Raw genomic sequence first — 207,680 nt, 5'->3', positions numbered from 1 at the left:
AAGATATTGTAGGGGAAAACATATTTGCATAGAGAACTTTTCAGTATGGGGAAGAAATCCCAAATCTATAGCAAAAGCTTGGTGTAATTCATCCTTAACTGCCTGTCTGCGGTTTAGTAATGTATGTACAGCAAAGGAGAATTACAACACTTTTCCATGGTAAGTTTAATGTCGTTTCCTTCAATGAGGGTAAATAAATTTGCTTTAAATCCCCTTGGGTTTTAAAAACTGGTTATTTGGTATGCAGCGATAGATGAGGAAAAATGTTTGCTTTTTTTTTTTTCCTTGGAATGTATTAAAATAATTTATTCACAATATAGATAAGTAATAATCCAAATGCAGTGAGGTGAGAAAAATCTGAATCTCTTGGGAGCTTCTAAACCTGAAGAAAAAAAAAAATGGAAAGAAAAAAAGACCTGACAAACTGACACACTCAAATCCTTATATACTCAAAGTATTAGCAGAGCCAGGTACCGAGCAGGCAAATGAAGCCACTTTACACTAACGTACCAGCCCAGAACAAACCTGGGAGGAAACCTAAGGTTATAACAATTGCTAACAGTCTAACTTTTCTATTTTCCACTTCAGTACTGCCTACGTTGCTTTACAGTGCTCACAACAGGCCATCTTCTTCATTGGCCAAGTTACCTTCTGGTGGGGGGAGAAACCTGGGTTTATGTCTTATACAACAAAATATTTTCCATTCAAACCATATCTCAGAGGATATTCAAGCTGGTCATGTTTAAATAAGCATATCTGGCATCAAAGAGATTTAAAGTGCTGAAAGAAGAAAACCTTGCACCTTAGGGAGGCATTTTTAATAGTTTTCAGTAATTTGCTAGACATAAACAAATTCTGATCAGGGATCTCTGTATCAGGCAGTGCTGTACTCTCAGGAGAGCTTAAATATTAGCTCAGGTACCATCCTGCCACATCCCAGCTCCTTAATTCCCAGCCAGGTAGAACAAGTCTGCAAAAGACAAGGGGGGGATATCACACCTTGCAATGAAGCAGAGGCCTGTGGGGGGGAGTATGGCCTTTATTTAAGTAAATATGGTGTATCCCTATCGTACTGATAGCAATTCCAAGCAAAATAACATAGGGCTGATAAGAGGCCTCGCTAATAAACCATTTCAAGAAGATATTACTGTAACATTATGAAAACTAGGCTTTGTCAAGTTAACCAGATACCTTTCTTAATATCATGCCTGTCAAGTAGTAGTGCTGATATAATAAACCTTCAATTGGTAAGACATCTGATCTTGTCTTTCATAATATTTTGATTGAGAAAGAGGAACAATCTAAGTCAATATCACAAATATTAATTGGACTGAAAGCTAACCGTTGGGTCTCAGAGTGCAGTTGTAAGCAGACTCATCGCTGAACAAGGCACGGTTCCCTACTGTCGGTTCTTGACCCCGCACCACTTAATGTGCGATCAGTGACCTAAAAGAAAATACAATATCATTACTGGTGATCTGCAGATGTACAAAGTTAGGGGCAGGTCACCACTACAAAACCTAATCTGAATCACTTAATGAGCTGAGCCTAAGCAAATAGCATGTTTTTCAGCACCACCAGATGTAAAGTCATCCGCCTAAGAATAGAGCAGCAGCTGGACTGCAGGGCGGGAGGCAAAGTCGTAGAAAACAGTGATTCAGAAGAGAAATAATCAGCTGAGCACGAGCTCCTAATGAGATGCTGTGACAAGAGGAGCTAACACTTCCCTGGAAGCCAAAAGGAGGGGACACCAAGGAAGACGAGGGAGGTTTTATTACCTCTGTTGCAGGCATGGCTGCTGAGATCCTGCAACCTCTTCAGGGAGAGGGCTGGAGGAAGGCTTCCCTGAGGGCTGGACAGCACATCTTTGTGAGAGACACCCAAGGAGCATGGTTCATTAAGAAATCAAAGGTTAAATGACACTTTAAATGCAGTCTGTAGAAATGTACGTGACAGATGTAACGATAAAGGGTTCTTAGCTGGACATCAGCACCAGGTTGCTGTATACTGGAATATTTTCAGCAGTGGGGAAGGCTGTCCACCAAAACAACCCACGCACCATTTGCCTGCCACGACAGTGACCACCACTGGAAATATTTAATGATATGTGTGTGCTCCCAGGTACAGGAAAAGGTCATTTCCAGTCCTCTCACCCCCTTTTTCAGATTTTGGCCGTCTCTGTAACTGGCTACAGCTTTCCAACACTTTTTTCACTTGTGTAACTTTTTTCAGCATGAGCCGTAGCTGCTTTGACCAGCACAAGCTGTGGGGCAGTCAGCATTCACAAATAAATAAATAAATAAATAAATAAACTACCAGAACAGCTTTATTGCTGACCTTTGGCTCTAACTCCGTGCTGTAAGAGCAGTATCAGCCACCGAGAAACTTAAGCATGTTATGGTGCAAGGGCACCTCCAAATAACATCAGCTTATTGCTGTCCCTTGGCATTTCGAAAGCATTGGGTGCCTGCTGGGTTTTGCTGTTGTTTAGGGGAATGAGGACCATGGGCAGGTTTTATTTTCTCTTTTCATTTGTTTGTGTTGATAAACTAGAGTGGAGGTTTTCTTAAGTGCTCATTGTCAAAGTCCTTAAGGGAAAAATGAGAGAAAAAAGTGGAAACATGGGGTGGGGCCAGGGGGGAAGAGGGATCTTTCACAGACATTTTCCTATTCAGTGTTGATGGTCCCCCTCTTATTCACATCAAAGCCACTCTTTTGGAGGTCCCTTACCAATCCTCACTCAATTCAGGTGCAATTTCTAACATCCCACATGTTGTGCAAGTGCGAGTGGGTGACTCTCGGCTCTGCCATCTGGTTAATCACACAAGTAGCAGGGGGGACGCACAGAGGGCTTGTGCCTCATCCTTTCTGCAGCTGTTTCACAAGCAAATGGTAATTCCTCTCTCAATGTTTTGCTCTTTCTGGGAAAAATAACTTGCCTAATGAAGCAGTGCTGAGCAGCTCCTGTGTCCAGACAGATAGGAGTGAAATGCTTCGGTTTAAAATGCAAAGTCACCTGTGGTGGCAGTGCCTTTGAACAAGTCCCCCAAGGCCACATTTCAAATAATCCCAGGGCCAGCTGAAATTAATGCAGAAAGAAATTCAGAAAAACGCGGGAGAAGCATGTCGGAGGGCCTGGGACTGCGGAAGACAATCCTGGATGAGCTGTAGTCAGGCACATCCTCTCACACCCCGTTAGCAGAGCCACCTAATTACTCTGTTGCGGGCAGGGTTTGACGTGTGTGTTGTGTATCAGGGACATCCAGAACTTGAAAGAAGAGTGAGGCAATCACTGAATGCTTTACAAAGATCAATGAACCTGTCCTTCTTGTCCCCTCTTAGAGCAATGAGAAACCACAAGCTACGAGCTCTGACATCCCAGATGCGTCCTACCTGTAGAGAAAACCCACCTGGAAATGGAGGTGCTCTACTTCACCAGGACACGAACCTCTGGAAGTGTGGCATGGCCAAGCTCCAGCTGCATCTGCCTCAACAGGCCCGGCCTTGTGAGAACTGTCAAGGAGGAACATCCCTGTATTTCCAAGAGTAGCTGTGGAACTGGCTACAAATATGAACAGAGAATTATGTGCTGGGAAGGAAAACTGCTATGAAAAGGCAGGCATGGGGGCCAGAGGGATACTTGGCTCTTAGCCTGAGCCAACACTAGAGACAGAAACCCTTCCCCTGCCCACTTCTGACTTTCTTAGCCTCTTCGATTGATTTTCAACATACTGTTGTCTTGTTCTTCAGAATTAAATCATTTATGGTGTAAGTCCTTGAGGTTTCAGGCTTACTTCTGTGGGTTCCATAATGCTTATCAGAGAGTAAATGTTATTCTTTCTGGTATATCAATGATACAATTTTTTTTTTTTTGCCCAGCTAGTTGAATGATTATTACATTCTTCAAATCAATTCTCATTTTTCTTTAATTGCTTCTGATGCCCTTGGCACTGTGGAGTGACAGGACCTGCTACCAGGGTAACTCAGTGGTCTCAGCTGCAGGAGAGGCAATCGTTGGTCCTAAAGGCTGGTGGTTTTATCCAGGCCAGAAAGGACAGAGAAAGTAGTTGTCAGAGGAATTTGCCAGGCAAAGATTCATACTGCCACCTATGTGAGCCTACAAGATGCATGCGATAAGCAGCATGCCCGTGTTTTATTGAGTTGTCTTTAGGAAATGCCAGCTCTGGGATGCAGTTCATCAGTCCCTTGAATCTTGCGCCAAGTACTCTGTAGTGTAAAAGGACAAACTGAAGCCAAAATAGAAACATTCATTTCTTCAGCTTTGTGCTCCTGTAAATAACACAAAGCACTGGGAGATGAGGGACTTCCATCACTGGGATGCAACTGCTTGAAGACTGGTTATCTCCCTCCCTCCGTACAGAGTAATGAATGTTATCTCCTTGGGCTGCACCTCTGAGGACGTTGTCCACAGCCGTGGCCCAGGCACTGACCGTCATGGCAGCTTCACGTGCAAATCCCTCATGCACAAGCACACTCATGCACAAGGTTGACGCTTCTTTGCGGGCTCACAACATTGCAGTGGCAGCTTCTCAGGATGACCCCGAGGTCCAGCTCTCAGGGAGATTTTCCGCTAGCAGCTGCAGCGGAGGCTGCCCTTTGGTCTCCTCGGAGGCAGAAATCCCAGCGGCTACGTCCACACCACAGGGCTTGACCTCCAACAGCTGCCGATTACCGCTGCTGATCCGTGCCCCTGGCAGCCGACTCGACGTACCACTGCTCCAGCAGCTGCCTGCCATGAACACGTACCCTTATCTCTCAGCCTGCAGCGTGCGCTCAGTCTCTTTATTTCCCTTCGTGCAATCATCAGACATTTCTGCGTTTTGTCGTGATAAATACCAGACTGTTGAATCTCTAGGGCTGCCAAGAAACGCATCTCGGCATAGCACAAATAGAGCTGCTATTTTTTTATTTCTTCCTTTAGTTTAACATTTATTCCCGCTATTGTTGTCCCTAGAAGAATAAATAGGGCTGCACGTTGCTAGCAAGTTGCTCCAAATACATTAGGTGAAAGAATAAATAACATGATGTACCAAAGGCTATGAAGACCAAATATATTATATAGGGATAGTTGAGCAAAGGGTGTGATAACGTGCTGCTCATTGTACAGGTGCACCAGTGCTCACTGCAGGATGAAATTAGATTGAGTCATCTCCTGGTCTGCAGGTCATGCACCTGACACTGCTCGGATTTTCTTCTGTCTGTGCAGGTGGAGCACTGAGACAGGAGCACATCCATTGCAGCCCTGCATGCCAGAAAAAGGTTTCAATACTCGCACCACATTGCACAGCGTAAGGCATGAGGGGTCCTGGTCATCACCGCTTTGCTACAACATCTGAAGATGTCTTTTCTATTTCCATTTCCTAAGTGGCATAGGTTTCTCTTTTCCCTCCTCTCAGAAAAGATGGGAGATGTGCAATGCGCGAGGAGATAATGTTCTAGGTCGTCATCCGAAGGCACGTTCAGCGATGCCGAGTGACTCTCTGAAGTGGAGGTGCTTTGACAGGCAAAACCAGCTCGCTCCGACGACCGCTGCCTGCTGCTGCAATAACCTGTGCTGCGTTTTCAGACAGCAGGACGCAGTGCTTGGTCTGGCTGGCTCCCTGCTACCAGTGTCCCCGCCCTGCCAGCCTGCGGCCACCACTCCTGAGCCACTTCTGCAGCACAGCCTAGCTGTAGCATTTTGTGCGCTGCAGAGGTCACATCCCGCAGGTACTTCTTACTACTGGATTTTGCTGCCTGCATAGCCACGCACCCCTGCTGTTATTTCCGTTGAGAGGCAGGAGCCTGGTCCTGCACAATCCCGCAACCTAGAATTGAATTCTGACGGCAGTCATGCAAAGCACCAAGGCCTGGATTTTAGCCTTTCTCGAGAACATGTGGGCTTCTCCTCAAGGATATCCTTACAGCCTAGTGGAGCAGGAAGCACTCCTCTTTCCTGCTGGTATTATAAAATGAGTTATTACCCAGTGTCCGATCTTCCATTCTTGAGCCATTTCCAAGGGCCGTGTTCAGCCACAAGGCTGAAGTTTCCTGTAGCTGATGATGGTCACCATGCAGACCACAAAGCCCTGCTGCCCCAGCCCAGGGGGCATACCTAGCTTACCACTGGCGTGGCTGCAGGATTTCATGCAAGACCTGCTCGAGGATAATAAGGTGGAGAGCAGGCAGTCCTCAGCAGGTCAGAGAGGAGAAACATCATCACGTGGCAGAAAGCAGTGGGTTTGGTAAGACACAGAGTCTTGGCTGCCATCCCAGGGCTTGGGATGGTGACTGCTGACCAGCAGCTCCTGGAGGAGGTTGGGCAGGGAAGGAAGATACTTGGGGTGGCACGGGGAGCCCAAAGAGAAGGGTTAGCAAAGGACAGCGGGACAGAAGTGTTTGCAGGGAGAGAGGAGTGAAGGGGAGCCGGGGGAGGAGGGAGGTCACAGGTGTAGTTCCTTTCTCTCAGAAGGAACAAGAAGGACGCTCTGCAGAGACGGCAGCACAGGCAGAAGGAGGGGAGTGTTTGAGAAAGAAGTACTTAGGTGGTAAGAAAGTGGTGAGAACTGGGGAGAGGAATATAATGAAAAGGGAAAAATAATGATTTTGTAGCTTGACCGATAATGAAATCAAAAGAGAAGAGGAAGAATCTGACCACCTGACCAGCTACATCCTCACGCCCAGGACCCTGGCACCATAGGGACGTAACAACTCGTACTGTCCGGGAGACATTATGGTGAAGAATACCACCAAACACTGGCAAAATACATTCCTTGCCTTGCGAGGAGTCAGGCCTTTTTCTGAATTTCCTCCAACCATTCTGAGTCTCAGCTCCTTCGCTCCCATTTGCGAGCGCTTCTCTCTCCCCTGTAGGCAGCTACCACGTCTTCCCTTGCGTCATTGACTGTGTGACTTCAGCTAGGGAGAGTAAAATAACAAAAACTTGAAGAAAACAAAAAGGCAAAGAAACGACACACGGACATTTCACTGCATTTTGTAGTAAAGCACAGTGACTCCTACAGTTCAGACCAGTATCACTACCACTCATTTAGACCACACAAGCCATAAAATAAACATTGCAGCAGACAATTCAGGCCCCTGGGACCCGGAGCATCCTAAGCCAGCAGCGATGCAGGAGGTGCAGAAGCCAAGTGTCGGCTCTGTGGCAACGTGGCAGCATCCACGCTCAGCCTCTGGCACTGTACCAGCAGCTGCCGATGCTCCTGCAGAAGCTCGGGATCATTGGAATCCTTTTTTTCCCTCCCCCAATTAAGTGAAATTTATCACAGAATTCAAACACAGTGGGAATGACCCAAAGGCAGGCTGATGATGCAATTGCAGAAGCTCTCTTTCCTTAGAGAAATCAGCCTAAACCACTAATGATTGGAGAAATGGCCTCACAGCCTATTATTTGGTGGCCATTTACATTTCAAGGTCTCCATCTCCTTTCTCGTGTGAATCCTTCCTTTTGTGTAATTAAAGCTTATGAGCTGGAGACTCATTTTTAAGGTACCCTGTTCTATTGATCTGTAATGGCACTTTAGAGGTGAAAACTAATTATATTAGATTTTAATCAACTCAGCTTTGGTCATGGATAATGCTTTCACCTGGAGGAATCAAGCTGACTGTCTCTCACCTTTTTTCTATTTATATTTTAGCTGCATTGTTCAAGAACAATGTAGCATCTTCATTCTGGAGGAATTAGTCATTTACTGTATGTAGAAATCTTCAGCATGGAGTAATCTCGCCATATTCAGCCAAGCAGGTAAGCACATACTGAAGTCTACAATTAAAATCCTTAATTAAATCCTTAAATTAAGCACACACTTAAACGCTTTGCTAAAGAGGGATATAATCTCTAACATGCTTAAGATAAAGTGTGTGTTTAAGTGCTTTATTGAACTGGTGCAGCACAAAGTATATTCCTGAGCAAGGCTGCCATAGGTGTAATCCCACCAAAACCCCGTTTGCCTGCATCCCTTTACCGACACCAACCCCACGAGGCCCCTTTCTGGCAGGTCCCACCCGCAATTTATGGTGTGTAAAAACCCATCAGGCTGGGTCCAAGGAAGCTCGGGGGCTTTGCCTGGTACCCCCAACAGAGGTGGGCTGAGGCTGATATTAACCAAAAGTTACCTCTTGCAATTGGTTCCCCCCGCCTGGATGGGTGGTGGTTCATCCAGCAGTTATCAGCACTTTAATTCTAGCCCTGTGCATGTGAAATAAATGCAGTAGATAAGCACTTTAACAGGGCCCTGTCTGTAACATTACTCAGGCTTTGCTGAGTAATAAAATTTGTTTTATTTGGGTCAAAGATCTGGAGTGTGTACATTTAGTGGGTGCCTTATTTTATAGGCTAGCTTTCACCATACATATTTTATACATATATATATATATATGGGAAGCTCTCCCCTGGAAGGAACACTGCCATGACAAAACCCTCGCCTTTAAAAGGCTGCAAAGCTGGGGCTGAGCAGTGCAAGTGGTGGCGATTTTAACCCTCATCTGCCCTTCGCAGCCGGGCAGTTTGTCTCCTGCTCAGCACAGTGCTGCTGAGGTTCCACTGCCCGTCCCCATTCGCTCCGTGCCCACCTCTGCCCTCACCCTGCTCTAACTTCAGAGGGATCCGCACAGCAAAAGCGGCTCTCCTGGCAAAAAAGCAGCTCTCCCTACACATCAGAAGCAAGCCTCCTGTCCAGGCTAAGCCCCAAGCTGCCCCATCAGCCCATCTGTATGGCCGTGCCACCCTCCCCACACCAAGCCCTATGGTCCCCACAGCAGGGACATGGCAGCGGGCGCTGGGTGGTGCTCTGCAGCATTGCTCCTGACTCCCCAGAGCCCTTACCTGGCAATCCTGCCTCGAGCACCGCCCTGTGTCCCCAACTCACCAGGTGGCTTCTCCGTACCCACAGCAGGAGCTGAAGCCCAGCAGCAGGCTCTGGGGTGCACTGACCCAACGCTGCCCTAGATTTGGAAAACATTTGTGCCGGCTCTCCAGCCCTTGCACCACTGATCCAGGATCCCCCTCCCCACGATGCCGTGCCCTGCTTTCTGCGGGCTGAGGGCTTGGAGGGCCCTCGCCCCACTGTTCCCATCACTCAGGAAAGGAACAGTGATGTTTTATCACCTCCAATTCCCACGAGGCCCCGAAGACCAAGCCCGTGGCATTCCCATCCTGCAGGAACATCTGCCCCAGCAGAGCTGCCCCGGGACAAAAACCCAGTGCTCCCAGTGCCCACTTCTCACTGGAAGAAGCCAGAGATGAAGAAGCAAAACCCACACAGGCACTTTTCCCACTTCTTCCCATCCCCTGTCACACCCCTCGTCTCTAATGCAATTCACAGTAATTAACGTGAGCCCAATTAAGCAGGAGGGCTGCAATCAGGAGTGCCTGTGTGAGGGGTGGCAGGACTGTCACTTGGTTGTTTCAGGTGGCAGCAATTTGTTTAAAGAAACGATTTCTGTTATTCAATAAATGGCAGTTTTAATTTCTTCTTCATACATGATCTTAAAATGAGATTTTAAATTTTTTTATTTATTCCATAAACAATATAACAAAACTCAGCAAGTTAACAATATGACATTTTCACCATACAGAGTCAGTCACAAATATTTAAAACCTTTGCAACAAGAACAACAAAACCAAAAATATTACAAGAATAATTTACAAGAGGATCTATAAAACAGCAAAGCGCTCACAAATTTTCCAGTTTCCTTTACACAATATCACTACACTCTTTCACAACATTTCTTTTTATTACAAAATTCCCAACAAAAGTTTAATTTTTTTCTTTGTATTTTGGTTTTTAAAACCAGAAACTTTTAAGTATACATCCTTTTATTAACACCCGAAGGTGCAAAAAAAGGGAAACCTCACACATACAAACACTTCACAGCACTTTTCTAAGAAAAATATACACTTACAAAATATTTTACAAATTGGCACACTTAAAAATATACAAGATTTTGTAGGCGTCTTAGAGTGATCCTTAAGAATTATACTTCAATTGACTCTACAGAATATTTATAAAGCTTATTCTAAAAGAAAAAGGCAAATAATTTCCAAACATGTTAAAATTGCAGTGTAAAATGTTAAACAGAAATGGATATGTTACATTCATAAAAAGGGCCATTTAATATTCCTTAAATGCTTGAGGGGGGATAAAAGTTTTCTTTAGCACCATAAAACAGTAGCAACTTACTCGCGAGGTGCCTCTAGTTCTATGGAAGTTAACTCAAGGAGCAGTACATTCAAATCTCTGTAGGCAGCAGTCAGAACGGCCACAGCCAGCGCTGCGGGCAGCGAAACAGAGCATCTCCTTCGATTCCTACCCTGCTTCCCACGGGGAGTAAAAGACAAAAGGAGTTTAACTGGAATCTTTTTTTTTTCTTTTTTTTTTTTCATTTATTTTATTTTAAAGTCTTCCCTTTGTGCTTTTGAAACTTTTTTTTTCCTATCTATTGAAGGGTAGCGGTGAATACAAATTTTATTTCTTGTTTCCTTTTGCACCAAGTGTTCAAAGGCTCAGTAAACGTGTCTGGCAACCCAAGTATCCTGCGGGATGGAGGGCATCCTCCTTTTCTAGATCCGAATTCCCTTAGATGGCTGTTACTCCACTGTCATTAGTGTCACTTGTTTACCTGAGAAACAGATTTGAAAAGCCTTGCTTCTACCACAGACATTGTACTTTGTTTATTCTATATATTATTTTTTTTTGCATTATTTTACACGCTGAAGAGATAAAGAGGCACATTCTCAAATAGATGTCAGCGCCTTGAACCATGCAACTTCCACCGGACTCCTTGGGAGCTGCATAGGCAAAGTCCAACACACCGAGTTGAGAAAGTAAGACCAAGGGCCTGATCCTGCACCGACTGAAGTCCATGCACCTGATCCTCTTCTCATTTACACTGACTTCAATGGAGTTTTCTCTCGGCTCGCGCCGGGGTCAGGCTGTGCTCCAGGAAAGCACCTGGGCAAGTGGTGGCCCCGGCAGCGGGTGCTCCTGCCCAAGTGCTTTGCTAGATTGAGCCCTCACTTAAAGAATATGGTCCGACAGGTATGGGATTAAAATGCTTAGAATGTCTCTATTTTGGTTCCTGGCTCATTGGAGCTGTAATGTTTTTTAAAAATAAAATAAAAATAAAATAAAATAAAATAAAATAAAATAAAATAAAATAAAATAAAATAAAATAAAATAAAATAAAACAACCAGCTTTCCTCTCCGGACAGAGCTGCGCAGCACCGCTCGCCTCCCTCCACCAAATACCTCGCTAAACCTGGTCTGTAATCCGTGATTCTCCAACAACTCTTACGTTAAAAATAATAATAAAAAAGCAACATGTAAACCTGATCAAGTTTTTATTTTTATTTTTCAAATGATTACTTGAATCCCCATCAGTGATATTTTTCTATTTACAAAACCTCTATATGCAAGTACCTCCAGCAAAACTGTGGCCTTCGGGGTCAGGCTGGCTGCTGCCGGCTCGCTGTAAGGTTTCTTTTGGGAGGACGTCACCCTCGCTACGTATTCCCCGAAGGAAGGTCATGTTAAACTGCCCTGGTTTGGTCTGATCTCACCCCGTTTTCATGACCGTCCTTTGCAGGCGGTTGTTTTTTAATTTTGCTGCTGATTGTAACTCGCCCAACTGCAGCGTGCCAGCACGGCGCAGTTTGAGAGGAGAGCGCGACCACGTCAGGGTCCTTCCACACGATGCCTCTACAGCAGGAGTGGGGCGAGATCAAGTAGAAAAGACATCTTAAGGGATGCTGCAGAATAAACATCTTTGTGCGGCTTGAATTAATCACCCTGAACAGCCAGGAGTCTGACAAGAAGATGGCTGACGTGCACCGGGATTGGAGATGACGAATTTTGGGATGGGAAAAAGGCAAAGTGAGCATGGGGTGGCACGGGGAGCCCATGGGGTGCTGGATAGTGGGCAGGGGATGGATGAGACATCCCCATGGCTGGGAGAAACAAAAATTCAACATTCCTGACAAGAAAGGGAAACAGACAAAATAAGCTTATATGGCAAGAAATGAGGCAAAAGTGGAAGTGATTAAAATCTTGAGGTAGTGATAGGCAGGTGGAGATAAGGGCCAAAAGGGGATGACTGATGTTTGGCTCAAGGTAGTCGCCCAGTGTTGGTAGTCTGAGAGCAGACAGCAGTGGGGTTAACTTCTGCAGAGACAGAGAAAGGCCAGAGTTGCTCCATGAGGGATTGGGGGGGGGGTCTCTAAAATTTCCACAGTCAGAAATTTTGGGGAAGGATGTGGGATGACAATTGGAGATGGCAGAGAAATTGGAGCAGCAGGACTGAGAGGAGAGAAACAAGGAAGGCAGCTGGCATTTGTGACCAACAGTGTCCTGAAACGTCCAGCAGTCGGGTTGCTCCTGGGTTTTCAACATACGTTTTATGCCTTATATTCATGCCCTATTGCACATTCCTCAAACGCAATAAATATTGCTATCTATTTCAGTACAAGGTACTTTATCATTTTTTGATTTATGGACCACATAGTTAAAATGTTCAGCACGAAGAACACAGCATGGGCCAGTGGAAATGTGCTTTCAAAGGATGGTTCTGGGTCGAAAAGAAGGGACGTGCCGCGTCCCAGCTCCAGGCCTGACCTGTCTCCATAGGAGCAGCAGCCTGCAGATCCCAAACCGTGGAGCCAGCAGCCCCTCGCCCTTTGGCACACAGGAGGAGCTCCCCAAAAACTGGCTACACGAACACATTCAGGACTTGTAAACTTGGGTGACACTACAGATGGAAAAGACAGCTCCGGGGGATGTAAGGGAGAGCAGTGTGGTGGGGGAAAGCCAAACACCCAGGGATGGAGTCCCAGCACAGCGCTTGTCTCCCGGATCCTGAGCATCTCCCAGTCCACCCAGGGTCTGGCCATACCCGGAGTGACTCGCTCCGGGCAGCACCAGCCGTGCTTACTTCACCTGTTACATAAAATGCGTTACCGTGCCATGCTCTCTCGTTGGGACTGCTGGCCCTCAAGATCTGAGAATCTGCTGGGAGCATTTTGATGCCAATTCGACACTTGGCGACTACGTCTCGATTCCAAGTGGTCAATGAGAATTGCTCTGCTTTTTTGCTAAGTGAACCTACATAGCCTGTTCAGCCACTCCTGATGCTTTGCCTTTGGCACGGGCTGGAAATGACCTGCTTGTACAGAGAACTGAGTCTAGCCACGTCCTCTGTGAAACACACCGCCTCTACGCCCACAGGCACGGCAGCGATCTGTCCGGCTGTATTAAGGCTCCTCTTCCTCACCCCTTCCTATTGCATAAGTGTGTCCAAGCCTCACACCCCTCCGGTCCTAGCAGCTCCCAGCTAGCAGGTCTCTTGCATATCAAGGTTTCATAAGAAGTCAGCAGCAAAATGCACAGGCTCTCAGTTGCACAAGGAAAAGAGATGAATATTTTTGTTGTTGTTGTTTTTTTTTTGTTATTTTCCTGGAGGGCGAGGGTGTGGTGAGTAGGGTTACAAATAAGGCCTTTTGACAATACATTTAGCATTCAATACTTAACGCTGTCTAATAAAGTCTAGTCATGTATGATCCGGCCCTGATCGGTGACATCACCAATAGTTCTGGTTTCTTCCTTACACTACGAACTGAATCAAAGGAAAGGTTCAGAGCTGTATTTAAAACTAATGATTTTGCTTTCAAAATTTCAAACTATATTGGCATTGCAAGGTTAGACATTTAGGAAACACCAAAGCTATGATATGAGAGCACTTTTGACAGGCTCTGCATCAAAAACGTGTAAGAAACTACTCAAAGTAAATAGCAATAAATGTATGAAACATATTAGTTCCATTTTTATAACTATTTTAGAATTTATCCCAGGTTATTATAAAATATATAAAACTGAGATACAAAGAATTAGCAATGTAACTTGCATTTCAAATGCTCTTCAGCTACAGGTTTTGCTTTAAGAAAACAGACACTTGAAAAGCAGCTGTTTCGTAGTCTCTAGATGCAGACACTCGACTTCCTGTCAGACTTACCTGGAGTGGTTTTCTGAACTCCTCCACCATTTCAACTCTCTCCTATAATGAAACTCAACATTTCACCATTATGTTTTTCTGCTCATGGTTTTAAAGAGAGGACAATACAATTTCCCAGCATCAGTTTCAAAGTTCCTTTTTTCTTTGTATTTTTCCTTTTTTTTTCCTTTTTTTTTTTTTTTTCCTTTATGAGCTTTAAACCACAGGGTGAATCCATGAAATGAGGTAAGTAAATTTGGCACACTTTTAGTCATGTCCATAAAACTTTTGGTAAGTTGTATAAGTGAACAATATTGTTTTCATCGTGAGTTACAGGTGCTTTCAAAGGGGGTGGTTAGTACTTAACTGGAATGTTTCTAGTAAAATCAAAAGGCATAGCTGCAGAAAACACTCACAACCCAATGTTGATAGAGAAGTAAAAATATATACAATACAGTCACTTGTTCATAGTTTGGCACAATTTTTTGTTGTTGTGGGTAATAGTGCATAAACTACTGTACAACAGTATGACTTTTAAAACAGTCTTTCACAGAGAATACCAGATTAGGTTCGCTTTCAAATAATAAATTCCCACAATTTCAAACTCTTCATTTCAGCACTTACATTTCAACATACCACAAGGCATATTTCGAAAGAAACAAACGAAAAAAACAAACGGAAAAAAGAAACAAACATCAAACGTCTTTTTTCTAGAAAAGGGAGTCTCTTCTTCAAATACAGGAAAAACCAAAAATGTTGTTTCTGCTTTAAGAAGAATGGAGTCTGATTCCCTGCAGAAAAACCAAACATTTTATGCCATCTTAGTTAGCTCGTGTGGAGTCACCACGACAGGATCAAATGCGCTAAACTCTGACACAGGAGATGAAGCTTTATGATGCAGGTTAGGAGATAAACAGCAGAGGGGGCTAGAAAGCACTCAAAATTGCCACATGAAGCTCAATTATGAATGAGTTTTCATTTTCAAACTAAAGAGCCTTTAGTTTAGAGATCTTGGCTTTTGGATGCATAACCTCTTTTTTGTGTTTTATTTTTTACAAAATGTTCAAAAAAAAGTCTTTCCTTTTCAAAATCATTAAAAAGAGCATGTAATCATTTTGTATTTCCCCCAATAAATAAGTAATTAAAAACTGAAGAAGCCAAACAGCAGAAAAGAGTAGCCTTGTTAGTTTTTTTTTAACCCCAGCCAAGCCAGAAAATTGGTCATTCTTTTAGGTAGCTTGCAAGTAATAATTATTTTCATGCATTAAAAAAAAAAAAAGAATAAAAAAAAAGAATAAAAAACCCAACCCCCCCAAAAAACAACAACAACAAAAAAAACCAACAAAAACTGTAAAAGGGGAATGTCTCTTTCATGCAACTTTTGCTTTCAGGAAGGAAAAAATGAGGAACAGCGGGCTTAGCAGGTAGTAGGAAAGTTAAAGGGGCATTCCAGCCAGTTTGGTGCAGCATTACCTCAGTTTCTCAAAAGAAGCTGTCACAGGTGGGTCCTTATGGGTCTGTTCGCGGTCTGTTCGCTTTATTTTACAGTTCTCATCCCTCAGTGATTTAGAACTCGATTTATGACGGTACAGTTTTTTATGGGTAGGTCCGTTATTGCCTAAAGTGCTCAGGTTACTATAGTTTTTATCAAAAAAGGGAGAGTGAATGTCTGTATTGTACCCAGTTGAACAGTTGGGGCGACCAGGGTCGCAGGCAGCAGCTTTGCCGTTTTTGCTTGAGCCCTTGTTGTTCGACTTGTGGTTCTTCGCCGTTCCCGGCGAGCCGCCGTTTGCCTTCTTCTTTGACTCCTGGGGCGTCCCTGCCAGAATTTTAAGGGTTTTCAGTTTCAGGCTGTTCGACTCGGGTGACCGGAATATGTCTGGCACGCTGTTGTGGCCTACGGGCCCCCACAAGGGCTCGATGGAGGCCATCATGAACCTCTGGACGTCTGCCATCCCCGAGGCGATGTTGGACAGGATGTTGGAGGGCTCCTCGAACTCCCTCTGGTCGTCATCCAGCAGGCCGGTGGTGTTCCCCAGGCCCGTTTCCGACCAGCCCGCACTGCTGTCCTTCCCCACAGCCCACTCTCCAGCCAGGCCGTTGTGCTTGCCCAGCTTCCCGGTGGCCGGGCCGCAATGTTGAACGCCCTCAGCAAGCCCCTTGGCCGCCAAGGCCGGGCCAGCAAGCTGGTTGATGGCTCTGTTGCCGCCTGCTTGGGCCTTCTCGCCGTTGAGGCCCGCAGCGTTCTTCCCCTTCCTGGTGGATCTGGGTGCCTGCCTGGAGTTCTTCCCTTGGGGCTTCTCGGTGCCTTTGTTGGTTTTGGGAGATTTTTTCCTGGTGGTTTTCTGGGAAGAACTTTGGTTTGTACCCACATTCTTGCTGGATGAACTTTTCCTCTTAGATTTCGACACTTTGCTATTGGTGCTAATTTGACCAGATGGCTCATTAAATGTTGACAAGCACGGACTTTTTTCAAGAAGGCTGACAGAATCTTCATCATTGAACATATGGAACTGAAACTGGTGATTATTTAAAGTAAACCCATTATCTGCCTGATCTTCGGTCTGCAGGACCCCGCAGTTCCACTTGACCTTCTCGGAGCTGCTCAGAGCGGCCTGGGCGCTCTCCGGGAAGCCCTTCAGGGTGCCCAGGGGTTTGGTGTCAGAGCCGGCTATCTGTGGGGAAAGGTTGGGAGTGTCCGGAGGGGACATCTCTGAAAGTGACGACTGGCGGAACTTATCGGGTGTGAAGTTGGAAATGTCTAAAAGGTCCGTGGACTCCTTCAAAGGGGTGATTTCATCTATGCTTTGCTGGATCACTAGCTTGGGACTGCAGTGGGCCAAGAAATCGTCATTAATATCATCCTCGCCGTCCTTTTCGCAAGACTTTAAACTTAAAGAACTATAATTGCTAGAACTAACTGACAATGAACCCACTGAATCAAAACTAATGAGTCTGCCATCATCTGTACTTAGTGTACCTCGCTGGAAATGAAAGCGCCCCTCTCCATTATTAAAATGACACGACTGATAAGAATCATCAGACTGCACTTGTTGGCTATCCGGCACGTAATTTTTTTGGTAGAGCAATTTGCTGCTGTTCAGATTGACTGGAGGGTAGCTGGAGGCCGGGAGGCCGTCAGCACCCGCAGCACCGCTGAACTCTCCCGACAGCGCCGCGGCCTCCCGCAGCTCTCCGGCGAATTCCTGCCGATTGCTGCCGGCAGCTTTGCTCGCCGGCCACACGCTGCCGAAGCTGCTCTGCTCCATCTCCAGGTGGCCGGGGGACTGCTGCAGCTCAGACTCGGACGGCGGGGACAGCACGCAGCTCTGCGATGGCTGCAGGCCGGCGAACGGCTTGTCTGCTGGGACGATGCTGGGGAGTGGGTGCTGCTGCTCGGAGGGGTGCTGGGTGAAGTACGAGATGCCAGTGCTGCTCGACAAATCCGAAGCGTCTAACAGCGTCTGCAGATAGCCTCCAGGGATCAGGGGTACATTGGTGGTGATATTAGCAGATGGCAGAGGCTTGTCTGAAGAGGAGGTGGATGGTAGGAAAGCAGAATTTTTAGCAATCTTATCCTCATGGCACTCCGGGAGATGGGAGCTGTCTGAAGCACATGGAACATTTTCGTCCTTCAGCCGTTCTGCAGAGTCCTGGTTTTCCAGAGCCGGGCAGCCCTCCGTCGTGTTGGTAGCAGCTTTGATTTTCTTGCATTTCAACCTGGCTTCACTTTTGAATTTGATCCTGCGGAGCACTTTCCTCTCCGTCCCCTTGTATTCCCGTTCCTGCGATTTGCATTTCACGGCAGCAATGCCTGTGATGTCATTTACATGTAATCCGTTCGCACAGCTGGGGGTGGCGATGGCTAATGCCTGCAGCCCTTTCAGGCCTGCATCCTCCTTACTGCTGCAAGGCTGCTTGTGATCAGAGGAGCAAGAGCCCAGCTTGTTCACTGACTGCTCAATGGCTTTAATTCTTTGAATCCTGTGCCTGTTTGCTAGCTTGCATTTTCGCTTCCGTGGGTGAGGGAGGAACGAAGCATCTGAGCCGTTAAGATAGAAATTCTGCTTGTGGTAGAGAGACGATCTGAGCAAATCCAGCCGGCTCTGCTGCCTCTCTTGCCAGAAGCCCTTCAATGGGGCCAGCTTTTCGTATTTGCTGAGCAGCTCCTCGTTCAGGGTAACAGTTGTCTCGTTGGCATCCACTTTGCTGAGCTTCACCAGCATATGCTTCTCCCCTTTAAACCTGTTAATGATGATGTACTTGATGATAACGGGGGGCTCCTTGCGAGAGACTTTTCGCCGTTTCTTGGGGCACCACTCGTCATCATCCTCCTCCTTGGGACCGTCTGGGAGCCACTCCTTCTTATCCAGGATCTTCTCGTTCTCGATGGAGTCCACATCGTACAGGTAGTCGTCACTGTATCGCACTTTCCTCTTCGCCCGCAGCCCGTAGTTCTGCTGGATGAAGGAGCTGGAGTGGTCCCGGGACAGGTACCGGCTGCAGTCCTTTATATCCCGCAGCACATCGAAGGAAGACTCCGTGCACGTGCTGTCGTCGCTGAACTCCCCAGAGTCCTCTGTGGAATTCACAGAGTCCAAGAAGTGGCTCCTTTTGGAGCCCACGTACTGCACCACTTCCGTGCTGTTGCAAGATTTATTTAAGGCAGCTTTCTCCTCCTCCTCGCCATCCTCTTCCTCACCATCCTCCTCCTCCTCCCCCCAGATGATGCCTTCCTCAGACTTGAATTGAGAAGGGTCGGCGGCACCACCGGGCCCCCTTTTCAGGGTGCTCCTGCTGTCCCTTTTGGTGCAGTTGCCAAAGACGCTGGGGAAGAAGTTGAACTGGGCGTCCTCTTGTAGGGCTGTGGTCTTCTCCCGCACGTTGTCCTGGAAAGACTCATATCTGATCTTTAAGGAGCAGACGTCGCTTCCCAAGGTCGAATCATCATCATCAAACATGTAATTATCCACATCTTCCTCAGAAAACAGATTTACAGAAAGCTCATTTTTGGAGCAGAGGTCAAGCAGCTCAATTTTACTTTCGCTAATGAAAGATTCAAAATAGCCCCATTCCTGGTTGGGATTTGTTAGTAAGGGCTCCTCACCATTGCATTTGTCTAATAGTAATCCCTCGTAATAATTTTTCTGAGTGGGGTCCTCTGAATCACTGTCAGATTTTTCTGCATCTCTTTTGTCCGCTGCCCTCGATTTATGCATAGGGAAGCTTAAAAGCTGGTCTGAAAGCAGTTGATCCCCATATCTCATGGTTTCTCCTGTGCTCATGCAGTGAATCCCTATATCAGAGACCGAACAGGTGTCATAATCCCTATTTATATCCCCCACTTTCAAGCTTATGCCCGGCTCTGCATCAATGCCGTCCTTTGATTCAATGAAGCAGCCCAGGCAGGTCCGGCTCGGCTGCATTAGGCAGTCCCCGGTCAGGGCGGACATGCCTCCTGGCTCCATCATGCTGAAGGGAGCCTTCTCGCAGTCACCCGGCAGCGACCAGGAGCTCATGCCCTTCGTCACGCAGGACGTGAGGGAGATGGCGTGGGCCGAGGAGTCGTCTGACGCGTGCTCGGGGACATCGGTGAGCCGCAGCGGGGACGGCGGGCTCAGTGAGCAGGGCTTCTTCGAAGGCAGGGGTGGCAGCACGCGGTGGCACGCCTGGGGTTCCTTCGGAGCTGCCGTCAGGGCTGGGAAGGCGACGGCGGCATCACCGCACGGCCTCTCCTCGCCATCCAGGGCACGTGGCTCTGGAGGGACAGGAGGAGAGGGAGGAAAGGGAGAGAGAAAAAAGGAGAGTTTACAAACCTCACAGTTCTTGTCACCCCGCTCTCATTCCCCCTGGTTTTGGGGGCGTCTCTTCCCCACCGCCTGCCTGGAAGGCGGCAGGCTCCTCCCCGCAAGATCGCAATCTTCCACTCGTGCAGCTAATTAATTTTGTGATGTACGAAAACCAGCGAGGTAAACACTCTGCCTCCCGCAGCCAGTTGGAAGAGGTACAAGATTATGTTTAAAAAACCAAAACCATCCGTTCTTTCCTCCTAATATACATACCGTTACCTGGATACTGCCTTTCAAATCTGACAAGGTTATTAAAAAAACAAAACAAGTCTAATAAAAATGTTCCCATTAACAGTTGCAAAATTAATAGAAAAATAAGATTCTTAAAGAAGCAAAACATCCTTCCTGCAGCACCTGCAGCTGAAACGCACCTGAGCTTCGCTGCTGCTGCAGGGTCACAAAGTTACAGCTGATTAAAAAAACAACAGCCTTCTTGTCCATGCGGATGAAAAGCAGGAGGAAACAGAATTTAAGGCAATTATTATTAAAATTATTGTTGATTTTGCAATTCTTCCCATTGTTCCTCATCTTTCAAATGCCTTTTGCATAATGTAAGGATTTTTTTTTATTTAAGGGTTTTTATTTTCTTTGCCTCATGGCACTCTTTTGTGGCAAAGCAAAATTACGAATATTCTTTTATCCAACTTCTGGCTCAGCGGACGGTATGACCCTTGACATGGAAATGCAATGTCTTTTTACCCATGAACATGCTCGGCTATTTCTGTATTATAAAAACACACAAATGTGTGCATTCAGAACAGGTGGAGACCTCTGCCAGCCTCGAGCTTTTGTTGCTTTTGTCCCAGCACACAGCTTACCTGGCCGACCATTTTGCTGAAACCCAAGGTTGGTGGGGTGAGACCCCGCGCAATGCCAGCAGAGGGGCAGCCCCACCTGATGTGGCACTGGGAGGCGTGGAGAAGCACATCCCGGCCCCACGACGAGGATTTTGGGAATCCCACATGGGTATTCAGGGGGAACAAGCACTGAAGCACCAGCCCACTGCAAGAGCAGGGCACGCAAAGTGATGTGGCACCTACGTAGCTCCTGCAACCCTCTGTGACAAGGGCATTTGCTCCAAAAGCCACCCTACCCAAGGGTGAACCTGGTCCCTGCGAGGACGGCTGCCACAGCACCGTCCCACCAGGAGGACAGCATGCCAAGCCACCCGAGCGCATCCATCTGGGACAGACGGAAAGGAGCACCCAGCCACGCGGTATGGAGCCACTCCGCTGTGACATGGCTTGCCCTAAACCCCCAGAGCTGATCCCAAAAGCTGCCCCGAGTTACGTGAGGCCTCACGGATGGAGCTGTCATTTAAGACTTAAGCCAGTACGTGCAAGCTACAGTCAGAGCCGTCCAGCCTTCTAAAAGCTTTGAACAACCTTCCGAATGGTACACAAACCAAACCAGAAATGCAATTCAATGCCTGTATGCAGCTTGAACAGACTGACTTTCTGGAAATCGGTGCTGTTTCCCTCCTCGAGAAGGGTTAAAAAGCAAAATAAAGCTCGTTTTGGGTCCCTCCCACCATTTTTAGATCAGAAATGCAGAGGTGGTATCTTTTTCCTTAAGCAGCAAAACAAATTAACCAGTGCACTTCCACTTCAGAAGAAAATAAAAATCAGCTTGGAGCTGACAGGAAGCATGGAAAATTTGAGGATAAAAGAATATCTGTGAATGCTGCAAGACTCAAAGAAAGAGGGAGGTGGAGAGCTCAAAATCAATCTCAAATACTGCATTAAATACACAGAGATGTTGTAATATAAAATAAGCTGTCCGCAGGTGGGTTTTTTTTAGTTACAAAAGTAAACTTCACTCTTGTGAAACACAAATGCCCAAGCTTTATTTATAGGGGCTGCATTGTCCTAAAATCAGGCGCATAATCAATTGAAGCTCCAAAGCAATACAAAGAAAGACCACAGTTAAAAAAAGAAAAATACTGGAGCACCAAAAAAGCCTTTTTCAGGTTTAACTCAATAACCATCCAAAAGCATACGGGCAGTTATAGCAGAAGAACACTGCACCATCCTGTTGTAAATCAGCTCTAGAAGGAGTCCAGTGTCTGAGGGTGCATTTCAGCAGCCTGCAGGCTGCTCTGGATTAACCGTGGCCGGTACAGCGAGCACCGATTTGTAGCGAGGGTGAGAGGGTGCAAGAAGCCCCAGCCCCAGTCCTAATGTCACCAACAGGGAGATGGTGGCACCAGAGCTACCTGGCATCTCTCTGCTTTGGATTCAGCAGCAACTCCTACACAACGATGTTTAATTAAAGCTCTTCTTAAGTCCTGTTTAATTTAACCTCATGGAAGTGGTATCGGGTTCTAGAAATCACCCCAGTCTTCATTGAGGAGGTACCTGCTGATTTTACTGCCTACTCGATCAGATGGCTGGAAAACCTCCTTGTAGCTCCAGCAGCTGCCATCAGCTGTGTGCAGTCATGAACAAGATGGGCTGGCAAAGACGGAGACCTTCAAAATTACACTGTACGGGAGAGCGCCAGCGTACGCTTCACCTGCCGCCAGCACATGTTGCGGGGTCCTCACGGGCACCCGTGTGCCTGGAGTCGCTCCAGGTTTTGGGTAATGAATGAGAACAACATGTGCCTCTACACGCTCCTGCTAGGGCAAACCTCACGTTGGTAAGACAGAAGGATCTGAACACGCAGCATCAGAGAACCGAGTCCTAGATATCTAACAGGGTCCAGCTTATATGCACACATTGCAGGATTTGCAGGCCAACAAAAGTTCTAAAAATCCATAAAATTAGCCATAAAAACGTTTAGAATGAAAACATCGAGCTCTGCCTCAGCACTGGGTGCTAATTCAGGTCTGTAACCCAAGCTCTAATTTCCCCTAAATTTGTAGGGACCGAAAACCCTCAGTTAAACCAGGCTGAGACTGGTTTATGTAATTGCAAAGAGGGGGACAGATTCCCAGCAGAGGGGCTGCATAATCTCCTATGACTTTTTTCCCTAAGAAACCGAGCTAAAATCCATAATTCAAACTGAACTAAAATCCATAATTCAAACTCCATGTGCACATAAACATTTCCAGCCATGCATATGCATGGGCCAAAGCAGTACTTGTTAAGACCTCAAAAGCTGTAGATCCATAGCTGGAGTGCAGAAAATACCCACTTGCCCTACTGCTCCGTATCATGGAGATACCTGCAAACCACTAAAATTAAATACATGAAAGGAATTAGGAAAATAAGTTGGCTTGCAAATTGTCACTGCTCCCTCATGTACTGTAATTAAGTTCCTTACCATTTTCTTTCACCCCATTAATCAGGATAGTTTCTTGGTCTTCTGAGGCACAATCCTGCTCTTGTTGGTCATCCATCAATTTAACCTCTTTCTGTTCATTCCATGCCCCACTGCATCTGGCCAACCTGCACATTTCCAGAAACATAACCACAGTCAGTACAATTCCCAAAATCAGCTCAAGGAACCATGAATAAAAAATAACAACAATAAAAAAAGCCCCACAACATTACATGCTGCCCTCACCCTGCTTAAGAGGACAAATGCTATTTATTTAGGCTATCATATTTTCACTTTTCCACTCCAAAAGCCAAGTCCGATGTATTTCAGCAGGGTTAAAATGATATATATCCCCATTTCCTTCCCTGAAGTCCTCCTTTAGGAAGTGGAGCAGCGCTCTGCACTTCTGCAGTGCCTTTCCCATCACCTGAAATTGCTTTCCAAAAGCAGGTAAGCATTATTCTTTCAATTTAGCAGACGGGTTAGCAGGCACACAGAGAAGAGGGGGCTCGCCCCAGGTCAGACAACAGCAGCTCAGTGGCACGGTTGGAAGAAAAACTCAGATATCCCGTCTGACAACTGCTTGCCCCAGCTGCCAGTGAAGGCTCTCCTCCTCCAAGCGCTGCCAGGCACAAAAAAATCTCACCTACGGAGATTTTGGGGAAGAAGTATCTAGCCTCATTTTTCATTGGAAACCCTTCTTACTCCTTCCTCGGGGAGCTGCCCTCATTCCCATGTCACCTGCTGCCGTGCATTGGCATGGACATGGTGCAGTGGGCAGCAGAGAACAACCCGAGGGGATGCTCCCGATGAACAGAATCGTGCCTCTTTGACCAGAAATTAAAGACTGAATCTAACTTCTGGCAGCTTGAGCTCAACTTTTTTTTTCTCTCTCAGAACAAGTACGAGACCAAAGCACCGTTTTTTGTTTTTAAATCAACATTCGTCGATGCCTGATTATCCCGCAGTGCTCTCTGCCCCGGGTTCAGCAGCCGAATGTCATTCATATTCAGATTTGCAGTGGAGTCCTCTTAATTAATGTGAAATCTTTAAAACCGCCTCAGTAAGTGAAACCTTCACCAAACTTAAAGATGTTGTGACACTGAGGGAAAGATAAGAATAACAAGCATCAGTAACCCAACTCCTCTGCATATTTAGAGGAATATTTAACTAACCCGGAGAGTTTGACTTTGATGCAAATCCGTATTTCAAAGCTCAGGACGAGTCGGTCTGCTCCTCTAAGCCTCCTCTCCCCGCTGCCTCGGGTTCCCACCGTGGTCAACAAAAGCTCGCTGGAGCCAGCACCGAGCACATTTGGCTATGTGCGTTCACAGATCTGAACCTGCTGCTCACGGGCTCACTTCGGAGCACTCAAAGTGCACTTGTGGCTGATCAGACCGGCATCTCCAAAACACAGACGTTTATAACCAGCATTCCTGCACGCTGATCTCCACCATGCTTCTGAAGTGTGAAGGTGATGCTCCAGGAGAGGCTTATCAAGCAGGGGCACCTCCTCCTTCTCGCGACGACCATGACGTCAGGGCCAGCAGGCGTTGTGTTGGTGCTGCAAACCTCCAACGGACCCCCTGCCACGGGGACAGCCACACCAGGGCATGCCGACACCTCAAGGTGCAGGCTCCATCCCTCTGATGGCCACCAGCCGATGCCAAGTCAACGGGGAGACACCGTGCCAGACACCTTGCTTGTGACGCTCCGCAGCTAAGGGACTTGTGGGTTCAGAGACTATACCTGTGCTTTATTCTGCTGATTTCTCTAATTATGTCCTCCTACCTTGTTGATGCTGCTGGCCTCCAGAGAACCTTGTGGTAATGCAGGTGGCAGCTTCGTGCTGTGTCCAGTTGATCCCGTTTCAATCTGCTGTCCTCCAAAGGATGGGCAGTGGTTTCTCATTTTACAGCACCAGCAAAAACACGGCCTCAGTCCTACACAGGACTTGGAGTATGGCCATCACAGGAATATTTAATAATAACAATTATATTCATAAGGAGAATCATGGTAATATTTCAAGTTATCCAAGTGCAGAAACCAAATCAGGATACTACAGAACTTTTTTCACTTTAACCTACAGGAACAAGGTTGAAGGACAAGAGATGACCTAGCGCTGCTGTACAAGGCTCAATGCTGCAAGTCGAGTCTTTGGTCTAGCAGCAGAACAAGCCAAAACCCATGGTCATATCCTCCACCTTCCCACATGGCTCAAAAGCGCCAGCATCACTTCTGCACTGGTTTGCTGGTCTGACTTTTGCTGGGATGTACCTGCTCAGAGCAGTTTGGTGCAAAATGACACAGCAGGCCTGTTTTCAATGGGTAACATCGTCACAGCCATATTAAAATAATGGCTTTCACTGAATAAAACATAACACAGAGGCAGGAACAGTAATTCTCCAGCAGTGTGGATGTGTCACTTGCAGCACACAAAACATCTCCAGAGAGAAAACCGTAACAGGGACATAAAACACCAGAGAGCTTACAAAGAGAGACCCGAGCATTGTCAGGAAGGCACCATCCTATTGCCCCCGGGACTGTCTGCCCCTCGTTCCTGCTCCCGGGGACATAACGGGCAGACCCCAAGGAGACAGCAGGGCTCAGCTGGGCAGACGCCAAGCGAGCGGCAAGCAGGTGGTCAGGCAGTCAGAGGCGGAAAAAGGGAGCCTACGGGGCTGGAAACCTGGGGGATTTCTAATCTCTTATTATTATTTGGGGGGATATGTGTGCATAAGGGGGAGGGAGGCACGGGAGGGAAGTTTCTGGTGGCTGTGATCCAAAGACGGGAGAAGACAAAGAGAAGGACGAAATGCAAGAACTGAGGGGCTGTGCCTGTAGCCTTGACTGCGGTACCTCGCAGTGCGGAGCCGAGCTCCAGAAACGAGCTGGAAAGAACTGAAAAGAGTTCAGATGGGGGATCTTCAGACACGGCTGAAGAGAGATGAAGTGCAAATGAAACAGGCAATTTTGAAGTTTGCAGAGACCTGTTGAACAAGAGGACCTTTCCAGAGTGCTGTGACCACGAAAGGTCAGCTCCCAAGGCGGACAGGGAGAAACACCAGCTACTGTGAAAGAAAAGCTGACAAAGGGGCTTGACGCAATGCAGAACCAGAGGAAACCGAAGACTGGGAATAACAAAGAGGAGAAGAACAGCTGGGTCCCTGGGAAGAAAAACTAAACCGATGGAGACCTGGGGTATAAAGGCAATAGGCAGAGAATATGCTGGGTAGCAGGAGAGCACAGAACAGAGCCATGTGCAGACAGCAGAACAAAGGGGAGAGGATTCGGGCTGCAGACAACGTCCAGCCATTGAAGATACACATGGCTGAGGTCACGCTATTGTGAAGAACCAGCAGGAGGAAATTCAGTCACCAGCTTGAAGTTTATGAACTTGACTGGAGCCGGAGTGCATGGAGGAAGAGGATGGTCAAAGCCACGGAGTCGGATGGACTGCAGGTGTCCTGAGGAGGAGGAGGGCAGGAGCACAGCCTGGCAGGCTGGGCTACAAGGACAGTCACAGGTGGTTCAGTCACCGGGAGGAATTTGGCAGGACAGGCTTGTCTCGACTGTGCCGCGTACTTTAGGGCTTTGGTCTGCTAAGATCACAGCTGGCATAACTGAAAAAGATACTGGCTATGAAAGGAGATGGAAGGGATGAAGTTGCAGAAAGCAAGCAGTGGAGATGGAAAATAATGCAACTGGTTTAAAGCAAGAGATGGACAAATTAATGGGCAGAAGGACAGGAAAAAATGGGCTGTGAGGGCAGCACACAGGACTGGGTGACCTGGAGAAATCCCTTTCAGCCCTACAGCTCATGTCAGGCGAAGGACTGCAAGCACCTTGGAAAAACCCTCAGCATCAAAGCCGAGAGCATTCTCCACTCCTCGCGTCTCCCCTACATCTTCCCACTACTCACCCTAACGGGGTTGTGCAAAAGCTGTTAGCAACTACGTGGTGTGCACGTGTCCAGCAGAACACAAACACAGCACCCAAATGGATCCTCAGATTTACACCTCCCATCACCTTCGCAGCAGGTCCATCACCTTGGGAGCAGGTGTTCTTCAGCCCAGGTGGCCAAGTAACCCAAAGCACTACTTCGTTCTGTTTTAAAAAGACACCCAAGAAGGTTTATGGGCACTGCAGTTGTGGAGCACTGTCTCCAAAGACAGATGTGGCCAGAGAATGAAAGCCGATGGATGCCCAGGCTAAGGCCCCACAAGCTCTCTCTACTCCCAGTGAGCAAGAGCCTGTGCACACTTGGTGGGACACTTTTTTGTCAGTTCTTTGGAGTAAAAACGCAATATTTCTTGTCCTTATTTCTCTTCCTATAAATTCAACACGTACACAAAGCAAGAGCTATGTAAACAATGCTCCCGGCTGGAAATGAAATGGGTGGGTGCCAGTTATTTGCCTACAGCAGAGGACGAAATGCCCGAATTACAAAACTAAAACATCTGGATGTGCTTCTACGCTTGAGTCGAGGAAATGATGGGTTTTATGTTCACTTAGAACTGACACTTCTTTGTACATCTTGGATTTTAGCACTTTCCTCAAGGTGAAAGGGGAAGCACTGCTGGTTTACACAACCGTGAGGGAAAAATGCCTCTGCTCAAAGGGTGTATTCTACAAAGACAGCGACAAGCTGCTTTGCTTCTTTCTCAACCAGACAATGTCCTTCTCCCCCAGCAGGGCAAGGTCCCAAGTGGACATCTTATAGGTAAGGGTCCATCCCTCGTTGCTATCAGTGGTGCTGCGGCGAGAGGATGTGCTCTGGTCTCAGCCGCCAGCCCAGGGAAAAAATCCTCCGAGGCTGGCCTCTGCCAGCTCTCCCTGGGAGGCAGCGGTGGTTCAGCTCCTGGCATCTTGCAGAGAAGGCGGCCACAGTCTCAGCAGCGTCCTGGAAGCACTCGGAGAGGACCACAGGCACCAGCATGCCACACCTGCCGCGCAATCCAGGGCTTGGCCACGTGTCCTCAGCACCAGCACTATCCTGCTGAACACTCCCAAGCAGAGGGAAAAAAAAATAAAAATCCACCAGGTAAAAATAAACAGCCTGCCAGACTGACTGCAAGCCCACCTACACATATGGGAATTGTATTAGATGGACTAGATTAGGGGTTAGTGATAGCTGTTCCATAATTAAAGTTACAAGAGTGTTTCAGCTTGAAGCTGAATAAACAAAAGGTCGCAAGCACCCAGACAAAACCCAACGTGGCAATTCCTATTTACACACACCTTCCACATAGCAAGCGCTTTTATTTGTTGTAGATCACGGGGGCAGATGGAAAGGGAGTATCCACAGCGAAGGAAAATCTTTTTCTGGAGAAGAGGGGGAAGAAGCAAAGCAGAAGATGTGGCTTTTTTCTGCAGAGTTGTGAATAAGCGCAGGTGTTGGAAGGAGCTCTATATATGTGGTTACATCTTTCAAAAAAAAAAGAGCTTTAGAGAAATTAATTACATGTCAGAGCCTCTGACAGGTCTTTTAAGAATTATGATACTTTTGAATGAAAACATTATATGCTTAAAAAGAAATACCATGTAAATGTCTCTGAGATATTTACATTCAGCAGAGTAATAGTAGAAAAGACTTCAGCTCTCTCCCCGGTACGAATGGATGCAGAACATGCTGTGCTCTTCCTAACAACGTCTTCTGCCCTTGCTGGACTTCATTAACTCTCAGGCAGAATTAAAAGATAGAGTTCAGGGCCATCTGCCACGAATCAGACGTAAACAGAAATAAAGCTCTCCCAAAGAGACCAAAGCGCGACTCTCGCCTCGCCAGGCTGCAGCCCTGACTGCACGGCTCCTCTCCAAAGCAAGGCCACCACACCGCACACCTCCTTCTGTGCTGACAAAATGGGCAGCAAGGCCTCTGCAGGGAAAAATATCCTTTTTTCCCCCCCTTCTAGCCCCACTGAAACCTGTGCTGGACATAGGATAGAGAGCTTCTCTTGGAGAAAGCGTCATGGGGCACTGCGAACGCCGCTGCAGGGAAGCGGGGCAGGACTGACCCCAACGATGCTGTTTTCCTGCTGGATTCTGACATTCCCAAATCCCTTTTATCCCGAGGATTTTACCTCACCCTTGCTTTTTCACAGTAATTTGACAATGGGTGGGTGAACTGATAAAAATTTTCACTTGCCAGCAGATGGGGATAGATTTTACTACTAAGTCTCTAAAAAGAGGTTCTCTAGAAGTGCCTCTCCTGCTAAACCCATTTTTCCAAGAATTGACATTTTTATATTTATTTAGGCCAAGGGTCTGAATTTTGCCCAACAACATGAAAAGAAAAAATACAAAAAGTACATGAGGTTTCCAGAACCGGTATGGTTCAAAAGGAGAAATTCATAAGGAAAGGTATTCTCTGCCCATCATAAAGTGCTTCCCCTGTCCACGAAATGGATGCCAGACTTACGGGTTCCAGTTTCAGAGCTTTTTTCCCATAAAATCCTGGAGAGGAAATCAATCCCCTAGCTGTTCCCTGGACTTTCATCCTATCAAGGATGACCATGGACAAACGGCCAAAGTGAAAGAGAAGACGAAGAAGGTCTTAGTGGGTTAAATCCAGCTGTGAGACATCCAAAACCCTTCGAGGAGGTGAGGTTTGATAGAACAAACATTAACTGAGAATAGGTTTGGCAACCTAGATATAAATACGGATAAAAGCCTCCAATTACGAATAAATCCGGGGTAAAAAAAAAAAAGTTGATAAAAAAAGAGCTTGCGGAGAAAATGGAGAACACAAAAATCATGAGAAGAAACAATTTAAGAACTCGTGTGTTCCCAGAAGGTGTAAAGGATGGATGGCTTGTTAATATTCATAGCAAGCCTCCACTTTCTTCTCAGCTGAAAGCAGAAGCAACAATTATCACAGAGCCCGAGCCCCAACTCCAGCAGACCCCGAGATAAGATATTAAGAGCTGACTATTTTTGAGCAGATTCTGAAATAAATGACAGTTTCTGACCTTACTCCGAGAGGACATAAGGTGCCAGTGTTTCAAGACCTGTCACAAACAACTTTAAGGAAAAAGGAAGGAAGTGAACAAAATTATAGCCTTCCTGACAAAGCACATGTAAAATACAGAAGGAGCTTTCTCTGTAAATGTATTCTCACACATCAAGAACAGCAGTATATCATAAAGGGAAAAAGGCGGCAATTAAAAGCCTTGAGAAGCTGAAACGCGTGAAGGAATGTCTGGAGCACGGTGTATTTCAGCATAAAGCAGTGCTGTGGTAGGGGAAGGACAGCTGCTAAACCCAAAAGACAAAGCCGTCAGAAGGCAGAGAAAAATAGCTGCAGCCTGCGTGTGCAAGGGGCAGAGTGAGGCTGAGCAGTAACAGGGGAAAATGGGAACCTCGTGGGCCAAAAAAAGGTCCAAGTAGGACTGAGGAAACCAGAAGGACTGAAAACACGGGAGAAGCAAGGAGAATGTGAGCCCAAAAGCAAACGGGGAGGAACAAGGGCAATGGAAAGCCAAGCGAGGCTGGGTTCATTGTCTGGGTGAGGAGGAAGGCGTTAGACCTGAATGTATGTGAAAGAGAAGAAGCCAGACGTCCTGTGCCACGGCACAGGCACGTGTTTTAGGACTGATTTGCTCTGTAGGTCCATGAAGGTCACAAATCAGCTGGGCTTCTTATCTTCTAGCCGACCTGCTTCCAGTAAACAGGAAATCAAAACACCGATGCTCAGTAAAAGCACAGCTCTACCCTGTGCTGCCCCATGCTGCTCTACAACATCTATACAAAGATTTTTTTCGGAAGGATCTAAGAGCAAACTGGTAAGAAATTGTTACAGCAGGCTGGCAAGAACAGGATGAGAGGGAGCAGCGCACTAATGAGGCTTACCAAACAAATCTTAAAACCACAGACCACCACCAGCAGTAAACCACAAAGCAAAACAAGAGCCAAAATAGAGGAACGGAGGACTGAGGCCCTTTAAAAAGCATCCCCTACCTCAGCTGCCTGCATTTTTCAGCCTGCATGAGAGGTAAAACCCTGGCTCAGACAGAACCGGGACACAAAGACCGAGCTACGTGTGCGAATCCACAGCATGCAGGATTTACTGTAGGCAGTAAAATTAGGAGGGCACTTAACAAACTACGTGCCATTTATAAAAATAAAGCTTGAGATACCGTACTCTGTCCTGACATGCAGGAAAGTCTCAAACTGAACGGGAAAATGCAGATGCTGTAATAGAAATTTTTCTTTGTGGAGCTGAAGAAACCTCTGCCTGCGGGACCATGGGCAGCAGGATGACAGGCAGACTGCAACACTGCGTTATGCCTTTCCTCCTTAAAAGCAACAGTATTCCAAACGTGTAGCTTTCGCTCAGTCGCTGGCTATAAAGTTAAGATAAATCAGAAATGTTAAGGGCCTGCGTTTCTGAGAAAATTAGGCTGGAATGATTAAAAACTCCAATCTGCAAAGGCTGAAAATTCAGTGAGATACGTGGGTGTTAACCTTACAAAAACACAAGGACCTCTCCAAAGCTAATTATGTATCAGGCTAGTCTAAAATAACAAAAGACATTAAAGAATAGTTCAGGATGGAGATTTCTTGATGGGCAGAATTGCTTCATTTAAATAAACTTATTACCAAAATTCTCTTTCTACTGCAGTATTTACGTATAGGTCTACAAGACAGTATCTTAAAAGCTTCGCAAACCCTTCCTGTGAACCTAATCAGGAAATATGAGAGACCAAGGTCAAGTACATTAATATTACAAGAAGCTTTCTAAGAATGGGGATGCTTCACAGTTCCTTGCACACTGGATATTATCGAATAACTCAGCTGAAGAATGGTGTGTAAAATTTTGTTTAAAGATATGGATTAATGCAGAGCCAGAATAGCATGAGGAAATGGATTTCACAGAGGTACGCCGAAGAAAAGGCTCAGGCCTAAACTTTATGATTCCCTCTTAAGATCCCCTATTAGAAATAGTTTCTTCTCATCACTGTTAACCACCAGGTTTAAGAAAAAGAAGAGAGAAAAAATTATTTTTTTCCTGCATGAATTTGTAATGCATGGAAGTTTGGACTAAAGAGGGCAATTAAGCCTGCTGGTGTTGGAGGAGGATATGAAAACTCATCAGGATATTTGCAGTAACCCTAGTGGGGTAAACATTTCTCTTTTCTAATATCTCCAAATTAGAAATTTTATAGTGAAAAAGAAATCTTGGAAAAGCTCGTTTGTCTCTTATTAGCAATTAACATATATGGACTCAGGATAAAAAGTGCTAATTTCTAAAATACACAGAATTTTCATAAAAGCACGGGTAGAAAGAGCAAACAACGGAGCGCCTGGATTAGACACGGGAAGAAATGAAGCCGGGGTGTCGGGAGGAAGGGCTCCTTCACCCCACCTTTCATATACACGCCCGTTAATGCTGCCTTAGTGTTCTGCAAATGGCACAAGGCCCTTTTCTGCAAGACAGTTGTGCCCAGACGTGCTGGGCAGAAGCACTCACAGCACAACCCAGGCTCCAGGGCACAGTTTCCTTACCATGGACATGTGATGGGCAGCATCAAATACAAACAAGTCTGCTACAGACCTGGAGAATCTGGGTAAGCCAGGCTGCTAGGAAAGAGGCAGGGGTGAGCGCAGCCCCCAAACGGCGCTCTGTTCCTCATTTACCTGCAGCCCCTCGGCCATTAAAGTTCCTAGCCAGAGCTCTTGGATATTCAGCAACAACTTGAAGTTTTATAAGGATTTTTCCTTTTTATATACATATAAATGACCGCATTGATAGCAGATGGCCTCTTCCATATGATTTCCTTTTTAAACTTCCAGCTCTGTGCCATTCCTGCATGCTTCCTGTGCTGGGAAAGGGAAGCCTGTGCTTTTAGCTCTGGAGCACGAAGCTGGGGTTACTCCTGCTGGTTTGCTCTTGCTTTCAAATCACGCACGCGCACACAAAAATGAGTAAGATAGGGGAAGATGGGCACCAGGAAAACCACAAGCCTGAGCAGACAGGTTAGCTGCTCTGTCCTGCTCCTGCCACCTCGGAGCTTTGGGTCCCCCAGACAAGGCAAATCCTGACGTGACTTACAGCAGCCACGCCACGACCACTGACTTGAGCATGTTGTCACTGCAGAGTGAGAGGTTTCACCTAGCTGGCACGGCTGGACCGCCACGTTTTACAGGTAAAATAGCTTCAAAGTCTCATCCTGTGATGTGCCTCTGAAGGAGCTGATGCTTCTGACTAAAAAGGGAATGGGGGTAGGTAGGAAAAGCAAATGATCAAAACACTTATCACACAGTGAAAAGAATTTATCAGGCCTGATAAGGTGTCTGAATTGATGATGATTATAAGATACCATCCATTTTTAGCTAATAATTCAGAAAAAGGATGAATTATTTGAGGAATAATATGTGATCATTTATTTAAAGACTTATTATAATGTATATGTTCTAGGAAGCAGAGTTAAGGTTGTACGAAGACTTTAACGCTTGCATTTCCAGAGTGCTGTATGTTTAACCAAATGCAGAGATTTAATAGCCCTGTATTTGGCTCTAAAACCAAGTGGCTGGTTTAGTTTATAGGGCTCCTGCATTTATAAAACAGCAAGTAATTTTACAAGGCTGTTTTATACACATTCTACTTTTCCTCCACTTCTCTGTTCATGTTTAATAAATCTCCCAACATCTGCCTTTGAGAACTGGCTCATTTATTTAAAATTCCCAAACAATCCCATCCACGACTCCGCATGCCTTAGCGGCTCACCCAATTAGCCCAAAGTGTCAATTAAATATAAAGATACCTCTCTTAATTTTCACTCGGAAAGGTTTTGGGTTCAGCCAAACATTAAGGGCGATTTCTGAAGGTGAAATCCTGCCTTCGGAGAGGCTGCAGCTCCTAAGATATCGGTCCAAACCTCCATCTGTATCCAGGTAACAATCTGGAATGCTGATATTTAAGAGGAGAACTATCTGGACAGCTGCCCCAACTCCCTGGGAAGCAATGTTTAGTTAAAGTCTTGGATATCACTGAAAGAAGATGTGGAGATGTCACACTGTGGCTGAGGCATTTTTTCAAGTGTTGAATTATTCACCCGTGAATCTCAGATGTGAAATCCAAATGCTCCAGTACTGCCCTGGCTTTAGACAATGTCTAATTCCTTTCTGTGTCACGGCAGGGTCCCTTCATCAGCCTTCTTTCATCTCTAATCACAGTGAGGTCATGGATTATTACTCATATTCACTGCTCAGCTCAGAATCACCGAGCCCGGGACTCCGCCGTGCTTGCATCCCCAGCCTGCCGCCCATCAGCTTCCCTTCCGTCCAGCGTTTTGGAAGTGGGAAATCACCAACTTTCCCTGCTCTTTCTCCGCGAAAGCGTAGCAGGAAGAAAGATCATAAACAAAGGCATTTATCAGCTTTTGCTGGAGGTGTTGCTCTGCATATCGAGCTGCAATTGTTTCATTAGGAGGACCTCGGTTATGTCTGCAACGTTAACGAGTCTCGGAGAACAGAGGAAAAAAATCCTACAGGCAACACCACAGAGAAGATAAATAGGTAAACATCCCGTGCCTGACATTAGTTAATGCATCACAGCTTTATTCACTTAAGGCAGCCATGAAATCAATTCTTCAGTAAAAATAAAAAACTTCGTACCCAAATCTGTGCTCGCAGTATCGGTGAGGCAAGAAGCAATGTAACGGGAGGAAACGCGTGTCTGTGCGCTGAGCTTGAGGTCTGCCCATTTGTCTTTGCCTCATGCAAAGCCCTCCTAAGTACTTTGTTTTCCACAAATCAGGACTTTTTTCATTTTTCCTCAAAAGCAAATGCTTTGTCTTTGTTCAACTTTCTCATGAGTCACCACGGATGTATTCCCAGCCTCTTGAGGACACTGCTGCGATTTTGAAAGTATCCTGGGCAAATCAGTAGCGGTGATAGGAAACCTCAGGAACTACTAAAAATAAAACACCCTTCTCTTTGAAACTGCTAAAAAACCCCACCCATGTTTGAAACTGGTCAAAATCCCACCCTCTTTCTAGATAAACTTCCGAGCCTCCCACCATGTAGAATGAGACCGAGACAAAGTCAAACCCAAGCAGCAAGCAGCCTGTTGAAGCGTAAACCCAAAGTTTCACCGATTCCGCCAGAAAACCAAGCCCAGACCCTGGTCAGCGCATCACCTGTGACAAGAGTGGGTCTGTGGGGCCTTCCTGCAGATTCTGGCCCAGCAAACGCTTGCTGGGATGGGGATGCTCTGCAGTGCTGAGCCTCCAGGCCGTGCAGCCCAGTATTTGGCCGAGAAGCTGGTGTTTTTTGCACAAGCACCACACGCTGCACCTTGAGGTGCTCCCCTGGGAGCTCCTTGCTGATGGCCCTGTGATTATCACCCCTCCATCACTTGTTGGTGCTGTCCCAGACCTCAACCACGTACAAAGATGAAAGGAGAACCACACCAACAGGAGTGCCTGGTGAAACTCTGGCCAAGGAGCAGCACACCTCAATTTCCAAGAGAAGGATGCAAGCACTGGACAGCTGGACGTACCCGTGGGTACCCAGTGCTACCTGGACCAAATTCTCCATTCACCCAGTAACAAAACTCTGACATTCATCACAGAGCCCTACAAAGAGCAACAAGAGGGAAACACAAAGGAAAACGGAGCCTGCAGGCTCTGCTTTGGCAGCAGAAGCATAGTCAGGGAGGTGCAGTGTCGTTGTGGTGCTGCATGGTGCCGCCGCTGCCCCAAGGAGCTCACAGCCACAGTCAACGGTGCCAGCGCTTCTGGGTGCATCCGTCCCTCATGGGGCTGCCAGAGGATGGCCACGAACACGGTGGGTTTTCCCACCACGCGAGTTATGGCAGGCTCTTTTGCCTGAAATTCACCCAGAATCGAGGTTCTCCAAGGGATCTAACAAAATCCAGACAATACCCTGATTTTTTTTCTTATTCCCTTTTAGGCTTATGTTCTTATTCCCCAGTCTGCGCTAAAGGATGCACAAGGGGATCTTGGGGATCCTGCACTTCGTACAACCAACTTGAATCCCATTTCAGATTTTCCAAACTGTTTAGAGCCTTCTGGACAGCAGCCATCATTTATGTGGGGGCTTTCATCTATTTCAAGCTGAAATTGATTGGCAATTTTGAAGAACGCACAGCAAATTGCTGCTCTAATCACAGCAACTCGAGCCACGCAACTATGTTAAAATAGCATTAGTGCTGAGCCAGAAGCCGAGGACGGCAAGGAATTGCTGAGTTAAGGTTTCCTGCACGGGGTCCTTCATCTTGTCCACCTGTATCTGGATGCTGCAGCCTCCGTGGCTTTTTCCTGGTGGTGTTTTGAGATTCCAGATGGCTGCTCACCAACCCAGCAGTAACACTGCTTGGTATTTCAGTGGCAGTTTGTGGCTCCTAAGCACTGGGGTAGGCTTTCAGAGGGCTGGCTTGCTCAGAGAGCTGGGTGCTGACTTCCCCAGACTGCAGGCACCTGTGGGTGCTACCTGCTGCCAACACGTGGCGCTTACCGGTACAGATCTGCAACCCTGTGGTTTGTAAATGCCAGCGTCAACTGCACCTGGAAAAGACTACTCAGACAGCTGAAAAATAACACATCCCTCCAAGGAAACACTGACAGATGCAGAATAAGGAGAAGATTTTGAATTCCTCTTATGCCAAATCCTTTTAGCAGAGATACAGACAGGGAAACAGCGGGGAAGCCGGTGATCTGCTCCCAGCGCGCGGGTGCCAGTGCCTGCTCTGCCTCCCTCTGGGCACTGCAGCTCCCAAGTCCAGGAGCCCTGGGGAGCGCCACCTTTGGCCATGTCACCTACCAGGCGGCAAGGACAGGGCGTGCTTCCAGCCCGTGATCTCCTCGGGGGTGCAACCACAGCATCTGTTCCGTTGCGGAGACGTGCAGCTGAAGCATACAGCCTACAGCATGCTCTGGAAAGCGCTTTCTTCTCCGTGCGTTGTTTTTCAGCTCAAGAGTTAAGATTAAAAAAAGAAAGGAAAAAAAGAAGCAGAGTTTCATCCGGATAAAGCAAACCAGACTCCAAGCAGGGGCAGTGAACACCCCGCTTTGGTGCCTTGGTGCAGCACGTGGTGCCCCACAGGTAGAGGGGCACGATGCCGGGAAGGGGCTGTGCAGGATCAGGCCGGCCACGTGGAACAGACACAGGCAAATGCAGAAAGGTTTCAGCAGGAGGTGTGGATCCCAAACCTCCAGGTGGGAAAGTGTGCCTCCCGTGCCCCGGTGAGCGTCCCCATTACTGACCGCCCTCGCCAGCAGATGGGAAGGGAACAATTCCCTCACCACCAGCTGACAAACACAAAGGTGGTAGGGAAGGGAAAATTGCCCAGCTCTCCCCTTCCGTGCATTTCACTTACACCGGTGAAATATCCTCTACAATGGATTAAATCAAAGTCCATCGCCAAGTTCAAGAACACGTTTAATGCAGATCTATTCATTTCAAGGAGGGTCTGCACAATAGATAGCTTTCCCCTTCAAAAATTATTCAAACCTGCACGCTTCCTTTTCATTCTTCTGTATCTTAACATTTAAAAGAGAAATACAGCATATTTGTAACTGGAGAAACGTTGTACAAATCATAGCCTGCTGTAAAAAGTGTATTTCACAAAGACTTTACATGGTACAGGGACAAGGACCACTTGTTGATAAATTACTTTCACTCAGAGAGTGGAAAGACATATTTGTGTGCACTATAAGTGGTGCTATTGTGGAGCAATTTGATGGAAGTCCAGTAAAACAAGGTGTGCACGTTTCATTTAACCTCATCTAAATCAAATTAATGGCCAGGGACGGCGTCTGTGGACAAAGCGGAGTGCTGTGCGTGCATGCAACAAAGCGTGCCTGCTGAGCTGAGAAACATCTCTGCCAAATCATCCCCTTCCTGCTGCCCTCGCCCCTTCGGGACCCACCTGTAATAACAAGGAAACGAGCAGCTTCATGGTGCAGCTTCAATGCCCCGTGAGTTTTGGATGAGGGATGCAGCACAAACCCTGTGGCTCCCCATCCCTGCGAGGTGTCAGGGTGACCTGCACAAAGCCAGCTCCAGAAAGACAAGAGTGTGTGCTACCAGAAAGCTTTGCTCCTCGCTGCCTTTGCTAGTGTGACTAGAAAAGAGGAATAACCGTGCCTGAAAATGCTGCCTCCCCCCCCCCAGAACGAGGCTGTTAATTCTGCAGATTCAGACCGCTGGAAATTAGTGACAAACTCTGGATCTCAAAGATAACGGGCCAGCTAAAAATGACCTGGGATTTCATTATGGCTAATAACTGCTGGGAAAAAAACAAAAAACAAAAAACAAAAACTCCCAAATGTGCATTACGAATTCAGTCTGTAGCAACTCCTTCAAAGGTATCTTGGTGAAAGCAAATGATGCGCAGGCACTTTGACGTGCAGCAAATAAATCGAGCCTGCCTCCGGGAGCAGGCACCCAGGGGCTGCAGCCCTCTGTGCACCAAAGCTGGGACCCACCAGATCTGCTCCTGGCTGCAGCCACGATGTGTGAGCTGAGCAGGCTGCTGCACTGAGGAAAACCACAGCAGGGACAAAGCTGGCACGGTGGCGGCCTGTGGAAGAAACTTAACAGCACTGCAGAAATTAAGTGGTCCTCGGGCTGTGCCCACAGCTCTCGTTTAAGGAAAAGATGTTAGCACAACATCCTGAAGTCACTTAGAGGATTCCTGTCCATTACCATGGAGAGATGATGCTGTGAATGATGCAGCAGGCAGAGCCTGATTTTTCACCCTGGATCTTAAAAATGGGGATTGGCATGTCGAAGTATATCCAAGGAGCGGGGGAAAGGCTGCTTTCACAGCAGGACGAGGCCTGCAGCAATTTAAAGTGATGGCTTTTGGCATGCCACGTTTGAGAGGTTAATGGAGAAGGTATTGGATGGCTTGTCTCTCAGCCTGTTTGTTAAACCTACATGATGTCCTGGTGCACGCTAAAAATCTCTGAGCAGGAACTGATAAATGGGCTGCAGCGAGCTTAGGGCTGCGGAGCTGAAAGCAGCCCCAAAGAGATGTGAGATGTTTCAGAAGAGCCAATTTACCCCGGCGAGGTGGGAGCTGGCAGCGGCTGGATGAGAGCAGGGCTGCGGGGACCGGGCAGCCCTGCACACAGGGACGTGCGGAGCAGCGAAGGGCTTGGGTTGTGGTGTCCGGGTTTGTCTGCAAGTCTGACAGCATTTCCAAACACTGCTTGGGCTGCCCGAGAAAACAGCTGTTCCGTCGGCAGGCAGAGCGTGACTCTGCACCCCAGAAGCGACAGCCAGGTTTGAGATGCTTTCATAGGATTTTATAGGATAGCAGGCTTAGGGTTTAGGGTTCAGGATCAGCCCTACCTGAAAAGCACACCAGTCTTCAGACAGGAGTGGCTTACTGCAGCAACAACTAATAGCTATGGAAAAGATGCAATTAAACCACTTGGTGATTACTCTATCAAACGTTTTCACTGCTGTTTGGGAACAACTTTCTGGAAACGACAGAGCACCCTGATGTGCAGTGGGTTCAGGAAGCTGTAGAGGCTTCAGAAAGCTGTAGAGCCCAGGAGGTTGCACTGACACTGGGGCTGCAAACCCTGTCCCACGGGAAGATCCTTGTGGACCTCGGGGTGGGCTCAGAAGGATGTCTGAGCGACAGAGCCTCGCGTGTAGTTACAGGGCTTCAGTCGAGCAGTGCTTTTTGCAGACAGACACACACACACAAAAAAAACAAACAACCAAAGCAAGCACAGAAACACAGCTCGGGGTAGAAGAGACCTCTGAGGTTCACGCTGACTGACGGCATCTCCAAAACCTGAGAATATAAAACATTCCCTCGGCTTTTTCTTTGGCTTGGGTCAAGGAAATACCCGGCCATGCCGAACTTGCTCTCCCACCCTTTCCACACGTAAAGCTGAGCCCTGGTGAGGTTTATTTCTGAAGGGGCGAGCAGCCTGGTGCCGTGTCTGCCTGCCAGGTGAGCTGAGGGCCGTCCAGAAATGAAACCACCTTATCCCAAAGCAAACAATGCATGTTTTGCTGTACAGTCACCTTGCCTATTACACACCGTGCATGTTTCCAAACGCGGTTGTCACCGCTGGTATGCCTCCACCCTGCTGAAGGGCGTTTGTCCTCCTTTCTTGCAGCGAGTTGTATTTTCTCTCAATAGCAACCAGATCTCTGGGTTGAATTGGCCCCACTGGGTCAGGTCACTGCTGTAACTCCCCTGCCGACCAGCACACGCTTCTTTTCCAGCTTGCTGTTAGATTTTCCTGGCATTGATTTGCTAATATTTCATTAATACGTCCCTGATATGTGTTCTTTGTATAGCTTGGCAAAAAATGACATCGTTACTCTCACTCTTTAGATCTGATTGTGTGCGGGAGGTGAAGTGCCACTGAATTTATGCTAAGATTTTAAAGGATGCTATCAATTTGAAACTCACAAAGTACTTCAATTTTTTTCACCTCAGTTAACAATCTAGCAGCACTGCAGAAGTGAAGGATTTCAAATGATCTAAATTTAGTGCTTCCAGCTCCCCCAGTACCATCATCTCTGACTGTCTGGTGTTTTTCCCAGTGCTTGAGCTCCTGGAGTCAGCGATGACATGACAGCATCACCTACAACACAACTATGTGCCCAGACTACCAGACTGCAGAGAAGCACTTGAAAATCTGACCCAGGTATGAGCTAGAGGCTCAAAGAACAAAATCACGTAACAGGAATACAGATTTTTTTTTCCTTTTTTAAAAAAATGGCATGATTTAAGCCAGTCTTGCAACTTCTGAACACGTGGAGATTAGCCATGCTACTTCTCTTTTACCTCTTATCCAGCCTGGTCATATTTCACCCCGAGCTCATCCTACTGCAGTCGGCTGCTCCAGCTCCTGTTCTGCTTTGCCTCTGTGAAGCCACCACTGCGTCAAATGATGCTGACTGCTCAGGACACAAAGCTACAGGGCACTGTATTATTCCCCCTTTTTACAACGCTCAAATAAAAAAAAAAAAGTTTTTAGATGGCCTATGAGATTAGACAGAATAGTATGCAAATAAAGAGTTGTACGTGGTATCAACTCACTATGCAAAGGTCCCTGTTACATGCACATGCTTTTCCTCATGCTACAAGCTGAAGAAAAACAGGAGTGCAACATTTTTTTTGGAAGTCATAGATTCTTGAAAACCCTATAACGTGTAGACACGTATCACCCATAAAAATATTCCAGTGCAAGTTAAAATCTATCTTTTAAGAACACAGCTCTAAAACACTTCAATGGATGGAAACCATTTTTGGTTTTCAATTTTTTTCTTAAATTGCATCTGGGCTGACAGCTTGAACACTGAGCTGCAGCCTGTGAGACAGAAATACCAACTCAATCCCAACAGTAGTGCTGCTACCAGTTGCTATAATGATCTTAATCAAAGCGTATTGTGATAAAAAAGGACTCTGGTTTGACTGCCTCTGGCATATCCTAGCTATCCTAGTGTCCAGATTTCACGTTATTGCAGGGAACCTGCCTAAAAGGTATTCCAAGAACTGAAGTGACAGCTTTTCCAAGGTGCTAATGGTGTTTCACATGGTGGAAGAGAACAGCCCCCAGCCGGATCCTTGCCAGCACCCTCCCTGCTGCCGCGCATGGTACCCATGGACCCCCAGCGGGCCCCAGCCCCGTGATGCTCAGAGCTGCATGGGGACAGGCACAAATTATCCCTGCTGTGAAAAAGTTATGCTCCAGTTCATGGCAAAATGCGACAGGTGCTGCAACACAGGCGGGGGAATGTGAGGAGGAGGAGAGTAACGCGAACGGGAACAAGAGCCTGGATAGACGAGCCACGCACAGGGAGATGCTCTATTTAAGCACTACACCAGCTCCAAGTTAAGCAAACAAGTCGATGAAACAAATAATGCATTCCTGCCTCCCACCTGCTGATAGATACCATGGCAGAAATGGGTCACGTAAGTTCAGGTAATGACAGCACGTCAGGAAATAAATACTATTTGTGCCACACACGGCCCTGCACAGCTGCCTGTCGGCGAGATGTGTGCCGCTGGAGCAGGCGGGCTGCATCCATGGGCATGGTTTAACCACACTGAAAGGCATCCCCTCTGTCAGACCACAGAGGAAGGGGGTGGTTTACAGCCAGAAAACCACATCTTGTGTGCATCAGGTGCTACAACACAAAATTGGTGCACCTGAGAAGCACTGGGCATGTGGGACACGCACCTAGTGCAGGCAGCACTTCATCCTGACAAGACTCAAAGGATGATGCTAGTAATACCTTTAAACGCCTGAATTTATGTATACATATACATAAAGTATGTAAAGGGGAAAAGAGAAAACCAAAAGCAGCAGGATCAGTCCAGTAAGAGAGAGTGGGCGAGGCCTCCAGGCCTTGGGGCCTGCAGGCCTCACAGCTGAGGTGAGGGCCAGGCGGACGCACGCAGCGTCCCAGGTCCAGGGGCACCGAACTGTTCCTCCTCACAAGGAACCAACTCTTTGTCAAAGCGTTTTGGCTCCACGATGGCATTTCTAGTGTCCTGCTGTACAGTCAGCTACAAAAAACAGGAGAAATGACAGAAATGCAGCTCCCTTCATGCTATCTCTAAGCACTGATTAACTACCGTGGTTTAGATGATAACAACATCCCTGCAGCTCCCGTGCAGGGCCAGGCAGAAAGGTGTTTTGTGGGCAACTCTCAGAGACGGCTGGGGGATTACAGAACAGCTGCAGCCCTCCGCGAGCTCTCCTCCCTGCTCAGGCCACAAACTCGTCATCCTCTCCTGATTTGCAAGGCAGGCTACCACCGTGTCTGAAGTTGACACCTTTTTCACTGTATTTACCAAGGAATCTAACATACAACGTACCGCTCCTTGAGCATGCTTTGGCTAAGACAACCCTAAAGATCACTGGTTGCAGTACCACTTGAAACAAAGCAGTAACACTTTAATCTTTTATTTGTAGTCTAAGGAAAACACCTTTGCTGGACAAACATCCCTACTCGTGGCGTTCAACACTTGGAGGGGTTCAGCAAACCTGCAGCCGCCACCCAAACCATCGCACATCTGCCCTGATGTGAGCCCAGAGAAACTCTGCTGACTGCAGAATAACAGCCCGCTCTGGTGAAAAGCCCTTTATGATCGTGTTTGAGTATCTTACATAAGATTGCTATAAATTGGTACCAAAAAAAAAAAAAAAAGGCAAGTAATTATGCTACTGCCTTGTAAGCTTTGATTCTGTGCTGTTTGGGCACAATCTCAGGATTTATTGTTAGACTTAGGAGGCTAATGCAGAGAACAGCAAAGGCTTGGAGATGGGGTGGTCTACCTTTCAAGCCCCCATGTAAAAAGCAGATTTCCTTAGAATTTCACAGCCTCACAGACACGACTAGAGAGAGGCAGGAGACATTTCTGCCCTTTCCTGGCAGCTTATGTATTATTCCTTAAAAAAAAATTAGAAAAGGAGAAGAAACGAAAAACTTTCAGAGAAATATGGAGCCTTTATTCCCTTGTGTTGTTTAAACCTTTTTTCATGGCACCACACAATGAGCTTTCTTCAGGAAGTAGAACAGTAGCTTTTCCTAAGACCACAGCGAAGCAGTTACAGCTTCAGTGCTTTGAGAAGGTGCTGGGTAAAAAAGAAAAAAAGGAGAAGAAGAAACCAAAAGAGAGAGAGAGAATGAATGAGGATACAATAGGGAACATGAATTGCTGAGGGAAAGGGAAAAAAAAAAAAAAAAGGAATCAAGTGTAGGTATAATTGCAAAGCACCAGCACACTTCTGGCACTGGGGAAAAAGGAATTGTAGATGATTCAGGAGTATGACAAAGAATCCCTTCAACAAGTTGTCTTTTATCACAACTTTGCTGCTATACAGCTACACTGCAACAGGGAGAAATTGCATCATGTCAACAGCAAGTTTATAGAGATAAACTGACTCTGAAGACAGTGGAAATATGCTGGCAGTTACTTTGTGTTTTGCTTATCGCGCTGCAATAAATTTACCGAGAGCAGCATAAACAGGATATTTGAAACAAAAATACGCTGTGCTCTGAAAAGCCAGCTCCATCACAGCCTCTGCTGCTGCCCGTCCACATCGCAGCCCCGTGGGCCCCAGAGAAACCTTCACACAGCACCTGCCCCAGCAAAACAGAAGCTTTGCCCTACCGAAGGCTAAAAACCAAAAGAGTGGGGAGCTCAGGAGCAAGGAGCTCCTCAACGCCGTGGCGGTGCTATGTTCTTGACAGGCTTTTCCTGCATCCTTCTGTAGGATCCTGCGCCCTCCCCACTCCTCGCCCCTCTGCTCCATCCCAGGGAATGGCTTCTGGTTTAAATGCAAATAGTGAGCACGCAGTCATCGGATCTTTTTTTAAATTCCGAAAGCTGAGACTTCTAAGTTTATCTCAGAAGGACACTGGAAAGATGAATAGAGAGAAATTATGCAGAGAAAGAGAAAATATTCAAAGAGTAGAATTATGTATGCATAATTGCCTGGCTCCCTGGGGTGCATGGGCGAGTACACCAAGTCACTTTGTGAAATCATTCCCCACAACTCCTGTATCCTAATTATAGTGCTGTAAGTGGGGAGAAGCTAATTTTTCAACAGTCCTGATGGGGTAACTGGAAGAACCAAGAGGATGCTGTTAACCCCTTGTCTACTGCAGGTCTGCAAGCAGACGAGCAAACACAGAGGAAAGAAATGAGGTGCCAGTGAGCCACGGTGTCTTCTCCTGGTTGGTTTGAAGGCGTCCTGTGTTGGGGACAGAGACAGGAACCAAGCAAAGGCTTCCAGCAGCCAGCATGGGGAGATGAAGGGCAGAGGAGAAGAAACAGGTCTGAATAGAAACACACCACCAGACAGCACCTCTACCTGGACTTCGAAGAAGTCTGGGGGCAGTGCCATGGTGCCTTCCCTCTGTACAGCATGCACAGAAGCAAACGCTTCACAAGCCCTAAATATGTCTGTAAAAGAACCACTTTATCCAGCCAGAAAGCGCAGTCACACCTGTGTGGCACAGTGGCACGTAGCTTGGTGCCATACGATCATTTAGGGCAGTGAGCGCTCCATCCAGCTCTCCCCAAGGCCAGCCTGCACATAGGGATGTGTTTCCAGTGCTGACCTGCTAACCCAAAGCCCTGGCAGGTTGAATGTGCATCCAACAGCTCGACACCCAGCCACACGTGGCAGGGGGACGAGCCTTACCCCAACGCGCTGTGAGCTGAGTGCCATGGGATGGGTGCCAATCACCACGCTTAAGGCTCATTTGACTAGAAAGCTCTCAAAGCTACATATTTTGGACAAACTCTTCAGCCCTACCTCTTCCCCAGGAAGAGTCAGGAGTCCTGGCAGGACAGCCCTGCCCCAGCCCGTGCCTGGGGCTTTAGCGAGGGCAGAAATCAGCCACGAGCCATCATTTATGCTTACCAAGCTCAACAGGTTTAAGCTGACTAAAAACACTTCCAGAAGTTCCTGAATTCTCCAATTTTGACTAAAACCGTCACTACTATTTTGACCAAATTCCCTTTAAATTTCTTATGGTTGTTCTCATTTACTAAAAATCCTTTAAAAGGCTCCAGTACATATTAGTTTTCCTTATCAAAATAGATGCAGGTGAGCAATAGCAAAAAGAAAAAAAAAAAAAAGGCAAGCCTATCCATTTACCCATGTTGAGCAGGTCAATACTGTTTTTCCTCAGCCAGCCCTGACACAACACCAATAAAAACCAGCATTTTATAGACATTCACGGGATTTAAGAGCAGAAGGGACCACCAGCTCACTTAAGAGGACCTCCTACAATAATAGGCAATTAAATTTTGCCCAGTCACCTCCTCATTGAGGCCAATTATTTGTTCTGAGGATAATTTCCAGAAAGACATGCTTGACTTCAAGCATTGATCTCAGCACGTGAAGAACTCTTAGCTCAGTCTTACAAGTGATGAACTCTCTGCCAAGCCCATATTAATATCTAACCCTTAAGTTCCAAAAACTAAATATTTGAGTTAAATTGAATATATTTTTTGGCCAAAGTAATAGACACAATTTTACTACTTAATCCTCTCACACTGTCTCACGCTTCCTCAAATTACAGCCGTCTGAACTGTGATCTGAGCTCTCCTGTGCTTAACAAACTAATTAGGCCAAGGGTGGCCCAACTTCCCAACTTCCTAAAACCGCTGTCTGGCCAGGAGCCACAGGAGGAGTGCCAGGTGGGGTGCAAGGGGACGGAGAGGAACGAGGAGCAGAAGCGGGTCCCACCTGGGTGACTTGGCCCCAGAGGCCTGTATTGTAAGGCAGGGTGACGAATAACTATGTTGGACTGAAGAAAACACAGAATCTGTACAGACCGAAAGAGATTTTTATTCCCTTGCCTATTTTCTGTTTTGGAAATAGAGAATTCTGTTCAGTCTGAAAAAGTCACGTCACTCGCAGGCCCTCATTAGACATGTGGAGGACCAGGCCGCAGTGGCACTTCTGGGGGACAGAGGTGACGGTCACGGACTCCTTTACATGAACCAAGGGGCTTGGACCCCCCTTGCCCTCTTTCAGAAGAAGGCCCTAAGCACCAAAAGACCAGGGGATCCTGGAGCTGTTGCACTTAGCAGAAGGAAATGTGCATTGAAACAAACACAAGTGCTCTTCCTTCCAGGCCAACGTCCTCCAGTCATGTGGAAAGTCCTCGTTTCTGGACCAAAGACCATTTAAGCACTCAGTGCAAAGCGAACAGGTTTTAAGAGGAAAACCGGAGGAAGAGCCTCAAAACCCTGCTCTTCAGGGCACTGCCGCCAGCTGAGGTGACTGTGGTTTGTAACCTTACTTTGGGTGATGGTGGGAGTCCTGCTGTCTGCACAAATGCACTTCTCTTGTCCTTGGGAAAGGAGAGGAAAGAGAAATCCTAGGCTAATAGCATTTAAAAATCAGATGCAAAGAAAAAATTAAGGATAAGAAGTAGGTCTGGCACCACAACATGCTAACAGGAGCGCCTCACCTCTAGCTCCGATCTGGACCCAGAGCAGAAGCGAACCAAGAATTTCCTGACAGATGGTTTATTGCTGAGTGTTTCCGAGCCTGCCATAAACATCAGCAGCACGATAGCCTCCTGCTCGATGGCACAACAGAAATGACAGCACCTGAGCAGAGACAAACTGCTGTCTGCACTTAAAGGTGGTCCTGTCTGAACAAAGATTTGCAAATAAATCTGTACCAATTGAGTTAACCTCTTTGGGTGAGCTTCAGGGTTGTCAGTGTAAGACCCATCAACCACGCTAACTTTGTATTTCTATTATTTGTCAAATGCCCCAAAGTGTTCCCAAACTAAGAACACGTACAGATGTCATGATGATGTAATCTAAATTCAGTTTGATACAGCATCATTGCAGGTTGGACTGGGCAGCAAGGCTACAAGGGTGAGGTCACAGCCTTACGCTGTAATGTTGAGCATGTCTACCTCTTGTAGACAAAACTGGGGAAGAGCTTAAGGAGGATCTGTAGGTTTGGAAGACATTCCTGCAGGATTCTGCTTAAACCACTTTCAGTATAACATAGGAATAGGTGTGCAAATGTCGGAAAGACACAGCCAGGGTATTCACCAGGACACGCATCACTGGGCGATGGAAAATGAACGGGTGCAGAGGCTGGGACTGCAGGAACATCGGGCAGCCAGGAGGGATCTGGGCACTGCAGTGAGCACCGCAGTAATACCACTGCAGTGCACTGCAAAAAGAGCCACATTAAAAAATAAAAGCCCTAAAAGATCAAATTCCCTTTGCCAGCTGGCTAAGAGGGTGTCAGGGGACGGAGGACAAACCCTCTCTGTTTGCTTAGCTGGGTCCTGGCACCTCCAGCAGACAGAGATGGGGCCACACCACGGAGGGGAGGCTCCGAGATGGGACAACCTGCGAAGCACGATCCCAGCAAGTCTCACCCAGAGTCAGCCCCTCGGCAATAAGCAGAGACCAGGCGCAGAGGAGGAGAGCACGTGTGTTACTCTTCAACCCTTGGAGCTTCAATTAGGCGTGGATGATATTCTGACAAGATCGATGAATCCTGATATAGCAGCACTCAAGATAAATGTCGCTTCAGAAGGGCTCTTGTGTTGGTATTTGGAGTGAAGAGGAGTTTGGGGGGTGGGGGGAAGGATGGGAAACAAAGGAACATCAACAACCGTTGGAAGCGCTATGCCACCTTTTGTACAATCAAATGTTTCTCAGGGTGATACTTAGAACTACCTGCAAAATTACTTGCTTTTTCCGTATCTTCTTTCCGAAGCACAGCACTTGCAAAGGCTTTTTTCACATCCACGCAGAGGATGCATACGAAGAAAGTCCCTGTGTAACTTGCTCCAGTGTGCTGCTGAGGCTGGGCAGCCCTGGGGCGAGAGATATCCATATATAACAGCATCCATCAGACACCTGCTTCCCATAACCACGTAGTTTTTAATTTCTGTATTGACTTTAGTTAAAAAAAAGAAAAAAAAAAAAAAAGAAGAAATTGAGAATCTTTGCCATCCTGCCTGGTAAAAATCAGCAAAAGCTCCCAGCTCTGGCTGGCACTACAGACGTTACCACAAAGGGGAGGGAATGTTTATAAAACGTTTTTAAACAATTCAATTTTAAAGCAATTTATGTGCAGTGGCACCAGGCATTCTTGACTGTAGAAAACAGACAGCAGGCTGGATCAATTGCAGGGTGGAGGTGGGTGCAGGAAAGCAGGAGCAGCAGACTGTGGCATTGAGGCTAATAGCTTTGTAGCAATTTATTCAGTGAGAAATGCTGCACAGAGCGACGCGGGGGTCTGCGCAGAAAGTAGGCAGAGAGGATGGCAGTGCCTGGGAGGGAGATGGTCCCCAGCTCCGGAGTGGCAGAGAGCAGGGAGGATCAATACCGAGCACTCCAGGAAAAGCAGGAAATTCTTCTTCCCTTACAAAACTAAACAAATGACAATTAATGGATCCAAACAAGCCGACTGCAAAAAAAAAAAAATGTCACTGAAGAAACAGCACATGAAAAAATACCAGAGAGATAAAAGCTTCAGTGCTGTCACAGCATCACTCCTGCTACAGGACTTCCTACAGGCTGGACCCCTCAGGTTCACGGCCCTGCCACCCCTAACCAAAATCCTGTTGCCAGCTGGGAGCAGGGCTCTTCATTTTCCCTACAAACGGCAAGGGAAACCCCACGCCATAATGTCCAGCCCCTGCCACAGCTCGGTCCATATCACCTCTTTGGCAGCAAAGCCTGCCCTGGGGATGTGCCACGATGCCTCCTCTCCCTGGTGGGGATCCACACTTTGCTGTAGTGCTTAAGGAACGGACGAGGAGAGCTAATTTTATGATACCTGGGAACCTGGATTCTGGTTTTAACAACTGAGCGAAAAAATCGCCTTTGACCGTCACGAATGCCCTGTGATGCGATGCAAGCTCAGGAGCTCGACATCTTTTTTGCAAATAAAATTTGCTCTGAATCGCTCCTGCTGGTGTTTGCAGCCCAAGGATAATGTGATGCTCTTTCCACATCACACCAGCTCCATGCCCAAGCACATATGGTCTGGCTAAATAAGAAGCCTTGGAAAGGCTGTCAACAAGACTAGAGGAAGGTGTGCATCTGTGCAGAAACATATGCATGCCCCAGCACTGCACACTGAGCCACGAAAAGGATGCTCGTGCCCAGAATCCCACCGAAACCTGCCCAGGTACAGCAAAGCCCCAGCACAGGAGCAGGGATGCAGCTGACTGCCACTTCCACGCTCCCTTCCCCTCGCTCCTGTCGTGCTGCAGAGCTGTAAACCCATCGGTCTGCTTCCAAGGTCCCTCTTGACACGGTACTTAAGGACGATGCTCCCCGTAGCTCGACCGACACAGGTTATCACAGTGTTGCTGCTGTCGCCCTGATTTGGGTACCTGCTTGTGTGTTTGCTTGAAAGTAAGTGCTTTATATTCGTCTGCGAAAATCTCCCCCCTGGTACTAAAAGCAATGGAATAATCTACTATTTCAACTCGCGCCCCTTAGAGAATTCTGCAGTTAAAAAAAAATAAAAAAAAATGGTTGAATTTGATTAAACCTTTGGAACCTCTCCAATATTTCCAGTTATTCCATCTGTAGAAACACTCTACTGGCACTTGGCACATTTATAGCATTAACTGCCTTCTAAATCAGCAGCAGTTCTGCCTAACAATTTGGCATTTGCACATTGCCTTGTAAATTACCCACCTTACATCTCTGGGTATGAGGACTGTCCCCTCCAAAAAGACTATTACTGCCTGGTAGAAATTCTCGAGGAAGAAAATATCTTCTTATGGGCTGGTCTTTGGACAAAAAGAGGGGGGAAATGGCATTCAGTGGGCACGGCATTAACACTGTGGCTCATAGTGTTACTATGGCAGTAAAATGAAACCCAGTGCAACCAGCTGGTTGCTACACTGCTATTAGATCCTCTTTGCTGTTTTTGACCTTTCTAGAACACTCCGAAAGGCATTAATCTATTCAAACTCCATTTAGGATCTAAAGCACGATGCGAGGTGAAGGTGTTTGCGAAGCAGTCTTCCGATCGGGCCACGCTTATGAATCAATCACAGTTCCACGGGCGAGGATTTGCTTGCTTTTGTGAGCTACTGCAATGTGGAGTCAGGAACCGGGCTAGGAACAACTGCAGATTCAAATCAAGCCACAAAGCAGCAGGAAACCACTCAGCAATATCATCGGTGATTTGAGCATTTCTTGGTCGAAAACAAAGAGCAGAGAAGGTCGGCGTTACCACCTCCCCAGCTCTACGCAGCCTCCCCTCTTGTCCACCCCAATCAGCAAAAAAATCCCCTTCCAACAGCTCTCAGCCCCGAGCTCTTTCCAAAACCATTTCTCCTTATCTTTAGCCACAACTGACCCATTCTTCTCATGCCTCCCTGTCGACAAAGCGTAGGAAAATCACCAAAGGAAGCGCCCAGTTTGTGCCCTGCTGCAGAACAGCCTTTCCCCTGGTCCGCACCCCAGGGTCGCTGTGCTTGCTCAGCCGCTCAAACCTCGCACCTCTTTGGCCTCCAGATGTCCTGTCTTTGGTGGGGGAAGAACAAAAGGACAAAGCAAAAAAACAAAGGAACATATTGCAGTGACTCTCCTCCTGTCTTCTGCTTCTGAAAAAGGCCTTATTGATTTTTATACATCCCCCGACCCTGGAAGCATTAAAAATCCAGGGTCGCTTGAGGACTTTGAGGTGGTCACCGTGCTGAGCATCAGGACCACAGGGAATTCAACAGCAGCGCCGAGACATGGTTCAGAGCCCGGTGCTTAGAAAGCGCGGGCCACCATTGTTGGGGCTAAAAAGGGATTTCTCACTTCTTATTCTGCAGGCTGAGCTCCAGCACACGGAGCTGAACTGCTCCGATCCCGTCCGCAACAAGCAGCAGTGACTCAAAGCGCCTTACTCATTATCACTCTTTTGGAATTAGTGGCTTAGTTAATGCTCCCTGCGCTAACATTTAAAAAATTGTATTTTTCTGTTCTTCTGGATTCTGCCCTCTTCCCTCACTTGGCATGGTTCTTGTTGTAACTCCAGGAAGGAACCATGTCCCTGGGCTGTGTTTAACTTCCCACCTAACACAAACCGTGACAGCAGCAGCAGCAACCCATGACCTCCTCCACCCATTTTCAGGGTATCAGAAAAAGTGCCCTTTTTTTTTTGTGCCCTGCCCATGGCTGGTGGCATCCTGGGGACACTGAGGGCTTGGCCGTGTGCCCCAGCAGGTCCTTGCGCCGTCACTCAAGGGTGCTGCTGGGTGCTCTTGTAGCCCTCCTGCATCGATTTTGGCCTTGAGGCTTGGAGACGGGGAGGTGGCCTGAGCTCAACGCTTCCACAAACAGGGCTGCTCGCCAGAAGGGACAAGGCACAACTCCGTGGCTGTGCTGCACTTGATGAAAATGTCTGCTCTTTCACAAAAAAAGTAAAAAAAAAAAAAAATTAAAAAAACCCTCTCCCTGCAGCCAGCAGCCAGTGATGCATACTAGATGACTGCCTTCTCAACATGAGAGCAAAAGGGCAAATGAATCACATTACACTCCATGAATAAAAGCAGAGTCTTAATGCAACAGCTACTTAATGATTTCGTTTTCCATGCACTAGGCAGCGTGGCCTCATTTGCAAAGGTGCTGAGCACCCTGAGTTCCACTCCCGGTCATGGGAACAGCGGGCGCCCCGCACCTGAGGATTCTCCCCCAAGCCCCTTATTTGCTCAGAGCGGTTCTGAGGTTTAGGGAATTAAAAGCTTGCAGCGGAGAGGAGCTGGGACCAAAGACTGCAGACCTGAGCCTGCGCTCACCTGCCTGCCAGCCCTGGGACAGCCGCGGCCGGATCCGTCCTGGCCCATGGGGAATGCGGGTCGTGGCTCCTCTGGGATCCTGCTTTGCTTTCAGCTGGTGAAAACCTTTCACCACAGTGCCTACCGAATGCACCAGTCCAAGAAGATTTTGCCAGCCAGCCAAAACAGGGAAACCAACGTGCTCCAACTCTTGCAAAGGCCCTTAACAAGGTGTGCGCGAGCACTTCTGGAAGAGTGGCCCTATGGAAATCAGCCTGGCTGCCATTTCATCAGCACATGGGGGCTTCTTCCTGCAGCCCAAAGCCACTCAAGCTGCCAAACCAGCACATAGGTAGATTGCCCGTAAGCTCCTCCTGGGCCCCATCGGGGTGCCGAACACATCACCCACCTCCCCTTCCTCGGCTTTTCGGGCACCCTGTGGTGTTTAGAATGACTCTTCTTACTGCCCTACCTGCTAACGAGGACCGGACAGAGGCACCTGAAGCGGGGATGTGGTCCCACAGGGCTGGGGCTGTCCTCTCCCGGAGGAGAAAAGGACCTGCACAAAATTCCGGTGTCTGCTAGGGAAATACAACATGGGATAACCTCTCCCAAACAATGCCAGTCCTTCAGCAAACAAGAAGAAGTCAAATGCAAACTATTTATTGCCTATTTATTTATGTCTGGACCACTTCTCTTTTTCCATTTCTGGGACAATTTGCTTTACTGTTTGCTGTTGTTTTTTTTAAACCAGTGGAGCTTTTGTGTTTTGTTTTTCTTTTTTTCTTTTTTTTCAGGATGCTGATGCTAGCAGTGTAAGTAAGCACAGGACCTCAAGGGAAAAAATCTGTAACCTCGTCTCATGGAGAACCCTGCGGCATGATGCCGGTGAGATAAGCACCCTGTGCCCCAAGCTGCAGGTACACCCCGAGCAACCTGTACTTCCCAAACTTCAGCACATTCAATGGCATATAAACTTAGAAACTCAGGTCAAAAATGATTGAAGCAGATCCAGAGTATGCTTGAGGACAGCTGCAATATATTGCAGAGGCATAAAATAAGCTAGCCAGAGCTCCTAGTGAAAGCAAAGATGCGTGTGTGTGTGTGGGCTTGAGACACAGAAAGCTGTGCTGATTCAGGTCTGCGTTCCTGCAGGAATTTTCCATTCAGGAGTAATTCAGACTCTAATTCCACTTTGGGTTAAACATTTGCCTAACCACTGCTGACACAGTTTTCCCTTCACACACCACTATTCACAGCAGCCTTGCAGTGCTCGCGGCGCTCACTCAGCTTTTCCCACCAGCAAAGCACCCGCACGTCCAGCGGGCAGATTTGGGACTAAGCAAGAGCCTGAAATGGCCTGGCACCCAGTTATGAGGATGACCATCTCCCATCGGGAACCCTATGACAGTGGCTACCATCAGCTGGGAGACTTCTGCCCACAGAGCCTGTGGTTGGACACCAGGACTTTTCTGCAGCATCCTGAGCCTGGCACCATGCGCCTTTCTTCTGCCCTGCCTTCGTCTGAGTACTTTATTCACGTTTCCTACTATGGCAGAAGGCATCGCTAATGTTTTCCTCTCTGTCACCATCCTGGCTTTAGATGCTCAATTAAAAAAGCAGCTCAAAAAGCAGCTGCAAGCAGCAGTGCCTCCTGCCTTGTCCAGGGGGTGTTACCGCAGCAAACAGAGATTGCGAGCAGAGGCCGCGCGGCAATGAGTCAGGGAGGCAGAAAGGCGTGAAAACAAAATGAATGGAAAGGCAATAAACCCGAAATATTTCACCATCGGCACTGAGCTCCTGGATAGCCTCCATCTATCAGCGTTACCAGTGTCCAGGAGCTCCCCAGAGCTGTAGTTACCGCGTAGTTGGTACGGCCACGTGCATGCCACCCCACGGCAGGGGCTGGGGCCACCACGAGCCGTGGCAAGGGCGAGGGACATCCACCTTGCTTGAGACCTCCCCAGCATCTCTGCTTTTGCTGCAGTTGTCAGAGATCTTCCTTGAGAGCACGGAGACGAATGTTCAAGCTGTTATGGGCCTTCCCCGTGAAGAAGAGGAGCAAATTGGTGAGGCAGCAAGATGCCCTTGTCCAGGGACGTGTCTGGATCTGGGAAGGGATCGCTGCACGTGCTGAGATGCTGTCCCGACCTGGGACCCTGCTGGTGGATGGGGGAGAAGAGGCACGCAGACGTTCCAGGTCTAACTCCAGAAGGAAATGGGGCGTGCTACAAAAGCTAAAGGAATAGACACCTGAAAAATGTGTTTAACAAGGAAAAGTGGTTCCCTGTGAAAAGCTGGAGAACAATTCAAGGAACTGAATTAGTACGGGGAGGCCCTCATTCTGTTGGCAAGCACAAAAAGCCCCCTTGATCCGCTTTTAAGAACCCCTTATTTTCCACTCCTGCGTGGAGCGATCTGGATCCCGCCCCCATTGGCACCAGCCCGGGAGGCTGCCAAACCCCTGCCCTGCTTCTGAAAGCATCTGAACGCTGCGTGGCCAGCAAGAAGGAAGCTTTTTAAAGAGATACAAAACCAGGATTTTTGTATTGAAACACATGCCACAGATGGTGTAGCAGACGAGGATTAATTCATGAATCATATTTCTTAAATGATACAATCTCTCTTTTCACTTCCATACTTTCCCTTTTTGACTCAGAAGCAGGGATTTGAGATGCCCTTCCCAGATATGAATTTTGCATGAACAAACAGTGCAGAAAAAAAAAAAAACAGCAACAAAACAGAAAGCCCAGATGTTTAAAGCTAAGTTTTCAGATGTAAGCAAATGCATATCCTGTCCATCTCTGAAAGAACATGTGTGGAAATGCAATATATGCAGGCACAGATCTGGAACTAGGGTGGGAAAACACGTTCCTTAACATTTGGAGCTTACTAATGCTTCAGCCAGGGTTCTGAATTTCACAGAAACTCATTTTGTATCTCGTATTCATCGCCCTGGCAGTGAAAGAAAAGCCTTAAGTCACTTCAGACCCGTTTCCGCCACGAGCCCCTCCTCATTCAGCCACACAGGTTGGTCCTGCTCCAGCCCTGTGGAGCCCTGGCACGGGACCTTTGGGTTGCTCCAGGAAAAACTATTGGAGCCCTGGCACCCACGAGGACTCCAGGAAGCCACAGCTAACCCAGACGTCCTGCGCCATGCACACGGAGCATCCGCAGCGCTCCCACAGCCTCCTATTGCCTGCAGTGGCAACAAGACGAGGCAATGACTGAACCGTGCTGCAGCAAGGGGAGACCCCAAGACCCCAACCTCCCGGTTTGTCCGTATCCAGGGAGCAGCCAGACCAGCCGACGACATGCAAAGCCCATGACCCCGCGCCGTGCTTCCACCTGGCACCAGCACAGACCGAAACAGGACAGGAAAAAACACCCCAAATGCCCAAAACTCCCAGCTCACTGCTCTGCTGGCCACCTTCTCACCTACAAAAGGTGCTGCTATACCTTGCTTTCATCACCAGTTCAGTTTTTCAGTCTTCTTTTTTTCTCTTTGCACACAGAGTAGCTCTGTACATGCTTAACAGCTTTTTTATGCAGCCTCGCACTTACTGTTACTGCTTTACCCTGAACACAAAGCTTCAAGTTAGAATAAGGGTGAAAAATTACTTACCCTTAAATTACTTCAATCTTTCTCTGCTTTGTGTATGATCTGGGCTTCTCTTTTGGTTACTATTTCCAGATTTGGTCTTTGGGTAGGTGAATGGAAGAGGAGAATGAAAGGAGTTGTATTTGATGACGATGGAGACTGTAAAATAAAGAGAAGCACTTTAGTGCAGAACAGGCCTCTCTATACATACATATCAGGTTAAATTAAATTAAATTAGTGACACCTACATAAACGCTTCCTACTGTTTTTATGCACACATACAAACATCACAACTGTCAAGGAGAAGGCAGCAGTCAGGGAAATGATAGGGGGTTAAAAAGAGAGCAATTTCTAAAACAGAAGAAAAACAACCCAGCAAGAGCACCAGCACTCACAGCGCAGCACGGGGGCTGCCCGTGAGCCCAAGCCCTACAAACCAGGTTAATCCCCCACCTGTTTTGACAGTGACTTGCTGCTATCCCTCCGACACGTGCAGCCCTGCAAACACTGCGTGGAGCCACTGGGGAAGGGGCTGCCACCCGTGCCAGGGTGGGATTTTTGTCCCACTCCCCCTTCCACCTTGCCCCCACCGAGACTGCGCTCCCGGAGGCTGCCCACTCATCAGGGCTGCCCCCAGCCTCACTGCCCATTTAACGCCGCCCTCTGAGGTCTGCAAAATATGATTGTTTTTTTAAGGAACTGACAAAGGAACGCAGAGGACAGGAACCAGCTTCTGTGTTGTTATTTTTCTCCCGACAGCTCTCCAACCTGCTGGGCACAGCCAGCACGGGGAGCCCCAGCCTCAACGCTGCAAGCACCCAAGGAGGAGTATTTCCCAAATGATTTAGAAGATGCTACGTGTGCTAGGGGGTAAAAAATGAGTCAAGGACTACCCTGATTTGGTTTGAAAAGCACAAAGGTCACAGCAAGTAGCAGGCAGCAACACACGCTGCCACTGCAGAAGTACCAACGCCGCAGCACCAATGCCTTGCACACGCAGCACGGTGTTTAACGCTTGCCCAGCGGCCTCTGACAAATCCTAAGTGTTTTAACAAAGCCTGGAAGCTTCTCCTTTCTGCTCAGCAGAACAGGGAAGGTAATGCACAAGTGAATAAAACTGCTCAAGACACCAAGGAGCAGGGCAGAAACAAAAGCCAGGTCTCCTGAGCCAGTGCCTCCGCCGCCAAACCCCGTGCCACGCTGCTGCCATTAACATTTATTTAGCCCTACAAAACCTGTCTTTAAATACTTTAAAAAATCCGTCAGGAGGGAGGATGCTCCAAGTCACGGCAAACGTTTGTTCTAGGGCAAAACACGCTGCAAATGATCCTTAACAAATTTTAACTGTTGGTGCAGTCAGATGAGAGCACGGTGCCGTAGATCACAGCCGGCTGTTATTGCAGGCTCTGTGCTGCTGAACATGTATCTGAGTGGCAATGCAGAGAGATCCGTATTTTGTGTTTTGGTATAAATTATAGGGCAGCCTAACAGAACTGAAGAGGCAGCTCTGCTCTTTCCTGCATCGCTTCTTTCACATTTTTATGCCCATTAGGTTTCTTCCCATTTAGTCGCTTTGTTTTGGTTCCTCGCTGCATAAAATTGTGCCGCACTCACAACGCAACAAAGCCGAATAAATAATCACAAACTTCCATGCAAGAACTCCGAGAGCTGCTATGTAAAGAAGAGAGGGTATCAGCAGATAGAGACAACTCGGAGGCAACCTGAGGTTTGGTATTCTGTGTCAGCCTGACACACAGGGGAAATAACCCTTTAATCCAGTGCAGTGTATTTCATTTACTGTAGTGTTATCCAGTTCGAAGATGTTATGAAAGGAATCCCCAGAGAGACTTAAGACTTCAAAACCAGCCCGAGTTTGAACTTAATTCCACCATTGCAAAAGGCTGCAGCCGTGGAAGATGACCTTTTCTGTACCTTGCATGCCAGGAGCCATTCTGCCTCATAATGTCACGCCAAATTAGAATATTCTCTTTCTGTTTTATTCGGGATTTTGTTTTGCCTTTTCTTTTTAATTAAAAGCATCTGTCACTATTAATGAAACAGCTAAAAAAAAGAAAAAGGAGTCAATAGCACAAACAGATTAAAGACCAGGAGAGATGGGGGAGCCCGAAAGCCCCGGGTGCTGAGGCTGTGATAATGGCCCCGGCACAGAGCGGTGGCACCCAGGTGCTCGGTGCCCCTCCCGGCTAGGAGAGGAGAAAAAAGACATTTAAATGCAGGTCTCAAGGCTGCTCGGGTCCTACCTGGAGTGGAAGTTGAGATGTATTTACAGAAAGGCCACAAACCCACAGTAGAGGGATGGAAAGCGGGACGGAAAGTCCATGGGCTGCGGGGCACTCACCAAAAAGCACTGGGAACCCCAAACCAGGTCCTTCTCTAGCAGTAGCCTCATCCGTACACCCAAATGTCCTGATGTGAGCGGTGAGAGCCTGATTTTCACTCACTGCAGTTCCAAATTTAGATTTTGGGTGTAACTCAATAAAAACGCGCGTTTTTCAAAAAACACTGCTCTGGTACAAAACACTGAATTTATTATGAAAAGTCTTCCTAATATGAAATTATTTTGCCTGCTAGATGCAGTACAAATAGCTTTATTGTATCATTAATAATTAGGAGCGTTCAGTCAGCACAGCTGAAAAAAAAACGTAAACTAAATATGTCAAGGATACACTGCTTTCTCTTCTTACCATTTTTTTAATGCCTTATTTCATGGTAGATAAGTGAAAAATCTCTTTACCTGACTTAGCGAGAGGCTCATTTACTCATGCAAATTTAAAACCGGGTGTCATAATACAACGAAACTATAAAAACATATCAAAAAGAAGTTAGCGAGCCGCCAAATTTAGCTCCTAACGGAGTTCAAGCTGTCTTGTACAGCTGGATGCTAACGGGAAGAGCAACCCTGCTCTGCCGCGTGTGGGGAGGACGCCGTGGAGGTCTGCAGCACCCCACAGCTTCAGGAAAGTCCCGTTCTGAGCCCAGTCAACATTACAAAGGCTCCGACCAAGAAGGAATCGCTGGGGAAGCAGCGATTCCCCCCGCGTCCTGACCCGGTGGAGGAAGGTGAAAATAAGGCACTGTAACGAGGAGAGGCACGGGAACTAATGGAAAAACATCAAATTCCATTAAGGGCCGCGTTAAAGGTTTGCAGCAGTCTCCAGACAAGCCCGCTGGTATTCCCGAACCTTTATCGATCCACAGGTCAAGCCAGAAACAACAATAACTATTTTAGAAAATATCACTTGCGATTTTTTGTGCTTCTACAAAAAAAAAATAAAGGCATCCCTACGCACAGGTGAGCACAGAGACCATTCCCCACGCCGCGCCGCTCCGCAACTCTGCATCGCTGCCCTGTCCTCGTCCTGCAAAACACACAGACCCATACCAGGGGTCAGGGAGGCATCCTGGATAAATGCTGCAAATAATTTGGGATATTTTGCACCTGGCTTGGGGGCACGTGACCCAACACTCGCTGCATTTTGCTCTCTTCGATTGCCACAGTTCTGGATTTTATTTTTATCCTGAGTTAACTCTGAATCAGGGATTGCAAAAGACAAAACAACACACTGCAATCATCCAGTGTGCCAATTAAGCTAAAAGATACCCTGGAAATCAAAATTAAATGCCATATCTATGAAAAGAAGCAGACAGCTTCCTCAGAAACAAAAAAAAACAGCGTATTATAGGAACGTATTTGTGGCAGCCCAAAAACATATCTGAAGCAGTCCTATAACTTCCTATCACCCCTCCCATCTGCATACTGTAGATCTTCATCAAATTGTGTATGTTTTTGCACATTTATCATCAAGATTTATTGAAGTTGATTCCATAAATTTCATTTAGTTGTTCACTGCTGCTATTTGTTTCCAAGGCAACAAATGCACTTTGCCCAAGCTGCGCAGTAAATCACGGCTGTTCGGGATTTGGGGGTCCCTGCCCCTCGTGCCGAGCGGCCGCGCGTCCCAGCGCACACACCGGCACCCGCAGTCATTAGAGGCAGATTTGGTGAGCATTTAAAGGAAGTAACCATAATCCATGCGACGGGGGAAGAACGCAAAGCTCGGCCCCGAGGCAGCGGCTGTCCCCGGGAGGACGGCTGCCGGGGCTGCCAGGGAAAGGATTCGAGTCCAGCCCCGCTCCCGTCTCATTTACACCTCGGGTGGCAGGAGGCTGAGAAACCCATTTGCGGGTTCACGAGGAGTCGGAGGCTATTTCTGCGAAGAAGAATAAAAAAAACCCCTCATATTCTCATTGCAGACATTGCCAAAGGGACAGACTAACAAGAAGAAGGGAAGAGCTGGGAATTTACAAGTGTTGCCCACCGCGCACAGCAGCGTGGGCTCGGTATGGAGCAGGCACACAGGACGCTGCAATCCTTTCCCTTATCCTTTCAAAAATCACTAAGAAACTCCGCTGGACAGCCCATTCCCATGGGTCCATACGCTATTCCCAAACAAAGACAACCCCGAGGAGAGGAGCCACTGGTTTGGGCAGCGAGACGATGGTCTGCTTTGTGGCGCAGTCCCTGCTGAAGATGTTTGCTGCAGCTGGGGGATCAGGGCTGCAGCAAGCCCAGCGCGCTGCCTCCACCAGGGTCCTGGAAACACGAAAATAACCCCGTGGTGCTCCCTGTCTGCTGCACAGCATGGGACGAGGATCAGACTCAATGAGCGACCTCGATCAACTCTATGAGCATGGTTATATTGGGCAGACGGATCCCCACGCCCCACGCATGGCATCACCATCACGGGCAGGGATGCGACCCAGGTTTAAAACAGATGCTGAGCACAATCCAATTTCTGTAATAAATGAAACCCAGCCTGCAAACACCATCATCCAACAAGAGGCAGAGGTAGCACGGCGTTGCTCGTCAGACACCCAATTGACCAAATGTTAACCACTGCAGAGAGGCTTTCTGGTGTCTCAGGCTTGAAATCTCGCCCCTTCACTCACAGCTGTGGTTTCTACTGGTTATATATGAGCAGGAAAAATTGCATGTTACAGTTTCTTGTTTTATATGACCATCAGTGAAAGGCAACGTGGAGATCGCAGTCCAGGCATCAGATGCACACGGCCCTGCACTGCTGGGGAATATCCCTGAGCCACCAAAAACACCAAATCCAAGAATTTTCCCCAGCCGGCAGTGGGGAGAGGGCATAAATAGCCTTGGAGGAGGGTATAAATAGCCACAGGTAATGCTTGCGTGCTAGAAAAAAGCCTGTTTTTTTTTTTTTTTAACCCGGCTTTGCGAGCGCTGCTTTTCCTTTTCGCAGAGCTCCTGCTGAGACCGAGGCACACGTGGCTGGAAGGGGGCTGGGACCGAACATGTCTTCCTCGGCACGAAAAACAGGCAGCGGCGCGCACGCACGCACGCACATCACACATTGGCTCCCTCTCCAAAATAAATACTATCTGCCCTCTGAAGCGACGAGCAGAAGCCGCCAGCCTCCCGGCCAGGTGAAAACACACCTGGGGAGGCACATCACACCACCCCTCACCCCCCTCCCCCTCGCGGGGTCCGTTCTTGCAAAGCAGCAGAGGATAAAAATGCTGGGGAAAAGACCTAATTTTCCTCTGGGGCAGGCTACAAGGCAGAGCTCCCTGCCAGCAGGGCGCGATGAGGCCGTCCCCTAAATAGGGGCATCCCCAAAGCTGCCTCCAGCCTGGCTCCATCGTCGCTCCCAGCGTTTCCCCTGCTCAGCAGGAGGAAGAGGGGGAAAAAAAAGGTTTTCTCGTGGATGAAGAGGTGCCCTCGCTGTCCACCCAGGTCTTGTTCATGGCTGGATGGATGGTAAGGACACCTCTTTACGGGATTTTGGGGAGCAGCCCTGCTCCCCCCTCCAGGAGCTGCAGCAGGAGGCTCGGCAGCGAGCGCTGGCAAAGGCTGCAGCCTCCCGGGGAGCGGCTCCCCGTGGCGTGCAGGTGGCTCCTTTGATTCCTGATTGTTCGCCGGCCTCGCTTCTCCTTGGCTCCGTGCCGGGGCCGAGGCTTGCAGGGAACGGGGTCGTCCCGCCGAGCGCACCCACGCTTGGGAAGGCAGCAGGGTAGTGTTGCTGCGGCCAGCGGGGCTGCATCCACCCCATAAAATACACCAAAAAAACGGAGCTGGGGAGCACAAGGTGCTGCTGGGGAACCTCGGCGTGCTGCAGCTCACCATGCTGGCAGGGCTTGCTTCGGGCTCCTTCCTTTCCACCTTGCATCCCCGCGGCGTCTCCAGGATTTGCGCTCCTGCGCCGGGGTTTGGCCCTTCCTGTGCACAACGGCAGCCGATCCGTATCTGGGGGACCATGAGGGGGCTAATTCCGGGCTTTGGCGAGATGAAAGGGAAAACCTTAATTAAAATAAGTTTTAAAACCCATCAAGATTTTGTATTTTTTTTTAATCTTATTCAGATTAGCAGCCATCCTGAGATTACACTCTGAGTCTAAACGCATCGCTTCCCTTCAGACATCGTGGGCTTTGCGCTCAAAGCCCTTAAGACATCCAAACTCCATACCAACCTAATAAAATAAAAATGGGGGAAAGTACACCTAACTACAATAATTTGACCCCCTCTAAAAACAGAAATAGCGCCCTTATTCTGTACAAACTTCCTGTCCTCTGACCCAGCTCTGAACAAGTGCTCCTGGCTCTGGGCAGGAGTCCTCACCCTTGTCCCAGAGCAGAAGGAGGGCTGGGAAAGGGCACATTTGCACAATCAACTGATTTTTAAAGAAAAAAAAATCCCCAATGAAAGCCATCAAGGCACTCTGCATGTTTGTAACACTCCTGTTCATCCCAACAGAGATGGAATAACGCGCGATCAACAGTGCATAATAAATGCAATTTATCACCGCAGCTCCTCAACCTATTGCTCAGCCCTCACCACCACAGTCCACGAAGCCACCACCCAGCACCGCCTTCTGCAGAGAGGTTTTTGAACAACATCTCAGGAGTTAGGGCACCAACACGCCTCACAACGAACAGTGAGCAGAGAGAGGCAGAGCCTCCCTACCATAAATCCAACTAAAAAAAATAAATCACAATACACATGGGGAAAACCCTTCCTGCTCTGCGTTGTATTTTTTTTTTCCCAGTAACCCCCATCCTCGCCCTTTGTTCAACAAATCCGAGCACAGGATGGGATTTGGGCCAGGTGCTCCTCTCCTCCACCCGGAGGCAGGAGGAGAAGAGCCCTCCCGAGCCAGCCCTGCCCGGCTCGCCACCACCACCCGGAGCGAGCGCATCACCTGCACGGCGTGCCAGGCACCATTAGTCTGATATTGAGTTTTCTTTAAGAAAAAGAAGAACCGAATCAATTTCTTGGGAGGATACACCCGCAGCTAAAGGGAAAAACTACAATTACACTTTTCAGCCATGAAAAGTAAATCAGATGGTGCTGAAATCCCAGCAGAAAACACAGATTAATTAAAGTCTGCACTTTCTAAATCTGTTATTCAACTAAACACAGCTGTTAAAAAAATGATGCCTTTGCTGTAATTTTCACGTACATTCATACCACTGAAATACAGCGAAAAACATTATTAAGTGCATTTGGCTTGCTGGTGAAGTTGCACGGGCAAAGAAAGCAGACGTGTACATGTCACTGTGACAAGGACTGACTTATTTATCCGAGCATAAAAGGCTTCCTGTGCACGTGCCCCGTGCAAGGACTCAGGAATTGGGCATGGCGATGACAACCAGCTAACGGGGTCTGCGTGACGGGCTGCGATCCCGCTCCCCATTCGGGACTACGGCAGTGAGGCAGCTCCCAAAGGCAGTGACTGCCTGAAATGCTGCAGCAAAACCACGCCAGCAGCCAACAAGGCACGGAAGAAATTGTCCTGGGGGGCTCCCACGCTGCCCGGGAGGAACAGATCAACGTGCAGCACAGGGTGGGGAGCAGGAGGGGCACCCCATGGAGCAGGAGCAGGACCTGTAGGGCAGGAGCACTCGTGGCCATCTGTCCATGCACGACAGCATTTCCCCTGTTTCACCGTGGGAACAGGAGGCAGGAAAACCACGACACGCCCGAAACAAAAGCTTTCTTTCTCTTTCCCCCCCCACTCTCTCTCCAAGTCTACATCAACGATCAAAGTGGAGAGCTCCTTGCTCTGTCACAGAGGGAAGGGAAATTGCCCTGATTTGAATGCAACCTAAAATGCACTCTGCAATTCAACTCAATCATTATAAACTTACTTCAGAGCCCCGGCACAGCTGTTCCTCCCCTCTGGAAGAGAAAATAATACTTGAACCTTGCTTCCTTCTAAAGAGGGAGAAGGCATGGGAGAGCCCTCATTTCCTCTCCATCCTTCTGAAATCATTGTAGCTTAAAACATAATTAGCATGATCTAATACAGTAATATATTAATATTGGCAATAACTCCTCGCCTTAATATCAGCCTGTGAAGCCTCTCCTCAGCTAGGCTAGGGGCGAGTGCTGGGTAGGGCTGAACACAGGCGATGCCAGCGGTGACAGCACGTCATGTTGGACGTGGGGCTCAGATCCGTGACCTTGACACAGCGAGGAGCTGCCAGGGCTGTGACTGCTGAATCGGGGCATTTCTACACAAGAGAAACAACCGAAGGCATGTGGTGGTCATCTATGGCCCGGTGTCACCATGCCTGGCACCAGGTGACGGTATCTCCGACCGGTGCTACTCGACGGGTCATGAGCGCTCATGGGCGTTTGGCCATTTCATTTCATCCATCTAAGAAAAAAAAATTGCTGTATTTTCACCCCCAAAATTAAAATAATAATGATGAAGACAGAATTTAATGGGGAAAAAACACTGAAAATTTGGGGAGGTTGTAAAAAACATTCCCGGGGGGTCCAAGGAATGGGGGCACACCTCAGGCTACACTTGGCGCTGGGCAGTCAGCTATGACTAACGAGGAGCATGCCAGGTAAAACAGCCCAAGAAGCAGCTCCAAACCTTCATGGGAGCAGACACAGAGCACGTCCCTGTGGGCTTCACTGAAGAGCTGGCTTTTGGCTACAACACCTTGCTGCATCTGCTTGTCCTTATTCCTCTACCTCATCTACCGAACCACATCAGGAACTCCTGTAAGCTCCTGAAACATGGAAAACTAGAAGAAAAAACAATTAAAACCAAGCATGTACCAGTAAAAAAGAACTCTATTTTTTGCCAGGGAAGAGCAAGAGGCACTGGTAGCAAAGTACTTCCTATAATCTTCTATTACAGGGCGAAGGTTTTAATAAAAAGAAATAAAAAGAGCTCACATTTTGATCTTTTCCCAGAGCTAGACATGGTTTAATTAGCTTGATCTCATTATGTAAACTGGAGAGGAAAAAAGAACACCATTAAAGCAATATCCCACTGGCAAATGAGACAACCTTGACACCAACTAAGATATTTCCTTGGGAAAGTCCCCCCTGCCTGTGACGCTGGCCCCGTACTTCTTCCCAAGGTCTGCACGAGCCCACCGGACGCTCCCTTCCCGCTGCCGTCCTCCATCCAACGGCATCTCCGGCTCTCTGCTCGCCTCCGAGCAGCTGGAATAATGCTGGTAGGAACAAATCGAGCTGGATGTTGACTGGGTTGTATTTAGCCTGAGATCGTTCAGCGCATTCTTTGGAAAAGATCAACTGGAACTAAACACTGCCATCATATACTCCATCTGTTAAAGTACATACTTTTGTAATAACACACTTAGAATTCAATAAGAAAAGCACGAATTACAAACAAGGTGTCCATAATGAGCCTCAATATAATTATTAAACCAGATAAAGTAGGCCTGGTTTTCAATACAAGAAAGTTATTTGTACCTTAATGATAATGAAATGTAAAAAGCATCTGTAATTTCCGCTGAAATGTATTGCAGAAAGTCAACTTAGTGCACGTCACTTTGTTAAGACTATTCTTATTATTGTGTTTGCAATGACAGCAAAATGCTTCTTAGTTCCAGCTCCTGGGATATATAAAAATATGATTAGAGCACTATAACAATACAACAATGGATTAATTTGCCCAACCATTACATTTTGGATCTGACAGACTTTTATGATTTATTTTACCAACTGAAAGGTGGTTATTTTGGGATCCTGGCTGGCAATGCAGCCGTTCAGTGCAGCGTTTTGAAAGAGTTTTCCTATTCCAGCACCAGCACCGCGGCGAGGTTACAGCGATGCTCGCCTGTCTGCCTGCCACCGCGAGCTTTTTACAGCCTCGAGCCTGCTCACGGGGCGTTGCACAGCCCTGAGCCCTCAAAAAAACAATGCCAAGGTGATGGCAGAGGCTCCTTACCTGATGGAGCTGCTACCTGAGTAACTGGGACTGGTGCTGGGGGGATGCTCAGCAATGTTACCTACTCGAGGAAAGGAGAGCATAAAGAACTAATCAGTGTCAAACAGCACAGCTAACAATGCAGACCGAAAGGTGTTGAGAAATCTGGCATGAAGGGCAGGCGATAGAAAGGAAAATAATTAATAACTCATCTGCTGAATGTCAGTGGGATCCAGGCTCTACAACTGCAAGATTAGCGTGGAATAATCAGAGATTATTAGCAAATTCATGTGCTCGCTCTCAAGTTAAATTGATACTGTTTAAAAGCGGATGGAAGTTGCCATTTTGGCCCAAAACAGGGACCAGAACTGAGTTTTCTAACAAAGAAGAAGCCCCTAGGACCTCAATCATGGTGCTATTGAAAAGGCAGCGAGCGTGTTACGCAGAGAGCGGGGAGGAACCACCCCACAAGCAGAAATACAGATTAAACCACCAGCTACAACCACTGCAACACAGGACTGCAGCGCTACCCTCGTCCATCAGCATCACCATGGGCCACGAGACCACTGTGACAAGGAGCAGGACCCAAATTTTGCTTCTAAGGCAACCCCCTTCTCCACTAATTCCCGAATGGAAGAGACCCTTTATTTTAACTCTAATAAATATTCCCATTTTTTTGGCAGCCCCTCGTCCAGCATGACCAGAAGGCAGGAGAGCCTTCCCCAGCTGATCTAAGCCCATGACAAAGGAGGCTCAGGAAAGAAGGAGCAGAGGAATCGATCCTTCCGTGCCGTAACTCTGAGGCATGTTGCACCGACAGCGCAAAAGCTGAAAGCCAACGTACGCCTTCCACAGACTTAACCCCTCACACGCAGATAAAACAACTGCCTCATTTCTGCATCATTGTTTCGCTAATATCCTCAGCTTTTAGGCAACGAGACTTATTATGTAGCAAATTGCCCAAATCTCGCAACATTTCTTTTTTCCTAAAGGAGATTTTAAGGGGTAAGGAATTTATCCTCCCTTCATATTCCCACATAATTCTATTTGTTTTGCAGCTAACTTTTACACTTATTATTGGGTTTTACTAAAGTGAACGTGGCCAAGTACAATATTCCATACGCCCTTTTCACTTGAACAGTCCAGAATATTCCAGGTAATACCCATAAGAAAGGACGAATAAGGATGGGGGCAGGCTCAACAGTCTTCAAGACTCGGTTGTTGCAAAGTATCGGCAAAGTTTTCTGAAAGATCTCACGCTCTAAGTTTTTAATTAAAGTAGGATAAAAAAAGCCGATAGAAAGATTTTTTTCCAGATAGTCTTCCCTGGAGAGTTTGGGGCAGGGGAAGTGGGGGAACCATCGCTATATCCCTATAGGACACAAACAGGATATGCAAGTTGCATCTCAAACTGGGCAGTAGGCAAGAAGGATAGGTCTACAACCACTTGAAGTCCAGAGATTTTCAGTCCAGTCCAAAGCACTGCAGCTCGGACCTGCTGCTAGCATTTCAGAAGGGTTTCGTCCCCTCCCCACCCCACAGTAAATCTGATTTATCAGCCAGACAGAGGGATGCCATAAAGTTCAGAAAGAAAGAGCAGAATAAAGGGGAAGTGCACGCCTGTGTATGCATAGAGCATCTTCTCCAAACTCTTCCTCCTGCTTTCCATATGAAATCATATGAACTTCCCATTCATTACTATCAGCGCTCTTGCTGGATTTGGATGATTGCCCGATCGCTACCGTTGCCAGAAATCCAAAACATCAGAGGGGTGATTCATCTCGTGCCTTGACAGCTCCAGAGCCGGGCTAAGGGGAAGGCAAAAAAACCACACACACACACACAAAACCCCACACCCAAATCCTGCGAGTCCTCCCATGTCCTTCCTGACCGCCGCACCGGAGGGAGGATTTCTTAGCGGCAGCAGCACTCGCAGCCACACCTTTATCTTCTTTGTCCGCACCACAGTCGCTAATCATCGTAATAGAGCAAAACTGTATTTCCACGCTGGCACGAGCTCTTCCACATAGATGTCGTTTAAGTCTTGTTTATATGGTGCTCACTCATCCAAAGAGTCAGCAACATGAGAACAAGAGGGGCTTTGTACCTCCATGCTCTGCTATGTTAAAAATTGATTTAGCATAATGGTTTCAAAGAGATTAAAATCCAATTTTGTAAATCAAAGCAGGAACTGTACTGACTCACTTCTACAGAGGCAGAAAAGAACCTGCTGAATTCTAAAAACGACAGTGGCAGCCCTGATCCTCTATTAATGCAGAGAAAGTAATTAACCAATCTAAGCCGTAGTTTAATAAGCTGTATTTTACTATATGCATCTGCTCTTTATCCTCACACCAATAACAAGATGTGATTTTTATCTGAGGTGTAGAAGACAGTCTAGAGGAAGAGAAAAGGCAGCGTCTAGGTTAGCCGGGGCTCCTCTGGTAGCATCTTTCAGGTGGCTTGCTCGGCATGCAAGGGCTCTTTATGGCCAACCAACATGAGATCCTTTCTCCTCAAAACATTTCTTATTCAGGATTAAGCCTGGCATTATTCGAGCCCTATACATTGTATTTTATTGTTTTTCCTTAATGAAGCTTAATTCTACAACAACAACAAACAAATGGGTAAAATAGGACAAAATGAAATGAAATAAATGGGCTGTGCAGATGTCCCAAGAAGAACTCTAACGTACAAACTATCTCCCTCCTTCAAGGAAAACACATTTCCTTTAATATACTGGATATGCAGATCTCACTGTAGAGAAAAAATCCACACATTCAGAATCATTTATAGCAAGTATCTTTGATGGTTATGGCATCTTTTGAAGAAAGATGTAGAAATACTTAGTGGTGCCTGATGTGTGCCACGCAGTACGGAGATGCTATGTGATGCAGACAGCCCAGAACTCATTAAATCCTTTAAACAAATTTTGCATCATTTCTTACAAGCAGTACAGAAATCAGACCAGTAATTCGCATATGAAAAAGCAATCTGAACTTTAAAGAGCACCTAAAGCTTTCCAGAGAAATGTAAGAAATCGCGGATATTCAAGTTCGTGTATTTACATCAGACGAGGTGGAGTTTGTGGTTTTTCATTTTGCTTTCTTTCAGAGGGAGGATACTGGCATTCTTCCTGGATTTCTTTTTAATGCAAAAGTTAGCCTTATTTACGATACGTATTTCTTACCTAAACCAAGATCCTTGTGCTACTGCGTGGAAACATTTCACATTTATCAGCATTCTCCAGCTCTACAAAATCCCTCTGGGAAGATGAGAACTTGTCCCAGGGACACATTTAGGGATGCTTGGGAGGCACGGAGACAGGCAGGAGGGAGAAAGCCATCATGTCCCAGGCATTATCCAAATGGATTTTTAGAGCGGGGAGCTCTGGAGGGCAAGTCGTCAGAAATTTCCCAGGGAGAACAGCGAGATTAAAGAAATTCATGCAGGGAACAAGGCGCCTGGGCATTGTGGGGAGCCCCCAGGACTGATGGCCAACGCGTAGTGCCAAGGCCATGGCCAGGAGAGCTGGGCTCTCCTCCAGGCTGAAACAACAAGGTGAGCTTCGTCACCCACCAACACCCGGACCTATTTTGGTGTGAACCCCATTTTTGATGGTCCCCTCATTTAATCCAGCGATTCTTTGTAGCAGAAGCTGCTGCCCTGGGCACGCTTGGATGCTGATTTTGGTGGATTTGTGTTAACGTGGAGTTAACCTGAGATGTTCTGGGTTTCCAGCCCAACTCCAGTGTTTAACAACTGGAAGGGAACACACACAATTGCTCTTGTAGAGCCAGCAAAAGGAGCCTCTCCTCCTCTTTCTCCCGGAGGGCTGTGAGAAATGCCTTGGAAATGCTGCCTCAGCGTGCATCAGTCTCGCACGCTCTTTTTTATCTCCCTCATCAAGAACCTTTAGCATGCAGAAGCAGCTCAGCACCTCGTGGGTTTTCATCTGAGACACAAGAAACAGGACTGAAGTTGTTAAGAAAAATCCTGTACTATTATTTCGAGGAGAAAACGATCTTGCACCAAGAATTGAATGGCTTTCCGAGCTCAGCACTTGCTGGCAGGGTCCCTTTGGGTAGCCACAGGTTTTGACACACCAGGGATGTCCCCAGGTCCTGACCCACCTCCGCCAACGCAGGAGGAGCCAGGAGAAAGGCACGGTATTGAGAGGAAATCTGAAGGAAAGCAGTTATGCAAATGAGAAAAATGAATATTGAAATAAAACACCTATTAAGAACAGATTAACTCTGTCAATCACTGTTCACTTTTGTTTTCCTGCGTGCACGTTTGAGGGGTAGCACAATAACCAGTTTCGGTTCTCCCAGGGTATATTTAGTTCTGCATTTAGGAGTACAGCTTCCTGAAGGATGGTCTTTCAAAAATGAAGTGCGTTTCCTTGTGCAGAGGAGAACAAATTGCTACTTAAACTTTCTTCTATTGTCTATTTGCCTGCAATTTCCACCTCACTCACAGCCTTTTTGTGTCTGCCCTGTTGTTTAGCTTTACCTTTGACGTTCTCTCCATGTCTCCGCAGCGATCCGGCCACCTTTCCTCCAGCTCCACGCGAAGCATGGGGCTGGAGATCACTGCAGACCCAGGATCCAGCAGGGCAAGGAATCGAGCTCTGGAAGTAATCGGTGACACGATGTTCCCTGCTGCAGCCCCCACTGACAATCCAGGTATGGATTTATAGAGAAAAGCAGGGACTTTTGAGAATTTGGAGCAGGAATGTGGATATAACAGTTGTTCCTATGTTAATTTATGGACTCCTGTTGCAGCAGAGCAGGCGGCACATTTGGGGCAGCGGTGCCCAAAATCTACCCTGACCAGGCCTTTGTGCTGTCACGGTGAAGAAGGACGACCACAAGCCTTGGCTGCTCCAGCCCCCCCCAAAAAGGCCATCCATCCCTTGGCCTCCTCCAGGACGTTACCCCAGCTCCTGGGCTTTCACAGCAGACGTGTTCCTCGCAGGGACCCCGCTCAGCTCTCCCAGGCTGAGCACCAGCTGCCCAAATCCCCCTGTACCCCCTGGGCACCTCCTGCAGCCCAGGGGCATGGCACCTGCCCGGCCGGCGAGGCTCCAGCATGCACCGCTGGCGTTTTACTGCATCTCGCCCTTTTCATCCTCAGTCTCCTTGCAAAGGGTGTTCCAGTTCAGTTTCTGCTGGTGACAACAGTTGGGTTATACTCCTTGGCTGTTACAGAAATAACGAGAGCCTCCTTCCTCCGCCTCGCCACCTCTCACAGCCCGCTGGTGCCGGAGTTGCCCTTGGCTCGCACGCCAGGCAGAGGGCAGGCTGCAAATTGTGATTTTGAGAAGCACGCAGCCCAGCACCCCGTCCCCGGCAGCCCCGCTTCCGCTGACGCTTCCATTTTGTTTGCAGAGCGAAGCGAGCCCGGTTCTCCCCGAGATGTTTGCTCGCTCTCTCCAAGCACTCATTTTACTCCTGCTTTCTCCCCTCCTGATCTGAAGCCACACCAGCTGTTCAGCTGTGCTCCCCAGGCAGGACAATCTGCCCATTTTCCTTTGCTTTTAATAAGAAAAAAGGAGAGGGGGGAGGGAAACAGGGAAAAAAAAAAAAAAAAAAAGCCACCACAAAGGCAGTCAGGAATTGGCATCTCCATCAAACACGCTGTCATGTGTAACGTAAAACCCAAAAACGACAAAAAAAAAAAAAAGGAAAAGAAAAAACAAAAGGCTCTTGGCTGGGAAAATGTGCATTTCCTGGAATTTCTGAGGACTCCTTGGGGCTTGCCCGAGCCAGGAGCAGGCTCCCCAGCCCCAGCACGGGTTTCCTCCTGCAAACCCAACACTGGGGATTACCCAGCACCGCGTCGGAAATTCTGGGAGAGCCCCGATTTGATTTTCATCTACTTTGTTAAATTTCTGCTAATTGCTTTTAACGTACTTCCTCCACCAGAGTCTTTACGGCTTAATTCCTCATGGGCATTCTTTCTGGGGTTTTACCGAGTACAGAAGGAAAATGAAATCTAACTGCACGCCAGTGATGTAATTGCTAATGGCCTTTGTAACAAACGCACCCGGGGTTGTGGGCTTTTTGTTTGTTTGTTTCTTTGCCACTGACTGCCTTCATCTTCTCTAAGTTCACAAAAACCGAGCCAAGGAAGCTGCAGTCCTATAAATACTGCGAAGCAGCGAGGCTGAACATGATGTAATGCAGTCCAGTGTCTTATAATTAGCACGTTAGCAAGTACAGTGAAAAGACACTGAACTAAAAGAGTGGAGCTCAAGTTTTAATAAAACGCACGGCTAACTTCACGTCTAAGATAAGTTGTCACCACAAACTAAGAAACTTCAGACCCTTTCCAGCCTTCAGCAAGCTGCAGCTACGAGGACTTAATGCATTTATACTCTGCTCTTCTCAGACAACGAGGACTTAAGATCTGTAACTCTAAAACAATATTATGCACAGAACACACTTTTCATCGTTACGCATTAATAGATTTGGGAGTGAAAGTTGGAGGGGTGGTGTTACGTGTCAAAATTAATTATAACGCCAATAAGATGAAATTCAACAGGGAAGCTCAGGTTGACTCAATTACTGCGTTATCGGCACTGAAAAAATGAACCTGAAGAAGCTGCAGCCTTTCGCTGCAAATCCAAAGTAAAAAAAAATCCTGGACCAACCCATTGCAGAGGATTTTAAGCAAGGAAGGACGGTTCCACCACGACGGTCTGCGTTTGCCTAGGATGCAATTTGGCCCTCCAGCTGCTAGAGACCTCCTTTGGACCTTACCTTACTGAAATTTGGGACCAGTGGCCACAAACCACATCAGTTCAGGCATATCAAGTTATTTGCTTCCTTTGCAAGGCAAAGCCATAAAAGAAAGCTAAGCCCCGTAGGACTTCCTCAGCCATCTTTCCAGATCTGGCACCTCCAGACCCATCAGCAGAGCTAGCAAAATGAATTGCCCAAATTCCACCTGCGCTGACAACGTGCCAGGTGGCAAATTCGGAAGAATACCACAATTAACACAACACCGCTCAAACAAAACAGAGGAAAACAACCCCCCACGCACACGGCAACCCCCCCCAAACCCTAAGCATCCGATATGTCTTCGTAGGAGCTGGAGCGCTGCGAAAAGCAAGGAGGAGAACAAACAGCAAGTACCACACGGACATTTAATTCTCACAGAGTCAATTAAATGCTAACAATAAAATACAGTACGAGTTAATGCTAGACAAAAGGATTAAGGAATGAAGGAAGACTTATTTATAAACATACACGCGAAAACCTGGTTAAGAAGAAGTAGGGGAATTAATAAGAGAAAAGATGAAAAGAATGATTCAAATATGGCTAAGAAAGGGAATTCCTTTATTAAATTTGTCTTCAAAAGTAAATTAAGAAAAGATGCCTGCACTATCGGAGAGTGATGGCGAGTTTATAAAAATAGCCACCACTGAAGGAGAGAAAAAGGGAGTATCTGGAAAATGCAGACATGTGCCAAATCACTCAATCTGTGCAATTAACCGCAGAAATCAAGTGTTGTTATTTGTGAAGAATTGTTTTTTAAAGAGAAATTTAGCAAATTCCTTCAAAACATAAGCCTAATACCTAATTCTGGAAATTGCTTAAATAGGTGGATGCAATTAACTTCTATTGCTAATATAAGAACAGAAAAAATTATTAAAGAAAAACTCTCTGTCGCGGGTGGCAGCTCAGCAAGCTCCAAGAAGTGCAGATTTGCTGAGAACACCTCGTTATGCACATTTGGTTTGTTAGAGCAAATAATTTATTTAATGAAAAGAAGAAAGGAAATGCCACATGGATTATGGTAGCGTTTTTGAGACTCGGGTCTGAAATTAAAAGGACGGATCGTGCAGAAATCCGAGCAGCCTCAATTCTCCCTGTTTTAGGAGGAATTGAGCCTCAGCACCTGTAAGAATCGAAGCCAGCTGACAATATTTTTTGTCCCAAAGGCCAGAGCCAGAGCTTGCCGAGAGCCGCGAGCCCCTGCCCATGGATGTTGGTCCCTTGGACACAAATTACTCGAACCTCAGCGCGTTTATACACCTAAAAGCTGGTGGAAGCCTCACAAAACAAAAGAAGCGGAGGAAGCTGCCAAGGTACCGCGTGGATCTGTGGTAGATTTTATCTGAACAGCTTTATTAATAATCCGGAAGAGGAAGGAATATGGTTTATTAAATTTCACCTAGAGTGCACTGAAACGCACCACAGGACTTAACAGGAAAATACACAGAGCAAGAATTGCTCTGATTGACTGGGACACCTCCAGTTAAGAAAGGCACCCATCTTCTCTCGGGGCCACCTTACCAACATCATCCCAAGAGGAGACGAAGGAGATGAACCTGTCCTCGTCAGGAGGAGCTTCCAAACCTGTCAGATTTGAAAGGAGGTGGGAAAAAGCATAGAAAGCCTTTTTCTGTTTGGAAAAGGAAACATAATATTGAAGAGGCTATCACCCAAAGTCCAGCCATGCTGAGAAGGAGATGTTGGGAACGCAGCCAGCCAGGCAGGGACGTGCAGAGGCAGAGGGCAGGAAGCTCGAGATGGAGTCGCAGGAAGACGTGGCAGCTAAAAGACAGGTTTCAGAGACGGAGAACACAGAAAAATGTATCACATAGCAGGATGGTGCAGTCTCCCCTCTCTACAGATGTAATTAATCCATAAATGGAATAATGTATTCACTTCTGGACACCTCATTACCAGAAAGACATTGACAAATTGAACGGAGTACAAAGAAAACAACAAAAATGTTTAAGGGTTTGAAAGGAAAAATTTCTGAGGGAAGATCAAAAGATTTGAACACGTCCAGCCCTGAGCAAAAGCCTAGCAGAGTGGGACAAGATCTGTATCTGCGTGTGGCTGAAAGGTGTAAACATCAAGCAGAAAAAAAAACAGCATGGGGGAGCTATTAGGAGGAGAAACAGGATGAAATTACTAAAAAAGAAAACTTGAGATGGAAATCTCCTTGTCCTATTAGGATGCACAGCCAGTGCTTAAGGGATGCAGTAAGCATGGCACTGCAAGAGCCCCAGGGTGGACCCGACAAATCCCAACAAACGGCACCGGTCACGGCTGGGTTGGGAACTGCTCTTCCTGGCTTCTGACACCAGCTCCTCTTGTTTTAAATACTGATTAAAAAAAATATCCATTTGTGGACTTTCACGTAAGCACCCTACCGCGACGGATCAGGACCTGCGGGCTGAAAAAGAAAGGGAAAAAGCTCCCGAAAATGATGGAAGCGAAAGGACCCAGCCCTGCCCTGGTGGCGCTCCCGGCTCGTCCCTGCTGGCAGAGCACATCGCAGAGGCAGCCAGGAGGGAAAAAGCCACGCTGGCCATGTCCTGGCGAGGTAATGAGGGCTCCCCGTGCCACAGACCCTATCGAGGAGAAAGTCTTCAAGCCAGTCTTCGGCAGTGAGATCCTGCCAGGTCAGATCAAGCCTTCACGTCTGGAAACGTTCAATATCAACACATTGCTGCTCTTCTACTTACCCAGTACGCCAACTGACTTAAGACAGCATTATATCGAAAGAAGATAATTTAAAAATTAGATTGAGCCAGACACGAGCCTACAGCATCCTTTAATGACTGCTGTCAATGAAGTCAGAGCCACTTGGTAGCTGCAGAACAGCTTGCAGGCTGCTAAAAAGGGCTAAAACGGGGAATTTTCTTAAAAGAAGAGTCTTTCAGAGTGGCAAGAGGGGGGAATAAAAACAAAAATAAATAAAAAAATGACCTCGATAGGAAGATCACCACCAAGTAAGCCCACTGCAGCCCTCCCCACTCGGCTCCAGCAGCAGCTCTCATGAAGGCAATACCTTTCCGTCAGCGAGCCGTGCTGCCAGGCTGTCCTGGGCACGTGCTCCTGCCGTCGAGAGCGGTGACAACGCGAGACACGTCCCTGCCTGCCCAAGGGTGGCAGGCACAGCCGCCCCGTCCGACCGCTCCCTGTCCCACGCAGCCAGGGAGCCCCTCGTTTCCCTCCAAGTCATTTCCCTCTCCTGTATTCCCAAAACTTCAGTAAGAGATTTCACTGTAAAAGGAGAAAAATCTGCAAGACGGGTCACCTAACACAAAAGCAGCTCTCTCCCGGCTCTCCGTACAAAGCAGTGTTTATAGCTTATTGATGTGCTTCAGATTGGGTCAACTGTACATTCAGCGGCCCTTTCTCTCTCTCTTTCCCCGAACAGGCTGAATCAGAAGGAGAGAAAAACACTGCAGTAGCTGGCAGTGTGTGCTGCCCAGGCACTGCCTCATTATCATGACAAAGGGAGGTTTGAACATCCTTCAGCAAACATGATGGCTCCCTTCTAGCACCCGATTGAAAATCTGGCAATATGTGTCTCGAGCTCCTGATACCCTATTTACTCAGTCAGAGAAATATGATCAAACAGATTTTAGGGCCTTTTGCAGTTTTTTCAATGGAATTACCTTTTATCTCGGCGATCCCTTCCCAGCCTCGCACCACTGCAGCAGTCCCGTGCCCACCACCAGCAGCTCGGACGCAGGAGCCCCTCTGCGGCTTGCAATTAAGGACATCGACTTCTTCAGTAATTCCCCCCCCCCCCAAAAAAACGCTACAAAGAGGGATGGTAAACTTTTACGACGTGAAAATATCAATGTTTGTTGCTTGCAAAGACCAGATTTGCAGCGAGCCTCAGCCAGGCAGTTTGTTTCACACCTTCAAATTTAAGGGGAACAGTGTTTTCCTCTGGAAAAGGCAGCCCAGAAGTTGCAATGAAGCAGGCACAGATATGTCAATCAGCACGGCGCGGAGCTGTGAAAGCTTCCCGGAGGAAAGCACGATGCACAACGGGGAAGTGAAAACCCTGCCTCGCTCCCCTGCAGCACGCCGGGCTGGAGCGCTGCCCTGGAAAGCAGCGCTGGGAACCCAGGGCTCACCCGAGGGGGAATGACTCAAGCAAGTCCTTGGGGAAAAGGACTGGGTTTTAGACCCAGGTCCCTCACAGGGGGCACCAGGAATGAGTTCAGGGGTGATGAAGCGTTATTCACGCAGGTACAAGGTGCAGCTCTTCACCCTGAGCCACCCAGGCCCCTGAGCAACGCTCCGCTCGGGGAGCACCTCTCCAGCGAGGACCAGCTGTACTTCAAGAGGCCCCATGGCTTTCCGGGTGCCTCCCTTGCCTACTCCCCCACCTCCATAAAACGATTCCCAATGACAAATGTTTCATCTGAGCCAAAAATTGAGCCTCGCCACCAGACCAGGGGCGACCCCGAGCGCACCGCCAGCAGCCCCCCGCCCCTGGGGGCTGCCTTTCGAGCTCCCCATGCCTCCAAACAAGCTTCCTGACGGCAAGTACACGGCTCTCCCAGCTGCTAACAAGCCTCCTTCTGCTTTTGTTTTATTTTTTAAACACCCTGTGCAGCATAACCAACTTTCTTGGTACAAATCACAGGTTCTGGAAAACAAGATGTTGAGATGACTCGGATGACACCAAACGAATACCTTACCGTGTCCTTAGGGAAAGGAAAGAGGAGAGAAAACACAGCGAGAAAATGTACCGGCTCCTGTATAAACCTGCTCTGCACTGCGGGCAGATTATTTTTTCCTTCTAAAAACTTAGTGCAAGTTGAAGCAGGAGGAGGGTGGCTCTGGATAAGGTCCCAGTCCTGCACAGCAGAGGAAGCAAGACCAGGGAGGATGGGAAGCAGTGCGAGGATGCTCTCCGGCCGCAGAGTGCTGCTGCGGGCTACATCAGCACAATAACCCAACGCTAGCACCAGCTGCCAGGGGAAGCTTTCCTTCCCCGTGCCCTGCTCCCAGCCATGCTTCACCCCAAAAGGCAGCCAGAAGTAAAATTGGTTCATTTTTCATTATTTCATCTAAACAGGAAAAGAAAACATAAAATGGCGTGGTACCAGGGAGGGAGAAACAGCCTAAGAAAACAAAGAATGGATCAAAAATAAAAAATAAAAGGAAAGAAGGAGCAGGAGTTTTTGTCTGATCAAAAAAAATATTTCAAAATATCTGAACGTTTTCCTTTTGAGCTCTTAATTTTTTGTCTACATTTCCCATGGAGCTTCACCAGCTCCACTTACAGCAGCTCTCGTCACCCCATCGGGAAAAGACAGCAGGCACGGATTAATTTTTGAGGAAAGCTGCTTTCATGCCAATGCACTTGGCAATAGAGAACGCAAGAAGAGATATCCCAAAAATGCAGTATTTATGAGAGGAGTGGTTTCTAAAATTGTTTTCACTATGGATACCAAGAGGCACCACCTGATTCCCGACTACTCTCTCGTGCACATGTTTTCACATGATTATTTTTAAAGGTGACTCGAGCACGTATTTCAGAGCCCTTATCTCAAGGCAGCGCGGCTCCAGCTGGACATTCGGCGTAACCGCTTTCCCAAAGTCACCGCAGATAGTTTGCAAATGGAAAATACACTTTTCTACCTTCAGGAAAAAAATAAAACATTGCCTACAGAAACGGAGAGATTCTCTCGGTGCGATTGTGATTCTAAGATTTAATTATCTCAGCACAGAACTGCAGGTATCAATGCTTCGGAGATAAAGAACAAACAAGGCAATTATTCCCAGAAGTCCTCCTTTTTTCCCTCTAATAATCACAAGGGTTACAAACATGCCAAGGTCAAAGAATGCGCAATAAATAAATTTATTTCCAATTGCAATGCACAGAAACCTGGCACTATAATGGTGGACGAGCAGCGGCGTGAAGCTCAGCAGAGCCGAGATTAATGCATGGCTAAAGATCCTAACGACCATCACGGAACCGTGTCTGAAACGACAAGGAACAAAATTAACAGGAGTCTTTCCAGCCAACTCAAACTCTTTGCCCCCACGATTTCCTACTGAGCGGCACCGCACGCACCCAGCCCGGAGGTTTTTCACCCCATCGATGCATCCAGCACGTATCAGAGATGGCCCCGAGCTGGAAAGCCTGGCCCTGAACTTGAACTCCTCTGGGATTTGCCCTCCACCGCAGCAAGTCGACAACGTTTGATTTTTCTGCAATACCAAATCGTAATATTTTAAGGCAGGAAAAGCATAGTTCTGTCCAAAAAAATGGGGAATCAGCCCATATAATCCAGTAGGCTAAATCCTGGTATCAGAGCCCTGTGCTGCAGCAAATTGCTAACTGTGCCCAGCTCAGGCTTCTTCGAGATCTCACTCCGGCATCAAAGCACAAAGTAAACCTGAAGACACGCAGCGAAGATAACAATGTGAATGGTTTCAAGTTTTATACTTCAGCCTCTCTGAAAGCCTCAGAAAAACGTTGTAATTTTCCTCATAAACAGATAGGTGTTTCCCTGTTACTCCACTTATAAGGGCAGCATTTTACTCCAGCTTTCTAGACAGCCTACGTTTTGGAGAAGCCAACCCCTACGTCTTGGAGGAGCCAACCAAGAACGCCTGCGACATCACAGTGACTTCTCTAGGAAGCTGACGAGAAAAGCAAGATAAGCAGTAAAATGGTAACACTTCATTCCTTACGTGCAGCGTTACGCCAAGAACACATATTCCCAAGGATGGACACACACCTGGCACATGCTTACAGAATTCCTTCAGCATGAGGATGTCAAAATACACAACATATGGCTTCAAACCCTCATCCCCCAAATTGGACAAGCACGACTCGCTTTGTGTCCCAGATGGAAATTAGGAGATTGATCAAACAGTGCAGAATAAGGTGTCGGAGACACAAGTCCAAGCTTCCTGTCCTTCCAGCCTGCAGATGTGCCCTGCCATGACCACACTGGGCACGATCCTGCGCGCACGGCCCCGGCCCTTCCACTCGCAATGGCCACAGACATCCACGAAAGTGAAAGGAAGAAGCGAGGGTGGGAGCATTTTGGTTTGGCTGCATGCACTACAACTCGCTCAGACACATGCATATTCGCTATGCTACGTTCTCGAATTTTTTTTTTAAGTGAAAAGTCTGAGTTTCTTGAAAAAAATTCCACCCATTGACTACGCCGTGCTTGGCAGCGAAGGCAAAAGGAATAAATAGAGGATGCAGCATTTAAGTGGAGCAAAAAGAAAAAATAATGCTGTGTTTGATCCAAACTATCCAAGCCATGATTTTCCTAGAAAATAAGAGCAGATAAAACCAGCAGGAGGCATGAAGCAGTGAGGACTGACCTTGGCCAGCCCTGGCTCCCAGCTGCTGCTCCCGCACCTCACCAGGCACCACTGACTGCAGCCTAAGCCATGTTCTGCTGCCCAACTTCTCAGCACACAACGAGGGAATTCGAGCAAAGAAACATGTCTTCTGAGCAACAAGGGAAGGAGGAAATACCGTGGTATACCCCAGAGCACCGGGGAGACGTGCAGAGCTCGTACTCCCAGTCTGTGCACACCCTACAACTCACAAGCAAGCTGGCGACGGACAGCAAACCTCAGCCAGAAGGCAAGATGCTCTTTTGGGAGTTTGTAGCATTTTCCAGGATCAGGCCCTTCAGCCGTGTGCTTTCAAAATATGCTTAATTGTGATGCTCCACCTCCATAAGGAACCGTGGGGATTTCTGGTGTCTTCTGAAGAAGCCGGAACAGGGTCCAACAACGTTTGGGACGCAGCAGGAGGTGCTGACAGCAGGATCGCGGTGCCGCCCCACACTGCCCAAGCACAGATCTCACCAGGTCCCATCGCACGGAGGACATGGCCAGGCAGAGTGATTCAGGTGAGGTGAGGAGGATGAGGAAAGGGGCTGGAAAGGACGAGGGATGGTGAGGACAAGACACACTGGTGAGGGACACGCTGTGCTGAGCTGCGGCCACAAATCGGCGAGGTGTCGGTGTAAGTGGCAGCGGCTCGCTGTCGGCTCAGCACTGCTGCCCCTGCAGACCTCGAGGCAGGAGGCTCTGGCTCTGTGTTCCCTTCGTAGTGGGCACTCGCCCCGTGAGCACAAAGATGCCACCATCATTAGCAACAAAGCGAGCAGGGAGCGATGAGGGCTGCAGCAAAGCTTGGCTGGAGAGCCAGGAGAGACGAACAGCACTTCTTTCTCCTGCTGCCTTCCCAGGCAGCCCCCGCTCCCGAGTTTCCCAGGGAGAGCTACTTACTCCTGACTGAGTCTCTCTTATTACGAGGACAATTCTCCACTTCTCCCCGGGGATCAGCCGCACAGAGCGAGCTTTCTCTGTTGTTGTTGTTGCAGCTGCTGTTAAACTGTGCTTGCCTATCGATCCGTGCCTGAAAAAACTTCAGAGAGCGTGCGCTGCTGGCCAGGCCCTTCCAGAAGGGAGAATCCTCCGCAGTCTGCCAGAGGAGAGCTCCTCTGACACCCTGCCTAGATGCCGTGGGACCAGCCTGGGGCTAGGCAGAAACAGTGGGGAAAGAGTAAAAAAACAGCTTCTCCCAGTTCTCCACGTGCATTGCTCCCCAGGCAGAGGAGATTTTGGGTGAGATGCCCAGGCCACGCACGATGACACTAGGCACTCTTAATGAACCAAGAAAGAAATTTTCCACTTCTTATTTTTGTCCTTACGATCAGAAGAACAGAGGAGATCAACATTGAGGATGCCCATTTTCAGACATCAGCTGGCTAAGCTTTTCAGCAGGGCAGGCACCAACGCGAATCAGCCGGCATGCATCATCATTCCCATCCTCCCCAAACCCGCAGCAGGAGAGGCAGAATGACCACAGCCTGTCCTCCGGAGCAGGGACCAGCACAGCTCTTCTCAAGCCTCGGTGCTGCCCGGGCAGAAGGACTTGTGGCCAGAGGGAGAAATGGGCGAGTGCTCGGACTGCGAGAGGAGGGGAAAAAATAGGAAGACGACGTCGATCTCTCTGCCAAGAGGGACTCAAATTATATGGGATGCGTGGAACAGCAGGAAGCGCAGCAGACTTGCAGAGCTGGGCTCAACTCCATCGAGAGGGCGCACACCTGATCCGATGCAGAAAACCAGCTGTATGCAGACGAGAAGGAAGAACCAGGTCTCCACGTGGGTCACCCACGATTCCCGTATTTGCAGCGTGGCCACGACAGCCGAGGCGGGCGCTCACATCCCTGCATGCTCCAGACATGCATCCTGCAACCCTCTGCAGCAGCCACATCTCGTACCGACTCGGGGCTGCCCCACCTTTACTGCCGACAGGCAAATTGCCCTGCGTTAACAAGGAAAGTCAGGCCCTGATGTAACAACTAACGCAGTTCCTGGTGCCTCCGAAATCCATCCTGCGCCCCAAACCGCCGGGAGCGTGCCAAGGAGGGAGGAGGAGCACAGCTTCCCCGAGGAGCAGAGCTGCTGGGCTCAGGGGTAGCACAGCTCGAGGGTCACCTCGTTACTGCAGCGGTGGTTGGCCGGGGGGAGAAGTGCCACGGGTTAAAAAATTTTGGAAAATAAATGCATTCGCTAATTCGTTTTCGTTCTGGCTGAAAATGTAAATTGGGTGCAAAAATAAAACAAACAGAAGAGGCCTAATTATTTATACAGGCATTTTAATCAAACAATGAATAGCACACAGCAACCTTCTACATCAATTAATAAAGCTGGCTTCTGCAAAACAAAAGAGTTACACCATGTGCCCTAATTATAAAATCCAGCCTGGAGAAGCTTTTCCTCCCCCCGCCCCATACACCTGGCTTAATATATACCCGCTGCATTCCTGCGCGGAGGCCACTCGTTAGCCCCGCTCTCTATTTACAAATTCATTACCGTGCTGCATATTTGCTAATGTCTCTGACGGGAGGAGTGGTCATAATGCAGCCCTCGGAGGCAAAACAGCAGCTAATTGAGCGCAGGGGCTGGGGGCCGGGGGGGCCGGCGCTCTCGCTCTCTCTGTGCAGGAGGCAGCTGCTTCCACTTCAGCTCAGCACATTTCACGAGATGAGGATAAAATCGGAGCTATTAGATGTTTGCGCTAGATTCCGGGGAGCCACCTCTGTGTTTTGTATTAACAAAGCATGCTCTACAACCTATTTCTTCGTGTCTTACCTTGGGCTTCACTTGATCAAACATCGCTCACCGCCGTAACACGTGTGACCGAACTGGCTAATGATGAGCTGTCACCTTTTTGACGAAGCAGTGCATATGCCTGCTGGAAGCAGATATATCAAAAAGAAGCCTCAGCGCCTTGCAGCCTCGCAGGCGGCCCCGGCGCAGGGTTTCCATCCGCCTCGCACGGGCTGCTGCAGAACAGGGCACTCGGGAGCATCTCCACGTGCCAAGGAGCCTCAGCGTTACGCCTATTTTTCCCCCAGTGTGGGAGTTTCGGGGGCGTGGGGAAACTGCTCGTTTATTTTTAAAACAGCAACAACTAAAGGCAACGCATAAATCGTCCAAACCCCTCCGAGGTATTAACTGCAGGGGAAAAGGGTGTTCTACGAATCAATCAACCCCAAAAACTACCTGCGGGCCTCCTCCGGGGCTCAGCCGCAGGCGGGGATGCCCCGAGGGGTGAGGTATCGCCAGGATCCCGTTCCGAGCACAGGACAAGGGTGCACAGCCAGGGCAGGTTAAACATTTTGGATGCTTACATGCACAGACTGCCTTCAGGACTATGTCTAAAGAGGATCACACAAAATGTTCCACGTGGCAACTGTCATGGAATGGCTGGGAAGGATGATGATGTAAAATGAGCGTTTACTTGGAAAATAGAAAAAAAAATCTAAAATAAAATTAAACACTGGAGAGATTCTCTTTTGTCTCCTCTAGCACCACTAGGCAAGAGATTGATAAATTAAAAATCCCATGCTAGGAAAAAGAAAAAATCACACTTATTTAATAAGTTTGGTCTAAATAATAATCTAGAGAAAGCTTTTTGTGCTTTAGGAGTTTGGGGAAGATTCCCTCAAAGCCCGCACCTTATATTTACAGATAATGTTCCCCTTCTCAACAGGTAGGACAGGCTGGTGAACGACAACAGCAATGGCAATGGCACCTGGCTGGTGACCCAGCGAACCCACCCATATTTATTTTGTATATTGGGAACTCTTTCACCCAGAAGTCAGGCACTGAAGTACCAATAGCGTGTGCGGCACAGAAATGCACACATGAAAACGCAACTGCAGTTTCAATCTGTAAGGAAAATTGATTTTTGTGAGGCTTACACCAAACGTAAACAGATACTATTGAGGCTCAATTATTCTTTGTTATGTTTAAAAAATTTTGTTAATATGTATTTGATTCTCCTAGAGAATATCACTCAATTAAAAAGCTCTCCACATTTCAGCACTGATGCTTATGTGCAGTCAGAGAAAAATGTTCAAAAATGCACTTGTCAGCTTATGTTGCATAATAGCCCACGTTTCAATGGAAAGCATGTCGCACACCCGGTGCCTGCGATTAATTACCAATGTGAGTCATGTTTGGGGTCTGACTGCACGTAGGTGCTTTCTGCCCTAAATCCGAGTTGTCCAAGTTGCAATGAGTGTTCGACAGCACTTCCAACAACAACAACAAAAATCCAGCCACCGACAGGATATGGGATAAAGGCTATGAAACGGAAAACATCCACCGCTCCCTATTACCTTGACGTTGCAATTCCAAGAAATAATGGGAAAACAGCAAAAGCTCAGGGGCTGCTTCCTCTGAACACCAAGGCTGACGTGTGGCACAGGTCTGAGCACCCGTCCCCAGCTGAGTCCCCATGGGAGTACCCCAAATGGGCACCACATGAAAAGGGACCTGCCAAAAACGAGGACAAGAACGCTGAGCGTCATCGGGTCCGTCCCAACTCTATAGGAGCTCACTCCTTACAGTTGTGAGTGTCTGAATGTTCAACAGCAAGAACAACCCTTTCTTCCTCCTTCCATCCCCTCCTCTTCTTCCCGAAGAGGACACGGCCACTGAACGATGTCGTCGCTAGCCAGAGAAATATTAACATGCAACTGCTGTCACATCTGCAGTCAAACCAACCTGAAGCTCACTTCAGGCCCTTCCTATAGATCTAGTAAAGATTTTTCTGTTAGCAACATTTATTAGTGTCCTTTAACAACTCCAGTAATGATTCTCAAAAAAAAAAAAAAAAGAAAAAAAAAGTAGTAAATCATTTTTATTGCAAGTCCTTGCCTCTTTGGAAAGATAGAGCATATTGACAAATAAAATCTACCTACCGAACAACAAGACCTTAGATGAGACCCGGTGAGCAGTGAAATCACAGTTAGAGAATAGATGTCTTCCAGAACTAAATATCCCCAGGGATCTTACATGTTAAAAGCAACAGCACTCGCAATTTTGGATACACACGTTTGAAATGCCCTTCTAGGCTACACCACAGATTTCACAGGTAAGGAAAACGTAAAAACCAAGTGCTAACCAGAAATGTGACTCAGAGAGGAGAGATGCCGCAAACAGGGCTGCTTTCTCAGCTGCCAGCAGGACTTCTCCTCTCTGTGATTTACAGGTACTTAAAAACAAGTAGGTTAATGAAGCAACAATACACTGACTGCGGAGCGCTGATTAATACGAACTTCACAGCATACTGATCCACGAGCCAATTCGGGGCTAAGGCAGTGTCCAAGCAGTTTGGCCAGGTTTATTAAAAAAAAAAAAAAAAAGGCCTTGAAAAAGTAACAAAAGCATTTATTTAGTAGTGTTAACCAAATAAAATAATTCCTGACAATAACTGCATGCTTCGCCACTGCAGACTGAAAAGCAGAAGGATAGTATCTGCAGCTTTCTACTTTTCACTCGATTTTGATCTTGGCTTGCTTAGCTATTTTTTCACTGCTACCTCCAAAGAGCTTTTTAAGTTTGCTTGGAAGGAGCCTGGTCCGCTGGCTTGCTCCCACAACTAACCCTCAGGGCTGCAAACGAGCCTGGGGCTCGTCTCTGCGGCACCACCATCACCCATGTTACCCGCCAGCATCCCAAGCCCAGCCTGGCCCAGAAACACCCAGGGATTAAAAGAAGGTAAGATGGAGAAGCTCACCGGGGAGGAAAAAAGACAAAATTCTTCCAGGGTGCTTTTTGTGGGCGATGGCAGCTTAGACCACCCACCCCACAAGGTAGGAAAAGAGCACCTCGTCCCGTTTAACTGCACCAGCGGCTGAGCTGCACCCTGCCCCACCACACAGAGCACACTGCAGAAGGATGAGACCATCCAGCCTGTCCTCGCCTGGGCTCCAAAAATATAGAGGTTTGCATGTGCTCAAGCGCTCTGGACTTTTCACCTACCCACACGACGTCACAGCGGTATTCCACGGTTTTCTTTTTTCACCAACACCAACCTTAGTGCAATTTCTTACCCAGATTCGCCAGCATTTCGAGCTGCCCCCTAAAATGTGGCTTTCCTGAGCCTCAACAAAAAAAGACGGGGCTGAAACGGCCTTGAGCAGGGTTTGCAGGCACACACGAGGTTCTCAGCCAGCTTCTCTCCCCCACACCAGCACAGCCAAGCTCAGAGGCGATGCGAGTAGCAGGACGGCTGTTTAGCAGTCAGCAACGCGCTATCGGAGGTCTCAGCCCAGTTCTCGGTGAACAAACGATTGCATAAAAATAGCCATTACCTAAGACGACCATTTTCATGCCAGGATAAAAGAACATCGGGCTGGAAATTGCAGAATGAATCCCTTGAGACTGCAACGCACCACAGTGTCTTATGTCTAATTTGCAGTGGAAAAAAACTATATATATTGCATGGTGATGACCAAAAGGAAAGTACCTGTGGTAAGAATTAACTCTGATTTAACTACCACTGAGCCACAGGGCAAACGGCACCCCTAGTAAAAGTCAGACCAACAGCTATCGGGCATCGCTGCTGTGCGAGGTGGTGTCAACTGGCTTCTTTTAGCATTCAGCCCAGGACTGAAGGGGGAGCAGAGATCAAACGTGGAGATGTATGGGGGTATCAGGGAAACCTTGTCCTGCTCTGACCCCGTTTTGCCTTCCTTACAAGTAAGCACCGCGACCTGCAGGGCTGTGAGCTCCGGCATTGAAGTCATCCGCTCTGGCAATCCACGGGCCCCGTTTGGCACCACAGAACCCAGCTAGTTGGGAAGAAAAAAAATCACCAACAACAACATGCTGAGAGATGAGGCAAAATAAAGTTGGGTTTGATTTGACCCCAAACGTCCTCACTATTTGGGGATGTTTTTCCCTTTTAAAAATGTATGCCTGTCATCAATGAAATAGCACAGACTAGCTGGAAACAATGGGCAGCCTTAGCAAAGGGACCATGTGCTCCCTTCCACCTATATAAACTGCTGCATCTCCTGGTTCGTCACCCTAAAACTCACCAAATTTATGGCAACAAAACCCTGTCCATTCAATGCCCGTGGTGGGCTGGGGTGCACTGCGGCGAAGGAAAGGCTGTGAATCCGTCTTAAAGGCAGCACAGCGGGATGGAAGGGCGATTTAGACAAGTGAGCATTTATTTGTTGTGCCTCTGATATTATTAAAAGTAGTAGTAGATTAGCACTAGGTTAGCATCAAATGCAACAGCTCATTTATAGTGACTAACCAGGGCAAACAGGGACAAGAGCTTTAATGATGCAAGGAAGCCTGCAGCTTCGGCTGAATTCTCAAAAAAGATACCAGAAGGACTGAAGCTGTAGAAGAAAGCCTGAGCTATGATCATAATGACAGAACGAGCTGCTTTCTCATGCCTGCTGCACTGAATCTAATGAAAGATGCTCCCGAGCGAAGCTGGCATCGAGTCCTCTGCCCCCGACACCCCGATCCTCTGCCGCTTCTCCCGGCGCGCAGGCGGGTTATTCGCAGCGCCTTCTCCTGCAGACCTTCCCCTTCACCAGCCCCTCCAAATCAAGCTATTGCAGATGATGGATTAAGGGAGGGGGAAATATAGAAAAAAGAAAAAAAAAGATCAGTGAACCAATTTCTTCAGGTTCACAGAGAACCTTTTAGGCACAGCCCGTCGGACAGGGTGCCCCCGCACATGTCAATCTGCAGGTGGCAGCTGCATTCTGCTCACGCTGGATCATATTAAAATTTTTCAGAGAGGCAGAAAGGCTCAGCGCACTCTGCTCCCTGCATATTGCTGAGTATTTAGGGAAGTGCTGGCAAAGGTTACCCCTGGAAGTTTACCTCTGAATGAGTACGGATAGGAACGAAAAGCAAGCAGATGTCAGATGACTAACTCAAATGCGCTTGAACGGGATTTTGGAACAGTCAAAAAAGAAAATGTCCCTAGGGGATTTATCTAGATTTCATGTTCAGCACAGTGCATATTCATTAAAAGCACAGTCACCGGTGTAGGTATGTGCTAGCACAATATTGTTTTAACACGCACTGAGAGCAGGACTGGTGCATCTCTCGATGCTTCTGCCTCCCCAGTGCCCCACCGCCACCTGGGTGACACCACAGCCTTGGGAAAGCTTTCAGAAAGCCTTCAAGACAGCATGTTATTGCACGTGTTTTGCAACGTATTTAGCTGCTTCTACTCTGTTTTCATAAACAGATCCCTGATGTTTCTCTTCGGCAGGTCTCATAGCCACGAGAGGATGAAGGAAATGATTTGATTCTCATTGTCCAACTGGAAGAGCAGTCTGGAACAGAGAACACTTGCGATTTTCAATGCCTAAAAGAGTGATTACTAACAGAAACGAGGAAACGCAGACGGAAAGAGTGACTGATAGGCGTTCTGCCTTGGAAGTGCCAGTAAATCCTTTGTTTAGTCAAGTCGCAGTTGAAGTGTCTGCTGCAGAGAAGACGGCGGAGAGAAGCTCTGCAGTCAGCACCGCCGCCGCTGAGCCAGTGCTCGGCAGCCTCGGAGAGGCAGGGAGCTGGAGGAGAGCGGGTGCCATCTCAGGCGGCAGGTGACAGCCACGTCCCCAGCCCCAGAGCTCTGCACCAGGGCCTGCTAGGGGGCCGCAGCTCCGTGTTTTATCTATCACACCCAGCACAAATACCTCGAGGAGCTCGGGGGGCTCGGCAGGACCGCTGGTGTTACCCGTAGCGCATCGCCTGCGGTCTTGGCGGCAGCGTTTTGGCCGCGCAGATGACGCACAGCGCTTGGTCGCTGTTCCTGGGAACGCACTTTCCTCCTTCACGTCGACGCTTTCTGACCCCTCAGGAACTTCGGTGGAGAAGCGGACGCATTTAGCCCCACGACAACGCTTCGCAAAAGAGCACATTTAATCAGCTCAGCCTTGATTTATACGTCTGCTTCTTATGAGGCCCAATTTCCGACACTGAAATTCTGATTTGCTATCACAACCTTTAGACCTACAGCCAAAGAATGTCATTTTTAATGCTGGTCATTTGGCAAACCACAAAGAGAGCTCACAAATCCAATAAAAGAGGTTTAAAAAAAATCCACACAACAGTTCTGGCCTGCTGCATAGCAATGGGGAAAAGCACATAGTAAATCACCCATTTGACCATTGGGCAAGGGCCAGCATTCACTGAGAACCTGGCTGGCGACAGCACTTTCTCAGATTCCTCACAATGGGCTGCTTGAATTTGGTTTTTAACTACCCAGAGGACTGACATCAGCCTTTGCTGGCAAAATAGTCTCAGAAAAAAATGTCTGAGTACCTGGTGTGCTGCAGCTGCATAAGGACGCAGAAAGGCTCAAACTTAGCGGAGCCTCCAGGATCCAGATTTTTGATTAGGGACCCTGCTACAAATTAGTTGCAAACCTAAAAGACCTAGAGCTATTCTGAAAGAAGAGAGTAAAGATAAAGCAGAAAAGCCTTTAATAAGGCTTGTAACATCCCACTCTGCTTTCTGTCCTCCTACCCTGTTTGTGTTCACCCCTTTCACTCACCAGGGACCATCGTGCAGCGCGTGTGCATCAGCCAGTGGCATCCCATGCTCTGAGGGCAGCTCCGCCACCACATCTGCCACACTTCCAGCCACCTCTGTACAGGAGCACTCGTCTGTGTGACCTCAGATACCATCCTGATACACCAAAACCAGAGCCTGGTACAAGATTTGCTTATGAATAGGTACATGGAGCAGGTAGGAGATGGAGAATAGTTAGAAAAGGAACAACCACACTGTTCACACACGCAGCAAAAACCCGATCTGTTCATTTGTCTGTAAAACAAACCCAACAGCAAAGGGACAAGCAAGCCCCATCTTCACCTGACTCTGTATGTAGCACCTGTGTGTGACTTGCCGAAAGCTGTCTGCAAAGATCTCATCGCTCTGGAGAGAACCAGCAGCCCCCGGCTCCGCGATGCTGCTCCTTCCCAAGGGACTGGGGCGCTGCAGCCACCCAGCTACTGCCCTCCTGCCTGCCTTCGGCTCCTGCTCTGCCCCTCTCTGACTCGCCGGGAAGCAGAAGAGGAGGAAACTGCTCACAGATGAGCTGCAAAGCAAACGCTGAGAAGCAAGAGTAGACTTCATGCTGTGGAGCTCGGGCAGTTGAGCACGGGTTGCTCCCAAAATCTACCCTGGCAACATTTCTTGTCCATCCTCAGTGCAAGAGGGTGCAGGAGTGGGCTGCATCTAACAGTCAGCAGACTAACATAGCTCTCTGTCCAACACAGCCTCAGTATTTTTATATGGAGCCTGCAGACAAAATGTCTTTAGGGTACATAAATGGTTAAAAAAGGCAGAGAGGGTCAAGCTCTGAGACATTAGGCCTGCAGCCACCTATGCACTGTTTATTTCAGCACTAATTCTCTTCCCTTGGTGGCCAAATCCTGCTGTTTGCTCCCACCTACGTAACATCAGGCGGATGAGAAGCACTCGGCATAATTCCTCACTCTTATCCTCCCTGTGTTACTCCAAAACCTGCTTTGGTTTCCTATGCATCAAGACAAAAATCATATTAAACTGCAGGAAAAAAAAAAAAAAAACAAGCAGCCATGCTACACGCAGGATTTGCATCTCATCCCAAATTTCCTTTACACCCAGTGTACGTTTTACAGATTTCTACCGTGGCAAGACTTTCATCCCTCCCTCCGCACAGCACCTACTTGTCTCGTGGTGCGAGATTGAAGTAGACAAGTGTGAAAGAATCATATAGGGCTCAACATCATTAGGCTCATCCTGAAAGCACAAGAGTTGACAGGTCTGAGGAAGCAACTTCCTGTTTTCCCCCGGGGCTCAGATTTGGGGGCTTGGAGATTGGGGAGAGAAGGAAAAGATCTTTACAAAACACAACCAGCGAGGCTGGATGTTTGTCTTTTTCTTTGCAATCGTGGGGCAGTCGTAAGGCTACCAGGCAGCAGAAATTGTAAAGAATTAAATAACTATGAAAGCCTCGAGTTAAACATAAACCCAAACTGCGAAAACACAATGAAAGTTCAGCCTGTTAGAAATAATGTGCTGGGCAAAACATTAACACATTTACACTTGGAAGTTGTGAAAGAGTCAGAATCATCCTGTTTAAAATGTATCAGCTAGACGAGATCTGATTTCAGGGCAGAGCATCCTGCAGATACATAAAAGTACTTGAATAGGCGTCATAACACAAACATCCATTTATTTTCTGCCAAATAAGATCAATGTCCTCTCTCCATGAAATAATGCTCCCTGCAAAGTGCTCAGGTTCAACTTGCTCACAGAAACGAGGTCAAAAATCAAATGCCCCAAAATGTTTTGCTTATTAAACAGGCTCCGTTACACACTTCGGGGCATTTGTCCTTAATTCAGGCTGCTGCGTTCGTGCAAAATACAAACAATCAATGAAATACACCCTCAGTCTTAGAGCCTAGCAGATCAGCTTTGCCTGAAAGGCCAACCGGACTTTTCCTGACGGAATCCATTACGAGGTCGAGGCTTCACCCACCGAAAAAGCACGGCAGTTTCCAGCTCACGGCTCTTACCTATGTGCCTGTTACCTTGTAGTCGCTACAGCTCAGCCCCGACTTCCTTAGCGGAGAACTGGCATCTCTAAAATGGGAGCAGCAGCTTAGAGCATGGGGTTGCTTTTTTTTTTTCTTCTTAATTTGTATGTGGAAATAAGTGTGAACCGCTGAAGATCGAGTCAAATACGTTCCCTGCAGCTACTGCCATCCAACACGCAGGCAGCTCCGTTTTGCACCAGCTGTAACTTCTCCCTGGCCTTTCAGCTTAGCCTTGTTGAGAAACTTTGCAGGAACTTGATCGAGACAACCTGAGGCTCAGACTGGAGAGGAAAGGTCACCGATACACAACCAAATTAAAGCCGGCCTTGGACATACCGACACGACCCATCAGCCTGGGAACCCCAAAGCACCAAATCCTCCAAAAGCGCATTTTTACAATTCCACAGCCTGTTGGGTTGCTAGCTAGGAAGAGCTGCTTCATTCCTGGATGTACTCCTCTTTTGAAATCACCAGCTTAAGAAAAAACCTGAAATTCATCACTGTTCTGCTTCCCAGGTCCCCCGGTCCCGGCACAGCGGCCGACCCAGCAGCTCTCAGGCTCTGGGCTACAAGGGTTGCCCAGGGAGGCCCTGGAGTCATCTCAGCTCCCGTTTCAGATTCTGCAGGACAGAGAAAGCTGCATTAGCTCAGCCCATCATTAGCTCAGCCCATCCGCGGGCTCGGGAGCGCTGCATTTTCCTAACAAGAGTGAGGCAGACTGCTCTGCAAGAAGAGGCAGCGGCTCAACTCTGCTCAGCTCAGCAGCCACGGCAGCTCCTGTGATTTCACAGCGAGTTCTGTAGTATTTGTCTTAACACTTCTGTTCACAAATTCCTTAGGATGTATTAAAAAATAGCTTTTTTTTTTTCCTAAGCTACACTTCTGACTCTCGTAGCTGCAAATAAGATTGGAAACACGACCAACGTGCACCCCAACGGCTCAGAAACTAGGTGAGAAATAAAAAGTGAGCGCAATTTCTTGTGTTTTTTAAAAAAAAGCGAACACCTGATTTTGGGGAGGCTACTTCATGATTTTTTAAACGCATCCACCTGGCAGGCTGGTTACAGCAGGAGTATATACTGACTCATTTCCAGCCCAGTGTCAGCTTTCCAGATAATCCCGAAACAATGAGTGTAACAGAATACAAACGTCCCAGATCATCATTATGCCTCAGGTATTAAACGGCACCGATGAACAAAAGGCAGAATGAATATTTTAAGGGCTTGTAGGCAGCAAGAGCAATAGGTGGGGATTAAAATTCAGCAGTTCCTGACCTGAGCCATCAAGGCACAAAGCACGCTGACTTCCAAAAGCCACGAGCAGCCCAAATTCCCGAGGGCTCCCCACATGAGAGGTTTCAGCTGAGTGGATCCCAAGGCACGAGCACTTAGGACTTCTCAAATCTTCCTTTCCCATCACACTTGGGTGCCCAAACTGCGATGATGCTCCTAAAAGTCTGGTTTGATCCTTCCTATGCTCACCTACAATCTGGGAGCATTTCTCCAGCTATGATTTTGTCGTTCCTAAGGCTGCGGGGAGGGCTGCATTAGTCAGCACTCACCACATCCCCTGAAAAGAAAGCAAGCGAGGCACATAAAGCCTGTTCCTGGTTTTAAGAAGCCCTGATTTTCAGAAGTCCTGCTCTTTAAAACCAGGCAGGAAGAACCTCTCCTTGCTATCAAGGTGCTTGCCAGACAACTCCTCTGCTCAAATATCTGCGCAGCGTGGAAAGCCTCTCCTGAAACCTTTCATGTGTCTCTCTACATGTCAAGCTCCCTTTCTTCTTCCTTTTATCTTCGTATTTAGATAATTCCCACTAAAAGCAAGGTGGTCGTTCCTGCAGAATTACCATAGCGTCTCTTGATGGACTTTTCAGATACCTCCCGTTTGTTACGCAGCACCGGGGATGTGTTTTGCCAGGAAGCGAGCCGTTGTTTATTCACTCCTGTGTTAGGAAGACAAAGTGTTTCCCACTTAAGGGCTGCGTCTCTCTTAAAAAGCGAGTGGCATAACTGGAGGGAAGAGGCTCCTCACGGCAACTGAATTTCAATTTCATTGATTAGCAGTATTGCCAGCGTAAGGAGATTTAATGCCTAGCCCGGTGTAAATTGGATTCCAATTGCTATCTCTGCGTAAAAGGGGGTCTCACATAAGGGATTAAATGCAGGCCAAGGTTTCACAATGAACCCACTGGCTCATTCACAATCAGCTTTGTGTACTCATTAGAAAAGGGAGCTAATCACCCCAGTTTGTGCTGGTTTCAGAGCTGCGAGCACAAAAGGCTGTGACCTCCCACTGAGAGTCAAAGACAAAATACCCCGCTCTCCCCCAGCTATGGAAAACTCCCATTTCGGGCCTCCAAAATTCACTCTTGTGATGGACCCACAATACCAATTAGCCACGGCCAGGAGACTCGGCTACCTCTAACACCACAATTATCGTGCCGAGCACAGGGGGCGAACGAGGAAAGCTCAACATCTGCCCGAGCACAGAGCCTACCAGTGACCTAGTTTTGTCCCAGCGTGTGGCTCGCTTGTGAATGCACCACCGAGTCCCAGGCAACCCCACAGGTATTCACAGAGGAGAGCGGACGGAGCTGGGCAGCACTGGGGACCGGGGTTTGTCACCAAGCTCATGAAACGCCCCGGCTGGCAACAAACCCATCCGCCCCACGGAGGTTCCAGGGGAAAGCAAAATGGAGGAGCGGTTTGCACCGGCAAAGACAGGAGCCTGTGAAGGGTCAGACCTTGCAGTAGGTTACGCTGTCCTTCGGCTGGAACATAACCTTGCTTTCCAAGCTCTCTTTTATTCCAGAAAGCCGCAGGACGAAGGAAAACATCCAGGCTGTGCCATCTACCTGCCTCCGGATTAGGGAGAAAAAAAGTTTGCAAGTCTCAGAAGGTGGGAGCGACGAACACAACAGGGCTGTCGAGCCTGCACGAAGGATGCCCGAGGTGGAGACCCAAAAAACTCCTGCAGGCTGGGCCCCTGCAGGCCGTCAGAGAAACGAGGACACGAGGGGACCTCCGTGAAGGAGTCAAGGCAAAGCTTGCAGCCCGAAAATGTGCCGAAGGATCCACGCTGGTCGGTGGGGTGAATCATCTGCAGAGAGCCCCTCCTCTGTCAGGGCAATCAAACCTTCTGCCTGCAGCTGTGTGCGGACCCGATGCTGCTGGGGGAGAAAATGGGACCGGGTGCGCCGCTGAGCTGGCTTTGTCTGCTCCGTGCTGCTGGTGCACAATGCAGGCGGTACAAACAGTTTAACCCAAAACCTTGTTTTCCTCTCTGAAAAAAAGGAGGGATGCGGGCCGACGGCACCGACTGTAGTCCAGATCTCTCTGCCGATTTTTATATAAATAGAAAGCGGTTTATGAAATGATAACTTGTTGACAATAAGAAGGCAGAGTACCCGAGATGCAGTTCAGCCAGACCAAGTTTAATTATTTTTTATATCTGAGAAAAAGCCAAACCCGAATGACACAGAGATCGCAGAGCTTTCAAGCTACCCTGTGGGATTTTAGGCTGAAAGATCCCCAATGCTTAGTGAAATAACAGACACGCATCCTTCATAAGTTTGGGGCTGCAACATACGGACCAGTTTCGGGTTCCTGAGCCATGTAACAACACCGCCGGCACTGCTTTGTGGTCCTGGGGAGTCACTGCTTAGCCTGACATTTCACGGACGTGATGCCCTTACGCCATCCTGAAGCACTTGGAAAAAAAAATTTCACCTAGCATTTAATGCAGCTCGACCTGTGCTCTGCAACAAGCAAATGAATCTCTCTCCTTCTCCATCAATATATCCACGAGATTCTCCCACCGAGATGATAATTCCCAATCTGCACTTATTTTCCAGATCATCAACTGGACTTCTGCACGGCTTACAACCTGGTCTTTGGCATTCTCAGCAAGAACAGCATTAGGTCCAATGATCGTTATCTCCACGACTTCAATTTTCCTCTCAGCCTCTTGCAATCTTAAACCAATGCTTTCCAACTTCTTATCCACTGCAGCATGAATAGCATCTCGCTTTTCTATAATGTCTGCCAACCACTTAGCAAGTCCAGCGCTGCTTGATAAGCCAAATCCATGCCTCCTGACGGTACGGAGCTGCAAGCAGTCAAGCCTGACCCTCCCAAAGCTAGAAGGAAGTTTGAAAGTGAAATACCAGGGTCTCCAACATACCCAGTCTGACGCATTTTATCCGTACGGAAAGCAAAGAGCAACCAGCAGCACCCCCAGGGTGGCAGACGCCAGCCACAAGTGCCTGCTCCCACAAGTTCCCCACCCCTGCAGGAACCTTAAGATACATATAGGTTAAGACACATATAGGTTAATTGTAGCCAAACCAGATTGGTAAACTTGCCATTTCTAAATATCGGGCTGCAGATACTGATACAAAACTCAAAATATAATTGGGCTAAAATCTCCTTCTTCCATCATCTAAATATCAGCAGCAGAGAACGGCGCACACGTCAGAAAACTTATCCCTAAGGGATTCAAACAGACTATTTGATGCATCACCCCCTAGTCAGCTTCTGAATTACAGCCTCTTGCACCAGGAGACAGACCAGGGCAGGGTGGGAAACAAATGGGTGATGGAGAACCAGGCAAGGTTAGCAACAAAACTACCTGCACTCTTCCCTCCTTGCTTCCCCACGCAGCCACCGGCACCTCCTAACGCGCTCTTCTCCTCCACGTGCCTTGTGCGTTCAATTTAAAGATAACAACTCTGAGAGCTGGGGAGAAAGGCACGGGGGAGGCTAGTGGTGCTCCTCGAGAGCTGCTTCTGGCAACAGAGCAATGAATCTGAAACGAATGGAGGGCGTTCGGATGAAGTCACTCCAGACGAGGACGAAACGCTCCTTCACGCAGCACGCACCCCGAGTGTGCACGACGCTGTCGCAGGAAGGCACGAATTTATTTATTTTTTCCTCCTTTAAGAGCCACATAATTGTTCTGCCTAATAATAATGGACCTGCTACCGCTCCCACTGTCCCCAGAGGGAGCAAAATCAGGTTTGGCATTTGTAATTATGTATGCTAAAACAGAAGTTATCAAATGTCACGTTAAGAGAATAGAGGGCACGATCCTGGGCAGCGCTGAACACTCCGAGCCTCGCTCAACCTAACAGCTAAGTATCTGATTTTTATTTTTTTTATCCACCTAAATTCATTCAGCTCCTGTCTGTAGGGTGCAAGCACGGTGCGCGGCTGGCCCACAGCAAGGAGGATTTGCTGGCCACAGCCGGAGGCCATCGAGTCACCTCTGCAGGATGTCACCAGCCCTGCCCCTGGTATTCCCTTTGCTTTCAGGTGGGCACACAACAGAGAAGGGAATTGGGGTCAGACAGAACCAATTAGGCTCCAAGAGTCCAATCCTGAATTATACCCTTAAGGACTCCAAAGCATTTGTTGCCAGAGCTAGTGGATGTCTCATCCTATTTACATAATATATGACCTAATTTTGTGTTCACTGAGTATTTAATTACAGCCGATTGAATACAAAAATGACTCAAACACTCTCAGCACTAATAATTAATATTTTAATTGTGATTTTTTTCCTTACACGCAACATTGGCTTTAAGTATTCTGAAGAAGCAGCAAAAAAGAAAATGGATAGCTTTTTCTGGAGCCAGCTCTGAACTGACACGTGCCTGCTCAACATGGTGGCCTCCTCTTTTCCGCGGAAAAGCAGCCAGTTCTGTATTTCAGGCTGCCACAGAATTAACAATTCCAGCCCATTTTGTGAACTAGAACCCCTGTCAGTTCACTTACCCGGCTCCGTCCCCCCGGGACAGGGCCTTGTCAAGCCAGGGAGCATCATCCGCTTGCCTCAGGCAAAAGCAAGCAACAACTGCGTTGAAAGGGATTCAAGCACAGCTGCTCAACAATTACTCCGGCGGCACAAGACAAAGTGTCCGTGTGAGTAGCATCTAACTATTCATCAGGATCTGTAAGAGACTTCACGGGAACCTCCTTAATAAGTGTGCATCTCCAACCCGCACACGGCTGCAGCACCAAACCGATCACGGGCAACCCAATCATAAACCCTGACCGTTTCTTACGGAAGAGCGGGGATAACTTTATAATATTATGTATCAGCTAATCAACAGGCTTGGTAAAGGAAAGACCATTTAATCAAGCCAGTTCCAAATGTTTCCAAACTGGTTCACACTTCAGAGATAGTGACAGATTAAAAAAAAAAAAGAACAAAAAAAAATCAGCAAAGGGACTAATAACTGTAGCATTGCTCATACACCTTAAACTGAAAGGCTTTAGGTGTTCCTAATGTATCAGGAACAAGCCCTTCGTGGTGTCGCTACCAGAACACAACAGAGAAGCATCAGCCCTCCTGCAGCACGTCTAGCAGAAATACTCCCTGTATTTTCCTCCCTAGCTGTGACTCAGAAAATGATAGCGAGTTGCAAATGAAATCATACCAGCGCTATTTGAAAGCCGCAATCCTTTGTAATTAGGGGTTTTTGTTTGCTTAGGGGAAAAAAAAGCATATTCATAGAAAGCTTATCTAAAGGATAAGGGTCCATTGTTTTTAGACTTTCTTTTTCTTTAATAATGTCAGCTTTAAAAAAACAACAACCCTCTAAAAGGTCTTCTAAGCAGCGGTTTACTGTAAATAAAACAACGCATTAGCCCAGAAACCACTGTTCTGCAGAGCCAACAAGTGCTCAAAACATATGCAGCGTGTTAATCCCACCCAGAGCTATCTCCACCATTTGTTTTCACCTTAAACCAAGCAACTAGAAGAAATGAACTATTATTTCTGGAATTGAACTGTTTTACTAAAATGATAATCTCCTCCTTCCGATTCTTCTGCTGAAAACATAATTGCACCATTATTTGGACATAAATGACTAATCAGATACCAAAAAAAAGCAGAAAGTTGCAGAAAGGTCTTCTAGCTTTTGAGATCAATAAAATTATTATGCTCAGCATTTCTCTCTCAAGATATTTATACCATGCTCATCACCTTGGTATCCAAATTCAATACAAGAAAAGCAAAAATTTGTTCACACACAGCATATTTAATCTTCAAATGCTTGACAAGCATCAGCCAATATTCAAGAACTCCCTCGTGACATCTCTGAAGGAGCAACTTAAGCGCTCGGGTTAAAATGCCATTCACAGAACGGGACTTCTGTGCCTCAAACGGGCTTTGGCAGACTTCAGGCACACGAGCCAAAACCCAAAAAGCCCATGGGTCTGATAGCCCCCTAAATCTGCTGGTACCTCTGCCCACAGCCACGTTCCCTACCCTGTTCAGTCTGAAGCTTCCTTCTGCCTCCCTCTAGCTCTGTGCCACTCCCCATACTGGGAAAGAGAATTGTCCCCACCATCCCCTCCCCTCCTTTTTTTTTTTTTTTAATAGTCACTTTATTCAGTGTTAAACTCCTCTATGTACTCTGTATGGCAGCCACTTAACTCGGATTTTGGGGCTCCACTCAGGAACACAGGCACTTAAAAATATGATGTTGCAGCAGCCAAGTCTTTTATTAAATTTAATCCCAAGTGACCTCTGACACCAGAGGCACAACGGCTAATCAAGCAATTACCAGCCAACATCTTCGGGCACCACTCAGTACAGTCCTGGGAAAATAGGTCAGGAACAGTCTGAGGATCTCAGCCTGGTGTAAGTTACCCACTGTGATCCTTGGGACAGATGCCATAACGATGGCTACGTAACCAGTTAGTGCCTCTCCTTTGAATACAAGGAAATCAGTGCCTAGAGAGAATGTCTTAAAGGTAAGGTAGCTGCAGACAAGGAGGCAGAATCGGCAGCAGTGAAATACAGATCTGCTCCTGCCATCATTTGACAAGAATGAGACAGGCCCCCCTGACCCGGAGGCCTGGGAGACTTCAGAGCAGAAGACAGACCAACACCGCCTACAAACACCCTTTAACACGTTGCACTTATTGCTTCTAATTCCTCAGATTAGATTTGGTTTCATTTTTCAATCGAAATTAGATCTTCATCAGCCTTTAATGCTCGTTCTCTGTCTGCCAGTTATAGGCAGTTATCTATTCGCTCTCAGTAGGCTGTAGCGAGGACTGCTTGAATACCTCTTGGAAATGAACAGCATTTTTGTAATTGCTGGTCTTGATTAATAAACACAGCTTCAACTAACATCTAATTTGACTTCTAACTGTGGAGCCCCTAAATAATCTTGCATTTTGCTAAAGTCCAGAACACGGGGAAAAAAAATCAGGAAAGATTGCTCTAAGGACCTGCTTTATTTATTTATTTTATTTACTACCTGGTATTATTCAAATCCTTAATCAGACATTTCCTGCGAATGCTGTGTTCATTTTAATAGCAAATACACGATGTGACTTCATATATCAATGTTAGCCACTAATTAACTTCTATTGAACTCATAACTTCTGACTTGAGCTCCAACACATTTTTCCTCAGCAGACCAGCTATGAAACTTCCCTGCCCCTGGAGTTTACAAGGTCTACAAATGTTTCCGGGGAAGGAATACATGTGATATTATCTGAATCATTACACTCACAAGGTAATCTGTGAAGGAAGATTCAGAAGCCAGCAGTTAATAAGTAAGGAGGAATTTCTAATCCCTGACAGCGCTGTGATGGCCGCGCATCCCTGCTCCCTTCTGCCCAGACCAGGACTCTCCAACTTCGGAGGATAAAGAGAAGGGGAGGGAGAAGAAAAAAAGGTAGGGAAGAATAAAAAAAAGAAAGCTTTCTTTGTCTTCAACAGCTTTTCTGGTTTCTGTTTAGTATTTTAATGAAATATTTACTGTTCTCATATTTTAGACTTGAATTATTCATTACTGAAATCAGTTTAAAGAGCTGTGGTACTCTGAAAGGTACTTCTGAAACGATACCTCGGAGCTCCACGCTTGCTGCATTTCGGTGACTTTCACCTCAAGCCTGCTCTGTGCACAAGCCACGCCGATCCCTTCTTCCTAGCACAGAGCGTGCTTAGGTAGCGCGGAAAGGCTTCGGATGCAGAATGTGAGAAAGACTCAGAGCCAAGTTCACAACAAAATTCTTGCCTAAAATGCGTTAGCTCTTCCGCACAGGGGAAGCCGGGGCTCTCACCATCTCACCTCCACTCACACGGGGCAGCTTGCTACAGAAAGTCCCTTCGAAGGTGGTAGTTTTCGAGAAATTACAATAGTCAGACAAGCCTGGCAGCCCCTGGCATCTGCCAACAGGTCTGAAAACACGTTCCTTGGTCCTACCTCGAAACACAGCTCGCGGCAGCGACGATGAGAGTGCCAGAGCCCGCGAGCCGCAGCAGGCACAGACCACGGAGATGGTTCCAAGCAGCGCGCAGGCCAGCTTGGTATCACTTCTGAAAAGAGAGGAGAATAGAAACAAGCAGGCTACAGCGGTCAATATGACAGTCATTTGTCACCAGCTTAACTGTTGTCAGGTTTGGGGCACTTCATTGTCTTCCGCCTCGGCATCGCGGCAAGGAGATGATTGAGAAAGATACCGCAGCGTCGCGCCGATCCTGCGAGAGGGGTGTCCCCGGAGAGACAGCCAGAGGTTTATTCGAGTGGTTAGCGAAGGAGCGATGGAAGCTGACAGCAACAGCCCGAAAAACTCATCAGGAAGACGGCAGGCAAGATGAGAACTGGCCACAAAAGCACAGGCACGCGAGTTGTGCCTAATGGAAGGGCACAGAGGGGCCGAGGCGAGCTGTGCCACACCGCAGCTGGGCCAGGGGAAGAGTTTCTGCTCCCCTGGAGCAAGTATCCAGATGCGATGCAAGGAGCAAGTGGCCGGGATGTCAAGAGGCTGAGGCACCTCTCCGGCTGTCCCCAGGCTCCTTTCTGCCCTGCTTTGTTAAGTAAACTAGGATTTATTAGCAGTTGGAAAGAGGGGAAGTGGCGAGGACGGAGGCCAAAGCAGGAATCCGGAGATAGGGAGATAAGGACAATGGAAGGCTCTGAAAGGTTTCTTATGCAGAGCACTGAGGGGGACGCAGCCTGGGACTACGCATGCAAAACCCAGGTATTTGTTTTTGTCAACTCCCGGCCGACAGTGCTGTTACAAAAGAAAAAGCACACGGGAAACCAAAAAAAACCCCAGCCATAAAGCAAACAAAAACTGATTTCTTGTCCTCTCAGAAGGCATTGTTTGGTTTAGCTAATATTCCTGCTGTACATGTATCTATCTAAATACCTAAATGATCATTTGTTGAAAAATACGCTGCTATTATTTCTTGAACATTAGATACAATGTAAAATTGGACCCTGAGAGTAATTACGAGGTTCAGGATAATGCTACTATTATTTCTGGTGCTCAGTTTCTGTAAATAGTGTCTAATGCATCTCAGAAGCTCACTATTAATCACAAAAAATAATGTGTCTCTCTAATTCATAAACCGTGATTACTAAATACTTTCAGACTGGTTTTTGTTTGTTTTAAGAACTCAAATTTTCCAAAACGTCTAGAGGGCTCCTCGGGAACAGCATAAAACAAATACTTTGCATTTTCAAAATTAAAATTCTGGAAGAGGCTCTAAACCTAACACCAAACACTTATGCAACTTGAATTTTAACCATGCTAACATCCTTAATCTCCATCAAGTTTAGTACATTACATTTCTTTGACAACTAATCAATCAAAGGCATCATATCTTCTGTACAGCTGCCAATATAGTGTCATTTTGCCCCCTCTCAACAGCGATTTGTTTTCTACAGCAACTTCCTTGTTTATGTATGTATATTTGTGTGTGCGTGTATATAAATATATATATATAAAAAGATAGAACAGAACGGATAGGGAAATAAAAGAAAAGCAGCCAATCTAATATTGCATTGCTCAGGAATATCAACAAGAAATCCATGGCTTCCACGGATCCACAGCCTCCAGTCAACAAATCACACGGACAAATAAATCCCAGTGACTCAGCATCCAGCAAGGGGAAGCAAGGAATTGGCTCTAAAAGGGCTAAGAAACTCTGGAAAGAGGCCACCAAAGGCCCACCAGCAGTAATAAGCTGTCCTGGATGAACAGAGAGGAGCAGTTCGCGTTTCTGGCCGAGGAAAAGCAGGAGACAGTTTTGAAATGCAGCCTGCTGGTTACGCTCAGCGAGGGCAGCACTACCCGAAATAAAACCATGGAGTACACAACTGTTTGTCCATGACCTGACATAAATGGCTGAAAAGAGGATAAATCAACATTAAAAATTAATAAAAAGCAACAGCACAAAACTACTCTGGGAAATGCCAGGTCCCAAATCACAGCAAATCTCCCCCGAAGGGGAGGGAACATCCAGGGATGCTCACCCAGAGCAGGTGGCTCCAGGGGGACTCTGCCTGGCAGAGGTAGATCCTTCTTACCAAGTTCTGCTCTTCCAAAAGCACAAGGGTTTTCAAAACAAGATTGATTTCCTTAATGGGAACAACAGCACAGCCTAATTCCATTATTTTCAACGGAGCTGAATTTGAAAGGTCTATTCACGTGTAATGGTACCTTCTGGGGAAAAGGCGGCAAGGGATCAATTTTACAAACCACAGCGATTGAGTCCATTTAAAAAACAACAAAAACAATCAAACCTTTCAGGACAACTCAAAGAAGAGGGTCTAAAGCACCTGAGAGCCACAAGAGCAGCGCATCCTTGCGCAGCGGTGCCGCAGCCTCCGAGCCCGTGTGTGCCCCCAGGAACCAGCAGCTGCTGCCGATGAGGTTTCTCCGGACTCCTGGAAGCGCTTTTCTCCTGGCTCCACTGCAAGGAATGCTGTCCCAGGACGTGCCCCGGCCAAGTGACCTGAACTAATGGTGCGGGGCCATCACTGCAGGGCTCCGGATGCTGCTGGGAGAGGGAGGGAGGGAGGGAAGAAAGGGCTGAAGGCGCCCGGAGCCGACACCGACTGGTAGCTGCTATCCAGAAGCAGAGGGGTCCTGCCCACAAGCCTCCCCCTCGGTGTAAAAGCAAAACCGGCCCGCGCCATCCCAGTATTTGCTCTCAACCATCTCCGAGAGAAGAATCCACGTATTTGAAACCTGAGATGTGGAAATAGTGATTGAAGAGAGGACGGGAGGAAATGGGGAAGGCAAACTTCCACCTGTGGCTAACGCTTACAGCTTGCTGGCCGAAATCTGCAGGGAAAGACAACAAAATTCCAAATTCAAGTGCCTGGCGGGCACAGACATCTAAGCACACACCACTCTCCGAAGATTTCTTTAGAGACTATTCATTAATTTGGCCAAAACTCGCAGGTTACCTCGGCAGTGTCCCTGGCCCGCTGCTAAGCACTGCTGGCAGGTTTGGGTGGGTTGCGGTGACCTTTTCATACCGCATCAGTGGTCCTGATTTGCTGAGCTAACAGTTCCTGCTGCTGCTGGTGGATCCATCAAATCACTTTTGAGCTACCGTGCAATCCCAAAAGCTCGTTACAACCCGCCATAGACCAGGCTTCAACGCAGTGTGGTGGGCACGGAAATCGCACGACATCCCGTGAGCCTTCCAGACAAGAAGCACTGCCCAAGTTTTATGTCTCACTGCGCCAACACCAAGGAAAGAATTCAGTAGTCCTGGCCCCTACAAGGAGCCCAGGAACCTCCCATTTAGTTTCTAGAACTTGTACACAAGTACCTCTTCTTCAGAAATCCCTGTAGCTCTATCTCATCTCTGTTAGCCACTTCAGTAAAAGAATTACATCCTTACACTCCTCAACATGAGAAACCAAACTGCAAAAACACTATAAAATATTTTCTCTCCAATAAATGTAGCAGATCCCAGTTTGAAGCCTGTTCCTCCATTATGATTATGTTTCAGGGATTCTTGCAAACACCATAAAGAAGCAGCAGCTCCCCAGCTCAAAGCCAAAAATTCCCCCACCCCAAAAGCAAGGCAGCAAAATTCTGTGGCTGGGAGCCCTCACCTTGCCTCGCCTACCCAACAAGAGCACGGACTGGCAGGATTTGTTATCCATGCAGCATTCAGAGACACCCCAGAGCTGCACCCCAGCGAGGGGAGGAAGGAAAAAGAGAAACCATCGGACAGTCACCCTCCAGAAGACAAATGCACAAGTATTTACAAACTCATACTTACCCCCCACATAAAATCTGTATTCTACGGAGCTCAGCTTACAGAAGCAGGACTTCTCTTCCATCAAAAGGGGTAAAACAACTCCTTTCCTGCAGGCCCAGACCACGGCACGGGCAGGCACCATGTCTTCGCAGTTATTCCCTCTCCCTCTTATTCTAATGAGCCTTGTTTACTCCACGTGTGCGCGCCTCCAGACAAAAATGGCCCTTCAGCTACTGTACATCTTATTTGTCCTTGCTTCTGCAATAAGCACTCACATCAATGAGTGTTTAAAACAGTGCAACATTCAAAAGAAACTCCCCTAGGTGGTCTATGCATACAAATAAGTATATATTTTGCTTTTTTCATAAAAAGACACCCTGCAGGTCTCAAGCTCCTCTCACTGCAAGCCATATTCTCAGGCAACAATGCTGATTTGGTGTAAGCTGATCCGTATCACTGAATCCCGCCTTTGTTTTTGGCAGTCCCCTTTCAAGGTGACTAAATTAAAGTGAAAGTCTAATTCCTACAGCCCAACAAGGGGGCAAGACTGTTTTGCAAAATCTAAAAGGCTAAGTAAGATGAAGCAGACCTTCAAGCTACAGAATTAGCTTACAGAAAAGAAAAAAAAAGGCAAAAAAAAAAAAGCAATCCACGCCACTCGAGCATGGCACCAGTGATAACAGGACTAGGAGGACTGCGACACCAAACCTCCTGAACCAGATTCCTTCAAAACAAACATGTTTAGTGGACAAGGTTATGGTAGAGCTTCAGAAGCTGCTTCCAAGCCAGTGTATGCAAGGAAAGCACTTGGTGAGCCTGGCAACATCAACAAAACCAGTTCAGATCACGTCAAGCTATACAGTGGGGCAGCCTAAAACATCTGGCTTGCCAGACCCCAGGACTCGGAGAACAGTATGCACAGCACATAAACAGGCAAATGAAAACTATACCTATACTCATTTTAAGTCTATAAGCCTGAAATTGTTAAGAAAAAATATTTGCTGTCTGCACCTGTGTGAAATTGAGATGGCGGATGTAAGTGCTCTCAACACTACGCAAGCTACGGCTCTGCTAATGTACTAATCACTGAAGGATGTTCAACAGTCCTGTTAAAATGCAGCGGTGAATAGCAAATTTCCTAACCCAACACAACTCCAAAGGTTACCTGATGCATCCTTCCCTCTTGGCAAAACACGGCCTTCCCAATACGGGTGCCTACGTACAGCCCGGGGTAGGTTTCAGCACATCAGCCCCTGCCCAACGTGCGCGCTGGCCGCACACGACGTGGCTATTCTGGAGGTGCTAAAGCACACCTGCAGTTCTTCCATACAGCAGATCACCTCGAGCAGAAGAGCTCTTCACATACATCAAGACCGCCCTCGACACCGCCCATAAAGCTTGCTGTTTGTCTAAAAGCCCCCTCCTTAAAACGAGCTGATGGGCACTCCGGGCAGCCTCAGCAAGGCACGTCACAGCACTCTGCCCCCGGTGCTGCGCCTCCTGCTCCTGCCATCAGCGTCCTCATGCCTCAGCACCTCGTGGCTCCATGCGTGCGCAGCCCAGCTGTGCCGCCCTTACCTGCCTCGAGGAAGCCGGCGAGCGAAGCCACGTGCGCTGCACGTCCGCAGCCCAGCAGCAGGTAGACGAGGCGATGCAGCCCGGACATTTGCCGGGGAACCGAGCTCGCACAAAGGCGCAGGAGGAGCGCTGGGTCTGGGTCAGGGTGCGCCGGCAGAGCCCGGCAAAGCTTGCGAGGCAGCGGCAGGGCCACGGGGAGAGGCGCGCGGAGGTGCGCTGCCTGCTCTGCAGCGAGCTCGCGTTGCAGACTCAAGGCCAGACTGCTGCAAACTAAAATAGCTGCTGCATAAAAGGCACAGCCAGCTCTGCATATTCAAGATCAGAACAGAGATAAATGATGAGATTCTCTGTGCTGTGCACAAAAGCCAAAAATCACCAGTGCATTTACAGTTCAATATTCTCCTAATCCCATCTTTATTTCTAGTGCATAAATAAAGCTCATTACAAATGATTTTCTTCAGAAACCTACTAGCAACCCAAAATAATTCATGAATGTGCTGTTTGCATTTATACATCCTTGACACCCACAGTAAACATCAAAACAAGGAATTCAGTCAGTCACATTGGTTGTAATACATAATTTCTCTTTTCTCCGTGGATTCTGTCACAGCTACACCCAGCAAACTCCTTCAGCAGCACCTTTCATGTTACGAGGTACACAGACACACGCACACGTACACTTCATGGGGACTCCCCTCAGCCCGCCTCCCGCACGAGCACAGGCCTTTTGTGATAGCACATGTACAGGTATTGAACAATGTATTTGTATAAAAATAAAATAAAATAAAATAAATAAAATAAAATAAAATAAACAAAGGCTGTCTTCCTTAGCCTTGACCAGATGCAAAGCTACCTGCCTGCTTCGCTCCAGAGCTGCACTGCGCCTCGCTCACAGCATGCTTCGCCTTTTGCCCCCCAGCTGCAGCACATCGCACAGCTCTGGCGTGTGCCTGCAGGCACCAAGGATGGCCCCGCAGGTGATGCCAGCCTGGGTGGGCTTCCTGCATTTCCCTCCTGGAGCGCTCACACTGGAAAAAGACGTTAACAACTAAATCTCGAGTCAGAATTTAGTATCATTGTTATTAGGGGAGCACGCACAGCCCCAGGAACACACCCCACACGCAGACCAAGCACGGACGAGGGACGGCAGCTCCCACCAGGGGCACGGGGCCACCCAGAGGCGTAGAAGGCAGTCCTCCTCCTTGCCCTGCCCTGTGGGATCTGTGGGACCTGAACCGGCCACCACCTCCCTGGTGGAAAGGGAACCACCAGAGCCCGAGCTGCGCCACAGCTCCCTTCCCACAGGCTCCACGTGCCGCAGGAATCAGACACAAAGAGGAACTCTTTATTACCTGCTCTGTGCTGAATTATACATACACAGTCCTCCTGATTGCACACACAAGGTAAAATTAAGCATCATCAATTTCCTTCAAAAGAAAACGTGCGTGTCAGCCCTACGCCACCAACCAGGAGGACTTTCCTGTTTAGTTCTTGAATGCCAGTTATTTTATGCAAAATTCAATGTTTGGACTGAGTAGCACGGCAATTTATGGGGAAAAAAAAAAAAAGAGAATACTACATTTAACACATTTGGAAGTACAGCTAGTCAAACACAGCTTCAGCAATAAGCAGTCCCTCTGCCCCTAAATTAAAAAAAAAGCAACAACATTAAAAAAATAAAATAAAATAAAAACAAGCCACACAACACAGAAAAAAACAGCTATAGTGCAAATTTAGGAAACCAAGAATGAAGCTTGGAAATCTGCCACTAATGGAAAAGAACGGATATGGCTTATGAAATAACCCCACCGTTTCTGTGTATGTTCATTATTTCCAGTTTGGCCTCCCTAAATTAATCAGTTTTAATCTTCCCTGCTAAACTGGCACAACGTTGACTTCAGCTTTTTGGTGTCCATTTGTTCTACCACATGACATCACGAGATGCCTGCCAATAACACAGAGATGCCTAAAAGCCTTGAAATTCTTGGCGTGGGGACTCCAGGTTTTCTGAGAACTGTTAATTTACTTTGGCTTAAATCCTAGATTTTGGCTCCGCTTGAAAAAAGTATTTCTCACGCAGTAATTAAACTTGTAGTGGACAACACCAAAGCAATGGGAGACGAGCTCCAAAAAGCGCGGACTGGCTGCTCATGTCTCTCTGAGGTTTCTCTTTGTGCAGCCATGACAAGAAGGCAGCGAAGGAGTTGTGCACCGGGAGTGCAGTTTAAGTTCTAATTAGACAATTAAGGAAGACACGGTGTTTGTTAGACAAAGCTTTATATATTATTATAAAATTAGAGAGAGCTTAGCTGTCAATTAGAAAAACAGCTTAAACTCAGTCCATATAAAATTGCGAACAAGTCATTAGACTTCACAGCAGCAGGGAAATCACCTTTTTTCCTAAGCAGCACATCGCCGCGTCCTTCTGGTGGTGGAAAGCAGGAGCAGCCCCACCTCTGCCCCCCGTGCAGGGATGCTGAGGCTGGGGACAGCACGAAGACGGTTCCTCGACTCTCACAAACATCGAGGATGCAGCCCAGGCCCTTGGCCTGCTCTTTTGCCGGAGCTTAATGGGCATTTGGCAGTATTTCGCTGCGCTGCTCGGGGAGAACAGAAATGGCACAAGACTGTAAGTTCAAATATATTGCAAAATAGTCTGCAAAAATAGCTGGGCCTTGTAAGAAATATACTTCTCCATGGAAACCACCAGACGCTCTGAATTCTGGCAGACTAGAGAAAACGGGTCTGTATTATTAAAGGAAATGTCTGTGTATTGGGGCTTTTATAATTCTAACCTTCAGGAAGAGAGTAGCAATTGTTGGCCTCGGGAACAGGTCACCTGAATTTCTTAAACCCTTCCCTCCCTGCCTCATCCAGCAGCGCTGTGGCTCCCAGGGGACAGGACAGGCGGGGGGGTGCACCATGCAGTTCTCTGCAGTGCTTTTAATTACAGATACAGAATGGAAAGAGGAAAAAGAAAAATATGCCCTGGGGTTTTAGAACACCTGTCCATACAAATAAGAGACACCTCCATGCATTTAGGTGTGGAACGAGGTATAGCAACACTCCCGTAATACGTTAAAGAAGATGATGTATATATTCCAACATCTGTGTATGCCAAACCTCTAACAGCCTAACAAATACAAGATAAGCCATTACAATTCTCTCCCTCACCCAAAACAGTTTCCACTTTGGATGCCAGGTGGGGAACTATAGATTAATTAACTCCCAACTGGCATTGATGGGATAATTATACTCGCCTGTCTGTGGCTCTCACTATTTCCAGCTGAACTGCCACACCAGAAAGCAAACCCTAACACAGAAGCTCCACTTCTCTGCCGTATCCCAACAACGTGCTGACCTGTTACCTGTGGAGGCTGGGATACACAATTCAGAAGAAGTTAATAGAATATTTTTAAAGAAATAAAAGTGCTGCAGCCTCAAAACATGAAAGGGATGGGCTACAAAGAAGCACTCATATAGAGAGCAATTATATTTTTGATATCTAATGGTTCTGCCTCAGGAAGCAAGAGCTGGCTAGCATCAAACTATATAAAAGAAAGGATTATGGGCTCACGAAGGAAGAATGCCATTTTGATTTAAAACCCAGCAAAGCATAGTGCAGATTTGTTATTTTAACTCACAGTGCTTAATTCCTGTAACAAGCCAGAATGCCATTAAGGATGAAAAATACATGAAATACTTATGGTACAAGAAATTAAAAGTAACCTCACTTTTCATCAATGACTGTTCACTGAATAGGCCGTTCTTTGCTTCTTGAAACCATCTTGTGCTTTCACAATATATCTCTGCCACACAATATTTCAAGAGGTGAAAAAAAAGCATGAATTCATTTCCGAGTACCTGCTACTCCGCAGCATTTCTCATGACCAGTCTGGGATAACTCCCAGTCAAAGGAGTTCAAGCCCTCCTCATGACTTCCCCACCGGCATCAAAAGCAACTCTTGTATGTGTCCGTGTGATTTCTTCCCCATAACGTAAAAGCCTGTTCCTTCCCTCGCCTAGGTTCAGCAGAACATCTCCAGCTTCATCCCTCCTAACTCCACCATGAGCAGATCCCTGTAACAAAGCGCCATCTCCTCTCTGGACATTTCAGTTGGCCTCACAGCAGCAGAAGAGGAAGTTTGCTCCTACAGAAGCCATGCCAGCTCACTCACAGCGCTGCTCTGGTGACCAGGATGAAGACCCTGGATCCCACCTGAGCTCCCAGCTCTGCAGGAGCCACGATCCCTTGCCTCTCTGGGGCCAGGACAAGCAAGCAGCTAAGGGTGGTGGAGCCAGCTGTGCCCACCTAGCTCACCACACAAAACCCAAAAGGTCTGCAGAAAGACCCCCAAGACAACACAGGAGAAGACACCAAGCTGCTGTAGACTGTTGCAATGCCCCCCAGGTTACTGAGCTTCAAGTCACACTGCAGAATTTCTGCTGCTTGCTGTGTTGTCAGTGCCTGCAAGGACATCAAAGCATTACCAGTGCTGAAGTCTCCTAAATACTCCCATCCACGTATCCTACCCCACCTAGGAGCGATCCAAGGACTCTGCACTACCTGAGACAGCCGCTGTGACACTCCAGCCACCACCTGATTGCCTAGTGTACCTTCCTGCTGGTTACCGGTGGAGGAACCATGCTCAATCCCTGCAGGAAAACAGCCTCCAACATAATAACAGTTTCACCTTGAAATTCTAAAATAATTTTATTATTTTAAACAGATTCGTAAACACAAACAACTTAGGTCTGAAGTGAAGTTGTAAACTAACTTCCAGTCTCTCCCTTTAGGGCAGTGCCATGCATTCTGATGCTGTATGTACTATAATCAAGTTTTTAAAATAAATCCACAGCATTAATCCCCAGTCCTAGCAATCAACAACATGGGTGTGATAGTGAGTTTGCACAAAAAGATTTAGTTCTTCCTCAATTCAAGAAATTAAAGGATAATCCCCCATCATTCAGAATACTTTTGTAATCTAATATCTCAATTTGCCATTTTACTTTTATAGTAGGTGTTTTAGTATTTTTTTTTAAATGCCTTGTGTCCAAGAGGATTTAGACATTATGCAAAATTGACTATTGCTCCCTGTTTTAAAGCAGGGGTATCTCCAGTGTGCTTAGTTTAGAAGAAGCAATATGCGATACAATCAGCTAGAACTACAGAAATCCATTCTCTCTGCACTTGTCCATCACAAAGACAAAGAAACACCTCAGTTCAAACAAGCAGACATGCAACTGGGCTATACCTTGCCTGCACCCTGATCGGAGCATCACGCACATGGCATCTACAAAAGTCAAACAAGAAACATGGAAACAGGCCAACGCACAGCGTCGGGCTGGGGAACTAGATCTGTGCTAAAATCAGACATTTACCGACTTTTCTTCTGGATTAAGATAAGGGGACACCAGCAACTGGAAATCGCATCAAAAATTTTTAGAAGACTTAACAGTGGTTTCAGATCCTACATCTCTGCCCCAAATCTCCCTGCCAATTTTCTGTGCTTTCACAACCACTTTTCCTTCCCCTCCTTCCTCATAGCTGCATGTGAATGGCCTCCAGGAACAAAAGGAAAAACTGACTTTACCCTGACAGGGGGGCTGGAACAGTGCAGAAACACTCACAGTGAAGCAAAGAGGATGCAGCTCCCACCTCCTTAAGAGGCTGTAGACAGCAGTGCTTACAAATAAATATAGAAATCAGGGAAAGTGTGATTTAAAAAAAAAAAAAAGTATTTTCTTTCTTTTTTTCAAATCTAAACTAGTCACTCCCTAGAGGATTTCCCTCTACCCTTGATCATACTCCTGAGAGGTGAAAGGGGTTTTAATGTCTGAGCAGGTTTGTGCTTGTTCAGATACGCTATATCTAAAGGACAGCACTGTGTTCTTCCTCTGTCCTTTCCTCCCATTCCTATATGGTTTTTAATTCTGTTTTAGCTGTGGCTCCTGAGCCACAAAACACAGATTGAAACGTGTGCCCTCCCACTCAGAGACAGCCCAACGACTGGCCTCCCCAAGCTTTTTAACACAAACAATGCCGATATCAAACCGCCAGACTTGAGGCACTTTGCCAAAGTTATCAAAACAGGGACTTTCTTCAAGTTCTCTCTAAAACCAGTGGCTTTGCTCAACCCCTTACAAAACTGCTTATGAAGGGGTCCTGGCGTGCCACCACCATGAGAGGGAGCGAACGGGAGGCAGCCGGCAGGCACGCTCGCCCTGTCCCATGAGCAGGGACGTCATGCCACTGCAACCCATCAGGGCACACGGCATGACCGTGCTTTGACCACTTCTTTGCCGAGAGGAGACTCCAGAAGGAGATGGATTCACTGCAGGACTTGGTGGAAATTCCCCTTGGCTTTGTTTACCATGAGAAGCGCGTGCTTCTCTCCACCTCGGCCACCAGCAAAGCTGGGCCAGGTCCAACAACAAGGCCAGGTATTATGAACACAGTGTCCTCGGAGCTGCAGCCCTGGGACCTGGGAAGGGGCCAGGGCCGACAGCGCCCACCACAGCCTCAGCAGAGCCTGCTGGTGCCACCAGGCCTCCGACATGTGCTTGAGAGTAACGCAGCCTCCAGGCGGCACAAAATGGCGCCTGCCCTGACGAGCGGGGCCCCACACACAACACGAGGCCAGCCTGCAGCTCCAGCCGGCAGGAGCGCGGCCTTCATGCATGCTTCCAGGCTGTCAGGTCAAGTCCATGCTTTTATCAGGACTTGTCTAGGTGAAACTCACAGCCCCAGGGTTAGGATACTAACTTTTGCTGGTTTATTTTAATCATGTGTCTAATAAACAGCTTACTGCACACCACAAATGGAAGAGCATTGCACTAGAGCTGACCTGTAAACAGGGCTAAGATGAAGCACTTTTTTCTTGATTAGTGTCATTTCTTCACTAACAATCACTCCCGATTGTGTCCAAAACCTCACATTTTTGTTATGTAAACTCTAGATAAATAAATACACTGGTAGTGGCTAACATTTGACAAGATTGATAATGCATTTATACAAGACCCTGCGTGTGTCAAAAAACCCAAACACATAACGTGTACATGTTGTTCTTCAGGAAGGATAGCCTACTGTCACACTTCATCTATCCCAACCCACTCCATTCCCCCCAAAATGCCATCTTCATCTGTCCACTCACTCACTTTCCACTAAAATCCCATCTCCTCCAAGCTTAATAAAGAGCAGCACAGAAAAACCCATGAAAAAAAGATTTATCTGAAAAACTCTGAAGTGGAGTCAATGACAGAACAGAAAATGTGCTGGTGAGAGATGCAATACAAAATGCCACCTACGCTCTGTTACGAAATAATAGCTGTATTTCCTTAAGTGACAGCTCTTGCCAGGGGTCTGTGTGGACATCACTTTCTTTTTCTTATAAACCCTCCTGAAAAACCCATCTCTAAAACTTTACATTAAATTAGTTAAAGGAATGAAATGGGAGAACACCAAATCATTATTAAAATAAATAAATAAATAATTAAAAAAATAATCTATCATAGAATGGTTTGGGTTGGAAGGGACCTTAAAGATCATCTAATTTTAAGCCCCCTGCTATGGGCAGGGACACCTCCAACCAGCCCAGCTTGCTCAAAGCCCCATCTAGCCTGGCCTTGAACACCTCCAGGGATGGGGAATCCACAGCTTCTCTGGGAAAACAAAAAATCTAAGTGAAAATAAAGTCATCCAAGAGCCATTTAAATAATTCCACTCCCTTTTGCCTTCTTTATGGTTCTGTATTCCACGTCTTAGACACAGAGACCAGGGCTTGCTGGAGGAGCCTGCCTATGGCACAAAGATGCTGCCAGTCCTGAAGGGCTCCTGGACACACTCACAGCTCAAACCACGTGCCACCACAGCACTATAGATTTTGATGTGTTTGTATGTTGTGAGGATGCAGGCCACCCTGCTTCAACTAATTCAGGCTGGCAGCTGCAGAACAGAGCGAGAACTGCTTTATCTGGCTCCTTTAAGCATGCTCCCTTAAAAGAGGAAAAACACTACTCAAGACTACCTTTTGAGAAAAAAGCCTGATTTTGTTTCTACTGAAAATATGAAAAGCATATAAGGGATTTTTACTCTCTTTTGGTGTTTATAAAGGCCTTTCAGAAGGGAGAAAACAACTGGCTGTCCAGGAAAACCGAAATTTTATACAAAAAAGATGTCAAAACCCCTGACTAGTTAAAAACCTTGTTAATTCTCTAAATCTCAGTAACCTGAGATGTTGGGTGAAACCACAGCAGGTACATCACTTTCAGGCAGAAACACAGATCTCATCTTGATGTCTCTTGAACAATCAGATAAAGGAGATGGCAGAAGAGGAAAGAAAATTAAATGGTTTAAACTGATGGAGTATGTTTCTGAACAGCTATAAATTAATATAAAGAAAATCCTTAAAGATAGAATTTGAAGAGGAAAAGAAGCGTTTTGACCTTCACTAGTTATTTATTTGGTACGAAGTAATTTTATACTGTTGTGCAAAGCAAACCCTCCCCCCTCTGGGGTAATCAGGGTTTTTCTCTCTGCCCCTGAGTCCTGACAAGTCAGCAGGAGGAGTCGGAAGCCTGACCTTCAGCAAAACCTTCCCATACATTGGTCCTCTGCCATTCGGGAACTTCGTGAAGGAAAGCCCCGATAGCTTGCACAGGCAGAATTTGCTCACGTACAAACTGGGAGGTGGAACAGCTGTGGAAGATGGGTTTGTGACGACCTGAGCGGCACAAGTCGAAAGCAGAGTAAAATGTTTGCCTTCCCAAGCTCACCGGTAATGAGCCCTTCATAGTACTGAAGCAGAAAAAGCAAAGCAGACTTAAAGGGAGGGAGGAGTCCATGGGAAGGCCACCCTCCAGCCAGTGTAACAGCAAGCCCAGGAGCCCCAGGAACAACTCTCAGAAGGCTGGGAGGGGAATGGGGAGATCAGTTTGCACCATTTTCTGTTTAAAGGCACCTCCAAATGGCTGATTATCCCGTGGCCATTTCCCTGAACTCTTCACCTTTGCTATAAAGCATAATCCCGAGGAAAAACAACAACAACAACAACCAGAAGCAGCAATTAAACTTCCCTATGGTTCCAGCTCCAATTCATAAAACAGAACTCATCCAGGCCAGGGGAACAAAACTTTACCACAGCTAACAAGGTGCAAAACAAGCAGCTTCTCCGTTTATTGTGTTCTACCAACACAGAGTTCAGGTTTTAGCTGTTTTTATTTCTAGGAGTTCCCAAGAGGGCAGGAGATAATTGAAACACAGCCTACTTATCCACACAGTTCTCGCACAACCTTAAGTTTTAGCATTTAAGCATTTCACACAAACTTACTCCCCCTTTCAAGCACCTCTATAGTCTCAAATAGTAGAAAAAATACCAGGCAAGAAATACAAATATCCACAAAAATATGAGTGCTAGGGCAGTGCATGTACCTCTACCTGCTTGGGCCAGGCTGTCCATGCTTATCGTCACCCTGACCTGCTGGCTTGATGTGCCACCCCACATCAATCAATAGCCTCATTGCTAAGGACATGCCTGGGGATGGGGACGCTGAGCTGAACGATGTCACTGTCATCTTGCTGGGAACACAGGACAGGGCCCTCCCTGGTGGGAACACTGCCTGGCCAGTGCCCAGCTCACCCTTCTGCTGCTCCCCGACTCACAGCCACGGACAAACCATCTTTTTGGCTTTTACACTGCAGAAAGCCTGAAAACTCATTTAAAGGCGATATCCTAGAGTTGCAGTTTTATGCTGTTTAAAGGTCCGTTTCCATAGGCTCATCGCGTACGACCGTATCACAGCTCAAAGCCTGACGTGTCACGCATTTGAAAGGCGTATCAGAATAGGCACGCGGCTTCGTAATCTCCTGATGCAAACAAAACAAACACCACTCGCTGCTTTGTGCTCAGGGGAAGCTCGCCAGACCCATTTCGCTCCAGTCAGCAATGCCGGTCCGCCTCTCTCCACGAGGCACTGCTCTCTGACACTAATACCGCGTCAAGCCCCAACGCCGTGCGCAGGTTGCTCCATTGCAGGGTCTGCTTCCAGCGTCCTGAGCTCCATTTTACAAACTGCAAAGCTAAGACAAAGCTAACTTGACCAAAATTCATCCACGCAGAGTCAAGGAGAGGAAGCACAGCAGGCCAGAGCTTCGCCTCATCATTTCATGCTTTGAAGTAGGCCCTTCGATGCCCAAAACAGGGCACAGTTCATTAAATGGGCAAAATGACAGTAGCTCAGACCATGTTGTAGCCAATTATTAATGGGTTTTAAAACCCTTGATGTCAAAGCAAGTATTTACCTAAAACTACATGCTTTTTTCAGTCCCCCAACCTTTTATTTAAAAAAAATGTATTTAAGTCAGGAATATTAATCAGCATTCTGTCCACTGCACGGCAGGGTGGGGAGGTGTTCAGCTCCGAAGGTATAATCAAGCGCTCAGATAGGCTTAGCAGTTTTAAAGCGAGACATCTGTAATAAAAGCAATCACAGTCAACAAACTGCTAAGAAGAGCAGTAATGGGATTATCTGTCAACACAAACAAAAGGATAAATACAAGCAAAACCATCAGTCCCTGGAACCTAATTCTTGTGTGGTTAATCTGAGACCACGGCAGGGAGAACCTGAGGATGTAAGAAAAAGTTATTGATTGCCAAATTCTTGCTTTAAACAAAGTATTTGTTTATGGTTTATTCTGACTGCCGTATGACGTATGTGGCAGCAGGTGATTTCAAGACAGATGCCAAAGAGAGCACACTGTCCCCAGCAAGCTGCCGACCACGCAGTGCCAGCAGCACCCTGCCCTCGTCCGCAGGGACACCTCTGCCTCCGTGCTGCAGCAGCAGCAGGAAAAGCCCCCAGCTCACAATGCAGCCGGAGCCATACACGCAGTTGCATTCAAAACCCCCTTTAATTCTGCCAGCTTTCCTTGCGCAAGCAAGGCCAAAGCCGAAACCCTTTTCTAAAGGGCACCAAGAAGCCGGGGAAGCCCTGAAACGCCTCCATAGGTGCAGCCACAGCCAAAAAAAAGCGACCCAAGCTGTCCGTATGTGCAGGAAGACGTGCACACACACACACACACGCACCCTTCTCCCTGCAGCGGACAGCCCGGGCAGGCATCGTTGTATTCCTCCCACCCTAGCTCCCAGCTAATTTGATGGGACCCAACTTCTGATCCCAGTAACGTTCAGCATATGGGGACCAGCCGGGCTATTTTCCTTGCTGCCGACCCCACGTACCCAACTCACTATTCCTGAAAGCTCCTTGTTCTGTGCTCACTCCTTAGGGTTGGCTCCCACTGTGATAAATATATATATATTTATTTATTTTCTTAACAGGATGAGCTCAGGCTCTTGTTGCACAAAAGGCCTTAGTGATGCCTCCGGAACTGATGGCACAGCTGTTGGGAAGACTGGCTCTGATGTGGGTGCCTGTCCATGCCTCGCGTAATGGAAGAACTGTATTTCCCTATCCCAGTTCTGTCCCAGCATACCAAAAACCCCAGGGTAGTGTATGTAGGATCCCCCAGCTCCTACATAAGGACCTGGGCCCCCGTTCTTCCCTTCGCCTGCAGCCCATCGCAGTCGCTCCCCGCAGGACGCTGGCAGCCGTGGGCTCCCGAAGCAGCACAGGCGGCACCGTGCCCGTTTCCCCACGCAAGGGAGCCTCAGCACATGCCTGAGGTTTTCTGCAAACGGCACAGCTATCCACCTAATGCTTACTTAATGGAAGTGTTTTCAGAAAAACACTACAAGAATTTTCAAATAGAAACAATTAGCATTCATGGTAATTTGCATCTACTTTTCCCCATTTCTAAAGCAGCGCGCTCTGCTTTAATATTAACCCCTACTTGTTCATCAAAGCCCAGTGCAGGGGAGTTAGCCACACAACTCCCATTAGAGACCACAGGAGAAATTAAATTCAATGGTGAAAAGATTACATTGTGAGGCAGGAAACTTGGGGGTAGTATCCTTTGTTTTTAAGTGTCCCACGTACCCGCAAAATGAGTGGCTTTCATCACGCCGCAGCTATTTTCGCCAGCACTCTTTATTTTCTAATCCATTCTACTATGCATCCACAAATCTCAGCAAGGGACCATTACTCGGGGTTGTAAGTAAAGCACTCACCGCATCACTCCCCCTCACCTGAGGTGCTCTGAACGCCGCACTACAGGCTGGGACCAGAGAAGCCGAGCTGCTCCGAAGGCTGAAAGGAGCCCGGTGTCGCTGGACTGGAGAGGGAAAGGTTTTGCTAAGCCTGAAACGTTGAGGCACATGTGTTCCCAAGGCCAGCTCTCTCCCGAATGATTACAGCTGAGAAATCACGCTGAATACCTTTAGCTGGCAAGTCTGGGTTTTCCAAAACTGTGAGACTGCCTTGGAGATGCTGTGGGATAGAGGACCGTGAGCACCTTGCTGTGCGGAGGGTCCCCTCCGGAGAAACACCATGCCATGTAGCTGCAAGGTGGCTGGTGGTCCAAGCCCGTCGGCCCCTGGGTAGGCAGCGCTTGTTGTGCCTACAGACTGGAGAAAAAGGTGAGTGGATGAGGAGGAGAGGAAGCACAGCGCAATTCCCACAGAACACGGCTGTATTTGCAGAGGTGCCCAGGAGAGTTACAGCTCAATCAACACGAGATGAGCATACTCTATGAGGCAAAGAAGAAAGGGAACAGCTTCTTATTAAAACGCAGCATCTTTTTGCTGTCTAGCACCGAGCTCCACAAGATAGGGCTTTTTTTTCCTCCCTTTTCCAAAACCCTAAAGAATTCCGTGGAAAAAAAAGTCCAAGTTTAAAGGCTCCACATCTGACAGCATCGAAGCAGAGACCACTGGCGTAACGCAGTGCCGTCCCCTGTGTACGCGCACCGCTCCTCAGTCTTTAAGAGATCACACACTGCTTTTCCTGCAGGACCCCTGCCTCCTTCAGCTGCCTGGTTTGATGGCAAGCAGCAAGGGATGCAAAACAAACGGGAAAAGCCTTGTCAATCTCTGTCTGATCTGGTACCGAGTTCCAGCGGCAGTGCCGGCAGGGCAGATCGCAACCGATGCTCGTGTGACTGAAACGCCTGAGTTTTGTAAACAAGATGGCTGATGTGCAGCGAGAGGCAGAAAGACAAGGAGGACCTGGATCCTTCACAGCGTCTTCTGGATTCCTCCCGAGGAGCTCAGCGTCTGGGTGTGAACACCGAGCCATTTCCCGAACGCTATCCAAGCAGAACCAAACAAAAGCACGATGATGTACACTACTCAGCTGAAGGATTTCTGAGAGATTCTCTTCGCAACGCGTATTACTTTAATGTGGGTGTTGAAGGGCTTTTGGGGAAGGAAGGCTTTTGGTTTTTAAGGATGAAGAAGCCCAGATAGCATGACACGACTGTGTCAGCATCTGCTGTACGGGGCAAACGCAACAGGTCCAAGTGGGCGATAAATGCCCTGCAAGGCTGTCGACGGCAGGCTGAAAGCCCCCCTTTGCTTTCTGCTCCCTGAGATGGTTTCAAAGGCTGCAGGCACGCAGCAGCTCCAGCGAGCTCAAACGAAGCAAGTGTGCGGAAGGGAAAGGCTGTGTGTGATCGCCACCCGAGCAGCTAAGCACGGGAGCTGGACGCACAGCCACGTGTGTGCTCCTGCTGCAGAGGAGCCTGCCGAGCACGAGCACGTCCTGCATTTTTTGACTCCTTCCTCCACGCAGAAATAAGCACGTTTAAAGATAAACCTCAGAAAGAGGTGAAAATAAATATCGCACTTGGCTCTGCAGACGCCTTTCTTCGCCTGCTGCTTGGTGTAAGTCGCATCCTGTACAGCTACTACAGCACCAGAATGATGAGGATACTCACTGCATCTCTGTTTTCCACAGACACAAAGCTCAGAATAAAGTTACCCTCTGAAAGCCGCACCACTCACTCCTTTTTTTTTCCTGTGAGCTCAATTAAAGATCTTCTCAACCTACCTCCATACAAAATTCAGTAGCCTGTAGGACTTTGAAATGCATTATAACCTGGTGTGGAACAGCCACTGGATCATTAATACTCGACTTCAATCTAAATGTTTAAAAGCTACGCAAGAATTTAAAATGCAATCTGCCTCTGCCCCTTTGGCTCATGTACTGCACAGCGCCGTGTCCCCAAGGCGTGGAACTGCCCCCAGCAGCCACGGCACAGGCCGGGAAAGGGCAAAGGGACACTGCTGAACCCAGAGGACTGCCAGGGCCAGGGTGGGCTCCAGCAGGACGTTCAGAAGGGCAGGGGATTTTTAAAAAGAGAAAACCATTGCTGCCCACATTGGAAATTAGCTTCCACCCTTACAAGTGCCCTTCTCTGCTGGGTGCAATGCTGGTGGCACTCCTCACATGAGGAGTTAGCATGGTCCCAGAGGATATAAAGGCAGCAGAGACCCTGTTCTCACCTGCAGATACAACACGGGTCATCCCCAGCTTGCCTCTTGACCTCCAGCTCCCTACATATGCACGCTGAAAGCTGTTGCCAAACTCATCACAGACCACACACATCCAGAGCCATTTTCCCAACTCCAAAGTTTTCCGAACAGGAGGATCCCACGCAGCTGAAGCACTTTGAAAAGCATTTTTCAAACAACAGTTTATCCTCGGGACATCCCTTTAGTTAATGCACAAATTGTTGTCCCTGGCTGTCGGGTGAGAAGTTACAAGGGAAGTTACAAGGAACGCTTCCCTGTGAACCCAGCCCAGGCGGTGGTGCTGGTCCAGCACCACGAAAACTGAGCGGAACAGACAAAAGAATCCCAGCTGGGTATCTTACACAGGTGGGAGCACCTGAAGACCATGCAGTAACAGGAACCTCCAGAGAAACCTTGCATTCAAAAAGCAGTTGAGTCCTTGTCAAAATAGCTCGGAGTCTGAGCAGGGAGAAGAGGCGGTGAGCTAACCCAGAGAGCCCCTCCAGCAAGCTGGCCACAAACTGGCACAGTGTGTTTTATTGATGGGCGCAAGCTGCTCTATCCGAAAAGATCGTATTGTAGATGTGCACCCTGCTGAACGTAACCCAGGCCTTCTGACAAAATCTCAACCCCACCAGAAATCAAGCCCTGATCTCCAAGGTCGTGTATTTTCTGCACCTAGCCGATGCCCAAAGCCACGCCAAACATAGGGGGATCTCCTGGAGGTCGTTTCTCCGAGCTCACAAGCACGCTTCACCCTCCCTGTGAGGGGAACAAAGCAAACCCCACGTTCAGCCTGCATCCCAGAACACCGCTTTCCTCCTACAAACCCGTGGGGACAGCGAATTCCCGGAGCGAGGTCTGTCCCAGCTGCACTGGCGCCGCGCTGACGGTTGAGACGAGGACACTGCCAGAGCCCGCACGTCTGCAGCTTGCAGCCTGCTATTTGGAAAGCTGTCCGCCCCCTGAGGAACAGGCTGTGGGCTGGATTAACTGTGCAAACGATGAATTTGGGAGTCGGCTCTGCCTTCACAAAGGTCTCGGCAAGGTAAGCGGAGGCCCCAAAGCGTTTGGGGTTTACCTGTCTGGGGGTGGGAGGTGGGACGATGGTTGCTGCTGATGCAGGAGGGCAGCGGTCTCGTTTCCCGTATCCCAACCAGAAGCGCCACAGCAGCCAAGATCTGTGCTAATTTCGTAAGTACCGACTGGAAGAAAACAACAGCGCGGTTTGTAAAGGTCAAAGCCTGCACAATCAGACATTTTGCACGGGTGGAAGAGAGTTCTGCGACAGTGCCAACAAAAGAAGAGTGACAGCAACGTGCACCAGCAGGAGCAAGATTTCAGTACCCGAGGTAAAAAGGAAAAATACTACTCTGTGATCTGCATATTTTGGGGAAGGTGTTCTCTAAAGCAACTTCTATATTTGCACAAGTAACTTTTTTTTTTAAATACCCACTGTTTAGAGAAATCACCTGAAAACGTATTCTAGATTTCCAATATTGTACCTGCAACAATGGCAAATAAAGGCTTTGGCAAAAATATACGCTGCAAACATCACCTTTGTGATTGGTTGAAGTCATTTACTCCAGTAACACTGTCATGCTGAGAAAATGATCTTTTGTCTATTACTGGTACATAGCTATTAAGCATTTTAGCGTGTAAGTACAACATTTTTCTTTAGTCCATAGCTCAGCTTAGGCAGAAATACGGTGTGAGGGGGGGAAAAATAAAATTAAATTAAAAAATCAGCATTTAAACTTGGATAGGAAATTCAAAAAAAAAAAATACAATCAGCAATGAAACAGTGTTTGCACCACTGAAAGAGAGGGAATCAAAAAAGTGTTTAAGCAAGAGCACAAATGGCCACCCCATTCCAAAACCAATGAGGATGCCACCTCTACAGCGCGTACCTCGGGTCACTTGCTGAATCCAAGTGCATGCAGTAAACAAGAAACAAGAACTTGCCCCAGCAATCCCCATACCTGGCGATGCTGCTGAAGTCATAAGGACCAAAGTATGGATTTCTTGATTTGCATATTGTCCTTGTCAAGCAAAACTCTGTGCTTGTTTTTTCTTTTAAAATATAAAGACACAAACTTGAAGAATCTGAGCAAAAAGACAGCTCAAGTGGACACCCACCCATAGCAATGCTCAGCAGGCAGAACAGGGGAGGGAAAAAGGAAAGAAGGTGGAGCCAGAGACATCCTTCCCTTTACTATTCCGAGGTGTAAAGACTTCTCCATCACGACAGATTTTTTTAAGAAGCTATCACACATTCATAACACTAATTGATTTTCATAGAGAAGAGAGCAGATGAGGTCTCTTTGGGAACTGCCTGCTACGTTTCTGCTTGAAAGGAGATCACTGCTGGTGTGCCTCGGCTCCTTCATAAAAAATTTAATTAACAATATCTCCAAGAAGGAAACCACAGTTAGGTCTCCAGCTATCGTGTGACGACCAGCACTCCGACGCACCATGGCAAATTAAGCCTAAGCAAACGATACCTGTCGCACGTCGAGCAGGCGGCACACTCTCATCTGGGTGGATTCTCGGGGAGGAGCAGGGCTGCGATGGGACGCAGGGCTGCGATGGGACGCAGGGCTGCGATGGGACGCAGGGACAGGCACGAAGGGACCGTGGGACACCTGCATCCAGCCTGGCACTGGCAGGCTGTGCTCCTAGCTGCCCCTTGCCATGGCTACACATTTATCTGTGATCGTGTGGCAATGTCAGAAAGCAAGTGCCTAGCAAGCCATGATTCCAGCCAATGATCTTCACAGGAATTGTGAACTTCGGGAAGAGCAGAAGCTGTGTGCACAAGCCCTGTGCTCGGGGATGCAGGGCATGGCTCTGGGCACGGAGAGCCAGGCATCCACAGGAGCAGCAAGGCACCACATGCTGGTCCAGGAGCCCAGCGAGGAGAGGAGGAGAGAGGGGATTTCTCTTCCCCACATCGCAGTGGCTGCCCTTAGGGCCTTCCCCTCGAGGAGTGCTCATCCCTTGGGCAAGCTGGAAGCAGCGGGGGAGAGCTGAAAGCAGAAGCAGTCCGAGGCCCCGACCAGATCTCCAAAGTCACCCAGGTACCATCCATGCTCTGTTTGCAGCGCTTGTTCTGTTATCCTTTAAAACCCTTTACCACTGCAGACACGATACCAATATGCTTGATTTACTACCTATAATGTCAAAATTGAGGCTGTTCATCACCACCATTATCCAGTGGAAACGAGGCAAGTGCCAGGGATCATCGTGGAGCACCGGCACCAACAGCGGGGCAGAGCAGACCCCTGGCGAGCAGCAGGAGCCCCCACCACGCGAAGGTGGCACCGCAAGCGCAGAACAAGCTTCTGAAAAGACCTGCTTCCTGCAGCCTCAGAAGCACGAGCAAGGCGCTCAGGAATATTTTGTTACTTCACGTAGCAATATCAATATATTTTTTTATTTTTTTGTTTAGCAGTGTTGAGGCTGGAGCCCGAGATGACGCTCTCCAGCCTCGGTACTGAATCGAGCTGTAACAACTGCTTTGATTCACCTCGGAGGAAGCTGTATGTCACTCCTGGGTAAATTTATCCTTAAGAATGAGCTGCAGACTCCAGCTATGTTCAAGCTCTTCTGAAAGGAAGGCCGGGGGAGGGAAAGAACATCACAAATATACTAACCATCTACCTATCTCATCTTCGAGACAGCTGGCAGCATTAGCTTTTTCTTCAGTAGTTGAAAAAAAAAAAAAAGAAAAAAGAAAAAAAAGCACTAATGGGATGCAAGAAGAACTATCGTTATATGTTAACATAAACACCACAGCTCTGTGCGAAAAGCCCTGTCAAACCAGCAGCCTGGATGAGCCAAGCTACTGAGGCTCTGCCATCACCAGCAAAGGGACAATGCCACCACCAGCGAGTGCCACCGTTGTCCCACTGCTGGCAGGAGACCGGACCGATGTGTACCAGAGCCGTGTTTGGCTCGATGCACCTGTCATGGGCTCAGATGTGAAAAAATTCCCCAGGTCCCCACATTTCTGGAATAGGAATGTACTGTCTTGGAATAACAAACGCTTAAACATGTTTGCAGAAATGAACAAAACGAAGAAAAGATGACAACAAGTCATTCCGGATTTGAAAGTTAGATCAAGATGGTTTGGGCAGGAAGGTCAGAAACAAAACGAAACTGGTCTGTAAGTGCTGTGATAGACATACCATCGATGCCACACTCAGTCACGTTTGTTGCTGTTTCCACAGGAATCCAAACTCGCTGTCCTAGCGCTGGAGGTCTGTTCAGCTTGCAGTACAGCACTGAGAAATCAACTGGATCTATTTTGGGATCTATTTACGCTGCTTTCCAAAGCAAACAATTGTTAATAACACACGGCTTTTATGGCTTGTACAAAAACTAAATGAGATTTTGCCTTGCAGTTGCTGACCACTGATCCCATGTGTGTCTGTAGGTTGGGGGACACCAAGAAGCGACTTCAAACAAAAAAAAACACAAAACAGAACATGTCTATTGACTATTTTCAAGGTACAGGAACACTTTTAAAAATATATATTGTGCAGATTATGTGCCAGCTTATGTGCAACAGGCTTTAATTTCACCATTTTCATGTAATCAACAGTGTCTTGGTGATTTATTTTTTTTAAACAAATGCAAACTTGAAAATACCTGTATTTTAGTCATAAAAAAATTGAATTCTGCCTAACAAGCAGCTGTAGCAACTATTTCTCTGTCTTTATTTATTAAGCAGAGCTGTCCACTGGTAAGTAAGATATGCAGATCCAACGTAAAATATTCATGCTTGGTGCAATACATCCACGAATAAAAACCAGCAACGGGCTGGGAAACCTTACTTTGGGAGGTACAACAATGGCAGAGGTTAGCAAGGAAAATACTGCTCCAACAGGTAGCACTAACGAGGAAGGGCTAAAAAAATCCCCCACTGCATGCAGAAAGGTCAGAGTCTGGCCTGCAAATAATCCAGAGTTTGAGGGGTTTGTCATTTAAACCGCATGCAAAAGCTTAGCAAAGATAAAATAATGTCATCCCCAAAAGGCCACCTGGCCAATATTTAGAGGTGGTATAAAGTATTTTCCCTCTGTCTTGCTCTGAGAAAAGAAAGGTAATAAATAATACAAACCAATAAAACAAATAACAAAAACCCCACAACCACACACACAAAACAAACCAGGAAAAAAAATCAAAAAACCAACCACAACACTGCTGGGGGGGGAAGAACCATATGTTTTCCTGCAATGCTAAGGGATGGAAATTCGTCGATTAAAGAGTTAAGAGACACTCTAAAAGTAACTCACCCCGATATGCTGAGAATTTGCTGGGATCTCACCGAGAAAGGGTGCTTCTTGCACACCATATGTTCTGCAAACGCTTGTAACAACACAGAGGGGAGCCGGGGATGGAAATCCACCTTGGCTGCTGAGTTTCCCTGCTTCCTCCAAAACAAGAGCGGCCAGCAGACAAAAACAGTGCCGGGAGACTTCAAGACCCCGCAAAGCCCCCCGCAGGAGGGCAGCATTGGCCGAGGCAAGGATGGAAGCACCAGGAGGGAGAGGACCTCAGCAGGAAGGGCTGGGGTGCTCCCACCCAACCCACCTGCCCCAGCTCCTGGGTCCTCCCAAAGGTCTTGGTCATCTAAGACCTGACCTAAAGATACTGCCGGGCTCTCTTAGTTTGGTTGAGTTGAGTTAGGTTGGGTTGGGTTGTCTTCTCTCCCCCTTGCAACCAACCTCAGATGAGATGCTGACGAAGGCACGGCAGATGGACTTCTACAACATCAACAAGTCAAGGCAAATCTAGAAATCTCTGCAGGTGCTAGCCTCCACACACTACAAGTAAAATGCCCAACCACCCCAGGCATTTCCCCCCCTCCACTAATACCAGCAAACACCTAACTCCACCCAGGTGTTAGCACAGCACAGAGACATCTTCAACACCACTAGCCCCACGAAATGGCCTGTTCCAGACCAGCCAAGTGAATTTCTGGCTATGCAACAAGCTTAACGCTTCTTATCCCCCATGCTTTTCTGCAAGCGAGACCTCCCTCACTACTGAGCTAATAAATGCACTGACCAAGACACCTGGCAACCAGAAGAGAAGGAAAGCACTGACCAGGATTAGCACGTACCGCATCACGCGTCCGAGCCCTCCTGAACCTCTCCTCAAGTCGCTGCATCAGGAGTTCGTTATCAATGAAAACCACACAGTGAACGCAATCATTTAATTTTATTGTTTATACTGCATGACAGTATCTGGATGAGATTGTAAACTAAAAGGCAAATTGCCTTCTTAAAATCTGTTAGAATTTAAGGGACTTAGAAGTTAATTTACATACCTTGTCTGTCCCAGCTTCCCCGTAAGAATTTAGAAATAATACTTTTTCCAATATAAAACCTTTGTTCTCTGCTGCAGCTATGTGGAAAAAAAATCTATACAAAATAGGAAAAACTCTCTGAATGTATTTATACAGATATCTTCGCAAAAATAGCCTGGAAAAATACAGGAACTCTGATGATCTTTTCTCAGTATTGCTTATTTTAAATGCTACTCGCAACACTGGGAGGTAAAAAAGCGTTCTTACAAACAACAAATTTTGAAGGTGATGACATTCCTTTGCAAACACGAGCTGCTGCCAACAACTAGCCACATATTTTTTTCTTCCTCTTCACCATACCTACATTTTTAAGGAACACTCGTTTTAATTAGAGCGAGAACTCATGAAATGGGAGGCCACAGGACTGCATCCTAAAAACCGTTTGCACAGTACATAAATGCTGCCCTTCTTGCTGACCAGAAAGCCGATCCTTTCGCTGTCTAAAAACCAAAAAAAAAAACATCTGACCCCACAAAGCCCAAACCAAATCCTTCTGCCTGTTCTCCCTCAGCATCCAGAAAGTAAGGTGGGCAGGAGGGGAGCACGATGAACTCAGTCTCCTGCTGTACGGCTCAGCCAGAACAACTGGATGCCCATGCCGAAATCATTAGCTGCAATTAGTTATCACTGGCATTTAAAACATTTTTAGATAACTTGAGATGCAAAGACTCTGCAATGCATTTCTCACAGAGGTATACAAAAATACTGAAGACGCGAAAGCAAACATCCACTTGAATGTCAAAATGTTCGTTCCAGGATGCTCAAAGTGCTTTTCATGCTAAGTTATCACCTACAAACATAGGCAATATGACATTGGAGAGGTGAAACAGCTTGGGGGTAGGAAGAGGCTGGTTACTTAAAACTGGGCTCGTCTTTCCTTCCCAAAGTTGATACTTTAGATTTTTAGAGCTAACGTATCCTTTGAGATGAGCCTCTGAAGCTAATGTCTCACTCTGCCATACATTCAGTACAAAATGAATTAAGAGATTAGTGCACACACTGAAGGTTATATAAATATCTACAAAGACTGGAAACAATTTTATACTGGAAAAAGAGAAAGATTAAACCTAAAAGAACATGAACATGCCACTGGAATATTGCTGCCGAAGAGTGAACCAACCCCACCACCCAAGAGCAACGTTAGTTTAGGATTTAATTTAGGAACCCATGCCCTGCCAAATACCCATCACAATCTCAACATCATCATCAACCACTGCAGATCAGCACTACAAGAGGGTTCCTTTGAACTATTGGCCGCGAACCGCCCGTGCGTGCCCAAGCACAAAGCGCCAAAGATGAGAAGTTTGGAAGCCGGAGGGCTGCAGAGTGAACCGGCCGATCTCAGGCAGCGTGCGAAGCAATCCCCTCAGAGGTGAGGGAGGGCAGCCTGCAAACATCTCCCCCAGCGCCGCCCCGTGCCTGGTGGAGACAAAGCTGGTGGCCACTGAATGCCAGCACGCAGACCGTTACGGCGAAATAATGCATGCACACAGCATGCACTCCGCACTCGAACTGTTTATCAGATTGTAACAGCACTGCGGCATCCAGGAGCGTGGATGTGCTGTTTTGTTCACATTTTAATGTGCCATCTTGCAGTAGATGCTTGCACAGCAGAGTAAATACAGTCTCTATATATACCCTGTGTGGGCGTCAGGGGTTATTTCTGACTGTCTTCATTACACTTCATTGCCAATTTAAATGCAAAAAAAAATAAAAACCTCAACAATTCTCAGAGTGATTTCAGGCCGGTTTTTTTAATTATTTCCAGGACCTTTTCATTATGCAATTTCAAATTCTTATTGAAAGCTCTTCCTCTTACAAAGTTATCCTTGATGCATGTCAAGCAAACCAGACGCACTAAACCTTCTCCCCCTTCCTCCTTTGTTAATAAACACACATGAATAACATTCGCGATGTTTAGCCTCAAGAACAGTTTAATAATAATGCCGCATCTTGCTTTATATGGAGGGAGCTACAAAGGAAACTCAGAGGCTTAATAGGTACAAATACTGCGCTTCAATTGCAATAAATAAATAGTGCTGAACTGTAGAAACGTACCGACAGCAGCAATCTGAAAGATGTGGGTTCTGGTAACCCTCAAGCTAAAGCCGATTAGGTTTTGTTACATAGGTCCTTTGTGTATTTTTGTGCTGCTATACCAGTTAAATTGACCTCTACAGGAGCAGGCGCTGCTTTCATTGTTTAATGGCTTCACATTTTAAACCTAACTTAGGATACTCAGACGTAAAAAATAAGACCAGACCCCCCTCTAGCCTTGCACACGCGCCGTGCCCACCTGTGCACTGACACCAGCGCTGCTGCCACCCGAGCACCTCCTCTACAGCAGCACAAGGATGAGAATGAGCCCACCAAATAGGCCCCCGGCCTGCCACCGGAGACAGCCTCAAAGATGGAGAGATGGATGGATGGATGGATGGAAGCACTCGGTGTGAGATCTGCTTGTGTGAAGACACTTGTATTTGCTGAGCGCTGCCTGACCGTAGGCAAACGCCATGAAGTAGCCGAAGGGAAGTTTTAGCCAAGTTCTAGGCATGTATATTTTTTTCTGGAGCTCCTAGGAAGCAGGATTAGTCAGTTTGGCTACAGGCCATAAAGCATAAGTAATTATGTGAAATATGTTTAAATATGTAACTACAGTTGCTAATAGGAGAGCCCAGCACCACCGCTACGACGGGATTCCATGGACCAGCAGCTCAGACACAGGCACAAAGCTGAAGATTGTTCCCAAAGGAATCGCCTTCTCTTCAAAAAGAGACTTCAGAAATGAAACGGAGGCCAGCAAGGAAGGAGGGCAAAACGGTGCGTTTTTGGAACACGTCGTGTATCAGAAGAGATAGTTTGGGTACTGCAATGAGAAAGGCGGCAGGGATCTGTTCACGCAGCAACAGCCCGAGCCCTTCCTCCAGGAGATCCGGCAGCCAGCGGAAGGCAAACTTCCACTGGAGACATGAGAAAGCCGGAGCTGCAACCCCTGGAAAACTTGGGAGACACTGCTGAGCAGTAACAAACCTTCAAGATATTAAAATAAAAGAATGGTGCATTAAGCGATGTGGTAAATGCAATTTGTCATTTAGCACTGTGAATCTATGGATTTTAATGACAGGGTCTCATTTACATTTAACAATCAGTGTACTAGAACATTTCTTGGAAACTGGGGATATTTTCTTGTCTCAGTAGGAATATATAGAAATTTCTTCTTGATTAACAATGGAGTAAAGGAGTTCTGCGCTGAAACCTTAGGCCCTTGGTTTCTCTCAAGCTGGATGAATATCAACATACCAAAGTGCAATCCTGAAAAGGAAAGCTCTCAAAAATTCAGTTGTTTGTAAAAATTATGTATTTAACAATTCTTCTGCAAGAATAATATTATAAGCCACCTTACATTTTATTGTTCATTTATACTACACATCTGCTTTAAAAAAAAAAAAAAAAAACAAACAGACCATTAACAACATATCTTGTTCTAAATGGTACGTTTTGGATGTGACTTTGAAATGCACTTACAGCAACTTAGGAGCATAAATCCCACTGATACTCAATGGTATTTGTGCCCTTAATGCCTGTAGCCATTACTGAAAATCTCATTCTTTCCCAGAGCTTTGGAATTATTCCAGAGGTCATACTCATAGAAAGAAATGGCAAGTGTCAGAAGGTATTTTATATTTTCCAGCAGTACTATGCAGCTTTAGGACCACAATCAAGAATACTAAACTCGTGTATTTAAAACCATAATGGGGAGTTTAAGAAGAAGGGAAAGACTCGAGTCAAACTGAGCCAGTAAATTTGGGGATAAGATTAATCTTTGTTGCATACAAGCTGGCAAAAACTGGATTCTTTTAATTCTCTTGGCTCCTGGGGCTAGCTCCTTTTCCCAGGGACACCACCACCAGCGGCCCTGCTCTGGCACCTAAGTACCCAAAACATCTTCTCCTACTCAGACAAGAACAACCAGCACTTCAGGCTTTAGTTAAGGCTGAACTAAACAGTTTAACCAGACCAAATGAAATGTCTGGTTTTTGGCAAATCCTAGCCAGCTTTCCTCAGGTGGAGGAAACCCCAGCATTGCCAACCACCGCCTCCTGGACAGGCACTGCTGCCGTTGTCCTACGCTGCTCAAGCACACGCCAAGTCCCCTGGGTGGACGCGCTGGCGTGGATGTGGTTGGCTTCCTCGTCTGCCATCTCAGGTAGGAGAGGAACAGGTTAACCTCTGAGCAGCCGCGGGGAAGCCGGCTGAATTGTGTGAGTCAACGCGAGCACGTGAGCCTTTCTGCTAGATTCACTGACCTCTGCGATGCTCATCGCCCTCGCCCTGACGTCCCTGGGAGCTGAGCACCTACAGCACCTTTGCAAAACTGGGCCACCAGCCTCCTGCTGTCACTTCTACCTTCTGTGAAAAGGGGATTCAGAGGTTTGTCAAAGAACCTTGCTAGCACCTAACAGGGCCACAGCCCTTGCTTTTACAGACAACATGGCTGAAAGTTGATGAATAGCAAGAGTGTTTGGCATTTGTGCGGAGTTACACAGACATTTCATGTTTCTGTGTTAAATTTCTGCAGGTCACAAGAAGAATTTTTATGAAGCGAAGCACACAGGAGATTGTTCATGACAGACTTGGAAGTGGTGCTGTTATTTTGTCATTAACAAGAAAGAGAAGACTAGAAAGTTTCCAGAACACAAAGTAAAACTCATGCTCCAAACATCTGCTTATAAATTGCTTACAATCAAGCTTTGTAAAAAGCTTTATCGTTTTTATTCCCTCCTCCCCCCTTTCAAACCATCACTTTTGGCTTGCCAATTTCATTTCTGGAACATTTGTGCACACTTACTGGTTTGACTGCGTATTTGCTTGAACGAAAGACAAACTCCGGGTAACTGCATAAGGAGAGCAGGGCCATAATGCACGTTACAGTGTGCAGTGTCCCAAGCTGTGCTCTGCAGAGGGGCACTGCCAGCAGCACCGCAGTCCTGCCGGAGCTTTGTGACCTTCCCTGCTCCCCAGCCTGCACGCACCCACGGCCAGCACCGCGCCAGCTCCCACGTCCCTGCTCCCCATCACCATCTGCTTGTGGGAGACAGCCTTGGTGCCAGGAGCGCGTAGGCTATGAGGCAGGGGAAGCCAGAGAGACAGGCAAACAGTGCCCGGGCTTCCCTGCCAGGACAGACCCCGAACAGACACCCGGGCTCTCCTAGTAATGGAAGAGATGACCAGGCTGGGCTGACGGGTAGGAAACTGCGACGAGCCTTGGATGATTGCTGCTAGCATCACTCTGCCCTAAAAGCACCTAAAAAGCCCTAAAAGTCAGTGCAGCACTTGGCTTGCCAGATGCCTGGACCCATACCACAATCCTCGAGACACTGTCACCACGGAGCATCCCAGACTCTAGCCCAGTTTCCTTTTCCAGTCACCTGCAAACAGAGATGGGTGCGTTCCCCCCGTACCTCCATCCCAGGCACGGCATCCAAAAGGCACTGCTGGACCAGCTTCCTGCCAGGAGGGATGGCAAGAAGAAAGGCAGTGCTTCAGCCCTGCAGGGCTGGGACCCGCTAGGGGGGTCCCGAACCAGGAACCAGGAACCCAGCACACGCCCCGAAGCCCCCACAAACTTGTACATCTCTTAAGACTGCTGATCCAGCACTCAGCGAGCCACACAGCATTTCTATGCGGCCTTGAATCCTCCTCTTACAGCATGTTCTTGGATGTGCCTGAGGTGCAGGCTGAGACTCCCCAGAGAAGGCACCTGAGTGGTCGAATCAGGACCTTGAACAGACTCACGGTAAATACCCTCGCTTGATCCTTAACTAAGTTCCATCTTTTTAACATCAGGCTTCAATAAGCAGCTCAGGAGAAGCTGCAGAAGCAGATGCCAGGCGCTAAGGACCCCTCCACGCACAACAGCACAACGCTGCTTTTGCAGCCACATCGCCCAGCTAGCGCCCCAGGGGGGAGGCAGCCACACCAGTCTTATGGCAATTACGTGAGCAGAGCCCATAGCACACCCCATAGCTAAACCATGCTGCTCACCGCAACTCTAGGGCAGCACGGGAGGAGCCACCCTCACCAAAACACCTACTACCTACACCTGTGCACAAAGCCAGCTGTCTGCAGACTCCTCCCCTGAGCTAGAGGAGCACACATTACGTCTCCTCCACCCCTCATGCACCTACGCTGCAGACCCAGAGCTTTTGCATAAGAGTCTTGAGAGCAGCCCACCAACCCTCCAGGTCTTCAGCGTCTTCCGAAGGCACGTCATTCACACCTTTAATAAAACTTGCAAGGTTTTTCATCTCCACAACTATTAATTGAGGTAGGTGAAAACCAGACTAAGGATTAAAGAGGGGTGTTTCAACAGCTCAGGAAGCCCTCAGTAAGCCACCACGACTTCCACGTACAGACAAGGACAGCAGCGGGGCAAGAAAGCGCCCTTTGCATCTTGGCTTTTTGTGTTTGCTCCCTGTAGTTGTCTGCAGATGGACAAAACATCCACCTGGGATGGACGGGAATCAGCAAAGGCTGAAATTTTAACTCAAAATCTGAGCTTTAAATAGCAATTTAAAAAACTCTCCCAGAATATTTTGCCTTCGTAAAAGCCAAACAAAATTTCTTAGATGCGAAAAATTTACAACCACTAAGAACAAAAGCTTTTAGAAAAAAAAAGAAAGAAAACATTCATCATGTTTTAGGACTAAATCTTCTAGATCATTTAATTATGCTACTAAGTACCCTGCAAGTGCATTTGCTGCTCTGATGGAGCCTGCCAGCAATCTAAGAGCAACTTCAACCCAAGTTGGCCACTGAATTTGTGACCTCGTCCCGCTCAAGACCACTTCCAAGCCCGCTGTCCTGGTGTCATCATCCCCACGCCTCCCCCACAGTCACTTGTGGGGCGATCCAGAGCCATGAGACTTCCCGTTAAATTCTGCAGCAATGGTTACCAGACAGTAATTTTGTGGACTACAAGCTAATGGAGAACAGAAACCCCGTTAACAATTTACATTGAGATCCCATCAAGTGGCAGGCTGTGGTACTGCTGCTGACCCGTCCTGACCCTTCAGGTCAGCCATTTGAAAACTAAAGGCCCCCCAGCATCTACCCTTGGATCTCACTTTGTTCATGTCATCTAAACTGTAAGCATCTTGTATGTATTTATCCAAAGCCCCTCTCCATTGAGCATCCATGAAGCTGTTTCTACATCCTTACTCTTACCATAATTAAGACTTCACAGAATCGTCTAGGTTGGAAGAGACCTCCAAGATCACCTAGTCCAACCTCTGACCTAACACTAACAAGTCCTCCACTAAACCATATCACTAAGTTCAACATCTAAACGTCTCTTAAAGACCTCCAGGGATGGCAACTCAACCACCTCCCTGGGCAGCCCATTCCAATGCCTAACAACCCTTTCGATAAAGAAGTTCTTCCTAATATCCAACCTAAACCTCCCCTGGCGCAACTTTAGCCCATTCCCCCTCATCCTGTCACCAGGCACGTGGGAGAACAGACCAACCCCCACCTCTCTACAGCCTCCTTTAAGGTAACTGTAGAGAGCGATAAGGTCGCCCCTGAGCCTCCTCTTCTCCAGGCTGAACAAGCCCAGCTCCCTCAGCCGCTCCTCGTAAGACTTGTTCTCCAGACCCCTCACCAGCTTCGTTGCCCTTCTCTGGACTCGCTCGAGCACGTCCATGTCCTTCTTGTAGCGAGGGGCCCAAAACTGAACACAGTACTCGAGGTGCAGCCTCACCAGAGCCGAGTACAGGGGCACAATCACTTCCCTAGCCCTGCTGGCCACACTGCTCCTTATACAGGCCAGGATGCTGTTGGCCTTCTTGGCCACCTGAGCACACTGCTGCCTCATATTCAGCCGACTATCAACCAATACTCCCAGGTCCCTCTCGGCCAGGCAGCTTTCCAACCACTCATGTCCCAGCCTGTAGCACTGCTTGGGGTTATTGCGCCCCAGGTGCAGGACCCGGCACTTGGCCTTGTTGAACTTCATACAGCTGACCTCAGCCCATCGCTCCAGCCTATCCAGATCCTCCTGCAGAGCCTTCCTACCCTCGAGCAGATCGACACACGCACCTAACTTGGTGTCGTCTGCAAACTTACTGAGGGTGCACTCGATCCCCTCATCCAGATCATCGATAAAGATATTGAAGAGGACTGGCCCCAGTACTGAGCCCTGGGGGACTCCACTAGTGACCGGCCTCCAACTGGATTTGGCTCCATTCACCACAACTCTTTGGGCCCGGCTACTCAGCCAGTTTTTAACCCAACAAAGCGTACACCACTCCAAGCCACAAGCAGCCAGTTTCTTGAGGTGAATGTTGTGGGAAATGGTATCAAAAGCCTTACTGAAGTCAAGGTAAACCACATCCACAGCCTTTCCCTCATCCACTAAGCGTGTCACTTTGTCATAGAAGGAGACCATAGAAGGAGGTTCGTCAAGCAGGACCTGCCCTTCATAAACCCATGCTGACTGGACCTGATCGCCTGGTTGCCCTGTAAGTGCCACATGGTGACACTCAAGGTAATCTGCTTGTTGCTAACACCAGTTACTCTCAGCCTGTGAAGGCAAACGGGAAGATTTAAATGAAACAACCTAATTTTTTGTTTGATTCCAGTAAGAAGCCTGTTTTCTGTTCCTGCAAAACACAAACACTGGGTAGCCCTGGATATCTAAGGCCATCATGTTCTCAAGGTAAATGTGGAAAAAAAGCCCAAAGAAGTAACTCTAGGGTTTTGAAAAGATGTCAAGAATTCGACAGGAAATTTTGCCAGCCTCGACTGAAAATCCTGAAGATGGTTATTGGTAACACACAGAAACAGTGAACGACAAGAATCAGCAGTTCCTTTTATCCTACTGTCTGTGCCTACACATAAGAAATCATCCACCTAACCAACTTCAAATAGTTCCTCTTTCCAGCACGCGCTGCAGGAAAAACAAAGCTGCCTTTGTAGAGATGAACCCCTGCGCCCCGAGGCAGCAGACCTCGCAAACCCCGTGATACCTGGAGCCTTCTCCTTAACCCAAGTCCTGTCTACACCAACCAGGAAGGAACCTGCACAAACTAACACATCCAAAATAACTTTGTTCTATACAACATACCCTGAGTCAACCAAATACAAATTTAAACCAAAAAAATTACCAATATATAAAACGTAGTGTTTTTGGTTTTTTTTCCCTGAAGCACTGTAAAATCCAAGGCCGCCTGTCGAACAGCATTACCCAACCCAGTCAAATGCTTTCTTTGGTCTGTGACCAAGACAAAGCCTTGTTCCTGTTTCTTCACCCAAATGCACTGGATGCAGCAGTACAGCGTATCCCGAGACCACATGAAGGCTAATTCCACGTAATCGAGGCTGTATTCTGTATTCACTGACACTACAGTCACCTCTCACGCTGCTGCTTTAGCACCTTTTTGTGTGTTTTAAAGGAAGCGTGTGCATAGGGTCCACAGGCATCCAGATTTGCTTTTTGATACACTTAATTCATTTGTTAGCGGTTTGATGCACACTTTCCAGAAGACAACTCATGTATTTTTAAAAAGAAAGGAACTGCGTTTTTTTCTTACTTAAAAGTTTCTGACATGTTTGGTTAGATGGATAGTCAGTTCTGGACCTTGTATTGTCCAACAGTCCTTAACAACACAGTTGCCTTTCATGCATCATCATCTTGTAATGCAACAAATTTCACTTGAACTATCTTCCTCTGTGCACCAAGACATGTATGTTGCAATACAGAAACTCTGACATTAAAAAAAAATAGTAGTTCAACTATCTTATGACCTGGAAAACACGCTTCCTATGACAGACTCAAGGAGATATTCTTATCTTAGTTTACTGAGAATAAAGTTGGGAGGGATGCCATGTAACCCTACAGGCAGCATGCAGAGGACCACGGACAGAGGTGTGAGAGCCAACAGCCACAGTCCTCACATTTCCAAGTGGAAATGCAGTGAATAAAATGCTGAGACTCTAACCCAAATTAATATTCTACTTCAAATGACTGCAGAGGAGGTTTTGAAGGTGGACCCCGAACACCCAATAATCAGATTAAAAAAAAAAAAAAAAAAAGAACAACCTAACACTTCTTACTAAAGAATACATCACCATAGTTTTTAATGCTTGTATTTCCATGTGCTTGATTTTTTTGAATTCTCTCCTGATAGAAAGCTGCCTCTCTTTGGTTTTGAGCTAATGGCATTTGCCAAGCTTCCTTTCCATCCTTTAGCATCGCAGTTCCCCATTCCACGCAGACACTGCTGGAAGAGCTCTTGTTCTCCTTCCCTTCTCACCCTCCCTGACAGACACCCCCTGTACGTGGCCAGACACGTGAACCAACCCAATTATTCGTCCCCTTCCCACCAGGGAATGCCCCCAGCACACGTGTACAGGTGTATTTATAATTCCTAGCACTCCGCCGGCAGTGCTCTCCTGGCCCGGTCCCCTCGGCAGATGGACAGGTGCCCACACGTAGGAGCTTGGCCTGACAACCCTAAAGCTGCCAACACCGATTCCCCATACTGTCCACAGATGCTCACAGCCTTCTTGGGAAGGAAAACCAACATTTTCAATAAAGCACGGTCTCTCCTCTGCAGGATACGGCTCTTTGCATATATCTGCTAACAACATTGCTGTATTTCTCCACCGCCTCCCCGGGTTTCTCCTTTTTGACAAACTCTCCAGCATTTGTTCTAGATCTAATTAAAGTCCCTTATCACCATGGCGAGAGGGGGGCAAGGTCTAACAAAACAGCATTAATGAACTGATTGCTTTCACTGGGCACATACGGCACTATAATCCCTAAGACTGGAACATATCTACACTTGGAAAAAAAAATCAAGTGAAGCTTGTGTTGTTTACATTTTTACAAGAGTTTAACTAGAAGCCCACGTAAAATTGGGTTAATCCACCAGCACCTAAGAACTTATTTTAATGGGAGATTTATGCTGGTTGGGACAGCCAACTTCATCCTTTTTCCTCCCCTGAGCATATGCACAAGTCTTGTGTCTACCATCTGACTCTTCTTCAAAGAGATGAGTTTCCCATAAACTTCATTAGTTAGATGCAGTTTTTATAGGTAATTCAGAACCTCTTCCCACCTTTCTGGGTTATTAAATCTATTAACATCCCAGGATATCGTTATGTAAGTACTGCTCATCTCCATTATGCAGCAGAATTAGAAGAGAGCTATTAGAACCGAGTTTGCCGTGTTTCACCTCATCCTCTACGTGAACTCAGGCACCAGAAGTAAACTAACCTGCACAGGATGTGGCTTTGATACTGAAGAGAGCGACAAGAAGGCAAGGAGAAGAGGAGGAGACCAAGCCCACGAGGAAGGTAAGGCTTACACGTTTCAGGCGAGTGCTGTGAGGAAGGTACGGTGCCCTACGAGCACAAATTCTGCACTCCGCCCTCCATTTGTCTCCTTCATCTCTCCTTTCATTTTCAATCCAACTTCCAGTCACATCTGAGTTTTTCAGTACCACCTACAGTCAACCTAGACCAACCCTTGGAAGGATCCCCTCCAAGAAATGTCTAGTTTAAACGCTTACAGAAACTGTTCTTCATATTTCTACTCCCTCTTAGTTTAGGTTCAACTGGCTCCCCAGATGCTTTTTGAAGAAACTGCTAAAACAGGTCATTTTTTGACAGGAAACCAGTCCTGGCCAACAGTAATCTTCAGAAAGATCTCTCCACCTTTTACTGGAATAGAAAGCTTCAGAAGAATAGCGTGAGCCTTTTAATTAAGTATGATAGCTCCTCTACGTCATATAAAAAGGAAGAAGAAGTTCTATGTGCTAAACTTTGAAAAATTACCTCATTTTTTCAGCACTTAAGGAATATGCAAACTGAAACATGCAGGGTATGCTTACCTTGTTGGCTGGTCCAAAAGGCTTCAGCTGATGCTGCATTGGAGCCACGTGTCCCCAAAGGGGATGCCAGTGGCCACTGCCCCGTCTCAGTAACGGAGGTAAGGACAGCATCTCTTTTCCCTAAATTTCTCACTGTTCCAGGCCCACCCCTCCTGCCAGCCCATTTGCTTCTCAGCTTTCTCTAGAGACACAGCCAACATTGTACGTGCTGAAGGATCCTCCCCAGCCAAACCAGCCCCGTTAGATAGGTGTAACGGAGCATCCTCACAGGTCCGTCCCAAGGCACGAGGGGCCGCAAGCACTGCTCAACAAGGAAGGCAGCAACCCTGTCACTGGCATAGGGCCTTCTGCCTCCAGTTCTTATTTTGTGTAGTAATCAAAATTTGAGGCTCAGATACAGGACAAAATAGAAGGTTTTATAAAAAACAACTGTATATGAAAAGAGCCAAGGGATACCACACACAAAGAACACTAAAAATACGAGGAGTCAATTGTAGCAAGAGAGGAAACGTTTTTTCTAGAAGAACTAGAGAAGTGTTTTTAAAGCAGTGGTTGTTACAATGATCAGCACCAAGACACCTGGACTCCTTCAACACACACCACATGCTTCAACTAATTTTCACAACACTCCAGGGAAGCAAACACCTCCATATTAACAATCCCATTACACAAGCAAGGCGAGCAGGACAGAAAAACGGCGTCAGCACCCTACATCCAGTAGAGAAATGGCATGTGTGAGTGTTGGTGTGAGGACTGAGCTTGGGCTTGCTTGGCTCAGACCACTACACAACACCTGCCTTGCATTTTCAGTGCACACCTACCTACGTTCACTGCTTCAGAGCGTGGCTTTGGATCCATCTTCTGTCCCTCCTGTTTGTTAAATGCTCAGCCTGCTTGGTCATCCTGCCCTCTGAACAATCACACATTTCCTAGTGTAAATGGGCTCCTCTGCTGCACACCCGGCCAAGCATTAAATGCTGCTAATGACGCTCGTCATGGGCTGTTTGTTCTCTGTCCTCTCTGCAGGAGAGGAGCATGTGCGCCGGTTGGGATGGTTTTTAATAAATACGTGTTTGCTCTCGGGGTGGCACAACAAGACCACAACCAACACGTGACTGATACAAACACAAATAGTGCATGCTGCTACGCGCTCATGCCGGGTGCCCAAGGTAAAGAAATGGTCCTGGCACCCAAACCAGAGCCAGTCTGGGACCTGTTTACATGACCTGGGACACCGCACCGCTGTCACACGCATACTGATCTCCATGAGACGGGGCACAGCACCGCCCAAGGACTGCTACAGCGGGGCTCAGCACCAGCACGAGGATGGCCATAAAATTCAGAAGGCCATTCATCTACCAGACAGTGACTTTTTTCGGATCAAGTTCTCCCCAAATGCAAAGCTACTTAAGTCAACAAACGCCACACAATCATAACGTAGGCCTCTTGGCTTTGTTTAGCCAATGTAATTTGAATTCCAGGAATCCTTTGCTTGCAGGGACGCTGCATATACATTCAGAAAACAAACACAATATAACATGAATGTAGTACACAGGTTTGTGATGAGCATTGCTTGTCCCTGTCAACTGGCTGCGCTGATGAATAACACTTACGATGGATCAGATCGCCCACTAACTATGACCGCAGCCTTCCCGTCTCCAAAAGCCACGTGCTTCTCCAATTAATTGCTCAGAACTAATTGTCAGATGTAATTTTCAACCAGCAATTTCTTCTTGCCTTCCTCCTCCTTAACACATTCCTTTCACACGCATTCCCTGCAGCACCTGACTCGCTCAGCAATCTTCCTCCTTCCTCACGCTCATGCATTATGTCCTAGACCTAATCTCTCCTTGCAGCTTCTGAGCAGAGCTCTTCCAGGCAGCTGACATTTAAATAACTTCTGTATTGACTTTCCTCTGCTGTACCTCGAGCCCTCCTTGTTTTCCTTGTGTTCATATTCCAATTCAGCTCCGCACAGCTATTGCGGAGGATATTGGAACGCAGCTTGACTGATAATCAATAAATACCTTTACCCTGCAGTTCCTCGGATGCAAGGCGATTGCGTCCCCTCTCCTCACATGCATACTGGCTATTTTGGATAAACTTACAAGGGCAGAAGAAGGTTCTTCCCAAACCTGGTTTCAGACACCGCTAAGCCCGTGAACTTTCCTTTAACTCGCATTAAACTGATACAACTTTTAATTAAAAAAGTAATTTTGAAAAATTGCTTGTGCAGTGTGTAAGGTGATGTTCAGACAGCATCACTGATCCCCAGAGTTCTGCAGCCTTGAGTTTAATAAACTGAATTTTCAAAAGTAAACACAGCTTGCATCAAGCACAAGCCCTTCTATTCCAGGCCAGCCTTCCTCACGCACCCCTCTGCAGCGGGCAGAGGCGGCTTGCACCATGGGGGTTCAACCCCAGGGGTGCTATCAGGGTGCTCAGCCCTCACCACTGCCCACTGCCTCCATCCCATGGGGATGCCAAGAAGCAGGAATTCACACCCGAGAGCATGTAACCCTGCCACCAGCTGGGTTAGCACACTCCAGCCTTCGATGGCTGTCGCTTGGTATTTATTTTGCCTCGTGCTTTATTTCCCGCAGCAGGCGATCTAGCAGAGGGGGAAGGCAAAGGGGAGAACAAAACCAAAACAAAAACCAAACTGGGATATGTTGCTGTAGGCAGAAGCAAGGCAAAATCGTTCTCTGGTTTCCTTCTGCTTGCTTTTATAACTGTTCACCTGCTCTTGCTGGCAGAGGCTTTTTAATGGAACCGTTTGACTCATCTCCAACGCGTCAGGAGTTGGGACGTCGATGCTGACATCCCACTGTCCTGTACACGAGGCTCCGCAGCCCCTTGGCCGATGGTGAGCGCCTCCACACAACCAGGACAGGCGAGCCTCAGAAAGCAAACATGTTGAGAAGCAGCACGCGCTGCGCTGATCCGAAACAGCAGGCATTTGGTTGTTAAGTCAATGTTATTAAATATAAATACAGCGTTTACCACTTTCATCTTTGCTTACTTGCATTGCTGCTACTGCAAAGCTTCCAAGGTCATTAGAAATGTCAAACGGGGATGGTGGCGTTACCTCCTCTTGCCTGTTCCACCAGGAAATTGTAGGGTTGCATGTGACTTCTTCCGGCCAGCAAAACCCCGTATAGTTCCTCATGTATTTCTTCAGTCAAAGAAAGCAGCTTCAAAGGTTTTGTTGTCCAGTGCAATAACACGAACACTTTAATGCTCAGCAACGCCCAGTGACGCATTTCATTCCTGTGTCCCTCAGCTCTAAGCACGACTTCCGCTTACCCAGTGAGACTGAGCTTTGCCAACACCTTATTTCATTAAACGGACATTCAGATTTGGTCTCAGTTCCACAAGATACTTAAGCATCTGCCCAAACACGATGTGTGCAAATACTTCAGTGAGGTCTGATTTTAGGCTATCTGGCAACACATACAACAAACTCCAGAAGATACAACACTACTTCTTTATCTGAAGAGCTCTACTCTGCAGATCAGCCTTTCAGAGCTGTGCTAGTTTCAGCTGTAACAAGCTCTTCACACTTTTTGTAACTAATGGGCTCCACATATTCATCTCCAAAGAGATAAATTCCCTTCCTCCCTTTCCCTTTTAAATAAGCCAGGCAACATTACAAAAAATAACATCTGTGCCACAGTTATGCAAGAAGCAGCATGATCACCATTAAGCTGCGCACTACAAAAATAGCTGATTTTTTTTTTTTAATGAACAAAGGTTCACCTTTAAGCCTTGGGATCAGAGAGGTTTTCAGTGCCACCTCTGTTCCTTGCTTACACTAAGCTACCTGCTCTGCTGCCCCTCCTTGTTGCCGACATGATGGGGAGTTCGAACACAGGTGGTACGAACAGCACGGACGGACTGATTCTGGCCGGAAAGGGCTTAAACATGCAGTAAGAAGAGGAAGAATCCCCAAAGTGTTGTTAGTACGTGTATACGTTTTATTGGAGTATGCAAACAGCATTATATATTTTCTTGCAACGCTTAGCAAGCCTTCTCTTTTCATAAATATAGGTCAGCAGAGCTAAACTCTGTTTTTGCCTCAACTCCCACTTTAAATGCATAAAGAATTAGATTTTTAGGGAGCAGAATGAAAGAAATGGTCTATTTCATGCTATTATGTACCCAGCCAAGGATCCCAAAGGGTTTGTTTGGGCTTTAAAAACAAAACAAAAAACCCTTGGCATTTGTCAGGCTAAAACCATTTTTCTTTGGTCTTTGCACAACCATCCTTCCCAGATTTGAATAAATAACATCAAACAAATTCCCCTGAATTCCATTACCATGGCATGCGCAGAAGTTGCTGAAGGACGCAGAGCAAGGCAGGGGCACATCCGATGGCAGAGGAGGAAGGGGGGCATCCTGCACCACCCCACGTCCCACCGCTGCCTCAGCACCCGTAACGCCGAAGCACGGAGCTGTCCAAGGAGCCGCGAAGATCGCGCTCAGCAGCTAAAACACCGCAGGGTGTTGCTCTGCCCATAAACACCTTGGGGCATACTGAAAGGTACCAACTAGACCGTGAGCTACTCGGTAGTTTTGTGCCTCTGCTCTTCATGGACTCACACTTGCAAATTCACGTGAGATTCCAGCTGGCCCCTGCAGTAAAGGGCCACGTCCCACCACATACAACCTAATACCGTGTCCTTAAATCCTCCTCCTCCCCACCACCGCACTCGCTGGTCCCTGGCTCTCCTGGCTGCTGAGGACCAGGTTGGGATGCCCCAAGGCAATGGCTGCACGTGGGTCTTCTGCTTCCTGCCACCACCGGGGCCAGCTGGGGCACCTGGGAAGCTCACCCACGGCCCCTCTGAAGTCGCCCAGATCCAGCCTTTGGGAGGGGAGAGGAAATCCTTTGCCCTGAGCGTGCCGGCAGGTGGCACAGATGGAGGTGAGCGCTGCAAACAAGGGAGGAAGGACAGATGTTGCTAACGAGGGGGAAAAAACTGATGGAGGGACTGGGATAGCACAGCTAACGCGTTAATCAGAAATTGCTAATTCCATCCCTCCCTCCTACACGCCGGTAACCACCAAAGAGCCAACACGGCTGTCACAAACCGACAAGGTGCTCGCTGTGCCCAGTAGCCACCTCGCCTCCCGAGGGGCAAACCCAGCCCCAGGCCTGATGGCCACAAAGCATCGGGTCCTGGACCCACACGGCTATTAGCCTGGTACTCTACACGTGCACAAACCCCAAACCAAAGGTAAATCCAAGCTGCCAGCTCGCGCTACCTGACGGAGCGATGAATTCTGAGCCAACCAACTCAAGGCCATCAGAAAATTCACCCTTTCAAACCAGAGACCTCTTGTGAACACAGCGGGCTGCCCAGCCTGCTGCTCCCATGCAGAAAGGCTGGTGTTACAGCAGCTAAGACGAGGAAAGGGCCAGCTCAAACAGAGAAAGAAAGCAGGGAAAGAATTAGTTCAAATTAAAGAAAGAAGCAGGCACAATAAACAAAAACGCTTTTGCTGCAGTACCGACTCCCCATCAGACGATGAGCTACCCAGACAAATACGACAATTAAGTCAGCGAAGGTTACTGGGTTAGGACAAATTATGCTTTCTGCAGGAGGTTTCAGCTGATGGTTTCTCCGCATTTGCCGTGCCCGACTGGGTTACCCACGTAGCTTCCCTGCTCCAGCTGAACTTGCAGGCACCAGGGCCAGTGATGGTCCTAAACGCGCCCTGAACCCAGTGCTGCTCGTCAGCCCGCTGCGCTCTCGCAGCGACGTTCAGCTGATGTATCTCAAAACCAATACATCACACCCACCCACAAAGGGTCCGTGACGAGCCGCCGCACGGACAGGTGATTTTGATGTACTGGATATCCTTGGATAGACATAAACAAACCACAGGAAATTACCGCAAGTCACTCCCTACAGAGGCAGCAGGGTCACGAAGATCGGGGTTTGCTTGTTTGCTTTAATATGAACTGAAAAATTGTGGTCAGCGGCAGGCTTTCCCTTCTCATGTTCCCAAAAATTCCACCCACCCCTCCACGTTAAAGGCACCTACTGAGCCAACCTGCTCATGCAATGTCTGAAAAATGTGTTTTTTCTTCACAAAAGTATTCATAGCTAAAACAACCCCTCTCCCCACCAGTCTCGTTCACAGAACCAAGAAGAACCCAAATTATTCCACACCCTACAGGGGGAACATGGGTAACGCCCGGTCCGCAGAGCGCAGTCAGAGCCTGGGTCTGCAGCCAAAGAGTGGGAAATTGGGACCAGTGCAATGGACGGGAAAGAACTTTTTTTTATATATATATATATATATAAAACTTATAGTTTCAGCTAAAATACTAAAAATTAAAGAAGAGCTTCAGTGGCACTTCTGAAGAATGAAAAAAAGGCTTTGGAAGCTTTAGATTTGAAGCTTCACAAGCTTCTTATGAAAAATGCAAGCTTTGAAAAACTTCTGAAGATTTAATGTTCTTACTTTGGGCTCTCCTACTGCCAACGAACTATGGATGCTGTAACTAATAAAAAATAATTAATGTCAATAAACAGGCTTTTCAGAAGGCCTCAGCTTCTCTTCTCCATCAAAGACACAAGCCATTCAGCGGTACGTTATGCTGGAAACAAAATCCATGGGGCCCCCCTCCTCCCTATGCCCAGTTCTTCTGCCCTAAGACTTGCCATCAAAACCTCTCCTGGATACTTTCTAAGTGCAAGGAAAGGAATCAAGACTTGTTTTTCTCAGCACCCAGCTCCAAAGGCAGCCCCCACACCCCTAGAAAGGGTAAGGGTGTTTCGGAGAGGCGTTAGAAATGGCTCAGTGCACGAAGCAAGCCGGAGCAGTGCCAGGCCTCGTGGTCCGGCGTACCACGGTCACACCAAAGGGCAAGAGCAGAAAAGCTGGGAAAGAAGATCAACCCGAAACCTCTAGTGACACATCCACCCATACTCTGAAGGCACGGCACAAACAAAATTTATTAAAAGAAGAGAGAGAGAAATACAGGATCAGTGAAAGAAGCAATTAGGCAGCAGAATTTTCTATCACGGGAGGCTATCGAGATGAGAGCTTGGATAAATTAGGCATTTTGTAATAAAAAAGAGTTCCAGAGCTTTGTTAAAACCACACAGGACTGCGGGTGTGAGCCCGGGCTGCCGGGCACCAACCACCTCCCGCACCCGGCAGGGTGGGAAGGAAACCAAGCCCCGGCCCCGCGCTCACCCCACCTGAGAGGGACGCCAGAATGCCTCCTGTATACAAGAAATTCTCCAGATTTAAAGTTTTAACACGAGCTAACAAATGCCAGGGATGAAAGAAATCCCGGGATGAAAGATCTCCATGACACCTGCTTTGAATAAAAAGGCACCGCTGCAAAAATATCAGAGACCTGCTGGTCTGGAGCCTTTGCTCCACGCCATTCCCCAGACGTCAATTTGGGAGAGATGTGCACAAAAGCGGCGTTACACAGATTACACGCTATTCCCCGCAAACAAAATCTACCCGGCACCGCTGCCTCGCTGCCCAAAGCACTGCAGAACCAAAGCCACCTCCTCCGTGAGGGGACGTGGTTAGGGATTTAGGGATAAGGCACGCGGCCGCGTTCATCGCCGCCTTGCGTGGCTCCTTCCAATGCCTTCGCTGCAGCTCGGCTTTACCGGACACCCCCAAAACCCTAAAAGCCAGGGCTGTGAAACCAACAATGCCAACACTTGGGCACAACAGTGGGGTGGTTTATCCCGAATTTGTGCATCCTTCAGACAAAATCCATGCCCAGCACATGGATGCTTAAACCAAGCAACTGCCTCTGGTGTTCCTAACCTCACCGCTCAGCTCGCAGCACCGGGATGCAACCACTACGGGACGTCCACACCACGAGGGCACGCAGGAGCCTTCACCAAATGTACTTGGTTTTACACGACACACCTTGTCTGCTCGCTGACCACCTGCCCGGATGCCCAGGTAGCGATGAGAAAGCCAACGCAAACTGCGCTAGCAGGACACAAAGACTCAGCACCAAAAGAAAGGCACAACCCTCGCCCAGGTGAGGAGACAGGGTCTGGCACATCTCAGGTGGATTGCATCGAAATTATTTTGCTCCCAACTCTCAGAATATCTTTCTGTGAACGCCCTCACAGAACAAAAAGTGCTGTTATTGAGAGACAACAGTGATTCTGCTGCATTTGATGCTCACTCCACCTGCCTCGCCAGGCCAAGCACAAAGCCGGCGACCACAGCGTCCATGCGGGACTCGGGCGAAGCCCGGAGCTCGCGCCGCTCTCCTCCCCGAGGAAAAGAGTATTTCCCAACATTGCCTGTGACAGGGCACAAACTTTAAGGGGACCATTCGCTGGGGAAATCAGCGCGGCTGGAATGGAGACGTTATTGCTCTGGCCACGACGGGCAAGGTGGGTTATCTGAGACGCGCTGCTGCCCTACCCGCTGGTGTCGTGTCCTACACCTGGGCTGCCAGCCCGAGCCGCGCTCCTTTGTCTGGCGATACTTCCTCCCCAGGCCTCCTCCCGGTTTTGCAAACTCGTCCAAGTCTTTTCAACACAGAAAGGGAGAAGATACACCAAAAACATCCACAAGACATCGCCCCCTCAGAAGGAGGACCCCACCAAAACACCGCCCTACGCAGCCGCGCTCGCCGACAACCACCCGGCCACAATTTTCTCCCCTTTTCTATTCCGCCCCCCGCCCATCTAAAAGACTTCTCACTGACCATCTGCAAGGGGAGACGGAGCTCTACTCCAAAAGACAGCAAGCACAAAAAAAAAGGAAAGACGAAAACGCCCAAAGGCCCCCCCGCGCCCCCTGAAGCAGAACGAGGGGCAGGGGGAGGGAGGGGAGACGCGGGCCGGAGGCTCCCCTTCGCTGCCCGCCTTTCATTTCTGCTGAGCACTCGGACTGGCTCCCTTTATTCGCAGCCGGATACGCGCTTTCAAAGATACTGTACTACTGTGTAGGCCGACCGGGGGACTCTCTTTTTTTCCCTTAGTTAGAGCTTTTGGGAAAATAATTATTCACCAGCACCGCCGTCGCAAACGGAGAGAGCCAAATCAATGCAGCTTTGTACGGGCCGCCGCCAGCGCAGAGCCCAGCGCCGGGGACCCGCAGGCACTGCCCAAGGCCCGCGGCACCGCTCCGCCCTGCGCCCACCCTCCCCGCGGGCTTCACGCGCTCCGACAGCGACATCCGAAAACACACGGCCAGGCTTTAGCCCCTTGAAAGGAAAAAAAAAATAAAATAATAACAATAATAGTAATAACCATCATAGCGTAAAGCGTTGGTGCAGAGCAGGTTTATTCGCCGAACAGGTTGATTTATGTAGCGGACTCGAGGCGCATCCAAACCTACTACGGGCTTACATAATTGCCATCCGTTTCACGGGTCCGGTCCTTTTGTCAAATATTTATTTACCAGAAGTGGTTCGCCAGCAATCGCCGTTGCAGCCCCGTAGCTGCACGGCGCCCGGCGCGGGGTGCCAGCCGGCAGCTGGGGGCTGCCTTTGTGTTTTGGGGGGGTTGGGGGGTGATGGGTTTTGGTTTATTTTTTTTTTTCCCCATAATTTCTGTGGCGCTCTGCGAGCCGGCGGCCTGTGGGGCTGGGGATGGAAAGGAAAGGATGGGAAATGGAAAGGAGGGAAGGGAAAGGGAAGGGAAAGGAGGAGAAGGGAAAGGAAAGGATGGGGAAGGGAAGGGAAGGGATGGGGAAGGCATGGGGAAGGGAAGGGAAGGGAAGGGAAGGGAAGGGAAGGGAAGGGAAGGGAAGGGAAGGGAAGGGAAGGGAAGGGAAGGGAAGGGAAGGGAAGGGAAGGGAAGGGAAGGGAAGGGAAGGGAAGGGAAGGGAAGGGGCCGGCCAGATGGCTCATTATCCTCCCGGCAGCCGCATTCAGGAGGGCTAGCAGACAATGAGGCGGGTTTCATCCTGCCCCCCGCTGCCCCCTTCCCCTTCCCCCCCGCGCCGGGGGCCGCTCCCCAGCCCTCCCTTCCCCGCAGGCCCCGCGCGGTGCGGGCAGGCCGCGGCGGCGGCGCCCCCAGCCCCCTCCTTCCTCCCCCTCCGCCCTCCTCCTCCTCCTCCTCCCCGGGGGTCTCTCCCCCTTCTCGCCCCCCCCCCCCCACCCCGGGACTCACCTCAGCGCCGGGCCCGCGAGGGAGGAGGCGGCGGCGGCTCCTCAGGGCCCGGCGGCGGCCGCGTCCCCCCCCGCCGCCCCTCTCAGCGCCGCTCCATGCGCGCAGGTGGAGGCGCCCGCCCCTTCCCTCCCCCTCCCTCCCCACCCTTCCCCTCCCCGCTCGGCCGCCGCCATTGTTCCCCCGGCCGCGGGGCCGCGCGGCGCGTCCCCGCGGCCCCTCACGGAGGGCTCGGGAGCGCGCGTGGCGGGCGGGGAAGGACAGGGCGGGACGGGACGGGACAGGGCGGGACGGGGCGGCCTCACCTGGTGGTGTCCGTGCCGCCGCCGCCTCCTCCGGGCCCCGCTGCAGCCGCCGGGGCCCCGCCGGGGAGGGGCAGCATCGCCGCCCGCCGCCGCTCCGCACCGCGGCGGGGCCGCTGTGGAGAGGGAGAGGAGGGAGGAGAGGGAGGGAAGGAGGGAGATGGAGGGGGGGAGGGACCCGGCCCCGCCGCCCCCCCCCGCACGCCCCCGCCGCCGCTGAGGGGAGCGGGCGGAGCGGGGAAGGCGGCGGCGCCCCGTCAGTGAGGGGGGAGAAAGTTTTGGCTGCCGATCACAAAGCCCCGGCCCCCACCCCCACCCCCCTCCCGTCAAGGGAGGAGAAAGTTAAAGGTGATAAAGCCACTGTAGAAATAAAGCAAGCTTTAAGCGCGGCTACGGGAAAGGGAGATGGGTGTGAGCCCGCCGGGTTGGGCACAGGGTACTGGGATGTAGGTGTAAGCACTGCTGGTACAAGCGGGCACCTGTGGCTTACACAAAATACCGCTTTTCCACCTGGGAAACAGGCCAAAAAGTTGCTTTAGGTTTAAGTCAGAGTATCACCTGGACGTTATCCTGTGTAACATGCTCTAGGTGGTCCTGCTCTGCTCTTCTGAGGTCCCCTCCAACCTCAGCCGCTCTGGGATTCCATAAGTTAAAATATCAAGCACTGGCCTCGCTCCCAAGAGATGGGGCACACACGCAGGAACGAACAGGAACAGTGCGGCTCCTCGCACTCAGCACCCTCCACCCCAACCCAGCCCCACACCCCGAGCAATAAACCGCTCTTTTTCCTCAGTAGCAGCGGTGCCCGGGCTGTGCCATGCTCTGTGTACAAACACACGGCTCGTTCCTGCTGCTCCTACTCAAAGCACCGTGCCCTGGTGTAGAGGAGGTGAGCGGTGAGCGATGGTACTAGGGCCAGGGAGCAAGCCCTAAGCCAAGCAGCAGCACCACCCCACCCTACTCAGTCACGCTTCTCCCCTCCAGCATCAGCCCGCTGCTGTGGAAGGTGCAGAGGTCAGCCCCTGCAGCTTTGCACATCTCTACTCTCTACTATAATACCATATTTAATTTCACCCCATGTTATTTTCTTGACAGAAAGATTAAAGTGATATAAGTGAGTAATTAGGGTAAGGTGAGACAGTGACGGTGCATCTGGCAGCACTCAGTAAAATAAACACACTTCAGATGGTGTTCATTACCTGCTTGGCACATTTCAAAATACCCCAAGCTCGGGGCAGGTTTTGTTCTCAGCCACACCTGGGGCAGTGCTGTTGGAGCTGTTACCTTCAGAAATGCCCCCAAAGGCACCCCACAATGCCAGGATGAGGGTGGCTGGAAGCACTGAGGCACTGACGTGCACCCATCAGACCTCCCCACCTCCTCCTGAGGGCTTTGGGAAGGAAAGCACAGCGGTACTGTGCGCGGGGACATCCATCGGCAGTACCTAACCGCCTCCGTAAGGTTAGATGCAAGGGTGGGAAGAGCCTTTGTGGACATGGAAAGATACGTTCAATTAAACAAGCGTTGCACCTGGATCCAGTTTAGAAGAGAACAACAACAACAGGTATTTAAGTGCCTTCCTTTCTCGAGAACACAAACATAAGGCTTGCTTAAAGGTTATCATTGTAGCTGTGGCACAGTATAGCACAGTATAATGTCTTTAGTTTCCTGCACGCTACTCATTTAGGGTACTTCCTTTACAGAACTACCATAATATCAGTCCATCAGCAGCACAGAATTCTGCACAGCATCTTGGGCAATCTTAAAAATTAACAGTCTGTGCACTGTGATCTTTTTATGTACTGCCACAAACACGTGCAAAATGCGCTGGCTTGATGGAAGTGCAGCTACCCACCTCAGCTGGTGGATATTAAATTTCCAGACTGTCAAATAAGAGACTTGCAGGTTTAAGAACAAGGTGCTGAGAAAACTCCTATTGGCAGGAAGAGATCAACAAAACCCTGAGTGAGGAGAGATTGCAATGCCATCCGCCGCCTCGCTCTGCCCTGCCACACACCCTCATTGCTTTCCTGACCTCCCCAGTACAGTGCAGCTGCAACGTGCATTGCAATCATTCACTACAACCTGTAAGACGGAGCAGATCAGACATTTACATCTGTCCCATCCTCCCAGCTGTCTTCAGACAAAATCCTTGTGCCCAGGCACGTATGTATGCCTTCAGCCAACGCTTGCTTGTCTGCTTCCTAGGAAGCAGGAGTTAAGAGTCCATGATAGCAGAACCCCGATTATGGTAACAGGCCAGATTCACACAACAGAGCCACAGCTTCTCCCCCGTGTGTGACCCACATGCCTGGTGGGGATCTGGAAGGAAGGAGAGAACGTGGGAGGGTGCGAACAGAGTGGAGAAGACGTGCTGCACCAGACCTACTTGTGCTGGGTGAGACAGCCCTAACACCGCAGCGCTTCCCAAACCACATGGAGGCCCCCTGCACTGCATGGTGCCCACCACATCTGACAGACCCTAATGCTGCCAGCACCGCAAGCAAGGCGTCTGAGAGGTCTGTTATCCTGAGGCAATTGTCTGAAAAAGTTCTGTTTTGGGGATGGAGCCAGGGAACTGCCTGATGAGGAGACAACATCAGATCTCCATCTACAAACTGCTGCATGAAGGAAGGATTTTTATGCCATTACGAGCAGAAAAGCGACTGGAACTGCAGGCACTCCATGCAGCAGGGGGCTTCAACTCAGGCAAGCAAGGGAGTCACCCTATCTCCTCCTTTCTCTGGTCCTGATGTGTGATTCAAACCTGACTGTATGCTGTGGGAAACAATTCTGAGCCTGCAAACAGTGATTCACTCTTACTGAGGCTGAAGCAATTCCTGAAGAACAAAGCTGGGATTATGAACCGCCAGATACTGAATTTCTCCTTGACTGTCACACCTGGCAAGCCTTAGAGCTCTATCAAAAACCTCTGAAATGCTACCCTAAGCAGTCTCTCGTTATGTACTCCATCAGTTGCAGAAAGACTCACCCAACACTCCCCAGTCTTTTTGCATATCCCTTCCAGTGTGCTGTCTAAGAGGAGCTGGAGAAACATGTTGCTGTTTAGTCCGTACCTTCTCTTCACTCTGACTGGTGATGTTTCAGAAACACTGAGAAAAAAGAAACTCAAGGCTGTTGCTGACCTCTCCGGGCAAGGCAAATTTCTGCTGTGCTTGACAGAACTGTGGAAGGAAAGTGAGGAGGGTCCCAGATTAGTTGTCCAGTCTTCTCCATTCCTTGCTATGTTCCTTGTTCCATGAGTTAAACCTCTCCACCCCTAGAAAGCAAGCCTTCATTGCAACTCCCATCACAAGGCTAAAAAACACATCCATATTCACGTCAGAAAGTTCCAGCAGATAAATATCCCATGGTGGAATACATTAAAACTGTGTTTCTAATAGGCTCTGATCCCCAAAATTAGTCCACACCCATTTCTCTCTTTTTTTTTTCCCCCAAACATCCCTCCTGACACTTCAACTTTAAATTTAAAATCTTTGTTCAAATTGTACATTTATCTTACCAGGCTTCCGTGGCCAAACACCTGATTATTGGTGGTTTCTGAACAGGAGGAAATAAAAGCATACATTTGTGCCTTGGCCAAGATGAATACTCTGCAGACAGAAGGCTCTGTGTTCTTTCATTTCCTTGGCAGGACTAACAACCTTGGCCATTTTAGGGGAGGCTACTGTACTAGCAGGAAAAGAGAAAAAAAAACAACCCAGCAACAACAAAAAAGGTTTAAGAATGGTCTGGTGTATTTGCAGTAAGCCAGAGCACACTGGCTAGACAAAAAAAAAAAGCACACTGGTTACAAAAAATCTGGAGAAGGCAAAAGGATCAGGATACATACAAGAAAAAAAAAGATGAAAGAGTGAATAACTCTGAATGCTCAATAACACTGAACAACAGTTTGAGACAGCACAACCAACTGCAGCAGCAGAGCTGTTGATCAATTTGCCTCTTGGATAGCCCCCAAGCTGAAACCCCCAATTCCACATCACCACCAGGGAGCCGGTCTCTTTTGCACTCCTACATCCTTTAGCCACTGATGAACGAATGGACGAACACGAGATATAGTGGATAGAAGTTGGCTCCTCTGGCTTAAAGCTTCTGGATTTCTGCACAGAATTTCTGCTCGTGCACCAAGCCCAACACACCCTGCGCTCACTGAACTTACTGCTCAGGCATCGATCCTTGTGCCAGCACGTCTGGAAAGAATCAGACTTGCTGGGGATTCACAATGGATTTGATCAACTCAGAGGCAGTAAATCTAGTGAACCAGATGATGCGGGTCGCCTCTGCTACGTGTGCTGGACCAACGAACTGCATAGGCAGTAGATGCTCCTGGATATTCCACAGGCCAAACCTAGCCACTGCTTTGGCCAAGCTGCCACGCATCTAAAAATCCTGGATGAGCACAGCAGAGTTGAAAGAGCTGGCGAGAATTCTTTGCCAACAGATGGAAACAAAAATTTTATTTAGCCTTGTCATCTTTCATGTTATGCTGTCGTCTCTGTTTGGGGTGGGCTGCGTGGAAACAGAAGTTAAGTCCTGTTCATTTCTGTTGGAGTTGTCACTTGTAGTATTCTAATAAATAATTTGATTTCTTTAGGAAACATTAAGCTCCCTGTGCCTGGAGGCACCTTATACTTCACGCTCTTGCTTCAAGTATAGAGGATGTTCCAGTAGTGAATGGATTCTTAACAGCAGAGCTCATGAAAATGGTTGCTCTTCTTGCAGACAGAGCAGCAGTGCAACATGGCCACATAGGTCTTGCCATCCCAGTTGCTGCTTGGCCCATCTACAACAGCAAATCCAACCCAAGAGAAACTTGTAAAAGTGAATTCATCTTTCCAGCAAGTGTCCTCTAAAATGAATATTCATGAAAATGCTCCCTTCCTCTGAACCTAACTAAACATCCTTCCACTGTTTTCCTGAAACACCGAAGGCTTAAGTTCCACGAGTCACCTTGCAGCTCATCTTTGCATCAGCCTAGAGAATCACTGAACTTGGCTCTCACCTCATTTAAGCCCCATCTAATTATGAAACTTAACTACAGTCAAACAACAGTTTTGCTGCATATGCAAGTCTCGTTATATTTTGATGTGGGAAGAGACAGGAGGAAAAACTTTTTTTTTTAAACGTTCAAGCACTTATACGGGACTCGAGTGATGTGTAAAAGATCGAGTCCTCTCCAATATATTTAAATTCAAAAAGCTTTTTCTTGTGTATCTTGGATGCATCTACATCTACCTGAACTGAAAGGTATAAATCCTGGTGGGTTTCGTGCTTATTTTTCTTCAGTACTGTAGTTTGTGAACTACAAGAACAGCAGTTTCATTAGCATGCATTAACCAGTGACTTGCGCATTACTGCTGCTGTCTCCAATCAAGGAATCATTTATGGAAAACAAGGGCACAGGGAACAAGATGCTTTGGCAGCTTTAAGATTATATGCCCAAAGCTTTATACCCCTCTGTCTTATATTTTTATGTTAAAGTATCATGAGATATTACCATATTTTTCATTATTATTTGTGGCACTAAATACTGCAGCACACAGTGCCAGATGGCTAATATTCAGAATAAAAATAATGCAAGGCCAATCTTAGAAAGACTCAATGAGAATGCGACAGCATGTATTCATCCTACTTTCCTAATGCGCACAGCTAAAATATTAACAGACTTAAAATCTGTTTTTTCCAATTTGGAAGAACAGCATATTATAGAACTATATGTATGCATATATACAACTAAGTAAGCATGTATAAAAATTTACATGTCTTTCAATTTTATTTGTGTGTTTCAAGGATCTTAACACAATACATAAGCACACCTTCTTTCACCATTTGTAAGGTTATTTTGCCAGTAAGGAAAAGCAAATAGTTTTGAAATACATTAGTAATATAAGCAAAAACCTTTTCCCAGAGACTGTTATTGGTATTTTTTTTTTTTAATATATAAACAGCTTGAGTCCTAAACTTAACCAGATGGAAACGTGCCTACAAAGAGTTGGCTCCAATTCAGAAGAGACTGACAGCCAATAGATGAGCCAATTTAGACCATCGTATGCCAAAAATGGTCAATCATGTTATCTTATGTGTGACTCTACCCTGGCAGATGCCAACTCTATCCAAATGACTTTAAGCATCTTTTTGGAAGACAGGATTATTTTACACACACTTAAAAACATCATAATAATGCTTGATTTTTCTGGAAATATTCCACTTAGTTTCAGCATTTTCACAAGAGATTTTTATTAATTTATTTTAAGGATAAGTCTTTTTTTTTATACAGCTTCCTACCAGAAAAAAAAATGCTTTCCAATCCAACAAAGACTGATTAAAAAACTAAACTGCAGTTCAGTGAGAGTCCCCTATTTATTTTAATATTAATAAAAGGAAAGGCTTATACCTGTACAAACTGATTTAGCTTCTCTCTCCAGGCAAAACATTTACTTTTGAAAACAAAAAACCAACAGTAAGTATAGATTAAGTGTGCTTCATGTTACCCTCATCATCTCCCCCCAAAATAAAGACTAAAGTTAAAATTAAAGGACATTTTTATAGTGAAAGTTTTTTTTTTTTTGTAACTCAATTTCTTAGGGAATTATTATTTTTACCTTCTAAGAAGGAATATTGAAGGTATGCTGCTAATCTGCCTCAGACTGCAACAGGAAAGGATCTCTTCCTCTGTCTCCACTGTAACATTTACATTCCCCCTCTAGGGAATGTAGTGCTTGTATGGTTACTTTTTTCCTCTCCTTCTTGTACCTAATTTAAATAAAAATAGTAAAAGGGAGAAAAAGACTTATTCAGTCATTAGTCTGTCCTAACAGCATAGGACAGTTCAATTAATTCTCCAACGCATCACATAACCTGTATTTAAGCCCTGAATCTGCTTTCAGCTTGGTCTCTGTTTCAATTTGGTCTGATTTTTTGCTTCATGCTAAAGCCCTAGGAGGTCTCAGGTGATGAGATTTCTATCCATTAGATTGAAAGCTACAGAAACCAATGTAAACACTTAGTAGATCATCTTCTTTCACAGGACACTTTGCAAGGCCACATTTAAAAAGATTAATGTCTTCAAATCTGTTGTTTCCCCAGAGAACAATGCAAGCTTTTCCTCCAAAGAGGAGGGCAGCCGTTCTGCTAGACAGCTTGTAGTTTGGGTGTCTTCCTGAAAATCATGTGCAAAGTTGCAATTTCATTTTCCATTTGTACAGCAGGTAATTGCACTGCCTGTGTGAAGTAACCTTACCTCATCTGGCAAAAGGGAGTCAAGGCAATTAATCTATAGGATTTTATACCAAGGTCTCAATTTCCAACCTTTATTCATAGAACCTTTTGTGATAACAGTGATAACTGAGACTTTGAGGTCCATGGACACTAAACATTTAGAAAGGTTTGGACATCTGCCGTATAGGGCAAATACACATTCTCAGTCGTTCCTGCTTCTCTTCAAAAACACGGCAGCAACACACAGAGCTCAGCTGCAGATATTGACTTTGCACTTGAGGCAACTCCAATTGTTGGAGGTTGTTCCAATTGTTGGAGTTGTTCAAGGTGTTTGGTCACCTTGAACGTGCACACTCCCTGGTCATGCAACCTACAGTCTGTGGCTGATGAAAAGTCCAGGGTGTAGGTAACAGAACCCTGCTCGCATCATGCTTTTCCCTAACTAGTCCTTGCTAGTTTGTGGATTATAAACCTTCTAGTACCTTGGCAGCACACTGGGCTCCACTCTACAATCATTTTAAGATGCTCCTCCTAATTCTTATGGAGCTATAGAACTCCTGGCACTTTTAGGAACAGGCCACGACATCAAAGAGCACAATCTGCTGCACTCTGATCACAAAGATCACTTTCCAATCTGCACCAGAGAGCAGATTCAAGGTGACTCATTCAATAGGATCAATGATGCTCTGTCCCAGTCTGACCCAAGCCTGCTGAGAAGGTATGGAGCCCTTGGAAAGAACCACAAACCGCTGGAGAAGCTCTTGGGGAAAAAACAGAAAGCTCAATGATTTTCTTTTTTTAATCACTTGGGCTGATTTTGTTTTAAAATAATTAGTTCATTTCCTGTGTTTATGAACAGCTAGTCAATGGGTAAAGAGATATTAGTCAGCCACAACCAGGCTGATCACAGCTTTTTTTTCCTGTTGCGGATTATAAACATCTGGTCAAACAACATCAAGAGGCTTAGAGAGTGCCAAGGGCTTCCTTCACATATTCACTATCTTTATCAATAGCTGTTGCCCACCTCTGTTGTATGATCTCTGACTCACAAACTCTGGCGGTAACAGTTGGATGATTCAGCAAGTACACATTTTTTCTGAGGCCATGTTCTTTTTTTGCACCTATTTTAGAGAAGAGCACCATCTCAATTCAGTTGGCTACATTGCCACTACCTGGTAAATCAATGCTTTCTGCAGCTTCTGTGCAGCTACTCCAACAGCTCTTCAAACAGGTTCAGTAATGACAACTTTAGAACAAGTGTGCATTAAAACAAGTTGATGTTGCCTTCAAAATAAATCATAGAGGAAGCCTTGTTCCGCTGCCAGGAAGCATATACTTCAGTCACAGGGCATAACAAACTAATCTAGCAAGGAATCTTTTCTGGTAGAAAGTCACAGTTCTTCTACTTAATTGGCCACAGTTACGCATCTTGCAATTTCAGGACCTTCTACATGGAGATGGCGTATGTGCACCTGTGAGCTTACATCTCTAACACTGCCCATTTCATTTTAAATCGTCACCAAGTTGCTTTGAACCATGAAGCCATTAAGCCTGCCTTCACTTCCCATGTAGATAGCACTGGTCATGTCAAAACACTCAACTGCAGGGACTCCATGAAGTTCCTCTCCTCTTGTGTTCTCCACAAAGTTCACAGGCTAACTATTTTCACATCATTATCTCCTGCAGTCAGAGAGAAATAATCTGTTGAGTAACTACTTTTTAATCTGTCTCAAGCATTAAGAATGTGCTGTGGTCATTTACATAGAGATTCACCCAAATGACAACATGGGTCCAAGAAGACGACTTTCTGCTCCCACTCTGGGACACAGCCACCCCATTTCCACAGCCACTTGCATCTCACTACAGCCAACAGGGACAAAAAACAAGTGCTTAACAGATGCCACACACAGTTTACAGACTGTCACAGCTTTCCAACATTCTCTAGTTGATTGTTATTACAAGATTCCCCATAAGCCACCATCAAGCAATGCAGCCCCTTATTCTGCTCATCATGTTCTGACTGATGATGTGAGCTGTCAGACCAAACTCAAAGTTGTCAAACAGCTAAAATTGGCAGATTTAGTAAAATAACATTTCTTTGAGCAAAGTACTTAAGAGATGTATCCGGTGGAACTTAAGGACTAAGCAAGTCTGCACAGTTTGCTGGTTAGAACAGGATCTGCGTAGGACAGCTCAAAGGCCAGTAAAGCAGCTTTGGTCTAAATCAGAGATGGCTATTAGAGATGAGCTTGTATTTACATTGAATGAATTTCCACCAAGACTTGGATATCTGAGACTGAAAACATAGCCACTTGTAGGATTTGCTTTTCTAGACACCTATTAGAATCACATGGACACTTATCTGCGAGAACTGGACTGCTTTCCAGTAGACTAAACAGCTAGAAAGCTTGGGGCCTTAAATTAAAACAACACAAAATCCACAAAATAATCAATATAAAACACTTTTTGTGAGCTTCTGGAGCTGATCGTCCATTGAGAAGTAGTGAGAACAGAAGGGAAATACAGCAAACAAGCCTTATTTGCATTTGACTTGCTGTAAATTACTTTTATGCTATTTATACTAGGTAATCTTCTTAATTTTGCAGTCTGCCTTCAGTCGTTTCTTGTTCCTCCTTTCATTAACTGTGGTCTCTGTGTTTGTATTTAGTACACATGCATGCACACAGGGCTTGATGGTGAGGCATGACGGCCTTTTCTGTATGAATTCGGAGTCAAGAGTATTACATGTGATCTGCATACACATCTACAAAAAGATATAAAATATTTTAAACATACCACTCCAGTGCATACTGTACGCAAGGCAAGCATTACAGGCTGTGGTGCAGAGAAACACTTTCCAGATTGTGGCTGAGAGCTGTTGCATCATGGAAGCATCCAGCCAAGTCTGACCAAATTATGGTAACTCACATGCAAACCTACGACATGAAATTCACAAGGGGAGCTTTAGAAATCTTACCTACAGCCACGTTTTGCTACAAAATATTTAGTGATTTGAGAATCTAACACCCGTTGGAAATTCCAGCTGCTGATTCTGCTGGTAGCACAGCTCAGGCAAAATCAGATGCTTTTAAAACCATCCTAATGTTTTGCATGCTGCTGGCATGCACAGGAATCCTCCTCTTTAGCGACAGGTAACTCTTGCCCATGCTGAGATTCAGCAGGTGAAGTTTCAGAATTGTACATTTGGTGCAGGAAGGCTTTGACAGGCTGCAGATTTCAAGCACCAAAAAATTCCAGGGGACTGACACGAAAGCACAAGGCTGATGGGAAATAAATTCTGAGAGACAAAGGCACAGCACCCAAACGTGCAGTTCAACAGCCAGGCGTGCTCTTTGCAGCAGCTCTGAGCAGCAGCACAGGGTCCTATCAAGCACTGATTTTCGGTGGACATGCAAAATCAAAGTGCAAAGTCATCATCTCCGCACTGAGAACTGTGTGTGCATAGCACTCTCTGCAAAGTTATCTCCAGCCATTTTGGAAGTCCTGCTACATAACACGATCGCACACCGACGCTACTGAAAATTAAATGCCTGTAAAACCCAAATATTACATAAAACACCGGACAAAAGACAGCACCGAGAAAGCTGGTGCCAGCTTCCTCATATTTCAGGCTACTCGCCCGCCCAAATTGGAGAAAAGCAGACACTGTGGCAGAGCGTGACAGCAGCATTTTGTAAAGCAAACCTCTCCCCACAAGAGAGCTGCTACACGAGAGGTCCAAAGGTGGCACAAGGGCCTTCATTGTGCAGCGCCCCATCCCACCGAGGTCACCTGGTAAGTTCCTTTGAAAGCCAGCACTCTTCCACAGCACACTAGGGAAAAAGCCCAGCTCTGAGAGAGGAACTGGTAATGTCTCCTCAGGCTTACAGACAGAAAATATTTTAGGGAGAATCACAGGAAAATCATAGTTGAGCTGGGGGGAAGGGGAGGGAGAAGAGACAACGCAGCAAAGTAAGGTAATGCTTAAGGAGAAGCTACAAGAAAAACTCCTGCAAGCAGCCCCTGTTAGGTGAGGCCAAGATCAGCATTAAAAGCTTGCAGTTAAGGGATTGATTTTAGAGCTCTTTCTCCCCACCACCCCCCCGATACCACCTGAATTTCTCTTCCTGTGCCATTTATATTTAAATACTGTGAAGCATTGTAAAAAAAAAAAAGTCATCACATTGTACAACTTAGGGCCATCATTTATTTTTGCCCTAGAAGCTTAAGGAACACTGTTTGCTATGGCGAGTGCCATTTTCAGTAACGTCTATTGCGGTCACCTATGGTGCGCACACAGCACACCACTGAACATGAATCGATGCCCTCCACACCCCCAAAAGTAAACGTCAGGTGTTCCACAATACAATTTTTCAGGTTCCTAATCTTTTAAAATTCTTCCCAGCCTCCACCTTAAACAAGTCTCAGATATATACACATGCTTTCTACTTCACAGATGCATGGAAGGCCAAATTCAACCATTTAAAAGTCTAAACTCTGCCAGGATATTTCTCTTGTTAATGCTACAGATATTTGTGACACCTACTATGCAACCTCTGGGACAGCTAGACAAGTTCACTTGACATTCACCTACTTCATACATCAGCTTCCTGACATAGTAGTAAAATATTACTTCTAAGGTTTTAGTTGTTTTGCTTAACTTGCTACCATTTATTAAACTGTTCCTTGGAACAACTTTCCAGCTGAGACTGCAGGATTGTCATAAGACTCGACCTGGTGCGTATTTTTCTGGTCCAAACACCCCAAACCCATTACCACCCAATCCCCACACAAGCTTTGAAATAAACCCGTGTGAACTTTGCACAGCGTAGATGTAACAACTCCAGCCTAAAATACTTTTGTTTTGTGCTCTTTCCCCTCCCTTGTATCCTGTTAAATATCCTAGATTACTTGAATCACATAACAGCTAAACAGCATCAACAACCCCTTGCCCCTCATCACCTTTTACAAATTCTGCAAATGCTGTTTTTTTAAACCAGAAAACATTCCCTGGTTTTCATGGTAAATAGGCTCAACCTTCTTCAAAAGCCAGGACCTTTTTCAAATCACTGAAGAAATAAAGATTTTTTACATCCCTGTGTAAAAACACAAGCATATATTAATAAAAACAATAAAATATTTCATTAAAAAAAATCATCTTTTCAACCTCTACATTTCGAAACATTTATTGGGGCTTGCACAAGGCCAGTAAAATCCTCAGATGACACTTGTAGAGCACTTTACAACGCATTCAAAGGACATAACACAAGCTGATATACGGTGTTCCAGCCTGTTTCTTCTTCTCCATAATGAAATGGAAAAAATTCTCTTCTTCCCCCCCTACTCTCCAGGATAAGTCTGATAGCTTTACAAGACACATTTTAAGTTGGTGTGATATAAACGCTTGACAATTTTATGAAGGGCTACAAAGCATTGAAAACTGGAAATGAAATGTGGGGGAGCTGAGAAGTCACATTAGTCTTTTAACATCAGGGATGCTATTTTAAATTCTGCCCTGAGACACAAGTAAAAATGCTTTTTTATATTTTTTTTCCACTACCATGCAGCTTAGTACAACTGGCACTTCTCATCTGAGAAAGAGACCCTGTGCTGAAACACCGAGTGCCTGTGGTCATGACTCCAGTGCAGCTGTAGGTTGTAGGGAACTCACACAGCAGCTTGGAGAAGTCATAGGTTGAATTATGCACACAAACCATGTCACACCAGTGGCTTGCCAGTGTGATCAGCAATACTGCATCTAACAGAGGGTTGTAGTGGGGCTGAGCAGATGGCCCTGCAGACAGGCACTTTGTGACTGCACACACCAGTGTTTTGGGCTCCCTCCTGACGCATCCCCAGGAGGATATGTAGCAATACTTCCCCTCATGTACACAGCAACATCCAGCAACACTTCCAGGCATTTGGCCAGTGCTTTCCAGGGCCAACCAGGCCCAGCTAGAGAAAACTTTCTTACTTTAAGCGTCACTGATGGGCTCTGGCAGCATCCCGGTGGGAGACAAGACGGATGTGGGGACTGGAACAACCTTAGCCTGCAGACCTCTCCCTGGGGGATCTCTCAGAGTTTCTGTTGGGCTTCCAGGCTGCATAAAGCTCCAGTCTTTTCCCTGAGTTTAGTCTCAACATCTGTGGAAACTGATCAAAAGTCATATAACAGGGATTTAAAATATATTTTTCAGGCACTAACCATCTGAGGATTTTCTTAATAAGAAATCAGGTTTATGCACTAATGTAGCATCCGAATTCTAAAACCTCAGTTCTACAGGACACTAAGATAATGAAATTGTCAGTGGTGAAATTCTGGTTAAGAATACAACCATATGTTAGAGTACTGCCAAATCACTTCAGACAGCTTTTAATCACTATTTCAGAAAAATGCTCTGGCTTCTTCCAAGAAATATGACAAACACATCAGCATGCAGTTACGAAAGCATCCGGCTGCCATCAGATCTCCTGTCCTGTGTGCTGGCCGAAACTGTAATTTCCAGCAGAATTCAGGATGGAAGGTAAGGAAGAGTGTTTGGATGCTCGACTAACCAAAACACATGTCACAATAAATGTTTTACTGGGAAACAGTAGATAATCGATAGAATACTGAATTGTCACTTCTGCAACCATTGTGGGAACGCAGATGGGATGTTAAATGAGCACGGTAACCTCAAAATGATTCCTAATTTATGTGAAGATTAGAAAATGCTAGATTTGTAATTACTGTTTTCCTTGATGCACACATGCAACTCAAATTAGCACGAATAGAAGTTATACGTATATATGAAAAAAAACATACTCCCATTATAGCTCTTTCTCCTCAAAAATTAATGACTTTTTTGTCAGTAAGCATTTATAGAGTATTCCTGCACAGTACCACTGAAAGATTTAAAGAAAAGCAAATGAACCTTTAGAAACAACAGCTGGAAGTTCATCCAGTCATACTTGAAAACAGCAGCTTGCTCCTGGATCTCACGTCCTTCATTCCAGACACACAGCGCACTTTGTGAGACCATGCAGTGCTCGGTGACCGGAGCTTTGAAACAGAATGACAGCAGGACCAACAGCTACTGCGGCTCAGATCAACATGGTGCACAGTACATGAGAAGAACCATCAAAACTACATATAAATAAAAACCATATCTTGCCTTCTCATTTGATAATGAGAAACTCGAGTTACAGCTGCACAAAATGATCTTCAGTCAGAAATTAGACCCAATGTCACATCAAGAGAAGGCTCAAGCAAATTCTTCAAACAGATCTACTTCTATTGTTCTCAGGTTCAGTGCTAAAGAGGTAAAACAGTTCACATTTATAAAAATACAGCATTTTCAAGTAAGAAACAGTCAAGCTTTTTAACAACAGATTTTCATTCTCATCAGCATGATGCATCTAACGTGAGCGCTCTTCGTACGGCTTTGCAGCTCAGTACACTGAAGTTTAAAAAGACATGGAAGTTGATGGGAATAGAATCTGTGTGCACTACACAAACTTACCTTTCTAATTGATCATCTGGATTTTGGGTGCCTTATGCTAACCCACAGCCCTGTAATTTGTTAGGGATTTCACTGTCATTCCCAAACACTGCAAACAATTGCTTTTACTAGAAAAGTCAATTCAGAGCTCCCTTTGCTAGGTGGAGAAGCCATACTCCCTTAGCTGTTATTAAAATCATTTTAACAGGACACCCGCATCTATTCACAAAGATAAATCCTTTATTTAGTAATAATTATCTGTACACAGATGAACAAGAGGAGTCAGGGTAAGAAGTCTTCCATCAAGCTGTTTACACAATATGATCTTAAGCTAGCTCTTCTTGTTGTTCTTGAACATTATCAGCTTACTGTACAATGTATATTTTACATTTCCATTCTGAAAAGAAATCTGCACATAATTTAAAACCTTAATTTTAAGAGATTTAGGTAACTACTAATCTATATAACAGCACTGCTGAGAATAAACTGATGGGTCATCTGCAAGTAGCAAGTTATAAACTTCCATTTGTAACAACCAGAACACCAACAACCTCTCCACCAACTAGGTAGTTTGCTGACCTAGAGGTTACAATAGGCAAAACGTGTTGTTTCCTATGCTTAAAAGATCTTTCATAGGAATTAAAACTAAATTCTGTAAGTTTACAGTTGACTATATACTGCAAGAAGCGGCCACTTTTTTATGTCTGTTTTTCACAAATATATTTCCTTTATAAACAGAGCATAAAAAAAAGTGAATGGCTTTTTCCACTCTAAAAACGCAAACAGATTTTATAATGGTACTAGATGACTTGACTTTTGAAAAATGACCAGCTAAAAGTCCAGGAAAATTTCCAGAATATGAAAAGCTGTTGTTTAGAATAAGTGGTGTTCCAGACTACAGAGAAGCAGAAATACTAAAATTCACAGAGGTTATTAGAGTGAGTTCCAAAATATATCATTTTCCTCTAAAATTGTAAGACTTTATAAAGAGATGCCATACATACCATCTTAAGACTCGGTGTACTACAGTGACCAAGCCCTCAAAGACATGACTCTCCCATCATTGTGTGTTAAATGTCTGCTGAAAATGGTGACATTTTGGAGTCACAGTACATAAAAACTCCAAACAAACAACAAAGAAGTCTGAGACAAAGTTTTACCTTCTAGCAGACAAAAGAATCACCAAGCATTGCTACTACTTCTCCAAGATGCCTGCTCACAAGCTGAACACATCACTCAGTATTTTATCACTGCAGCCATTCGACAGAATTGTGTGAGGCTGCTGACAGCAGAGGAGCCTCATTTGCTTATTTACAGCTCTTCAGCTACGCGTTGACTTTTTCTGCTTTTACAGGAAGTGTTTCACCATTTAAATTGCAAAGGTAACCAGGGGGAACTTATGCTATCATTAACCTTTTTGTTTTTCCATTTCTTGTGTGCTGCTGCTAAATCTAAAATGGGAAAACATATTTTTGTAACCTATGCCTAAGAAGCAGATGGACAAGCACAAAAAACATTCACTCAAATAAAGCGACAAAGAAGCCAGAGTGTTTATCTAGCAACTCCACAACACAGCAAGTTATTAGACATCTCCAAAACCTCACTGTAACTCTTTAAAAGAAATACTCTGTGTGACTACCCTCCTTTTTTTAGGAAATGTCTTTGTTAAGGATTAATAGCAGTCACCCAGTTTGCTCAAAGCTTCAGCATGTGGGTCGGCACCAAAAACGATGGCAGAGACAAGTAGGTAATGGCCTTACAGCTACACCAAACCTTTTACAGGTTTAAACTTTGACCACTTCTGGTATTTAACATCTGAAAATAGTATTTGACCCAAACCTGTAACACTCAAGACTCTTGGGGCATTTGCAGAATCCATCCCCAGTGATTACAGACATCAGCTTTGTATAATCATTTGTTAACCTGAAAACTTACCTTCACGATCAAGCATGGCATTAAAATGGCTTTTGGGTTCAGGCTGTTTAGAAGATAATGCTAGCTTCTGCATCAACTTCAGACAATTGCTAGTGCCCACACTAAGAAATTTTGCACTTGATTTACTAGCGTAATTACAGGGGTGGAATTATACTGGTATAATTTCCCAGAAAAAAAACAAACAGTTGCTTTTCAACATCCAAGAGTAAGATTTTTTATTTTTATTTTTTAATTCCAAAATGAGGAATTACACTAGAGTAACTAGTGATAAATAGGTATGGTAAATCTCCCTGAAAAGATAAGGCCTAAAAAAATACAATCCCATTGTGTCTTCCAAATCACAAAGATTGAGGTTTCTGGGCACTGAAGACATTTTGACTATTGATATCCGGAGATTCTTACAGCTACACTTTCAATATTATCCAGGTCATTTTCTCACACATTAATGACATAATAGAAATTCATGGAAGTTTTTATTGAATCTTAATTGCTCCCTAAGACCATCACTGAAACAGAAGTGACTGCATTCTGCTTTGACTACTATAGCAGATGTTGAAGATACGGAATACTGAACTTGGACTTTTTTTTTAATTTAAGGAAAAGCTTCAGATTCTTAATATTTGCATGCAATGTTTTGTATGTTTTCTGTAAATTTTCTGTAAAGTTGTACCAAATTTTTCAATTCCAGATTTTTGCCAGCTCTTAAAAATATTGTATGTTCTTTTTTAAAAGAATACCAATACATTTCCAGATAGTCTGTTATGAAAGGTGTTTTGTAAGAGTGAGGTGGATTATTCCAATACTTAGCTTGCTACTAGAAACCTGCAATATTTTGTTGAAGCTTTTCTTCTTCTTCACATGGAAGAAAATTTTAAACCAGAACACCACTCCAGAATTTAAATTGCATCTTCCTCACTAGCAACTGAGCTCAAATTAGCCTAATTACAATTAAAACATGACATTTATCAATCAATAATGATGAGAAAATCTAAATCAAGGACAAGTCTGTTTACAATTTAATAATCCATCTCAAAGCAACTACCAAGAGAATTTACCAATGCCTAAAAATTGCCATAAAGTACACTCTTACTTGAGAAGTAAGTTTAAAGTTTTTGAAAAAACTCAGCTCTTGCAGATTGCCACTGAATAATGGAGATTTGCAAAGATGTAGAATTAAAACTCCTTTGGTTGAAATTATGTCCCTCTGAGAAACTGTAAAACCGCAAAACTGCAAGACCCAGGAAGTTTTTGAATGTTGACTTTTAAAAAAAAGCGAATACAAGAGCTGTGCTTCACTGTAACCTTGTGTGTATTGGAACCTGCTATAAGAGATTAATCCAGGATCATACTTAGCACGAACAGTTTCCACAGCCTTTCACACTATTGATAATTTCTTCTTGTAGCTTCTTCCTTTCCTCCTCTTTGGACATCTGATTACTTTTCTCTCCCCAATTTGGATCATTATGACTATTTAGTACTTTGCTGCTCTGTGTGTGCCACATTTCATAATAGAGATTGCTAGGACTTGCAAGAAGTTCTGCATGTCTACCACGTTCCACAACTTTACCCTGTAAAAGAAGGGAAGTTAAGTCAGTAAGCAATATCACCAGAGCTTTAGAAATACAAATGCTGCCAACATATGGGCCAAAGTTTCACAGTATGTATTACAACAATTCTTAGTTAGGAGAAGCTTGGGACAGCAATGGAAAGCTGAATATGTGGTGCACTGAATTGCATGTTATGTTGCATGCTGAAAACGAGGAGCTGTATTCTTCTAAAGCATAAGTAAACAAGAGCATAGATGCCTTGTGTCCACCTGGATAAAATTTAAAGCCCATCAGCATGGAAAAGTTTACTATCTAAACTGGAAGCGCTATTTAAAATAAACGGAGGAGCAATGTGCTAAATTGCTACCACAAAAGTCACATGAATGTACCAAAACAAACACATATTTGCCTCTGCTTGGTAAGAAATATACTTAAGCTACATTGAGAAACTAGAAGAGCATGCAAAGAGGGATTTGTACTAGATAAAGAAAATACATTTAAAATAAAATCCTAAAAACAGCTAGTGTAAATTGTGCTTCTAGATCGGTGCTCGGTTACTTCTGCCATTATAAGTGCCATCATGAAAACTGAGCGAGCAGTTAGTTCACCTGTGTTCTGTGTTTCGAAGGGCAAAGCTGATTTATTGACTATCACTATGGAAATAGGAAGGAAGAGTTGGGGAGGAGAACTCAAATCCTACAGACAGTGAAACAGCACTACTCTTCAAAAAACCTGACTCACTCATCTTTTTAATTTGAGAGATACATTTGCATTTGCTGACTTCAAATTAAAATAATGTATTCATTCTCCTGCTATTCTTTCTTTTGGGAAAAGACAGCTACATGGATTTTGTATTAGTTCCAAATTCTGATTTACAATTAAATCTACCTCCTTGTGACAGCTGCTGATGAACATGCTGGGAAACAAAATTGGGTCTTGTCACTTTTATTACTAGTCGTGCTGGTAGAATATGAACAAATATACACTTGACCAACATTAACTGCAGAATTTATTTAAAAACTAAGTGGTTAATTTGGAGAGTTCACTGTAGTGGAGACTAAGCTTTTGACTGATGACTTTTTTTTTTTAATAGCTCTTGAACAATCACCAGAAATTTAACTTCTCTGTTCAGCTTTATTAATGATATTGATCTTAATGCTGCAGTGTTTGTTTACATAAGAATTATTCAGATTTTATCTAGGCAAAGATGCTGAAATTGTTGTGCCGTATTTCTACTGCTAAGCAAAAAGAGCCACAATCGTCTTGTCACCTCATTTAGCTGGTTGCTAACACAGCACTCATCAATCAAGCTGGGACAAGAGGCAACTTTCTGCTAAGCAAACATCAAGGATGCCTCGCAAGACAGTCATCCGCTAAAAAGTGCTGCACCGTGCTGCCTTACTGATCCACTTTCTTACACTAAAATCATTCATGAAAGCGAGCACCCTAGCTGTTTTACAGTTTTGGGTTGTGCTTTTATTTTTAATTCAAGTTACACTGTAACACAAAACACACTTTTAGTAAGCTGTGAAAAACTTGCATCGAAACAAAAAGTCACAGATTGCTTCATAACACGCTAAAAAACACTTGCAAGATGTTGTAACATGCAGTTACATAAAGCATACACCTTAGAAAATGATTTTTCAGCGAAAGTCAAAAAAACAAGTAGAACAAAAGCAAATGAAAAAGAGCTGCAAAGTGAGTGTTCTCCACTACTTCAATTTGAGATTGATATGAAGCTGAAATTTGTACAGCAAAGGCAATCACGAATGTCATTATTTCATAAGATATTGTAATAATTCTCTGTAAAATCATTTTCCATACTGCAAGAATAATTTATTTTAGATATGCACATTTTTGGTCACTAGATACGCCTACGGTCACAAGTATATACAGAGTAACTGAAATAAATGGATGCAGAGTTAAATTTAACATCTCTTATCAGTAGAGTAGAGCACTTCATTTTCAGCATAAGCAAACAAAAAGAGTAACTATGAAGTTACAATAAGGATATTTGTTTTAAATCTATACCCAGTCATGGGTAACAGAAGAAAATAGACTTAGGACAGACTAAATATGAGGGCTGAGTTGTGATATTAGTAAATCAAATATTATAACTTTTCTTTTTCTTAGAAGGGAAGTATACAGGAAGGGAGTAATTGCACATTTTCTACAGCTACAAAGAAAACAATGTTGAGATTTATAACAATGAGATTGGACAATCCTACAACAGTTTTATCTGCATGGAAACAGAATATGCTGGACTCTCTCTTGTCACTGAAATAAAAAAACAAAGGATGTTTCTGAAAAACAGACACTCAATGAGTAATGAGAATGAAGCATAAACTGGAGGAACACATTATGAAGCCAATCTGATGGGAACATGTAATAAATCAGATTAGAATCATGCAATGTTCTGCCAGTACCAGAGCATCAAGCAAAATTTGTCATAATCCTTATAAACACCTGTAATTAAATGTACTATTCAAATGAAGTAAAAATACACACAACATACAAGAGTTGGACATGCAAGTTTCTACAACTGATAAACCGTTAGTTGCAAAGACCTACAGAAAACAAAGCTTGCACTGGGTTTTTCTAAGATAGTTCATCTCTACAGAAACAGCTTTTAGTAGCTTGGTGGGGGTGTTAGTATTTCAGAATGGGCACAGACTCTCTCTACAATGAGCACAGATTATGTAGAAACTACGCATCACAGGGCGATAGCCTCACCTGATCCAGCACAATGATTTCATCTGCATCAACTACTGTCGACAACCTGTGGGCAATGAAAACTGACGTTCGGTGTTTCACCATGTCCCTCATAGCACTGAGAATATTCTGTAAGATTAAAACACAGACATGCTCTTAAACACTTATAGGTCGTATGAAAGAAATAAAAGGCTGTCTGGAAATATGCAAATTACTGGAAATGAGTGTTGAGAAATCTCTCTAATACTGCTATACTATCACAACAAGAAACAGATAGGTCTACAGGAAACAGAATCAGTCCAAGCATGAAATATGAGGCCTCTGATAAAGTCTTCAAACCGGGGAGAAGAAGGAAAAAAAAGCTTTCATTCACAGAAAAATGCAGATATCCCAAGGAAGAAGTGTTACTTGGATTTCAGGAAAAATCTCCCCCTGTGTAGCCATGTTACAGAAGCAACATAAACAACAGTAAAGACAAAGAAGAAAAAAAATGATTTTCCAATCAATGAAAGCTCAGAAAAAACTCTCAATACCATGCCAACATGGAACACAAAGTTAAGCAATCCTGGGATTGATCCATCTGCTGCTTCCTTTGTGAGCACTTTGCCACCTTCCCAAACTGCACTCAGTTGCAAGCAGCACCAATTGGGAGTTGGTGCCCTCACTACAGTAAGTGAAGTGCCCACTTCATTTTCCTGCAAAATGTTTGTCTTTGTCAGAAAACATTCCAATTACCTGACAGATTTTTGTGGAAATGTTTCATTTTCATTTGCTGTCTTTAGAGTGCAGCTCTGCTGTGAAGCTTTCAGCTTTGTTTATGATTCTTGCCATAAACACAGCAAAATGAAAGAGAGAAAGAATCAAGAAGGGCTCTGTAGAGTAGTGCGTGTGTTATGAACGTTTCTGGTCCAATGAGGAAGCTGTACTATATTTGAATGAGGTACTATATAGGTGTACTGTTTGTACTCTGATTTCTTTATACCTGGAAAATGAAAGCAATTTAGTGATTACAGGTCAATAAATTCACTCAATAATCTGCATAAGTGAACATAAACACAGCTCCAGCTCTCGTTTTTGATGACATTAGTTTGTGAAATTACTGCTGGTGCTGAGAGTTTTGTGTTTAAGCAAAGACGTAGTTATGAAGCCTGATGCAGTTACTGTGGTAGTGTCATGACATCTATGTCACAACACTCTGATGTTTCGGAGCCCTTCCTGTGAAATGAATACAAATTAATACCAGCACTGCAGGTTACGCCCACCTGATTTGCATCTCAGAAAGATGCTGCGCGATAAACAGGAGTTTTTCTGCTTTGCGTTATCTCACAATTATTTAAGACATTTTAAACGAATGCTAGATGTCATCTAAACATATTTTGAAGTGGACTGGAAAGCTTCACGCCCCATGGCCACACCCGGAATTTACAATGGTATCAGAGAAGCATGTTTATGGTTAATGGTGAACAGGACCTCCAGAGTATAAAACAGAAGATACACCCAGAGACAGAGCTGATATTCTTCACCTTGTCTCAAGGTGGACAGAGACACATCTCTGGTCTAGCCTTTAGAAAAAGAGATTAACCATAGGATCTCTTAACAATCCCAGCAAAAGATATGATAACCATCTGCCAAAAAGAACAGAATTGTTTCCAGGAGGGAAAGAACAAGGAAAAAGCATCATAATCAGACATCATTACACCACTTAAGTTTTATATTTCTTTATCCCAATTTACCTCTTCCGTAATCGAATCTAAAGAAGATGTGGCTTCATCATAGAGAAAAATAAGTGGCTCCTTTAACATTGCTCTAGCAATTGCAACTCTTTGCTTTTCTCCTCCTAAATAGAGAGGGGTGAGGGAAGGAAGAGGAAAAAAGATGAAGTTACAATTATGACCTCCAGAATATTCTAAATTTAGCAGCGGACAAGACTTCTTTGTTCTGTTTTTAATTTTTTCAATACAGATCAAGTTCCTGCTCCTTGGTAAATCCAATGTGATTCAAGATTGATTAGCATTTTAGACAGGGACAGAAAACTCTTTCATGCATGCCACAAGGCAAGAGCCTCATACATATAGCTGAGGATGACAATATACAGTAACTTACCCCACACAGCTCCAAGTATGAGCTCATTTGCCTGCTCCAAGCTATGCCCTGTGCAGTAACTGAACACACATAAATCCTCTTTCCCCTTACAAATAAACCATACTCTGTCCGTGCCTGCTGCATTCTACTTCATGCACCTTGAACGTGTTTTTTTTTCGTTCACGTCTCTCCTTGAAGTTCATCTAACTTTTCATTCCTCTCTGGCCCAGAGTAAAAGTGTCCATACCTAACAGTTTTAACAAACAAATTTCATTTAAGAATACAATTAATACAGTACTGAAAACCACCTTCCTTATCCAATGTACTGCCTGTTGGTTTTTGACGTAAGCAAGTTTCAGACTAGTTTCCTTCCTTCACAATTCTTACAGACGCTTACCCAAGAATAACTCAGGACAACGTTAACAGACAGGAAAACAGGTGCATTTCAGAACTTAAAATCTGATAAACATTTGGTATGCAATACAAACATTCCACATTCATGCACTTGTCCCCTCTTGTTTCATTCAAGACTGTGAAACATTCCATTTAACATCATTACATTCCTGTTAATGGTCCACACCTATCGGGAGAGAACATGCTTTAATAAACCATTTAAAAGGCTGATAATAATCACACAGCTCAAATTTTAAACTGTCTCTGGCAGAACTCAGCAGCAATTAGAACTGCACAATTTACTCAGTCGATTTTAATACTCTCTCTCTCCTTCAAAGCATGTTCAAAACTCACAGCTTGTCAATATCCATGTTTGAAAGACATACAATGATAACAAAATCCAAGGTCTTTCCTTACATCTGTAGCGTACAGACTTGTTTCGTGTTCTTCCCCATTCACACTCAGGACTGCAGCATTTTAATTGTTTTGTTCACAAAGTCAGGGTTGGGGGTTGTTGTGGCTCTGTCTATTACGCATCTATTATAAAAAAACACTGCAACACATTCTACTTGAAAAAGCCTAAACTTCTATTTCAAGGTAAACAAGACATTCCAAACCTATTGTTGGTCAAATCCTCTTTCTAGAAATTACTACTTTTGGGAAACAGGCAGCACGACAGAAATCTTTCATCATTATCATTGCCCTCTGCAGTGCAGCCAGTCCCTATTTTATCTTCCACTCGCTCACCCAGATTTGTGCTTCACGTTTTATTCTCCTTCTAACATTCCTCTCTTCATTTCTCCCTTTCACAAATGCCCGCGCTTCCTCCTGCAGGTACATTCTGGGTACAGAACGTAACCTCTGATCCTGTTTGAAAGAGTCCAAGATTTCAGCAGCTGCATAGTAAGAAAAACCACACAGAGCTTGCTGTCTTTGCAACAGGCAGCATCTGCCTGAATGTGCTGCATTCCTGGACTCCCACCAGTCCCATGTCCTCTGAAGATCCAACGTTGTCCCCAAACAACCTCAGTACTTGGACATTTCCCAACTCACTGGGACAGACCTGTCTCCCCTGTAGGGCAGAGACAGGGCTCCCAACAGAGCAGACTCTGCTCTCCACTGCTCCATCCTACATGCAAATGAAAACAGTTGACCCATTCTTCAGTCTACCGACCAACAGTGTCTTATACATGGCGCCAGGGTGGAAGAAAATCAACCAGCTCTGCCACGCAGGCTTACAAGCTCACTATAAATAAGACCTTGTATTGAGGAGGAGTTGTTTAGAAAGACATGTCCTACATGCCACCAGTGATACAGGGTCTGCCCTGGCAGTACGTGCTGAAGTCTCTTCATTGCAACTCTCTGCACACAGTTCAGCACTTATCAAAATCCTTCCAAACATTTTAATTGAGCTCCCATTTATCTTAACAACTTTAAGTTTGTTGTACTAAAAAAAAATAAACAAGTGAAAAACTGGCCCAGCACTACTCACACTGGCTAGCAATTATAAGCAAAAACACACAGTGCTTTGCTTTCTCAAAACAAGGCAACAGGAGACAGTTTTAATGAAGTTTGCAACTGCTTCTTATACTTCTCATAATACCCACCAAGGAGGGGAAACAAACCCATCAGTGAATTCAATGGGGAAGCCTCACAAAAACGATCATCCCATTTTGTCTTGCATCACATATCTATTAAAACTTTAAGGGCCATATGAGGATGAAGACTTATTGATGATGATGATAATTAATAACAATGTCAGGTAATAATGGCATAATAATAATCACATACCCTTCAACATAAACAGTAATTTTGATTTTGTTTTATTCAATGTGCATTTCCTGTTACATTTATGGGATGGACATCGTTATTAGCTTTCTCTCAAAGCAACTGCAACCTAAGAAGTTTGAAACTGAAAGCATTTTATTGGAATCTTGCTACTACCTAGAGGAGTTATACTTAAACTCCATACATTTATAATCCTATGTCCTACAATAAAAAAACAGAAGAACAGGGGACGTGATTTACACATTCCCCAGCTTCCATGTGATCCCTCATCTTAGATTATCATTCCCTTAACTCTGCCACAGGAAGAATGTTTGCTTTCCTGCATCATCTTCCCTAAAAAAACGGGTATGTAATTGTAATATTACAGACGCCTGGAGAGAAGGAGAAGTAAACTGAAATTGTGTAAGGGCGGCCAAACCACGGCTAGCATGCCTAGCAAAGCCTGGCTAATGCTGTGATGCTGCTTTCTTGGGTAGGACAGTTATGCCACTTTACATGGTACGTACCCAGCTGTGGAGGAATGCTGACAACCTACACTTCAGCACCGAGGCTGTGTTACATAAATCCATGGCTTGCAAATACATAGACACCATTTTTGCATTGTTTCTTAAAAATGGTAAGACACAACTGCCCTTTTGTTATGAATAAGCTCTAAAACAACTATACTGCAACAACAATATATCCCACAGCATTACTTACTTATTTTTGCAGTTGATAGTATCTCACTGTCAGCTGCTATGAGTTTAGATTTAAAAACTCAAATTTGGAAGGTCTCCTACATGCAAAGCACACAAAGCTCCCAATTCTATTCACATGCATTCCACTACCCAAATACATTACAGGAAAGATCATTTTTATTTAGACGCATCTACATGCTTACATATTAATTCATTTAAAACTATCCCCTGAAAATGCATTCCTTCAAGTATCTTTAAGACTACAGTTGTCCAAACTTTGGATTTTTGTATCAATATTTAGCCCTGCATTTATATTATAATGTAAATGAGCTAAAAGCAAGCCTGAGGAATAAATTATGCATTGAACTTGGAGGTAGCAGACAGGGTACAAGAGCATGTGTACGTAAGGGCCTACCTGAGAGCTTGAGGCCTCGTTCACCAACTTGAGTGTTGTAACCATTAGGCATTCGAAGAATAGCATCATGGATTCCTGCCAACTTCGCTACTGCGTACACCTCTTCTGGTGTTGCGCTAATATTGCCATAGAGCAGATTGTAATAGATGGTGTTATGGAACAGAACAGCGTCCTGCATTCACGGAAAGAGCATTTGAAACAAGAAACTTTTTTTCAAGAAACTGAACAAAAAACCTGTCTCCAGTCCACAAAAGAAATAAATACAGAGTAGTTTGCATTTTTCCACAAAGCCCAAAGGTAAAAGTATTACGGGAAATTTCATTTCCCCAAAACGGGCACATTTCATGAGTATATACATTCATAAGTATATCATGCATACTTTCACCACTTTGCTAACTCATCATAGGTTGTAATCAAGTATAGAAGTACATCAGTTAATGAGAATCTGCCTCCAGCTTTAAGAGGCTTAAACACATTTGAGAAATTGGGTCCATGTAACGACACACAAAAAATTTGTAATATTTCCAGAAGAAAAAAGCACAGTGACTTTCAAAGGAAATAGACACCACCACTGAATTACGACATTCTGAGAATTACCATTATTACAGATTATGCGGGGAGAATGAAACATGTTATACCTGAGGTACAACTCCTATTGCCTTTCTCAGACTTTCCAAACTGACATCTTGTATGTTCTGGCCAGCAACATAAATGTTTCCTTTCTGAGGTTCATAGAAACGAAACAATAATCTCACAATTGTGCTTTTCCTGAAATTGAAAAGGATTGAAGCTAATGTTACATTCCTGGTTCATCATTTACAATCTCCAAACACTGATGTCACAAACAAGAATAATAATCAAAACAAGAACAAACATCTAAAAAACGCCAATCAATGATGCAGAATTTTGGATTTAGTCCATTTACCCACCCTGACCCACTACCTCCTACAATGGCCACTTTCTTTCCTGCAGGGACTTCAAAAGACACGCCAGCAAGGACTTTCTGCCCCTCAAGGTATTCAAAATGCACATTATCAAAGGCGATGGCAGCAGTCTGTGGTGTGATCTGCAGGGGTGGAGCCAGTTCTTTGTCCTATTAAAAGAAGAGTGCCACTTTACATGCTGCCCAGAAAGTAACTCAAGCAGTTCAACAAGCTAAACAGTCCACTTCCTAGAGCTCAGAAAAAGGCAAATAGACACTCTAGCTTGGATATGTTGAAAATAATTATAATCAGCCACACAAGTAAAATTGGGTTGTTCCTCCTTTTCCTCAAAGAAGGTAAAAATTTCTGTTGTAAACACTCCGCTTCACAACTTCTTCTGCAGTAATAAATTCTGCATCATTAATTACAAATAAAAATAAAAGCACAATGCATAGATACTTAAAATCTCAATACAAACACAGCTTCCATGAAGCAACTTTTGCTGTCACTAAAAGGTTCTGCAAGAAAAAAGCAGCTGCTATTGCACTAACTGCACTAAAGAAGATACAGGACAACATCCTTCTGCAACACCTTTCTTGAACAGAAACTACACCTGGAAGGTAACAAACGCGGTAAAATGATAGCACTGCTAGGGAACACCCCTATTAAGTAACCCCACGCTTTAAAGGAAAATAAGCTACTACTTACTTTGATTTTGGTATCTACACTGAGAAGCGTAAACAGTGTATTCATATCTATGAGTGCTTGTCTTGTCTCTCTGTATACTGTTCCCAGGAAGTTCAGGGGAAGAGACAGTTGGAACAGCAATCCATTCACCATTACTAGATCTCCAACAGACAGGCTGCCTTAAGACAAGAGAGATGAAAGAAAATAAGGAGGCTTGAAGGGCTGTCTTGTTAGGAAGCAATAAAATAGCTTTTAAAAATAATCTAGTTTCTCATATCACGTTTCTAAAACCAGATGTCTAAATGGTCAACATATACATTCCTACTGGATCAGATTTTATATAGGAAGGTGTCTGAAACAAGTGGCAATGTTGGTGTGAATTTCACCAGAAAAGCTAAAAATAGCACCTGGAAAGTAAGACCAGCAGCATTTCAGGAAATTCACAAAAAATATCAGATTATGAAGTTGTAAGTTCCACAGTGAGAAACAGAGTCTTATGTAAGTTAAAAGCACAAGGAGGAGAGGAACTAATACATGAAAGCAAGCAGTCAGGAAATATGGTCATTTTGAAGCTAAAGTAAAACTGCAGACAAAACCAAACTATGGAATTTGATCAAGAAATCAAATGATCAAGAAATCAAATGACTATTACTGTATACAACAGAGCTGCCAAAGTACAGCGTGAAAACCTCTGGGCAACTTAATATCAAATACATTGATCAAGGAAGAATCATAGAATCATTTAGGTTAGAAGGGACCTTAAAAGATCATCTAATTCCAGCCCCTGCCATGGGCAGGGACACCTCCCACTAGATCAGGTTGCCCAGGGCCTCATCCAGCCTGACCTTGAACACCTCCAGGGATGGGGCATCCACAACTTCTCTGGACAACCTGTGCCAGTGCCTCACTGCCCTCAGAGTAAAGAATTTCTTCCTAACCTCTAATCTAAATCTCCCCTCTTCTAGTTTAAACAATTACCCCTTGTTCTGCCTTTATCTGCCCAAGTAAAAAGTTGCTCTCCATCCCTTTTATAAGCCCCTTTAAATACTGAAAAGACGCAATGAGGTCTCCCCAGATCTTTCTCTTCTCCAGGCTGAACATCCCCACCTCTCTCAGCCTTTCTTCATAGAAGTGCTCCAGCCCTCTGATCAACTTCATGGCCCTCCTCTGGACCTGCTCTAACAGACCCACACAAGGTGCTGCGGGGCTCACACCTGGATGCAGTACTCCAAGTGGGGCTTCACATGGGCAGAGTAATTTAGGATATTAAGGATAAGCACTAGCTAAAGCTTAACAGTCACGCCAGTTCAACTGAACAGACCCAGAGATGATTTAAAGCCACACTTCTACCCTCCTGCTTAAAGGCTGTTCTAAATTTCCTGAGAGACAGCCATACGCTGCACTTACTGACTTATCCATTCACAGTGGAGCTTTTCCCTTTCCTGGCATCTCTTAAAAAACAGAGCAGATGCAAGATAGACAACATGATGTAAAGGTCTACCCTACAAACACATCTGGATGCTAAGAGTGTTCAACGCATCATTGTTTTCACTCTAAAATCACAGTCCTTTAGCTGAGCCTCATTCTGATAATGCAGTCATCTACAATATTTGAAGGTTGTACTGCATCCTCCTAAACAAGCAAGTTTTCCTCTATGCAGTGAATTAGACCAATATAGGTAGAAAAACTCTAGCACATGGAACCAGAATCTTTTAATAAAGCACCTTTATTAATCTAAGGAATGTGAAGGACACTGCTAACAAAACTACATTTGTGTATACACTGGGGAAAAAGTTCTGGTTCTTGCCAACATGGGAAGGAAGAAGGGTAAAATGAAAGGACCCTTGTAGAAATTAAAAACTTTCCCCAAAGAAGCATTCATACTCATAGAAGTTCCTTCCAAAATCCATCAACAGAAACTTGCCTAAGATGCATTTTCTTAGGAACTTTCTCTAACTGCTAAACTTTTAAAATGTCTTTAGCAAAATTGCCCTAGTTACTGCTATATTTATCATGGAACTAATAATGCTCCAGGAAACTCCAATACTCTCAGGAAAACACAGTTTTAAAATGAACTATCACATCAACCACAAGTTAATTAACACCTCTAGTATGGATTAAGGTAAAGGAGAATCAATTTTAGCTTATGGACAGATCAGTTACCTGCAACAATGCCCTGGCTAGCAAGCACCATGATGGCTGTTAAGCCAATGCTAAATATAGCACTTTGTCCAAAGTTGAGGAGAGCTAAAGTAGAGGTAGTCTTCAGAGAAGCATTTTCATATGTCTTCAAGAATCCATCATACCGTTGGGCCTCATATTTTTCATTATTGAAATACTACAGTAGACACAAAAATAATAAATGAGACATTCTCGATCATACCAGACTACGTATCTCACCAGTTACAAAATTCAGCATAAGCATACCACACGCACAGACACCCCCTGCCACCCTGCAACAATTCTAACAACTACAATGAAAGGAAGATAAAAAGATTAGCATACAAAACCTTTATGAGCTAAGGTCACTCTACAAATGAGAAAATCCAGCACGCCCTGCACTGGGAAAGGAGACAATACAGAGATCCCTGCCATCCTCATATTCTACTAACACTGTCTCTCAGAGAGCTTCTACACAGTTGATATCCAAGCCAAACATCAGCTGCTACTAAAAAGAAGAAAAGTTTCTGTTCTCCAGGTACTAGAGCATCCTTGTTACTGCAATGATGGCAAAGTCGAGAACAGTAGTTCTCGTACAGTCTCTTTCTTCTTCTTTCCAGGTCTAGCTATCCAATTAATAGAAGCATAATATCAACATGAGCATGCTCAATTTCAAAACCGCACAGGAACTGTTCAGAGCAGCAGCAGAAAACTCAATAGAGACCTGATCTTTCATGCAAAAATTGCAATAGAGTGCTACAAAAAGTAACAGGTGAAGAAAACAGTACGTGTGGTCATTTGAGAAGACTGTATGCTGCAGGCTGACATTCAGAAGAAAATTTTTGGAAACACATGCACAAGACTAAGTTTATACTTTGCAGAAACTGATGGTCAAGAAAATTCAGTCATGAAAATCTTAGTCTTTAGCAGCAAATAGGTTTTTTTTGAGCCCTGTTAACAACTTCTATGCTACTCTACCAGTATCACACAGCACTCTTCAAATGAATAATGTTTTTTAAAAAACGCGTTAATGCTCCAAATATGTAGCCCTATAAAAATACTCTTATGACTCATTTTACTTAGGCTGACAGAAATAAAACAAAGGAAAGATCTCTCTTACCTTCACAGTCTCATAATTTAGTAGCGAATCAATTGCAGCATTACCTGCATCATTATCTGCTTTGTTCATTTCTATTCGAAACTTAGTCCTGTAAAATGAAGGCTTAATACAGTCAAAAGTTCAGGCTGAGCAGCACTAAGCACTCTGACGAATCTGAGGGGATGGCTTACCTCCACTGCGTAATTCCTATTGTGAATGCTGCATATGCTCCCAGTGTCCCCAGGGTTACTAATGCAAACTCCGCACCACATTTGTAGTACTAGAAGATAAAAATTACAATGACTCATTTTTTAAAGTTAAATACTTTTAATTAATTTAGAAATACTTTTTCCACTGTGTCTCAAATTTTGATATCTCAGTCCCAGACACAAGAACTCTGAAGATCCCTCCCACAGTCCCTGCTCTGAACCACAGGTATAAACTCACAAGTAGCGAGGATAAGAGTATAGGTTAAAAAAAAAAGGAGATAAGCAAGAGCTAATGTATAACATGATACTAGAAAGTTATTTTTGCCATTATAAAATATAAATGTTGTCAGTGTTTGCGCATGGAAATATCTGTTTACGAGCTCTTTCAGTAGACTGATAGAAAGCTGAAGACAGCAGAAGAAATAAGTGGCCTTGAAAACAATTTGTGAAGTGTTTTCTCTACTTCGGAGTATATCAGGAGAGAAAAGCCACAGGGAAAAAAAAAAATCAGGCAAGTTGGCTGTTAGCCAGCTTAATTTGCAACTTCTAAAGGTTATATAAATTTAACCAAATATCATCAGTGTTTTTAACTTATTGTCACATTGCAGTGATTCAAAAAGAAGAGAATAAACAAAACAAGATTCTTACTTCTAATTTAAACCGTATAACCAACACCTAGGTTTTAGCATGCAAATATCCAAACACCCCGATTTAAAAAGACAGTAGGTGTGATTTATAACATGAAGTTTAAAATTGACTTCATCAAGCTTAAAACCTGCAAAGAGAAGTATGTTTTCCAGAAGATAACTTTCAATTTTAAATTACAGAGAAGAAAAGATCAGTATTCAGAAGGGAGCCAATAATCACTCCCTCCCCTACTCTCAACACACCAGTATGTAACATTTCTGGACATTTATATCCTGCCTTCTCAGTATGTGCCCAGATCCATTAGACACTTTTGTGCTCAGTTTACTTTCCTGATTTCATTTTTTCAACAATTCTTTAGAAGAACATAAAAAACTCTCCACATAAACATCATTGGCTAGAGGCAGGCATTGAGCACGGAAATAATTTCAGATAAGGAGATTTGAACAACTAATATTTGAAAAGTATAAATTACTCTCCTTTACAGTCGCTTTTACAACCAACACATAAATTCAATTCAACTCATTTTTCTTAATACTTTGCAGACTTTGGTAAAAGTAAATCAGTCTTTTAATCCTAAAGACAATTCCAAGCCACAAACAGAATGAATACTTACCAGAATTCCGCTGACAAGTGCCACTTCAAACATGGTAGGTCCCAGATTAAATACTAGTGCACTAAGAACAAAGCTGATACCTCTCGTTCCTCTGTCAATGGTTTTTGACAGAGCTCCGGTTTGCCTACTTAGATGGAATGCTAAATCCAGGTTATGAAGATGCAAAAACACATTCTTTGCTATCCTTCTGATTGAATTTTGCGCTACTTTCCCAAATACTGCATTTCTAGCTTCGTTAAACAATGCCGCCCCAGCTCTTGAGATGCCATCTAAAAAAAGATGAAAAATTTACAAAATGAAAATAATTATTTTTACAAATTCCCTTCACGCATGAAGAGATAATGTTAGACTCATTCTTTGCATATTTTCAACATCCTTACTTCAAAGCTAATTTATATTTAATTGATTCAAAACTTTATGCTATTTTTCATTTATAAACCACTGCATGTGTATATTAAATCAGTTTTATTTTCAGCTGGATATAAAGGGTAGGATTTATAATCAACAATTGTTTCTATAACCTTTTTTTTTTTTTTTAAACCTGGAACATCAGAAGCAAGGTTACAGAACATTGGAAATAAGAGGTCAACACAGAAGCCACTCCAGAATAACTGTTCCAGATGCTAGGCGGTGCAAAGGTGGGAAGCTGTGCTATCCCACTACCTTGCTGAAGGAAGTTGACACCTGTCAACAGATTTGGGAATCCCACTTACAGCCAATGAGAACAGCAGTTGCCACGGTTGCAACAGTATTTGGTGCATCACTCAGGTTCAGCATGTTTCCCGATATCTGGTTGAGGTTGTCTACTGCGTATTTGAACATGAAGGGAACCAGTATATTCATGGCCTAAAAGCAAAAGAACACCAATTACGCACTGAAACATATCTATGCTACATGAGCATTTTTTCTGAAATAGCTGCACCGTTATACTTGGTTCTTAACCACTTAGTGCTGGTGGGATGGCTCTCAATTTCAAGTAGAATATTCTCCGTACTATAAAGTCTTTAATCCTGGGACTGCGGGGTCATTTGTGTGTCCCACACACAAAAGATCGACTTCTGCCCTAAACAAACTGCAACAGCACTGTTTACTGAGGCAGAGTGCTCATTACAGCAGTGGCGAGATTGGGAAATGAATCAAGGCGCAGACGCTGCATGATGCATCCTCAGTGCCACTAAATTATGCTGCCATTACAGGGTGCTTGCTCTGTGCGGCAACACTTGGTAAGAACAACTACTAGTACTCGAAAACCAAGCCGCCCACGTGCTGCTAACTCCAGGCCAATCAAGATACGTTAGACCAAAGCTCCAGTGAAATCCAAGGAAAGAAGTTAATCCCCCCTTGGTCTCTTCTGACAGTTAATATTGCCTCAATATTTAAACAATGCTTTCCATTTGCAACATCACTATAAATATTCACTTGGTATCTACATTCATCCTAACATCTCCACTAACCCCAACAGTGGCACAAAAGACTCCATAGTCTATGAGATGTTATGAATTGCTTTAACATGAGCTTTCAAACCATTATATCCACCCCTAACATGTGCTACGTCACTACATGTTTTTGTAAGATCACCACAACCCAATTGCATCTCCTCCAGCAGCGGTGTCTGCCCTATATGTGAGAAACAAGACAGCTAAATACATAAACAGATCAACTTTAGGGCTCCTTTTATTTGCCCTCATACAACTGTAGCATAAGAAAATACTGAAAGTCATAAGGAAAGTATAAAATCTTAAGTCCTGTTAACATTTCATTATTGCACCATTCATTTATACCAACAATAAAAAAATGCTGTTACACTTGATTAACAGAATTCATTCATTCAAACTGCTTCTCAGATTTCAAAAATAACATACAAGTTTCTTAGCAGTTGAACAAGCATCTTAAGACTTCAAATCTTACATTCATGGCAGATGTTAAAATACTTTACAATCAATTGACCTTGCGTAAGGTTGTGGTTTTTTAGTGTGTTTTTTTTTTTGGTAATTATTTAGAAAAGAACACAGGCGGACGACAAATTATTTCACATGGTAAGAAAACAAAACCCAAAGCAGATTGACAAAGATATTTCAGTTCTCTCCACCAAATGTTTTGCATACGCACTTAGATCTCAACTGTTTTTAGGGACATCAGTCAGAGCTGAAAGTCCAGTCAAAATCTGTGTAAATTAACTAGGAAAAACTAGGCTTCAAGTGAAAAGAATGGCAAAGTCTTTTATAAATTCAGTCCAAAATCAAGCTGGAAGATAAAATGTCTAGTTCTTATAATTACTATCTCAGAACCAAATATTCTCAATGTTAAGAACTACTGTAAGTAGTGGAATGCAAGTACTTAACTAAAAGAGTTTTTGGAAATACTTCTTTATATTAAAGGTTTAAAAAAAATAGCTAATTTCTCGAATCTGTTGTTTATTTTTTAAACTCTGTTTTAGACAAGAGTTTCAAATGCAAATGAGGGAGGAATCCTTTCTCTTCTTCCCTTCTCTCTCTCCTCTCTGAAATACACTAAGCAGAAAAAAGTACAGAAAATTAAAAAAACAACTAAAGTACAGCATACTCTATACAGCTCCTGAGAGGAGACAAATGAGATATAATAGCATCTAGGTGAGATTATTACTGGTTGGTTTGTGGTTGAAAAAAGAAAACAGCTGAAAGATCAGGTCCTATTTCAAATACACTGCTCTGAAATTTATCTAGTGCAAGCCTGAGTGTCACTCACCAACAGCTCCCTTAGAGACTAGGGTATTGAAAATCTCCATTAAAAAAGTCAGATCTAACAAATACTATCAAAGCAGCAGTATACAATGACAACTGATAACTTCAATTATATAACAGAATAACAGGTTACTGTTATAACGTGCTTAAATGTTAAGCATGAAGCCCTACAAAGAACTGAGGATGCTATTAACAGAGATTTTCCATCTTTACAACACCGGAATCCAAATACCACCACCACCCCCCCCCCAGTCCACAGTAAAATGAAAAAAACAAAAAAACAGAAGCCTATTATTCCTTTCAGAGTTACTGAAACTCAATTTTTGGTGGCATTTTGTTCTTAATGAAGAAGAATATACTACCATTTCCATGATAGTGAGGACCAACATGACAGAGTGTGGGTTTTCCTGGGAGAGACTACTCAGTGAAAAATAAGAGTATTGTAATGCAGATTGTCTTGATTGGCTGCAGATTCTTACAAATCCCTCTGCAGGGATTTTACTCTTCAGTAAACTGTGTTACACTACAGGTAGTTTAGAAATAGAACTACAGATATATCTTAAAGTCCATTAAAAAAAAAAAGAGACGTATTCTTTAAACTGTGGTTTTCCACTCCCAATTAATTTAATTGGTAACAGCCTACAACTTTGCAGAAACGTCTTCTTTCACATCAATATAATTCCACCCAGCAGAGTATTAAATGAAATTTAAAGCCTGGTCTCAGGTTATAGTTGTTCTGATTCTTGGAGGGTAAAGTCTGAATAATAGGCAGCCCAGTATTGCATTTCATTAGCAATCAACGCAGCCTGCTGCTTTCTAGTCACAGGAAGAAAAAAGTTCATCTTACAAAGTTTATAGCAAGAGAAATGAGAGACCATTATTAGAAACAGGTCATTCCTACTCAATTTGTAACATCCATGAGATCATGTTCCCATTAATGGAAACAAAATTTCAGCCTTCTGCACAAACTCCAGCTACCTCTTTTGTAGCTAGCTGATAGCTAGCTGACACAGAGCACAAAGCTTTAAGCACACCTAGATACTGTGCAAAGCTAGCATGCAAAGCAATCATCTTAGGCAGTATATCTATATATGGGTTTCCCTCCTCTTCCTAATGCCTGAAAGGCTGATAACAATTCCCATTAAAAAGACCATTTAAAAATAAATTTGTACATTTTCTATTTATAATTTTGAATTAATAGCTAATCCCTGCCTGAATTTACAGGATATCAAATATGGCACCCATGAAGTCATCCCAACTCAATAGTCCCCAATTAACAGCACGATATAGTGCAATACATCATGCTTACATGAGTTTAAACATTTTTATTTTTTAAATGATTGCACTGTTTTAAGCTGATAAAGCATCAACATCTCTATTCACTTATGGGACTGCACAATTTTTAGGGCAAACAGTCTTATCTTTCCTTTTGTTTTTCCCAGTATTTCTTGTTTAATAAAGATGATGAATTAGTGACAGGCTGAGCCCCAACATAATAAAAATGGTCTACAGTGAACTCTTCTTTTGACAATAATTCAATGAAAACAGTTGACCATTATCTCTGGGCCAATATAAAAGTATAAATCCAACAACTCTATTTGTGGAAGTACGAACAGAGAACTCCATCCCTTACAGAGGTAAGATTGCTAACAAAAGCTAGAAAATGTGGTCCAAAAGAGAGGGAATGCCCATCTAGTTTTGTGTCTTCTTTGAATTCACTGACTATCTTAAACAAATTCTTCAGTAGAAGAAAAACCAATTAAGATCTAGAAACACTTCACCTAAAACTTGCTAAAAAACCTAACAGTCTCTAAGGTTTACTGTGATTATCTAATTCCACGTAATCACCAAAAGGGCTCAAACAAAGACCATATGTACTTACTGTAAGTGATCGGATAGGTATCATTAACTGTTGTCTGTATGCAAAGATACAGTACAATACTTGTCTATTTAGCCAAACAACTTACTCTCCTGAAACTTACAGAACTAGCAGTCAGTAGAAATGCAGATAGTCTGAAAGGTTTCTCTGGCTTATGAATAACACATACTTGTTCTGTGACCAAGAGGCCAAAAAACATTGGAGACTCACAGAAACGACAAGATTTTGTCATAGTCACACGTTTAATCCAGCTCCTCAGGAGCCAGAGCACTTTTTCTTCTTGTGCCACGAAAGAAAAAGGGAAGAAGAAAAGGGTTTATTACACATATCCCAGAAGAGAAGACAAAAAAGAGAGGGAATATGGAAAAATTAAAAACATACAAAGCCTGTGCAGGCTAATCTATGCGTCTGAAAACATAGATAATGCCTTGTGTACGCCTCTCACCTGTCTTCCTGTTGCAACTTTCAGATGACACAAGTCTAGATAGGCAATAAATATTTAAGATAAAAATTTAAAGCATGTCATAATATAACAAGTCTTCCAAAGGAAAAAAAAGACCTTACCAGCCCTGGAGCAGACTTCATTCTGTCAGCTCCCAGTCATAAAAAGCTATACAAACAGCTCACTTTGAAGGCTAACAATACTACTAGCAGTTATGTGTAGACAAAAAGGAACCAAAAATCACAGTAACTTGTTTAATGACAGGCAACTGGGCCCCACTAAAGGAGTCAAGACGGATTATAACTGCAGGCTCTTCAGTAGCTGCACACACACTCAGCTTTTGTTTTGAAATTGAGTTCTACTGAACTGGAAGACTGAAAGAGATAAGAAATAAGACAAATTATTTCACAAGCAGCAGGAAAAGGAGGTGTGTTCTCCAGCTTCTTTGTGTTTTGTGGTTAAGCAAGACCAAATCAAACGCAGTGTGAACTCCCAGAATTTTTCCTGTGGCTGAGGATTTCATAAACCACCTCCCCTCTGTGGTTTCTCTGGCATTTTCTTACAAGAAAATTGAAGCCACGCTACAGCCTCTGTCTCAGAGAGCTGCTGTTTGGATCTTTTAACAGGAAGCTTAACTTCATATATAGGTATAGAACCCCCAACTCCTTTGAGTAACTCAAAAGTAATTGACCAAAAGGCTTACAAAAGCATTTCTTACGGTGAAAAGTGACCAGTAGCAGGCATCATGACTACACAGTTCTCTGTGCAAAAGCCCTAAGAACAAGCAGCTTTTATACCAACTGCATTCTAAGGACGGAAACCCTTAAGATGCAGACAAGTTCATAGTGAACAAAGAAAGCAGGCCAGGACTGCAGCGAGGAGAGAGATACGCTGGCATTCCTGTGTTGACAACTGAATAGCAGCAAAACTCTAACTAACTGCTTGTGTGGTCTATCAAGCACGTCGTAATTAACCTCACAAGCAGCCAGAACAAAGGCTCCCCAAATCGGACAACAAGGAATCCATACAGGTTTATTCACGGTCCATGCAAGTTACAGGTAAACTGATTCCTATTTCATTCCCTATAGGACAAAGTGACCTCTAAAGCTCACTCTGGACGAAGAGCACGTTCAGGGCTCAGAGATGTGACAGACTTACCAGCTCTGTACCAATCTACTGCGTGTCACTCATGCCACAATAACTACGTGCATACTTAGCGTGTGTAAAATACGAAGCAGTTTAAGAAAATTTACCCCAAAAGGAAGAGTGGATATTGCTTAGGTGATGAGGAATAACATGTTAGATTGCAGTTATTTTGTCTTTGAGATCTAATAAAGCTTTGTTATGATAGAAAACCACAAAACAGAGAATGTTAGTAAAGGATCGCTAGAAGACATCCATGAAAATTTTCACATCAGCCTGTTACAATACACATCTGTAGAGAGTTCATTGTATGTTTTCCCAATGAAATTCTTGTTTGCCCCCCCAAAAAACATTCTCACAAAACACTTTTGTTTTAACTGGCATCTCCTAAAACCTGAACACAAAGCTCAACAGGTTTTCTGCTGCCTCCTTCTGGGAAGATGCTTTGGACACCAGGGCTTCCAGGCTCTATTTGAAGTAGGAAATTGAACGCTTAAGAGAGATCCAAACATCCAGTTTCTTCCCCAAAGAGCAATTAAATGTCTGATTTTCTGACATGGGACTGGGGAAAACATGCAGCTCTCCCAACAGAGAATTTCAGTTGTATACCAAATGCCCTAGCTTGTGTTCTGACCACCTGTAGTCCAAATCCAACATGACATACCAAGCTACGAACCAAAAAGGCGAAAATGCCTAACCTCTCCAGTGAGGAAGCATTACTACAAGAAACTCCACGGAACAATTATTTCCGAATCTGAAGAAACAGAAAACCTTAACTGGCTGACTACCAGGTGCTAAGTACCTACAAAGAGACTTCTGTGACTGAGAATAAAAAGTGCCATCGCTGCCACAAAGGAAGTTACTTACTGCAGTGAAATAAGCTTTAGCAACACTATTAATGTCTCAGACTATGTGAGAAAGCAGGATTCATTAAAACAATCAAGAGGGGGAATCCCATGCCACCCCTCAAGCAAACCAGGTTTCTCTAGATGTCTCAGGTGACACTGTGTATTAGCACACCCTAGTATACTTAACAGGAGTCCCTAATAGAAAGCTATTTGCAAGAGTCATGCATCCTGGCCATCGATTTTCATTAGCACCCAAAAAGCTGCCTGGAACATTACTAGATTTCCTAAAACCGAGGTGCAGTGGTGCCACATGCTGGATCAGATTCTGGATTCACATTCACTGTCACATTCAAATAACCCTACTAATTAGGAGAGTGGGGCTAAGAGGAGAGAAAAAGAATACTGCAAGCTTCTTTCAAAGTTGCCTTCAGATTACTATCTGTAATACTAGTAAGAGGCTTTAAAAAAAACTCAGTTAAGCGAATTTTCATGTACATCTGGTAAGTGGGGTGTACTTGAAAGTAGACCACAAAACACCAACAAACCAACCATATAATCAAGTTAAATAGTACCATGAGGGTAACCACATGGCATGTAAAGCAAAACACTCTGAGCATCTGCATTTTGAGCAGATAGCTTCCCAGATAGGTTTCAGTTGCAATCAGAAGCATCACTGTAATATTTTGTACAGGCATACAAAAAAAGGTGGCATTTTACTTGCAGAATATTGCATGTTTGTACATGTTGCCATCTGCATTATCAGCAACTTCCTGAACAGCAGCAGCAGCACAAACACAAATATCTACTGGAGACAGTACCAGCTACCACCTGAGAGATTGCCTCTGCGAGAAAGAGCTGTACACCAAAAGATTGGCTCTTCCTCGTCAGCTCAAATAAATGAGCACATTTCTCTTCCAAGTAAACTTCAGCCATGTAGGTGATAACAGAGTGTTTCTTCGCTTTCTTTTCATAACACGGCAATATTGCTGAAAGCTGATAAGCTAGTTTCGTTGTACTTCCTTAAGTGCTAAAACTCATTGCTGAGTAGCACCTACTTTAGCTTATCCCAGCAAGATACTAATATTAGCCATGGTAAAAATTGCCATTCAGAGGAAAGCCAGTTGAGCCATATGTTTCAATGACACTTACAAAATTTACTCCCAATATTTTCTAATCAAATATTTGTTTCTTTTCCAAAAGCAAAACATTTTTTGCACAAAGTTAACATTTGCTCTTCTAAATTATTTCTACAAGGATTGCACAAAATTTGAATTATATCCTCCGTTGATCTGCAGAAAGCTTCTGTATGCTTATGTCCTTCTGAGAGCTAACAAACACTAATTTTGTTGCAAGCAAGAGCATGAGTATTACAATGCAAGGAAGTATCTGTTCTTACCTTTGCACTTGCCAAGAACCCCAGAGATATGGCTACTCTGGCTCGCAGGTCTGGTCTGTCTTTGGGCCACACGTAAGACAACATTGCTCTGACAATCTTTTTGGCATCTATCTCCTTCAGCTATTGAAAAAGAACAAAGGCACAGCATTATAAAGAGACCCCAGAAGCAAAATAACAGTATAATTAAGAATGAACGTTATACATTTGTGTAACTTTTGTATTTTGATAGGCAGACAGTTCTCTGTGTTTGAGCCTAGGAGAACATATTAACATTTTGAACTGTAATTTTTTTTTTTAGGTTTATAACCAGGATACTGTTGAAATAGATGAATTGTTCTTAACTCACGTGTCCTCAAGAGCACAAGTATAACATAAATGGAAAACAGAGAAAGACAATAAACCAGTTGAAATTGTTCACGAAACAAATAAACTGATCCTTTTTTTTATCTTCCCAAGATTCCTATACAGAATGCAAGGGCTTGGTATTCCTTCTTCAGAAGCTGATTTAACACAGCACGGAAACAACCAGAGGGAAAACAACCAAAAAAAATAACAAAAAGCATAAGGCAAGAAAGAAGTCTGAAAGGTCAACAAAGTAGTCTGGAGATAATTCAGTGAGTCACAATAAAATGCAGTACTTAAAAAAGAAAAATCACTAGCAGCACAGGAACTTGTATGAATCTCAAAATAAACACTTATGCTGATACACAAATTGAACTGTATGTAAATTTGAGATCAGATTAATTGCTTGCATTACTATACATTTAAGCATTTCCAGCAACCATTTGTACAGGTTTTGGTCATCCTTTCACCTTGGCAGTGAAATGAGAAACATTCTCTAATTTTTCCCACATCTTCTAGAGCTCGTTTTCAGGAGCACAAAGGGTAGTCCTTCATTGGGTGCCCAACGAAGGCAGGACTACCAGCAGAACTACTCCAGTTGCTTTCACTCAGCTTCAAATGTCACCACTTTGTTTAACAGAATGGCCCTTGAATTTGGGTAATCAGCCTTTACCAGGCTTTTAAGATGTACATGGCCACACATTAATGTAACTGGATATATCTTTTTCTTTTTTTAATATAAAATCTTCATGACTTCTATTCTCCAAACCTCGAATATTCTTCTAAAGACCACCACCATTCAGATGAAAAAAGTCTTCAGAAATGCCTTTTTTCTTCCTCCATAGGGAGGTTATTTTATAGATAGTTTGATGTATCACTTACACTTTATATATATTCCACTAAACTCCAAAGCTGATTACAGCAGCTGAAGCCTAAACAAAGCTAGCCAATCAAGAATAAAAGCACATAGAGCACCAAAAACTTGTTGTTTTTTTTTTGTTGGATAACCTGGGGTTAACTTCAAAGACATGAAGGTTATCTAAAGCTGGAGGGAGGGCAGCAAGTAGCAGCTAATCTCTCTATTTCAGGCATTATTTTCTAACTGGGGAGGAAGAGGAAAGAAAATTCAGTCCACACTTTAAGATGACTTCTCATTACAGAAGGTGGAAAGGGAGCATTTTACAATGTATTTTAAATGCTTCCCTCACCAGTTTGTATATTTTACATTCTCATGCCTCAATTTTGAGAATAAAACCAATTAGAATAAAAATTCTCTCTTAAAGTCCAGTGTGAATGAGAAAGGAGAGCTCTGTGAAGAGGTATGATTGCTAAGGCAACCTGTGAAGCCAATCCTACAAATGTAAGCATTTAAAAGCACTGGAAAATTCATCACATAGTTCCTAGTCATCACTTCAAAGAAAACCAACAGAAGACATTGAATATTGTCAACAACCAAAAACGTATTTGAGCATTGCAAAGTATAAACACATTTCAAATAACTTAAAAAATGGAGATATTGAAGATTTGTAAGCGAACAGAGGCTACAAAATTATTTCTGTTGTCTCCTCTGTCTGAGGAGATGGAGCTATCTGCTGCAGCACACACACAACCCTTTCCACTTGAGCTAAGGATATGCATGAATAGCATTTCAAATATTTGGGAAATATCTTTGATCACCTCTTACAGACTAAAAAGGAAGGTAAAAGAAATGGTATCACGTGAACACAAAAGATACTCGCACAACCATAGTTCTAATTATATGTTGCTACTGGAGAGCTGGACTTTGTATAGAAAAGCTATTAAAAATAAAGAAGTACACTGACGGCAAACAAGGAATCCATTTCAGTTTCTGCATGGCTCTGAACAGCGACAGAAGTAAATCCGTTCAGAAAAAAAAAGTCTGAAGGCAGCCAGTCATTTGCCAAAGGCCTTGCAAAGGGACAAGAAGAAATATCAAAGGAGATGTAAAATGCACACACATTACATCAAAGTTTACCATGAAATAAATGTAATAAATGTTCCTGTTGTACAGAAACACAAGTTGAAAACTGAAAATTGTTTAACTATGCAAGTAATAAGATTAAGAATTAAAATAAGCAATCTATTGAATGGACTCAGGTCATTTTTTGATTTCTGTGGTATATAAAAGGTCAAGAGTAAGGTGTTTATTTTAACCTTTTAAGTAGCAGTGATATGTTTTATATTTTCTTCCAAAGGCTTATTTCCAAAGAAATGGAAGGAAAAGTATTAGATTTGTACTACAGCAGGTAGCAAAGAAAAGCCTTTTTTCCCCCCTCCTTTTTAACACAGCATGTTTTTAAAACACTATGGAATACTGAAGACCTACTAGCAAAAGAACAAGCGCAGACTCTCTTCCTGTCCCTACCCATTCCAGATTCTGAACCTTCTAAAATACTTTTAAAAAGGAAAAAAAAAAAAAAAAAAGAAAGAAGAGAAGTAATCATTCCTGTCCACAATCTCCAAGATTACTGAGTATTGCAAAGCATTTACTGGGCTGGCCCTGTGACTTTATGGATAAAGTTTGTGCTAGGAGGATGATCTATCAGCAGCATGATGGACGAAAAGTGGTAGTTTGACTTGCATTTCAGCTGTCATTGCTGATGAAGAAAAAAGGCCCTGTCCTGGCTCCCTGTGTACTCACTCAAGAAGCTGTATCATCCTCTGTATTGCGGCAGCACAAGCTGTCTCATATCTGCACGAGGTAATTCTGCGAACCGCTAACAGCTTGCTTTCTCCTCTGCTTCTCCACCTCTCTGCAGCACTGACCTGCACAGCCCCAGCCCATTTCTCACACCACCTCTGGAGCTCATGAAACACCTTGATGAGCTGATTCAGTTTATGAAACTGGAAGGAAACTCTTCAGTGTTTGCTGCAGGGTTTCCGCTCATGGAAGAGTCAGATAATTCTGCAAATTCAGTAGCACGAGACAAAGTATGGCTGAGAACACAGAACATGATTTATTTTCTTAAAGATTGTTTCAGTCCAGGGTATGCAACATGCTTTGAGTGAAGCAGCAGAAGTTGCTGTTGTTATTGGGGGGGGCGCACACACTGTTCTCTCCCCTTTGGAGAAGTTACTTTTCAGCTGAATCAGTTCTCACTAGTTCACTACCAGACCATACAGTCACAGCAAAACTCCAGGGTGAAGTAGGATTCTTTTTGGGGCTGCCAGATCAGCTTAAGTACGTGTCAGACTAGGGCCTGAATTTTTCTTCCAAAATCTGAGGAAAAAAACCCACTACTTAGTACTAGCCATCCCTCCTAGGAGGGCAAGCAGTGACTAGCAAACCAAATAGCAACCAGGTGAAATGGTGGTAGGGGCAGGCTAATTATCAGCACTCTATCATGACTATCAGTGTTTCCATAAGAAAGTAATGTACGACTGCTTAGCAACCAGACAGACACCACCGCTTCTATTCCTGTCTATTCTGTTTACAGAAGTCTAACACACAAAAAAGAAATTGAAGATGGTAGAAGAACATTACTGTTTTCAGTTTCAGTCTCCAGCACATAAGCCACTGTTGCACGTAAAAATTATTCCGTAACAAAACAGATGTGTAATCTTCTCTTCCAGCTCCTTGCGAGATGAAGGTAACACCTACTGCCCTTCACACTCTTTGTTCATCCTTCACATTCAGTTCTGTCTCCCCTGGAGCTGCTAGAGGAAGAGGAGTTTAAAACATCAGGCCAAATCACTTTCCAAAACAAACAGAATGGTTTGTCAAAAAAATGGAAGAGAGATACAGGTGTAATATTGCTGACGTGTATCACCCACAGCTTTCCTAAAAGCATAATTGCAGGGGAAAAAGTTCTTGTGGTAACGTGAGTGCCAGTACTTCTGAGCACTGAGTGCCAGTGCAGACATGGAAGAACTGCACTTGTACCATCAGATTTCCTTCACTTTTGCCAAGAACCTCAGCTTCTGCATCTACTGTCACTCTGTTTTCCTCTCCTCACGCAAGTGTCTCAGTGGCAAGTGGCATTTCAGCGAGCAGGGTTTTAAAGGAAGAGTAAAGACCCTGTAGCTTTTTTTGAAGACAGGTCAGTCTGTGATTTGCAGCTGCAGCATATGAGTGCGAGTTCATTCTTTGTATACAAAAAGGATCTTTCCCACAGACAGATGAAAAGATGAGGTTTTGACAGCAAACAGACAACATTCAGCTGATCAACATACCCAGGGGAACAGAAATTGTAACAGGAAAAACCACAACAATAATTAAGCCCAACAGATGAGTGGCAACACAGCGGATAATGCCCCCCTTCCATTTAGAGGAAAAATATAATCCATAGTAATTGTATTTGATAACATATACAATTAGGGTAAGTAGGGAGATGAATAGCTTGCTAGCTTTTAAGTCCGTTTTGCCTAGGAAGTATTTGACAGAGCCTATACGTGTTGCAATGAGGGTCCTAAAATTACCCTGAAGTTACTGCTACATGCAGGACCAGTAACAGCACCAGCTGAAGACGTCTGACTCTCCTGCTTCCCTGCGCCTTATGCAGAAAAGATCACAGATGCCTGCTAAAACAATCTGGCTGCATTTTAGATTATGCATTTCCCCCTTACTACAAAAGCATTACATCTGAGCAATGTCTCTCCTGACTTCTGCCTGTAGCATAAACGGGTTTGGATTAAATGAAGGGATAACTCTCAGACCAAGATTTAAGAGGAAATCCTAGGTGCAGTGCCCCCTCTCCTTTACAGTTACAGGAAAAAGGATGGTCAGCTCTGTTAGGCTGTGGGGAGCAGAGTGTCAGAGCAGGTGAGCAGGAATGAACCAGCCTGAAACACCTGGGATTTGTGCTGAGACCTCAGTTTGTCATCAACGCAGTCTGTGCTAGTCCAAGGAAGATCCCACCGAAGCTTGACCAAGTTCTACTCCCCACATGGCACTGTTCCGCAATACACAAAGCACCTGAAGGAGGTGCGAGTGAGAAAAGCACAGCAAGTGAAAGAATGGGGAGTTATATAACCCCAGCTCTTTGATTTTGTAATTTTAATAGCGCAAAGTTTACACCATGTTGTTTTAACCAAAAGCCCGTTTCTTTTCTACCTTTAATAGTTTGGTTTAATAAAAGATGGGCTTCTCTCCTTACATACCTATCATCACTATTTTAGGGCATGCACTTCCTGAATGTAAATTCAGTTGCGTGTATCGGCTGCATCAGCGTTAAATCAAAGTAAAAACACAGGCACACTTGAATTAGTTTTTTCCCCCCTCTTCAAGTGCAATTTCACCAACTAACGCACCAACTTGTACCCACAAGCTAATTTCTGCTATTCTGAATGCCAAGTCGCAGGCAAGTATCAGAGCACATTAAGTGACAACGGAACATACTTTCCATGAAAAAACCATTAACAAAACGCACGCAAGTTACAAAGCAGTGTGTGACACTAACATTGTATTTTAATAAAACTGAGGAATTCGAACAGTTATTATAAATGTTTGGTAATCTAAGAGCTAGTAAGCTTACATTAGCAGGTAAAGAGAATCTGCTGTGCTACAGCATTCACTTATCTACCAATAGGTTTTCAAAAATTCCTATGTGGGGTCTTTTATTTATTTTTATTTTTATTTTTTTTTTATAAAAGCAATACTATTTAAGAGATTTCTTACCCCTTCCTTTGGATCTGTGTGAAGCCCTCCACCTGCATGACCATGCCAACACATTCTCTTCTCTATCAGTTGCAACCTTGGGAAGATCTGCGTGAAAAAGAAAAGGTAATTTGCAAGAACCTCAGGAAACATGCATTTAAAAGCCAACAGAAAGATGAACTACTGGTTCTTCTTACCCTCCAACTGTATCAGCTTACATTAACAAAAGATATTATCTCAAAAACCTTGCCTTGCTTATGGAAACAATAATAAGAGAAGGACTGTAAATCTAGCATTATAGCGAAGAGAATCTTCCAAGCATCCAGAAGGTAAAGACAACAGAGCTTTAAATATTTAAGTTAAAAGGACACCTACAGCTGAAAAGCAGAATAAGGAACCAATAAAAAGAAATTAAAGTTTTGGAAGATAACTGTACTCGGATGTGTTAATAAATAAAATGGGACACACTTAAGCAATAATCCTCTTTCCACATAGAAAATATAACTTCACTGGGGGAGGTCAAAATAAACAAACCTGCTTCACACTTCCCTTTCCCGTTGGGATGCGAAAGGCTTACTGGCACTGTATGACAGACACACGTTTACCCACCCCAGAGCCCCCGCTGCAATCCAGAACAGCGTGTACTGAAGCAGTCAGGAGAAGAACCTGATTTTTAAAAACAAGTACTCACTTTCCTTACCATGTGAGCAAGATCTTCTGCTAAATAAATATGGACAAAAATTTGGAATTTATCGATTCAGGTAGATGGACCAAAAATAACAATTCACTATTACTCATTCAAGTGAAATTTCAATTCGCCTGCCACAAACAATTGGTGCGTCAAAACTCTTCAAAAGTGCCTGCATTTTGTTTAAAGGTTTTGCTACATTTTCCACTTCCATTTCAGTAAAAGTTATGTAAAAGCTCTTTATCAAACCATCAGACATAAAACCTAAAGAGCTCAGAGTTTCCCAAAGCAAAATTTCACTTTCCATATATGAAAGAATATCATCAGTGTTAATTTCACACAGACTCAATGACTCTCAAAAGATTTTAGCTTAAGTTCATTCATAAGTGGTTAGCTTAAGTCCACTCATAATTTTTTTTTTTAATAATAGTAATAAAAAAGACATACATTATAGTTTCATTCAAGCCAAGGGTACTAGTTAGAAATAAGTCATGATGATTCCATGAACAGTAAAAAATAAATTCTCCCTATGTTTACATTAGTATTAAGGCAAGCAGACTTCATAGGAATAAGAGCCTGACAACCTGTCACTCAGAATGATGAGAATAAATTTGCAAAGTTTCTTGGTATTTCCCAACCTAAACAGCATTTTGAAGCAATAAAACCCTATGTACTCAAGGAAAACTCACAGCTTTCTACAAATTGGCACTTTCTATGTCTGGCACCATGAACTTACATAAAAATGTAAATTTTCTGCATTGATAAGAACTCTTCTTTATAACTGACTGTATCATCACTAGTTTTTAGAAATTCAAAAGGCCTTCTTGAGGGGTATATAAAAGTCTGAGTCTTCTAAGCAAAATTCACTCCTTTTCTAGAGTGAGAAACATAACTTGTCATTTAACTTGCTGTACTTCAATGTCGTAAACAGTGAAATAAAAAGGGGAAAAAAAACCGAAAGATGCTCCAAGAGTTTGATTTTCCCTCCCCCCACAAAAACCAGGAAGAAAAATTTCTACCTACCTCTGATGCCTCCAATAACGGTCTTGAATAACCTCCCACCAGACTCTGCCACGATCTTTGCTTGTAGATTGGTAAAATCTACAGAATAAAAAGGGGAAAAAGGTGGAAAATGGAACAATGCAGAACATGCACTTCACATGCAGAGAATATTCATCCAATTTACGTAAACAAGCATAACATGGGAACAAGGCAGACGGCTTTGTTTTTTGACAACTGACCACCAAAAAGGAAAACTGGTGGGGTGCAGGTGTAAACTATATCACATTCAACCATTAAAAATGCTAAATGACAATGAAGCTTTCCCTTCCCTAAAGCCCCAGTGCCACCAGACATCAATTCTTTTGTATCACGAAAGCCCCAAAGTTTTCCTGCTCATCTTTATCTTCTCCCAGGTTGTCTTCTGATTTCTTTCAAATATTCTTTTGTTCTATTTTTCATAATGAATTGTTATTCTTACGCTCATAGGTTCTGCCACTTCCCATCCCTCCCAGCTCAGCTGGTACCACGCCTGCCTTGCGGACCACGAGGCTAATCAAAGCTGCAGCTCCTCGCCGGCAGGCATCAGGACCATCAGAGACTGCACCACGGCTGTCTGTGAGCGTCAGGCGGGCAGGATACAAGACACCAACATCCACATACCCATCAATGCATCTTTGATGGGCGTTCTGCGAGGCACCAACTATTGCACGCTTTACATGGCACATCAAAAGCAATTTGTTTTCTCTAACAGTGTCTAAGGAGCGTTTATCTTCCCTAGGTGGACTAGCTGGCAGTGCTTCCCCAATGGCAAACCGGGGCCTCTCTTTCAGTTACAGTGATGGCTCCACATCCTTGACACATTCAATATTTAATCTTTTACTGCTCTGTTCCAATATTGTGCAGCGTGAGCACGAACATGGAGCAAAATAGCGAAAGAACTGCTCGTCACCCCAAGGCACAGGACAAACGTCCAAAAGGTGTTAAAAATAACAAAAACACCTTGATCACAAAGAAGGATATTTTCAACCTTGAGAAACAGCAGCACCACCACGTATTTTATACCTTGCCTTAAGATATTCCTTTGCTCTTGTCCTAAGCCGCACACCATAATTCATTTTTCAGAAAACGAAGACAGTTCCTCCAGAAGTCACCACTTAGGACATGCTCATTTCAAACACTCCAGTTATGTGACAACACAGGCCGAGGAAGAGTAAACGTTAGCACTACATACTGCACGCTTAATAGAGTGCACTGGCCTGGGTCAGCTGTCCTGATGCCGCCAAGACCTGAGCTGAATTAAGGAGGTGCAGCTCCTCGTAGATAACCTCACAGCTTCAGTTTCATGTCAACAGGGTGGATTCCATCTAAACTAATGCACTCTCTGTATGAATGGTGACAGCTTCATAAACAGAAAATATAATGGAAAGGGACAAGGACTTCCGAGAGGCCTCGTTACATCCCAAGTTACTGCAAATTAATCCGTTATGAAGGCACAGTTACTTTGGATAAAAGCTCCCACCAACACGCAAGAAGAGGATTAGGCACTCCTTGCAGCAACCACTACAGTGGCATCTGGGAACAACCCAGAGTCTAACACTAAATTAAGCTGTACAACCAGCACAAAAGCAGCAGCACTCCCTAATTCAGCAGAGGCAATTGTATCACTACAGCTCCACAGGCAGAGACCAAACTACAACAACCTACAATTTATCATGGAACTGCGGTCCGGGGCGAGAGGCTCAACACAGTTACTCAGCTCCTGCCTCCTACAGAGGAGCGTGCAACATGCTGAAATCCTCGGTGCCTTTACGCCAACGTTTACACTTCAAGCACGTGACACTGATAAAAGACTGCTGAGACACCATGCCAGAGAGGTTTCGGGTCTGATGAACCAACTGCTCAATGCTTTGGCTCCTCCCAAGACAACACAGCTGGAACCTCTCCTGGGCAGTATCATTCCCTCCTGCTCAGCTTTGCAAGAACAAGGATATATTGATCTTAAGTATTATAAAGGTTGAAGTGCAGATATCTAACTCAGCATGTATTTGTTTTTGTTGTATATTCCTAGCACATGAGAGTAGACAACCAATGCTCCAACAGTTATCGGAAAGAAACTATGTACTGTTCTTCAAGAACGTACTCATAGGACACAACGAAAATGTTTTACTAATAACTTAAATCCTTTGGCAAAGCCCACACATCTCCCTCCTGACTGAAGTACAAGAGAAACATCCCAGAAACAAGTTCAATTGAAACACCCACAGACCCAGGCTCAATTACTGCATTAGACAGCCTATTTCGTTGACTGAACCTACAAACCCTCACAGGGTTAAGAGATGGACATAGCGAAAAGGACACATGATTTGCACAAGATACGCAGGGAAACTGAAGATTTTATTGTTGGTCTTGCGCCTGGAAGACTGGAGGTCTCCCTCTTCTCCCAAGCTCCTGTTAAAAACCAAGTCCCAGCAAAGAAACTAGGAATTAAACCCTGACGAGGCACGCAGCTCACTGCACTGGTAAGGCTTCCAGCCATCACAGCACAACCAGAGAAACACCCACAGGAGCAGGACCGCTGCACCCCACACATCCCATAAGCAGACCTGGGACTCCACCGTCCCTCACTACGGCTCCTTCCCAACAGAGCTGGGCTCTAGGAGAGCCCTACTCAGACCTTACTGCAGCAGAACAAAGCGCTAGCAGGCTCCTTTGCTGCAGCCTGAGTCCTGTTTATTTCAGAATTGAAGGAACTCCACGGGGAACATTAATTCTGGCATTTCCTAACTTCTGAAGGGCTCACTCTGCACTGTTACGTTCTTCTAATGTATTTTTGGATGAACCTACGTACTCTCAAGGATGAAACAGATGTCTAGTGCTGATTGCACATGAAAGTCACATTGCTGAAGTGTCATGACTGTTGGTAGTAGTTGAAATACTATCAACACAAACAACAGGGATTAAACACATTTGCACAAGGTCAAGTCCACACTTAGAAGCTTCTCTGTGTAGCACACAATGTACCACTGGTGAAAGGTGAAAATAGGTGAAAATATCCTGGTAGGCAGAATACACTGCCCTTACAAGTATGAACCAACCGTACCAAACCAAGCAATATAAACTTCACTGGAGTTACGTTTAACCATGTGCAGGTGCTCTATAGGCAAATCCAGAACAAATGAAACAAAGAGTAACACAAAAAATACCTGAAGTTTCCCCATAATATCATCTGACTAATATACACTCACATTCAGGTTCTTCTGGTAAAGCCCACCCCAGTGGCAGAAAGGAAAACCCACCCAGCACCACCCTGTGCAGCCCAACAAACACCACAGCAACTTCCACTACAGCGAGTGCTGCTCACCCCGTGCCCCCCAGCACTCCCTAGACGAGTTTCGGATCCAGTTCCCATATTTCCATCTGCTCTGCTTCATTATACAGCCTTCCTTGCAACAATTCTCAGTATAATTAGATGTCTGATGCTTTTATGAGTAGAAATACGGGACTGTTGATCTGCTCAGCAGCAATATTTCCCCTATAAAGGGAATTTGAAAATACAATGAATTTCAACTACTCAGTGTTACTAGGCATATATCTGTGAGTAAAGAGACTAGTAAAAAGGTCTTATAACAAAGCCGAGGCTACTGAAAATTCATTTCTGGTCTTGCCATATATATATTTTAACTATGATATGCACCCCACTCAACAGAGGATGGAGAAAGTTGAGTAATACTTGCTGTACATCAAACTGGTCAGCTACACTACCAGAACATCTAGAGAAGTGAATTTAGCAACGCACACGGACGTGTGAAATGACATCCAGACAATGAGCAGCAGTATAATTTTACACGACAGAGCAGGCTACACATAAATTAGTAAATTTAACCGAAGTACCTGAAGCTTCTCTTACAACTACTTCCAGAGCAAGGGATATTATTAACTTATGCACAAGAACGTGCTTTATCACACACCATGTGGCAGCTGGAAGGCCAAGATAATGCAAGGAAAAAAAAAAAAGAGGTCTGTTCTACCTTTTGCCGTTACACTTCACAATAACTTACAAAGTCCTGCTTTTTATAACTGCTGAAGTCATCGCTGAAAGCAAGCTCTCGGTGTATTTCTTGACTTATGCAGATTCATAGTAAAATAATTATCCTTATTTGAATACTGTTGGGCCTTTCCAGTCAAATGCGCTTTTCCCCCATTTAAGCTTTATTTAAATATAATTTCCCATTGCTTTTATTTTGGATGCAGGCAAACCACACTATAAAAAACACCAACACAAAAAAAGCAGAGAGACCATAAAGCTTCCTAAAAGACACGAGAGTCACGTCTGGTTACTCCCCAAAGCTCGAAGGGCAGACTGCACCCGATACAGCCATCTTCTCCATCACTATCCAGCAGAGATCCTAAATTCACAATGAGCTTTGACACAATGAACCCCTGCCCACTGGGGCAGGGTGAAGTGAAGGAGCTATGTTTATGGAAATACAAACTGATCTCAACATCAAGAAATGGGGTCTGATCACAGTTCCACGGTTTTTACAATACCTGTTGTACCCTTCCATAAATGCAGCTAGTTTCCTCTCCAGGATACAAATGTTACAGGTCTTACTCCTCAGAAAAGCAAAGCTGATCAAACCACTGAAAAATGCACGAGTGAGGGAAGAAAGACATGGATTAGCATCTGTAACACAACAGCATCCAAACAGCTCCACTATGCTTGAATCTCATTGCAGTAAGTGCCACAGAAAATACTTAATGCTGTCTGGCTCTTAAAAGGAAAACAAAAAACACACATCAGATGGATGCAAAGTAGAGTAGACACATGATCAGATGATGCTGAAGTGTTTTAATTCTACCACTCTTAAAAAGAACGGTTAACTTTTCGTTATGATCCTATTTCTCCAGAACTTTTTCCTGCCTTTATTTATTTTTCTCACGAGTGAACACCACGTCTACAGTGTTTACCAGTCTGAGCTGTGAAAGGCACAAACCTTGACGGACACGGCTGTGCTGTCACAGCCCTCTGCTATTTGTGTAGTTATACCACTAAAGGCAGAACTGCAGCCGTACGGTTTGTTTCACTCACAAGAAGTGATTTCACTGCGGCACTGAAAAGCACTGCGCTGCTGGTGTAACTGCCCCACACCAGGTGCTCCTTCCTAGTAAAACACGTGGTATTTAGGAACTTGTGGGGGACGATGTGCCATTAAAGCCAGACATCAGGATCTCACAGGTGGCTGGGTCCTGCCAGTCTTCCCTCTCACGGGATCTTAAGAGGCTGGATCATGAGCATTTTTTCCCCACACTTACTGCCCTCTGTTCTATTCAATCAGCCAGTGCAAGATCTAATCCATGCCTGATCCCTGGAACAGAGCAATAAATGTCACACAAGAGCTCTTGCACACACTGAAGAACATAAAGCAAGGCGTGTAATGGAAACAACTGAATAAAAACCAGAAGAATGTGTTGAGCATCTCTTGCTTTCTTTGCTGTTACTCCAGTATGCGTGATTATAATTACAAAAGCCCCAAACTACAGTAAAATCTTTAAGTAACGCCGCAGTAACTAAAGAGAGTAAATTGTAAGTGGCCATAAAAACGTCCCTACGCTAACCGAGGCTGTCGTCACCCAGCAGCCTGGAGCTGCTCACAAGAACACATGCTGTATCCATTGCTTTCATTAAGCCTTAAACCCAAGTGACTGTGAAACGTGCAGCTTAAGATCACAGCAAACAAACTTAAGTTGTTTCAAATGCAAAAAATTAAAGCTCTGGTTCTTTCAGTTTTTAATAATAGGAAAGCTTTCAGAACAAGCCCATTAAGAAGACTTATAGTTATCATTAGGGTCTAAACACAGCAAAACAATTAAATAGCTGGTACTCTCAGACGATGCATTGACTTGCTCCCAGAAGTTTTTACGTGCTGAATTCCCTCACTGATAAAAGCCAACGGCTTTTTGCTCTGATCTACAACCTGTTCAAGCTCACAGCCAACTTTTGGCAGTCACCTCAAGAAATTCCATGCCTGCACCAACAGAACTCACTGAAAAAGAAAAAAAACTGGGATCACAGGACAGCGCATCTTCCTTTGTCAGCAAATTAATAAAAGGTTAAGAGGTGCTGTCAGCTAGTTGCCACGTGTTGGAGGGCATCATAACCTGGAACTCTAGAGCACGCAGCTGGAGCCTCCTGCTAGACAACGATCTAATAAATCGATCTGGATTGCACACCACACAAAACGTGCTGCTTTTTTGTCATAATGGGGCACAAAGAGCACCCCAATAGAGCTTCAGTGGGCACCCCAATAGAGCTTGATGCAGAAGCAAAGTAAAAATTAATCACCAGACTGTGTATTAAAAAGAAGAAAATAAATAAATGCCTAATTTACCACGTTTTAACACAGAAACGCACAGAAACTAAAAGGTCAAACAGCTGAATGCATCAATACACTGCAGATATAGCCTGAGCTTCCTCATTCAGAAAATCCAGTGCAAATCAACATTTCTTAGCAGGAACTGACATTTTCACATGAAAATATTCAAAAGGAAAATAGGATTAAAATAAATATATGTATCACCACGCTTAAATTGTTGGTTACTCACTAGACATTTGAAATAAAATACTTGGTCTACATCACCTTCAACTCTCAGCTTCTTGTCTTCCACGAGTTTCAATACTAAAAGCCCTAACAATTTACTGCTTCAGTCCTGCTCATCTCTTCTTCCAAGTAATAGGAACTTGATTGTCGCCTGTGACAGAATTCTGCCTGTCAGGGGCAATTAAGACAAGTGACGATGAAAAGCCAGTCATAAAAAGCAGTACGCTTGGAAGAAGAAAAAAAGGCTTGATGTTATTATCAAACAGAAATAATAGCTGAGAGTTTATGGAAAGTTCATTCGTACAATCTTTGAGATACACTTCCTTCTCTCCATTTGAAAAATGCAAATAAATTAGTGAAAGCTGGACCCATGCAGTTTGAGATATGCACTCAATTCTCTACTTGTAACCAAAAAAAATCATTCACTGGAACACGTTACAGCCTTCTGCTGCTGACAGCAAGAATTCTGGTTTGTACAGCAGTTACAACTGGTCATCTAGAGCATGGATTTATAACATCCAAAGACGACTGTGGCAATTTTTAATGCAACAAGACAGTCAAACACGTGTAGTCAAACACTCTGGCACTGCAGCACAAAAGACGGCGTGTTTTTGCTGGTACTAGCACAACAGAGCCATGCTTTCACTCAGGAAGTTACTATTAAGGTCCAAACAAAGAGGATGGAAATTGTTTAGATTCAGAGGATGATCTGATGCTCAGATTTAACCTATTTCCTGTGCTGGTAGCAATCTACAGACTGCTTTACATTTTTAAATTTATACTATTAGAAGCGTGGGAACAGCATTACTGCCCACACATTGACAAACAGATGGAGATAAGAAAGGAAAAAGGGGGATAACACAGAGTCGACTGCTCAAAAATATAGAAAAGGGGAAAAAAAAGCACATGAACTCAAACTGCATGCATTCCATCATCTGCAAATGAGCAGTTAACTACGAAACGACTTCCTCAGCGTGGATCTTGTAGTCCCAGGTTTAAATGCTGAAACTACTTTAAAAGGTAGCTGACCACAACGCCGATGTAAAACTCAAAAGCAACACTTTACGTTTCCAATTCAACGTTACCAGCAACTTCCCTACGCAAAGAGGCTTAGCACGGGAACAGCTGATCTCGAACAGGCAAGTTGCACAACATCTGTCAAGGAGAGGCAGTAAAACACACAGCTGTAGGAAGTCAGCTGGAGGAAGGAAGCCCTTCCACAGCTGGAGGCTCTCAGGATCTAACAGCAAGGAGAAGTGTGGGCTGGGGACCAGGTATGTCCCAGCATGATCAGCTGCTGGCAGTCCCAAAAAACCTGCTGCCCAATATCCAGACCGCTCTGTGAAACCCAATTAGGTAAGAAAGACAAAAGAAAGCACAATAACTCAGCTCTGATTATAAGACTCTACCAGCCACAATACTCGAACAATCTTTTCTACAATGGAAGTCTAGTTTTCTACTACCACAAGAAGAATGGGTTAACGGGCAGGTATAACAGCAAAGCCAAAAGATGCAGTCCCTCTAAAGGCTTTGCTCTGAAAAGTGGTCAGTCACTAACCCTTAGCCCAGACGGATCAGGATGGCCCAGAAGAATCAACGCTGAGAAGTGGCTAACACAACCCTTACTTTAGGGCCCAAACGCACAATGTGCAGCTAAGTCAAAAGCCAGGCAGGGGAACCTACAGCTTCTCAAACACAGAGCAATTCCACAGGGTTTGGGGCAGTTCAGGTGCCGAAGAACAGCGCTGGGACGCGTTATGCAGACGCATCCCAAAGGGCCAGAAGTTTAACAGCACCCTCGGTGTCCTTCCTTCCTCTATGTATGGGCAAAATCAGCTGTCAGCACAGCCCTCTCCAGCACAGCCCACCCACCCACGAACTTCCTGAGTGCCTGACCACAAAAACCCAAGCCCCCAGGGACGCAGAACCCCCGGTCAGACAGGAGCACAGCAGCAGACTCCCAGCCTGATGCCAAAACCCACCCACCAAAGGACCACCTCGCCACCTCTTTCAGAGCCCCCCACAGCCCCTCGGTGTCCTCCTCAGCCCCACACCGCCCCCCTCAGCCCCCTATAATCCCTCAGCGCCCGCCCCGGCCCCCCACCGCCCGCCTTCCCCACGCACCTCGCAGCTCCCCGGGGCGCCCCGGGCCCGCTGCCGCCCTCTCCCCGCCGCCCAGCCGTGCGAGCAGGCGGCAGCGGACGGAGGCCGCAGCAGGGCGAGGGCGAGGAGCAGGCGCCGGCGGCGGCAGGCGGCCGCCACCAGGCTCGGCGCGGCGCCCAGCAGCGCCATCTTGGGCGGGAGGGAGCGCAAGGGCTTGTGGGGCGGCGGAGGACCGAGGGGAGGGGGAGGAGGGAGGGGCGGGTCGCCATGGCAACGCGCGGCCTGGTCCGGCCTGGGGCTGCGAGGGGCGCCGGGCCGGGCTGGGATCAAACGTGGCTCCTATGGGGAATGGCCTCACAAATCGTTGTTAAACCTCACAACGAGATAACTTATTATTGTACTTAGTTAAATGGAAACGAGGAGAGAACAGCAGGATACCTATGGCTATACACAGAGTCATTTATAAAACGTGTTACATACGTTCCACGAGACACTAAAATAGATGGAAAACCTGCATTTGATCATTCAATTCGTACTTCGTTCAGCACAGCCCAGCAGTAGGTTATGTCTAATATAGTTTTAAAGTTCTCAAGCAGGCACTAATTACATAAGAAACATACACATTCACAGAATCACAGAATCACAGAATCGTCTGGGTTGGAAGAGACCTCCTAGATCATCTA

General features: G+C 45.7%; 2 protein-coding genes across 26 annotated transcripts; both read right to left on the bottom strand.

Moving 5' to 3' along the window:
• Positions 1-10,379: 10,379 nt before the first annotated feature.
• Positions 10,380-149,767, bottom strand: NEXMIF (neurite extension and migration factor). Of its 24 annotated transcripts, none has more exons than XM_083797685.1 (9): positions 66,228-73,268; positions 65,750-65,892; positions 65,204-65,261; positions 62,135-65,049; positions 55,987-56,121; positions 50,284-50,378; positions 23,121-23,245; positions 15,478-19,762; positions 13,436-14,795 (listed from the first exon to the last, which is right to left on the bottom strand). In XM_083797685.1, exons 7-9 carry the CDS (start codon positions 23,194-23,196, stop codon positions 14,618-14,620), a joined length of 4,539 nt encoding a protein of 1,512 aa, XP_083653811.1. In that variant the 5' UTR covers positions 23,197-23,245; positions 50,284-50,378; positions 55,987-56,121; positions 62,135-65,049; positions 65,204-65,261; positions 65,750-65,892; positions 66,228-73,268; the 3' UTR covers positions 13,436-14,617. The 24 variants fall into 24 exon arrangements, with proteins under 24 accessions (XP_083653821.1, XP_083653811.1, XP_083653822.1 ...); XM_083797696.1 differs by lacking the exon at positions 50,284-50,378 and adding an exon at positions 59,274-59,342 and having other exon boundaries at positions 66,228-73,267; XM_083797694.1 differs by lacking the exons at positions 23,121-23,245; positions 50,284-50,378.
• A 14,783-nt stretch (positions 149,768-164,550) lies between these two features.
• ABCB7 (ATP binding cassette subfamily B member 7) lies at positions 164,551-207,223 on the bottom strand. Of its 2 annotated transcripts, XM_083797702.1 has the most exons (16): positions 207,019-207,222; positions 198,317-198,394; positions 196,627-196,713; positions 190,647-190,766; positions 182,932-183,064; positions 182,219-182,487; positions 180,940-181,028; positions 180,770-180,857; positions 179,653-179,827; positions 177,511-177,668; positions 176,809-176,972; positions 176,518-176,647; positions 175,880-176,051; positions 172,258-172,361; positions 170,546-170,653; positions 164,551-167,833 (listed from the first exon to the last, which is right to left on the bottom strand). In XM_083797702.1, exons 1-16 carry the CDS (start codon positions 207,184-207,186, stop codon positions 167,615-167,617), a joined length of 2,262 nt encoding a protein of 753 aa, XP_083653828.1. In that variant the 5' UTR covers positions 207,187-207,222; the 3' UTR covers positions 164,551-167,614. The 2 variants fall into 2 exon arrangements, 1 of the variants encoding a protein (XP_083653828.1); XR_014572063.1 differs by lacking the exons at positions 164,551-167,833; positions 170,546-170,653 and adding an exon at positions 172,628-172,853 and having other exon boundaries at positions 207,019-207,223.
• Between the last annotated feature and the right edge of the window lie 457 nt (positions 207,224-207,680).

This window comes from Anser anser, assembly GCF_964211835.1.
Source record: "Anser anser genome assembly, chromosome: 13".
Lineage (NCBI taxonomy): Eukaryota > Metazoa > Chordata > Aves > Anseriformes > Anatidae > Anser > Anser anser.
The sequence above is the reverse complement of the archived record's forward strand: the minus strand, read 5'-3'. Positions and strand labels throughout refer to the sequence as shown.

What these genes read in the sequence shown, in the direction of transcription:
- NEXMIF (XM_083797678.1), bottom strand. Translation starts at nt 37,105, where the DNA reads ATGAAACTCTGCTTCTTTTTTTCCTTTCTTTTTTTAATCTTAACTCTT. An exon ending in TAATGGGGTGAAAGAAAATG is followed by an intron (nt 19,763 to 23,120) that starts GTAAGGAACTTA and finishes CTGTCCCTCCAG; the next exon opens with AGCCACGTGCCCTGGATGGC. An exon ending in GCTTCTTTTGAGAAACTGAG is followed by an intron (nt 14,796 to 15,477) that starts GTAATGCTGCAC and finishes GTTTTTCTGCAG; the next exon opens with GGAATCAGACTCCATTCTTC.
- ABCB7 (XM_083797702.1), bottom strand. Translation starts at nt 207,186, where the DNA reads ATGGCGCTGCTGGGCGCCGCGCCGAGCCTGGTGGCGGCCGCCTGCCGC. An exon ending in GGTTCTTGGCAAGTGCAAAG is followed by an intron (nt 183,065 to 190,646) that starts GTAAGAACAGAT and finishes TTTTGCTTTTAG; the next exon opens with GCCATGAATATACTGGTTCC. An exon ending in AACTGCTGTTCTCATTGGCT is followed by an intron (nt 182,488 to 182,931) that starts GTAAGTGGGATT and finishes ATCTTTTTTTAG; the next exon opens with ATGGCATCTCAAGAGCTGGG.